Source organism: Urocitellus parryii, chromosome 4 (genome assembly GCF_045843805.1).
Source record: "Urocitellus parryii isolate mUroPar1 chromosome 4, mUroPar1.hap1, whole genome shotgun sequence".
NCBI lineage: Eukaryota > Metazoa > Chordata > Mammalia > Rodentia > Sciuridae > Urocitellus > Urocitellus parryii.
In genome coordinates, this window is record NC_135534.1 from 22,246,179 (window position 1) to 22,484,912 (window position 238,734).

The 238,734-nt window shown below is 59.2% G+C and overlaps 2 protein-coding genes across 3 annotated transcripts; one reads left to right on the top strand and one right to left on the bottom strand.

Annotated features, from left to right (window-relative positions):
* Window positions 1-24,162: 24,162 nt before the first annotated feature.
* On the top strand, window positions 24,163-38,078 carry Tp53i11 (tumor protein p53 inducible protein 11). The gene is made up of 8 exons (XM_026399170.2): window positions 24,163-24,307; window positions 32,543-32,604; window positions 33,169-33,328; window positions 34,010-34,068; window positions 34,295-34,343; window positions 34,761-34,857; window positions 35,759-35,860; window positions 36,072-38,078. The coding sequence occupies exons 3-8, from the start codon at window positions 33,200-33,202 to the stop codon at window positions 36,203-36,205; spliced, it is 570 nt and encodes a 189-aa protein (XP_026254955.1). The 5' UTR covers window positions 24,163-24,307; window positions 32,543-32,604; window positions 33,169-33,199; the 3' UTR covers window positions 36,206-38,078.
* A 64-nt stretch (window positions 38,079-38,142) lies between these two features.
* Tspan18 (tetraspanin 18) lies at window positions 38,143-184,988 on the bottom strand. Of its 2 annotated transcripts, XM_026399169.2 has the most exons (10): window positions 184,900-184,988; window positions 155,437-155,524; window positions 87,559-87,674; window positions 53,825-53,898; window positions 52,849-53,043; window positions 46,722-46,796; window positions 46,151-46,249; window positions 45,525-45,707; window positions 41,972-42,055; window positions 38,145-40,373 (listed from the first exon to the last, which is right to left on the bottom strand). In XM_026399169.2, the coding sequence occupies exons 4-10, from the start codon at window positions 53,885-53,887 to the stop codon at window positions 40,326-40,328; spliced, it is 747 nt and encodes a 248-aa protein (XP_026254954.2). In that variant the 5' UTR covers window positions 53,888-53,898; window positions 87,559-87,674; window positions 155,437-155,524; window positions 184,900-184,988; the 3' UTR covers window positions 38,145-40,325. The 2 variants fall into 2 exon arrangements, with proteins under 2 accessions (XP_077654255.1, XP_026254954.2); XM_077798129.1 differs by lacking the exons at window positions 87,559-87,674; window positions 155,437-155,524; window positions 184,900-184,988 and adding an exon at window positions 76,965-77,031 and having other exon boundaries at window positions 38,143-40,373.
* Between the last annotated feature and the right edge of the window lie 53,746 nt (window positions 184,989-238,734).

A 238,734-nucleotide genomic window follows, 5' to 3' on the forward strand; every position in this document is an offset into this window, starting at 1 on the left:
CCCTGCTGGGCACTTGGGGCCTGGGGTTGGGGGGCAGGGCCTGCGTGGAGAGGACACCAGGAGCTGAGGGAGACCCAAGGCTGACCGGCGAGGACAGGTCGCCACTCCAGCCGCCCTGTTAAATGAAACCAGCCCAGAAACCAACAGCCCAGGCCCCGCGGGGGCCGCCCAGCCCGGGGGCCGGGGCCCAGGAAGCCATGTCCACCAGCCCTGGCCCTGGGTGTGGCCTGGGCTCGGCAGAGCAGCCACTGCCCCCCACCTCTGCGCCCGGGGCCCAGGCTCCCCAAGCCCAGGCGGCTCCTCTCTGAAGCTCTGAGGCCCGCGGTAAAGCAGCCGCCAGGAGCCGGCCGCCGCCCTCCCCGGGCAATTTTGTCTCTGCTGGCCCCTCCGGTGACGGACAGGGTCCCTTCTTCTCCTCTCTTCTTCCTGGGAGCATCTCCCAGCCTCACGTGCTTCAGTCCTCTCTCTCCTGGACAGACGGACAGACACACGCTCCACATCCCCCTGTGTGGGGAGGGCCATTTAGCTTCTCCTTTTGTCACCTGCATCCTCACGCTCACTGTCACTGTCACCGCCATCACCCCCTCCCCCATCCAAGACACCCAGCTAGGCGGGTGCGCAGGAAGGGGATTTCCGCCATCGCCATAGTGTCCCCAGGCTCCTGCTAGATTAGAAGCCGCCTGGCTTCCCCGGGCCTCCAAACGTCCCCTGCTAAGGGAGCCCCTCGAGAGGCATCTGTGTCCCCAGGTCGCTCTGGTGGCTGCCCAGCACCCTCAGCTCGCCCAGGGAGGTCCGCCGTCCTCAGGTCACTTGGGCACCTGGTGGCAGTGGCTGTGTTGGGGGGTGTTTGCAGAGCCCCCCAGCAGGCCCGATGCTGGCGGCGAGGGAGGGTCCACGGGGCGGGGTCCTGGGGACCTGGCTAGGTGTGAAGGGGACACGTGTGTAGGACAGGCGCTTGGTGGGAAAACAGGGGACCCCAGTCAGGCCCTGCTGCCCCACCCCTGCCCGGGTCCCTGCTCCCTCTGGCTGCCACCACCTGCTGGCCTCAGGAGGTCAGGGCCCCCAGACGTGGACTGACCCCTTTCCCTTGGCGCCCACTGAGCCGAGCCTGGCCGCAATTCCCAAAGTGGTTCCAAGGAACCCTGCCGGCCCCTGCCCTCCGTCATAGCTTCAGGCCGCCCGGTCCCAGGAGGCCTGCAGGCAGCGGACACCCACCCGGGCCTCTGGACTCCACGCCAGGCCACACCCCGCGCCCACAGGCACCTCTCCCTGGGAGACAGGGCTCAGCTGCGGTCCCTGGGCAGGGGTCGTCCACATCCTGAATCCCGACAGTGCTGGGAGCCGGCCTCCACTCCCCCCCCCCACAGCTTCCTCGCCAAACAGGTCCAGTGAGGTCAAGTGGCTTGACCGGGGCCCAGAGTTGGAGCCGAGAGCTCCATTTATGGAGCACACTGGGTCGGGGTAGGGGGAGTAATCCATGCCACACAAGTGACCTCACCCCACAGAAATGGCAGCAAAAGGTGGGAGCCATGATTCTCCTGTTTACAGAGGAAGCTCAGAGAGGGCAAGTGATTTGTCTGGCATCACCCAGCGGGTGGAGTGAGTGAAAAGAGCCTCCTCCTCCTGTGTCCCTGGGCGGTGTTGAGGAGCAGGTGGGCACACACAGCAACGCCCAGGGCTCTGAGGGCTTCACCAGCCCCCAAGGAACTCGGGCTTTCCAGGGCTGGGGTCCTGAGGCGGGAAGCGTGGGGTGTTGGTGTCAGGCAGTTGAGCCACGGCTCCTGAGAGTCGCAGAAGCAGGGATTTGGGGTGCTGGGTCCTGGAGATGCTCAGCCAGGCGCCCCTTCCCCTCCCTCCTCCACCAGCCACCTGCCCTGCCCAGGCCTCAGTCGAGCCTGGCTTCTGAGATGGGCAGTGCTCCTTCCTGCTTCCTGATTGCTATGGACAACACCCTTCCCAGCCTCTGTCAGGATGGACAGGCAGGAAGGTCCCCCAGGCTTACATCCCAGCCCTGCCAGGCATAAGCTGTGTGACCTCAGAGATGTTAACCCACCTCTCTGAGCCTGTTTACTTCATAAGATGTGACCAATAGTCGTTCTCTACCCACGGGGTTGCTGTGAGGCTCTCTTTACTGCTCTTTCCTGACATTTGTTCCCATTGGTATTGAAATGAAATCACGCAGCATCTGTATTATCTTCACGATGAAGATGACCAGGTGAAGGAAGCATGGCTACTATCTTATTTTACAAACTAGACTCTGAGGCACAGAGAGAGTAAGTAACTTGCCCAAGGTCACACAGCTAGTAAGAGGCCGAGGCAGGGCTCAAACCCAGGCAGCTTGGCTCCTGAGTCCATGCTCTGAACTTGCCCTCTACAGAGGGGAGCTGTGTGTGGAGCGCGTCAGCAGGAAGCTCAGAAAAGGGAAAATGCTTTGCGAATGCTGCCAGTGGTCACCATGTCGTCACCATGTGACCTCAGGCAGGTCGTCTTACTTCTCAGGCAATGGAATAATGGGAGCGGAGTGTCCATCTCAGGTCCTGACCCACAGTGGGCAGGGGCTCCTGCTGGTCCTCCCAGGAGGGACAGGTGGGGGGGGTGGGGGGTGTTAGTCAGCCTCAGTCACCCACCCAGGCTGCAGGAGCTCCGACCCTGGGGTCCTGAGGGAGCCAGCAGGGGAGAAAAGAGCCGGTGTGCAGACCCCAGCCTGTGGGGCAGGAGGTGGCGCCTGGGAGTGTGATGGGGGACGGGGAAGAGGGATGCCAGCACCTGCGGCCGTCCAGTGCTCCCACGGACCCTAGGAAGGCAAGTCTCAGGCAGGGAGGCCGCCTGCTGTCTGCAGAGGCAGGAGGTCACTTCTGGGCCCGTGGGGAGCGCCAGGCTGGGGAGAGCAGGGAAGGGCAGGGGAGGCCGCCAGGGCCAGGGTCCTACGAGGCCCCTCAGGGCTCTCCACTCCCCTGGTGAGCCACAGCCGTGACAGGTGGGCAGCTCACTCCTGGCCCAGCCAGAGCTGGGGCCCAGAGAGGGTCACAGGGTGAGGCCTGACCTCTGCGTCGTCCTGGGGATGGCCAGGGTGTCCCCACCACCCAGGAAGTGGCACCTTCCCCCAGGGGGAGTAGCAGGGGACAGTGGCTGCTGCTGTTGACCAGGACCCTGCCCTGCCCCCACTGCTGGCACTCTGTGTCCCCAGATGAGTGTTGTCAGCTCTCAGCTGAACAAGGCAGCCCGGGTGCTCCTGTGGGGCTCCACGGTGTCTGGGGCGAGGGACGGAGTGTCCCCGTGTGTCTGTGTGCAGGGCGAGGGACGGAGGTGTCCGCAGCCCTCACAGGGGCCCCGTTTCCTGGTCTCGCTGGCTGGGACCTGCTCCTGTGCTCCTGATGGGGCCAGACTGACATTCACAGCAACCTGGTCCCCATGGCAACCAGCTGTGATGTCACAAGGAACCCAGGGACACTGGAGCCGAGGAAGCATGAACGCAGGGCCGGAAGGAAAGAGCCCGCGCCACCCCCCAGGTCCCTGTGCCAGGCAGATGGCCCAGGGAGGCCCAGCAGAGCCTGGGTGCCCTGCGGCCTCTGTGGGGACGGCAGGTCAGGGAGCAGCTGCTGGGCGCAGGGCCTCCTGGTCGGCTCCCTCCCGCTCCCACCCTTTCTCCTTATGTTGCACCTCCACCTCCCCAGGGTAAGCGGGGACCTAGGCAGCGTTTACCAGGGGCCAGCTGCTCCTGAGCACCTGGCCTCGACATCCCCGTTCACTCCAGAGCCACCGCTCGGCTCCTCCTGGCAGCTCCTGGCTCTGCCAGCGGGGAAGGAACTGCGCAGCAGGGCGCACGGCACAGCCTGGCTCCTACCGTCTCCCTGGCTCCCGAGAAGCGCACCAGATCCCTGAGCTGCTGCTTCCCGTGCGGCTGCACCTCTATTTCCAGTCGAGCCGTGGCAAATGGTGCCAGGCGGCTCAGATCGCCCCCACCAGGGCGCCTGCCTCCTGTCAGCAGGAAAGGGTCTCCGTTTGCCCTGGGGACATCCACAGTGCCCCAGCGAGGCTGCTGGCAGGACTGCCCTCTTCCCAAGATCCCTCACTCACCCCAAGTCATGGTTTCCACTGGGCTGACCTCAGCCAGCGTTGCCTGGAAGCCCATGACGAAAGCCCTGCTGGTCCATCAGCGCCACCCTGGCGTGACCCGAAGGCGCACACCCTCTCGGCCTCTTGGGCTCCGTTAACCTGCTCCTGTTGGCCCCTCACTTCTGCTCCCTGGGGTCACGGCGCCTCCTGGCCAGCACCAGAGTGGCCCCGGGAGCAGGGCCACATGGCAGCCTTCAGGATCTGCAGCCTGGTGAGAAGCAGCAAGACCTCACCGTGGTGGGCTGGTGACAGTCCCTAGCATACTGAGCAGCACAGTCATTAAGACTGTCACCCGTGGAGGCCTGAGATGACATGTGGATAGATGGTGGAGTGCTGGCATTCAGACAACGCAGCCCTGGTGATATGAGGTGGGGTGGCCAGCTGCGGTTATTGGCTTTTGAAGCCTAAAAGAGAATAACAGAATCAGAGTCCACGGCTGCCTTGGGTCTGCAGTGAGAGTCCAGATCCTTAAAGACTCCTCCACTGCAGCCCAAGGGCATGTGCAACTGAAAGTCAGACTCAGGGTGGGACTGGAGGAGTGGCAGGGCTGTGGAGGAGACTGAAGACATGGTCTAGACAGATCTGCTAAGCCAAAGTCAGAGCCCTGCTAGGGAGTACCAGACCAGAGACCTGAGAAGGAGACTCTGGGTAGAGTCCGAGAACCTTGGAGGCCCCGACTCCTTGGAGACTTTGAGCTCCAAACCCCAAAACTCAGCAAAACCACCACTGGCCAGCCGGGGCAGGGGACCAAGGTAGGGCTTCTCCAGGGAAGACTCTCAAGTCCCTCCACCCCCACTCTGTCTCTGCTTGGCTCAGGGCCCCACTGAGAAACCCCAGTCACTGACAGGTATTAGCAGCAAAATGTGGTGGGGTCCCACAGTTTGTCCAGTGAGCATAGGGCCTTTGACACAAGTCTTGGGTGGAAGAGCACGTGGGAGAGCGGGGGCATCAGGCCTGGGCTTGAGCTCAGAGGCCAGCTCCTCAGGGGCCCGGACAGAATGGTGCGTAGTCCACCTCCTGGGTGGTCAGGCTGCTGGATCCAAAATGCACGATCAGCGCCTGGACTCAGTCCCCTGGGAGACTCGCGGTTGCAGCCAGGAAATAGTTCTTACCTATTTCCAAAGCTCTCAGCGCAGGAGGGAAAACAGATGCCCATCCACCAACTCTTACCAGCAATAAAGATGCTTTTTGAGATCTTGCTAAGTGCTAGGCTTCGTGCTGAGCGCTCAGACACACAATATCACAGGATCCTTAAAACAATCCTGCAAGAGACAGATTTTCTCCCCCTTTACAAATGGAAACAGGTGGCGGGCTGGGATGTGACCAGGCTTATCACACTCTGCCCTCTTACCGCGCCTGCTTATTTTGAGCGCAAGACGGTCTCAGCAGACTGTCCAGGACACAGAGGAGAGGAAGACTCCATTGGCCTGATGGGAAGGCTAGGAAAGCTCCCCCGAGGCCACAAGGCCATCTGTATATTTTAAAAGCAGAACAATGAGAGCCTTGGTTAGGCTCTCCTCAGCTCTCAACCTGGGATCCGAGCTCCAACCCGAGATCGCGGTTCCAGAGCCCGCTCAAGGCGACCCAGCTCCCAGCACGCACTAACTCTTGCTTGGGCTGGACCTGGCCAGCGCTCCGGGCCGCAGCACCGGCCCTGCCCCGGCCTCCTGCAGGCCAAGCCTCCATCCGGGTGTTTTCTGGCCTGCAGGGGGTAGGGTGGTTCTGGTTGGCACTTGGAGTTTGGAGTCGGAGAAACCCATTCCAACTGGGCCTGGCAAAAACTGGGGACTCGCTTATGAGCCCCCAGTGGGCTGGCAGAAAGGGCCGCGCCTGGGCAGCCACTTCTCCCCCTCACCCCCGTCCCTGCTCCTCTCTGCCAAGGCCACCTTCCACTCTCCAGGGACGTGGCTGTCCACCGGCACCTGCGCCCACTTGTCTGTCTACACTCTGACCTTCCCGCCCCTCCCCTTTCCAAATCCACTAAAGAGGAGAAAACTGATTGGTCCAGACCGGGTCACGTGTCCAACCTGAGTCCAATCGCCCGCGGGTAGGGCGGGGCCTGAGGTATAGCCCCGCCTCTCCCCAGAAGCCCTTGCAGATGACTGGGGTCTTCAGCTCCGGGCCCCCGCTAAATTCCACTGAGGGGCCGGTGACCGAGGCGCATGCGCCTTTCACCTTCGCCCCACTACCGCCAAATTACTGCAAAGAACAGTTTTTAAAAATGTGCTGTCTTCCTCCTGGTGGTACTGTTGGTTGAGTCTTCACAACAGTGAATCTGACACCATTATTACCCTCCCTCCACAGGCCAGGAAACAGCCACAGAAGATGAATCCACCTAAGACGTCGCCCTGGACGGGTAGAGCTGGGGCCGGAGGTCCCCCACCCGTGCTCAGCTCTGCCTTGGAAGCTGCGGGGACACAGAGCTGCGGGCAGTGGGCTCCTTCCCTGGGAGGTTCTGGTCAGTTCTCAGGACTCTCCCAAAGCCAGGAGCTCAGAGAGGGCTTGATCCAGGAGGAGGGTTTCCTGAATTGAGCCTGAGACTGAAAGGATGGGGAGAGGAAGGTGTGTGTGAAGACCCTGGTGGTGCCCAGCCCGCCTGCCCGCAGCCCGAGAGTCCTGGGCAGATGTTTGGGCAGTGGAGCCAGTCAGTCGGAAACCACCAAATCCCAGTGGACCTCATTTCTTCTGCACCCTGAACCAGCACACAGCAGAGCTCACGCAGCCGCTCTCAGCATTCATTCAACTGAATTGACTTAGAATAGCAAGTTGACCCAGAGTGCGAGTGCAGGGGTTTAAGTTGCAACCAAATGAGATCAAGTCCTCCCAAGGCCCGTGTGTGCATCTATAGGTGCAGTTTCCCTTCAGGTGGACCTTCACAAGTCAGTCATGTCCATAAGGGTCACTATTCCTCATTTTCCTGTCCAAGAATCCAAAGCACAGAGAGGTGAGGCAAGTTGCCCATGGTCACACAGCAAGTGGAGACTCATACTATACCCTTTACTGCAAATCCAGGGATTCCAGAAGGAGAGGATTTGGATCACACCTGGGAACAGGTATCCAGTGTCTAAAAGGAAACATTCAATGAGAAAACACTGGTATTTAAAGGCAGCAGGAAGTGTTTTGGAACTACAGGGACCTGGCTTTGAATTCGGGCTTTCCCAGAGGAGCTCAGGCAAGTCATTTATCTTCTCTGTGAGGACAAGAAGGATGGAGGGCATCAATCAGTGCATTTTTTGATTATAGTGAGTAAGTGCTCAATCAACGTTAGTTATTGCTTATTACCATCACTTAGTCTGTGAGTCTTGATTTCCTCAGCTGCGAACTGGGGCTCAGGACCCTTCCTGGAGAGGGATCCTGGGAAGATAAATGAGGCAACACGCGAGTCCCATCCTAGGGTCTGCTCCAACACGTGTTCGTGGCTTGCCGGGACCCTCCCTCTGTCTGCTCCGCTTGCCTCTAGCACAGTTATCTTAGACACGTGCTGCTTTTCTTAGACTCGCCAGTCTAAGAAAGGCTCACTTGTGAACTGGGACGAGCAGGTGTGAGCTGCGGGGCGGAGGCATTTCCCTCCTGCTGGTTTTTGAGTCTCCAAAGGCTTCTGGGTAAATCTGCTGAGTGCGGGTGCTGAGTGCATCTCCTGAACCCCGGGGTCCTGCTGCGTTTGGCAGCCACGGTTGTCCCTGGGGGCTGGTTGACACAGGGACTGGGGCAGAGGTGGCCAGGCCTGGCAATAGAGCTGGGCCGCTGGGCGCGTCCTTGGGGTTGGGTGGACTGGGGGAGGCAGAAGGGCCGGGGTGCAGGGCAGGGAGAGCATTCTTCTCCCAAAGACGGAGCTGTGGACCTGAGCCCTTCGCAGAAAAACAAACCACAAATTAATGAGCACTTATTATATTCCAGGCACTGCGCCAGGCAGTCTGCAAGGATCCCAGCTGCTGCCATCTGCACGGGCTTAAGCAAATTATTTAATGTCTCCAGGCCTCAGCCTCCTCATCTGTGAAAGGGACGATCATGATGTCTACCTGCCAGGGTGGCCACAGGGCGACACGGTCACACAAGGGCAGCCTAGGCGCATGCCAGCTCCATGTTGGGATGATTGGGAGACAGTCACTGGTTCAGTCCTCAGAAGGATTCGGAAGGATGAGACGACCAGCTCCTCCTCACCCCACTTTCTCACATTTGGATGAGAAGATGAACATTTAGAGAGGGGGGTCAGCGAGTCCTTAGTGCCGACTGGGCCCTGCAGATGGACATGGAGGACACGTGAGGAGCCAGGTCCCTGCGGAGGGTGATTCTGTGGGTCTGGGACGGGCCGGTGACAGGGGGTGTGTTCACAGCTTGTGCTGCATCCCGGGGGGTCTGGAGCTGGGGACCCCCCTGGGCTTAGGGGATTTGGTAAAGGCATCACAGCCGGTCAGGGGCAGGGGGACATAGGACCCTAAGCCAGTGTCATATACTTTACAGAGAGCTTCCCTGCTGCCTTCTCTGCCTCGGGACTGGGTCCCTGGCCTGGCCTCTCTCTGCAGAGGAGAGCTGCGTGGGACTCCTCTGAGCAAGGTCATTCCAGTGGCCACTCGCAGGCCCCCCGGGTGCTGTCATGGCCCCTTTCCCAAGGGTCATCTGAGCCCAGACAGAGGGAGACCGTCAGTCCTGTGGATTCTGGAAGGTGTCACCAATGATCAGGAAAATGTCCCCCTGTGGTCCCCGCCACCCCCGGCCTGTCTCCCTGGGCACACGAGGCCCCTGGCAGACCTCGGAGCTGCCAAGGCACTTGGTTGTTTTGCTGACTTTATTAATAAATGTGTCCCAGCGTCAGCCACATGGAGACGGCTGCCTGGGAACGGGAACATGCTCTGGGGAGTTTTCTGGCTGGTTTTGGCCACAGGAGAAACAGGCGGGGATCTGTGGGAGAAGGGAGGCCACACCGGCCGTCCCCACCCAGGGCACCGGGGGTATCCAAGGACCTCGGTAGATGTGGGGACTTTGCGGGGGAGGAACTGGACGGAGGGGGCCTGGTGCCTGGACCCTCAGCCCCAGGGGGCCCAGCACCTGGCCCAGCCCAGGCTGGACGCCTCTCCCTCCCAGGCTCTGGGGCCCGGGGACGTGGCCAGGGGTGAGGCAGAGGGCAGCCGTGTGGGACTTAAAGAGATCCTGACAGCCCCGTCGCCATGGGAAGCCCCCCCCCACCCCGCGCCACGTGTGCAGGTGTGGCCAGGGAGCTGGGACCACGCGGGGGAGGGCAGGGCCTGGGCGTGGGTCTCAGGGCGTCCACCGCACTGTCCAGGACACTGTGAAGGGAGATACTTGGGAACAATGAGGACAGGTGAGACCAGTCTGCCTCTGTGTGGAGGGAGGTGGCCGAGACCTGGCCGGGCGAGCTCCAGGCCCTCAGCCTCCTGTGTGCCCGGCGCCGAGCAGCTCCTGTTGCTGGTCAGTGGATAAAAACCCAGGAGCCCTGCCAGGGCCGTGACCCTGTAAGGAATGAAGTTCTCTTCGTTCGGGAATGAAAAAAAAAGCCACCCAGATGCAAGTCTGGGCTGGGAAGAGGGGCAGCTGGAGGGACGCTGCAGCCCAGGGCCCGCCAGGCAGGGCCCCGCGCCCTGCGCCCTGCGCCCCCGCCCCTGTCCTGGGCCTCTCGCACCCTGACCTGGGCGTCTCCCCCTCGCTGACCCCACCTTTATCAGACGGCAGAGTGCCGGTCACACACACCCACCTATGGATCACTTATACATGATCCTGGTGCATTGCCGCTGCAGCATGTCACAAATGTCACCAAAAAACACAGATTTGAAAGAAAAGATGAACTACGACCTGAAAATGCGTGTGCTACTGTGAATGGTGTCGTCTGTCACCTGTCGTGAGCAGCACCCTCGAAGCAGAGAGACCCCTTTAGGGTTAGGATCACCAGGAAGGATGGAGGGTACGAGCTCTTATCCCCAATGGTTGGCTTCTGCACAGCCTGTCGGGGGCCACTTGCTTGTGAGACACCCAGAGGCCCACGGGAGGCCCCTGCCCACAGCAGGCCGCGTCCTCGGCCTCCTGCTCGCCCAGGCCCACTTTCCCACCCTTCCTGGAGGAGCAAGTCACATCACGACCAAATATGGGCATCGGCCTCCATCTATAAATACCAGGAAAGCAACATTATTTTCTTTTATGGCATGAGATAGAAATAAAAATAAAAATAAAATTTTAATATTCCCTTTCCCTCCAAATCCTAGCCACACACCTCCCCGGGGGGCTGGGGACCCACTTTGGGGACCTCTGTGCTATGCCCTCAGCACCCAGGGAGCCAGTCCACACAACAGACAGTCGACACAGACACAGAGCAGCTCTAAACATGTGCAGCGAGGTGACCGTTCAAGCCTTGTCCCTCACCTGCGTCCCTGGCTTCCCAGGGGTCTGAGGACAAGCAAAGCCCCCCTCCCATTCCCACTGTGCACCCCCCATCTCTGCCACACACTCTCCATAATCCAGAGCCCCCAGGGCTGGCATCTCTCCCCACCCCATGTGACCAGTGGCACTTCCCTCCCTCCCACGGGGATGGCGGAGGTCTCAGCTCTAATGTCCCCTTCAAAGGGGCCACAGGTCAGCCCCTCCTCTAATGAACACCCCCCACACCATCACTCTCTGTCACAGAGCTTCCTTGTGCCTCCAAGGCAGCTGTCACAGTTTGTCACTGTATCAATCTCTGTGGACTGTGAGGATGAGTTTGGGGTCCATTATGGAGGACCTGTGCCTGCTGTTTCCTCTGCTTTATGCCCAGGGTCCCTGGTATACTGTAGGCACTCAATAAGTGAATGCATAATGACAGGAATGAATGGGGTCTGACGATCCACCAATGTCTTCCTGGACGGCTGGTCTCTTGGTCACACAGGAAGCTACTGGATGTGGGGAGAGCGGCCTCCCAGCCGCTGGCCTCAGACCTCCCAGCGGCCTCCCTTCCACCCAGTGGCCGGGGGTGCTCAGGGGAAGCCTGGAGTGGTTTCCAGGGGTGGCAGAGGCCCCGGAGAGTGAGGCGGCCATGCCCCTTCTTAGAGGGCTAAGCCCTAGAGTGTCAGAGAGGGGGAGGGCCACACCCAAAGACACACAGCAGGGCCAGGACAGGGCCCTGCCAGGAAGAGGAGAGAGGGGCCCCTTGGCTGGGGGTGCCCTGGGGCATTGGTTGCTGGGGACAGATCATCTGCCTCTAGGACTGGGCCTCTGAGAGGGGCGTGGGCTGGCTATCAGACCTGTGCTAGCAGATCCCACGGGGACCCTCCAGGAGCCTCCTGCGGCCTGGCCAGGGAGTACAGAAGCAGCGGGACCGCTCACAGGCCCAGGGATAGGAAACCGGGAGGGCGGTCCCACGGGTCTCCCTGCAAAGCCGCCCCGCCCCGCCCGCCCCCTGCAATCTGCAGAGCCCCATCGCCCTGATCACCGGAGGGAGGGGCTGACATGGGCAGGTGCGGCGGCTTCCTGGCTCCAGCAGCCACCAACAGTGTCCTGCTCTGTGCCTTGCCTAAGCGAGGGACAGAAATCCCACCCTCTGGGAAGCCTTGGAGAAAGCACGTCCTTTCCAGAGAGGTGCTGGGTCACTAGGATCCTCGACGCCCCTCCCCCAGCCCACTCTTTCAGATACAGACCCCAACACAGCAGGAGGCCGGCTGGGCGTGGGGGCACCTCTGAACCCCAGAGCCCTCGGGTCCCAGGCGCCTCCTGCCTACAGCCAGCCACGGACCCCGCGGACAGCACCCCGGCGGGCTCCTTGGGGGCGGCCCTGGGAGGAGGTGGGGGCTGGGCTTGGATTCTAGAAGCCTCGGCCGAGGCTGGGAGGTTGGGCGGGAGGAGGAGCAAACCCGGACAGGACCCGGCAGGTCTCAAAGCCGGGCCTGGCTCCGCCCCGACCTGCCGGTGGAGGGTGCGGCTTCAGCCTCTCCCCTGGCAAAACTGCTGGAGCCGGCTGCCTGAGCGTCCCCCAGATGCCCGGATACGGTGGCCCTGAGGCTGTCCCCAGCCCTCCCTGCTCCAGCCGCACCTGGGGCCGGGCCTCGGGTGCTGGGGCTCCTCACACCTCCTCTGCCTGCCTTGGGGACCTGCTAATCCTCCTTAAGCCCCCTCCTGCCTGGCTGCTGTTGCCCGGGAGGCTTGTGGGGGCCTGCTCTCCCAGGAAGAGGACTTGGTGACTTGGCAGCGGGGAGGGGGCAGGCCATCTGTTCTGCAGGCTGGTTCCCAACAGAGAGGCCATTCAGTGCTCGGTGGCCTGTGTCTGCCCCCTTCCCAGGCCCAGGCCCGAGCAGATGGCCCACCCGCCACAGCGCTGGGGGGTCTCAGGCGCCTTGGGGCCCAGTTGGAAGCTGTGGTGGGGTCAGCTTAGCTGGCCACCGGGCCTGGAGCCTTCCCTTCCCTGACTGGCCAGCCCACTCTCCTCCAAAGGCCTCAAGAACACAGGGAGGCCACCTCTCATGAGCCCCCCAGGCCAGTGACCAGAGTTCACACAGTAGCATCTGTCACCTGGCCCAGGGGCCACACACCAGAAGGAGGGGCCAAGCTGAACCCCATTCTCTGGCTCGGAGGCGGGCTCAAGGGCCTGTGAAGCTGTGTTTGGTAAACTGTGCGGGCCTGGCCGTTCTGTTCCTCTACCCGATGGCAGTGGAAGGGCTGCGACTGGGGAGTAATTATCTTCAATTAACAGGAAGAAATGGAGGCCCCCAAAGGCACCCAGTTTTCCAAAGTACATTTCACATGGCACAACGTGGAGAGCCAGGGGCGGTGCCCAGAACTCCGAGTTCCCTAGTTAATGGCTTCTGGACCTCAGCCCCTGCCATGTCCCCAGGGAGACCAGCTCCCCTCCCTGCACAGTCATAGTTAAAGGCCCAGAGTCCTGGAAAGATCATGGTGCCTACCCCCCTCCCCAGTGAATCCTAAACAAACACTGAGCTCAAGATTAACTGTCAGCCATTCCCACGATCACAAAAGCACTTTACTGCATTTTTCAAAAAATATGAAGTCTTTTTGGAGGTACAGGGTCCTGAGTTTGGTCGCCAGGACAGCAAAATATATGATCAAATAAAAATAAAAAATAAAAACAAAAACCCTCCCCTCATTTTATTGGCGGCATTACATCTGGGGGTCACAATTATATCTCGGCTCACGGTCCCCAGGGCCCCATCCAGCGTGAGGTCTGGGTGAGGGGCAGGCGGACACTGAGCGCTGGCCCGCCCTCCGGCCCCATCCCCAGGCCCGCCCCGCCCCTCCCCAGGCCACGCCCACCGGGCCCCATCCCTCCCCCAGGCCCTGGCCACGCCCACCGGGCCAGGCAGGCTGTCGCCTTGACGACCTGGTTTCTTGGAGGAAAAACTGGGTTCCCCTCCCCAGCTCTACTGGAAAGGGCCTCTCCTTCCCTCTTTAGAGAGGACAGAGCCCCGAGGGAAGGGCGGCCCCTCCAGGAACACAGCCCTGGTGCTGGGTTCTCCTCTTAGGACCCTTAGAGTAGGAGATGCTGAAGAAGGAAGGGGTGGGGGGAGGGGTTGCTCCCCCCTAAGACAGCCCAGCTGTGTGTCCTTGGATAAGTCAGTTAACTTCTCTGAACCTTAGGAAAGCAACACAGAGCCTACCTTCCTGTGCTGCCTTACAGGATTACTCCCAAGAAGAAAGGAAGCTCCTCAGCACAGAGCTGCCTCGCAGCCAGCCCTGGACACACTGCGTTCAATTTCCTGTGAGCTGGTCTGACATTCCCAGGATGAGCACTGGAGGGGGAGTCAGCGTTCCGCGTTCTCATTTGGACTTCACCACGGTCCGGCCAGGGGGCCTTCAGAGCTCCTCAGGGCCTTGGTTTCCTCATCTGTAAATGAGTGTGGGAAGGGACCATGTCGCCAGTCTCTTCCAGAGCTGATTTTCCCTCACTCTATCACCCTCCATAGCTCCCACGCCCCCTACCCAGCTCCATTTAATGCCAGGACCCCAAGACTCCTCCCCTGAAGCCCCTAAGCCATCTGGGCATCCATACTCCATGTTCCTCCCATTGGCTCTGACAGGCAAAATGTGTCCCTGGGCGACTGGCACACTGGCTGGGTGCCACTTTAATCTCTGACCTCCAGCCCCACTGAGCGTCATGAGAGGAGAGGCATTTGGTCAGCTCCCCTGGGCCTTGTTCCTCCTGTCGTGGGAGTCCCCAGAGGGGGTCCGAGGAGTTCCCGGAGAGAAGGCGGAACTGACTCAGGACCCGTGGGGCTCCTGGCGTACCCCGTGGAAAAGGCTTCGGCTGGGCTGAGACCTTCAGGGGTTCTTTAGGAACAGTGGACACTTATTCCCAGGAGGATGGGGGCCATCTCAGAGGCTCCTTGGGGATAAAGCCAGGGACATGCCTTAGAGGGAGAAGGAGGGCCCTCTCCAGACCAGGTCCTGAGGTCCCCAATCTTCTTTAAAGGGCACGCGGTGAGGGTGGGTATGGAGGAGTGACCTCAGCCGGGTGGTCTCACACGGTTCCTGCATCTGGCCGACCCCGGGAGCCCTAGGCCATGTCCTCTCCATTGTCCGACGGGTAGGTGGGTGGGAAGTCCCTGAAGAGACTGGATCTCTCTCTGCTTCACCTATTGATCCGGGCGTGGATGCAGGTGCCAAGGCAGATTTCCTCCAGGGCCTGGGCGAGCCCCGCCTGGACAGTGAGCTTCTGAACTCCCATCTGCTGTCCTGCTCCCTCCTGACCCTCCTGTCTGTCTGTCCACCTGAGCGCCGGCTTCCGCTTCACAGACGGAGACACTCAGGTCCTGCCAGCCCCGCCGCTGCGCGGAGCCTGGGCGTCCGGAGCCTCGGCCTGGTTTGCGGCGGTGACTCAGGCCCAGAATCAGGGCGGCCGCGGTGACTCCTCCAACAGGTGGTTCCCTGCAGCCGAGGCTGGGGCTCTCCCCCACCCCCCACCCCCCACCCACCCCGGTCTGCGCTCGCCGCAGGGGAAGGGAGGACCCTACGGCGGGGTGGGGGGGGCGAAGGGAGAGAGGGGGCCTGAGGGCGGACGGAGCTGCAGACTTGCTCGCAGCCATCTGCGAGGTGGCCCTGGGCCTCACCCGAGAAGGGACCAGCGGGAGTGGGGGCGGAGGCGGCAGCAGGTGTGCGTGGGCGGAGTTCAAAGTTGAGCTGCCCCTCCCCCCTCCCAGGGGTCCCTGCCTGGCCAGGCCAGGTGTGTGTGTGTGTGTGTGTGTGTGTATGTGTGTGTGTGTGTGTGGCAGGGAGGGGCAGCTCCACCCTCAGGGCACGCCTGGAGGGGAGGGTCGCGTCTCCCCTCCACCTTCCTGAACTTAGTGAACTGGGCTATGGGCTATCGGAGTCCACTCGGATCCCTGGGCCAGCACTGGGGTCCTGTGGGTGCCTGCAGAGCTGCCTGGGCCCGTCCTCTGGGGGCTGAGTATGGGGCGGAGGGGGTCTGCAGGGTCAGGAAAGGTTTCCAGGGAAAACTATTCCAGCAGGAAAAGGAAAAACGTAAGCAAGAGCCGCAGTGAAGGCCCTATAGGATGGGAAGAGTCCCAGCAGAGGGGACAGTCAGGGCAAGGACAAGGTCCCCCAAACAGGACAGAGCGAGGCCCAAGAAAGTTCCTGAGGGTAGCTTCTCCACAGATTATGAGCAACTCTGATGCAAAACCCAGTTCCACACACCATGGATTTTATGTTTCTATGTGAGTCTGGACACATGCATCCAGGGCTTTATTTGTTTTCGCTGGAACCTTGTAAAGTTAATGACAAATCTTGCAGAATGAATTGACAGATCTCTGTGGCCTGTACCCTGGGGCTGCAGCGTACTGCTGCACAGGCTGCGCACTGCACCATGTCTGCGGTAGGAGTAGTTGCCTGTGGCCCTCTGCACTATTGTTTTTTTTTAGTAGTGATCACTCATTTCTCTCTCTCTCTCTCTGCTTATATAATGTGAATAGTAAAGAATATGGTGCTGGGTGAGAGTCTGCATCCTCAAAAAGGAAGCGTTTTTAGAGGTGGCAAATAAAAGAAATAAGCACATTTAAAAATGTCAAGACAATCTTTGCAGATTTGGTGGCCCGGGCCAGCCTCCCTGGGAGGGGAGATGGCAGCAGCCAAGTTGGAGAGGGACAGAAGGGCAAGACGGAGTTGAGTACTCTCATTGCTCTCAATAATAACGTGAACAATAATAATAATGTCCACGAGGACCGAGCCCTGGCATAGCTGGTGAACAGAAAAGGTCTCCATCAGAGCCCCACAATCAGCTGGGCAAACCGAGGCTCGGAGAGGGGGGCGTCCTGCCCAAGTCCTCACAGCCTCAGTATCTTCCCTGACGCCTTCTGTCCCCACAGTCCTGGCTGGTGGCTCTAGGGCCCTGGGGACAGATGTCCTTTCCCAAGGCAGGATGTGGGCTTCCAGGCCAAGCGGGCCTTCTGCTTACAGACTTGGGCTGCAAATGCATTTCGGGGTTGGCAGAGCCCCCGGGAGACGGCAGCTCAGCGTGCTGGATGGCAGGTGCCTGGCTTGCCCTTCCCTGAACATGTGCCTAGAGCCATGGCTGATTTATCTCCCATGCTTCCTCCCGCCTGGTCTTCCCACTCCCCTTCCTCAGCCCACCCCAGCAGAGGGGTTCCCAGAAGGCCCCGGGGTAGGAGCCGTCCAGAAAAGAGCTGAAGGGCAGGCAGTGACCTGATGGGAAGCCTCACAGTGAAGGGCGCACTCCTGCATGCCGGCCCCGAACTCTTTTAAGGTAATTATCAAGAAACTCCTATGAAAGGCCAGGTGTAGTGGCACACGCCTATAATCCCAGCAGCTTGGGAGGCTGAGGCAGGAGGATCATAAGTTGAAAGCCAGCCTTAACAAACTTTAGTGAGGTCCTAAGCAACTTAGCGAGACCCTGTCTCTAAATAAAATGTTAAAAAGGGCTGGGGATGAGCTCCGTGGTTCAGGGCTCCTGGGTTCAACCGTCAGTGGCCCCACCCCAGAAAATCCTACGGAAGGTGGGCTGGGGTGGAGCTCGGTGGTGCAGCATTGCCGGACATATGTAAGACCCCAGGTTTGATTCCCCAGCACTGCAAAACAATAATGATCCTGTGAAAGGACATGAGAAACCTAAGAGACAGATCAGAGTTTCAATCCAGGTTCTGCCCCTTATCAGCTGGGGACCCGAGAGTTTTTACCTATATATAATGGAGATGTCAATGGCTCCCTCTTCAGGGCTGGGGGCAGGGCCCATGAAGTCACCCAGCACAGAGTAAAGTGCTCAGTCAATACTAACCAACCTCACCAGGCTGCTTGACCAGTGGAAAACAGGGGCCCAGGGGGACAAAAGCCACACAGCTAGGAGTCTGCACAGCCAGAGGCAGGTCTGTGAGATTTCCTCTCCTTCCTTCCTCTTTCCCTTTCTTCCTTTGTGCTGGGGCCAGATGCCAAGGGCTCGGTGCGTGCTAGATGAGGACTTGGCCCTGAGCTGCATCCCTAGCTTAAATCTGGCTTTCTGAGGCCAGAGCGTGAAGACAGTCATCCAGCAGTAAGCCCCTCTGAAGGTAGGTCTCTTCACCTCAAACCCAGCCAGCGCCATGCGTGCGTGTCCTACTGTGCACTAGGCTAAGGGCGTCGCCAGGGCCTGGGGTAAAGATGAGTCTGGGGACAGAGCTGAGTTGGTAGAGTGCTTGCCTCGCCTGCACAAGGCTCTGGGTTCAATTCCCAGCACCATTAAAAAAAAAAAAAAAAAAAAAAAAAAGATGAGTTGGAGGCTGAGCTTCCATCCCGGACGTTGATGGGGCCGACAGACGACAATAGCTTCCATGAACAGTTGGCAGCTGCTGCAGCCAGGTGCTCCTGGGGCGGGCAGGGCACCCTGAGGCTTCCTGGCCGCAAGAGGGTTGGGGGCGGGGAGGTGTGCGCGAGGCCCAGGGCTCGGCTGAGCGAAGGCCAGGAGGCGTGAGGCGCCAGGGGGTTGGGGAAACCGAGGCCCACAGGATCCCCGAGAGGGCCAGCGGTGGCCAGAGCGCGGGCTTTGGAGAGGACAAGGCCGGGGGCTACAGTTTCCGGTGCATGAAGCCAGCCTTGGGCCTCGGTTTCCCGGGTGAAGACGGACCGCCTCCCAGAGGTGGTTGGAGTTGATGCTCAGTCACGGCGCCGGGCTCCGCGGGTCCCGCCAGGCGCTGTCCTCCTCGGGACGCAGGAAGAGGGAGGTCGGGGCAGAGGGTCGCTGGTGAGCCGGGCAGAGGCTGGCTCAGCCCTCGGGTCTCCGGGGCAGGAGATCTGTCCCCCGGGTCGGCTGGTCCTCCCCGGGCCGCGGACGGGGCGCGGGTGGGTGTCCGGGCAGGTGCTCCTCCGCCTCCGGGGCCCCAGCGAGGGAGCGCGCCCGGCGCCCGGCAATTACATAACGAGGCTCGGCGAGGCGAGGCCGCCTTTGTTACTGCGCTCCGCCTCGGCAGCGCCCCGGGAGTATTAATAAACCGATCACTCAAAATGCCGGGCTGGGCTGCTGATGCAGATTCGGGTTGGGGCGCCCGGAGGGAGCGTCGCGCACGGCCCGCCCCTCCCCCAGGAGGAGGGGGTGGCTCTCCCCGCCCCTCGCTCCCCCTCGCCACGCCCCTTCTCTCCGGCCCCTCCCCCACCCACCTGGCTCAGCGGCCGGTGGGAGAAGGGCCAGGACAATATTCCAGAACCCGAAACCGTGGGCTCCCAGCCCATTGCTTCCACTCCCCCGTGGATGTAGCTGACCTTAGCTCTCCCTGTGAAATGGGCCCTGGAGGACCTATGTGTGGGTTTAAATGAGATACTCTAGCAATCCGCCCTGCAGACCAACTTCAGCTGCTACCAAAATCCCTTGGCTGCCCGAGTGGGATCGCTACCCCTGCCACGCCCTCCTCCAGAGTTTCTGATTCTGTTCTCGGATGAGACTGAAAATTTGCTTTTCCAGAATGCACTCCCCCGCCACACACCCCAACTATGCTTTGAGGATCACATGACTCTAAAGCCATTTCCAAACAAGAGTCTGCTGGCAGATGTTCCCCTGGGTCCAGTGAGTGACTGTGCTGGGAAGGGAGGGCCGAAATGGCCCAGTCTTGCAAAAGCATCAGCAACCCCTGGCCTGGTGGGGGTTAGAGCCAGAGCCATGGGGGCTCTGGGCCAGACTACCAGTGAACTTCCCGTGTGACCTAGGGCAAGTTGTGTAACTCAGGGGGCCTCGGCTTTCCCATCTAGAAAATGGTGCCAGTGACGACAGTGACCATGACGACTTGAAGATTAATGGACAGGCTGGGCTCTGGCATGTGGTAATGGCTCAGAATGCTGTCTTGTGAGAGAAGGGTAAAGCCCCAGGCCATGGGACACAGGTGGCCCCGTGTGCTCCTGAGCAGGAAGCAGGTGAGAGGCTAGCCACACCCTGGGAGGGACACTCAGGGTGTATATCCGTGTCCCCACAGCCCAGAGCCGCTGCTGAGGGACTTACTAGGGCAGGATTCCTGGAAGAGGCACCCAAGCTCAGGGCCCAGTCCCTGTTCCCCTCCCTCGCCTTGTCCAGGGCTCAGCTCCGGCAGAGAGGCCCAGCCGAGCTTGAAGCTCTTGCTTGTTTGTGGACTCGGCAGGTGTCCCCACGAGGGGACTCCATACTCGATCCTGGGATCCTGGCTAAGGTTCTGAGCAGCAGGGATCCTGAGACATCTCCTGCTATCCCCGTGGGGGAGGCTGGCTTTCCTACAATCTCACCCACTGCGTGGCCCCCACTCGCTTCCATTGCCCCCGTTCACTCACCACTGAGTCAAGGAACATTTTATTGAGAACTTACCATGAGTCAGGCCCGAGCTCAGGCCTTACACCACATCTCACTTAATCCTTCAGTACCCTCTGTGTCATTGCCCTCTTTCCATGTGACAGATGAACACCTTGGGGCTCAGAGAGGCTGAGTAACTCGCCTACAGTCACAGAGCTGGTTATCAGTGGGGTGGGACCTTGAGCTTCCATTCAGGACAGTCTGACTCCCATGTGCCATCTTACCTGCCTCCTTTGGGCCTTTACCCAGAGGCAGCAGGCGAGGGCTGAAGGAAGTCTGTGGTCCCTGAGCTGTGCCACTCTTCCTTGGGGAGACCTGAGCCTCTTTACTCCCACCCCCTCAGATCAGCTCTCTCCCACAGGTAAGGAGCTGCCTGGCATTTCCGGTCCCAGAGCAGAGATACCACAGCACAGCAGGATGAGTCACAGGAGGGGGGCAGCTGTGAGGGGAGGCCTGGTCAGCCTCCTGGCTGGAGGATGGAGAGGAGCAGGACACGGACATGCCGGGAGGCCTGTCTGAAGCTGTGTGGAGCCCAGGCCACAGGGCTGGAGGGGACAGTACAGAGCTCCTGCCACTGAGGAAGGAAGCCTGGGTCAGCAGGAAGGGGAACAGGAAGGAGCTGAGAAAGCCCAGTCCCTCTGCCCGTCCCTGGGCGTGGGAGGAGGCCCTTCTGCCTGGGCCAAGCGGAAGCTCCTGTGGCACCTTGACCAACTCGGGCGGGCAGTTCACCCAGAGCTGCCCCCTGCAGCCCACGGAGCACAGCCCCAGGCCCTGCTCCCCTCCTGCCAACAGCAGCACGGTAGCTCGGCTTGCTACAGGAGCTCTCCTCTCAAAGCCCCTGCACGGGGCAGGAGTGTTCAGAGGTGACACGGCTGCACCTTGAGAGCTGTGGCCTCATCGGCCCAGCCTAGTTGAAATGGGTGGCAACTGTGGGCAGGTGGGGTGCGGCTGGGGGAGAGGGGCCGGTGGGGCCCGCCTGGGAGATGTTCCCTGAGCCCCTTCCTCTCTCTCGCCCTCTGCTGTCTGACCCCACGGTGAGCTGAGCGCCCTCCCCCGGCCCTCCCCCCTCCCCCAGGATGCTCTGCCTCACCTGTAGCCCAGAGCATGGAGCCAGCCATCTCCAGACTGAGACCTCTGATACCATGAGCCCTAAATAAACTGTCCCTCCTCTGAGTTGTTCTTGTCAGGTATTCTGGTCACAACAGTGCCAAGCTGACCAAAACCCAGGCCTGTCCCTGAAGTTTCCACTAAGCCCTGCCATCCCCGTTCTGCAGATGAGGCTCAGAGATGGTTCCAGAGTCAGGATTTGAATCCAGGTCTGTCGGCCCCCAAATCCCTGGTCTCAACACAACAGGCCCCTAAGAACATGCTCCACCTCTACAGGTCCCCTACCCCCAGGGTGGGGGTGGTCATTGCTGAAACCTCTGTCCCCAGGTCCTGGCCCCAAAGACCAGGCCCAGCCCCCACCCCAGCCTCTCAGCTCATTCTGACCCAGGTCTCACTGCAGGTTTCTCTGAAATCAAATTACATCCTCATTCTTCCTCCAGGACTCACACTCCATAAGTGATTCTGGGCGCAGAAACTGGCGCTCCCAGGCTGCCCCTCCTCAGTCTAGCCCCCACCTGCAGCAGCAGACAGACACAGGGACACAGTCAAAACTCCCTCCCTCCGGAGCACACGGAGACACTCAGGGCCCCTGGAGAGGGACCCTCCCCCCACCCTCCTGGCTCCACCCCACCCCCACTCCCCAGGCTCTCGGAACATTTTAAGAGTCACAATAATCAGGATAATAATAGGAATCAGTGCTTGCAGTTTGCAAACCTTTTAATCGAATCCCTCACTTGGCTCTCCAGTTCCCAGAGGCAGATGGTTCTGTTTCCACTTCTCAGGTGCAGCCCAGGGTCACATAGCTAGGTAGGCACACAGCTGAAGTCCCAACCCCTCTCCCCCTCCTCATTCAGGTCCTTCCTCCTCTGCAAATGACCCTGAGCCTCATGGTTCTCACGCGCCCAGCCAGGTGAGCCTTCCATGCCCAACACCAAGATGCAGTAACTCAGGAAACAAGGGCGCCTGGGAGCCCCAGGGATGTTCCTGGGCTGGTCGCACTGGCCCTCAGAATAGCGCACAGGGAGGAGGAGGAAAGCAGGGAGCCTGAGGGCCAGCGGGGCACAGGGAATGGCCTGCCTCCTCCGGTCTGGGCACTCTTCCTCCAATAGACAAGAGGCTCTCTTGGCAGTACTAAGCACCTCATCACTAGCAGCCTGCAAGCAGAAGCCAGCAAAGAGCTGGCCACGGACACCAGAGAGGTGGTCTCCACCCTCGGAGTGCTGAAGCCTGTACAGTGGGTTTCCAAGGTTATCAGCTGTCACTGTGAGTGTTTCCTCTGCTGACTGTCTCCCGGGAGGCCGGGAGCCCCCCAAAGACAGGGATGGTGCCCTTTCACCCCAGGGCCCCAGCACCCAGCACCTGGCCAGGCCAACAGGCAGGGGGCCGGGTAGACTGCCTCCTTCACAAAGGATGGCGGAGCAGCCTCAGCCCGCCTGTGCTCAGGCATGCCAAGAGCAGAGAGGGAGGGACACTGACTCGCTCACCATCCCAGCTCCCTCTAGCCTCCTTCAGGCCCGAGCTGAGACGCTGAGCTATTGCAATGCCCAAGACAGGGCCCCAAGTCAGGTGGCTCTTTGGATCTGGGCTCAGTCTATGTCCCCTCTGGGGCCACACACCTGTTGGCTGGCTCCCTCATCACTGGCTGGGAGCAGAGTTGGTGGCACTACGATCGGAGTTTAGTTACCTTGGTAATCAGGACAGTGAACAGTCTCTGTGCTAGGAGCCGAGCACTGTTCTGTTTACTTCCTGGCAAGGGGCACAGCCTCTCATGCCCAGTCCAGGGAGGGCAGGGGGAGTCCGCCTGGCACGCCAGCCCCGAGCACCTGGCACTCCGCCAGCGCTCAATCAACCTGAGCTGCCGCTGTGGACTTGAAATCTTCGCAAGAACTGTAGGTGCTTCCACTATGGGTCACCCCCATTTTGCAAATGAGGAGACGAGTCGGGACAAGAGGTGAGGTAACCTACTGGCCCAAGGTCACGTGGTCTCTAAAAGGCAGAGCCAGGATTTGAACCCCAGCCCTCCGGTTCTAGAGTCTGCTTGATTAACCCCGAAGGAACTAGTGCAGAAAGATTCAGACCCAGTCAGGATGCCCACCTTAGCAAGAGGCCCGGGCCTTCCCTCCCGCTGTCCTACTTACCCTGTGAAATGGAGCATGTCATCAGCCCTCCTTTCCTTCTCTCCTCCAGACCCACCGTGGCCACAGTAGGAAGAAAATCTCAGCATTTCTCTAAGCAGGAGGGGCACAGGGTGGGGTTGCGGTGGGCCAGAGAGCACAAACTAGCCCTAAGGGGACAAATCCAGAATAAGTGGGGGTGGGGGAGGTGTTCTTGAGAGTCTGGTTCTTTGAGGCTGGCAGATTCCCAGAGCCTCCAGGACCCCCACACCTCACCCCACCCTGCCCTCACACCCCCAACAGCATGTGCAAAGAGAGAAATCACCAGGCAGCCACGAGTCCCCAAGGCATCCAGACACAGTGCAATTGCCATCCACATACCGAAGTTGGATTTTAGGGTGGGGCAGAAGGTGGTGGTTGAGTGGGGACTTGTTATTTGGCAAAGTCACACCAAGCAGGGGGGGCGAAGGGTGGGCCTGGGTTGGGAGGCTGTTGGCTGAGCCGAAGGCACATGAACGATGACCATCTGTAAAATGGGACTAGGCATCAACTCGATGGGCTCATCACACCGACTCGCTTCAACGGATCATTTCGAGGTGGTTGGGAGACGCAGATGATTTTAAACTTGCAACTCCGCAAGCACACAGCGCTGGCCCAGATGGGAGCTCAGCATTTGGTGCGCGTTGTCACACTTGGATATCTACCAGACAAAGCAGTTCCTTCCATTTTAGACCCCGGCCTGGGCGAGGCCATTCAAGTCAGGATGATTTATCCACCGGGATGTTGACAGCCCAGGAAAGGGGCGCTGTCTTCAGAATCTTCAGAACTTGCCAACAAAGTCCTCCTAGGCGGCGCGGGCCACTCCGGGGTGTGCCCGTCCTGGATTTCCACGGCCAGGCGCCTTCTCCCGGGCGTGGGTGCGCCCCCCGCAGGCGATCTCCAACAAAGCCGTGGCTGGAGAGCTCGGGGCCTGGTCCCCCAACCCCTCTGCTCCCGCCCTGGCGGCCACCTCGGGGGCGAGGCAGCCGGGCGCGTGGGAGGGGACGGCGCGCCATTGGCTTGTGCGCGGAACTAGAGGAGGGACCAGAGCGCACCGCCAGGACTCGGGCAAAGCCTGCGGCGCAGGAGTCCAGCCGGCCCTGCCCTGCCCTGCTGCCCGGAGCGGCGGCGCGATGTGAGGCGTGAGGGCCGAGGTCCCCAGGCACGCCAGCTCCGCGCCGCGCGGGCGACAGCATGCGCTAGCCACGTAAGTCCGCCGCCCGCCGCCGCCGCTGCCTGCGCAGCTCAGCCCGCGGGGCTCCGTGGCCGCAGGGACCGCTGGGGGCAGCGGCACTCCGCGCGCGTCGGCCAGGCGCCCGGACCGCTGGCCACCTGCGGGTTCTGCGAGGACCCATCGGGTCCCCTCCCCGGCTCTGCCAGGCGCCGTCCCGCTGCCCCTTCGCGCTCTCTCGTCCCCTGACTCAGTTTCCCCCTCCCGGCTCTCTGCCGCCGCCGCCGCCTTCCTCTCGGACTGCTTCTGCCTCCTGGGCCTCCGGGGCTTGGGCTCGCGCCCTCTTCTTCGGAGCAAGAAAGAATCGGAGCAGTTTGTCTCTCCCTGGGGTCTCTGTCCCCGGTGCGCGGTGCTCTGTCCCCTCCCCCTCCTTCTCTCTGCCTACCGCACCCCCTCCCGCCTTTGTTTCCCGGCCGGGAGTGCGCGGCACAAACTTGCGGGTTCCCCGGTCTTCGCCCCCGCAGGGCCGCGGACCGAGGTGGTGGCGGAGTTGCCGCTGCCCAAGTCTGGCGCGACCTTTCGGTGTGGGGGTGGGGGCTGGACGGGAGGAGCCGGGACACCCAGCTGACAAGAGCCGGGGTCTCAGAAAGTGGGAGGCGGGGTGTAGAGCCGGGGGGTAAGCGACCGATCGGCGGCGGCAGGGGCCAGGCCGGGCGAGATCCCAGTGGCCGGGCTGGCGAGCAGCGGCCGAAACGCGGGCTGCGCCTAAGCCCCAGCTCGGAGGGGGGTAGAGGAGCGCAGGTGGTCAGCGACGCCCCCGCCCGTCCCCAGGCCGCGCGATCAGCTGGAAGGGGTGGTGTGCGGCCGTGGGCCTAGCGCACGGCGAGCCCCGGTCCCCGCGGTGGGCAAAATACTAGCACCTACCCCGCGGGCTCCGTAGAGGACAGACTAGAACGGCGTCCCCATCCCGGGCGCCCCCAGGGCTCGGCGCTCGCTTTGGGTCCCTTTGCTCTACCTTCCCTCGCCCCCACCCAGGCGCGCGCTCCCGCCTCCTCCTGGCAGCCCCGGGGAAGTGGGTTCTTCCGCGCGCGCTCTGGAGGCGGGGGGCGGGAACCCGGCGGAGGCCGGGAGCCTGGAGGCTTCCCCAGAGGCCGGCGCAGATGGCCGAGGCCGCCTCGCGGCCCCACCACCAGCACTTCCTGTTTGGTTTCTTTTAGACAAACTTTTCTGGACTGGGCCGGACGGTGGGGAGAAGTCCGCGGGCTGCAGGATGCGCGCCCCTCTGTGCAGCCCCTAGGACCTCCACCTCTGGTGGCCTGTGAACAGGGGCCGCGCCCTGCAGCCCGCCGATCCCCGGGACTCGGGGGTCTCTTTGTTGAAGAACCAGGAGGGGGCGCTGTTCGCCCCTTGGCTACAGCCCCAGGCTCAGCCGGGCTGGAGGGGAGAATCCTAGAGTCGGGGTGTCGGGCGGGCGAGTCTTCTCCGGGTCTCTGGGGTTTCGTCTGTAAGATGGAGCGCCGCCCCTGACCTCCCCTCGGCCCCAGCTTCTTAGAAAGCCAGCTGCCCGGCTTCCTTTGTGCCCGCAGCTGTTAGAGGCCTCACGATTTCCAAAGGTGGGGTGGGGCCCACTTGTTCCTGGCAGAGCCCTGCCCAGGACCCCTGCAGCTTCTCCGGCCGCCTCCCCTCCCCTGCCCCGCTCCCAGGGCCTGGAGCTGGGCAGGAGGAGGGGCCGCCTCCCTGGGTGGGGCAGTAGGGGATTCCCAGCACACCCACACAGCCTTCTTGGGGTGCTCTTCACTTTGAACAACACGTTGCAAACACTACGCCCCAAATTATTTATTGAGCAAAGCCCAGCACAGTTCCAGCCACCTGGGGAGACAGCCGGGGACCAAACGAAGATGCCTGGCCTGGAGCTGACCCTTCAGGGTGGGGGAGGCAAATACTAATAAAGAGTTTCTATAGTGCACTGGGAGGTGAGGGGGACCGGGGGCAGGGGCGTGGCGTGGAGGCTGGGGGTGGCATTGCCATCTTTAAGCAGACACAGACCTCCGTGGTCAGATAGGCCTTCCCGGGGGCAGCTCACTGTTGAGCTCCAGCTTTGAGGAAGTGAGCTGGGCAGACAGCTGTGGGGAGGAGAGATCCCACAGGGCAGGCTGGTGCAAGGGGCCTGTGGCAGAAACACAGAAACAGGGGCTGGGGTGGACTGAGGGGCTGGGGAAGAGAGGAGGCGAGCCAGCCAGGAAGGGTGGGAGCACACCCCCCTTTTTTTGCAGATGAGGGAGTGTGGGAGATCAGAGATGATACATGAAAGCCACTTCTGCTTCTTCCCTGTGGCCACCCCCTCTCATGGCATCTCTGAAGCTGGTTTGGTTGAGGGAGAAACAGCAGAGAAGGGGAGCCTCCCCTCTGAACACAAGGGCAACACTGTTACCAAGTGTGGTCTGCCAGGCTGCCCTGTTCCAGATGGCTCTGTGCATCCTACCAGCGGGGAGGTGGGGATCATCCCTGCACCCCTTTAACAGGTGTGGAAACTGATCCTGCAGCCAGTAGGTGGCAGGGCCAGGATGTCGGCACCAGCCTTGGTGTGGTGACTTCTGCCTTTAACTGCTAAGCTCCCGGCCTCGGTGTCGGGGAGACTCCTTCCCGGGCTGTGGTTCTGGGAAAGCCGTGGGGACCCAGAATGCACATCACCTCTGGGAGAGCGGCCTCCAAGCCCCCGCTTTCCTGTCCTCGGCAGCCCCCTCCCTGCCCAGGTCCTGAGCAGCCTCCTGGGGGAGGGAGGCCCCGCCCGGAGGACCCGGGGCCAGCTGTGCCATAACAGCACTGGTGGCCCTCAGGGGCCCTGGCAGGGTCACCAGGCCAAGCGGGAGGCAGGCCCACTCTGGGTCGAAGAGGACAGTGACCGTGGAGACAGGAGAGGCCCTCTTGGTGACTTCCCAGTGGTGACGGTGGCCACACAGCGGCAGCGGCCCTGCTCCCCGTCCCTCGCCCACCCAGTGCGGTGGGGAATGTTTTGATGGTTCTGTCCCCGAAGCTTTGGGCATGTTTGTAAGAAAGCTGCGGTTGGCCTTGGCCTTCCTGACCTGGGCGGCGTGGAACGAGGACATTGGGACATTCGGTGGCCTGAGGTGGGGGGCGTGGGGCCGGGCAGGGCAGCTGGATGTGGTGGCCGGAGAGTGGCCCTCAGGAGGCACAGACCTTGGCAGCGTCTGGAGACCTATGGCCCCTCTTGGAGACCAGGACGCTGGGCCCCAGGACAGGCCCTGGCTTCCCGGGCAGCGGACTCTGGTGGAGCTCGGCACCGTGACAGCGCCCGGGCCAGCTCCTGGTGGCAGGCGAGCCCTGTGCTGTGGCGCCCAGGGCTCATCTCACCTTCCTGGAGGGTCTCAGGGTCCTTTTCTGGTCTTTACGGGGGGGGGGGGGACAAAGTCCTGCCAGAGGTGGCCCCGTCTCCCCGACCCGGAGATGGATGGCAGCCGGCCCTCCGCTGCGGGGACAGGCCCACGGGGACAGGCCGCTCTCCAGGGACCCACAGATTACACAAGCCTCCTGCGGCCTGCCGTGTCCCCTTAGCCCACATCCCGAGGACCCCCCAAGATCTGCACCCCAGAGGCCACTGTGCTGGGGTCAGTAATGCAGGCCCACAGGTGACACTTCTTCTGCCTCCTGTGACCAGCCCCAGGACAGCCTTGCGGTCAGGCGTCCTGTCCTCCAGGACAGCCCTGGAGAGGTGGGTCACTGTTCCCTGGCTGGGCGGGGGGCATCTGGCGGATGAAGCAGGCCGAGGGCGCCCCCAGTCCGCCGCGACCAGCACAGCCCTGCGGCCAGCCCTGCCCAGCGCCCAGGGCTCCACCTCGCGGCTGCCCTGCCCCCCGCGGCTGCCCTGCCCCGGACCCCATTTCCAGCTATTTGTCCCAGTGTGATAGCCCAACAACGGGTTCCAAGTGGCAGCCCTGCCCAGGACCTGCTATGGTCACCCAGGGCCTGAACCCAGAGAGGTGGGACCCAGGAGGAGCTCAGATGCTGGGGACGCTGGTGCTCTCAAGGCCAGGCACCACGGCCAGAGGGCCCCAGCTCCGTTCTGGGGTGGAGCTCCCTGAAGTCCCCCTCCCCATCTCTCTCTCTCTCTCACACACACACACACACGCACACACACACACGCACACGCACACGCACACAGGATGTGGTTCCCTTGGTTTGACTCCAGCTCTGCCACTTACCTCAAGGGACACTTCCGTAAGTCCCTCTGGCCTTAGTTTTCTCATCTGTGAAATGGGGGCGACTTGGGGCGATTCTCGGTTCCTGTCCTGGACTGTGCCCTTCCCCCAGCCTGGCGCAGCTGCGTGCCGCCCGCTCTCCCCACAGATGGGGAGGGACAGTTACGGTTTGGAGAGGAAGTGGCCCCTGGCGGAGGAGCTCAGCCGAGCGACTTCCCCTTGAGTCTCGGGAGCTGCAGCTGGTGGTGTTCCGGGTCCCTGCCCCTCCGCCCCCGCCAGCCAGCCCTCACGGGCTCCGTCTCCAGGTCTCCAAGTCGGGACAGCTCTGCAGTCCATCCGTTTCTATGGAAACCAGGCTTCCTGGGAAGGACAGGGGAAGTTGGGGAAGTCCTCCAGGACCTGTGCAGGGACGATGCCCCATCTGCTCTGCGGCCCAGGGCTGAGCCTGGGCAGGTGCCCGTTGATGATGAATTGCTCTCCTCTGTGGAGCACACACCCGGTGCCAGGCCCTGGGCTGCTTGTTCTCGTTCTCCTGCATCTTGAACCTGTGAGCTGGGTGGACGCAGTCATCAGGTTTCACAGATGAGATCGTGGAGGTTCAGAGAGGTTAAGTAACTTTCCTGAGATCACAGAGCATTTTAGAGAAAGAGTTGGGCTTTGAGCCCTAGTTTGTCTGGTCATTAAGAACATGCTCCCCTCCCCCATTCTGTCATTCTCTGTTGACACTTGTACCCCCAGATGAACCCCTCTCTTCCTGGCCTGCCTCACACTCTGGGGACTTCACCCAATTCTGCTTACCGCCAGTGGGCGCTGTTTGGAGACTCCGGTTTGGGTGCTCAGAGGTCCCAGTGGGTGGGGGGTAGGACGGGACCGTAGGGCCCTGCAGCGTCCCTCCCCCTCTTTTGTTTACTTGTGACCCCGAGTTTAATGCCGGGATTGAACCCAGGGCTTGAAGGGCTGGGGGCCTCTGCTCTGAGCCACACCCAGCCCGGCCCCTCCTGCTCCTGAATCCGAGCCCCAAACTGGCGGGGCCCCTTGCGTGCCAGGCGCTGTCCTGGGCCAGGGAACAGAAGTGACAGACTGGTGCCGAGTCACTCACCTTCCAGCACTGGCCACAGCTTGCTGAGGTGGGGCAGTGTCGGGGCCCGGGGTCCTCAGCCAGCCCTCCCGCCCGCCGTCGCACAGGCGCCCCAGGGCCCTCTGCACGGGACATTTGCTCTGGCGAATGAGTCCCATGTGTCCTGTCCAAGGCCACTTGACCCACAGGGACCAGTCAGCCTGGAACCCAGTTCTGCCTCGTGGCCAAGCCCCCTTCCTGCCCTGGGCCACCAGCCTGCCGTGTCTGGGGTGGCCTCTCACCTGTGGGGCCTCGGGCATGGTTGGCAGAGCCCCTGTCCCTCAGGCCACCCGGATGCGGAGTGTCCTGGCTGCCTACTGTGTCCAGAGCGCCTACTGTGCGCCTCAGCCTAGCCAGAGTCACAGGAACACAAGACCACGGGGCTCCAATGGTTCCCTTTTGGGGAACCACACAGCCTGCCGCTAAGCCCCTGGGGACACAAGCTGCCAGTGGCCAGTGGCCAGGAGGGGAGGACACTGGACCCTAGGGGAGACCCCTAGAGGAGAGCCAGGCAGTGGTGGCCTTCAGGAGCAAGGAGCACGGGGACAAGGGACCCCGGGTGGCAGGCTCAGAGGCTGGCTTGGTGGCCGTGGCTCGGAGGCGTGGTCTGTGGCCCTTCTGCTCAGAGCAGCCGCGCGAGTGGGCAGAGGGCGGCCTGCCCTGCCCAGCCCCAGCCTGCTGCGGGGAAGCCCGGGCTTCAGAGGTGTCCAGAGGGACAGGCGGCCCCGCGGGCCTGGCCCTGGCTTTTTCCACTGCACGGCTGAGTGGAGGAAGGGAGTGGCCGGCGGGCCCAGCCTCCCTCGGCCTGGCCTCCCTCAGCCTCTCCCCATCACGAGGCCCGGGACACCTGCTGCTTCCTCCCTCTGCCCTCGGGCTCTTCTTTTTTTAAAAATCTATGCTTTCACTATTTTTTATTCTACTTTGCTGTGTAGCCTGGTGGCATTCTAAGACCCCACCTCACGGGGAGCCGCTGTCGTGACCTGCCTTATGCCACACAGCTGGTGACAAGACACAGCCGAGATTCACACCCAGGGCTGCCAGCCTCCAAACCGGTGTTTGCCTGGGGTGCCCAGGGTGGAGGGGGGATAGGTGCCCGCACCAATTTAAGGTGCCAGGTGTCTTTTATTCTCAGAACTTCCCTGTGAGGTAGGGCCCCTTCTTTACCCAGGGACGGATAGCTAGACTGAGGTACAGAGAGGTTAAGTGACTTTCCCATAGGCGCACAGCTAAGAGTGTGGATTGGGATTGGAAAACGACTTGAGCAGTTAAGCCCTGAGCCTCGGGCCCCTACTGTGACAGTTTGGGACTTTTTGAGAAGCCTTTCTGCCCCTGCTTTGGCTATTGACAGGAAAAAAGTAGGGGTGATTGTTCCCATTTCACAGAGGAGAGCGCTGCGACTCCCTGGAGCCAGCCGCGGAGGCTCAGCCCCTCCCACGAGGCTGGGCACCCCTCAGGGCAGGGCCTGTCCCACCCCAGGTCTGGCTCCAGGCCGGGCCCCATCCAGTGCTGCTCAGGGATGGGGGAGTCTCTCTGCCCCGAGGTCCTGAGAGGTGGGACTTGGAGCCCCACTTCACAGGTGGGGGACATCTTGCCCAGGGCCACAGGAGGGCACAGCAGGACTGCACCATTGTCATTTGGTGGCCTGTCCTGCCTCCTTGGTGACGGCTGCCATTGGGGGGACGTGGAGGCTCTGGCCAGGGGACACTCGGGACACCCGCTCAGGGAACCAGGTGGCACTTCGTCTTAGAGTTCCACGCAGACCTGCCCTGAGCACGTCCCGCCGGCTCATTCACCTTAGGGACGTGAAAATGTGTGGTCCTGCCCAAACCAGGGCGCCTTCGCGGTGACAAGCAGGGCTGAGGAGCCCAGGGCGTCACCCCCGGGGCCAGAGCTGGCTCCCAAGGTCATGTGCAGTGTTTCTGTCCCCGTGGAGAAAACCAGTCTCAGGGAGAGAGAGAACAGAGCCCAGGTGCTGGGAGGCTGTGGCGGGGGAGGAGTTGGGGTAGTGACCTGGTGGAGGTGGCCGCTCCGTGAGTGACTCAGGGACTAAAACCCACGCACACAGCCAAAAAGTTGCTCTAGTGTCCAGACAGGATGGCCAGGGCCAGGCGACCTCGGAGCATCCTTCCACGAGGGACAGGCAGGGCACCAGGCTCTGCCCCCTGCCTCCTGCTGGCTCCTGTAGGCAGCCAGGCCTGGTGGTGGGAGGGACGCTTGTGACAGTTTCTGTCTGGATTCGTGGAAGGTGGTGGCCAGGGCTGAGCCATGGGGACAGCCAGAGGTTGATGTGGACCCTCTGTGGGGCGCGGGCTCCCTGGAAGTCCCTGAGCTCTTCCCATGTCCCCAGGGCGCATGTGCAAGGGAGAAGAGGAGAGCCACCCCATTCCCTAGGTGGGGGCCTCGGCCAGGGCTCAGGGGGCCTGTGACCCAGCCGTCACACCCACCACAGACCCCTGCTGTGCCGTCCTCCGTCCCTCCTGGACACGGCCCAGGAGACACCCTATGTATCCCGCGCAGAGCCCCCGACTCCTGTGCCCCAGGGACTCTGTCCTGACGGTGCTCTGGGTGTCGGTCCTGCTGAGGGCATTGGCAGGCTCATGAGGGACGCAAGCCCGGGGACATTCCTTAGTCCCTTCCCGCAGCCCTGGGTCACTCAGCCCTGGACAGCCGGTGCTCTGGAGGAGGGATGGTGGCCTCGGAGCTCTCCTGCCGGGCAGGGTGGCCGCGGGTGGAAACGAGGAGCCAGGATACCCAGGGCATGTGGGGGTGCCACTGTCCTTCAGCATGGTCTTGGGGGACACCGTGGTTTCCTCCTCTGCAGAGTGGGTATAAGTAGTGCCCCTCTTGCAGGGTGGCTGTGATTGGAGGAGCCCAGGGCCACCACGGGCCAGCGGGGGGCTTTCCCCTTTCCTGATGACACTCCTGTCTCCTGTGTAGACGGTGCCAGCAGCCGACAGGACCCCAGCAGCCCATCCCTGACCTCCAGTGCCGGGCTCACAGTAGGTGGTCAAGACCAGCGGGAGGTGGCTGGGATTGGAGGGGTGGCAGATTGTGGGAGCTGTGGGGTGACAGAGGGGCGGGGGGTGTTGGGGGGGCAAGGCCTGGGCAGGACACCTGCACGGTGCCCCCTGGACAGACGCCCCTCCCCCCCTCGGGTCCTGGGGTGTCAGGAGGTTGTCTGGAGGCTTGGGACGAGGCTAGCTGTGTGGCAGGATCGCCTGGGCAGTGAGCATGGCCCTGGACCCAGGGACTCAGAAACCCTCCCGGGGTGGGCATGTGTCCCCTCTTTGGAGCCTTGTTTGACCTCCTGGCCCAGGCTCCGAGGGCAGTGGCTCCTCCTGGGCCTGACTGCCTTCCCCTGGCCCAGCCCTCCCCGGTGGGCTGCCGTGGCCACTCAGGTCCGACGAGCGGGGCAGAGGTGGCCCGAGCAGCGCCCCGCACCCATTGGACAGACGGGTCCGCCGAGGCCGCCTGCGGTCAGCTCCCGGGCCCGGGGGCGTGGCCTCCCCTGCCGTGGAAGCTGCGCAGGCGCCCAGGCCTGAGGCCGGTGTCTCCCCCCGCAGCCCCCCTGCAGAAGCCGGGCTCCAGGACACCATGGCGGCCAAGCAGCCCCCACCCCTCATGAAGAAGCACAGCCAGACGGACCTCGTGAGCCGCCTGAAGACCCGCAAGATCCTGGGCGTGGGCGGGGAGGACGACGACGGCGAGGTGCACCGCTCCAAGGTGGCCCTGCGCCCACTCTGCCGCTGAGCGCCCGCTCCGGGAAGGGGAGGCCGGGGAGGGCAGGAGACGGGGCCCGGTCCAGTCAGAGGCATCAGGGAGGTGTCAGGACTAGTGACCACAGGGAGGGCGGTTTGCTGGGATCAGGGTGGCACGGATGGCGCCCCGGGTGGTGGAGTCAGGTAGCCCCCACTTTGTGGGTAAGAGACCCAGGCCCAGAGAGGGTGAGCCGCTTTCTTGAGGCCACCACCATAAGTGGCAGGAGCCTCCTTTTTAAGTTTTTATTTTGTTTTGTTTGTTTGGGTAATGGAGATTGAATCTAGGGGTGCTTTTTACTTTACTTTTTATTTTGAGGGGTCTTACTACACTTTTTGTTTTGAGAGGGTCTTACTAAGTCCACGAGGCTGGCCTTGACCTTGCGATCCTCCTGCCTCAGCCTCCTGGTTCGCCGGGATTCCAGCTGAGCCTCCCTTCTTACCACTTTACTTTCAACTTCTTTTAAACCCAGTGCCAAGGCAGTGTGGGGGGGAGGCAGCCTCAGTGTGACCTGCCCAGCTCTGGGGGAGCCTTTTGCCAAGCAGAGGTACCCAGGTGGCTCCTGAGTGTGCCCGGGGCCCTGGGAGGAAGACCCGTAGCTGCGGTGCTGAGAGCTGTCCCCCCTCTGACCCCTCCCTGTGTCCACAGATCAGCCAGGTCCTGGGCAATGAGATCAAGTTTGCTGTCCGCGAGCCTTTGGGGCTCAGGTGAGCCTCAGCCCTGAGTGTTGTTTGTGGGGACAGAGTCTGTGTGTCGGGGAGACCCCCTTGTGTGGCCTTGGCCCTGCGTCTTCTTGTCCCTGTTCCATCCCATCACGTGGCCTGTCCCCTCACCCAGCCATTACTGGGCATCTAGGCTGGAAAGGGGAGTCCCCTGGGGCCCGCCCGGGCTGACCTTGGGGGTCCGGCTGTGACCTTGCTCTCCTGTCTCCAGGGTTTGGCAGTTTGTCTCTGCTGTGCTCTTCTCTGGCATTGCCATCATGGTGAGCCCCCCCCCCCCGTCCCCCTGCCACCTGGCCTCTGGCAGAGCAGGTCCCCAGCCTCCCTGCTGACTGGACCCAGGACCCAGAACTAGACTCGGCCCTGGGTGTGGCTCCCGGCCTCCTCCTGCCCTCCCGGGGGCTCCTCCTGCCAGCCCCTGGCAGCCTGTCCCCATGCGGCCATCATGCTGGCCCCTGGGAGGGCTTTCTGGTGTCTCCCCAGGCCTGTCCCCACCTGTCCCCACCCCGTTCCATGGGCTGCAGCCCAGCTCCTTGCCCCCGGAGCCCCAGAGCCTCCCCCGTCCTGCGGAGGGTGGGGCAGTCCTGTCCTGACCCTGAACTGCCCGAGGACACTGGCCCCAGTCCAGGGAGCACACCCCAGCCCTGAGCCTGACCTTGGAGCCCCCCCGCTGTCCACAGGCCCTGGCCTTCCCTGACCAGCTCTATGACGCGGTCTTTGATGGAGCCCAGGTCACCAGCAAGACCCCCATCCGCCTCTACGGTGGCGCCCTCCTCAGTGAGTATTCTGGGCACCTTCCCCTGCACTGGGGCCCTTCTTCCCTAGCTGGCTGCAGCAGCTGCCCAACCTGTGGTGCGGCTGCTGGTGTGTGCTGCCATCTTGTGGCCACGGGTGGGATGCGCCAGGATTGGTGTCTGCCCGGCGGCCCCCTGGGTACTGGGATGCGGAGACAAGGAACCCGCTCTGCTTCCTCTGATCTGAGTCGCTCACTGCGGCTGGCTGGCCCTTAGGAAGGTGAATCACAGTTTTCCAAGCTCGGCGTCGGTGGTGTCCCTCCGTTCCCTAAAACATGCTATGGCTCCCTATCGCCTGCAGAATAAAGCCCTGGCGACTCTGCCTGGCATTCAGGGTCCTCGAGGTGGGTCCAGCCGGCCCCTCTATCTGCCTCCCCCCATCCTGCCAGGGGCCCTGGGCTCCAGCCACAGCTGATGGTGCCCACTCCCCAGTTTCAGAAGCCACCGTGTCCTTGCACATGCCCCCCTGAAGGGGGGCTGGGGGGAGTGTGGGGGCGGGGCGGCACCACCTTCGCACAGAGGGGGCTCCGGTGGGAGTTGGGGGTGCAGAGCCTGCGCCGGCCCAGGGCGGCAGGAACGGACTCCGCCAACGTGGGACTGAGGGAGACGCAGGCCCAGGCCTGGAGCTCCTCTCCCGTTCCCCGCAGGGGACAGTGTTGGCTCAGTGTCCCACGGGGCCTTGGAGATGGCATGAGCGGATCTGGACCCAGAGGCCATGGGCTGGGCACAGATGCGTTTCGACCTGCGAGTGAGCAGGGCTGGGGTGGGGACCTCTGGGACTGGCCGTCTGCAGGGGGCCCGGGTGGGAGGAGCAGGCCCCTGCTGGGCCCCCGGGGCAGGTGGACCAGGCTGTCCCCACTCCCATGCTCCCTGTCCCCGTCCAGGCATCTCCCTGATCATGTGGAATGCCCTCTACACGGCGGAGAAGGTCATCATTCGGTGGACCCTGCTCACTGAGGCCTGCTACTTCGGGGTGCAGTTCTTGGGTGAGTGTCGAGGTGGACAGTGTGGGAGGCACGGGAGGCGCGGGGGCAGCTCTGGGGCTGGCAGGAAAGCAAGGGCACCTGCCTGGGGGGAGGAAGCAGGGGACGGTGGCGCAGGACCCCGGGCCCAGAGCTGGCTCAGTCTGGAGTCCTGTGTGCAGGGGGACACATCCTCCCCCTGACCTCTGACCCCTCCCTGGCCTTCCTCCCTCAGTGGTCACTGCCACGCTGGCCGAGACGGGCCTCATGTCCCTGGGGATCCTGTTGCTCCTGGCCAGCCGCCTGCTCTTCGTGGTCATCAGCATCTACTACTACTACCAAGTCGGCCGGAAACCCAAGAAAGTCTAGCCGGCCAGGGAGCTGCGGGCCTGGCCAGGGTGGCTGTGGGGCTGCGTTCCCCTTTGGCTCCCGGGAGGCAGGAGGGGCCCCTGCTCCTGCCCAGGCAGCCGGTGGCACCTTCCTTCTCTCCCGGGAAGTCCCCAGATGTGGTGACCTCTGGCCTTTGGGTTTGACATGCCAGCTTGGGGGAGATGGGGCCATGTACCCCAGTCCTCACCGCACACAGTGGCACCTCCTTCCCTGGGCACTCTTGGCCCCCGGGGTCCCCTCGCCAGGCACCGGCTGAGGGTCGTGGTCCCAGCAGCAAGGGCTGAGTGGGCTCCTCCCCGGGGAAGCCCCCTCTCGTGGGAGAGGCTGTGGGCTGCCACCCCCTGACCCCACCCACCCAGGGCCCCAGCAGCTGAACCCGACTTCTCTCTCTGCCTGGAGAACCTGAGAACTTGACCCTGGCCAGTGTCCCTCAGTCTGGGCCCTCCGCACACGGGGCCCCGCACCTGAGCACGCAGCCCCGCCGAGGGCCAGAGGGCTGTCTCTGAGCTGAGCTTTCTGCGAGGATGGGCCACCTGCCGCTGGACGCTCTGGCCCCTCCCCAGGCCTGTCCACCTGGGTCTCGGGGGCCTTGCTCTGGGCACTCTGCCCATGTCCTCCTCACACTGATGGACACACGGACTTGTAAGCTGTGGGCTTAGAAACGAGGAAGAAAACACTTGGTATCTCCTTGTCCTTTGGCATGTCCTCCAGGCCTGGTGTTCCCCTGTCCCAGCCCCTTGTCCCCCACTCCTTCCCCAGGTGCTGCTGCCTGGCCCCTGGCCACCCCTAGCGTGGCTGGGTGGGGCTCGGTGCCCTCAGGCTCTGCAGGGGCAGTAGGTAGCAGCTTTCCAGCCTCTGTCACCTCCCCCTCCTCCCGAATCGCCCTGGAGACGGCTGTCAGTGGCCCCTGGCGCTGTGGGGCCTGGTCTGGTTCCTCCGTCCTCGCCCCCCAGCGCTGCCTCCCTGCAGCACCCAGGCTGCCCGAGGAGTGGGACAGTGTCCCAGGGACAGGTGTGCAGAGCCCCCGCCCCGGGCTGGCCTGCCTCCCTTCTGGGGACAGCGGGGTTGGCAGTAGGTGAGGTGGCCTGCAGGTGCGGTCAGCCCAGCTGCTGCCACAGAGATGGTGGCAGGTGCCCCTCTGCCTGGGGACCCTCCCCTGCCCAGTCTGTGCCTAGTGTCCCTGCAGCCACACACCCGGTGGCCTGTGTCCCGCAGAGCGGTGGCTGTACCGGGTTACGTAGCTGGGGAGAGGGCCTGCTGGTGGCCGGGCTGTGCTGCTGGTCGTCATGGCCTGGTGGTGTGGGAGGGCGCTCCGAGTGGGCACCCTCTCCTGGCCCTGGCCCTGGCCCTTGGGTCTCCCACCTCCCACCTCCTGTGCTGAGCCTGGAGCCCGGCCCTGTCTGCGTGGACCTTTGAAGACCCAGCTGGTCCCAGTGGTGACAGCTGGCCTGTCCTCCCCAGAGCTGCTGGACATGTGGGTCCCATCCCTCTGGGGAGACCCAAGCCCTCGCTGTGGTCAGGCCGCAGTGGCATCTGCATGGTGGGGGCCACCGGTCGGAGACACTGGGCTGCGGGGTGCGGAGGGCAGCCGGCCTTGGCCTGGGGGTGACATGGAGGGTCACACGGCCCGAGGCGCACATGGCACTGAGCCTGGGGAGCTGGGCGAGGGCACGGCCCACAGGAGGTCTGTGTGGCTTGGGGGCAGCAGGTGGGGGGACATCAAGACGGGGATGACGTGTGGCTGGGAAGGAGGCCATGACAGGGCAGGGGTGGGCCCGGGTCTCAGGAGGGAAGCCGGGGGCCTCTGCCTTCGAGCTGGGGGTGCCCGGCCGCCCCTGCCCGCAGCCCCCGCCCTCCAGCCCCGCCCGGCCCAGGCCCCCCGAGTCACCCCTGTTCTTCACCGTCACTATTTATTCTTTGTTCCTTTTTCCTTTTGTAAGAAACAGTCACAAAAACCAGTGCAAAACCCTCCGTGGCGTCCTGTTCTCTGTCACAAAATCCTCCTGAGGCGCGGCACAAAGGGGCTCACGGGGGATGGTGACGGCTCTGCAGCTCCAGCAGCGGGGGACGGGGGGACGGATCTCAAAACAGACCTTCAACGTGCGGCCCACAGAGCAAGGGACGGGGGCTGCTGGGCAGAGGGGCGGCCACCACCCCGGCTGGTTGGGGCCGTCGGGTCTGGGCCCCTTGGCCCCCGAAGCAGGCTGGGCACCAACAAGGGTGTAGGGGAGGCCGACCCCTTCTCTGGGAGGCGGTGGCTCAGCACGGGCAGGGGCCACCTTGCTGTCGGCTCAGCCGGGGACAGTCTCAGCTGGGCTGTTCTGGAGGAACCGAGACGGCCTGACCCTGCCGGCAGGTCAGGCTGGGCAGCTGGGCCACACCCACAGGGTCCTTGGTGCCAGAGCTCTTGCCCTGGTGGGGGCTGTGACTTCAGGGGACCTTGCAGATTGCTGCCAGCCTGAGCAGATGCCGCAGGGACAAACCCTGTGTCCCCTTCAGGCTCCGAGGTGCAGAGGGCAGGGAGTCGTGTGGGGGTGGACAGGCTCCTGAGGAGTCTCGGAGCCGCTCTGGGCCCACCTGGGCCACATGCCCCCTGGTCTGCCCTTCACCGACACCCTCACTCTATGGGCCCTGGAGGCTTGGGGTGCCCCTGGACCCGGGCTGCCCAGCCTAGACGTGGGATTTCTGGTCAACCCGGGCCAGCCGTCTGCCTTCCGGGAAGCTGGGCCTGAGGCTGGGCAGGTCCAGAGCAGGCAGGCCCTGGCCCTGTCTCAGGCGAGGCTGGGCTGAGACTGGCCAGGCGTCTTGCTATCTACTTGCCAACACTGATTTGGAGTGTGAGGCCTGTACAGTGGTGGGGTTGTGTGGGTGGGAATCTGTGGGTCTGTGGGGAGATCCGGAGGGGACACAGAAGTATCACGTGGACAATGGAAGGGCTGGACACTGTGTGGCAGCAGAAATGGCTGAGATGCCTGAGGGGCTCTTTAGCTTACAGACAAGAGGGCTTCTGGGAGCCAGTGTGTGACCTTGACCCTCAGGAAGGGCAAGGAGCAAGTGGGACGCACAGACGGAACCAGAGGAAAGCAGAAGCCTGTTCTGTCTGTCGAGCTGACTGGGGTGGGAGCAGTGCAAAGGCTGCCTGGGGAGGTAGTGAGCTCCCTGTCCCTGGAGGTATGCAAGAAGAGGGTGGAGAATTCTTGGCAGGAGTCTTGCAGAACATATCCAAGCCTCCATTCTGGGTGGGAACAGGGAGAACCAGAAGATTTGGGGGGGTTTCTTTCATCCTGGGGCCAGGGAGTTGGGGATGGACAGGGAGGAGGAGCCGGTGGGGAGAGGTGGGCAGTGTGCCCCAGGGGAAGGCTGTGTGTCCATGGCAGGGGGCTGGTGGAGAAGTGGGGAGGTGAGGGAAAGGGGGACAGCGATCGACTTCTTAGCTGCAGAGCCGGGAGGGGACATTTCCTGGGCAGCTGGTCCCATCTTTCCTGGGAAACCAGGATCCTGAGGCCAGAGGGTATGTGAGCCGCGGACCCCACGGTGTCCCGGGTGGAGAGACGCACCCCAGAGAGGAGCCAGGTTCTTGTTCAGCACCACCACACCTGTGCTGTGTGACGCCACAGCCCACAGTCCCTCTCTGGGCCTCACAGGTGATTTGGTCCGACAGATGGGGACAGGAGGGACTGCCAGCGGGGCCACTCCCAGACACAGCTCCGTCCCCTGGCAGTGCAGGGACTGCCCTCCAGGTTCCGAGCCCCCGAGGGTGAGGCCACCGAGTCTCCTGGGGGCTCTGGGGCTTGGTCAGTGTCTTCTTGTGGCCTCGTTTTCTTGGCACCAGGTCGCGAAGCTGTGGGTTGAGAGCGCCCAGGCCCAGGCGCGCCCGAGAGGCCTGGCCTGGCTGCATCCCGGGTCAGGCGCGGGGTCCCAGCCCCGGCGAGGGCGCGTCAGTCCCCATTTCTGTCTTCATCTTGTTAAAAAAATAGCTGTGCGCTCCTGGCCCGTCCGGCCGCCCACGAAGGCCTCGTCTCCGCCCTGGGGCCAGGGGCACCCGGAGGGGCACAGGTGCTGGGCTTGGTGGGCGGGGCCAGTCCTCAGGCCACGCCCCCTACTGGATGCCCCGGAAGAGGCACATGGCGAAGATCATGACGGAAAGCTGCGAGGAAGAAAGCGACCTGACGGGGCGCGGCCCGGGCCCGGGGGCGCCCAGCCCAGCCCTCCCCAGGGGTCGGGCCCGTCTGCCTCGGGGTGCTCTTCTGCAGGGGTTCCCCGGATGTTCTCCTGGGGCAGTCACCTGGGGAGGGCGACTTTGGAAACTAACTCATGGGTTCAGACCCAGGTGCCCACTTCTCAGTGGTGGCTTTGGGTCACTTGCTCTGGGCCTGAATGGAACCACAGCTTAGCACGTGCCAGGCACAGCTCTGAGTGCTTCCCAGAAAGCACAGAGAGGTCACATAATCTGCCTAAGGTCTCACAGCTACAACGGGGAGCCAGGGTTGGCATCCAGGCATCCTGGCCCTAGGGGCTGTGCTCAGGATCCCTGCACTCTCTGCCTGCGGCTCAGAGGGCAGTGAGAGAGGGGTGGAAGGCAATTAGCTGACCACGTCCTGAAGCCTGTCCTCTAGTAGATGCTCAGTAAAAGCTCCTCGTCTGTTATTAAGGGGCAAGGCAAGCTGGGTGCGGTGTGCACACCTGTCATCCCAGCAGCTGGGGAGGATCGCGAGTTCAAAGCCAGCCTCCGCAACAGCAAGGCGCTAAGCAACCCAGGGAGACCCTGTCTCTTCATAGAACACAAAATAGGGTGGGGGGTAGGGCTCAGTGGTCGAGTGTCCCCAACTTCAATCCCTGGTAGAACCCGCCCCCCCCCCCCCCGAAAAAAAAGAGGCCAGGGAGCTCTGGCCCTCCCCAGGGTTAGGAGCACAGCGCTGAACACCTCAGGGCCTGGGCTGGTGGGAGAGGCAGAGGCCTGACACAGGGACTCTGCGTGATCAGAGCTGCTGCGGTCCCCGCGCCCAGAGCTCTTCCTTCCAGGGGCACAGGGAACAAGCCCTCGACCACAGATCATGGCCACGTGGCCAGGAGGCTCCGGTGAGAGGCACTGCCAGCCAGAGTCATGGTCCTGGGGGCCCGTGGGCTGGACAGGGAGTGGGGTGCCGATCATGTGTGATCCCACCCAGAGTCCCTGCACCACCCCAGTGCTGTCCCTGTCACCTGAGACCCTCACACTGTGGGAGAGGCAGGTGAGGAAACTGGCCCAGAGGACCTGGTCTGAGGACAAGCAGAGCCAGGAGCTGGACTCTGGCCCGGCGCCACCTAGTGGTGGCTCAAGGCCTGCAGCGCTCCCGTCTGGGGCTTGGGGGTAACCGGGCTAAGACCAGCAGGCTCTGGACACCCCGCCCCGCCCACGGAAGGGCCTGGTCCCCAACCACAGGCTGCAGCTGGTCCCCGGAAGCAGCGACACTGTCGCCTTCCACAGTGTGCCCTGGGGACCTTGGCTCAATCCCCACTCCTGGAAGACAGCACCCAAAACACACACCCTGCCCCCTGGAGTGGGTGACAGTGCTACCCAGTCCCACTGCCCAGAGACTGGCTCAGAAGTGTCACCTCCATAGCCCAAGGCTGACTCTCAACCTGGGTGGGTGGCCGGGCTCACCGCCCCTGGGGCGCACTCGGGAATCCCCCAGGCAAGGATCCGAGGGAGGCGGAGGGTGCGCCCCGGCTCTGCCTGGCCCCTGGGGAGGGGCCTTCACTTACCTCGATGGCCAGGACCCCGATGGCCAGCGCCCCCGCCAGGTAGACGTAGGTCTCGAAGGTGTTGAGGATCACCGCGTAGCAGCCCTGGGGGGAAGGGTCAGCGGTGAAGCCACCGCCGGAGGGACAGTCTGGGCCCCGGCCAGCGTCAGCACTGGGTCATGGCGCGTGGCCCCAGGGCTCAGCGGCTGCTGGGCTAGACTCGGGTGGAGGAGGTGGGACGTGGGAGACCTGGCAGCACCCGAGGCCCCCCAGCCACCGGCCCCCAGGGCGGGGCTGAAAACCAGCAGCCTAGGCCTCTGGAAGGCTGGGCGCTGGCCTTGGTGTCCACGCTCCTGCGGCTCTTGAGAAATCAGAAGGCCCAGCATGGCGAGCCGTTCTCGTGTGGCCCTACCAGCGGCTGCTCCATCAATGGGACCGGTGCTCCCTGGAGGCCGCGGTCCCCCTGGGTCCCTATTGTCCCACACCCATCCTCATTACCTGCCTGGCTGGCTGCAGGAGGACTCTTGGATTTTAGATTTTACCCTAAGGAAACGCAGCCCAGCCTTCAAAACTGCGCTCCTTCCTCACCTGGGGACACCCGCCCAGATGGACGTGGAGCCAACAGCGGGGCCTGAGGTGGGAGGAGTGGCAGAGGCTGACCAGGAGCTGGGCAGTGGAGGCCCCTGCCCCCCCTGGACCCCAGGTATGAACAGGCCCCACCAGCACAGTGGCCTGGTCCTCGGTGCTGGTGGGTCCCCGGGCCTCGGAACCACGCCTGGAGGCACTCAGCTACGCAGATGCCCTGGGGAGATGGCAGTGCGGGGACACAGCCAGGCTCTGAGGCAGAAGCCTCCAGAGACGGGAGCCAGGAGAGGGCGTCTCCCCACCTGGACCTGTCTCGGCAATGCCACCCGGGGCCTAGCCACAGGCTGTGTGACCGGGACAGAGCCCAGAGGAGCCCAGGGCCCTACCCCGGGCCAGCTGGTCAGGAACAGTGTGGCTGCAGGAGCCCCACTCCCCGGCCAGGCCCGGGGCTGCCCTGGTCTCCCGCTGTCCCCTGCAGGGTTCCACCTGAAATCTCTGTCTGCCCTTTGGAAAGCCCCAGAGGCCACGGTGTTGACCCAGCCCTGCTCCGGGGAGGGGACGGGGAGAGGGTTGTCTTGGGATCAGTCCTGGGAGGGCCTGCTGCTGGCCACCTGCCCACCAGGGACAGCCAGGGCGACTCCGCCCCAGCACACTCGGGGTCTGTGAGGTGCCTCAAGGGGGCTGCGCAGACAGGAGGCAGCCGTGGCCAGGGGAGCGGTGGCAGGTGACAGTTCCACACATGGCCGGGGACCCGCCTGCCTGGGTCACAGCCCAGCCCGCCACTGGCTGGCTGGGCAGGTCTGGCTGCCCACTCAGCCCCTCTGGGCCTCAGGTGTGTAAAACGGGCCATTGGGATGCGCTTCCTCCCAGGGCGAGGGGCCACGCAGTGAGGCTCTGCCTGGAACAGGTGGCAGGTGGCAGGTGCTTTCGGTCCCTGCTGCGAGTGGCCTCCCTCTCAGCGTGCCCCGAGTTGGGAAAGTGAGCAAAGCCGGTGTGGGTGTCCCCGTGTGCCTGGGACGGCTGGGGGACCATCCGTCACACACCACGCACGCGCACACCCAGCACCAGGGGACGGAGACACAGCAACTCCCTTCTCCAGCTTGGAACCGGCTTTCGCAGGCTTCCCCAGGCAGGCGGCTGGCAGGGGGCGGGGGACCCAGGCCCTGCCCCTCAGGATTATCCCCAAAGGCCCCTGGGCCCTGCAGTGAGCCCAGCAGGTGGGTTGGCCTTTGAGACCCTTGGGACCATGTCACCCAGGCTGCACCCTGCCAGGAGGTGACTGCCCTCCTGGTGGGTGGTGGGTCTTAACAGGATGAGTCCAGAAGCGGGTCGGTGACGCCCTGAAGGAACGGCCGTGGGCAGCCTCCTGAGAAGGAGTTCGCAGCCCTGGAAGGAGGTCAGTCTGGCCACGAGCCCCCACAGCCCAGGCTCCTTCAGAGCCCAGAGAACCGGTCACCCCAGACCCTGAACTAGGGAGACCGCTCTGCTCTGCGGCCGTCAGTGGCCCGGGCTCTTCCCCTCTGGATGCTCTGCCGTCCCGGGGGCAGATGCGGTGCTTTCTCTCGAGGATGAGACTCAGACTGCCGCACCACCTCTGCTCACCTCCTGTTGGCTAGAACTCTGTGGCCTGGCTGCAGGGGAGGCTGGGAGGCTGGGCCTCGACCTGGAGGCCTGAGGTGGAAATGGGACCCCACCTCCTGTGGTTGACCCACGCAGGTCTCTGGGGACCCAAATCCCAGGGCGGCCCCAGCTGCCCCAGACTCCTGGTGGCCTGATCCCAGGGTCCTCATTCTTTCTTTGTCCCTTTTCCCCAGCGTAGGAAGGCAGGGCTGTGTGGGGAGGCTCCCGGGTCCTGCACCCGGGGGGCCGCGCAGGGGAGAGGTGCTGGGCCCCTGCTGAGGCTGTCGAGGCTCCTCGGCCTCGGGGCTCTGGCTCCTGCTCCACAGTCTCCTCCTCTGGGACCCCACTCCAGCCCCTCACCTGGCTTTCCCTGTGTCACGGCCATCGTCACCTGCCACACTGTTCCTTTGTGCTGTTTGAACCTTGTCCGACCTGGGCTTCCTCTAACCAGACCAGGAGCCCCCGGGGACCAGGGCCTGGCTTCCTGGCCCTGCTGGGTCTGGGGCCTCCAGAGCTCTCCCAGGAGAGCCTCAGTCCACGAGGGACAGGCGTGGCCCAGCTCCCCTCTGCCCCTCCTGTCCCCCTGCCCAGCCTGACCTCGTGCATGTACGAGGCCGGGGCAGAGGTGTTAGGGTTTGGAAGCTCATGTGTGGAGGACTCCCACGCAGCCATGTTCAGAGGTGGGGTTGGGGAAGGGACCAAATCATGAGGGCTCTGATCTGATCGGTGGATTAATCCATTTATGGGTTCACAGTGGACTGGGCTTGGGGGAGGGGCTTTGTTATAACAGCCGCTCTCTGTTTGCTCCCGGGCTGCCATGAGGGGGGCAGCTCTGCTCCCCACACACTCCTGCCACCACGGGCTGCTTCACCACAGCAATGGAGCCAGCCAACCGCAAATGGAAACCTTTCCTCTTTAACCTGATGGTTCTCAGTCATTTTGTTATAGCAACGGAAAGCTGACTCACATGGACGGGCAAGGGCATTTTGTGTCTCATGGAAGGGGCAAACCTGGAGCCCTGTTTCTGCAGCACAACACATAGGGAAAGGGAAAGGGCTTCAGGTTGCAAGAGAAGTCTAGAAGCTTTCCTGACCTTGGACAGTCAGGTTGCTCCCTGGGAACCATGGGGTGCTCCCACGTGACAAACGTGAGCTTTCTGTGGAATAGAGTGCATGGCTAAGAAGATTCCCACTGGGAAGTTGTGATCTTCCCCCCTTCCCCTGACCTGAACTTTCAAAACCAAGCTCAAGAAACACGGGAAGACTCCTGCGCACCCCTGAACCCCAACCCCAATGCCCACGCCAGCCTCGGCCACGCTCCTCTCCCTCTTGTCTCTCCCCTCAGCCAGCGCCGTGGCCCAGGGCCGTACCTGCGTGTTGATGAACAGGCTCCTCCCCGAGACGCACTCCTCCCTGTTCAGCAGGACCCCTTTCCGCCCCTGGGGCTCCCGCCGGCAGCAGGCCTCGGGCACCTCCTCGCGGTCTCGGGCCAGCATTTGGTAAATTGATGCGAATTTGAAGTCTTCAGGCCCGTTGACTCCACAGCAGCCGAACTGGGGGGACAGCGAGCAGGTGGATCAGACAGGAGCCAGAGCCGGGGACAGAGGACTGGCAGTCTCCCAGACGAGGGGCCAGAAGGACTGGGGGTGGCCTGGCTCTCTGTCCTGTGTGACTGTGGGAAGGTCACTCGGTCTTCCTGAGCCTCCCGTGTCCTGTCTGTCCAGTGGGTGGCGTGACCATTCAGCCTCCCAGCACCTAGTAAGTGCTCAATGCACAGTGGCTGTGGTCATGCTGTGTCCACGCCCACAGGGGCAAACAGGCCTCCCTCCGAGTCTGGGCTGTGCTCAGTGCTGAGCTGGGCTCGGTGGGAGAGTGCTGTCACCCATGGGTGATGTCCAGCCAGGCACGTGGACAGAAGGACTCTGACCACCCCCGACCAAACGCCCGCAGCCCCCCGCGCCCCCCCCCCCCCCCCCCCCCCGGCAGGGGCACTCACGGTGACCATGACCGAGTTCCAGGTGGCGGAGAAGACGTCCGTGTCGTTGTCGCCCTGGTAGTGCTTGGTGAGCTCCTTGGTGAAGAACTCCCGCGTGAGCTGGGGGAGGAGAGGGCCTGAGCCGCGCTGGGGACCCCGCCGCCCCCTCTGCTGCTGGGTGGGCTGAGAGCGGGGCAGGCCCCACCACGTCCCCGGGCTGTGGCCCCCCTCGTGGTCACCCGCTCACTGCTGTGACAAGCGTCCCGGGACCCCCGGAGCTGGGCACCCTGCCAGCCTCGCTCAGCCACGAAGTCGCCCCAGCAGAGGGCTTATGGCCCCCAGGCTCTGGGCTGCACCCCCACCTCCCACCCCCAGCTGCTCCTTGGAAGTGTCTCTTGTTCCCAAAACATTCTCCTGAGGTCGCTGACCACCCCCTGCTGCCTCAGGCTGCTGCAGGGGGTCCAGGTCATGGTGGGGCTGGAGCCCTGGATGAGAGGCCGCGGCTCTGTGAGGCCCTCTGAGGAGGACGGGCTGGCCCTGAGTGGCCGCCAGCCTTTGGTGGGTGGCAGGTGGCGGGAGGCCCGGTACCTACGTTTTCCCTGAAGATGAAGGCGAGGACCGCCGCCGAGAGCTCCGCCAGGAAGATGATCAGGATGAACAGGAAGAACTGCAGGGACAGGGGGCGGGCTCTGAGACCTCAGCACGGGCCGGAGGGGACAGAGTGGCCGCTCCGTGAGGCCCTGCCGGTCGGCTGCGTAACTGACCTGGTACGCTAAACATGTAAGACTCAGCAACGGCACCGCCATAAGTTGACAGTTTTCTTAAAGATACCAATGGCCCATCTTTGGAGTCAACAAAGTTGTAATAAAAATGTGAAAAATAAATAACGCAAATGGTGCCCCTTAGGAAGGTCCCTTTGTGCAGTGCACGAGCTGAACAACCCTACCCCGGGAGGAGGCTGCTGCTGAGCCCTATTCGGGCTCCCTCCAGGCAGAGTGTCCAAGCGTGGGAACACGGACACTGGGGCATCCCAGGTTGGTTTTCCCCAGTGTCACCCCAGGCACCTTTCCTGCCCTCCACCTCTGGTTCCCGTGGGCGGTAAGCAGGTCTCCTGGATCTTCAGCGGAAGTAACAAGCAAGATCCGAGGCCAGGTGTTGTGAATATCAGAATCTGAACCCCAGGGCAGGGAGCTGGATATTTAACTGCTCTGCTCCCCGAATTTCCGGCTGTTTCCCAGGTTAGCCTGGGTGCCTCTGGTTTTAAGGCCTGGAGGAGGGGCCGCCTCAGCCAGGAAAGCCCCGCCCTCCTTGCCTGCCACTCCAGGGCAAGCCCCGCCCCCTTTCTCCATCAGGTCAGCAGGGGGCGCCCTTCCTGCCCTGGGCTGCCCCGCGCCGCAGTGCCCAGGGAAGGTGCCCCACCGGCCGCGGCTGTCAGGTGGATGAGTGAGTCCAGGAGTGAACGGCCCTTGCCTCCTGCTGCCTCTCGATCCTGGTCCTCCTGGGCACTGTTGTGGGCTGAGGGCTGCTGGCAGAAGAAAGGAAGGGCCTGCCTTCGGTCCTCGGCAGGACTGGAGCCTTGGTGCTTTCAAGGGCCATTGTCACCCCATCAGGAAGCCCCCAGGCAGGACTTAACCCCTGATGCGCCCAAGACTGGCTCTTGCACACTGTCACGGACACCTCGGTGGCACCCCAAGCCCTCAGCATTGCATGCGCTGGACATCCTGGATGGACAGAGGCCAGGGGTCCTGGGCTCAGGTCAGGACATCACAGGTGTCTGTCCCAGTCTGTGCGACTGGGGACAGTCATTCAAACCTCTTTGAGTCTCAGTCTTCTCATCCATAAGGTGGGGCTGGGGCCGGGTAAAGACCTAGGGACAGTACAGGTGTTGCGTGTCATGAAAGCCGGGTGACCGCGGCAGGGCGGGACGGCTGCCCCAGCGCTGGAGGGGAACGGCTGGTCCAGTGGGTGAGCTCGGGACATCTGAGCAGCTTTCCTCGTCCACTGGCTCTCTGCAGTGTGCGTCCCGCTCCTCTGCTCTGTTGAGGCGGCAGCTCAGGGATGGCCCCACAGGTCGAAGGGTGACCTGGCTCCATCAGCCATGTGGCCTGCCTGGCACCTCAGGTGACCCCACAGGGCTCCTGCACTCCCTGAAAGTTGGGGCCAGGGAGGGCTAACTTCAAGAAGCGGAGCTCCCTAACCAGAGGGCCTCCTGGGCTGGGGCAGGTGCCCTGCCATTCTGTGGCCACCAACTCCTCTGAGTGTGGACAGCTCTTGGGTCGGGTGGCCACCGAGTGTGGGTCCCCTGCCTCTGCAGCCCTCCTCCCGGTGACAGTGATGGAGGCGCCTGGCCAGGGTCCTGGCACGGGCCTTAGGCTGGTGAGGGATGGTCACCCGGCTCTGAATCAAGCCGCCTCTGCATGGCCCCTCCGCACTCTGTCCGCTTCTGGCTGTTGGCAGGTCCTGGGGCCGGCAAAGGGCTGGCAAAGGTGTCCGTGCTCTGTGACGCTCCCAGCGGTGGCCGACGGAGCTCTAAGTCACTGAGGAGGCGGGTCGCACGCCCTGTGCTCCTCCCTCGGCCCCCTGCGCGCGATGCCTTCGCTGAGCTTGGACCAGATGATCCCGGCGAAGCGCTCGGCGCCCACACCCGCAGGACTGAGCTGGCGCTGGGACGCTTGCTGGGAAGGGCAGGGAGCTCCGCGCTCTGGCGGGCGCCCCCGGAAAACAGCAGTCGCGGCCTCCGACGGAGCATGCGCTACCCAGGCACCGGCCCCCGCGTGGAGCCTCGCCTCGTCCCGGGAGGCCGGGCTCTTAGCAGCAGCACCCCCATTTTACTGATGGCGGTGTGGCTCTGAGAGAAGCAGTCCTTTGCCCAGGCTGGTACAGCTGGTAAGTGGTACAACGGGGACTTCAACTGCCTCTTCTCGACCTGTCATCTTGGAAGCCATATGAACATCCAGGTCTTAAAACTTGCAAATAGTCTGCAGGGCCTCTTCCAGGCAGACAGCGGCTCTTCATTTCCTACTTACCGAGTGCCTACTCACACAAGGAGCAGAGCTGAGGCACACATCTTCTCAGGCGATCACAAACTAAAGATGGGAAGAAGGTGTGCTTATCCCCATGTTGCAGATGAGGAATCTGAGAGAGGTTAAGTAATCAGCCCCAGGACACACAGCCAAGCTCAGGTTCTTTCTCACACCTAGGACGGGGTCTCCTCTCCGTACTTTCTTCCCAGGGCTATTATTGGGCACCTCCGGGGTCAGGCACTGAGCTGGGTATTGGCAACCAAAATTTTCAAGGCAGACACATTGCCCAGCCTTGTGGGATCTGCAGCCTCAGGAGAGGAAATGATCTGGCCACTGAGGACCAGGGGAGCAGCTCCCAGGAAAGGGGAGCAGACCTCCCTCCCACTGCTCCCGCGGTGGGGCAGGGTTGGCCCAGGCAGAGGGTGGAGGGTGACATGAGTGTGGGCATGGGTCACCCGGGGGGATGGGCAGGGCTCCTCTGATCACATCAGTGACAACGTCACTTCCGCCGGCTCCTGTCCAGCATGGAAGGACTTCCTCCACTTCCCACGGCCCGGCCACCGGGAATCTGGGGAGCCCTGACCTGCTCCCCTGAGCTCATCTGCCTGGAGCTCCTCTGACCTCTCCCATTGGCCTGAGCACCCAGGTGCCCCGGTCCCTGAACACCCGGCTCACAACACTTTGCTCAGGATGGGGAGGGGCAGCAACGATTTTGCCCACAGAAAGGGCCATTTTCCCTACTCGCAAGCATCTCTGAGCTTCTCACCCTCTGCCTACGACGGGCGGCGTCTGCTGTAGTCCTCATTTCTAATAAATATTTACCAGACTTACTGCTTCACGTACAGTCCAGCTCGTTTATCTTTTAAAGATGCTCATCTCTTCTTTCCACTGTTCTCTTTTCCGATTTAGCAGGCTTTTATTAAAATATATTGTTTGCCATAGGATCTTTAAACAAATGGGCTGAAAAGAATCTTCGAGCTCGTCCAAGGTAGGCAACTTGGAGAAAGGGAGAGCACACGGCTTCCGTGACAGGGCCACGGTCCTGTGGCACGCAGCTGTGCGGCCTGGCCACCAGCGTTCTGTTCTGCACACAGAAGCCGGCTGCACGAGGTCTGCTCATTAGGCTGAGTGCTCCCAGGCCCTGTGGGGGCTCAGCTGGGCGCACAGGCTGCTCAGCTGCCTGCTGCAGACCTTGGAGCCAGGGTCCTGAAGTGACAGCCCCTTCCAGGCCAGCCGGGCCCCCCTGGCAGGTTCAGGAGGAAATCAGAGGCTTCTAGAAGACCCCAGAAGCTTCCAGGGGCGAAGACTTGTGCCCCTCTTCAGGTTCTTATTTTTTAGGTCATGAACCTTCTTGAAAACCTTCCAGAAGCTGCAGAGCCTCCCCCAGGAGCGTGCACACCACAGGCCTGCGCAGGTACACGCAGCACACGCGCGCACACGTGCACACACGCGCGCACACACGCGCACACACACGTGTGAACACAACAGAGAAGCATACACGCACATGTGAACACACACAGCACTATGCACACACACACACACACACACACACACACACAACACTGTGCACACGCACACAGGCCCTGGCCACACTGCCTGGTCTCAGGGGAACTTTGCACCACCCAGGTCGGGGACAGAGGCCTGGTCCTGGTGTCCCCCCTCTGACCCACACTGGCCAGCTGATGTGCCTTGGGCCTGGTGGGGGCGGAGGAGAGGGAGGGAAGCAGGGGGCGGGAGGCCAGGGAGTTCCAGAGAGGGACAGGAGAGGCTGAGGAGCTGGAGGACAGGGGAGGCAGGGCTGGACAGCAGTGGGTGGCAAAGACCTGCCCTCTTGGAGCGTGACAGTGGCAGGTCCGGTCCCGCCCCCGGGTCTCAGTCTCTCCCTGGGCACCCGCAGAGCAGACACGGTGCAGCCGGAAGGTTTGCAGGGAGCATTTGGCTTAATGGTGGCAGTGGCAGGGCCGGCTGGCACGGAGAGCCCGCTGGCTTCGTGTCCCGACCCGTGAACAGCGGGCAGCCTGGGGGGCCGAGGTGCGGGGAGGGAAGTGCCCACGAGACCAGGATCTTTCTGCAGCCCCCGGGACCCCGCTGCCGGCTTCTCAGTCTCCTGCTGACACAGCCGAGAAGTTCCTGCAGGGGGCGCTCGCGGACCTTCTGTCTTTTTAAAATGAACAGTTTGTCTGTTTACAGGGTTGATGACCAACGGACCCCAAAGCTCCTGTCACCCAGGTCACAGATGAACCGCAGCGCCAGTTCTGACCTGGGAGGAGCCACTAGCCCCTGCCTGTCTCCGGCACCACCTGGTGCTGGCTCACCCAGGACCTGGCAGGCTCCCGCTGCCCACAAGAGCAGCCACAGTGGCCACACGCCTACCCCAAGCAGGGACCTGCAGCAGGGTGGGGCTCAGCCTGAGGCTCTCCTAGCCCCCGGGACAGTGGAATTTCTTAGTGGAGGGACGACATGACCCAAAGGCCAGAAAAGTGAGCAGGGGCCCAAAGTGCCAAGTGTCAGGAGGTCAGGAGGACCAGAGGAACCACGTCCACGCCTGTCCCCTGTGGCCCCAGCCCCAGCTGGGCAAGACACTAAGGCTCAGAGAGGGTAAGGAGGCAGACTGGAGTCACACAGCTCGGGAGCAGGCAGGGTACGTTCTCAAACCCAGGCTTGCCGACTGCCTGGCACATCCTCATGGGCTGCCTTCCATCCTGGCCAGGAAGGAGGGGAGGCCGCCCCCCGCCCCCACGCATCCTCAGCCCCAAGTGGGCTGCACAACCATCACAGGAGGATGGGACTGTTTAACAAATCAGAACCCTCCAGAAACCCCGCCATCTCTTCTCAGCTTGGGTTATCTGAAAGGTGAAGGAGTCCTCCATAGCTAGACTCCTAAGGAGCAATGTATTAGAATCTTTGAAAGAAAATAAAGAGAAACATCATGAGCCGGGCGCAGGGGCACGTGCCTGTCATCCCAGCTGCTGGGAGGCTGAGGCAGGAGGATCGCAAGTTGAAAGCCAGCCTCAGCAACTTAGTGAGGTGCTGAGCAACTTAGCAAGACCCCTTCTCAAAATAAGACACATATATATATATTTTTAAAAAGGGCAGGGCCTAGTACCCAAAAAAGAAAAGAGGGAGAGAGAGAGAGAGAGAGAGAGAGAGAGAGAGAGAGAGAGAGAGAGAGAGACATCCTGGACGACGTGGACGTTCTCCTGGTCCCAAGGGCCAAGGCCACTCTCCAGCTGGGGCAGCGTGCCCAGACTGCAGGCAGGGGCCTGGCACAAACAGCAGGCTCCGGGGGCCAGGACCGCAACAGTGAGGGGCACAGGTGAGGACCACCCTGCTCCTGGACAGTGCCCCGGGCGCCTGGAGCATGGACACGGTGGTGTGCGCTGGTCAGGGGCCCTGGCTTGGCTCCTTGGGAGAAGCCCCCAGTGGCACGGGGGGAGGCACCTGGCCAGCACAGGACCCCGGGCCTGAGGTCTCACTCCTGAACCCTCAGCCACCAACTCCCTGGGGGACTCTGAACCCTCTGCCACCAACTCCCTGGGGGACTCTGGGCCAGTCATGGGACGTCGGATACACAGTGAGAGGGGCTGGAGGTGCCATCGCCCTGGTCCCTGGAGTGAGAAGGACTTGGTCCAGGTGGCCTGGAGCCCACCTCCCGCCCCGGAGCACCCACGGGGACGTGTGACGACGGCTACTCACAAACAGCAGCAGACACTTGTTCTCGCGGACGGCCCCGCAGCAGCCCAGGAAGCCCAGGAGGAAGAGCAGGCCGCCCATGGCCAGCAGGACGTAGGCCCCGGTGAAGAGCAGAGGGTTGGCCGCCACCACCTCCCGGAAGCCGGTGGGGTCCACCATGACCCAGATGCCCACGCCCAGCAGGCAGGTGCCTCCCAGCTGCCCGGGGAGGAAGGAGGGTGGGTCAGGCAGGTGCCCTGGGCCAGGCCCCGGGCAGAGGCGGGGAGTGCTCAGGGAGCTGGCAGGGGACATGGCACTGCCCCGGCAGGGGGCTGGCCACCAGAGCTCAGATGCTGTCCCCTCCCAGGCAGAGCCCCTAGGCTGGCTGCCGAGGACCTAGACTTTGCTTTATTTTCCAAAGTCCCGCTGAAGTGGCCAGCAGGAGGTGAGGAGGGCCCACAGCTGTAAGGGCAGCTGAGAGGAGGCGAGAAAGGAGGGTGTCCAGGCCAGCCTGGGGAACAGGGTCCTCCTGCCTCAGAGGAGAACACAGCGCAGGCCTGGGGTGCGGCCGGGTCGAGCTGGCCGAGCCTGCGTGAGCCCCAGCTTCAATCCCTAACACCTCAAAGACAGAGAGATGAAGATACTGAGGTTCAGAGAGGTGAGGTGTGTTACAAATCATACAGCTCAAGGGCAGCGCTGGAATGGAAGGTGGGCGCTGGTCCCAGAGAGATTTCTAAGCATAGCAGGTGGCTGCGGGGTCCCTCCAGCTCTCCTGGGCGGGGTCTGCTCCAGGGGGGCTCCTGCTCTGGCCCCTGACCAAGCCCCCTCCCCCTTTCCCGCTCCTCACAGGGCCAGGTCCCAAGGCAGTGGCCAGGCCTGAGCTCCCCCACCTCCCGCCCCGTCCAGGGTCCATCCTGCCCCAGGGACTCGCCCGTATGACAGTTCAAAGCAGGAGCCGTTGTGCCACCCCACAGAGGCCCGGGAGACCCGGAGGACTTACGAATATGAAGAAGTTGAAAACAAACATTAAGTACTTCATGCAGCTCAGACAGTCGCCTTCCATGGTGGGTGGACCTGCAAAACAAGGGACCTCAGTCTTGGGTCCCCACCCAGAGGGGCCCGTGGCCAGCCTCACCCTGCAATGTGGAGGAAGGAGATGGTAACCATTCTCTTCCTGGGGATAGCAATTTGCCCTGGGGACCTGGAGTTAGGAGTGAGGATGCAGGGGCCAGCCTGCCTGGGTCTGAGCTCTCTGCTACCATTTGTGTGCTGTGTTACTTTGGGCAAATGACCCCACCTCTCTGAGCCTTGCTCTCTCCAACTTTAAAGTGGTGATTGAGAACAGCACCTTCCTGCTGTCCCTGGTGAAGATGAAGGGCAACTCCTGTGCTCAGTGGGCAGGGCTCCAGAGCTGCTCCCTGTCATTTCCTTAGTGTGGCTGTGCCTGTGCTTGCTAGGTCAGAGCACTCCAGATCAGAGCCCCAGGACCTGCTAGGCCCCAGGCAGGACCAGAGCCCAGGCCTAGCCAGCATCCCCCACGCCATGCGCCCTCCGGCCATGGGCCTGACCCGGCCATTTCTTGGCTTTGCTGCAGGGAAAGGAGGTGCCAGGCTGCGCCTGGGCCACCAGGTCCTCAGTTTCTCCTGACGCATCCTGGGAGGGGACGGGGCTGTGCCCTCCTGGGACACAGTGGGAAGGGTGTGTGGCGCGGCTGCAGCGGCCAGCGCACAGCCAGCAGGGCTCCCTGGGGCCTCCTCTCTGCCACGCCCTCTCCTGAGCCAGGCTGGACCCGTGGTCACTCCGAATGCCCCAGCTGCCCACCCCTCTCCAGACCCTCTGGCAGAGCCCAGAGCCACCCAGGACTGGGGGCTGCAGGAGGACAGCCCCCCGTCTGCTCCAGAGCCTGCCCTCCGGGGGTGGGGTGGGGATGAGCCCACACACCAGGTTCCATCCCGGCTCCTCCCCTGTGAACCTCTGTGTCTCAGCCTCTGGGGCCCTCGGTCTCCTCATCTGTCACCGTGGGCAGTTTTGCTCAACCACACTGGGCGTGTTGTGAGGAATAAGTGAGAAGTCCCCGTCCAGGCCCTCTGCCACAGCTGGCACGGGGTGGACAGCCTCACAGTGACCACACCTGACGCCGCTTTCCTGGGTTCCTGCTTCCCACCAGATGAGGAGACAGGACCATGGCTTGCACCCGAGGCTGGGATGGGCTGGCCCCTCTGTCCTCTTGGCTGGGGGTTGACTTTAACCCACATGTATGCAGAGACCTGTGCTCTTGGAACTGGAGGCCAGCCCCACGGAAGTGACCGTCTTTAATCTTTCAACAACCACAAGAGACAGGAGGCACCTGATCACAGGAGGACCCCGAGGCTCAGGGAGGCCAAGTGAGCTGCCCAGCATCACAGAGATGTCCTGTGGCCACCTCCAGATCCTGTGCCCCACCTGGACGGGGAGCAGACACTTAGGCAGGGAGCAGGGCATAAGGAGCACTGGACTGGGAGTCTGGAGCCCAGGCTCATGCTCCACAAGTCTCTGCTGTGTGACTTTGGGCAAAGCACTTTCTCTCTCTGGTCTCAGAGTAGTCTATTTAAAATGGCAGACCAGGAATTTGATAAGGAGTCTGTCTCTTGTAACACTCTCTGATTTGGACAAAGCAGGCTTAGGAGGCCAGAAGGCTCTTCGGAAGGGCGAGGCTGAGACGCATGGTGGAGGTCGGCTCTGGGGTCCTTCCTCTCTGCCCGCTGAGGGACCCCCTGCGGGGGCTCTGACTGCTTAGCAATTAGGGCCAAAATAAACACAGTGCCTCCTGAACAGCCCCCTGTGTTCCTGACAACCAGGTCCTCTGCGGGTTCCAGCCAGTGCGCCAGGTTTGCAGAGGACGGGCCCCAGAGGAACCTGTCTGCTGGGCAGAGCCTCCGACCACCCCGAGGTGACCAGGTGGGAAACACAGGACAGGAGGGAGAGGGCGGGGACAGGAGGTGGAGCCCTGTGCCCACCTCGGGCAGGCCGGGCGCTGGGAAGGAGGGCGCGGATACCCAGCCTGAATCCCAGCTCTGCCAGGGTGCGCCCCGGGCAAGCTCCTAACTGCAAGCAACCGAGTTCCCTTCTCTGTGAAAGTAGGATCAAAATCGAACCTTCCTCCTGATTCATGGGAAACGCTGACCCAGGGAGCAGCACATGGCAGCTAATAAGGTGGACAGCCACCAGCAGCGGGCGCTCGGCGGGCGGGCGGGCTCTTACTGTGCGCCCAGGACGGGCACAACCTCCTGAACCCTCCAAGGAAATAGTCAACCCCCGTCCATTCGTCAGCTGAGGGAATCAGGGCTCAGGGAGGTGGTTCCCTTGTCTCAGGTCACACAGCACAGTGCCACTGCCAGAATTCAAATCCGGGTCTGTCTTAATCTGAAGCTGGGACTCTCCGTCGCCCTTTGCAGGGGAAGCCAATTCCTTGCCCCTTTCAGCCATCGTTTTGCAAAGCTCAGACCTCCCTACACCTCCTGTGCCACGTTACGTCCCACCGTCCAGAGGGAACCCTCTGCTGGGCCACCGTCTGTGGTCGGGCCAGCTGCACCTCTCTAAGGGGCTTCGGCTGTTGGGGACACACTCACAGCCCATTGGCCAGACTGGCATGACAGACACGTGCGCGCTCCAATCCCTGTCGGGACCTGGCTGCTGGCCCCACCCACTCACCTCCAGCTGTGGCCAGCGCCCCCTCGGCCACCTCTAAGGAGCGGGAGGGAACTGGAGGTGGGACAGGAAGTCTGGGGACTTTGTTGATCCTCAAAAAAGATGTTCGAAAGGCACTTGGGAGGGAGCCGGGGCCATCTGCGGAGGGAAGGCCACGGGGCCCACGGAGGGCATCAGGGTGGCGGGGACTGCGGGGGTCGCTGGACCCCGTCACCTCCCCCCTCGTGGCTGGACCAATCACAGAGGCGCTGGGCCCGGCCTTCAGGTGGCCGGGCCTCCAGGCCCCTCCTCCAAGGCCGCAGAGGGGCCGTTTTGAGGAGGGAGAAGGATGGCCTTCAGTGGTTCTCAGACTGGGTTCCCCGGGGTACCAATGTGCCCGAGTTATTTCAACACTCCCCTCGCAGCTCAGAGGTCGGGCCTCCCCTCAGGTCGGCACGCCGGCCAGGGTCCTGGTGTTGGCGCAATGACGCCCTCCCCAGGTGGGGACCCTCTGTCTCAGGTTGCTCACAAGATCTGCCCCATGCCGTCTGTGTGACTTCCAAGTACAAACATTGACCTCAGACTTGACAGATGACTCCCAAATGACACTCGTCCACCCCGTCAGGTAACCTGCCCTGCTCCCACCTGCTGCTCAGGCCACCCCTCCAGGGATCACCCCTCCACACCGGGAGCCAGAAGGTTGTCAATTGATGTGTCCTGGGCTCCACCTGCCCTCCTCCCCCTTCAGGCCACCTGTGTCCCACCTGACATTCCTGGGCCCAGTCACCTGCCGGAAGGAGAAGGTAGAGGCAGGGAACAAAGGAAGCCCAGGACATGTCAAAAGGCAGGACACCTCGCTTCTAGGGATCCCAGGATACAGCTGTGGCCCCTTCCTCCTCGTGGGAGAAGTCTGTGTCCCCCTTTGTGAATAAACCCTGCTTCATCTGCCTGCCGAGGCCTGGGGAGCTTCTCTAATGTTCAGACCTCAACAGGTGAGGGAGCGGGACTTGTCACTGGTGACCGGCTGTCAAACTCACCTCCCTGCAGGCACCTGGAGAGCTTGGGAGGTGGTCCAGGTGTCCCCAGCTCACCTGGCCTGCCCAGGTGGGACCTACCGTGTCAAGCACCCCACGCCTATCCCAGCAGCCCTTCACCCGGCCACAGAGTGCCCCAGGCTGACAGCGTGACCCCAGTTGCACTCGGCTGGTGGCTGGTGTCGTGCACAACAAACCAGGTGCTCCAGACTTAGGGCACCTCACGCCTCACTAAGGGTCAGTGCCAGCCGAGAATTCCACCCCAGACAACTTATGTCACCAAGCACATCAAGGAAAGACGCTCTCGGTCATGAAAAGATTGGGAAGTACCCGCCCAGCCCAACAGCCTCCTTCCGGAAACGCAAACCAGGCTGAGAGGGGAAGGGGGCTTGACCAAGGCAGGGAACCAGGTGGCCAGGGAGCTGAGCCTGGGGCACAGCCACCTCCTCTATGTGCTGTTTCCTTGAGTGACATGCCTCCACCTCCTGTGCTCTCTAAACACAGGTTTGACCCCTGCCTTACTCCCAGTGCCTACAGCTGCTCCAGGCACATAGTAGACCCCCAGTTAATCCAGCTGATCCACTGAGTGAGAGAGTGAGAGTATAGTGGAGAAGGAAGAGAAAGCAGAGAAGGAAAACAGTGGGACCAGCAACTAGAGAAATGATGGAAAAGAGCAAGAGGGAGAAGAGGCAGAGGAGACAGGCGAAAGGGGGCAGGCAGAGGGGCGGGGCAGGCGACAGGGCACAGGTGCACAGAGAAAGGAGAGGCGGCTGCTGACTTGACCCCTGGGCAGTGCTTCGGGGGTCAGCAGGACGGAGGCTCCTGGTCAGAGGGGCCGCTGTGCGTTTCTTTGATCCACCAACTTGTCCTGGAAGAGAATCGCTCACTTACTGCAGAAGTCTGCAGGGAGCAGCGGGGGAAGGAGCGTCCGTGAGCCTCTCTGCTCCGCGGGCTCCTCTGCAGGTGAGCCTCTAATGAGCCGCGCTGGTTGGCACTAATGAGAAGCGGTGGGCACCCGGGGGACCTCCAGGGACAGCTCTGTACCCGATGCCCAGGACACAGCTCAGTGTCCTGGGGAGCCGCGTGGAGACCCACGCCTTCCTTCCTGCGGATCTGGCCCGGGACTCCTGGATGCTGACCTGGCGGCACCCGTGAACTGGGAGGAGGTGACAGGGTTGGGTGGCTCCACACCTGGGTGCCACCTGGGCACCCTCAGTGTCCTCTCCGCAGGGAGAAGGCCACAGCCCCTCCCCAGAAACCCAGACTCCCAGGAGGGAGAACCTGGTGCTGGACAGTGTCCTTAGCTTTGCACAAGGTTTGCCAGGAGGTTCCTCTAGGGGGCCGCCCCCCAGCAGTGGGAAGGGGGAGGGTCCCAGAGAAAGTCTGGGGCTGGGAGAACTGGGTTGTGGTTCCTTCCCATGAGGAGGAAAGGGAAGGTGTCTAAGTCTCAACATGCCAGCTCCGACTCTCCCTAGTGAAAGCCCACCTGGGGTCAGGGAGCAGTGAAGGGGGAAAGATTCCTCTCCCGCCCTCCCTAAGTCCACCTCTTCATCCACCAACCCACACAACCATCCACCCATCTATCCATCCACCCACCCATCCACCGATACATCTGTCAACCCATCCACCTATCCATCCACCCATCCATCCACCCATCCATCCATCCACCCACCCACCCATCCACCCAACCATCCACCGATACATCTATCAACCCATCCACCCATCCACTCATCCACCCATCCATCCACCTGCTCATCCATCCACCCATCCATCCTCGCATCCACCCATCCATCCATCTACCCATCCATCCACCTATCCACACATCCATCCACCAATCCAACTAATCATCCACACTTCCATCCACCCACCCATCCACCCATCCTTCCATCCATCCACCCATCCATCCATCCAACCACCCATCGATCCACCCTTCCATACACTCAATAACCCATTCATACATCCACCCTTCCATCCATCCACCCAACCATCCACCCACTCACCCATCCATCCATCCACTCATCCACCCACCCTTCTACCCATCCATCCACCCATCCACCCATCCATCCACCCAACCATCCACCCATCCATACACCATCCATCCACCCATCCATCCACCCTTCCATCCATCCACCCAACCATCCACCCATCCATACACCATCCATCCACCCATCCATCCACCCAACCACCCATCCATCCACCCAACCATCCACCCATCCATCCACCCATCCATCCACTCATCCACCCATCCATCCACCCATCCATCCATCCACCCATCCACCCATCCATCCACCCATCCATCCACCCTTCTACCCATCCATCCACCCATCCATCCATCCACCCATCCACCCATCCATCCACCCATCCATCCACCCTTCTACCCATCCATCCACCCATCCATCCATCCACCCATCCATCCATCCACCCATCCACCCATCCATCCACCCAACCATCCACCCATCCATCCACCCATCCATCCATCCACCCATCCACCCATCCATCCACCCATCCATCCACCCTTCTACCCATCCATCCACCCATCCATCCATCCACCCATCCACCCATCCATCCATCCACCCTTCTACCCATCCATCCACCCATCCATCCATCCACCCATCCACCCATCCACCCATCCATCCACCCAACCATCCACCCATCCATCCACCCATCCACCCATCCATCCATCCATCCACCCATCCACCCATCCATCCACCCATCCATCCACCCTTCTACCCATCCATCCACCCATCCATCCATCCACCCATCCACCCATCCATCCATCCACCCTTCTACCCATCCATCCACCCATCCATCCATCCACCCATCCACCCATCCACCCATCCATCCACCCATCCACCCATCCACCCATCCACCCATCCATCCACCCAACCATCCACCCATCCATCCACCCATCCATCCACCCATCCATCCACCCTTCTACCCATCCATCCACCCATCCATCCATCCACCCATCCACCCATCCATCCACCCATCCATCCATCCACCCATCCACCCATCCATCCACCCAACCATCCACCCATCCATCCACCCATCCATCCATCCACCCAACCACTCATCCATCTACCCATCCTCCACACAACCACTCATCCATCCATCTACCCACCCTTTTATCCACCCACTCACCCGTCCATCCACCCACCCATCTGTCATACACCCATTTATCCACCCACCTCTCTCCCCACCATCCCCTCAGTAGACATATGCTTCTCCCTAGGTTGCCGGGGCTGTGCAGGGAGCGAGCGCATGCTCACGGTTGGAGTGAGGTTGGAGGAGAAGGAAGGGATAGCAGTGGGGCTGGGAAGGCCACAGGGGAGTGCTGACTTCACCAGTGACTGCACTGAGAGCAGTGGAGGGTGAAGGTCCATCCCACTCCCACACTTTTGGAACTGGGGATGGAAACTGGGGGCGCTTTAACACATGCCTAGGACCTTTATTATGATTACTTTCTGACAGGGCCTCACTAAATTGTTGAGGGTCTCCCTAAGTTGCTGAGGCTAGCCTCCCATTCACTGGGATACGGGTGAGCAGCACCGTACCTGGCCAGGTGGAGCCTGAAGGAGGTGGGCAGGCAGGAGGAGCGCCTCCCTCCTGAGAGCTCGCGGGAGCTGGTGGCCCCACTTGGTCTAATCTACACATGTGGGGACTGCATGCCCCATCTCTGTACATCAGGTTTAGGAAACGTGACAATTCTACAGTGGGAAACTCTGTCCTAGAGAGAGGTGACTTGTCTGACCTCACACAGCTAAGCTGGACGTCCCCTGGAGAGCCGGGACTTCCTCTGCGGCTCCAGGCAGGGGGTTGGAAGAAGAGGCTGGGGAAGAGCCAGGGGTGGGGGGTCCTGGGTGCTCCCAGCAGGGCGGGCGCCAGGAGGAGGTGGAGAAGAGGCCACGGGTCCAGGCAGGACAGGCGTCTGAGTGCACTGGGAAACATGAAGCCACCTGGGCTCCTTCGGAGCTTGGGTTTCCGTGTGCTCAGGAACGGGAGCCTGGGGGTCCCGTCCAGGGCTGACCATGCCTGGCCCCAGGGCCCTCGGCGGGGAGAGGGCTCAGGGTTTTCTCCCCCATCTCTTCTTCCCTGTCCCATCTCAGCCCTGGTCCCCAAGATCGCCATGCCCTGCCAGCACCTCAAGCTGCCGTTCTGAGTGTGAAGTGGCTCACATCCTCTGACGCTGTGGCATGGGTGACACAGAAGGCCAACTCGGTGACAAGCAAGAGGTGCTGGACCCTGTGTGAATGGAGTCTTGCCAGCCTTCTCTTCACTGGGCAGCTCCTGCCTCCTCTGTGAAAGAGCCTTGCCCCTCTTTGTAGTTCCAAGTCCCCTGGATGACCCTTGGTTCCTGGCTCCTATTTGTCCTGGAAGAGGACAGCACAGGGGACATCAGCTACACTCAACCTGTACCTTCTGCAGAACCCAGGTCAGCCTGCCTGGCCAGCTCCCTTGGGATCTGGGGAAGTCACTCCTCTCCCAGAGATGTTAGAATCTCCTCTGAAAACCCACGATCAATTTCAAAGCCAAAGGCAGTTGGAAGAATTTGTGGCATCGTGGATCTGGGGACACTTGGCAGATTGCCAAGCACTGTTCTCACGGGGGCCTCACCACTGGCACCGCTGTGAATGGGGAATAAGTGTACCCCAACCACATGAGTGGTGGGTGCCATAGAGAGCCGCGGACCCCAGGCTTGGTTAGGGTGGGTACAAACATCTTCTCCCTAATCTCAGGTTTTTCTAGTTTTGTGATAATTGAGTTATTAATAATAACTGCTGGGCGAGGTGGCACACACCTGTCATCCCAGCGGCTCGGGAGGCTGAGACGGGGGATCATGAGTTCAAAGCCAGCCTCAGCAAAAGCGAGGTGCTAGGCAACTCAGAGAGATCCTGTCTCTAAATAAAATACAAAATAGGGCTGGGGATGGGGCTCAGTGGTCAAGTGCCCCTGAGTTCAATCCCCAGTACCCCCCTTCAAAAAAAAAAAAAAAAGAATTGAGTGTCCACCAGGTCCCAGACCCTGTTGTGCATTTCTCCTGCGTCTTATTTAATCCTTCTCCAGGAGGGGATGGGAACCATCACTCTCCCATTTTGCAGATGAGGAAATTGAGGCCCAGAGGAGGCGACCACTGGCCTGGTTGATTCTCCTGCTTAGTAAGACCTGGCTCTGGTTCAGTTGTAGGTCAGCTAAGCCCCACACCAGAGCAGCTGACAAGATGGAGTCTGGTGGGGCACAGCAGCCGAAGGGACACCAGAAAGAGACAGCGCCAGACCCCAGCCCCCAGCCCTGCGTGGTTCTGCCCTGAACCAGGCAGCAGCCGTGCACAGAGCTCAGGGAGCTGCCAGCATCCTCTCCCGGGCCAGCTGGAGGGCCCTGGGGGGTGACCCAGTCCTGCCATCCCTTGACAGATGGGAGCCCCAAGGCCCAGAGAGGGGCCGAGATGGGGCCGAGGTCACACAGAGCCTCAGGGTTCTCAGCAGGCTCCCGCCTGGGACAGACAGCTTTATTAATCTCGCCCCTCCGGGGGCCCCAGATGGCCGCCCAGCCCATCTGCACCGAGCCGGGGGGAGGGGCTCTCTGATTAAGAAGAACAGCTCCGTTCATAAATCACTCCTCTTGTTCTCCCTGCCCCCAGCCCCTGGGCACACTTTCTGGAGAGAAAGAGAAATGGCAGGTGGGCGAGGATGACCGAGCGCCCGGGACTGCGCACGCACGAACCTGGAGAGCCAGAACCGGCCGGTGTGAGCCTGGCCAGCAGAGGGCGCTGCGGCCCAGGCAGGGCTGCGCGGGGTCTCCTGTGGCCGACCCCGTGGCTCTGCTCCCACCAGCCGGACCCACGCCACCCACGCGGTGGTGCCAGGCACGTCCACGGTGTTTACCTACCTGATCTCACTCGATCCTCCAGAAAGCTCTGCAAAGTTCACATTGTCACTCCCCTTCACAGACGGGAATCCAAGGCTCCAGGGGGCTAGGAAGGTCCCAGAGCTGAGATCCCCCCAGCTCAGCTGGACCCTGAGACCCAGGCGGGCTCCTCCATCGGCACCATGCCCGAGGCTTATAAGAGGGACACTGACCCTGAACGTCGGGTGTCTAGAATGGGGGACTTAATTGCCCACTGGTTGTGCCTGCTGGGTCTCATTCATCCCAAGACAGATGGTCTCCTAAATAAGCAATTGGTCCCAAATCCTGGCAATGGCAGGACAGAGACTTGGACCCAGACAAATGGGACTAAAATCTAATTAGGCTCCTGAGGGGCGGGTGCCCTGAGGGTTGGATACCAGGAGCAAAGCCAGCTGTGGATGCAATCGGATCCTAAGTGACAGTCTCCCTGGTCCCCCGCTCTCACTGAACTGTGAATGTCAAGGGGCACAGGGCAACCTCCGCGTCTGGGAGGCCCCGTCTCTGGTCTGTGGGTTGAGTCAGGCTGGGCGCTCAGAGATTCCCATCAGAGAATCTTCAAAAAGGAAATGCCTTCTCTGAGTGCTACCTGCAACTCCTCATTTCCCATGTGGAGTGCTGAGACCCAGAGAGGGATGGGGTCTCGTCCAAAGCCACACAGCATGGCTAGAACCACGATTTCCTGATCCAAGCCTGCTGCTTTCCCCACCAATCCAGGAGCTCCCTACGAATAACACCTTGATTCATGATGACTTCTGAAAGCTCTCGACACACATTACCTCACTGAATCGGCCCAGCCTGTGACATGGACACTCCTGTTTTACAGATGAGGAAATTGTCCTCCGCCCTGCTGCCCTGCAGAGGCATGGCTCCACGGGCTTCCAGCCGGCTGGCCCCGAGGGTGACCTCACAGTCTGTGCCTCCGGTCACCCATGAACTGGGTCTGGACTTCATCTGCAGAAGCTGCTGTCCCACCCTCAGGTCGGTCGGAGCCCATACCCCATCTTGGACGCCTGACCTGCCCTGGTCTCTGGGCACCAAGGCTCTGGACCTGCTTGCAGAGACTCTGAGCTGGTCCTGGGGAGGTAGAATGAGGAGAGTGAATAGGAAAATGGCCGTGGTCACCAGCCCAGGTGTGAAAGTCACGCTTACATCTCTTGGTCACAAACGGCGCTGTTCAATCAGTGGTTAGACCTCGGCCACAGGCAGCGTGGAGTCCTGTGCCCACACGACGCAACGCGTCAGAAACAAACGGGAAAGTGACCCCCACCCTGATCATGGTCAGTAAATGACCCCTCCCCCACCCTGGTGGTGGTCAGCTGCCCGGTCACCACACACCAGACTGAAGGCCCCTCTCAGCTCCGGTCCCTGTGCTGTGGTTCTGAGTGCTGAGGGTCTGCTGCAGCCCTGTCCGGGGCCGCCCTCGCCTGCCTCCCCCAGCCCAGCTTCCCTCTCAGTAAATTCAGTCTGTGCCTCACTCCAATATGAGATGACGCCCAGGACCCTCCCGGCTGAGCACGGTGGCAGATGCTCATCATCCCAGCTGAGGGAGGCCGAGGGAGGAGGATCGCAAGTCCACAGCCAGCCTCAGCAATTCAGTGAGGCGCTAAGCACCCCAGCCGACCCGGTCTCTAAATGAAATATGAAAAGGGCTGGGTGTGGCTCAGGGGTCAGGCGCCCCGGGGTCAATCCCCAGCACCACGGAAAAAAATCTGTCCTGAGTCCAGTGGCCACGATGCTCTTTATCAACCCATGGACTCCGGCTCCCGGGGGCTCCCGTCACTGTCATCCTGTCAATCTGCAGCGGTTTGGGGTGCACTAAAGCATCGGCTTAGATCAGCCCCTGGGACAGGACCGTGGTTTGTCACTTGTGCTGACTTTCAGGTCAATGTCAGGGAAAGGGACGGTGCAATTTTGTCCCCAAGTTCACGGGTCCCTTCAGTTGTGCGTGAGCTGAGCCTGACCCCGCCCTGAGGTGATGTCCCACGTTGCCTGTGACTCACAGCCCAGTCCGCCACCCCTTTCCAACCCTCCCCAGACAGCCCCACCGTCCCACCTGGTCCTCCGTCCCGGCAGGGGGACAGAGAATCTGCAGCAGGATTGGCCAATGAGACATAGGAGAGGGAGGGGACCAGGACCCCAGACTAAAGAACCAGTGGTCAGAGGGACCCCTGTGGCCGGCTCCCTGGTCAGGCAGCCCTGCCAGGTGGGGTGGAGGGGCCAGAGCCAGGCGGGGGGTGGACAATCCCCTGGGGGCTTGTGAACCCTCAGACCCGTAGGCTGCAGCTCTGGGGTGTGGATTCTGGGGTTCAGGGCGGGGCCCACCAGGGCGTCCGTTCTGCACATCCCTGGGGCCACACTGCCAGGCCTGGGGACCCCGAGGGGAGAAGCCCCAAGGTTCACCTGGAAGGGGGGCCCTCAGCAGCCCTTGGCACCTGCTCTGCCATCACACCCAGGGCCCAGCTCCTCCCGCATCACCCCGGCTTGGCGTTTTGGTCACAGCGCCCCTTCCCCATGCTAACCGTCCCCTCCCCTGCAAGGCAGCCCAACTGCGTGATGATGGCCTGCCACTGGCCTCAGGGACACTGGCCTCAGGGACAGCGAGGACCAGCCGCCCAGGCTGAGCCTCCTCTGCTCCCAGGTGCGCGTGGGCCTGTGCAGGGGAAGAGACCTGCGGGGGTCCCTGGCCCGTGCTGGGGGCTCTGGGCCTGTCACAGCTGCCAGCCCCAGCCTTGAGCCACCTTGAAGGAGCAGGGTCCCCTCGGTGACCAGAGGCAGCCTCATCCCCTGGAAGCACCTAGGACCAGGTGTGGGAGAAGCAGGCCACCCCCAGGGCATCGTCCCCACGGGCTGCGGGCTGCCGTGGGACTTAGCCACAGTGGCCCAGAGGCCACTATGACCTGTGGCCAGGGGCTGGTATCCAGAGGGAAGGGGCTGGTATCCAGAGGGAAGGGCCTTGCCTGAAGGCTCGGGGCAGTCAGGACGGGATGACGTGGCCCAGGCCTGCCCTGCCATACCTGGTGGCTCCAACTGAGCCCCACCTGAGTCCCCTCCAGGCCTGAAGGGCAAGTGTCATCACCAAGGTGGTCACTGCGCCTGCCCCGTGTCGCCAGGGACTGTGCCAAGCCCCTGCCCACAGGAACATGGGGGTCCCCCCGAGTCACCCAGTGGTGAACTGAGGCTGGGAGGAGGGAGGAGGCGGCCGCGCTGCCCAGGTGGTGAGGGAGGCCAGGGTTCTGCCCGGGGCACCCCGAGGGGTCCAGCAGCTCCGCCGGGCCCAGGGCTGGGCAGGTGGGGAGAGGCAGGACGGGGTTCGAGTCCTGCTCTGTCGCTGACCCTCCAGCCCTGGCCCCCGCCCGCCTTCCCACAGTTTACCCCCCAGAGCCTGGCGCTCTAAAGAGACCCCTGAAAGGCTTCCTAATCCGTCCCCAAAACCACAGGGCCGTTGCCGGGCAACCTGGCCCCCCACAGCCCGATTTGAATATCTAACGGACCCCGGGGGTTAAGGGGCCTGGGAACGGCGGGGAGGGGTCTGGCCGGGCGGTGGCTGGGAGCCGGGGGCCCTGCCAGAGCAGCCCCTGCAGCGGGGGGTGGCCCGGCTTCCTGGATCGGTGGTGTCCCCCGGGGCCAGGCGGGTGGGGTGCTGGGCCGTGGTGGGGGCTGCAGGCCCCGGGGGATTTTACTGTCCCAGGTGGACAGAGGTGACCCGCTTGGTTTTTTGCCTAAAAGCCCACCCTGGACACCGCTGGGTTCTCACTTGATCTCCTTCGAGCCCCACGCCACGGCCACAGCCACGGCCAGGCGGGTTGTTGAGGACACTGGGATCAGAGCGCTCAGGGGACAGACGGGGACCCAAAGCCAGGTGATGGACGGCCGGCTCACAGCCAGTACTGCCCGCAGGCCAGGCGCTGCCCGGGACTTTACAGTGACTGGCGGTATCACGGGGCATCGGCACCTCCTGTTTACAGATGTGGAAACTGAGGCTGGGGGGTCAAAGCCAAGGTCAAAGCCAAGCGGCAGGGGTGGGGGGCTGGCTGGCTTCAGTCTCTGGGGACAGACACTCATGTAAATACACAGGCACGGCGCAGGCTCAGACGCGGCACACAGACAAGACACAGGCACGTGCACATATGGCCGCTGGCCACCTTCCCGCCCCAGTGACCTAAGCCTAATGAGAAGGGTCCAAGGTCCTGTGGTCAGCGCCTCCACCAACATCAAGACTTCCTGATGGCCAAACGAGTTCTTTGTTTTCTTTGCGGTTTGGGTTTTGAGCCCAGGGCTGCTCCGCCACTGAGCCTCGTCCCAGCTCTGCCTTGACGACCTTTTTTGACTTTGAGACAGGGTCTTGCTGAGTGGCTGGGGCTGTCCTAGCAGTTGTGATCCTCCCGTCTCCGCCTCCCTCGTCGCTGGGATTCCAGGAGTGCACCCCTGTGCCCGGTGCCTGATGGTAGTCTTAAAAGTCTCAGGGAGAGAAACCCCACAGCCCTACTCCCATGTCTCCTCCTGAAGAGGGGAAGTTCTTCCTGGCATCTAGCCAGCTTCTTTCCTGCTCTACTTGCATCACACCACGGCTCTTGGCTTCTCGCTCGGCTTCATAGCCCCCAAGCCCTTCATCTTCATGCTCTTGCTTGGTCCTCACAGCCGCCAGCAAAGCAGAGACGATGGCATTTGATGGGAGTCAGGGCCCAGAGATGTTGAGCAGCTGGCCTGAGCCGGCACAGCGGCGGTAGGGCTGGCGTCGCCCTGGCACTGGGCCTTCAGTCTTACTGCTGCCTTCACGGAGCCTTCAGCTCTCTAGGCTGCTGTCAGGGTCCCATCAGTGTTACTTCGAGTGCCGTCCTCTGCCAGGGGCTCTCCGCCTGCCTGTGCTCGCTGGGGGACTTGATGGGGACTTGGGGGGCCTGGCTCTGTGTGGCCTGGGAGAGGTGCTGGGTTGTCCCTGTCCCTCCTGCCGAGGCCCCCTTCCTTCCCCTCCTGCTCCAGCTCCATGGCTGGTGCCCCCGCCCCAGGGCCCGGGAGCTGTCACCAGAGCAGACACCAGCCCAGGCCTGGCCCATGGGGCACGTGGTGAGTGTCCATGTACGTGGCCATAAACACTGCGGACACAGGGTCCCCTCAGGACAACCGCAGCTGACCCTAGTCCCCCGGCCTGAATGAGGGGCGGCCTGTCCTGTGAGTGGATGGCCACGGGCTCTTGGCGCTCAGGTTATGGAGGCCAAGGGACAGGGGCGCCCAGGCCAGGGGGGGGCCCCGCTTTCTTCCCCCCCATGGAGGACACCGCAGCTGCTCCTCCGCGTGCTGAAGAGGTGCGTCAGGAGCAGGCCGAGGACAGGGACAGGGACAGGCAGCAGCCCCAAGGGGAGCGCCACCACCTTCACTCCCGGGAGCCGTGGCCACACAGCTCCCACGGGGACATCAGCTTCCTTTCGGCAAAATACCACCGCAGGCTGCTCGACTCCGGCTGAGGTGCTGGCACTGCGAGCACGTCCCCGGGACTTTGGGACGTCTGCCCAGACTTTGTGGAGCACCTTAACGCAAAATGTCAGCTTCTGAGGCTTCGCCTGGCTCCTGGGCTCAGCTGTTCTGATGAGCAATGCTGAGCCGGGACAATAGCCATCGCCACCTAGTCCCCGATAGGGATGGGGACGGAAATCCCCACTTGCTCATCTCACCTCTGGGGCTGGGCAGGGAGGAAGGACCCAAGAGAAGGGACGTGGCCCCGAAGAGGACGAAGATGTGCCGAACCCTCACCTAGAACGGCGCTGACCATTGACGACTTTCCCCGTAAAGGGACAGAAGGTGAACGTTCCAGGCTTCGTGGCCACGCTGCAGCTGGGGCTGGGGCTCAGAGAGCATCCCCGGGTGCCAGGAAGCAGCGTGTGGCTCTGGGACAGGACAGCCTTGTCCCCAAACCACAGGATGTGCCTGCAGGCTGCAGCCTGTGGCCCCTGGTTGTAGGACCCTGAATTCAGCCGCCCCTCTTGGTGTGGACGGGAAGGGACAGAGCTGAGATCCAGGGGATCTTGTCTCCCCCTTGCTGGACGTGTGGCCTCGGCCTCAGCGAAGAGTCTCACGGGTCACTGTGAGTGTGACCAGGCCAGGAGGTCGCAGGCCAGAACGGGACGCGCCCTGGAGAAGCGGAGCTGTGGTCCTCATCCATCAGGAAGCACTGGGGCTGCGGCCAGGTTCTCCCTCCCCCCTGGACCCTTAGTTCCCCCCCCCCCCCCCCGCCCTCCAACACACACAGACTCTGGCCATTTCCTGGCCGGGGGAGGTCGCCTGCCGGCTCAGCTGGGCACGGAGGCCTGTACCTATAAACCCCTCAGTCCTGCCCCGGGACTGTGACCCCCAGAGGGAGGTGACCACCTTTAATTTAGAGGCCCTGCATGTGGGCGCCACTGGGTACAGCCACCGGCTCGGGTGGCCTCAGGACTGCGGGAGCCTCTTGCCGGGAGGAGGAGGAAGGGAGGTGTTTCATTTCCCCTGCTCGTTAGTTAATTAAGGAAGAGGAAGACCCCGGGTTCCAGGGACAGGCGGGGCTTTCCAGGGACCACATGGACGTGGGTTCCTGTGGGGGCGGGGGAGGCCTGAGCACAGGCTGCCCTGGCCTGGCCGGGCCCCACCCCTGGGCCCTGGGTATGTGACCCTGGGCTACTTGAGACTGAGCCCCCACAAGGTGACTTGGGCCAACGGCAGCTGTGACTACTGATGCAGAGCTGGGTCGTGTCCACCCAAGGCCGGGGTCCGTTGTGGCTAGTGTGACAGTTTGGAAGGTGAGCCCGAGTCTTGCTGAGGTCCTTTCCCCTCCTCTGGGCGCATCATTCCGAAAAGCGGACGTTACCGGAGAAGAGAGTCTCAGGAACAGGCCTCCTCCTGGCCTCCTAGGGTCAACATGCCAAAGAGGTGAACTTGAACTTGAACCTGAAGTTGAGGCCTGTGGGAATCCTCTGGCCCCTCCCTCCTGGGAGCCCTGGCGGGTGGTCCCAGGGGGTGAAGCCTGACCAGGGTGGAGACTTGGGGGGCAGTGGAGCCTCCCTCACCCCGTCAGGGTCCCAACCTCTAAATGTGGGTGCATTTCCTGACGTCGTCACCCAAGCTCCCTCCTCCCTGAAGAGCTCCGTCCCCACATGAGGCCACCCCTGTCCTCTGCTTCTGCAGGGGACTGTCCTCAGGAGCAGCTTGGAGAGTCAGAGGGTGGCTGGGTCTGAGCAGCCGGGCCTCGGGACCAGCTCACCAGGACAGGCCCTGGCTGGGAACCCACCAATGACAGGATGACAGACATGGCTCTCCTCAGCCCCCCGGCAGCACGGGCGCTGCCGTCAGCACCCCCATCTTCAGCCTTGAAAACCGAGGCTCAGGCTGCCCTGGCTGGGGTGCGGTTTGTCCCCCAAGGTTTCCCAAGGACACTTGTCCCCCTGGAAGGCTTGGTCCTTGGCAAGGAGGAGGGAGGTGCTGGGCCCTTTAAGAGGGGGGGCCTGTGCCAGCCTTGGGTCCAAAAGTGGTCCCTGGAGAGCTAGTCGTGATGACATCCGGGTCGGGCCTGTGAGTCCTCTCAGGCTTCCTGTTTGAGCTGTGACTCTTTGCTCCTGCCATCGCCCTCTGCCATGGTGTGACACAGCCAAGTGGGCCCTCACCAGGACTGAGCCCACGCAGGTGCCCGCAGGAACCCCCAGAACTGTGAGCCGAATGGGCTCTTTTCTTTAGAGCAGCCCGCCTCAGGCGTTTCGCTACAGTCACGCACAGCTGACTCACACCCGCAAGGTGGCAGGGCCAGGCAGGAGCAGAGCTGAGATTTGAACCCCGGCAGAGTCCAGGCCTGGAACTAGGGTCTGACGACGCCCCTGCCTCTGGGCCAGCAGGGCGGGAGGGCCTGCTGCAGAAAGACCCTCAGCCAGTGTCCCCGCCTGCTGGACGGGCCTTTCCATGAAGCCCTCTGGTCCCCAGATGACGGTGGGGGCTGCTGTCCACACCCCACCCAGAGGGGAGTGGCGTCGCCTGGTGGCTGGGATCCCATGGAACCAGTCACTTCCCCATCTAGAGAATGTCTGAGCTCAAGGGGACACAGGGGTCCCTGAGTCCAGCAGACTGCAGCTCGAGGACCTGGCCCTGGCCCACAGCCTGCTCTGAAGATTCTGGTGTTTGACGTGTGGCCCAGAGGTGACCCCCAGGCCAGGCGGCCAAGTGATTGCCACAGCAGGGGACCTTCTTGTGACAGTCTCCTGCCACCTTCCCAGCATTGCAGATAGGGGACTGGGGTCCCTGGGAGCGACACCCCATACCCGGGGTGGCAGCTTGGGACCAGGTCATGGGGACGGCTCACAGGAAGGAGTGGCTTACCCAGAGCCTGTGCGCGGGCCTCAAGGGACCTGCCCGTGGCCAGCACCTTGGGGTTGACCCGGAGGAAGGCCTGCAGGGCTGTGGGGGGCCCCCGGGAGGCACTGTCCGGGGCCCGTGGGTGGCAGTTCTGGTTGGAGAGCGTCACGGAGGCTCATCCCCAGGTGGGGGCTGTCGGGGGGTGGCTGAAAGGCTGCTTGGTTTTTGACATGTGGTTTGCGAAGGGGCGTCTTCATCCAGGATGGACGGACTTGAAGTCTGTCGTGCTGCGGTGCGTGTGTGAGTACGCAGGGGACGTGGGACGTGTGCGACATGGTCAACCTGCATGTCCCACCACAGGGTGCAGGACAGGGGAGCAGGAAGATGAGCAGAGAGGACCGAGCTGCGTGACACCCAAAGGTGGGGAGCAGGCTCTTCTGGCCTTTTCTGTTTGCAGCATTGGGGACAGAGCCGGGGGCTGGCCTAGGCCACCAGAGCGAGCACTCTTCCACTGAGCCAAGTGTCTGATCCTGAAGAGCAAACAAAGCCGCCATTCTCCCGCTGCGCGCCCTATTAGCACTAATTAGGCGGCCTGGGAATTCCCGAACCTCATAATTGCGGTGAGCAGACTCCTTCCTCGGGGCGCAGGGAAGGGGAGCACCCCCTCCCGTCTCTGTGCCAAGTGAGGGTGTCGCTGAGACCCGTGCTCTCTCCCCACCCACGGCCCCAGACCCTGGGGTTCCCCAGAGCCCCCTGATGCCCAGGAAGACCAGGAAGACAGTCTGAGGGTGCAGCGTGAGGCTTCTGGGGGATTGGGGGCGTGAGGCCGGGAGACTGGGGTCAGGAGCCGAGGAATGACGGAGATCTGGAGCCCAGGACCTGGGCCTCTTCCCCCGAATGACTGGGGACAGTCCCCTCCATGGCAACATGGCTCAGGCGACCTTCCTGGGCCACGGGGTCCCGCTCCTGGTCAATGGCATTAACTGAGCCACAGGACTGGCACCAGCACAGCGGTGACTTCAGTGTCACCAGGCCCCTCCCAGATGCCACCCTGGCAGCCAGACAGCTTAGGGAAGCACCATCAAGCCACCACGAGGCCCCGAGCAGCTTGGTGGCGGGATGGCCCCTTCTGCCAGCTCACAGGCCCAGGGTGTCTGGGGGGTGGCCGGCCAGGGTCCTTCCCAAAGGTCTCAGTCGCGCTCATGAAGACCCTCCCCCGGGGCCTCCCGCTGCAGGGCCTGAGCAGCCCCTCTACAGGCCCCCTGTGCCTGCCCAGTGGCCCTGCCCCTGCCCTGTGACCTTGCCAGCCCCTCCCCAGGATGCCTGCCATCTGTCCAGGGCCCGGCCCAGCCCTGCAGCCAGAGACAGGCCTGTGTTCCTCCCTGTCGGCCTGGAGTGGGGGCTGCGCGTCAGTGGTCCCGAGACCCATCTTCTTGCTCTTATTAAAGGGGGCTAAAGCCAGCCGCGGCGGCACACACCTGTGATCCCAGCGACTCGGAGGCTGGGGCAGGGGGATCACAAGTTTGAAGGCAGCCTCAGCAGCTTAGCGAGGCCCTGGGCAACTTAGTGAGACCCTGGATCAAAAATGCCAATAAAAAAGGCTGGGGTGTGGCTCGGCGGTCAAGTGTCCCCGGGGCCAATCCCTGGCACCAAAAAAAACAAAAACAAAAACAAAAAACCCACAAAAGCATCACCAACCAAAAGCGCTGAAGCCGTACCCCAGGTTAGCTCACGGGGGGTAGGGGTGACTCGTATTCCTTGGGTGACTTCTATCCTTTTAAACAAGGGATGTGTATTATTATGTCATTATAACAAGGGTCACCTAAGCCCCCGCTCTTAGGCTGCGTGTTTCGGGTACCACAACTGACCCACAGGCCCTGACCCTCACCCTGGGCTGGAATGCCTGTCCCCTCTGCCCCCATGGAGGACTTCTGCACCGCAAGGCCCAGCTTGATGTCTCCGCCTGTGGTGGCTGCAGGCAGGGGTCCCTTTTGTCCAGTTCCCATGCATCATCTCAGAGACAAGAAGACCAGGTCCAGAGAGGGGCCGCCATCCCCCAGGCCACACAGCCAGGCCATGACTGGCAAAGCCACACTGGAACCCAGTGCCTCCTGGGACAGTGACGAGGCCAGAGGTCGGTGCTTCATCGTGGATGCTCCGACCCTGTTCCCTGGAGCCAGCGCCTGCCTCTTTATGGTCCCAGGAATGACCCAGGGGCTGAGTGCAGAGAGTGGGCTGGTTGCTGTCCCCCGGGGCGGGGGCAGGCAGCAGGGGGTCCTTCCTCCCTCTGGGGCGCAGGCCTGGGCCTTGTCATCTTGGAGAGTGGCCCGGAGCTTGGGAGGTTCCCAGAACCACAGCTCGGAGGTGACCAGGCTCAGTCCCACATCAGCTCAAGAGCTGGAGGTCCTGGGGGGCTCAGGCCCAGGCCCTCGTGGGGTAGCGAGCCCCCTCCCGGCAGCTCTCTGGGTTGTGAGATGACGGTGCCGCCCGGCGCTGTGGACGAGGGTACCCGGGTCCCTGCAGCCCCAGCCCACGGTGAGAGCCGGGCTCTGTGGCCTGGGTGGCCGTGCAGCCATCTGGGTGGGGGCAGGTGGGAGTTGAGGTTCCTGGCCACCTGGAGGGAGGTGGCAGGTCCCTTTCCCCTTCCTGGCCAGAGGGCGCCCTCAGGGCTGACTGAGTGGGCAGAACCGAGTCTTGTTCTGACCGGAGGCCCTGACCCTCCCCCTGAGCAGCTCTGGAAACAAGGCCTCGAAGGGAGGCCCAGCTGCAGGGGGTCCCCGGCTCCCCGCTCAAATGCATCCAGGAGCAGCCAGCCCAGCTCCTGTCCTCCTCACATCTGCCCCCGGTAGCTGCTAAGAAGGCCGGTCCCACCAGACAGAGGCCCAAGGACAGCGATGTCCCCACCCCAGCCCACCAGGGCTTATGGCCTCGTTCCTCAGTGTCCTCTTTCTGCCGTGGGGGCTTCTAGAAGGAGACCTGGGGACCAGGTGGCCAGGTGATCAGTGCCCCGGGGTCGCGGGCTGTGAGCACGGAGCACCCCACTCAGGGGTGGCCCAGGTGGCACTCATTCTGCCTGCCCAGGCGGAGGGGAGGCGTCTCTTAGGGGCAAACGTGCGGAGGGGCTTCCTCTTGGGATCCGCCCTCCCCCCAGCCGGGACCCGAGCCCCCAGCCCGAGTGGAGGGCAACCAGTGGACCTCCCTGTGCCCTGTTTACAGACGGGGAAACCGAGGCTCGGTGCTGCGGCTTCCCTCAGGCGTGCGGCTGGGGGTGGGCACAGGTGCTCCGCTTGGTCCAGGGCTCCCCACCTCCCTGGCCCACCCTGGGCACCGAACTGCAGGGGGCAGTGTCACCTCCAGGCTGGGACGGGAGAAGTCACCCAGCTGGCCCGGCACAGTGGCCGGGTGGATCCGGCTGGGCCAGCCCGGGAAGGCCCAGCCCAGAGGAGCCCCAGGGCCCTGGGCAGGTGTGCAGCTGGGCTCGGCCCCGTGCTCCGCTCAGGGGCTGCCAGGAGGCGGGTGTGTCGTATCCAGGCAACAGGCACAGCTGTCTCCTCAGGACAGCGGTCCCCGCGGACGTCCCCGAGGCGGCTAATTTTCAGCTTTCCAGAAAAGAAATGAAGCGCGGAGTCCACCCTCCCGGCTCCCCAGGCCTGCGGGGCCCTGCCGCCCTCCAGCCCTCCTCCTGCTGCAGCCTGAGGTCCCAGGCACAGTCTCCTCCAGTGGCTCTCCTCCCCCAGACAAGGGGTCCTGTCTCTGAGAGTCTGAACGCTCCTCCTTTGGCCACCATAAAATAAGGAGGCCCCTGAGGCCACCACAGAGCCAGGGTCCCTAGGCCAGCCTCCAAGACCACTCAGGGCCTGGGGGTGCCACAGGAAATTCGGGGCCACTATAAACCCCCTGAGCCAATAGTGAAAGCCCAGGTGGCCACGGGCACTGGGCCGCGTGGAGTCCTGTCCTGTCCTCCGTGACATGCCAGCCACCCAGGCTGCGCGCCCTCTTCCCCAGCCCCTCCTTCAAGCTGTTCTCCTGTCCTCTTCCGACCCCAGCTGAAAAGTCTGTTTCCAGGGACCCCTCCCTGGTGGCACCTCGCGGGTGCCACAGCCACAGGCATCATGAATTCCACGACAGCCCCGTGAGCACACTCGGCCATAAATGCTCCCACTGCCTGGTCATGGGTTTGTCCCCAAGACAAACTTCTGGAGGAGTGCGCCCGGCCCGGCAGGTGGCACTTGGTCAATAAATAACTACATGCTATTAACTCCCTAGGAACCCGATGGCTGTGTGCCCTTAGGCAAGTTACTGCACCTCTCCGGGTCTCAGTTTCCTCGTCTTGGGATGCTAAGGGCAGCTACCTCTTAAGGCTGGTATAAGTTATAGAAAGCATTAAGACAGCCTTGGCATCTGGAGGGCACAATATAAATATCTGCTATTATTAAATAATGTATGTATTTATGAGGCTTTCATAGAGTCTAGACTCGCAGCAAAGATGGAAAAGGGTCCTCCGACGTGTTGCATTCAGTACTAAGCCTCCTATAATAATGGACATTAATATAGCACTGACCTCGTGCCAGCATCTTGTACGCATTGATTCTAGCCTTGTGGCGACCCTGTGAGGTGGTTCATGTTGCAGACTGAATGGACTCACTTCCCAAATTCGTGTGTTGAAGCCCTAACCCTCAATGTGACTGCCTGGGCCTTTCAGGAGGTCATGGTCATGGGGAGGAGCCTTCACCTGACAGAGTCAGAGTCATGATAAGAATTCTCTCTCTCTCTCTCTCTCTCTCTCTCTCTCTCTCTCTCTCTGTACGCAGCACAGAGAAAAGCTTGTGTGAGGAGCGGTGAGTGGCTCTTACCACACCCCTGATCCTGCCTCCAAGGCCAAGGTCCTGGGGTGGGCATCCGAGGCAGGTGTCCCCCTCCCCTGGGGTAGGCACCCTGTACAGTCCGTCCCCACCAGGAGGAATGGCGGAGGGAACCCGGATGGTCTGGCCCAGACATCCAGGCTCCTCCAGGGCCGGCCTCCGAGCTCAGCATCTTGAAGGTGGAGGTGGGCAGAGGGGCTGGCTGCACCCTGTGGGTCCCCAGCGTCCCAGAGGAAGGGGTTCCCGGGCCAGGTGCTGGCCTCCCTGCCCTGGAGGCAGCCTGGCACTGCTGGGCTCCTCGCACGCACGAGGGTCAGGGCTGGACCGAATGCTTCTCCCCGAGTCCACGTGTCCAGACACTGACCTCCAACGTGGCGGTATCCGGAGGTGGGAGGTGATGTGGCCGGGAGGGTGGGGCCCTCAGGACAGGATTAGCGCCCTCCTGAGAAGAGGCCCAGGGCCTGCTTCCTCTCCTGCACCACAGAGGATACAACAGAAGACCTCGCGTGAGCCAGGCCAGGCTGGCAGCCTGATCTTACTGTCCGCCTCCATGTTCATTGTCCACGGCCCCAGCCCCAGCTGATGGAGGGTTAGGGTTAGGGGGGCAGATACCCCAGCATCTGCTCCAGCCTCGAGGAGCCATGAAGCACTTAAGAGAGGGCAGCCCACGGAAGCCCGGGAACCCTCCCCATTGTCCTTCTCATCTCTAAGTCCAGCTCAGACGGGCCTCCTCCAGGACGTCTCCCTGCTCTCCCTCCAGGTGGGTGGTGTGAAAATGGGTGGGACTTACAGGAAGAATTCACCCCAATACAAAGACGAGCGGTTCCCCAGCACAGGGGAAATGTAGTGCAGGTGTTAAAGGGTGGATTTGAAATCCCGAGACCCAGGCTGTAAATTCTCGCTCCTTCTGTGTGGCTCAGGGTGAGTGTCTCAACCTCTCTGAGATTCCATGTCAGAAGATGGAACCAAAGATCACCGACACCCATAGGCTGGGCCCTCGGCATGCGACGACCAGAGCTCCTTTGGTCTGTGATAGACAGGGAGCCGCCTGGCCAGGACGATTCGGGCAGGCATGGGAGGATCCAGGCGTGGGAGGGGGACAGAGGATTCCTTCCTGCACCTACAGCACACGCTTCAGACTGGGCCTGGGCAGGCTGTGGGAGATGGGCAGCCATGCAGGGGACAGTCTCCGCCCCTCCAGCAGCCCGCCACCAACAGGAGCCCACACACGGTGCACACTTCTGTGCGTATAGTGTCCCCAAAGGCAGCTCTACAGAGACAGAGAGCATGCTGGGTAATGGGAATATTCTAGAAGCAGACTGTAGAGATGGTTGTGCAACTTTGTAAACTGACTACAAACTACGGGATCCGGAACAATCCTTCCTCTCCAAAACTGTTTCTAAAAACCTCAGAAACGGTAGCAACAGAACTGGAACTCTGGAAGGGTCAATGCAAGGTGGGGGTGGTGTCCACGCCCCATGGGAAGTCACGAAGATCAAGGTCACCAGGCCTGGGGCCACGAGGTCAAAGGTCACTGCTGGTGGTTTTGTTTTTTTTTAAATACTGGGGGTTGAGCACAGAGGCCTCTACCACTGGGTGACATCCCCAGCCCTTTTAATGTTTTCTTTTGTGACAGAGTCTTGCTCAGTTGCTGAGGCTGGCCTTGAACTTGTGATCCTCCTGGATGACAGGTGTGAGCCAAAGCTCTGGAAAGAAAGTCACTGGCCTCAGGACGCACAGCTAGCAGGAGGGGAGGGTTTGAACCCAGGGCCTGTGACGACAAGGGAGTAGCCAAGCACTGCTCTTCCCATCACTAAAGCTCCGCATCAGAGGCTAATGACCCCCTCCCGGGAGTCAAGGCAGATGACCTGGAAACCCTCCCTGTCCAGGTCGTCTGTGATCATCTCCTGTCTTCAGTCAAGTGGGAGACCAAGGCCTGAGCCATCTGAGGGAGGGGACCTGGTGGCCGGGCCTGGCTGGCACCTCCCCAGCTGGAACCACAGCTCCTCCGAGTGCTGGCCACATCTCAGCCCTGATTTCTGGTTGGGGACCCCGTGACATCTGAATACACACAGGCCGGGGCAGCTCCAAGAGAGGGCACCTCAGCCACACCGGAGCTGCAGTGGGGCCCAGGAGGCAGGCGTGCCGTCCCCAGGTGCTGCCCTCCAGGCCCACGGGTCCTGTCTGGCCCTAGCCAGGGCCGCTCATCTCTGCCCCTCCCTCCTGGGCAGGGCAGGGTCCCCTGGGGTCCAGTTCTGAGGCAGTTTCCTAGGCCCTGCTGGCGGCAGGACTCAGCAGGCTGGGCTCTTTGGAGGCCCCTGCAAAACAGCAGCCCCAGTTCTGGAAGAGCCCTCCCCTCCCCCCTCCCCGATGTGCCTGCGTGGCCCCAGGAGCCGGGGCGGAAGGCTGGGGTCCCCCAGGAAGGGGCCGGGCTGGGCTGGGCTGGGCTGGGGCTTCCTTTGCTGCCGCCTCCTCTCCATGGGACCCCCCAGCCAGGCCCAGGTGGGCAGGCCGGGCCTCTGGACCACACCCGCACCTACACCCCAACTTCACCTGCGGCCTCTGCGACCTCGACCTGGTCTCTGGAGTGGGGTGCACTTCTGGGGGCCTCCATGCCAGGCCCAGTTCTCTAAACGCAGCTGGTACCTTAGTCTCCTACACCCCAAAGAAAGGAAGGGGACCCTGGGGGCGGAAGTCATGTGCTGGGGGCCACTGAAGGCTTCCCACAGAGGGACAGCAGAGGACCCCAGGGGCCACCCTTCATCAGCTCACTTGAGGGGGCATCTGGCAACAGGGCGGGGCTCCTGGTGACCCAGGGTGTCCGCGGGCAGCCTGTCTTCTGCCCGCCCCCACTGGCAGCTCAGCCTGCTCCCAGAAGACGCCGTCTCCTGCGGGGCCTTACAGTGACTGCAACTGGTTCTGTCCCTCAATGAGCCCTCTGTGGTTCACCTGCAGCCCCCGGCCCGTCCCTGCCCCACCATCGTCCCCGGGCAGGGCCAGGCGAGGGCTGCCCCTCCTCTGCAGACACCCTTTCATGGGGAACTCGCAGCACAAAGGCCTATTTATACCCCTCCTCCCCCTGGCCCACTCCTCAGTCCACCCGGGCAGCACTCGGGGCTCCTGGAATTCCTCTGCTCTATCATGCCCCCGGGACTTTGCACGACTGGTCCCCCTGCCAGGAATCCCCCCTCCCCGGCGCACACACAGCCGCCTTTGTCCACCTCTAAGTCACTCAGGAGCACAGCCCCCCCTGCACCTCCCCCTTCCCAGCGTGGGCTCCCTCCCCCGCCCCATGGGGCTGCACAGTGTGTGAGACACTGTGTCGCCTGCCTTTGTCCTCGGTGGTTCTCAGATTCGGGCGTCATCAGCATCTCCTGGGGGGCTTGTCACAACCCACCCTCAAGTTCCTGCCCAGCAGGTCAGGGGTGGGGGGGCTCCTGGGAATCAGCATTTCAACCCGTTCCCAGGAGCCTCCGCCGCTGCTCTGAGAACCATGTTTGGTGGTCTGTGTCCCCTTTCCTGAGATGGTGGCGAGGCTTGGTCCCATCCCTTGGGGGTTGCTGGTTCCGTGGCCAGAGAGAGGAGCTGGGCCTAGGACGATGGCCCGTCCACCCTCAGGCTCTGGAAACTTCTCCAGGGTCCTGAGGCTGGCACCCTGCCAGGGGCCAGGGCAGAGAGTGTCTCTGGAGATTAGCAAGAGAACGGGATTTAGGGGGACCCTCGTCAGGAGCTCAGGCACCCTGTTCCCAGAACAGCCCTCCCAAGGTCATGGGGAGACCTGGAGATACAGGAGGAGAGTAGCTGGGGGTCCGGGGCCCCAACTCATGGCCTGTGTGACCAGAGGCCAGGCTGTGCCTGGTTGGCACAGAAACAGCGGCTGACCCTCTGCCCTGCCCTGACCCCGGGTGGCAGAGGGGCCTGTCTGGGCCCCTGTGGGCTCTGAAGTCCAGGAGCCCTTCCCAAAGGTTTGGAGCACGCAAGGCCACGGAGGCTCCCGTGAGATCTGCGGGGACAGCAAGCCCCCTCTCCAATGTCACCTACCAGGATCCAGGAGGCTGGGGCTGCACGGAACGCTGGGACACTGTGACAGAGAGGGGCTGGCATGTGGCCAGTGTCTGGCGAGCTTGGCACTCCCGCCTGGCCTGAGTACAGTTCAGCTCGGGCCACCCCCCCCCCCCCACGGTCCTATGGTATCCCAGAGAGCACTGGAGACCCTCAGGACTCAGAGCTAGAGTTGCCAGAAGCCAGGCTGTCCCTGGTCCCATGGGACCACTTGGGTACCAGCCCTGAGACTTCTGGTCTGGTCAGCAATAGGCCGCCACAGCCACCAGGCTCCTGTCTCTTCTTGACTGAGCACCTGTCCCCTACCCCTTAAGGAGGAAGAAAAATAAATTTAGAAAGTCTCCCAGTTGGAGTTTGTCTTGGGGCGCTCCATATTCAAAGACCTCTGGGGCGGGGGAGGGGGGGCGAGGGAGAGATGGAGTTGGCAGGTGGGGGGAGGGGCATTTGCTTTGTAATCTAAATCCTTCCAGATCATTTGAATTTTTAAAGAACATGTATCAGTCTGGTAATAACTTTCCAAAATAATTTTTTGTCTTAAAATGGCAAAGCCATCATCCAAACTCCATTTGCAAGAGAGAAGTTTTTGCAACAGATAGCTTACGGGGGGTCATTAAATAGACCATCTCCATTCTTTCCTGAGCGGCAGCCTGGGCCCGGAGCGCTGCGACGTGGCTTAGCACCCATTATTTAATTTCAAGCTCATCAAGTTCCATGAGCCGGATGCTATTCGTGCCACCATCTCCTAGATGAAAGAATAAACTGCAGGAGACTAAATAACACGCCCAAGGTCAGCCTGCCTTGAGCGGGGGCTTGAACTCCCGCCTGCCTGACAGCCGGCCTGTCCATCAGCACACACCAGGCTGCCTCCCGCCATGACACAGAAATCGACAAGCTCCAAAGCTGCTGTCGCGAGTCCATTCTGCTACCTGAAAACTACTGATACCCCCCGAAGCCTAAATCAAATTGTCACAGGAACACAAACCAAGAGATTGGTGTCTGCAGCCAAATTGGCTGAGGGTTGGAAAGTGTGGAGTAGCAGAGCCTGTTCATCTGTCCGTCCATTGGCCAACCCCTGATTGGCAGCCCCAGCCGCGGTGCCCCGCTCCATGCTGAGGATCGGAAAAGGTGAGATGCCCACAGCCCCCCGGAAAGGCAAGGCCAATACAGGCTGGACGGGAGGGACCCTGGCACCTGCCAATTTGCTGACTTCATTGTAACTCAGGATGGAAGCGTGCATTGCGAGGAGTGCACGTGAAACACCACGGTGTCACCGGTGCCTGCAGCAGGGCCCCCTCCTCTCCAGAGCACTCAGCGTCCAGAATGCCTGAGGGAACCGCTGGCCATGCACCCCTGGGTCCCCACAACCGACGTGGGTTCTCCAGCATTTTATCAAGGCTGTTGGCCCCAGATGGCAAGAAGGGGCTAAGGAAAGCTCTAGAAGCTGCTGGGCCCAGGGTCCAACCTGCAGACCTGATAGCAGGGCACATGGTGTCCTACTCAATAGGACCCTGTTTGGGCGGTTCCATGTCCATTTGGAGACGAAGGGGCTAGGGAGTGTGGCTCCATGATCACCAAGTGTTTTGGGACATGGACCAACAGGCCCTACACACCAGTGACCATCTGGGATGCCTCCTACAGAGTCACAAACGAATTCAACAGCACCAGCAGCATTTGCTACCCCTGAGTGCTGGCGCTCTGACAGGCGTCTGTTAATCACTTTTCTTATTTAATTCTCCCATTTAATCTTTACCTCAATTCTGTGAGATGTTGACTATTGCTATCCCCAATTTACAGATGAGAAAACTGAGGCTCAGGGCTAGGACTGAACCAGGTCTGACTGGGAGTAGGATGGTTAAAGCTGGCAGGGACCTCGCCCTTCATGTGACAAGTGACAAACTATAATATGCCGAAGTCACTCTAGCATGGCTGGGACAAGGAACCCCGTGCCCAGGGGTCTGCTGCGACGCCTGCTGCTCACCATGCTATAAGTAAAATGGAAAAGCTGAAAAGCCGGAGGATTCTGTAAGTCCCTCTGGCACCTCCCATCTCTTCTAAAGGGCTCACCTTTAGAAGAAGAGGAAGAGGAAGAGGAGGCGCTGCTCAGCTCCAAGCTCTAGTCTAAGGCTGCCTTGAAGACAGCCCTGTGGTCAACCAGAGGCTGCAGGAAGGACAGTGGCTGCCAGGGTCCACTCCCACCTGGTCCAGTCTTTGCCACCTGGGACTCCGCACAACATCCTCGCCCATACTGTCCCCCCACCAGTGTCCAAAGCCCAGTCCCCACGTGCTATGTCCCCTGATTTATCACTACCCCCCCACCCATCCCCTGGAGTTCCCAAGCCTCTTTCACATCTGTGTCCCCAGCCCCTGGATCCTCATTTGGGTGGCGGTGCCCCTTGGCAACAAGCTGGGGGCTCTCAACCCTGGTGCCCAAGTTGCTTCTGGAGGGCAACAGAAAGGATGAGAAAGGACAGTGGCACCTGCCACTTCTCTGTGTGTGTTGCACACCCAGACCAGATACCCAGGGCCACTGCCACCAGTATCTTAGGACTCTAAGTCCCAGACTAGACAAGTCATTCTATTACTTCTGCAGCATCAGAGGCAGCTGGGGCCTTTGAAATTGTGGAAAATAGTTGACTTATAAACCTTGCCCATGGGGGGCCGGGTGCTGATGGACCCCTGGGCGGGGAAGGAGATGGAGACACTCAAAGGCAGGTCCTGCTCTCCGGGGATCTCCTGGAGGCAGGAACCTTTGCAATTTGCTCATTGTCAATTTCCAGCATTTGAACGGGGCCAGGCATGCAGTGGGCGTCCCTGGGCGGTGGACTACAGGAACCATCCCTCCGGGACCGGAGGCTGAGCGCACCATATAAGGCAGGGCGGCGCTGACCGCAGAGCGGTCTGTGTGGTGACTCAGAGTCCACAGTGGAGACAGAGCGCAGGAGCCCTGGGGCAGGGCCAAGAGGGTTGTGGTCAACCCAAACCAAGCAAGGGGAAGATTTTTAAAAGCACGTGGCCACATTGCCTGGGAGCAGCGTTCTAAGCTGTGTTTTGTTTTTATTTTTTTTTCATCGTTTTCTGCTAAGCAATCATTTTTTTTTTCCCTAATGAAATAAGCCGCACCCTAAATGCATAACAGACCTGCGGCAGCCGGCACCAGCCAGGCCAGCTCCAGTGGGGACGGCGCCCTCCTCCCCTGGACTGCTGGGCTGGTCGCCTGGGAAAGGCCCCTATCTGAGAGGCCATTTAAGCCAAGTAAACCCTAAAGAGTCTGCAGAAATCTCCCCCCCACACACACACCCCGCAGTGAAGGGGCGGCCGGGAGAGAAGGAGGGAAAGGTGCTATGGCGCTCGGAAGCGCAGGATCCTCGGGGAGAAGGGCTTTCTGGGGTAAGCCTTTGGGAAGTGAGGCACAACCTGGGGACAGGCGATGCCTGGTGTGTTCTTAAGCCAGGCTTCTTCCCTCCCCCCTTTGTTCTGCAGCGCCGGGGATCAGGAGCGCAGGCCAGGCCAGCGCTCTGCCCAGCTCCGCCCCAGCCAGGTCAGGCTTTAGATGCCAGATTCACCCCAAATCAGGAAGGCCAACCCGGGTCGCATGAAACACATGAAGAGGGACTAGTCGGAGCCCCCGTTGCTTCCCGCGCGCTCAGCGTCTGCCCCGCACTGCACTCCTTTGTCCTGGTGAGAACAGCGCCTGGACTTCGCTCCGAGAAACCTCCCGCTCTGCATTCCAGAGATTCCCCACGACACGCCCCATCGGCACCAGCCACGCCCCACTAACCTCGTCCGCCAATCAGCACATTCGCCTCCAGGTTTCAATGATTGGTCAGAGATGGTCATGTGACCACGCCAGCCAATGAGCTTCGAGTCTGGGACTGTGGTTGAACTCCCGGGAAAGGCTGCTCGCGTACTGCCTGGGGTTAGACTTGGGAGCTGCCGGCCTCGGGGTGCCCGCCTGGGGACTGAAGCCCACGCGGGGGTCCCCGCCTGGAGACTGAGGCCCACGGGAGAGAAGCAGGGGCATAGATGTGGTGTGACACATCCAATGGGAAATGGCCCTGAATTCAGCACTGATTCGACACACAGTAAACAGACCCTAAATTGCCAATTTATTATACACCAAGAAAAGACCAACCTGTCACCTGTCTTACTGACTCTGATGGGCATTGCTTTCTAGTGACACAGCACCTGCCGTCTTGCACAGCCTGTGCCTCCCCTCCCCATCTTAGGACCCATCTTTGGCTCTTTGTTTTTTGAAATATGTTATTTATTCCTAGATGATATAATAGTTGTACATATCCACAGGGGACAGTGTGGGATTCCAAGTCAGGTGTACAACCCGTAACGATCAGATCTGGCAGTTGGCTTCTTCATCAGTTCATCACCCCAGACGTTATCATTTCTTTATGTCAGAAACACTCAAAATTATGTCAACCAGCCATTTTGAAATATGCAGAATTTTTGTCACCCATAGTTACAAATTTTTGACAAAAGGACTCGCGCAATAATTCACCTATGCTGTACAAAGTACTTTGACCTTTTGCAGGCAAATTTTGATGTTGTGAAATTCTTTTTCATTAGGTATATATTTTTTTCCATTAAAAAAAAAGTTTTATTTATTTTGAGACACAGTCTCCCTAAGTTGCCCAGGATTTTCGGTCCTCCTGCCTCAGTCTCCTGAGATGTCCCTGGTCCTTGCTTACCTGAACCTGGGGGACTCTTGGACCCTGGGACAGTGCCTGGGCCAGCTGAGCTGCACTTGCCTCCATCCATCCTCCCAGCTGCTGGGCCCCTCTTGGGAGGCTGTTTGGGTGACTAGTGAGATCCCTGCGCCCTGACTGAGAGCCACTCATTCTGTCCCTCTCCTTATTGTCCCAAACATGGACCTTCGGAGGAGACAGACTCGACACCATGAATGTTCATTGGGTCCTGGAATCCAGCCACTCCTGAACTTGGGGCAGGAGGGGCCACCCCAGGGCTCTGGTTCAGTCTCAGAAGAACCAGCCATGGGGAGAGGCTGCAGGGGTGGTGGGACAGCAACGGGCTCTGACGTCAAGCAGGCCATGAGAAGTGGACCTCAGACCTTCTGCATCAACTTTAAAACAGGGAGCCCTCCACTGTCCACCCAGGAGGAGGCTGAAAGCCACAAACTGACCGCAGCGATGGCTGGTGAGGGTGTGCAGCCACAGGAAGCCTCATCCATGGCTGGTAGGAATGCAAAATGGGACAGCCACTCTGAAGACAGCGCCGCAGGCTCTTATGAAGGTAAGAGTCGTCCTGCGGTGCCGTCCAGCAGCAGTGGCTCAAATAAGCTGAAAACTTAAGTGCACACACACGAAAAGCTACAAACAAATGTTTACAGCAGCTCTGGTCAGAACTGCCAACACTGGAAGCGGCTAATGAGTCCTTCAATAAGCAAGCCCGTGAACAACTGTGGCACATGCGTTGGAATGCTGTCCACAATAAAAAGAAACAAGTTATTGGAGGGCACAGAGGTGTCTGTCTGTAATCCCAGTGACTCAGGAGGCTGAGGCAGGAGGGTTGCAAGTTTGAGGCCAGCCTCAGTTATTTAGTGAGGCCCTAAACAACTTGGCAAGACCTTGTCTGAAAATAAAAATAAAAAGGGCTGAGGATGAGACTCAGGGGTGAGAGCCCCTGGGTTCAAACGCTTGTTTCAAATTAAAAAAAAATATATTAAAACAAACTGCCCTACACAGAAAGACACAGAGGAACCTTAAATACATATTTCTAGGTGAAAGAAGCCTGTCTCAAGGCTGTGCACTGTGACTCCAGCCATCTAGACAAGGCAAAATGACAGTGACGGACAAACTGGGTGCCGGGAAGGAACATGGAAGATTGGAAAAAAAAACAGGGAACATCCCACCTGCTGGACAGAGGAGCCCGGGTTCATCCCCCTTCTCCACGGACTGTGTGTGGCCAGAAGGTCACCAGCACAAAGACTCTCATTCCCAGCTTCCCATGCAGCAGGGGCACCAAGTGACCACATTCTGGCCACTGGATGTGACAAATGCATCAGCTTACAAGAAGGCAGCACCCCCCCCTCTGCTGACATCCTCTCTCTGATGACCGGGTTGGGGACACCACGGCGGGTCACGTGGACAATAATGGTGGAGCTGCAGACGGAAGGAACCTGGGCCCCTGTGGCTTCCGTGAAAGAATCGCTTTACTTGGGATTTTACTTAGAGAATTCCCCTCTCTGTGGCTTAAGAAACTGATATTTGGGTTTTTGTTACGGATGAGCAATCTCTGATGGCCAGGGACCTCCAGGATGCTCCCAGGGCTCTGCACGGCACAGTTAAACATCTCAGTCAGTCCGTCAAGCCTTAGCGGGCCGGCTTCCTGTGCTGGGGTTCAACCAGGAACAAGGCAGAGGCGGAGTCCACATCCCAGCTGGGGGCAGGCCATCCACGGGACCATGATTCTTCACCTGCTGAGCCCTTTTTATCAATTATCTTTTTTAAATATTTATTTTCTAGTTGTACTTGAACACAATCTCTTTTATTTATTTATGTTTGGTAGTGCTGAGGTCCGGACCCAGGGCCTCCTGCTTGGGAGGCGAGCTCTGTATGGCAGAGCCCCAACCCCAGCCCTTTACCCATTATCCTAAACACAAACCCAGGAGGTGAGGCGGTTCCTTCCTAATTTGACTAATGGGTTAGAAGAGACACAGAGAGGTTGAGGCACAGGTCCCGGGCCACATTGGTGCTTCCCAAATTTGAGCCTAGGTCTATTAGAGCTCAGAGCCTTAACACTGGGGCCTCCTGCCAACAGGGACTGAAATGGGGCTGTGTCGGAGAATGGAGGTGTCCGCTGGTGGTCACACTTAGCGGCAATAAAAGTAGCATAAAACCCCTCGCTGACAAGCCCGAGTCCCTTACCTGGTAGATGGCACTGGGAAGTCTTCTAAGGGTCGTGCCCGTGTTTCTAGAATCTTCTTCAAGAGCGGCTCTGCTGGTGGGCTCAGAGCGTGGGTACCAGCAGGCTCGAGGTGCGCCTGTGGGGAGAAGAGGAGCAGCCATGACTGCCTGGTGGGGTGCTTCACGGGGTTTGGCTCTGCCCAGGGCCCTTCTTCCTGTTTGGAGGCTCCCAGGCCCTGGAGGAGGCTGAGGGAGGAGGCGGAGACCGCAGCAGCCTGGGGTCTGCAGTGGGACAGGGGTCCCACCGCGTGGGTCCCGGCTGAAGAAACAACCCTAAGACACAGAGACAGACATGAGCCCGTGTGTGCAGGTCCCAGGTGAAAACACAAGTGTCCCGGTCACTGCATGGAGCAGAGTGCCCCGCAGAGGTGGAGGCTCAGCAAATGCTTCATGATTTGCTTCCATGTAAGACAGCACTCACCATGTCTGCGCAAGTGGAAGGAAATGGGCAGACCCTGAGCCCAGGGGAGAGAAGTTCCTTCCTCTTGTCAACCTGCATTCTTGGAATGCTCCGGCCAGCCCAACCTGTGCCTCTTTGTACCAATGAGACCGATGCCCAGAGAGGGGCAGTGACTAGCCCAAAGTCACACAGCAAATTGATTGCCTAGCAAGGCCTGAAGCCTGTTCTCTCTTCATGCGTGGCAGGTGCTCTCTCCAGGGCAGTGCCCTCCTTCACCATTTCAAGACTCGTAACCCCTAGAGCAGTCCCAGGCTCAGCAGGAGCCTGCTGCGTGCCAACAGGTGGCTCTCTACCGTGTAGGGCCACAGCAGGGAACGGCTTCCCGGCTGAGTTCAAGTGCAGACCAGGTGCTGGAGGCAGTGTGCACAGTGGTCAGCAGCGTGGGCTGCAGAGGCAGGTGGCCCTTGGTCACATGCTGGGGCCACCCCTTTCCAGAAGTGGGGTCTTGGGCGCCTGGGGTCTCAGGGCTCTGCTGTCTTCATTTTAAGCAGCTAATAATAGCCGCTGTCCCCAGAGACTGCGGGCGTTAAAATGACCTCAGTAAGTCTGGGAAACCCACAGGTGAGCACTTGGCATACAGAGGTCGCTCAATAAATGTCAGGGAGGTGCCGAGATGAGGGCGGTGTGCGCAGGAGGCGAGGAGGGGCTGGCGGGAGGGGCAGTGTGTCCCTGGCACAGTGGGTCTCAGACACAGGGCACCTAGGAGACCTCCCAGCAGGGTGCTACCCTCCTTTGACCAGCCAGCCAAACGCAGGGCCATCAGCCTCTGCAAGCTGGTGAGCTAGGGTCACGGCGGGCGGCAGCGGGTGCCTGAGGACTGGGGCGGGGCCCACTCCCCAGGGGGGGTGTTCTGGCATTTTCCAAAGAAAGGAAGGGACAGACGCAGGAAAGAGGCGGCTATGAGATGGCTTCAGCAGCAGGAAGGGCCATTCTGGCCAGGTCACCCTGTCAGCTGTCCCTGCCACAGCGCCTGGCCCCATCCTGTGTCTCTGAGTCTCTCTGGGCTTCCCCAGCATCTCCCCTTCTCAGACCTGAGGAATGAGGCTCTCCCGGGGACCCCCAGCCCAGGCCCCTAAGAGGCTGAGAAGCAGGTGGTCCCCAGATGAACAGAATGGGGGTCTTTGCCTCGGGGGGCTGCACCTGTGGGCCCCACCCCTGCAGACAGGAGTCCTACAGTCCCGATCCAGCCCACCTGCCACCGCCCTCGGGCGCCCTGGCCTGCCCTGGGCCCCAGAGTCGTTGTCTGTCAACTTGGTGTTGGGAGCCCACCGCGACCCCCTGAAGCCTCGGGGTCGTCGGAGGCTCCACAGGGCACAGGGAAGGGCTCTCCTGCCAGACCCCCATGACACCACAGAGCCCAGGAGGTGCTGTGTCACATGCTGGCTTCCTGGGGGAGGTGGCGTGAGCATGGAGGGCGCGGGGTGCTGTGGCAGAGACCAGGAGGGAGGACAGAGAGGGTGTTCAGGACCCTGCGGGGTGCCTGGGAGGAGGCTGGGGACACGTTTTTTATCCCGACAGCGCTGCATTCTTGCTGACGGAGGGGAAAGTGGGGCTCAGCGAGATCAGCTCTGTGGACGCACAGCTGTGAGAGAGACGGGTTTGAGCCCACGTGGGATTTCAGAACAGAAGCTCTTTTTGGTCACTGTGGAATGTGACCATGGAGATTGTTTAAAATGGAATGTGAATCCGGGCGCCGTGGCCCACGCCTGTGGTCCCAGCAGCTCAGGAGGCTGAGGCAGGAGGATCTCGAGTTCAAAGCCAGCCTCAGCTAAAAAGCAAGGCGCTGAGCCACTCAGTGGGACCCTGTCTCCAAATAAAAAATGAAAAGGCTGGGAGGTGGCTCAGGGGTCAGCTCTCCTGGTGACACCCTCCCCCAATGTGAATCAGAGGAACTGAGGTCTGTGTCACAAATGTAGCCCTCAAGGGCAGGTGCCACCGTCTGTGCTGGGGGCTCTCGGGGTGTGAACACGCGCAGTCGTGAACCTAGATGTGTGTCGTCATCAAATGAAGCACCTTTCCCCAACCTGGGCCCCAAATGCCAAAGCCCTGGCCACCCTGCGGCCCAGGACGTTCAGTGCTGAGGCTGTGGGCTGGGTTGTCCTGCCACACATCGCCTGTCCCTGGGCCCCACCGCTGACAGGAGAGTGACTCAGCCTGCATGTCCCCCCCCATGCTCTCCGCCGTCCCTCGGCTGCCTGTCCACCTGGGGACAGATCCTGAGGATAACACTGGCCAGCCTGCATCCCCACCCTGGGATGGCCTTCCACCTCTCCATGCCTCGGGAAGCCTCCGAGCTGCTGGGAAACCCCAGGGGGAGTGCCGGGGTGCGCCAGCCCACCCAGCGGTTGTTCCCGGGGCCCAGGGTGATCCCAGGGAGCCGTGAGGGAGCCTCGGTCCCTCCTGCCCCTCCCCAGCCTCAGTGTCCCCACCGATGAACTGACAACCTCCTGGCTCCCAGACGGAGCAGTGCTCCGCCCTGGGGTGTCTGGCTTTCCAGGTCACTGTCTGCGATTCCGTCAGAGCTGCATCTAATTTGCCGGGAGCCAGAAGGCCATCAAGCAGCGGAGAGCTGAGGAGGCCCAGGGCTGTTGAATCTCCACAGGAGTGGGCAGGACACAGGGGTTTGACATTGGAGTCACCCACCAGCAAGGGATGGGAACCCCTAGGAAGAGAGAGGGAGGGGTGCCCAGAGGGAGGGACAGAGCTGCCCAATGAGAACGTGGGCACAGTCCCCAAGCTCACATTGGGCTCATCCAAAAGTCACGGAGTCCGTGAATATTCCTCCTTAGGAAGCATTAATGGAACACCTGAGGGAAGGGGTGGGCAGGGCCTGGAGGGGGCACGAAGACGGGGGTGTGCCTCCCAGATCTGCCATGGCCACCGACTGAGAGGCCTTGGCCAGGCCTCCCATTTCCCTGAGCCTCAGTTTCCTCCCCGATAAAGTGAAAAAAACACAGCCGTCTCCCAGGGCTGGGGTCCGACCCCATCAGACACGGGAAGCACTTGAACTCAATGAGCTTGTTTTTTTTTTTTTTTTTTTTTTTGGTAATTGGCTGTGGCTTCTATTAACTAAGATGCCCTTTCCCTCTTGCAAAAGAGGACAGTGACGCTCAAGGTCAGATCCCTGGCGAGGATGGGCCAGGCCGGGCCTCAAATCACAGGAGGAGCAGTTATGAGCACATAAACCCGGGATGACTCAGAGAAGAGCCTTGATTTTAAAATATTGTTAAAGGAAAAGGCTGTTTTATGATTTTTGCACGGCACGCTTATTAAACCCCAGCTATAAATGTGAACTAATAAGTAAAATGAGTTAAGTTAATGAAAAAAAAAAAAAACCCAACCTTGAGGATGGATCCATGGTCCCTAATAGCAGCCCATAAACATAAACATAAAATTTAAAATAAAGAATGAATCGTCGTCGTGCCCAGCAGCTCGGGAACCCTCCATTTCTCTGCCTGGAAAATAAAATCTATTGATTTTACAGGCTTCTCATGGCTCACGAGTGGGTCTTGGGGAAGTCGTAAAGGAAGGAATTATTTCCGATTGTTTACTCACAGAGGATCCTATGTGTTGAATTTAAACCGTCTCCTGTTCCTAATTAGCACCAACCAAATTAGAATCCGAGCGCCGCAGAGCCGCGGAGGCCCGAGGAGGCTCAAGCAGAGTGACTTGCCTAAGACCACACAGCCCGGGAGGAGCCAGGCTAAGACCAGGACTCTGCATCAAGGACAGGGTCCTGCTCTGGTCACCGAGACCCCAGGGCCGGGTCGTTGAATCCAGTGGATGTGCTGGGGGGCACCCAGGTGGCTTCTGCTCCCAGCTGCTGGGGAAGAGTAACCTCCCCAGGAAGGGAGCTTCCGAGCCAGACACAGCCGAGGGTGTAGCGGGGAGACTGCAGGCTTCGGGTTGCAGGAAGCAGAGGGCGACTGGGCCAGCAGACAGGGGACACCCTGGGGCCCAGGTCTCCTCTGATAGGGGTGCACACCTGCCCAGGTCTGGGTCAGGTGAGGCTGTACTGTCGGGGTGGGGGTGACGTGAACTCAGCCAGCCCCCCACCCCCACAGGCCCAGGGACCTTCACGTGGGGTGTGTGCACACGTGTGTGTTGATGTTAAGCTTCAGGCTGCACGTGATCATGAAGCAGATGTTTAATTACCATCCGAGTGACATTAATCAACGCGGTTAATACACAGCCCGCACCCCATCATTACTTTGCAATTACACCGAAGCGCAATCCTGGATCGCCAAGGACGTGCCATCCCCCAGCCCGCCAGAGGGCAGGTAGAGCGCCAGGCTGCCTCCCTCTCCTCCCACAGGGTCTGGGCTCCCAGGGACCCAGGCAGGACCAAGGCGCATCCTGCGGACGGGGGAGCCCAGGCTCAGTCCTGGGTGGGCAGCAGAAGCAGGGCTCCAGGTGGGCTCTGAAGAGCGGCCACCACCACTAGGACTCGGCTTCCCCTCAGGGCTGGCCAGTGCCCGGCCGCTCCTGCTGGCCTGCGATCACCCCGGCCTCTGTGAAGAGGCCACTGAGGAGAGAAGCGTCCTTCCTCCCCTCATGTCCCCACACACAGGCCTGCACGCGCACACACACACACACACACACACTCAGGCACACGCACAGCCCAGCTGGGGTCGGATTGAAGCCTAAAGGTTGAAGGTTAAGCAGCAGGAAGACTTTGCTCAGGGGAAGCTTGGCTGTGTGTCCTGGGGAAGGCTAAGTGCCCTCTCTGGGCTTCCAGTTTTTCCTCTTTAAAACGGAAAGAGGTATTCAATGAACTTCCCTATGGATGGGTAAAGGTGAGTTGAGGAGGAATCTGGAGCCTGAGCCCTGGGACTGAAATGACATGTCCCCAGGACAAAGCCACCTGGTTCCCACTAGGACAAGGATCAGGGTCTCCTGCATGGTGCCTCATTGGTGAGAAGCTGAATTTGAACCCTGGCCCCAGCATTCACTATGTGGCCTTGATCACTTTTTGTGAATCTGAGCCTTGGTTTTCTCATCTGTGAAATGGGGACAGTGTTGTTCCTCTTTTGCAGAGTTAAATGACAAGACGGGGAGATGCTGAGCACCGGGTGTGGGGCAGAAGGAGCTTCAGGGGGTGGGTTCAAGGGCTGCGCTGCATCCACGGCTCCGTCCATGTTGAAGGGGGCTTTCTTGGGGAAACCACAGCCATCTTCAGGCCACCAGAGACCTGGGAAGTGGCTTGTCCTCACCCTGGTCCTCCCAGCCCCCTGGCAGGCCCAGCCCTGAGGGGACAGTCCTGACCACAGCCCAGCCACACCAGATGGAGTGCCATCACTCCTCTGGGTGAACGGTGGCCACGCTGGGGACCTGGGGCAAGAGGGGCGCATCTCCCCGGAGTGTGTCATCTTCAAGAGGTGAATGTGTCCACATCACTAAATAACAATGGGGACGCTTCAGCTGTCGGGGACAAACACCTGTGGGGAGACCCGGCCTTGGCTGGCCCGGGACAGCGTCGGCTCCGGCTGTTTCTTGGATTTGGAGGAAGGAACCGAGAACAATGGCCTTCTCCTCTGTTGGCCCTGGGGACGGGGTTATTAGGGGTCACACAGTCCGTCTCCTGCATTTGGGAGGGACAGAGCTCACAGGGCCAGGCCAGGCAGGGGACCCAAACTGGGGTGGCCTCCATCCTGGGTGGCAGCAACCAGTGTGATGCCGTCCATCCAGCAGTCGCCAGTGAGCCTCTGCACGTGGCCCCAGGAACCACTGTCCACGGGTCATCTGAGGGTCCCCCTGAGGAATCTGTGCCCTTAGAGGGGGGCCACTAAACAGCCCGGAGGTCAGGGAGCCCCATGGGGCAGAAGGGGCCGCCCCGAGGTCCGTCAGAACCGCAGCCGGTCCTTCTCCAGAATTCCCAGTTAGGGCTCCCAGGCGCCTGGTGCTGCACCCTGAGCCCTTCCTGAGCGGGACATGCAGGCAGTGTCCACTGCGGAGCCACCTGGCCGGGGGTGCGTGGGACACGACGCCCCAGCCCCACTGGGCACGGCCCAGGAGCCTGCCTGCCTGACGGTGCGGCTGTGGCGGCCCAGCACCTGGGCCTCTGTGGGGACCGGGTGCTCTGGGCCACCCAGGACCTCACCCCTGCCGTGCCACGTGCTCAGAGTCCTCAGAGTCCTCCCGCAACCCAGCCCTCTCCAGGGTCCCCTAGGCAACAGGCGCGGCAGCTCGGGAGGCAGATGCGGTGCTGTGGTCACAGGGCGCGACCTCCCGCTGTCCCTACCACCTCTCACCCAAGAGCTGCCCCGTGCAGGTGCCCTGCAGGACGCTCCTCCTGACCCCCACGAGGCCAGCGTCCAGCCGAGGGGCAGAGAGCAGACAGATCACTGGCCCAGGGCCACTCCCCACTCCTAAGTGGCCGCACTTGAACTTGAACTCCATTCTCCCCGACTGCGGGGCCCCAGCACCTCCTCCTACCAACACAGGGGACTGGACTGCTTCCCTGGGCTTGGCTGCCCTGACCCCGGCAAGTCTGGGGCCCAGTGATCTCACTGTGGCTGCTCCTGCCGTCCCCTCCCGATTCCTGGTGTGTCGCAGACTGTGGCCCAACCAGGCGGCTACAGGCCGAGAACGGAAGGTTTCTCAGCCTCGGCTGCTTGCCAGGCCTGGACGGCTCCCACCGCAGGAGGCCACCAGAGGTGTGGGGCCAGGGCTTGGTGGCCCTCGCTGGGAGCTCCCTGATGGAGGATGCCCCTGAGGAGCCAGCCTCCCTGGCCTCCCTGGCCTCCCTGGTCTGCTCCATGTGCCCGTCCTTGGCAGGGTGAGGGCAGAAGTCCTGTGAGAGCCTCCGCCCAGGGGCAGAGAGGAGCCGGGCAGGCACAGGACACCCTCCTTCTGGCCCTGCCCTCCCAAACCCGTTGGCCTCCCCCAAGACGCCTGCAGCCTCGAAGCCCGCGTCTCTCCGCCCCCCCTCACTGCCGTTGTTATCATCACCCCCTTTTGGCACTGCGGGTTGAACCCAGGGCTGCTTAGCCTCTGAGCCACACCCGAGTCCTTCTCATTTTATTTAGAGACAGGGTCGCACCAAATTGCTCAGGGCCTCGCTAAGTTGCCGAGGCTGGCTTTGAACTCGATCCTCCTGCCTCAGCCTCCGGAGCCACTGGGATGACAGGCATGAGCCTGCATTACCCCCATTTTACAGAGAAAAGCTGAGGCTCAACAAGGCAGAAATGTAACACACGGCCACCACACGCCCAGGCTCCGCGCACGTCTGAGCTACCAGGAGCGGAAGACGGGGGCGAAGAAACGGCTGAGAAACGCGTTTGTCCCCTCGGCATGACCACGGCGTCTAAGAGGGGAACAGCCAAAGACTCACCAACATCTGAGGGGAGAAACGGGAGTGTGGCCACTGACCGGGGGAATGTCACCAGCCATGAGAAGCCACCCACAGAGGACCACGCCCAGAGGGGACAAGAGGCGAATCGGTGGGGGGTGGGGGACGTGGGACCTCGGTGCCTGGGGCAGCTGTCTTGGAACCAGGCAGAGGTGGGGTTGCATGACGTGGGCACGTCCTAGGTGCCACCGCACTGCCCACTTGAAAACAGCCGATTTTACGTTCTGTGAATTTTACTTCAATCCAGAAGGAAAGGCGCTGAACCTCACGGACGGCCAGGAGCTGGGAGGAGGGGAGTGGGCTTCATGCTGGGGTCTCTCCTGCTGCCTGTCCCTGCGGCCACCGTCCTCGGTGGCCTGCTCTGTGCTTGTCCACCGCTGGGCCTCTGTCAGGAGAGCCCTCTCTCCCCATGTCTGCTGTCAGGGTCCTTCCAGGGCCTGGGTGAAGCCACCTCCCTCTCCCATGGCTTCCTGGGTCTCCGGGGAATGTCCTGGTCCTGGAGCCCCTAGTCCTAAGTTCTGTCCCCCACGGCAATGCCCATGGGCTCCTACTGGGGTCAGCCCCGCATGGAGCGGCCCCCGAGCCTGAGAGTTAACATCAATGCCGTGGAGTCCTCGGCTCTGTGCTTGGCACACAGTAGGTGCTCAATAAGCACTGGGTGTCGAGGGCTGGTTCACTCCTAAAGGGCAGGGGCTGCTGACTCGTCCCCTCTTCTCTGGCAGGCCCCCCAGCAGAGCTCCTCAGATGAGTGGGACAGGGCAGGGGTGTCGGCCTCCCCTGACAGCCCCCTCGTGCCCCCGGGCAGGAAGCCGTCTCCGTTCAGGGGTAATAACTGCGACTCCGTTTCCCTGTGGGCTGGCCTCCGGAGAGGCCCTTACGGAGCCGGCGACCGTGAGGTGTCCAGGGCTCCGGGGACAAGCCGAGCCCTGACCAGTCCTGGTGCTCTCCTCCTGGGGGCCCGGCCACCGCCAGGTTGCACAGGGGACGGGGGTCAGAAACTGGCCCCTGCTCTGTGCCGTCCAGTCCTAGGCCGACCCCACGCCTCCTGGACAGGACAGTCACTAAACAGATGGCCGCTGAACACCTGAGGGGTGGCCAAGGGGCGAGGACATTGGTGTGACCAGGAGGACCCAGCTGGAATGCTGGATCCGCAGACAGGCCACCCCCTGGCCTCAGTGTCCCCATCTGTGAGGACAAGAGCAGCACCCAGTGTCGGGCCTGCGCAACGTCAAGGCCCCACCCACGGGGCAATTACGGTCATCACTGTTCTCTCCACTTGACAGATGTGACAACTGAGGCCCAGGGAGGCACGCAGCCATCCACGGAGTCACGGGGTCCCCACACTGACACCGACTCCCACCCGCGGAGGCCCCCTGCCTCCTGGCACAGCACTGCTGTCCTGGGACGTGGGCCCTGGCTCTGGCGCTGGTGACAGCTTGGCGGGCCGGGTGGCAACGGCTCAGGCTGTGCCCACCCACTCCCCTCTCTCTCAGCAGCTCCATGGTGACGTCAAGCCAGATGGCACAGAGGCACAAGGAACAGAGGTCTGGGGACAAGGCCTGGGGTGAGGAAGGAGCCCCTCGTTTCCCGGGGAGCCCCGGCTCCAGGGCTTTGTCCGCAGCTCCCTGGGCTGTGACACCCGGCCCCGCCCGCCTGGCCAACCCCTGCTCATCCTCCAAGTCCCCAGTCCCGCGTTACCTCCCGGGGACTCTCTCCCGAGCTGGGTGGCCACTGTTGTGCTACGTGTTCTTCATCTCTGCAGGCTCAGCGAGGGCAGGGGCCCTCTGCAGTGGCCTTCACAGTGACCCCAGCGTCATGCACATGCCAGGCAGTCAAAACTAGTGAATCAAGAATGAGTCTCTATGACATCCCAGATGTGGGCCATACGCACCACTCCCCTGACTCAGTGCCCAAACAGGACTCATCAACTGTGTCCCCTGTCCTGGGCCGGTCTTCAGTAAAGTCTACGGGTCACAATCTCTGTAATAATTGTGGCCATGCGTGTTTCCCCGACTGTGATTAATATGCAGTCAAGTGACCGCGTTCCATCCTGGAAGCACCTTCTAAGGGAATCCTATACATTTAGAGTATTTGTGTTAAGAATAACCGCACACACTGCAGGAGGTCAGCCCTGTCCGTACGTCTGGAAGCTTTGGAGTCTGCTGTGAAACACGAATTATGTGACAGTGACAAGAACTTCCCTTCCCTCCGGGAACATGGAGAAACACCGGCCTCCCTGGTCTCTCCCCGGCTTGACTGTTGGTGATGGAACACACCAAGGGCAGGGAGCCTGTCCTCTCTAAGTGACACTGAAGCAGAGAGAGGAGGCTTGGGGACCAGGAAAGTTCAGCCCGGCCCCTTGACCTTGGGCCGAGACCTTGGGCTGGCCCCGGAATCATTAATATCAGAGAAACTCAGATTAGAAAGCACAACGAGACACCACCACAGACCCAACAGAGGTAAATCCAGATGGCTGTGAAGCAGCTGGCCCTCCCACAGGCTGCTGGCAAGACTGTCAAATGACAGGCTCGTTCTATTTGACAGTGCCTATCAAAGCTCAACCCGTTTCTAACTCCAGTTACATACCCAAAAGAAATCCAAATGTACCCACAAAAAGATGTGGACCAGAATGTCCCCTGCAGATGTAATCATCAGCACCCAAAAAGTTCACCCATGGAGAATGGAAATCAATCATCATAGATTGATACGATGGACTATTACACAGCGATGAAAAGGATAAGCCACATATATAAGAATGGATCACAAAATCTTAGGTTGAGCTAACAAAAAAAGTGTCAGAGGAGGGCCAACCATCTGATTCCACGTACAAGAAATTCAAGACCCGGCACAACTGCTTGGTGGTGGTAGGAGGCAGAACAGTAGTCTCCTGGGGGGAAGGGGAGGAGGGTCCAGCTCGTCTCCCCTCCTCCCCCACCTTCAGACCACTAATTGCACTGAGACAGGCCCAGCAGAGTGTTCTGGGCTGGTGGGGTGGCGGTGTTTTATATTTGATTGGAGTGGGGATCACCAGCGTACAAAAATGGTTGAGCTGCGACTGGTGATCCACGCCCTGGACTGTGCAGACGCTAGCCCTACACCAGAGCTTTTAACCACCAGTCGGGAGGGTAGGTTGGGCTGCACCATCCCTCAGCCCCCCCCCACACACTCTGTGACTTTAGGACCGCGGCTCAGGGCCGCGGCTCCCGCTGGGACTCAGGGAGTTGGTGCGGTTCTCCTCCTTCCTGCCTGCAGCTGGCTCGTGGGGAGACGCCCCCCTCTTGCTTGACACCTTCCCTGACTTTGTGCAACTCAAGCAGCGGCTGTGGGGTCCCCGTCCCACCTAGGAGGAGGTCAGGCTCCCGGGCCGCTCCAGGGGACAGACACGGCCGACACGGCCATCGTGGGAACTGCCCTGCCAGGCTGCGCCCAAGGGAGAGGCCTCCTGAGCCGCAGCAGGTGCCTCTTTGCAGGGGACGGCCAGGCTCAGGCAGGGGCAGGGGTCATTTTGAAAAGCTGGCCCGTGTGTGTTTATGTCACGTGAAGGGACCTCAGGAAGTGACCACAGAGCCAAAGCCATCGTGGGGAAAGGGCAGCCACGGAATTGGCCTGGGAGGGCCTAGGAATCGCTGGCCCCATCCCTCCTCCTTGAAGGACACTGGGCAGTGTCCACCTGGGCAGCCTCTCAAGGAAGGAGCACTGGCTCTGGAGTCTAAGGGTCTCTGTTCAAGGCCTCTTCTGCCCCCGTGGGCTGCACGCACACACAGCCGGCCTCCCACCCGTGCCTCAGTTTCCCCCGGGGTCTCACTAAGTTGCCCAGACCAGCCTTCAACTTGGGAGTACAAGGGTCCAGCTCGTCTCCCCTCCTCCCCCACCTTCAGACCACTGATTGCAAATGCCTTCATTTTACGAACCCACAGGGACTCTGTGTTCTGTCTCCATTGGACTATAAGCTCCATGCTGGCAGCCACTGTTCCGGTCACATTCAACCCTCCGAGACACAAACTGTAGACTCTTGGTGAATAGTTGTGCGTTTTCCAATCTACCAGGCACAGCTCCAGACCCTGTTGCCTGGGAGGCTCCAAGGGTCCCAAAGGGGTCGAGCTCGATGGCGCAGTGACCTGGGAGGCTGAGGCAGGGGGATGGCAAGTTCAAGGCCAGCCTTGTCAACTTTGCAAGACCCACCCTCTCTCAAAGTGAAAAAGGGCTGGGGAGGTGGCTTAGTGGTAGAGCCCCCTGGGTTCAATCCCCATTATCAAAAAAAAAAAAATTTTTTTTCCCCAAAGCAAAGAAAATGCTCCGAGGCTTGATGGTCCCAGCAGGTGTGAGAGGTGAGGTGCCAGTTCCGCATCACTCACCAGGACCCTTGGAGACAAGTTCATCGGGGAAACCCAGGTTCAGAGTAAGGAGAGATGTGCGCAAGATCCATCACCCGCGGTGACCTGGAGCCTGGGCGGGAGGCGGCTGGCTGGGTGCCACCTGCTGGCTGAGGATCACAGGTGTGATCCCGTCTCTGGGGCTGTGCTTTCCTGCCCGCCAGGTGGGACGAGGGTCTCCCGGCTGAACTGCGGGAGGATGAACGGGTGGCCGCAGCGGGCAGCTGGGCTGAGGCGGAAACAGTCTGCGGCCACCCCTCCTGGGGACAGCCAGGAGAGGAGGAAGGAGCCTTCCGCAGCCAGGCCCGTGTGGGACGCCCTGGGGACACAGGGACTCCCCTCCTTTGAACTTCAGTTTTCTAATTTGCAAAATGAGAAAAATAATTCCTCAGCCCAGGGCTGTTAGGTGTGTTAAGGGGGATCTGCTACAAAAAGGACTTGATTCTTTCCAAAGTCCTATGCAAATGTCGTCTTTGATGTCTTAGGAAATCTAGGTCTAATTAGGCCAGCTCCCTGGGAGGAGGGGGCGCCCGGGGAGGAGAGCTCGGGCTGCCTGCCCCGCCCCTGCGAGCTGCCCCGCCCCTGCGAGCTGCCCCGCCCCTGCGAGCTGCCCCGCCCCTGCAAGATGCCCCGCCCACCTGCCCCGCCCCTGTGGGATGCCCCGCCCACCTGCCCCGCCCTGCGAGATGCCCCTGGGGCCTTCCCGCGCCTCCCTGTGCCGCCCATGAGGCCTCCAGGTGTCTGGCAGAGCCGAGCCCTGGGCCCAGGTGGCGCTGGGATAGGGAGTGCTCCTGATAGGGCTGTGCTCCTGCTCGGGGAGGTCCTTGGCCAGTGGCTCCAGTCACAGCTCTGCCCCGGGCCAGGGCAGCCACCTAGTGTGGCTTCCAGGACCCTGTAGAATGCAGAGCGCTTGGGAGGTCGGGACCCACCCACTGGACCGCAGCCTGGCAGTGCCAGTCCTGGCTCTGGGAAGTAATTAGGCAAGAGTCTAATTACGTCTCTGGGATAAAAAGGTGGATGTGTAGGCGTCCGGTGGCCGCTGGAGAGGGACCCTGTGGCAGAGAGGCTTTGGGGGTGGAGGAGAGAGAACGTGTGGAAGGAGACGCACCCAGGGGTCCCTGGGAGCTGGACGCAGAGACCCAGAGAGGAAGAACGGGCCGAGGCAGGGCGTCACGGGGGGAGCAGGTGGACAGGCTCATTCCCTTGGCCTGGTCCCCGAGAGTGTCCGAGAAACGGGTTCTCCTTTTGCAGGGGGCGAGGGAGGCGGCCTTAGCAGAGAGAGGACAGGCCCTGCTGGCAGAGGGGCGTCCAAGCCACTAATCCTTCAGCACAGCCATGTTGTCAGTAAACCGAGAGCAGAACTAGAACCTTCCATCGGATCACCCACAGCTGGGCTGTGTAGATCCTGCCCGGTGGCCACCTGGCTGGAGCAGGAGCCCCAGGCCTCAGCAGGGACCCCTCCCTTCAGGAAAACCCGTCCTTGCCACCAAGGCCTTTCAAGTGGGCCGCGAGGCCCCCTGCACACCTAAGGCCACCGACTGCAGATGCCCTTTCCAGCAGCTCCTAGTCAGCATTTGATTAAAGAGCTGGTCCCCGGCCTCACCATGGTGACTAGAATGAAACTGTCACACCACCTTGTACAGTTCCTGAGGCTGCTGTGGTGGAGCCCCCCCCCCCAGCTAGCCTCCAAACACCCCCAATTGATTGTCACCCAGTTGTGGAGGTCAGGTGTCTTTTGAAAGGGGTCTCCCTGGGCTAGACCCCGGGGTCTGGAGGGTATCTGCTGCTGCCTCTGCTTGATTCTAGAGGATGGCCACGTCCTGGGCATGGCCCTGTCCTGCTCAAGGCCAGCAAGGGCCAGTCCCGGCTTCCTCCCACAGATCCCTAAAGCTCCTGTAGTCCAGCTTCTCTGGGCCTCTCCGAGGGACCAGGTGATGAAGATGCACCTACATATTCTGGGATAATCCCCTGCCTCCAATCCTTAACTGACTCATTAACCGTCCCGTTAGCCAGCTAAGAAAATTAGCCGCTAATTGACTTACAGCGGGTTCCAGCCCTATATGCCCATCATATGCCGCCACACACTGAAAGTTGAAAATACATTGACTCCCACCCTCCCAGCCACCAATTCAGCAGCACAGTCCCCGGCAGAGCACGGTGCAGACCGGGCTGCCGGGACCCAGGCTCCTGGCTCTGCCCACATCCAGAGTACAGGAGTGCACGCCGTGAGCCCAGGGAAAGATCAAGATCCAAAGTACGGTTTATGCTGAGTGTTCAGACTTTGCCACCACCATAAAGTCAAAAAACTCAGTTACGTTGTCGTCACAGATCAGGGACCAGCTGTACACTCAGGTTCCCGGGATGAGCACACGGGCATCTTTGGGGGCCATTACTCTGCCCGCCCACCAACCAGGTGTTCATGGATAGTAGTAGAGTGGACACATTCTGGCACCACCACCCATCGGGGAAAGGCAAAGCGGCCTTGGGAAGGGACGAGCTGGGGAGGGGCTTGCAGAACGGGGCCAGTCCCGCCTCCCCCACGCTTCCCCTTCCCCGGGATCAGCCAGTCCCCCAGGGAAGGAGTGAGGAAGTCGCTTGGGAAATAAGGAGAGTCCAGCTTGGTTCCAAAGGACTGTGACGTCAGGAGACTTAGCCTGAGAAAGGCTCACGGCAGCCCCAACCCGGTGTGCTGTGCACCTACAGGCCAACGTCCTAACCTCTCTGCCACCCTTCTGACGGGTGCCAAGTGACCCTAGCCTCAGGGCCACGCCCATGCACTCTCTTGCAACAGGCTGGGAGCTTTGCCCACCGCTGTTCGGGAGCCAGCAGCGCCTGGAAGCTTCCATCCCTCCCCTGCCTCGGGGTGGCCCTTAGCCAGCGTCTGGGGTGTGGGAGGATAAAAGCTCAGTCCTCTTATCTCAGGTTGAGGCCAACTCTGAGATGCCACAAAAACCCCCAAGCGGCCGTCTGCAGGACTGTTCTTGGCTTGGCAGCCGGCTGGGCTTCCTGCCCTGCCCTGCTCCCCTCTGAGAGAACATCCTCGATAAGTGCTTTGTCCACAAACGCTTGCCTTGGGTGCCTCTGGATTATTAATGGATACCAAGCCATTGAACCGAAATCCTTTGAAGTGAGAGCTCTGCTCATTCCCATTTCTCAGGCGAGGAAACTGAGGTCAGAGAAGTTCAGCAATGCATCCAAGTTGTAGAGCCAGCAAGCAGTCGGGGCAGGGCAGGGGAGATGGCCAGACAGGAGCTCTGTGCCTCCTCTCCTCCTCCCACCTCCACCAGCTGCAGACAGGAGACAGGAGGAGGGCGCTGGGAGACGCAGCAGAGAAGGCGATGAACGCCTTGTGGGGCCTCGGTTTCATCAAAGTCCAACAACAGAAACAGGAAAAGCTTCATGGCTTGCCAACCCAGGCCCGGGAGCAGGCAGGGCGACCTGGAACCCTGGCCACCCGCCACCCCACCCTCCCCAATGCAGCTTCTCCCTAAAAGAACCCACCAGGCTCCACCCCAAACCAGCGCAGAGGCCCCCCAGAGCCCCGCCCAGGCAGAGCTGAGAATGGAGACTGGGGCTGGAGGGAGGCAGGTCCCTCATCTGGAGATGCAGGACACAGAAGCTGAAGGCTCCCACACGGTTCTGCACCCCAGCCCCAGCCCCCAGGGGCCATTTGAAAGGAGAGAGAATCATAAGAAGCACCTCCTGTGCTCCTGGCCCCAGCCACCTGGCCTGGCCGCCCTTCTGGTTCGCAGTGACCCCCAGGGAGCTCCTGGAGGTGGGACGGGCTCCTCTTCCACCCTCCCCCAGCAAGGAAGATACTCCACCCAACAGCCATGCTATGGGGCAAGGACTGACAAGGGCTACGGGGAGGGCCCCAGTGGGAGGTCGGGTGGCTTCCTGGAGGAGGTGGGAGGGAAAGCCCTTGGCCCTGCCCAAGGCAGCCAGAGCCCAAGGAGAGATAATGACCTGAGAGCCACCGCTTGCTACATGCCTGCTCCAGGCCTGGGGCTTGGTTTCTGACCATCAAACCAACCCAAGAAGGTGGCCTATCATTGCGCTTTACAGAGGAAGGTTCGCCCCTCTGAAGGCCCAGAGAGGTTAAGTCACTTATCCCAGGTCACTAAGCCGACAGCCAGGAAAGCTAGCATGTTTGAAGCCCGGTCCATGAGTCCTCCCAGGTCCTGCTCCATTCCCTGAGACCAGGACAGCGGGCCCCAAGGTGGACACAAGGGGTAGGCTTGGGCTTTGGGTCTCCAAAGCAGGAATGCAGGCACCCTGGAGGAGGTGCCTTCCAAACGTGGAAGCTTCCGGCAGGCAGAAGAGGGAGGAGGGACATTTTTGGTATGCCGCAGTCTGGCTGGGCACAAATCACGAGCCACTCAAGCAGGAACAAACTTTATTTCCAAACCCCACCAGCACACTCCACACACGCTCCCCGGGAACTCTCCCAAACGCCACCCACGCGGCTCCTCCAGGACACACCACACACCAACCGGAACTCCCACCACCCGATCTTCACCGACCAACACACACTCTTCAGGAATCCCCGCGAGAGCTCAACCAGAACTCAACGGGAACTCCGCGAGAACTTCCAAGTCATCATCTTAATGGCTCGATCGCATCACCTCTCAACCACTACTTCTGGCAAAAATGCCAGGCGTCATCCCGACTCGGCTGTGGCCCTCCACATTGGTAGAGGGCAGCAGGCCTGCAAGGGCTCAGAGAGGGAGTGCAGGGTGGCATCGGTGAACAGCCTCATCTGATAGATGTCCAAGGGGCATTGGTGGGGAACACAGCGGCCAGGATCTGGAGGACACTCAGACCCATCCCCCTGGGACCGCAGTGAAGTCTGGCAGTGACAGCCACCAAGTGAGCATCACTGAGAGAGGGAAGGAGCCAGAGGAACGGTACCTCCAGGGACAGGTGGCTGGGGGGAAGGGACCGGCTTGTTCCCAGCTGGTCAATGCGGGGAGAAGCAGCTCCGGGTTGGGAAGACCCCTTAGGGGACGGGAGGGTGGGCTTTGGGGGTCTTGGGTGAAGCTGGGCTGGGGAGGGACAAAGACGAGCTGCCTCCATTGGGAGCATCATGCGGGACGCTGCATCTGTAGACATGGGTGAGATGAGCAGGGTGTAGGGCGGAAAGGAGGGGGGCAGAGACACTGCCCACCAGGACTGGACGCCAGCCTGGGCAGGGTCCTCAGCCTCTCTATCCTCTGCCCTTATCTGATGAAGGAGGTATAAGGGTGCCTGTCACCAGGTGAGGGTTGGAGATGGCAGGGACGCAGTAGGAGAGCTTGGCCAGGGCTGGCATCTACCAAACACTCCCCTCCCCCACCCTCTTGAAAGCTGAGCTGTTCCAGGTCAAGTTCAAGGTAACTGGCTCTCCCTCGGCTTAGATGCTCTGAAGCTGGTCGATTGCTCCATTCCCTCCTGTCCTCTGCTCAAACGTCCCCTCCACCGAGAGGCCTTCCTGGACCAGCCCCCTTGGACAGCCCAACCCGCCAGCCATTCCCCCGCGCTGCAGAACCTGGAGCCACAGTCTGCTGGCCTGCTACTCCCCATTAGAGGGCCATCCAGGAGGGCAGCTGTCCTGTCCCCCATTTCCCCAGCACACGGAGTACTGCCCAGTGCACAGTGGACACGAGAATTTGGGAACAGATGTAGGAGTGAATGAGTGGACAGTTCCCCGGGCTCTCTGCCTGCCCAGGCTTCCCCAGCAGGACCAGGGACCCTGGCCGGTGACAAGCACTGCGATGTGTGGGCTGGCTCTTTGGATGAGCTTATTCAAAGTCAAGGGCTGGGTTCCACTGCAGCTTGGCCAGGGGGGTGACGGGCGTGAAAGCACTAGACAAAGAACTGTAGTGACTGACCCTGGTCAGCTCCAGCCCGCCATGAGCCTCGGACATCTTTGGGGGGTCACATCTTTCGTCTGAGTCCAGAGCTCTGAGCACGTTATGTTTTTGCTGGTTCCTGAGGCAGGAGACTGCCTTCCAACAAGTCTGCGGGGGCAGGACAGGTGGATTCCCAGGGCACCCCTCCTGCTTTCCTGCTCCCCGTGCCCTAAGCCAGGGCCAGAGGCCAGCGCTGAGCCTGAAGCGCTCCATTCCCCTAACGTGGCAATGCGGGTGGAACTCTTAAAACTAGGAAACAACTCCTTAAACGTTTCAGTTTCTAACTTTTGTTCTTGCATCTCAGAAGACGTGGAAATACTGAGGCTGAAAAGTAACTCCTCCCTGGGGGTGGTGCCCACCACTCCCTGGTGTCTCCCAGACAATGAAGCCATGGTTTAGATGTCTACGAGCACAGACCCTGGGATACTGGGGGTTTTGTCTGTCTCTCTGTCCGAGTGGCCCCTGTCTGAGTCCCCTTTGCCTCAGCTTCCCTGTGTGTAAAATACAGACACATGATCTAAGAAATTAATGTGGCCAGAATATGGCTGGAGCCCAACTGATGCTCAGTCAACATTTCCCTAGTCCCTCTCCTGTCCAGCCAAGTGGCCCAGCCATTCACTCCCTAATCAGCAAATGAACACGGAGCCACACCTTTACGCCAGCTACCATGTGAGACGCTGGGATGTGACAGTGTGTCAACTGGCACGGTCCCTGCTTCTGCAGCCCTTGCAAACTAGTAATATATAAATGATCCAGTGAAGAAATCTGCAGTTTCAATTTGAAATTCATGCCAGGAAGGCAGGAGAGTAGTGAGAAGGAAGAGAAGGTCTCTCCACGGAGGAATGAGAGGTGGAGACGGCAGGACAAGTCCTCCAGACAGAGGGACGGAAGGAAGGCTGAGGACAGGGCTTTTTTTTTTTTTAAATTTATTTTTTAGTTCTCAGTGGACACAACATCTTTGTATATGGTGCTAAGGATCGAACCCTAGCTGCACACATGCCAGGCGAGCGCGCTACCACTTGAGCCACATCCCCAGCCCCAGGACGGGGCTTTTACTCCCAGTGAAGTGGGAGCCACATGCTGAGAGAGATCTGCACGTTGCAAATTGTCTGGGCTATAAAACATCAATAAGACACTACTACACACTTATTAAAATGGCTAAAATCCCCAAACTGATAATGCCAACTGCTGACAAGGATGTGAAACACCAGGACTCTCATTGCTGGTGGGAATGCAGAATGGCACGGCCATGTTGGAGGAGTCTGGCCGCTTCTTCCAAAACTAAACATGCCTTCCCATACGTGCAAAGATACCAACACGCCTTTCCATCCCACAGTTGTGCGCCTCGATAGCTGCTCCAGAGAGCCAAAACTTGTATCTCCACCAAAACCTACACGCTAGTGTTTACAGCAATTGTACACGACTGCCCCCAAACTCAAAGCAACCAAGATGCCTTTCAATGCACTGATGGATGTTCAGACATTTATACAATGAAATATTATTCAGTGATGAAAAGAAAGGAGCCGGCCTCAGGAAAGACACAGAGGAAGCGGAAATGCGTATCACATCACGAAAGAAGCCTCTGGAAAAGGTGCGCACTGTACAATGACATTACAGGACACTTGGAAAAGCAGAATATGGGAGAGGGTAACAAGCCCAGGGTGGGGGAGAGGGGGAGAAGCCAGAATGCGTCGTGGAGGATTTTCAGAACAGTGGAAGTGTTCTGCACCCAAGTAACAGGGACGCACATCACACATTTGGAAGGAACAAGGCAAAGAATCTTATTTGCCTGTAGGTTTCAGTTATATAATGTACCAAGCGTAGTTCAAGACCCGTGCTTAAACACGCAAATGCCTGCGATCCCAGCTACTCAGGGGGCTGAGGCAGGAGAATCGCAAGCCCGAGGCCAGCCTGAGCGCCTCAGCAAGACCCTGTCTCAAAATAAAAAAATAAAAAGGGCTGGGCCTGCAGCTGGGTAGCAGAGTCCCTGGCTTCCATCCCCAGAGAAGGAAAAAAAAGAGTTCAATTGTGGCGAATGTATCACAAGGGTATAAGAAGCTAACACAATGTGTGGGTCTTGGTTCCGCTGCAACAAATGTGTCACAATAACAGGGAAGTAAAGAGAAGGAGACACGGGTGGCCATGATGGCTTGTGTTAGAGAACACTGTCAGTCTGAGTTTTCTTTTTAAACATAAAACTGCTCTAAAAATGAAAGTCACTAGACTTTCAAAACAAACATTGTAATTTTTAAAAGTGGTTCACAGTGGAGAGGCTGAATGGGGAGGGGCCAGGGGAGGTGTGGGAGGGGCCAAGTTGGAGGTGTGGGAGGGGCCTGGGTAAGGTGTGGGAGGGGCCATAGGAGGTGTGGGAGGGGTCTGGGTAGGGTATGGGAGGGGCCATAGGAGGTGTGGGAGGGGCCTGGGTGAGATGTGGGAGGGGCCAGGGGAGGTGTGGGAGGGGCCTGGGTGAGATGTGGGAGGGGCCATAGGAGGTGTGGGAGGGGCCAGGGGAGGTAGAGGAGAGACCTGGGTGAGGTTGAGGACCATTATCAGCTGTCCAGGCAGCAGAGTGGTATTCCCCCTCCCGCCATATCTCTGGTGGTATACACAGTATATTCACACCGATTCATGTCTTCATACAGGTACTTTGGATAGTAATGACCATCACATTCCACCATTGTTAATTACCCCCTGCCCCCTCCCTTCCCCTCCCACCCCTCTGCCCTATCTAGAGTTGGTCTATTCCTCCCATGCTCCCTCTCCCTACCCCACCATGAATCAGCCTCCTTATATCAAAGATAACATTCAGCCTTTGGTGTTTTGGGATCGGCTAACTTCACTTAGCATTGTTTTCTCCAACTCCATCCATTTACCTGCAAATGCCATGATTTTATTCTCTTTTATTGCTGAGTAATATTCCATTGTGTAGATATGCCACACTTTTTTGATCCATTCATCTATTGAAAGTTATCTAGGTTGGCTCCACAGTTTAGCCATTGTGAATTGTGCTGCTATGAACATTCATGTGGCTGTGTCCCTGTAGTGTGCTGTTTTTACGTCCTTTGGGTATAGACGGAGGAGAGGGACAGTTTTGATGAGTCTGGGGCTGGGGAGGAGGAGGGGGTTCCGTCCCTCCTCTATAGGACACATGGACAGGCCCTGGGATGGGCTGGCTGTCCTGGGCGAGCACAGGGAGGAGAGGGTCACGGATTCCCTGGCCGTGGCCTTGGGCAGTGGGTAAACTGAGGGTCTCCATGCGCTGTAGTCGGGCTAGAGAGGGGAACAGGACACGGTGCAGGAAGCCGTGGGGTCCCTCAGTGCCATAGGACACCCAGACACTAGGGCTGCGGGTCTGGAGCGTAGGCAAGAGATCTGGCTAGAGATTCAGGAACCTCGTCATCTCCTAGGGGTGGAAGCCGGGGGTGGGCTGGTGTCCCCAGGGTGATCCAGCCGGCCGGCCGGCGCTGACCATACTGTAGATCTGAGTCAAACCTGAGTCCAACCTCAGTGGTGACACCAGCTGCAAAGGCCCCCGCAGCTGAAGACACGGAGTCTCAGAGCAGTCAGGAGCCCTGCCAAGGCCCTGGGCCATGGAGGGCAGGGTGAGGTGGAGGCTCCTGTCCCTTGGTCTCCTTGGTGGTCTCCACTCCATGCTGCCCTTCCCCTGCCCATCCGGCCCCGCGCCCAGCCGCTCCTCCCCAGCACGGGTGCATCTCCTAGACCGAAGGACGGCCACTGTGCACTGTGAGCCCGGGGCCTCTCGGGGGAGACAGCCTGAGTGGCTGGCTCGCCAGGTCTACAAGGTGGCCTTGTAGCTCAGGTGGAGGTGACCCAAGCCCCCTCCTTTTCCAGGCAGAGGTCCAGGTACACCCCGCTCAGCATGGGGAAAGCCGCCACGGCCCGCCACCCCGGCTGTGCCCGCCCTGGGTGCCCCCCCTTTCCGAGTCTCCTTGCAGAATCGGCTCCTGTCTCCCAGGGCTGGTCCTGGCTGGGCCCCGAGGCCTGTACTCAGGGGCCAGGACTCAGGAGGAGCCGAGGGAGACGCTGAGGCCGAGCGTGAGGTCCACGCGCTCTGCTGGCCTCTCTGCCTTCCCGGGTCACTCCTCCCCCAGGAGCCCCAGGCCTGCCGACCAGGATCCGAAGCAGGAGCACTCAAGGCCCGGGAGACGCTGTCATCTAATGCTGTGTCTCACTCCATCAGCCCGTTTCACAGATGAGGAGACTGAGGCGCAGGGGTGGAAGTGGCCCCAGAGGTGCGTCTCAGTCACCCACGCCCCTCTCCCGTCCCAGCAGCTTCCTCCCCAGCGCGGGCTCAGCGGGAGCACTCAGGAGCCAGCCAGGGCCTCCCGCAAGCTTGCTGGTGTGTCTGCCTGCTGTGGGGGACCTGGCAGAGCTGGCTGTGCCACCCACCGCCCCAGCCTCGCCCAGAGCCATGGCCACCCAGGCAGCGCCCTCCTGAACCGCCAGGCTCCTGGGTTGGCCAAGAGCCCGCAGGCCCTGACTTGTGAAGGAGCTGAGCCCCAGCCAGAGGAGGCGCTGGCAAGCTGGGCACAGGAGCCCGCGGGACAGGGAGAGGAGACAAACAGAAATGGCGTCACCCAGAGAGGGGGCCAAACCACGCCCTCCCCTAGGGGCCCCAGTGAACAGCCTCCACACCGCAGCTGACTCACTGTGCTCCGAATTCAAGCACCTGCGTGTGTCTGTCCACAGATATTAAGGGACCAGACCCAAGAAGAGCTCTGGCTTTAGTGTCTGGTGTTTCTGGTTCCAAATCCTCTCTATCACCTATTTGCTGTGTGATTTTAGGCCAGTGACTAAACCACTCTGTGTCCAGTTTCTCACCCCTAAACCAGGCCCGAGGAGAGCAGGTGTGTCAATCCCTGAGCACAGCCAGGGGCACAAAGCAAGCTTCGATGCTACTATTGGTGACACAGGGGACAGACACACAGATGCTCCCAGACCACCCAGTTCATGTATATGGATGCACACCTTTCCTCTGTTCCAGGAAAGCCCCTGGTGCCAGGCGTCCCCAACTTTGGGGTGTGGTAGTCCCCATCTCCCAGCGTATCTCCTCCAGCCTCACAAGGTAGAGGGACAGTGCCTCTGACCGAGCCATCCTAAGTTGAAGTTGAAGACGGGAAATACGATGCATGCACCTACCCTCCCGCACAGGGAGCTCCGCAGCGCACCCCACCATCTGCTCCATTGTCTCCCCCCAACTGCGGCTGACTGGGGGCTGGCTTCCTGCCAGGAGAGGGTATTGTGCCTGTGTCCCTTCCCCGGGCACAATTCCCACCCGCTTCTGTGTCACCCTCAGGATGTAAAGTCTCAGGTGGAGCCGTGCAGGCTGGGGACCCTCCGTGCTGTCCTCCTTCTGTCCTAACGATGGCAAGTGCAGGCGGTGAGAGGCTGCAGAGGAGCAGGCCGGACGCACATCCTGCCTCGCGTGGGTCGCCTGAGCACCGGCCCGAAACACGCCGCCCAGGCGCACAGGAGCCTCGTGTAAGGACACAGGCCCCGGGTGGGGGAGCTCTTCTGTGAGGCCAAGGTTCAAGCTCAGGTGGGGCCAGGCCAGGTGCGCAGGAGGGGCCCAGCCTCTGCTGGTACCTCGGGACCCAGAGCACAAGGTGGCGAGGGCCAGGCAGAAGCCTGAGGGTACGGGTCCCACAGACCTGGCCCCTGGGTGTCTGTCCAGCACCCACTGTGTGAGCAGGGCCTCAGTCTCCTCATCTGTGAAGTGGGGACACGAGTCGGCCCTGGGAGGTGCTGGGGAGGTGCCCAGGACTGCTGGCTCGGAGTCACAGTGGACACCAGCTGAACTCCCCACCTCAGAGGTCAGCAAGGGCACCAGGTCAGAGCCTCCTTCCCAGAGCAGGGCACCAGCCAATGTCCCTGCCCAGGAAGGCCGTCAGTGTCCATCCTCGGCACACCCTCCACAGCCTGGGACGGCCTCTCCTCTGTCCAACACGCTGAACTGCAGGGGTCTCCCTGGGGTCAGCTCTGGGACCAGAGAAGGGCGTACGGACCACAGGGCAGCCTGACATTGACCTCCATATGCCCAGCACCGAGTGGAGCCTGGGCACCCGGCTGATGCCAAGAAACGTCCCGGGACAGAAAGGAGAGCAGGGATCGAGAGGCGGGAAGGTGGCACACGCAGGCCGGGAGCGCTGCCCTGGCTCGGGCCCTTCCTGAAGCCGGTCACTATCTGGACCGCGGCAGCCAGTCGACACTGTGGGCAGGAAGCCCAGCCCTGCGGTCAGCAGGCGTCCCCTGGCCGGGTGTGAGGAGCGAGCAGACACCGGCCCTGGCTTTATCTCCCTCTCTCCTTCCTCCCATTGTCCCTCAGCTTCCCACAGCCCCAGCTGGGGAGGTCACAGAGCAGCCCCCGCCGCCCAGAGGCAGAAGGTGGGCAGAGAGCAGCCCCCTCCCAGGGACACATTCCTTTCTGATCAGTCACCGGAGACCCTCCCCCCACAGTGGAGTCTCCCTGGAGACCCTGAGGCCCCCACATGCTCTGCCCCTGCCCTGTCCACCCCCAGGGTCCGGGGTCAGAGGCCCCCACAGAGTCCAACTGATTAGCTAAGGTAGGGGGTGGGCAACCAATCACCATGCCAAATAAATCCCCAGGACCATGAATCAGGAGGACAGCGAGGAGGGGCTGGGGTGAGGGGCTCAGGCCACGTCCCCTGGCGTGGGGGGACCAGAGAGGCACACAGAGCAGTACACACCGGGACTCTTCTGAGGTCCCAACTAAACTGACCACTCAGAGGCTGACAGCAAGCTGGGGGCAGGGTTACAGGGAGGGGCCAGGAAAGCAAGAGGGGGGCCCAGCAGCAGGACCAAGCCTGTGCCGCAGCAGCTGCCCGCAGAGCGGGGTCCAGGGCAGGAGACAAGCCCAGGCGCCACGGACTGGAGTGGAGTGGGGCTCCGCGGGGAGGAGCGACCCCTCTCCCCTCCTCCAGGGACTTCTCTCCAGGGAGCTGCTCAGCCTGTCTAGGAGGCACACAAAAAGCTGAAGACAAAACTTCTCAGGCCAATGTCCATTCTGTCCATTTGGGCCTTAAGCCAAGACCATAGACTTGTGACGTGGTGAGGGGGACGGAGGCCACATGGGTACCAGCAGCAGCTGCGGGCATTTGCTAGGGCTGACGGGCCCCCAGAGTGTCTTGCTAATCTTCCCAGCAACCTCAGGGGATTTTATAAAGGCTCAGGAGGTTTAAGACACCTGCCCAGTGTCACACAGCCAGCAGGTGAAAGCACAGGTTCTCCAACTGAGCGCCACCTGTGTGTGACACCCCGGTAGCTTTAATCCCCCCGAATTGGTCCAGCAGAATTTAAGATTGGTTGACCATAGGTTAGTCTCTTTTGGGGTCTGCCATCTGCCCAGAGCTAGACGGGCCCTCAGACTGCTGGGAGGTGCAGTGGAAAGGGGTGTGATCCTGGAGGCTGGCTTTTCCCCAAGCACCAGAGCGCTCAAGGGGAGAGCTGTGGCTGGGAAGGGCCCATCCAGCAGGGAACTACATTTCCCAGCCTCCTTTGCGCCATGTGGCCATGTGACTCATCCTCACCAATGGGAGTGGAACGTGTGTTGGTCCAGGTCAAAGCATATCAGCTGAGTCTTCCCTTTCTTCTTCCTTCCATGGTGACCTTGGAAGCCACATGAAGACAGAGGAACTTGGAGCCCTAAATACCACGGGGAAAGCCACCTACCGTTCACAGAACTAAGACTCAGGGCGTACCTCTTCCAGGGTCACTAGTGTTGGGTTCTCAATGATCACCCATCTAGAGAAGGCTGGGAAAGCCCAGGATCCCTGAGAGCGCAGGTGGCGTCTGCTTGAGTCAGAAAGTGTTTCCTAAGCACCTCCCGGCTCCACCCGACCCATGCACACACGTTTCCTGACACCTCCGCCACCCCCCAGCCAGTCTCCGCCCTCTCTCCTCCCTTCCATAGCCAGATTTCTCAAAGGAGTCAAAGTCTCACCACTTCTACTTCTTCTGCTCACTCCTCCACCTCTGCCAGTGTCCACCCCCATTTATGCTCAGAAACAGGCCCCGCAGAGGCCAGAGGCTACACTTCCTCCATTATGGCCATGGCTTGGAGTACCTGGATGTCCCAGACCCTCAGTTCCCAAATGGCTGGCTCCCCTTATGAATAGGGGACGTGTCCCGAGACCCCCACTGGAGGCCTAAACCTACAGACAGTACTGAACTATGTTTTTTCCTATGTGCATGATACTTATGGTGAAGTAAAGCCCAGCTTTTAAATTTGGCACAGTAAGAGATCAACAACAATAACTAATAATAAAAAACAGAGCAATTATTATAACATATGATAGTAGAAGTTATGTAAATGTGGCCTTTCTCAAAATATCTTATTTTACTGTGTTTGCTCTTATGGTGATATGAGAGGATATTTAAAGGAAGCTTTATGGCTTGTCTTTGACATACACAAATTGCCAGCATCACTACTTTTGAGCTTTTCCGCTATTACCAAATAAATTAAGGATTACTTGAATATCAGCACCGTGATACTCTAATGTTGACCTGATAACCAAAATGGCTACTAAGGAATTGATGGGTGGGTAGCATATACGTCATGGATATGCAGGGCAAAGGGATGATTTATGTCCCAGACAGGACAAAGCAGGATGAGCCTAGATTTCATCACACTACCCAGAATGCTGTACAATCAAAAACTTATGAATTAGTCCTTTCTAGAATTTTCCATTAAATATTTTTGGAACTTGGTTGACCATAGGTAACTGAGATCCCAGATAACTGAAAACACAGAGGGTGAAATTGTGGTTCAGGGTGACTGCTACATTGTCTTCATCTATTTTCTGCTGCTGTGATAGAATATTGCAGACTGCGTATTTTATAAAGAAAAGAAATTTATTTTTCACAGTTTTAGAAACTGAGAAGTCTAATACCAAGGTGCTAGCATCTGGTGAGGGCTTCATCATCCCATGGTAGAAGACAGATAGGTAAAAAGAGCTCAGGAGACTGAGAATGAGGTCTCAAATGACCCTCTTTCAGTGGGACCCTACTCCCTCCATAACCCATTCATGAGGACCGAGCCCTCATGACCTAATTGCCTTTTAAATCTCTCACCTCTTAATAATATCACAATGCAATTAATGTCAACATGGTTGTGGAGGGGATGTCAAATCATAGCACATATCAAGTGGCCTCAATTTCAGAAGCACAACTGCCCATACACCAGTGTCCTATGACTGTCAGGACTGATCCCCTGAGGGATCATTCAGCATCTTTCCAGAAATTTTCTGCAGGAACCTACTCTGTGCTTAGACGATGGTCTAACTAAGGATGAGGAAGAGAAGTTCTGCCCTCAAGAGATTTTTTTGTTCAAGCAGATAGATTATATCTCCATTTTGCAGATGAGGAAACCGAGGCTCAGAAAAGCTACAAGTCTAATATGACATGGCCAATTAGTGTCATCTAAAAATGATGATCTATAAAACATGATGCACTTTTGAGAGAGAGGAACACTTTGACATGCACCTAGCTCAACTCCCAGACAGGGAAAGAGAAGAGAAAGAGAGAAATCCCAGGATCGGCTTCTCTTCCACCCAATTTTATTATCTACAATGTTCTAATTAAAAGTCAAGCACTCTCCATAATCCCCGATGAGATCCAAGAAAATGTCTTGGTCCTAATTTTAGCTCCATGCAAAAGAGTCCAATGTCATATCAGACAAAATTATTTGACCTTCACAAAAGGTGATGTGCTATCTTTGTTCTTCCTTTCCCCAGCGTGCAGTGAGAGGGCTGAGCCACATGATCCCTGGGGCTCACGGCAGACATCCCTGTCTGTGATTCTAGAATATTCTCTCTTGCTTTACCAGACGCCAGAGGCCGACTCCTGTACCCTAAAAAGGCATTTTGTTGTTGTAGTTTAGTGCTTAACTGCTGCATTCAAGCTTGAACGTCTGTCTTTTATAACAAAGGAGTCCCTGAGGACGCCAAGGTCAGAAAGCTTCAGTAAGTTGCCCAAGGATGACCAGCGAGTCGGTAGTCAAACAGGGTCCAGGCTCCGGCCACCCAGCTCCTGTGCCAGCCCAGCTCCTCCCACAGTCCCGCTGTTTGTAAAGGGGCCTGTCCATAGCTTCTGAGTGGCCAGTGGCCCACTGACTCCACCTCCATGTGGAGGCTGATGGACCCAGGAGGCCTTCCGCTGAGTCGGGCAGCATCAGCCTCGCTCCCGAGGCAACCAGGCTTGCCCGAGGAGGCTCAGGGGCATGTGCCAGTCGGCCCTGAGAAGCTGAAACCGTGGGGACTCAGGGTCAGCCACCAGGTGGGTCAAGAGCAAGACGAGCCAAAGCAGAGAGGGCAGCGAGCCCCCCTCAGGAGCCTGGGCAGAGGCGGAGATGTTCCTGGCACCACGAGGCGGTCGGGCACTGATCCACTCGCACCCCGGGACTGCCCGAGCCACTGGGCTGTGACAGCCAGCTCCCTTGAGCGATTACCAAAACCCGTGAGCAGACCGACCCCCGTCCTTGCCTGACGCCGGGGCTGGACCCGACGGGACCTTTATCCAGCCATGGTCACCAGCAGACGCCGGCCCAGGCGCTGGACTTCCCTGTCACATGGGGATTTTCTCTGTGACAGTATTTACTGGAGTAAGATTTGAGCACTAGAGAGAGAGACGTCTGCACAAAAGAAAAAGGAGAAAGAGGATTAAAAAAGAAGGGAAAAAAGAGAGAGACCCTCCTCGGCTCCAGAAAACGGGGAAAGCGGAGCGCAGGGCGGAGGGGAGAGAGTCAATTAAGTCAGGATAATTGCTTCCGCTGCGGCCGGGAGCGCCACGTCTATTAATTAGGAGCTCCGTGTTGACTGTGGCCGCTTGACTCCGCCAGGCTGCCAGCGTGCGCCGCGATGACATTCTCCCTGGGAGCCAACGGGCAAAATATTTTCACCCTGGCAATTAGCGGTTTCAAAGAACCCAACACACACGCGCACTCACACACACACGCACACGCACTCACGCATGCACACTCACACTCACACATGCGTACCCACACACGCACCACACGCGCACACACATGCACACACGCACACACACGCACACACACATGCACACGCACACTCACACACGCACACACATGCACGCACACACACGCGCACACATGCACACGCACACACGTGCACGCATGCACATGCACACATGCACACCCACACACGCACCACACGCGCACACACGTGCACACTCACACACACACTCAGGGCCAGGTTCCCCAGGCCCCTGTAATTAGCATGAAATGCAGCCATTTCTGCTGTCCCCACACCCCATTCCCAAGAAATCCGTGTGCCCCAAACCCGGTTCCCATGTGGCCAGTTCTCCTAGCTCTCGACTCAGCACCACGGGAAGCTTCTCTGGGTGCAGATGACTGCACAGAAGCACAGACGGGTGCCTGAAGGGACCCACAAAGGGTCATCTTGTCCAACCCTCTGCCTCCGGCAAGATCTGCCCAAGCCACTCAAGAGCAGAGCCTGTCGGAGGGCGGCGGAGAAGAAAGGCCCTGAACTCGCTTCAGGACAGGAGAGCTCCGTCCTCAGGGCCAGACCCACACCTGGGCGCCACATGCCCCCAGCCTCAGAGCCCAGTGAGCCAGCCACACCGTCCCTAAGCGGGCTCTGAGAGGAGGACAGGGAGGTCCACGGTGCTTGCTCAGAGGGGCTGTTAGCCATCCCCCGAGGACCACCGAGGCCACCGGCCACTGGGGAAACCAGGTCAGGGGAGTCAGGCCGTGGCTTTTATTGATTTATTCATTTATTTGGTACCAGGGGTGCTCGGTCACGGAGCCACCTCCCCAGTCCTCTGGAGTTTTTATTCACAGACAGGCTCTTCCTGAGTTGCTTAGGGCCTCGCTGAGTGGCTGAGGCTGGCTTTGAACTCGAGATCCTCCTGCCTCAGCCTCCCGAGCCGCTGGGATTATAGGCATGTGCCACCATGTCCAGCTCAGACCAGGCAGGACTAGGGCCAAGGACTTTCCTAAATATATTGTGTGGGGCTGGAGCCGTGGCTCAGAGGTAGAGTCCTTGCTTAGCACACGTGAGGCCCTGGGTTGCATCCCCTGTACTGAAAAACGACATTAGAGGCTAATCTAGGGTAGATCATATCATCTATTACTGTTTCAGTGTGATCGCTGTTGCTAGGCAGTGTGCGGCACACAAAAGAAGGTCAGTAAATAACAGTCCACTCCGTCAGCCAGTCAGGGCAGAGAGGGCCTTCGGGGGCTCTCAGTGGCTTCTCCAACACCCCAAACTGGTGACATTTGATGCTCAGGCTACACTCCCACCCCTTCAGTCCACACTGCCCCAGCCAAGGCGGACTCCACTGGAGTCAGGGAGGCCAGGGAGAGCGGGGGGGGGGGGGAGCATCTGGGCCCCTGTGGCTTTCACTGACCCACCCCCAGGATGCTCAGGCGCAGTCCTCCTGCCCTCTGGGCTTGAACGCCCACCAATCAGCACCATCTTGAGGATGAGTCAGGTGGCCATGGTCCCCGGCCCTGCGCGCCTGGCAGGGGATGTGGGGGAATGTGGGGGCTCCCGTGTCCTCCAGGGTGAAGCACAGCTGGCCCCACCTCTTGCTCCTCCGAGGAGATAAGCAGAGAGCCAGGTCTCAGATAAATATGGGACACCAGGCCACTGGCCCTGCCTGTCCTGCTCAGAGCACAGGCACCAGGGGTGGGGCCCTGTGGACGCTCTCTGGCCCACCGTGGGGCCGAGCCAGGAAATCCTCCGGCGCGGGGGCCCAGGCTCTCCTGCTTCAGTGCTGGGGACAGAGGAAGGTGAGGGTCAGAGCCGGGGAGGGCCGCGTCCTGGAGGATGTATAGAAATAGCGTCCCCTGCCCAGGGAGGGCTGCCGGAGGGAAGTGGGGCTTCCTGCCATTCACGGCCCGCTCCGCCCAGCCAAGTTCAACAGCCTGGCCTCCAGAGGGTGCGGATCCGGACCCGAAGGCCAGTGCACCTGCCCTCCAACCCCGGACGCCCAAGACTACGGGGACAGGGACAGGCCTGCTCCCTGGAGAGCACCAGAGCCCGCACAGGGCCCTCTCCCTGGAGTGGCTCTCAGCTCCGGGCCTCCCCTCTCCGGTCTCGGCTTCCCAGGTGCCAGCAGGCATCACTGCGGTGACCGCTGCAGACCACGGTCCAGCAGAGCCAGGCGGCCTGGGTGAGGCTTCAGCTCCAGGGACCTTGGTCCCAGCTGTGCGGACACTGGAGGGGACACTCTGCGTGGCGTGTGGCCCAGTCACACAGACCCCTGCTGTGGCTGCCCACCCCGCCCTGACCACCCCACGGGACCTCAGAGCCGAGGCAGGGAGGGCCCTCGTGCCCTCTGGTCAGGTGCTGTGTGAAGGGGTCTTGGCGGCCGTGGTCCCCTCAGCCTGAGCCCCAGAGTGAACATTAAAACAGACCAGGCCCAGGCAGCTGCTGGTGCAGGGGAGGACAGACCCAGGATCAGACTCAAACCCCAGCTGCCCCAGAGCCTGGACCCGAGGCCAGGGGTCCAGCCAGCCCAGCCACGCTGCAGCCGACCCAGGGCCCTCGAATGTCAGTGGAAACATTGTTACGTGGTGTGATCTTGTCCATGACTAATACAAACTTCACTTTGTGAAAGAGAGAAGTGACCTGCTCAGGGTCACGGTGCTGGTGGACAGCCAGTCAGGGCAGAGAGGGCCTTCGGGGGGCTCCGAGTGGCCTCTTCAACACCCCAGTCTGGTGACATTTGATGCTCAGGCTACACTCCCAGCAAGTCTGCACTCACTTTGATGTGGAGGCGGACTCCACTGGAGTCAGGGAGGCCGGGGAGAGCAGGAGGGGGGAGGAGAAGCATCCGGGCCCCTGTGGCTGCTCACTGACTCATCCCCCTGAAGCTCAGGCGCAGTCCTCCTGCCCTCTGAGCTTGAACCCCCACGGGTCAGCACTCGCAGGGCCGTTTCCAGCTGGCAGATCTGCTATGGCGGCTCCATAAGGGATGGGAGTGGACGGAGGGAGGAATGAGCGAATGAGGGAGGGGTTCTGTGGCCATTTGCTGTGGGATCCAGGCGTCCTGGGCAGCCAGGGCTGACCCAGGCACAGGTCCTGAGGGAACGAGCAGCCAAGTGTTCAGAGCCTCAGTTTCCAGGTCTGGAAGGTGGGTCACCGGGACCAGCCCTGCTCCGTCACAGCGTGGGGCTGGAACACCCCTGGCAGGGTCCCCACCTGTGCCCCGCGACTGCAGCTTTCAAATAAGCAAAGGAGCAAACTCCAGACGGGAGCAAGTTTGCATGGAGACGGGTGTCCCCGCTGGAGAGCCCTGTCCCTCTACTCAGAAGGTGGGAGGGGACGGATCATGGGACGGGACTTGATGGTTGTCTTTAAACAACAACCTTCTTCTGCCACAGGAAGGAGTTGGTAAGGGAAGCGCCGTCTGGGAACCTCTGCCCCCACCCCCTGAGAACCGCCCCACGATGCCGTATTTTCCACTGAACAATGGAGCAGCAAACCGCCGGGGACGCCTGGTTGGCGTTTGTCATTGTTCTGTTTCTTCCTATTTTGGATTTCCTTTGAAAACTCGGTTTTGCTGCTCGGGACAGTTTGATGGTCTCCGAAGGCACCGTCCCAGCCGCCCGTTCCCAGGGTCTCCCGCTGATCCACTCCCCCCCTCCCCCGCCCTGGGGATGGCTGGGTCCCAGGCCTGCAGAGGACCCAGGAGGACTCTGCCCAGCTCGGCTCAGCCCTCCGTGCTGGTGTGACAGTGGCCATGGGTCCATGCACTCCTTCCTGGGTTTGGTGCATCTTGCGAGAAACAGACCCTGAGGAGTGTCCCCTGCATCCCCCAATGTGCTGGTCACTGGCAGAGCCTGTCTGCTGTGCCTGTAGCTGGGAACCATTTTCAGCCTCAATCCACAAGGAGAGGCACAAAGCCAGCTCTTAGAGGTCTTCCCTAAGCAGCGCCTGCGGAGCGGAAATTTCAAAAGCCCTTTGGCAGCTGTGCCTGAACTTGAGAAGAACGTTAAGTCCAGTTTCCTCGGCCTGTGCTCAGAACGACTGTGTGGTGACCAGGTGCCCTGGCACAAGCTCCTGATACGTTTTGTCTCCACCTTACAAATGCAAATATGTATTACAATCCCCATTCCCCCCCCCAAGGTTCAGAGAGGTTCTGTGACTTACCCGAGACCACACAGCAAGCAATAAGCCTAGACGGGGAACCAGATCCAAACCTGCGGGTCCCTGTCCACAGGGTGTTCAGCTGGCCTTTCTCTGCTCTGGGTCCGCTTGGCTGGGCCCTTGCTTGTGGGAGAAGGAAGTGGCAGGCTCCGGAGACCAGACGTGAATGATCAGGGCTGCAGAAAGTCATGGTCACCTGTTGGGGGACATCCTGCGGGGTGCTGTGAGGTGAGGGGTGTGGAGCCCCAGGGAGCAGCCAGTGTGAGGGGCAGCACAGGGAAAGGGCGGGGCTCCACAGAAGCACGTGGACCACACTGGGGGTCCGTCTCTGCCCAGAGGACGGTTAGGAATGCGGGATGTGTGTGTGTGTGTGTGTGTGTGTGTGTGTGTGTGAGCACTGCACGCACACACCTGAGCATTCCCAGGGATGCTAAGAGCCCACTCGTGGGCAGCAGCAGTGGCACAGGCTGGGGGCTGCCCATGGCACCCCCCAACCAGGCCCAGATACCCGAGGCCAGAGCCCAGGAGCCCGGTGCAGGGAAGCTGTTCCGAGCACCTGGTGGCGTGAGGTGAAGATGTCCCGTGGGAGTGGGGCGGGGCAGCCCCTTGTCCCCTGCTGAGCCCCCATGGCCCCTGCAGCCCCTGCCCACCTCTTTGACATGGGAGTGGCTGGTTCTGCAGGATGCCAGCCACAGTAACTCGCCTCCTCCTCCCAGGACAGATCCCAACCTCCAGCCTGGGCTTGCTTCTCGCCTTGGGCCTGGGTCACGAAAGCACCATTAGATTTCACCTTGAGCACATGTGTGCACACGCGAATGCAAACACACACACACACTCACACACTCACACTCACACACACTCACACTCACACACTCGCTCACACTCACACACACACAGTCACACACACACTCACACACACGCCAGCACGCGCCCTGCCTTCAGGACACCTGGGGACGGAGCTGCCTAACCCCAGGCCCTGCCTCCCTGCCTCTGCCCACACTGGCCCTGGGAACACGTGCCCGGGCTTCTCTACCAGCTGAGCTCTGTCCCCAGCCCAACCAGGCCAACTTTTATTCATCCTCCAAGAACCTATTATGGGGTGGCGCTCTGTGAAAACAGGTCCACACCCCACATGGGGCATTACCGCTCCCTCCCCTGCTGCTCCCGGAACCCCAGTGTGACTGTGCTCACCTCTCATCCTCACACAGAGCAGAGGAGCCCTTTAGTTTGATCAAAGCACTGAACATAGAGGATGTCTATGGCACACAGGAGGGAAGGATAGGGCACAAGGACAATGACCACAGAATGGAGCCAAGTACCTCACTGAGCACATTCAAGTTCATGTCATCATTACTGTGACTGCTACAGAAAACCCAAGGCCCAGAGAAGTTAAGGCATTTGTCCAAGGTCACACAGCCAAGAAGTGGCCAGGGTGGTATAGTACCCTGGCCTGCAGATCTGCAAAGTGCTTGTTCTTTGCCATGGCTGGGCAGCTGGCCATGGAGGACAGCAGACGCCACCCAGCGAGGCGCTCACTTGGGGGAGAGCTGGGAGGCTTGTTTTGCCGAATCACTGAGAGCAGGGTACAGAGGGAAGCCTGAGCCCGTCTCCACCAGGCACAGCATGAGGAAGTGGCCGATGGCAGCACATGGCATTGCTGGCCCGGCCTGCTTGGAGGGTCCACTGGGACGTCTGTGTCCTGGGAACGAGCTCCTCACTAGAAGACTAATCGTGTGAGTGTTTCAGCTTCTATTCCCAAGAGCGTCAACAGCACTCGTGGAACAGAAAAACTCTTCTTATTTGGGATGAGACGGATTCAACCAACTCTTTAATTATAACAACCTGCGGGGGGATTGTCAGGAGCCACAGCACCGCGCGCGTCTGTCTGTTCTTTCAAAAGGAAGCGGTCCACGGCGGCAGTCCACCCCAGGAGGATTGGAAACAGGCAGGGAAGCCAGCGGCATCTCACGGCCAACAGGCACAGCGTGTCCTCACGATTCCAAGATGGTCCCGCCATGAAAGGGCATGGCGTTCGGCACCTGCCACCGTGTGGACCGTCCCTGAAAACACGTTGGGCGAGAGGCCAGACGTGAGAGGCCTGGTGCTGGGTGAGATGTCCAGGACAGGACTCCTGGTGGGGAAGAAGGCAGATTGGCAGTCTCCAGGGGCTGGGGGGAGGGGGGGAAGAGAGCCAGGGGAGACGGCGCAGAGGGTGTGGGCACACTCAGGAGCGATGGAGATGATTCAGAACTAGAGGTGGCGGGTGCGCGGCCTGGTGACGAACTAAATGCAGCTCAGTCACTTAAAAGTGCTTGATTGTATGTGGCATGAACTTACTAGTTCACCTCATGAGTTATTGTTATTATTATTATTATTATTATTATTTAGTACTGGGGATTGAACCCAGGGGTGCCTGACCACTGCACCCCATCCCCACCCCTTTTATATTTCATTTTGAGACTCGGCCTTTCTAGGTTGCAGAGGGCCTCGCTAAGCTGCTGAGGCTGGCCTCGAACTTGTGATCCTCCTGCCTCAGCCTCCGAGTCACTGGAACTCCAGGTGTGTATCCTTGCCCAGGGCTCAATGAATTATTTTTGAAAACAGAAAACTTGAAGAAAGCCTGTATTTTTACAATGACGTGCAGGCAGCAGCCGATGCGGGTACAGGAGCTGGTGTGAGAGGGATCCCAGCTCCACAGTCAGGCTGGTGGCCTTGGGAGGTCCCCTAACCTCTGGGTGCCTCAATTAGAATCTGAGGCAAGTGGCCTCTGTCTCAAAGGGGGGTGCCCAGGATTACAGAGTCCAGGGCATGAGAAGGCCTCAGGGTAGACCTGACCCGAGGCCAGCACGGTCAGCGTGGCTCTGACCTGGTCTCTGAGGAAGTGCAGACGGGAAGGAGTTAAGACGTGAGGCTCAAGGGCTCCTGGGGGCTGGGGTGGAGCTCGGGGGTGGAGCCAAGGCCCTGGGTTCCATCCTCAGCAGCCCCAAAACTGGGAGGCTTGGTACACCCAAGTGCCAAATCGTCACAAGCCTGTTTCTAAAAGTCTGTGGCCACAAGTCAGGGCTGTCAGCAGTTGTCACCAACCCTGGCGAGGGAGAGGGAACCCGGAGACCGTTCCATCAGATCCGCTGGGAAGTGCGAACATCAATTTCCAGGAAATGGCAAACTCTGTCCTCGGCGCCTGCTGCTGCCAGGCCCCGGGGAGGGATTTCGTGTTCAATTGCTTTTTAATCCCCGGAGACGGCATCTCCCTCCCCGTCCCCCTCCCCGCGCCCCCCACCCCCAGCCTCTGGAGGACGCCCTGTGAAGCCACCATCCAGGGACGGCCCCCAGCATCCCCTCGCTGGATGGGAAGTCAGAGCAGCCAGGGAGCGGGGTGCCCTGGCCGGGGGCCCTGATCTGCAGCAGGCTGCTCTTGACGGGGGCTAGGGTTTTCGGGTTGACTTCCTGCCTCCTGTGCTCAGTGTCACCACAGCTTCCCGTGAGCCCCCAGGGCAGGGCGGGAGGAAGATGAGGGAGGAGGCCAGCCCTCTCTGGGCCTCCGCCACTGTGCCACCTGAGTAAGTCACTTCCCCCTCTGAGCCTCGCGCCCTCCCCGTAGGATGACGACACTGTCACTTCCCTCAGGTGACCCTGCAGGGACAACAGACGTTACTAGGAAGCACCCAGCCCATAGTAGGAGCTTTACACAGCAAAAAGCAAAGCTCAGCTCCACAATGACGTCAACGGTGCCCCTCCCCCACCTAGTCTTGAACCTGCAGGACGCTGCCCCCAGGACCAGGCCTGCGGCCCAACATCCCAGGGGATCCCCCAGCTCAGAGCCCCGGAACCAGCCCCACAGGCCCCGTCCCTCCAGCAGGCGATTCTGATCCAAGAGCCACATCTGGCCACATCACCTTCCCCTCTGCTGACACGCCACAGGGAAGAGCCCTCTGGGTTCCCAGGCTCCGCTGACCCCCTCTTACCCAGGGGGACTGGTGTTTGAAGCCACCAAGAGACTAGTCTGGGGTCACCAGGCCAGAGAGCGCTGAGCAGAGACGGAACCAGCCTCCACTCCTAACAGACCCAGCCTCCACTTATACAGACCCAGCCTCCACTCCTAACACACCCAGCCTCCCCTCCTATAGACCGAGCCCTCGGGCAGCAGAGGGCAGGTTGTAGGGAAGAGGCCAGGCCCCTCAGAACAGGGCGGGCTCATCCCAGCAGGCCCCGCCCCAGCCCTCTGCCCAACAGGCACTTAATAATTGTGGATAAATTGTCTATGTTCAACTTCCTAAAATCTAACAAGACTCGACAAGAGGAAGGTGTGGCCGCCTGGATGCCCCCCGCCCCCCGCAGCCATGCCAAACCTCTGGCTCTGCCCTTATTGGAAAGAGCCTTTGCAGATGTGGGTGAGGGTGAGGTCATACTGGGTGAGGACAGGCCGTAAATCCAACCACGGTGTCCTTACGGAGAGGAGGACACAGGAGGACGCACAGCGGAAGATGGCCACGCGGTCGCAGGGAGGTGACTCCTTGTCGAGGACCACCAGGAGGACAGGCCCCCGTCCAAAGTGGACAGAGGAAGGAAGGAGGCCTCTGCCCTGGCCAAGGGCCTCAGAAGGACCTGGCCCTGCTGATTTGGACTTCAGACCCGTTTCCCAGGACGGGGAGGGGTCGCCCTCATGTCGCTTCAGACGCCTGGCTGGCCGTCACCTGTGACAGCAGCCCGGGACCTAACACAGAAGGCGGGGGCGGAGGCCCAGAGGGACCCTGCAGCTGAGCTGGAGCCGTCACCAGCTCACGTCCGAACCGGGACTGGAACTCGGCTCCCAGGCCCGGGGCACGTCCTGAAAGGACCAGGAGCTCCCTGGAGTCCCGCAGCCAAAGCTCCCGCTCTGGTGACACTGGGAAGGTCCCTGAGATGAGACCTGCCTCAGCAAGAGCAGTCGTGTTTTTTGTTTTTATGTTTTTTTGTTTTTTTTTTTTTTAATCTCCATCACAGGGAGCCGTGACGTGGCCGCCCCTATCTGTCCTCAATGGCTTTCTGGACACATGTCCCCCCCAGGTCCCTCCTTGAGTTGCTTTTCATTCCCCCACCTCCACCTGGGCAGCCCTGACCGGCTGTGTCCTCCCAGCCGTGTCCAGAGCTGGCTGCTCCAGGCCCCAGGAGGACCCACTCCCACCCCCAGGTAGCACGGGGCCAAGTGCCACGCTGTCCCTCCCTGCCCCTTCCCCAGGGTGGCTGTGGTCTCCCTACCAAATGCCGCCAACTGAGAAGCGCTGTTAGGTCTCCATGAACTCATTCTTCCCCGGGTCCCAGGCCGTCGGGGGCCAGGCTCTCGGCTCCCCCCACTTCCACCCCCGTCTGTTAATGCGGCTCTCCCTGTCTCCCAGATCACGGCAGCTGGAGGCGCGGAGAGCGCTCCCGATTTCTCCCTTCTCCTGGGAAAGGCTGTGATGTTTTCCTAGGAGAGGTCCTAGAGGAACAATCTGGTCTTCTGACCTGCGCAAACTTTTAACACCTAGAGAACATCAGGGGCTTAATGAATGGGGAGCTTCCGAACACAGCAGATGCTCAATTACTGCACGACAGGACAGGAAACTTCCCGGGTGCACCCTACCGCCTCGCCATTCCTCTCAGCATACCCTGGCCCCACCACTGTCTCTGTCGCCGAGGGGCTGGTGTCCCCAGGGCCCAGTGTTGAAATCTTTCTCTTTTCTTTTCTTGGGTGGGTGCTGGGACTGAACCTGGCCTTGCCCTTGCCAGGCAAGTGTCCCTCCTCAGGGTGAAGATCTCAGCAGAAACCAGCAGAGCCACACTCATGACGTTGGCAGGTTGCTCACGGCTGCCTCCCCCCATAAAGCCTTGGACCATTTTCTCTTCCCTCCCAGCAGATGGGGAGCCCCTCTGGACAAACGGAGGCTCCCTGCCTCCTGAGTAGGAGGGTCCCCACCCATAGTTCTGTGACCTGCAGGCAGCGCCAGCCACCTCGGCCCCAGGTCTTGGAGCCCACCTGGCTGAAGCAGCACCCGCCCGCTCCCAGCAGGTCCACCCTGGGCAGCCTGGACTTCTGCCCCCACCCCTCTGGTCTGGCCCCCACTCTGCTCCCATAATTCCTCTCCACGCAGCAGCAGCTGAGGGATTGTTTTAAAATGCAAATGAGACCCTGGAGCTCCTCTGCTGAAAGCCCAGCGACACCCCAGCTCCCCACAGCTCCCCATCCGTCCAGCCACAGGAAGCTACTGTCTGCTGTGGCCTCTCCTGCAGGTTCTGCTCATTGAGGACTCCGGGGGGGCCCAGCTCCAGTGTATGCTCCCCAAGTCCCTGCGTGGCCGCTTCTACCCTGGGAGGGACTGTCCCCAGTTCCCAGTGGGGCAGGTCCAAGGCCAGGGGAAGGGCATGGGTGCCATCCTCTACCCTGCCGGCGGGAGCCATGAGCATGCCATTCCACAGGTCAGTGACCGCCCCAGGGTGGCCAGGAGGCCAGGGGATCCCACCCCTTGTCGTCCCTGGCGCTCTCCACCCTGCCAGGAGGCCCTGACCCCAGGAGGCGCTTTTTCACTTTTACCCACGGCCACGCAGCCCAGCTCCTGGGCGGTCTCTCCAGGTGCTGGATGTTTCTATTTCATTCCACAAATATTTATGGGTCCCTCTGTGTGGCCAGCTCTGCGCCCACAGACGTGGTGCCCATCTGCGTGGCAAACCCGGGAAGCACCTGATGCACAGAGTCAGCCACCCATCCCCACAGAACCCGAGGGATGGCTGTTCTGGGGGAGATCTGGGAGATCTGGGGGGATCTGGGGAGATCCGGGGGGATCCGGGGGTATCTGGGGAGATCTGGGGAGATCTAGGGGATCTGGGGAGATCTAGGGGATCTGGGAAGATCCGGGGGGATCTGGGGAGATCTAGGGGATCCGGGGAGATCTAGGGGATCCGGGGAGATCTGGGGGATCTGGGGAGATCTGGGGGATCTGGGGAGATCTGGGGAGATCTAGGGGATCTGGGGAGATCCGGGGGATCTGGGGAGGCGACAGAAGCTGCAGGGGAGGGCAGTGCAGTACCTCTGTTCCCTGCAGCCTCTCCAGGGAGGCAACGTGTAGCTGGTCATTTTAGTTGATAATTTGGCAGATTCCAAGTGTGCGTGCAGGGGACATCACACACCTACACACAGGAAGCCCCACAAGCCCCACGCCCCAGCACTCGGCTTCAATTATCCTTATTGTGAAGCTATTTACGTATCTGAGATAAAAATGAACTTTTCTTGGTCCTGGGGATGGAACCAGGACCTTGATGGTGTTAGGAAAATGCTCAACACTAAGCACCCCCCCCCCCCCGCAGCCCCCGTGAAGCCATTTAAAAATAAATAAGGACATGAGCAGACCCGGCACCAGACTGGACGTCGGCAGGCGGAGGTGCAGCCCTGCTGTCTCTGTCAGGGGCACGGCCTTGGGCGGTAGGTCTGGCCACCGAGGCCCACAGGGTCCCTGTGTGGGAACGTCGCTGTGTCCTCCTCTCCTTTCCCAGGAGACTGACTCTGGGTGGATGGGAGCAAACTTGAACACCCGGGAAGTCCCTGCCTGCCTGCCCCAGTCCTGGGAATCTGTTCTGGAACGTTCTGCGGACGGTGTCATCCAGAACCCTGTGGGACAACCCAGGAAGCCACCGTGAGATGCACTGTGAGAGAAGCTCCCTGTCACCGCGCGAGTGCGAGACCGTGGGAAGGGGACCTGGACAGCCCTGGAGGGCCCTGCACGGGCACCTCTCACCCCCCTGAGGGCTCTCCCAGAGCTGGCCGGGCCCTTGAGGTCCACGGGCGGCCACTCCCCGCCCGTACTGAGCGTGGGATCTGAGCTGAGGGTTGGGTTGGAATTCAAGGAAATCAAGAGTCTCCCTTCGCAGAGCTGCCAGAGCCACGGGCTCCGGGGCCTCTGGAAAGACCTTTGGCTTCTTTGACCCTCACTTTCCCCGTCATCAAAACGGCTCTGGTGACTGGGTCAGGGTCTGAGCCCTGATGCCCCCCCTGTTCTGTGGAGCAGAGAAGGCCTGGCTCCGAGAAGACCCAATCCACATTCCAGCAACTGCCTGGGGGCTTCCGGGCAGCTTGGGGGGCCACTGGGTTCCGACCCTGGCCCTGCCTCCTACTGTGAGCCGACAGGGCGCCCTGCACCTAGACTGCAGCTGGCACATAATAAACACTCAATAAACACCACCCCACACAGCGTCCTGCAGCGGCCACCCTCTGGTCCTCCCACCCGGTCTCTTCCCCACCAGGACCCCGGCTCCACTGCGCCTCCCTGCCCCGAGCTGTCTGGGGGCTGGAAGGAGGGATGGGCTGGGGGAGGGCCAAGGCAGGGAGGAGCAGCTAAGGCAGAAAGCCCCTCCATCTGAGCTCCCTTGTTCCACAGTTGTGATGTGGGAGGGGTGGGGAGGAAGTCACCGTCCCCATCATGCCAGGGCTCTGAGACCCTCCGAGGATGGGGGATGGGCAGGGAAGTCACCGTCCCCTTCATACCGGTTTAATCTGGTTTTGGAGGGGACAGGGTTCCAGAAGGTCCTGGGCAAGGCTGGGGAATGTTGGAGGGGCTCCTGGGGAGGGGCGGGAGGGGCTGCAGCTTCATAAGTGGCCCATTGTGTCCTGTGGGCACCCACAGCCCCCCCAGGGCCACGCTCTGGGGAGCCACAGAACCCGGAGAGGGCAAGGGTGAGGGAGGGGGGCCGCGGGGACAGAGTCTGCCAGGGGGAGAGGGCAGGGGCGCCCAGTGACAAAGGCGGGCGGGAGGGGCGCAGTAAGTCCCACAGACAGAGCTTGGCTGCGGGTCCCCGGGAGGCCCCGTCCCACTCAATTCAGTAAAAGAAAAAAAAAAAAAGAAAAGCGAGAGGCGGCCGCTTGGCCGCGAATAGACCTCTTTTTATTTGTCTTAATGTCCCTGAAATGCACAAACTGGAAACCCGACACCCTCTATTTCTCTTGGAGGGCTCCGCCAAGCACCTCCCCACCTTTCCCAAGCTCCCGACCAAAATTGCACCCGTTTCCTGCTACAACCTCTCCAGTTCCAGGGCTGCGGGGTGGGGGCAGGGAGAGACCAGGCTCAAGTTTGCAGGGGACACCAAGGGCAGGCCCCTGTGGCTTGGGCGGAGTGGGGACCTGCCTCTGTCAGGACAGGGCGTGGCTAGTGGGGACGCTCAGGGGTCATCCTGCCTGCATCCTGGCTTGGCCACTCGCAGCCCTGTGACCTGGGCCCTGGTCCTTCCAAGCCTCGCTTTCCTCGCGGCGATGACAAGACCTCTTCACAGCTGCCACAGCTTTAAAGCCAGGCTCCGGGAAGCGCTGACAAGCTTGTCCTGCCCCAGGTGGAGACTGAGTGAGTGAGTGGCAGCCACCATGGTGACGCCCAGGTGGCACATCCCAAGTCGGCCTCCACCGCAGAGCCTGACTTCCCAGGAGCCAGCAGGGCAGGGCACTGGACTCTCCCGTCCTCCCCAGGGACAGCCAGCCACCGAGCAGACCTGAGGTGGCCGCTCAAGGGTCTCTGGGGACACGTGCTGGTGCTGATAAGTGCACCGTGACACAGCCCTGCGGTCCCCGAAGTCTGCGAATGTCCGGCTCCCCCAGTGTGAGCAGGCTCCTGTGTGCAGGGCCACCAGAGCCTCGACTCCACCGGCACACGGCCTGAGCCTCCCAAAGGGAGACAGAATATGCGTTGATTCCTCAACTCTGCGGCACGGCCAGCCGGGGTTCTGTGTCCCCCACGATGGGCAAGGTCACGTGTTGCTTTGGCCCAGGTGTGGGAGTGCTGTTAATGGCTTCTCTCACTTATTCACCCCCCCCCATGCCTCATGCACTTGAGATCCCTGAGAACCTGATTCCGTCAGGCCCTGTACTAGGCACACGGGTACTCCCAGGATGAATCTGGCGCAGAATGAGTTCTTCAGAATCTTTCAGTCTTGCTGGGTGCAACGGTGTTCGCCTGCAATCCCAGCAGCTCAGGAGGCTGAGGCAGGAGGATCCAGGTTTGAGGCCAGCCTTAGCAACTTAGCAAGACTGTCTCAAAATAAAAACAAAAGCCTGGGCGTGTGGCTCAGTGGTTACGAACCCCTGGGTTCGGTTTCCAGTACCACCCGTCCAAAACAACTCTGCTTTGCTGGGCACAGTGGCACATTTCTGTAACCCTAGCCACTTGGGAAGACCACCTGGGCCACTTAGCAAGACTGTGTCCAAAAAAAAAAAAAAAAAGAATCTCAGTCTCACCAGGCAACATTCCTTCTTCCTTCTAGGTGTGTCCACCGTCCCCCACACCCATCAGCAGGTGACCCCAGACCTCCCTTCCACGCTGGCACAGTAGGGAGGGAAACAGTGGAGCCCACCGTGGCCCGGCCCCAGCCTGGGCCCCCTGAGCCTGGCGGGTGGCCTCCCTGGAGCCTCTGGGTTCTCCTCTGCAAAGTGGGCGCAGCGCAGCTCGCCTGCCCGCCTCTCTGGGTCGGCGTGGGAAATCAGATGTCAGTGCGCCCTCTTCCGCCAACACTGAGGGGCTGTTCTAGGAGCTTCTGGTGGCCTTAGAGTGTCACTCCTGCTCCACGACAGGACAGGCAAAGCTGACCCCAAAGAAGGAATCTCCAGATCAGAATTTCGGGTCCTGCGAGCCCCAGAATGAGGGAGGATGCTAGCCGGCAGCAGGGCCTGCTCTTGGCCCCCTCAAAGCCGATGGCATTGAAAGGCCACCAGCCAAAGCCTTGGGAAGGTCAGAGTCCTGACAGCAGCCTCTAAGCCGGGGTCCTAAAGCAAGTGACCATTTGCTTGAGAAGGCACCCGAGGACCAGGCCTGGGCTGGAGTGTGTACCTAGCCAACTCCTCGGGGTGCTTCCCTCTGCCAGCCGGGGACAGAGCAGGTGTCGGTGGGCTCCGGAGGCCCTCGGCTGGCAGGGCTGGAGTTGGCTCGTTGCTGTGTGGTGACAGATATCCCTGTCCGTCTCTGGTCATCATTTTCTTTGGTGCATAATAGAAAAGAGCCACCTTTTTGCCACTTTTGATGTTTGGGGACAGTCTGGGCAGGCCACACCCCTCAGTGGACTCACAAGAGAATCCAAAGGGGACCAACCCAGACGGAAACAGGGATGCCCACTCAGGCAGCAGCAGCCCCCAGGTGATGCCAGACACTTCCTCCCTGGACCCTGCTGGTGGGGGAAGGTGGCCCTGGAGGACAGGAAGTGGCTGAGCTTGTTGAAGGAGCCCAGGGCTGTCAGTGCCCTCGGGGAGTGAACGGGGGCAGGAGGTGAGGGTGGAGTTGGAGCTGGCTCCAGGGGAAGGGGGGACCTGGGGCTTCTGGGGCGGAAATGGCACCCTCTCAGGGGTGGGCCTGCCCAGTGTCCCTTTCCACCAAGGCCAATTAGGACCTCAACTGGTTTCCACCATGAAATCAGTTGATAATAATGAATGCTAATAATTAGCATTTATTAAGCCCCAACTGTGTGCCATGCCCGGGCCCGGGCCCTGTTCCATACATTCTCATCTGATCCCCACGCCCACCTCCAGAGACGGCCACTGGGTTATTGTCCCCATTTTACAGATGAAGAAACACAAGATTCAATAGGTCAACTGCTTGTCCTGCACCCCAGCCACTGAGAGCCAGGATTAGGACCTGTTTGTCTGAATACTGAGCCCAAGTCCCTCCTGCCAAGTCCCACCTAAAGTACACACACACACACACACACACACGCACGTGCACACGCACACACACACACACGCACACGCACATGCACACACACACAAATGCACACGCACATGCACACACAGGCACACACACATGCACATGCACACACGCACATGCACACACACGCACATGCCTAGCCTCTCTTGGCCACATCAGGTGCCCTGGGCCCAGGAAACCTTGGTGAGGTGGAGCTGGGAAGTGCAGGGACTGCCGCCCGTGCCTCTCGCCTCGCTGCAGCCTGCAGACGAGCTCAGGGACAGGCCCTCCCCCCTCCCCTAATGGCTGGCTCGAGATCGTCCTGGTCCCAGATGAAGCCATCAGAGCTCAGGATTCATGGACGGGGCTCTGGCTTTCAAGTCCCACCTGCTGACAGACCACCATGTCCCCGCACCCCGCTGTCCCTCCACCTTTCAGAAAGAAGTGCGGTGGCTTGCTTATCTCCGTGTGGCGTTGCCGTGGAAACGCATCCCCTGTGAGAGGCGCTGTCATAACATTTCAGCGCTGTTCGCCACACTTAAAGACACAGCCTCCTCCTGCCCGCTCAGCCCGGGGCCAGCGTCCACCCTGGGGAAGGGTGAGGGAGGCGGGAGGGGAAGAACCGGGGACCTGCTTTGGACCAGTCGGCTAGTGTCTCCAGGTGCCCGGCCAGCATGGGAGGGTTTCCAGGGTGAAGGTCGCTCCAGGGGCCCCGGCCCTGGCCACGTGCCCTGCTTTGGTGGCTCTCACCAGCGTCCCCGAGAAGGTGGCCTGATTAGGATGCCTGTTTTTCAGAGAAGGAAACTGAGGCTCGGGGACGTCGAGTCACGGCAGCAGATACGGCTCAGTGCTCCTGGCAACCGCGCATCCTGACCTAGCTCTCCAAGTCCCGCATCCCGGGACCCTCCCATGCACCTGTATCTGTCACTCTGTCACTCTGTCACTCCTCTTCAGCACCGCGGTGGTCTTCGGGGCCTGGCGTTGCCCACTTGCAAGCAAGAAGCAGGAAGGGCCCCGAGCCAGCCACCTCACTGCCGCTCAGTGACCCTCCGCTGAGGACAGCAGGTGTGTGGTAGGAAAGGGGCCTCACTTGCGCCCAGCGCTCCCGGTGGAATTTCACCCTGATTCACCCTCGAGAGGCTTCTTCCCCCGCTGTCCCCGGGCCTTCAGCCACACTGAGACATGGCCCTGTCCCCACAGGCCACCTTCCCTCTGGCCTCTGGGCCTGGGCCTGGGCTGCCCGGCCCCTCTCCTGGGGCATTTCCCCAGGCTTCTCCCCGCTGAGGCCCGCTGGCCCTGAAGGCGAGTGGAGGCAGCTCCCTCCCTGGGAGGCCTTCTCCCACCCTCGCTGAACGGCTGAACGGGCTCAGCAGCACCTCCCCCGCCCAGAGCCCCATGAAGGGGCGGACAGCCAGGTCTCTACAGGCCTCCAGAGCCACCAGTGTCCCCTGGGGACAGGCTCCTGTCTTCCTCTCTCAATTCCCACTGTCCTGACCAGGCTCTGCCACTGAGAAGCTGCTCATGAAACAGAAAGAGTAAATAAACATGCACTTATGTAGCACCTACTGTGTGCCAACCAGACAGACACTGCAGTCTGCAAGCACCTGCAGGGCCTCCTGAGGCCACCCTGGCCACCTCCCCTTCACCTGCTTCTCTTCCACCCCGACTCACTCCATTGCTGGCTCCTCACTGCCCCGGCCCTGCTGTCCCAGCCCCTGTGCCTGCAGTCCCCTCTGCCCAAAGCCACCTTTGCACAGATGCAGCTCTTGTGGGGACAGGCCGTGTCTCAGCATGGCTGGAGGCCACACTTCCTCAGGTCTCTGCCCCAACGTTCCCCTCCCCCTCTGTGGAAAACACCTTGCTCAGCCGCTGCTCACGGACTTTGTCATGGACAGACAGGGAGACGGTGGGACAGATATTTATCTAGAACTGACCCACGAGCCAATGAGCACTCGATCCCCCACCTAACGAGAGAAACGTGTGTGTGAGCAAAGCTTCACTGCGTGTCGGTCAGTTCACGGTGACTGTACGTAGAACTGTCTGTCCATCTCACAAGGTGGGAGTGCCCCGGGGAGGGCGTGTGGCCCCCTGGGTAACCCCGGCCCCCGGCCCCCTTCACAGCACAAGGTAGGTGCTCAGTGAAGACGGAGGAGTGAATGAATCGGATGCTAGCCCCCATTTACTGCTGCAGAACAGCCCTGGGCTGCAGGCGCTGTTATAAACCAAACCCAGGAGCTCAACTCTCACCCCAAGTAGACAAGGATGCAGTGCCCTGAGCCCTCGCTGCTGGCCCTGCTGCTGGCCTTGACCATGGACCTTCCCTGGCTGGGCCCTGTAGACGGCAGGTGGCTCTAGGGGCCCCGAATCCTCTTTCCAGAGTGGGTGCCCAGGCCTGGGTGACAGGCTCTCCAGGGGCTGGGGATGCAGGAGGAGAGGAGAGTCCACAGAGGAGGCGCCCAGAGGAGGCAGGGGGTCAGGGGCAGCATGGAGTGACCATGGGGCAGATTCCCCTTCCGGCTCTGAAATTCTGCCAAGGTCTTCGGCCCCTGCACACTGGGGGTCCAGGTGGGCACGCTCCGGCCTCTTCAGAGGACTCAACCCGCCTGCTGCCAATGAAATGTTCCAGCCAATGAGTTCCAACGTCCTCATGGAAATTGTGGATGCGCTCCTGGGCCACCACGCTGGGGGCTCTTGGGCTCCACCCCGTGACCCAGGCCCAGCTGAAGCCCACCAACAGCAGCCCCATGCTCAGGCCTCTTCCCCGGCCCTGGCCTGGACTCCAAGCGGATCAGTTCAGTGGTGTGGGGCGGAGGGGAGCTGGGACCCCAGGCCAGTGCCCAGAAGCCCAGGAGGCTGCCACTCAAGCCAGGCTTTGGGCAGCAGAGGGTAGGACCCCTCCTGGGGACCCTGGGGACCTGGACAGCCTTCATTTTCCACAGGCCTGAAGAGGGGTCTTGGGGGAGAGCCTCACCGGATGCTCCCGGGGATGGGGGAAGGGGAAACGCAGACCTCAAACCCCAAAATGCCATTTCCTAAAAGATCCACAGGAGGAACTTGACCTGGGACAACAACGTCACCTTGTCATCCTGTCCCCATGACCATTTTTGGTGCTCCCAGCCACGCACTGACCTGCGGACCCTCTGACTGGGCCAAGGCCATCCTGCTTCACAGACGGGGAGGAGGCCGAGGCCAGACGGGACGCGGGATCCTGACCCTCACGGGGTGCCCTACCAGGGTCCAGACTCAGCCGACAGGTCGAGCCACCTCCTGTTCTGACCTGTGCAGCGCAGAGCAAGTCCTGAGCTCGGGGCACACGCGTGTGCACACAGGGGACTACACACACTCCTCTCGGTCCCTTTAGAGCCAGCCATGAAGCCACAGCCCCCGGGTCCAGGAGGTCTGAGGTGTCAGACCCGGGAACAGGACCCCTTCGTGACGGGTGTCCACCCGACAACCCAGAGAATCCAGAGAGCTGACCCCCCTGTCCTGTCATTCCTAGGATCCCCAAGACACCCCCAAGGGGCACTGGCACAAGAGGAGGACCCCAAAGAGGACTTCCGGCTCCTCTGCTCCCTGCACATTTCCACTCGGGGAAGAAGAGGAGGCGTGCGGCTCCCCGGAGCCCGGAGGTGTGTTCTGTGCCTGGTCATCAGCGCTTTTCCTGTGACCGGCGACAAGAATACAGACTCATCTCCTGCTGATCTGGTGCTTTTTAACTCTCATTCCCCAAATACTACGATTCTGGGTGTCTGGGGTGCAGTCGCCCTGGCTTGCTCCCCATCGGCACCCTCATCCCCACACCTCTCAAGAGCCAGGGTGGGCCTCCTCCACACAGCCTCACAGCCAAGCTCAGGGCAGACACAGCCCGCTGCCTGCCACACCAGCCCTGCTTTTTGTCCTCATGGAATTCCTGCAAGGTCTCCGTGAGGTCCCCCGTACTGTCTTTGTCAGGTGAGGCTGCCGGGGCTCAGAGAGGTGAAGGAATCTGTCCTAAGGCACAGAGCAAGTCCTCAAAGAAACAGACACCATTGTCCTCAGCAGACACAAAAGCCAAGGGAGCGATTTCTCCCCGGGAAACTCCAGATTGAACAATTTCATCTTGGTGACGGCTGAAGATGAGAAGGGACTTCAGGAGTTGACGCTCGGTGGCTGGTTTATTCTCCCTGCTGGGGTTTATTTCCCTAAGGAAGTGAGAACCTCAGCTCCCCTTTTCCCCCGGGCTCCGCCTCGTGTCAACTCTGAGCCGGGAGGAGAGTTCACCGTCAAGTCCACGCAAGTGGAACCAGGCAGTGGACACGGGGTGCGAGGGCCAGGAGCCTGCAGGTCCTTCCCCTTTGCTGTCCTCAGAAGAAGACCCTCCACAAAGTGCGATCCCGCTGCTTCCTGTGGTTCTCTCTGCGAGCAGCGCCCGGTGCCCGCACAGAGCGGCCTGCTGAAGGCCATGCCCGCCCATGGTGGTTCCTCCCTCTGCAGGAAGCCCCCCGACACACGGTCCACTCTGGTGGCCCTGCCCTCACGGGGCTCCTGCAGGTTAACCTGGTGAGGACGCCACGGATCGGAGCTGTCCGGAGGTCACCCAGACAGGCTGCTGACACACAGGGGAGCGCCCGTCCCGCACCAGGGCTGCTCCCTGGGTCCCTGGTCCTCTTCAACTTCAACTTGCCCACTGTCCACAGTCGGTCTCGGGCCCCTGTGACCACGGAAGGAGGTTTACCCAGGCGGCTCCCGTCTGCAGGCTCTGAACCTCAACCTCTTATCCGCCCTGCAGAGGCGGGCCAGGAAGGTGCCGGGCCACCAGCCTCCTGTGGGGTCCTGGGGAAGGAGAGCCAGTGTGCCGTGCGCTGAGCTCCACCCAGGGCTCTAAGACAGGCGCCCAGCCTGAGGCCAGCCATGAGCAGTGACCGGGGACTTCCGAGGGCTGCAGAGAGCACCCCGTGAAGACCTGGTCATTCCCATCCGCTCAAAGTGTCCCACGCACCTGGAGGTCAGGGCCACGCGACCCCTGGCTTTGACCTGTGCAGAGATGGGCCACCCGTGGACACCTGGGCAGTGCCTGCTTTGGGCCTGGCCACTTCTAACGTGGGACGCACAGCAGCCCTCCACCCTCTCCGCGGGACCAGCTCACTGCCCCTCGTATTTACAGACGAAGGTTCTCACTTCCTCAGGGAGATCAACCCCAGCAGGGACAACAGACCAGGCAAGGGACACTGTCCCCGCCACTGTCCCCAGGGTCCCAGGCTCTGAGAGGGCGGGGTCCAGCCCTCAGAGCAGCCTGCCCCGTGGAACCTGCCAACTCTGCCCCCGTCACGGGTGGGAGGTCCCAGCTGCAGGTGGCAATGGGATGTGCGTCTGGCCTCTGGAGTCCCCGAGCCGGTCCTGGTCCCCAGTGTTCCAGTCAGGGGGCAAGAGCCCCTTCTCCTCCCGGAGCCTCGGTGTCCTAAAAACACACAACCGTAGGGCCGGTGGGGACTGAGTGACTAATTTGGGTGACATTAGCACATAAGGGGGGGGGACCCCAAAATGGTAGCCCGTATCGTTATTTTTTCGAGAGTTGAAACTTTTGTCCAGTGTGTTCCCATCTAGAACCTTCTGTCTCTCCACCTCTCTCCTCACAGGCAGCACTTTGCCTGCTCTGACTGGTGGTGACCACGGTTGGCCTCCCCAAGGTCACCCTGACCAGCGACAAGGGGATGCTGGAGGCTCCAGCTGTGCTCTGTCACCTAGCAGCAGTGGTCACAGGCCAAGCCCCGGCCCCCCTGAGCCTCAGCTGCCCTGGGGGGTGGCGACGGTGCCAGCCTACGTCACCAGGTGCCAGGAGCCCAGACGGTCCTGGGGGGCGAGCGAAGTTCTCCAAACCCCAACCTCCGAGCCCCATGGGGGGGGCCTGCGGCGTCCTGGGCACCTCCTGTCCCCTGACCGGAAAGACTCCGTTCCCGGTGTCCAGGTGGCTCAGCCCAGCACCAGCTCCAGGCCACCTTGTGAGCAGGGAGGGGACTTGCCCAGGGTCACGGGGACACTAAGTTGCAAGTGCCCACAGCCCTCTGCCAGCAAGTCCTCGGCTGCCAGGGGAAACTGTCCCCCCTGCTCCTCTGGCCACAGCTCGCTGTCACTCAGCGAGCAGGAGGACCCAGTGAGCGCCCTCGGGGACAGAGGCCCCTGAGTCCAGGAGGGCAGTTCTGGCCCGGGGCCCCAGCGGGCAGAGGCAAGGGGAGGAAGACGCAGATGGAGGGACTCGTGAGCGGCATGAAGCCACCTCGAGAAGCCGCAGACACTTGTGGCCATCACTGCCAGGGCCACAGTGTGGTCCAGACACGAACCAGGCCCGAGGGAAAGCCAGCAGCAGGGCACGAGCCACCCGAGAACGCTCTGCCCGAGGGACAAAGTCACCTGCCCCTCCTCCCTTCACCACCCACAGGCTGGGGCTGGACCCTGTACCCTGCAGGTGACCGTGGCAGGAAGGCCGCATGAGCCAAGCCCTTCACAGCACCCAGGCCAGGATGGCAAAGGCAGCTGGGGACAGGCCGGTGGCTGGTCAGCGCTCCTGATGCGGGCAGGGTTCTCGTGTGTCCCAGGTGACCCTATCATGTCCCCCGACACTGACTGTAGGAGCGACCTTTTGCGTTTCATCCCCAGTGCAAAATGGAGCCAGTCCCTGCCACACGAGTCCCTGCCACATGAGTCCCTGCCACACGAGTCCCTGCCATGTAAGTCCCTGTCATATGATCCCTGCCACACAAGTCCCTGTCATACGAGTCCCTGCCACGCAAGTCCCCGCCATGTGAGTCCCCGCCACGTGAGTCCTGCCACACAAGTCCCTGTCACACGAGGATGCTACATCAGCCCCTCCTGGATTTGGAACTGCACCTTCTCATTACCGTGGCTGGGACGATGACCGTCACCTCGGGTGTTCTTCATGCTACATGGTATTCACATGGCGCTCCACACTTGGACGGCACGTGCCCCTGGCGTCACTGGCGAACGACTTATAACTGTCCCAGTGTCACTGAGAACCCAAGACCGAGCCCACTGCTCCCTGGACCCCGTCCCTCACCGGCTGTGAGGGGCCACCCCCCGTCCCCAGAGCCTCCGTTTTCCAGCTGGGGACATGGAGAGAAGGTCCTCGCGTGTCCGGCCTGCCGGATGCTACAGGTGTCCTCGGGACTTTGCTCGCGGTGGCGAAGCCCTGGGAGCTGGGGACACAGGACACGACAAGGCAGAGGTGGTGGCCTCCTCGAGGCTGCTGTCCAGGGTGGGGGACAGAAACTATCACATGGGCTGGCACTGCCCGGACATGACCTGGGGAGGGAGGGCGTCGGTCCCCGGGGGTCCAACCCAGCCTGGGGGCAGAGCGGGGGTGCCAAGGTCTGGCCGCCACCTCCCAGTCTGACCTCTGGAGAGGTCGTGTTGACGCGGCTGCTGCAAAGCGAGAACTGATGGCTTCTAGAGAGAAACGGGAAAGAAGGCGACTCTGGAAGAGAAGGCCTGGGAGCAGGGGAGCCGCTGCCCTGGACACACTGCAGGACACTGGCCCAGGCGGGCACTGGCCGGGAGTTAGCTATGCTCCAGACCCCGAGGGTCACCCGACAGGCCCCTCCCCACAAGCCCTCCCCAGGTAGGAAAAGGAGGGTCATGTCCCTCCAAAGGGCCTCTGAAGACTGAGCACTGTGGCCACTGAGTGTCCACTCAGCTGGTCAGCACCCACCTTCTGGTCACTGAATCACGGCTGTCTCATGAGGGCCACAAGAGAGGCCCCCAAACAGCACCCCATCTCTGCCCTCCCCCACAATGCTGGGCCCTCACTCCGCCCAGGTCAGCTTCTGGGGTCCAAGGAAGTGTCCCTGGTGGACGTGCCCAGCACTGAGTCCCCAAGGCGGGCTGAGGTGGCCGCGTGGACAGCCGGGAACAGCCCGGGTGAGGGCGCTGGCGGATGGCGAGGAGTGAGGCTGCACGAGGCCCTGCGGCCACAGCCAGGGCTCTGGGGTGGATCCCGGGAGTTCTGGGACGATTCGGGGACAGCGCCAAGAGCTCTCTGGCTGTGGGCAAGGAGTGGGCTTCGCAGGACCACAGGGACCCGAGGAAGGGAGTCCTCAGAGACGGCCGCGGTATGTCCTAGACACAGGGGAGCTGAGGGCTCGCCTCAAGACGCAGCTTTTCTGTTGGTTTCTGTAAGCGTCTTTTCTAATTTTTAACTTTGAAATGAGGGATGAATATTGATTTTTTGAGACAGGGTTTGGCTCTGCTGCTCAGGCTGGATTCAAACTCTGTTCTCGTGCGACCCTCCTGCCTCAGCCTCCCCAGCACCTGGGACTAAGGGGCCTGCCCCCTTCTCCGGCTTTAATGCTGCTTTTGATGAGCAGAAGTTTTTAATTTTCATGAAGCCCAGTTTATGGAGTTTTCCTTTCACAGTTCTAACATCCTGACTCCGTGCCGACTGCAAGGTCGGGGAGATAGTCTCCATGTTTACTTCTAGAAATTAAATAATTCCTGTCACTCAATAAGAAAAAGGAAAAGAATCCAATAAAAACTGGGCAAAGGACTTGGACAGATATTTCACCAAAGAAGATATTCAGAGGACTAGAGGCCCATTGAAGGACACTCAGCCTCACAGGATGAAAGGGAGGTGCCGAGTCAAATCACAATGAGCCGGGTGCAGTGGGGCACACCTGTCATCCCAGTAGCTCGGGAGGCTGAGGCAGGAGGATCATGAGTTCAAAGCCAGCCTCAGCAACTCAGCAAGGCCCTAAGCAACTCAGTGAGACCCTATACAAAATAGGGCTAGGGATGTGGCTCAGTGATCAAGTGCCCCTAAGTTCAATCCTTGGTACCCACCCCCAATAATGATGATAAAAAATAAAATAAAATAAAGTAAAATTACAATGGTATGACTCTGCAGCTGGTAGAATATCTAAAATTAAAAGACTGTGTGATTGTTGACGGAGATGTGGAGGGACTGGAGCTCTCATACACAGCTGGGAGGTAAAATGGGACAACATTTGGTATTAATGAGTTACACACATAACTACTCTATGATGCAACTATTACACTCCAGGATATGTACCCAAGAGAAAAGAAAATGAGAATCCACACAAAATCTTTAACATTCCCAGCAGCTTGGTTACAGAGTAGCCTAAACTTTGAAACCCAAAGGCCCTGGAAGGGTAAATGGATAAATTCTCACATAAACACAAGAAGGAATATTACTCAGCAATAAAAAGTAACAAGCAACATGAAACTGAGTGAAGGAAGGAACACTCCACTCATGGAATGTTCTAGAACAGGAGAGCTATTCCAGGGGGGATAGAAAGCACTGCCGCCTCTGGGGAAAGAACAGGAGGTGATTGGGAAGCGGCATGAGAGAACTTTCTGGATTGTCGGAAAGCGTTCATATTCTGATTGGACTGTATGTAGACACGGTTGAGATGGATTGAACGGGGCAGTTTAGATCTTCATAAAAATGCCATCTCCATAAGGTTATTTGGGGAGAAAGAAAAACAGTTGTTGGATGAATGGACGTGGAGCACTTGGACGAGTTCCAAGGGCTCTATGGAAGAGAAGACAGGGGCACACACTGCTAGAAGGTTCCATTTATTCTCCATCCAACAGAGATCTGGTGACCTACTGTGCGCTCTCACAGCCTCTGGAGCAACAAAGACGGATCCGATAGCGTCTCACCGTCCATCAAGACGCTAACAGGCGTCCTGAGTGCCATGTGGGCCCATGTGGGCCTCTCCCTCCCCCGGAAGCGGGCCTCTGGGTTTTCCAGGGGCCAGTTAAAGGGTTCAAACATTAAAAAAAAATTTAAAAAGCGGTTCAGCCACCTCTTGGCCGCCCTCGGCAGCCCCACACCTGGACCTGCTGCACGAACCAGGTGAGGGGACTCGGGAGGTGGCCGGGAGGTTTTCCAAGTGGTTGCCAACAGGCCTCCCTGTCCCTGGCCTACAGGCAGGGTGGGCCTGGCCAGGGGCCCTCCAGCAAGGCCCCGGCCACAGGACGACGAAGCACCGTCACTGGCCGCTCCTGCCCTGGCGCAGACCTCCACTGCCCCTGTGCTGAGCCAGTCTTTCCCAAGTGCTTTCTCTTAAAGGAACAGAAAAGAATAAGTGGTCGACCACGCCGCACAGTGGGGACTCTCCACAGAGCTCTTCACGGGGCCCAGGAGGCTGCCGCCTCCGTGTTTTAAGGAGGCTGAAGATGAGATGGGCCCCGAGATCCCATCCGCACCTGAGAGCCCTGGGCGCGCAGAGTCTCTGAGCAGTGTGGAAGTTTCTGGTCTTTCCCGGCCCCAGGATCCCAGGGTCAAGGCTGCTCCCATGTCAAGTGACGGGGTGAACTGAGAACGCAGTCAAGAGGGGACTGCCTGGGACATTCACGGCTATGGCTCAGCGCCCATGTGCTGGGGAGGGAGGGGGAGGAGGCCTTGGGAACCCGGGGGAGGCCCTGAGGTCAGTCCTAGGGCGGCTCCCAGAAGGCTTGGCCAGAGGCCCTCTCAGGGACCACAGGGGTCACCTCAACTCCTCTCTGGCTCTGCAGGACCTGCAACGTGGGCTGTGGGGTCAGTGACACATAGGCACATGGGCTGGGAGACCAAGACCAGTGTCCCTAGGGAGCCCTGTGTGATCCACACTGCACCAAGGACAGGTGGCTGTCTGCTCACTGTCTGTCTGAAGGAGACGAGGTGGCCCTGCTCTTGAGTTCTGCTCCCAGAGGCCAGATCTCAGCTTCCTGGACCGCCAGGGTCTCCCCAGGACCCCTCTGAGCACCAGGTGTAGCACGTGCTCACTCCAACTTTGTAGAAAGAATAGATAAATAAACACGTGCATTAACCCACGCTGGCTAGCACTGGAATGGTCCCTGCAAATCAAGCAAGCCGTCCCTCTGCGCAGTGTACAGGTGAGGAAATGGAACACGGAGTAAAGAGGCGATTTCCTCCTCATGCATCACGGTCAAGGCCACCCTAAGATCCAGCCGTCCAACGTGAGGCCCTGAGCCCATGAGAGCTCCCGGTATTGATTGGCAATGCCTGCCGGCTCCTGGCCTGGGGACCACTAGAGCTAACGATGGTGCTGCAACTGATTAGTGATGTCTGCTGGGGAAAAGGGAGGGCCGGTGACAACTGGGTTTTCTCCTATTTGCTCCTCCTGGCCTTTAGGACAGGAGTGATGCCAACGAAGCCTTCCCCCTGGAAAGGGGCAGATTTGCCCACACAGCACCTCACGCAGGAAGAACCCCCATTTCCAGCTCTAGCTCCTCCCACTTCTGCTCACACCAGAAGGTTCACTGGCCCCCCAAAACTCCCATCTTTTCATAGCTGTGACGGGTCACTTCTGCTGTCCCCCAGCCTGGCTTGCCCTTTCCGCTGGGAAAAAAAATCCTTTGAGGCCATTGCCTAGTACCCTCTTCTGCTGACTACGCCTTCCCCAGAGTCCTGCGGAGAAAACCCACCCAGGACCGAGGTGCTCACCTTGGAAGCCCCCACCCCAGTCAGGGCTCTGCATACTGTAGGTGCTCCATAAATGCATGGTGCATTAAGTTGGCATGCCTACCAGCCGCCTCTCCTGGAGCTGGCAGAGAGACCACAAGTAGCTGCAAAAAGAAAAGGGAAGGAGGTGGGAGAGGCGACAGGGACCGCGGCGTGATCTATTGACGGTGGGAGAGGAGAGAGAACGAATTCATTTCCTCTCTGTAGTAATTTGCCTGTAAATATTCACAAACCATGCAATTGCTCTCAGCCTCCCCATTAAAGATAAATGCATAAATAAAGCTGCCGACCCAGGGGCTTTGCACACGGCTGCTGCTCCTCTCTGACAATGCCAGAGTGACTATTGAGTTGGCTGCAAAGTCCTTGCCCCGAAGCATCTCAGGGGTATCCCAGGGGTGCGTTCAGAAGTGGGTGACCCGCAGGGGAGGCAGAGGCCAGGCAGGAGGAGGTGCTGGTCACTGGTGAAATGAAGCAGATCTGCTCAGAAGACCCAGGGTGTGACCAACCCAGTGCCCCGAGGGACCACACAAGGTGGCCTCATTTGGCAGGGTTTGGCTTGGCAAGGTGTCCTCCCCACCCCCATACTACCCCCCCAGGAGGGTTCAAGGGTCATACACAGACAGTGCCGGTTGCATCTCTGGATCAGAACAAAAGCAGCTGCCTCTGGAAATGCTGGAGGTCCCTGACCATGGGGAGAGGACGGAGGGTCCCAAACAGAGGCCTTGGCAGAGCCAGCATCCCTGGCCGGGCTGGGAGGGAGGCCTCCGTGAGGCTCGGGCCTCTCCTAAGTCACCTGCAGCTCCCTCTCAGCGCCTTTCCTTGGGACCAGGACAAGAGGAGCTTGGGGAGGGGCGAACACCCACCCGCCAGTCAACGGACCCTCCTCCCAGCATGCCCTGCAAACTCCCAGGAACTGGACCCAGAGCCCGTCCCGTCCAGAGGCCCAGAGCAGCATGGCTGAGCTGCACCTCCTCACCAAGGCCCGGAGCGACAGTGCCCAGCCCCACCAGGCTGTGCCTTGGGACAGGCTCCCTGCCTTGGAGTCCTCACAGGGACCCTCAGGGACTGGTCACTCTGAATGAGAAACTGAGGTCCAGAACCACCCAGGAAGCCGGGGACACAGTGGAGATTCAAACCCAGGCTTTGGGGCCACAGGATCTGAGCACAAAATCCCCAGGGCACGGAGGAGGAGGGATGGGAGGAGGCTGGAGGCAGCCCCAGGGCGGGGTGTGTATGGATTGAGGGGTGCTGTCTCTGCTGGCCTGGGGACCCACTTCTCACCTGCCAGAGGTGACTTGGGCAGGCCCTTTCCCAACTGGACCTCAGTGTCCCCACCCACGTGATGGTCTCCTACTGTCCCTGCTGAGCCCTGGCTCGAGCCACTGGGGAGACAGTGAGGTGGCGGGGACACACAGGGCAGTGTCCCTCAGGCCCCAGAGCCCAGGCACCAGCCGGGTGAAGCCTGCCGTCCCAGCAGCGCTCGCTGCCCCCTGCAGCAGCCTTGGCAGCAGAGAGTCAGTCATGGCCATTATGCACTTAGGAGACCAGGAGCAGGCCGAGGCATCTTAGAAAGCCTGGCACAAGAGGAGCTGAATGGGAAGGCGTCCTGCGTCACCTCGGTTAAACAAAAACCCCGTTTAACCACAGGCAACAGCCTGTCTCCCCGACTCCGTCACTCGGGGCTTTTTTTCTGACGTCTGCCACTTAGCTTTATATTTTTATCACCCTAGCGCTGCCTCGGAATCAAAAATAAACTCATTGATGAGGAGAAGGGCGTGGCTGACCTCTGTGGTTCGCAGCCCTGGGCCAACATCCTCAAGCCTGGCTCCTTCCCACACAGCAAGCAGAGCGCGATGCCGCTCTTGCTCTCAGCTATGCCAAGGTGCAGGCGGGTGCCAGAGGAGGCAGCTCCGTGTCCCCGGGAGGGAGCGCTGAGTCACAGTCCCCCTGGGCCAGCAAACCAGCGTGCGCAGTCATTGGAGGCTCCCAGAAGGAGGCTGGGGGTGGAATGGGCCTCCAAGTGTGCCAAGCTGCAGAGCTCAGATGGCAGGTGCCAGGGGAGGTAGGACTGAGAGATGGAGAGGTTCAAGTTAGGGAAATGAGAAAGAAGATCCATTAGCAGAGAATTTTCTCCACCGTTAAAGGAGGAGCACTGACTACACACATTCTGGAATATTCCCAAAGGGTTCCATATTTAAGATTGGTCCCCGGCTCCGTGCTGTTGGAAGGTGGTGGAACCTAGAAGGGGTGGGGCCTGGTGCAAGGTCTTCAGGTCCTTGGGGACATGCCTTCCACCCCCTCCTCTCCTGCTCCTTTGCTCCCTGACCATGAGGCGAGCAGTTTTTCTTTGCACATGTTCCCTCCAGGATGTGCCATCAAAGGCCCCAATAACAGGGCCAACTGGTCATGGACTGAAATTCCGAAAACCATGAACCAAAATAAACCTTTGTTCTTTATAAGTTGATTGTCTCGGGCATTTGTTATAGTCACAGAAAGCTGCTTCGAACACACGTACTTAAAAGCTATGGCAAGCCCCGGGCCGTCTTCCGGGTGAAACACAGTTTCCATTTCAGGTCAACAACCACCTTCCATGTATGTGCCAAATAGTACATGGACACATATCATGTGGGACGGACTGGCACTAAAAATTTATTCATTGCTTAAATCGAGTTCCCATTCCACCGAGCGACCTGGATGTTATTGGTAGATCTGGAAACTACCCCCAGGAGGTTCCAGCTGCGTGTTGGCCAGCAGGGTTCCCGTGACCCTGGGATGGCCAGGAAGGAACCACACACACTGTCCTGCACTGAGGGATGGTGCAAAGAAAAGCAGGAAGCGAACAGAGCGGACGTTCCGATGGCCCCTCCGCGGGCACACGTGCCCGGCCAGAACAAAGGCAGGAAGCCGGGGCCTCTCGGCCGGAGAGAACAGCCTCGCCTCCGTCTCCCGAGCTCTGAGTTGTTGTTTTATTGCCTTAACAATAACAGCCGCCCATGCAAGCTCTGCTCCTGAGAGGGACCTTGCTGATCTGTCACACCGTGAGCTCTGAGATGGCGGCTGGGAGTGTTCATCTCCACATGCCAAAGAGGGTCCAGGGAACGGCGGAGGCTGGGGGGTGCAGCCAGCCCCGCTGCCCAGGTCCCTTGCTCTCTCCTGGCCTGGACACTTACTGCCCAGCTGTGGACACTGCAGGGCCCAGGCACGCACCTGGGGAGCTTCTCCCAGGCACAGAAGCAAACTCTGGCCTCGCCCTCACTCCTCCTCCTCCTCCTCCTCCTCCTCCTCCTCCTCCTCCTCCTGGGGACAGGCCTGGCCCCGAGTTCAAGTTCAGATTAAACAGCTGCCGGGCTCCTACAAAGACTGGTCTTTGAAGTCTGGGAGGAAAATCTCAGCTCCGATGGGACCTTTCCTACCAAAAAACCTCTCTGGGGAGTCCAGCAGGAAATAAAAACAAACCCCTGGATCCTTCTTGCCGGCATTTATGAGATTTTTAATTAGAACAGCTGCTTCACAGACTGTGCTGCTGGGGAGGGAGCGGGGGCAGAGACCCAGGCAGGGATGGCGCCGAGGGGGGGACCAACGGGAGGGCGCGCACAGCCACCAGGCAAGCTGTCACCCCGAGGACCAAGTGACAGTGCCCGCCCAGGGACACGTGGTGCTGGAACCCTGAGAGCTCCGAGGAGCTGCAGCCACGCAGGTACCAAGTCAGGGGACCCTGGCTCTGTTTTGCCTCCGTCCACTGCACCTAGAGGCCACCTGGTCACAGGCGGGACTTTGTCCCTGGGCCTGCTCCCCCTCCCGCTCCCCGCCTCCAGCAGCCCCTCCCTTGGGAACATCTGCCCACCGGCCGGCCAGGGCCAGTGGCTAAGGCTGTCCACCCAGGGAGCTGCAGGAAGGGGTCAGTGGCCCCTGGGAGTGTAAAGGCAGACCTCACACCAGCTACGAGCTGGCCTTTCTGAGCAAGGGCAGGGGTGGACCTCTGGGCTTTGGGAAAGGTCTTTGGCCATCTGAGTTCTGGGCCACCGCCACGTCGCTGGCAAGTTTTGATGGAGGACCTGCTGACCTCAGATGGGCACGTTCGTATCCCTTAGCCTCTAAAATGCTCTGCACAAACGTTCACTCAGAGAAGGACCTGGCCCCCGGCCCTGGGGACACACGTTCATTTCAAGAGCGTCCAGAACCCCTGGAGGGCCCTTCGCGCAGTTCAGACCCCCAGCCCCACGGCGCAGCCATCCCTGAGCGTGAATGATGAACTGAAAACGATGAATTTGAAATAAATGATGGCACAGTGAGGTAGGGACAAGGACATGGAAACGGGGTTGCTGCCAACGCGCCACCCTCTGTGCCAAACATCCTCCGAACATCACGGTGTCACTTTCAGAAGTGACTCTATGAGCAAAAATATTCAAAAACGTTTATGTTTTCTCTTTCCCCAAAATCGTCCATGGACGTGACTAGAAGGTGTCCCCCTCTTGTTGGCTTTCCCTCCTTGATGACGTGATGCTTGTTGACCGGCGAGGTCACGCAGACCAGGTTCGCCGCAGGCTCCACGAGGCTCCTTCCCGACCAGGGTCAGAGCCGATCTGACTCCACCATCACCATTAAAATAGACTTCCTCTTGTCCACCCAGGGCCAGGGACACACGCCTGTGACCTCAGCCCCTCAGGAGGCTGAGGCAAGAAGGTCCCAAGTTCAAGGCCAACCTGGGCCATGAACCCAGAACCTGTTTCAAAACAAAAAGGCTGGGGATGTGGCTCAGCGGCAGAGCATCCTGGGTTGATGCCCAGCGTGCAGGGTGATAAGAATAATGATGAGGAGGATAATGATAATGATGTTTTAGTTCAGAAACGCAAGTACTAAAAGGTCACCCCCCGGGTGTGAAGCTCCCTAGAGAGAGTTCCAGGGTCACGGGGCCCAGCGTCTGGACAGACATTGTCCAGGGTGGTCTGTGAGTGTGGCTCCGGCTGAGGTTACATCTGCATGTGTGAGCTGAGTGTCCCCAGTGTGGGTGGCTTCGTCCAATCAAAGACCCGAAGAGAACAAGGAACCTCAGGGCTGTGGCTTGAATGTGTCCCTCTGAGACCTAGTGGCCAGTGTGGCGGTGTGAAGGGCGGGGCCTTGGGAGGGGATGGGACAAGGGCACTGTTCTCCCACCCACAGGACGGAGGTCGCCCTCAAAGAGGCTTCGGCCTCACCCCGCCCTGGCCCTTCTGCCTTCCACCATGTGAGGAGCTGGCATGTCCCCCCTGGGAGCCACAGCCCTCACCAGACGACCGAACCCGAATCCCGCGTCCACATCCTGCACCTCCCGGACTCCAGAGGGAGGGACAGTAAACGTGTTCTTTTCCCATCGTCCAGCCGCGGGGGGTTTGTTGTGGCAACACAAAATGGACAGCTCGGGCTGCCCCAGAGGGAGAGGGAAGCCGGCCTCTCGGACTTCCTGAGCTGGACACTGGTCATCCCCTGCCCTTGGGCTGGAACCGACACCACCAGCTCCCCTGGGTCTCTGCCTGCCTCCACAGTCCTGTGGGCCGCGGTTCCATCACACACACACACACACACATCACTCACACCCACACACCACACACACCACACACACACACCACACACATCACTCACACCCACACACCACACACACACACCACTCACATACCACACACCACACACACACCACACACCACACACCACACACACACCACACACCACACAACACACACACACCACACCACACACACCACACCACACAACACACCACACACACCACACACACACCACACACCACACACCACACACACACCACACACCACACACACACCACACCACACACACACACCACACCACACAACACACACACACACCACACCACACAACATACCACACACACACCACACACACACCACACACACACACACCACACCACACAACATACCACACACACACCACACACACACCACACACACATCACTCACACCACACACACATCACTCACACCCACACACCACACACACACCACACACACACCACACACATATCACTCACACCCACACACCACACACACCACACACACACACCACACACATATCACTCACACCCACACACCACACACACCACACACACACACCACACACATATCACTCACACCCACACACCACACACACCACACACACACACCACACACACACACCACACACATATCACTCACACCCACACACCACACACACCACACACACACACCACACACACACACCACACACATATCACTCACACCACACACACACACCACACACACACACACACCACACACACACCACACACACACACCACACACACACACCACACACACACACAAACACCACACATACACACAAACACCACACATACACACAAACACCACACATACACACCCACACATCACTCACACCACACACACACACACAGCACACACACACACACCACACACACACCACACACACACCACACACACACACACACCCCAACACCATTGGTTCTCGGTTCTGTTTTTCTAGAAATCTCTAATATCCACCAGGTGTGGCCCTGCCCGGCCATCGCTCTGTCCCCAGCGCTGACGAGCAGGTTGGGATGGGAAGGGACCCAGCTCTGCCCACACAGGAGCAGGGACGCCCAGGCCTGGCCCTCACAGCACACAGGGGCCTGTGGGGAAAACCAGAAACCGTGATGGAAGAAACCGGAGGAAGGAGCGGAGTCGGTGCGCGTCTGAGGCAGAAGGTTCCGGGCTGTCAGCGTCAGAGCTCCCCGCTCTGTCCAACCACTGACCCAGAGTTCCCCAAGTCGTCGCGGCTCTCGACAGACGGAATCCGAGGTTCACACCATGAGGGACCCGAAGGGCCAGCTTAACACTGAGGGACAGCAGAGACGGGCATTTGACCTGGAGACGCACACACAGCCACCGCGTAGGAACTCTGCCATCGGCACAAGAAAGGACAGTGCCACACAGACCCTCCACATGCAGTCACCTGGCGCTTGACAAAGAGCAGAGTCAACAGAGCAGGGACGAGAGAGTCCCCAACAAGTCACGACAGAACAATTGGAAATCCACACGCAGGGCCATCGCTGCCGTCACCTAGACGCAGACCTTGCACCTGCCCAGAAATGAACTCCAATGACCCAGACCTGCAGGTCACATGGAGACCTGCAGAATTCCTAGAAGCCGACCCAGGAGAAATCCAGATGACTCCAGGTGGGGACGGGTCCGGAAAGACGTCAAAAGTCATTGGTCAGCCGGGAAAGTCACTGTCCAGGGCACCTAAGACAAGCCCCAGGTGGCTGGGAAAGGACACTCGTCGGAAAGCACAAAGCACTTGTAAAACCCAACAAGAGGGCAACAGGTCCCCCATCAAGAAGCAGCAAAAGTCCCAGACACACATGGGACCAGAGACGTCCAGGGGGCAACGAGAGGCTCCCAGGAAACCAGGTCACCGCACATTTATTAGAGAGGCCAAAATGCACACCCCGGAGACACCAAATGGTGCTGAGGACGGAGCGCCGGGCGCTGTCCAGCAGGGCACAGGGACTTCAAGACAGTGTGGCCGTTTCTTATAATCCCAGAGCTGCTCTGACCCTGTGATTCAGCAACTGCGAGTCGAACACTTAGAGCCACAAAAAACCTGAGCACAGGGGCTGACAGCAGCTCGTCCCAAGTCCTGAAATCGGGAAGCAAAAAGTCGTCGTTCTGTCGGGGACGGGGAAAGCAATCGTCGCACATTCAGGAAACGGAGCGCGGCTCAGTGCAAAGAAGGAACAGGCTCAGAGGCACGGTCCTGACAGCTGAAATACAGAAGCCACCCGGCGTCCATCGCTGGTGGATGGACAAGAGGAATGCGGTGTGCACACAACATGGAGTATTAGTCAATCCTAAAAAGGAGGGGATTCCAGAACACGCTATAACATGGGGACCTTGAGGGCGTTAGGCTAAGTGAATATGCCCGGGTGAAGGAAAAAGAAAAGATAAAGAACAGAGGGTTCTCTTATCCGAGGTAGTCAAGGGGCAGGGGGCGGACAAGGGGAAGCGCAGAGCATGTCTGACAGCGGAACTGTCCCGCGTGGCACCGTGATGGTGCACACACGTCACGTCACTGTACGTTTGCCAAAACCCACAGAACCACAACCCCAAGGGAGCCTCGGTCAGCGACGCTCCTGTGACAGCGATGTGTCAGGTCATTAGTTACGGTACGTGACCCACTGTGGCGCAGGTGTTGACCTGGAGGACACGGGGAGCCTAAAGAAGGTAAGGTGACTTATGAGGGGGTACCAGGGACTGAACTCAGGGGCCCACGACCACTGAGCCCATCCCAGCCCTGTTTTGTATTTTATTTAGAGACAGGGGCTCACTGAGTTGCTTAGGGCCTCGCTTTTTCTGAGGCTGGCTTTGAACTTGCCATCCTCCTGCCTCAGCCTCCCCGGCAGCTGGGAAGACAGGTGTGCACCACCGTGCTCCGCTAAGTAACCTGGTTTGTAAAAAACCAAAAGCAGCAGAGTCCAGAGCCTAATCTCCCTCCTGGACCCCACAAGTCCCTTCTTCCCTAACGGGGGAGTTACCATTGCCCACCCCCGAGCTCAGGGACAGGTGGTTCTGTCCCCTCCCTCCAGCAGCACGGGGAGCGCGGTCAGTGTCAGCAGCCGACCCAGCAGAGCCCGGGCCACGGAGGCTTCTCACTTGATTTGTAAGGGTCCATTCAAAGATTCCATTTTCTATTTGCCAACTAACAAAGGCGCAGCCAACCAGGGCTCAAGAGCGGCAGCCGAGGCTGCTCCCGGGTGTTCACAGCCCAGTGGCCTTGGGCCGGTCACTTTCCACCCTCTGACGCGGACATGGCATCTGGAGATGGCATCCCTCGTCCTCCCGTCCTCGCCACAGTTGCTCTGTGTGACTCTTCTCCAGCCGAGAGTCTCGCTCTGGATTTACATCGTTATTAAAAACGGTCACGAAGCCCGCTGGGGGCAGTTCCCGCGGCTCACACGGAAGAGCAGCCGCGTGGCCCGCATGCACAAGGCCTGGGTTTGGTCCCGAGCTCTGCAAACAAGGATGGGGATGGTGCACAACTCACCAGGAACCAACGGCCTCAACAGAAGAGTTAAATCTATAAAACTCCCAGAAGAAAACACAGGGGTAAAAATTCACGGCCTTGGATGCGGCGGTGGATCCTGGGTGGGACCAAGAGCATGAACAACAGGGAGGACTCGGAAACTGGAGCCTGGACTGGCTGCGCCTCACGGGCCCCTCCGGCCACCTGCTTCCTGTCCTCAGATCTCAGGATGCTCCAGCGGCTGCCTGCGGGGAGATAAGACCCCGGGCACTTCCCTTCTGCCTGAGCTCTGGACTTGGGACATGCTTGGTGCAGAACTTGGGAAGAGTGCCACCACGGGTAGGGGACTACGCACTCAAGAGGCACCACTGTGGGTGCAGACGGTGCCTTTTTAGGTGTCCGGGCTACCGGAGGAGCTGCGGTCACACACTGTCACTGGTACAGGGGTTGCCCGCAGTCACTGACAACTTCTGGGAAGCCCAGGTGGCCCCACTTGGGAGGAGCACGTTGTTGCTCCCCGGGGGGTGGGGAGACCATGGGAGTCAAGTGTCAGCTGCGGGGTAGAGGCCAGGCCTGAAGAGTCTTCTTCAGGCCCAAGATGGCCCTGAGCCCCAGGATGTCAGAACAGAGATGACATAAGCCAGGCTCCTCTTGCAGCCTTTTTTAGACCCTGAACAGAGAGAGGTATGCATCCCCATGGCAACCTCCCTGTTGGTGACAAAGACCCACTCTTACCATCCCCAGAGCCCGGGCCTCTTCAGGGAGGTCACCCTGAGAAGCGGCACACTGCTCCCACACGTTAAAGCAAACTGGGGGGCTTCCCACCGCGGTGACCTGGCCCTCCCGATTGCCTGGTGAGACACGTGCCAGGCGCCCATTTCACAGACGAGAAGACCGAGGCCAGAGAAGACCACTGGCCCTGAGTCAAACAGCTACTGGAGGGCAGAGCTGGGACCTGCCTGCAGCCCCCGGCTCCAGAGCCCCAGCAAGCTGCTTTACGGCTACCTTTATGTTTTCCCTGCCACGAACATCTTCCTGTTTCCAGGTTAACCAGAGAGGTGGGCTAAGGCACGAGGCCCCTCCTCAAGGTAAACTGAGAGCAACACCCCCGCCCCCCCCTGCCCCCTGCTGCTTTCTCTGTGTTTAAAGAGATCCTTTCCCCATGGAGAAGCCACCCAGGGGAACGGCCAGCAGGCACCTTCTGATGGACAGAGCAGGCAGGACTCGGCCCGGGATAAGGCCTCTGCCTCCCGCGGCCTCTGCCAGGAGGCCTGCAGTTAAGGTTCCGGCTCCTCGGGGCCGCAGGACCAGAGGCCGTGGGGCACGGACAGCCACACAGGCCGCCGTCCGCTGGACCTCAGCCTGGCCCTGCTTTGCCGGCCACCTGCCTGGACTGCGGCCAAAAACGATGCCCGGTCCCGACGGCGGCCGCTCCCAAGGGAAAGAAGGGGGAACAGCCCGGGCGCCGCAGGTTCTCTCTCCTGGAGCTGCCAACGGCCTCCCCTGTCTGCAGCCTCCCTCCGCGTCCTCCTCTCTCCCACACCCCTGCCACCTCCTCCTGGTCAGCTCTGGTCCGGAACCTCAGAAATGAAGGACATGAGGGGGAAACAGTCACATCCCGGCCACCGCATTTCACAGGGAGAAGACAGATGGCTCCTAGGACACACTGTGGCCGAGGCCGGCCAGAGGCTGGACACCTGGTCAGAGGCTGGACACTCAGGACCCTCCCGGGAGGCCACGCAGCTCATCGCCAGTCCTGGGGCCGTGGGCAGCCGGAGCCTCGGGAGAGAGCAGGGCTTTCCTGTTCCCAGCCGCGTCCCAGAATGTGGTGGCCATCCTGGTCCTTGTGCGTTTAAACCCGATCAGGGGACCCTGGGCGGGGCAGTAGGCACCGCACTAAGGAGGTTTCCTTCTCTGACCCAGGACTGGGTGGGCGTGGGAGGGGGAGGGGAGGAAAGGGAGCTGCCCTGGACACGGGGCCAGGCCCTCCGAAGCTCCTGGATCCACATCCTGGATCAGCTCTTGGCCCTTTGTCCCTTCCCTAAATTGACATCTAGGGATGGGTCAAGGAGTGAGGCAGCCCAGGCTCAGAAACGATGGGTTTGCCGAGCAGGAAGAGGACAGAGGATTAGACCCGTTATTTATTTATTTATTTGGTCCCTGGGGATTGAACCCACTGAGCTACATCGTCAACCCTTTTATTTTATTTTATTTTTTTATTTTGAGACAGGGCCTCTATAAGTTGCCCAGGCAGGCCTCCAACTTGCAGTCCTCCTGCCTCAGCCTCCCGAGCAGCTGGGATTACAGGCGCGCACCACTCTGAGATGAGATGGTTTCGTTTGTATAATCAAGATGCCGCCCGCGGTGTTTTTGGATCCTACCTCTTCCAATTGGCCTCTTTCCCTTTCGGTCCACAGGTGACAAGATCCCCTCGAGGTGTCCTTCTGCTGGTGGCTTCAGGATAAAGTCCTGAGGGAGAAGAGAGAGAGAGGCAGGCTCTGTGAGACTTGTGGCTTTGGCACCACTTCTGCCCAGCTGTGGCTCCCACTCCCCAGGCCCCTGCTCCCATTCTCTGAGGTGCAGAAAGCAGACGGGGATGGGAAGCCAGACCTCAGCACCCAGCCTCCCCAGGGCTCCCAGGGATGTCCCCAGGGCCCATGGATTGGGGTGCATTTCCAGTCCTCCCAGGGGAGCCCCCGGCATCCAGGATGACAGTGGACATCACACGTCCCCGGGGTCCCTTTGCCTCTAGCTAGAACACCCACATCCTAGTGTGGGAACTCTGGTTCCTCAGGCTGAAACAGGGCTCTCTGAGTCGTGAAAACCACAGAGCACCCGTCGGCGCCTAATGAATGCCGCTCTCCGTGTGGGAGGGAGAAGCCCTGGGAGCAAAGGGCTGGTAAAGAAGAACTCAGCCCCAGACGGAGTCCTCTGTCTCTTTGAGGGGAAGTTCCCAGGTCGCAGGGGAAAGATCCAGTTCACGGTGTCAGGGACGCACAGCTGCCCGCTGAGGCTCAGGCCAGCAGCCGGGACCAGCACCATCTCAGACAGCCAAGAAAGCAACAGGCAGCCCACAGCCAGGCCCTCCCGGCCCAGGTCCTTCGGCAGCGAGGATGACTGCGCAAGGCCAAAGGAGGAGTCCCGGGTCAAGTTCACGTCGCTTTGATGATAAGGTGGAGAACCCCGAGAAAGACCCTCCGCCTTAGGGAAGAGGACGGGAGCTCGGAGGAGGTGGTAACGGGGCCCGGGCACCAGCCACCAGCCACCAGCCAACCTGCCGCAGGGCCACCCCTGCAGCGGGGTCCCCGACATCCATGCGCCCCCACAGGAAGGTCCTCAGAACGGTCAACAGAGGGGAAGCAGGGCTGGGCCAGAGGGCAGGACACCGTTTCATTTGTGCCTCAGTGGCCCAGCCAGGCTGCGTCAGCCACCCCCTCACACACACATCATTCTCATATCACACACCCGCCCTATTTAGCAGAATGTCCTTTGGAATGGGATTTTGCAGACTTTCCCACCCGATCATATCCATGTGTGCATGAGCCTACGTGGGCCTGGCCCGCAGAGGCGTGGTTTCCACCTCCGGATCTGAGCCCGCTCCTTCTACGTGCCACGCGTCAGTGGTGATGAGCCTTGGGCACCCAGGAGTGGAAACCTTCCCATGTCCCTGAGTCTTTTCCACAGGGGCAACGATCCCACAGCGCGTGTGGACCAAATCTACTGACCGTTCATTGGTCACAGTGCTACGTGGGGTGTGTCCATTCCGGGCCACTGGGACCTGGCTGCCACAATCGGGTGCCCACGTCTGCACACCTCGTTTGGAGAGGTGCCACACGTGGCTTCCTCAAATGCTGGATGGGTTCACAGCAAATCACAGGGCAAAAGGGCCTCTGGGCTGGGTGGTAAATTTGGACCCAGGGCTCTGCCTACAGAAGGGCTTTCCTGGTCACTTCCCTGCTGCGTGGCGGTGGCTGGCAAAGGGAGGCGTTTGTCACTTGGCTTGTGCAGATGTCCACTGCTCTGCTGCCCGGGGCATCTCAGAGGCACTCAGGCCCACCTGAGCTGGGAACTGCATTTACTGGCTCAGAACTGATAATCAGCTTTTATGAGCTCCGGGGACCGCGCGGGACGCGTATTAATGTCAAGCATGCCCGTCAGCCCCGCAGCCTGGGTGAATGTCACACATTAACGAAATTAAAGGCCACAGCCACGCTGGGAAGGAGCTGGGGGCTGCAGATCAGGAGGTGTGGGCAAGACCCGTCGCTAACAAAATTACTTTTCAGGTCTGGCGCTCCCCAGCCTCCTGCTCTCTCTGGGTTCGGGTGGAATCCTGCCTCCCTGCAGTGGAGAGGGGATTAGGTGATTACCAGGCTGCCAGGAGGCGACCCAGCGCTAATCCTGGTTCCCATTTAAGCACATCTGCATTGTGTGAGGGAAGCCAGGGCTTGGGCATTTCTTCCCCTTTCCTGAGATCTCCTTCCAGCCCCTCCACCCCGGGTGCTGGCGGCTCCAGCCCAGGTCCCTGGGGGGGGGGGGGGCGGATTAGGACCCAGAGGGGGGATGGGTGCTGGGTGACCAGAGGCCCTGTGGAAAGACCGAGGGCCAGGGGAAGTTTTCCCACCTGGGAAATTGGGTCCCAGCCCCGATAACTCACTGATCAGAGGGTCAAGTAGGGATAGTGGCAGAGCAGGGCAGTGTCCTGTCTCCTGGATGTCAGCCTGGTGGACTGCAGTCACACCAGCATGTTAAGCAGCCTAATACTGCCAATTAATCTAATTATATACCATATCAGTTTTGGTCTGATGCAGCACGGTTTCAGAGATATTAAAATGTAAAAACTAACAAACAAACAAACAAAAAAAGCCTGAAAATCCACAAAATCAGCTTCATCCACAGGAGGCATAGATCTGTAGGTTTGCTGTGAAGCCGAGTCTCCAGCTGGACCAAGCTCAGAGGACAGCGCAGAGGCCCTGGCTCGATCCCAGGTTAGAGGGTCTCCCTCCTCTTTTTTCTTTTAAACTAAGAACTAAGGGCTGAGCTCTCAGTTTATAAGAAAAGCTCTGAGAGCCACTCAGTGTCCTGGGTGAGGCCCAGATGAGAATCTGCAATGTCAGATCTGCTGTTTGCAGCCCTCACGAACACACACACACACACACACACACACACACACACACACACGCGTGCACGCGCGTCTGCAACCTGCTGAGTTTTCACAACAGAGCACCCCTGGGAAACAGACACCCCACCAGTAACTTATCTCTGTTTTCCCAGCTATTATTTCTCTCCCATCACATTCTCCCAGGTCACCTGTGCATCTCGGTGGCCAGAGCTCCTGCCCGTTCCTTCCTGGCTCAGCCTCGTCGTTGGCTACAGACAGGCTCCTGGCTGCTCTGCCAGCCTGCAGCCTCTGTGCCCTCCCACCTGCCCTTTCCACCATTGAAGTCTGCCCATAAAAGTGGGGCAGTGTGTGTCTTCTGCTCCAGTGCGTTCCCTGGTCTCCCTTGGTCAATACACAGGACCTTTCATTATCTGATCGTCAGCTGCCTTCCAGGCCCATCTTCAGATCCTCAGTGCACACAGGCCGTCCAAACCTAACCCACTGGACCCTCGTATACTCTACCATCACGCTCCGCCCAACCTCACTGATTTTCACTGGGTCTGGAATTCTCTTCCCTTTCCTAACTCTGAACTTCACCCCTCCCCACACTTAACAAACTCTACACATCCTTCAAAACTTTTTCATGATTTCTTCTGAGAAACTGTCCCAGTCCCCCGACAGTCATAATGTAATTATTTTCTGGGTTCCCCTAACAATTTGTGTGTAAAGGTAATAGTATATTTTGGTCCGTGTGATTTTTGCCTGCCACTGGGCTCTAAATGCCCCCATAGAGATGGTGTCATCCTCTGTCTGTGGGCCTCACACCCTGACTCTGTGAATAAGAGCTGGATGGCCAGGGGCTAGGACAGACAGATGGGTAGGTAGAGGAGAGGGTTATACAGGAACTAGAGTAGGGAAAGGAGGAACTGGGTTATCACTGGTTGCTGGGATAGAAGGATGCGTGGATGGACAAATGGATGGATGGACCAGTGGAAGGATGGATAGGTAGATGGATGGATGGGTGGATGGATGGGTGGGTGGATAGATGGATGAGTGGATGGGTGGATGGATGGGTGGGTGGATAGATGGATGAGTGGATGGGTGGATGGATGGGTGGGTGGATAGATGGATGAGTGGATGGGTGGATGGGTGGATGGACGGGTGGATGGATAGATGGATGGGTGAGTGGATGGGTGGATGGATGGATAGATAGATGGATGGATGGATGAGTAGGTGGATGGATGGGTGGGTGGGTGGATAGGTGGAAGCAAATGAGGAAAGAGGAGGGACAAATGGACCCTTCATAGGAGTCATTTCACTGAATAGGAGAAGCAGGGCTAAGTTGATGGAGATGAGGGAGGATTGGGTGGCTCTCAAAGCCTCGTATAATTTTCACTAGACCCTGAGAGAAGGTGATGCTTACAGTGACAGAGGTTCTTGCTTTAGTCCTCCAGAGTATGTGGATCTGAGCAGATCACAGAGCCCAAACAGGCCCCAGATCACCCCACTACCCCACCTGCTCCTCCTGCTCCACCTGTAGACCCACAAGATGACCCCTCAAAAAGGAGTGGTCAGAGCTATCCTGCGCCTTGGCCCTGGCTGATCCAGGTGGACCAGATATCAGCAGTGTGATACGGAGACCGAAGTCGTCTTGTGTCTGAGTCAAGTCCTGGTCTCCAGGGCATCTGGTGCAATAGGCCAACTGTGTGCAATAGGTGGACAGGCCTGGGACAGGTCAGCTGCCTTGTTTAGGGCAGCAGAGAGACAGCTGCCAGTGGAAGCCCTGTGCCACTCTGCAGAGATGCCATCCGGGGCAAAACTCAAACATGGGTAACAGATCAGGATCTCTGGAGAAGAGATCAGGATCTCCTAACCCCCATTTTGATGGTTATGTGAGGATGGGCTTACAAGGAGTCTCATCCCCAAACGTGACCTGCTACCTGCACATAACTTGGGAGTCAGGTCAGGAGATGGGAGCCCCACACATTGAATGATTGTCAAACCCCATGGCTAAGACACCAGGCTTTTGTTTCCCACAGGCCTGTGCTGAAACCTCAGTTATGCCCCTTGCTGCCCATGTGCTACTGGGAAAGAAAATTCCTTATCCCACTAAATCTTAGGGTATTCACCTGCAAAGTGTGGACCATCATAGTCCTGGCTCACAGGCTCAAGGGAAGGATTGGATGAGTTAATAGATTGCAAGTAATTCCCATAGCACCCAGAACATAAAAAGAAGTTAATAAGTAAGGCAAGTATTTTATAAAATACAATCTGCTACTACTTTTGTGGGAAAAGGGGTAGTGGCCAAGTATTATGCTGATATCAAAGCCAGACAGAGACACTGAAAGAAAACTACAGACCAGTAACCCTGATGAACCCTGATACAAAAGTCTCAACAAAGTGCTGGAAAACCTAACTCAGCAGCACAATAAACGGATTCCATACCATGACCAAATGGGACTTGTTCCCGGAATGCAAGGATGGTTTGATGCATGAACTAACAAGAGGAAGGGGAAAGCACAGGATCATCTCAACAGATACAGAGAAAAAACATCTCACAAACTTGAGTAGCCTTTCATGAGGAAAACATTCAACAGACTAGGAATACCAAGGCACTACCTCCACATAATAAAAGTCATTTATGAAGAACTCATAGCGAACGTCATGCTGAACAGTGAAAGACTGAAAGGCTTTCCCAGAAGATCAGGAACAAGATAAAGTTGCCACTTTGCCACTTCCAACCAACACAGTGCTGGAGAGTCCAGCCACAGCAATTTGACCTGTGACTTAGCAACAATTTCTTAGATATGACACCAAGGTCAGAGGCAAGAAAAGAAAAAAAAATAGAGAAATTTTTATGGACTTTATAAAAATTTTAAACATTTGTGCACAAAAGACAATGCAAACAGAGTAAAAAAGAGACCCGTGAAACTGGAGGAAATTCTTGCAAAACTCATGTCTGACCAGGAATTCACATTTGGAACTCCTGAAACTCAACCCCGGCAAAATGAGCAGCAAAGCTAAATTACGGGTAAAAGACATTGATTGACAGTTCTCCACAAATGTCCTACAAATGGCTAAGAAGTACGTGTAAAGATGTTCGATGTCCCTGATACTAGGAAATGCACATCAAACCACAGCAACATATACCTCACTCCTATTAGGGTGACTTCCATGAGCGAGAGAACGAGAGAGAGAGAGAGAGAGAGAGAGAGAGAGAGAGAGAGAGAGAGAGAGAGAGAAAGAAAAACAGAAAATGCCAAGTGTTGGCAAGGATGTGGAACTCTTGCACACCGATGGTGGGGATGTAAAATGAAATAGAAACCAGTGTGGAAGAGCCTCACAAACTTAGGCATAGAATTGCTATGGGGTCAGCCACTGCGTTCATGGGTAGAGACCCCAAATAATTGGAAGCAGGGCCTCAAAGCAATGTTTGTTCGCCCATGTTCATGGTACCCTCATCTGCACCATAGAAGAAACCCAAATGTCCACCAACAGGTGAGTGGATAAAAGTGTGGTGTGTGTATAGACGGAAAGCGGAGCCGGTGCACCGGGCGGGGCAGAGGGAGGAGAGGTGTCCTTGAGTGGACTCAGGCCCCATTTTACAAGACCAGAGAGTTATTATGGAGGCTGGTGGGGATGGTTGGATGACATTATGAATGTATTTAATGCCACTAAACTGTGCTCCTGAACATGGTCAAGATGGTAAATTTTATGTTGTTGTTTTTTTTTAACCACAATTAAAAAAAAAAAAAAAAAAAAAAAAAAAAAACCTCCAGGGAAAAAGCACAGTGGCCCTGATGGGTGGTTCCCAGCTCTCCTCCTTGGAGCCCTTTCCCCCTCCATGAGAGTCCTACACAGGGAACATGGGTCCACGCCCCATCCACATACCGATATTTAATTGGCAACAGCTGGACTTTGGAATATTTCATGCATTAAGTTTTCAGATAATGTTGAAGACTGGGTTAGTGTCTCTGCACCCTGGAGTCCCCAAAGAGTAGGATTTCAGAGCCCGAAGCAAGCTGGGAAGGCTGCCTGGAGGAAGCTGCATGGAGGTGGGAGGGAGAGGGCTGGGGCGGTGCAGCCTCCTCCTGGCTAGCTGGGCTCTGCTGATTTCCACCCATAGTCCTCCCTCCCGTTCCCCCCTTGTCTCTCTCAGCCCACTTGTCTCCCTCCTCACACTCCCCCTTTCTCCCTCCTCCCTGTCCCTCTTTCCACCTGGGCTCCCCCTTTCGCTCCAGCCGCAACCCCACATCTCTTCCGGCCTCCTGGGTGCAAGGCCCACATTTCCAAGTCCTGAGACCACGAGAACTCTTGCTCTTAGGCCCCACGAAGGGGCAGTGTCCCCAGCAAGACCACGAAGGTTTGGAGGTGGCCCTGCCTGGAGCCACCTCCCCACGCGCAGTTCCAGGCCACAGAATCCAGATGGGGCCCCTGCCAGCCGGATGCATTGTTTGTTGACAGATAAAAGCTCCAGCAGTTTAGGGCTCCAAAGCTGAGCCAGGGCTTTGTTTTGCTTTGTATTAAATTAGCCAGTGGGGGGCTGGGCGGGGGCTTGGGATGGTTCCTGCTGCGCCCTGCAGCGCACAACCCCCCGGGCAGCCCTTAATGAAGCTGCGGAGGCTGAGCGCATCCAAGTCTCCCTGGCACAGCCTCTCCACCTGCGTTGGTCTCGCTGAGGGAGGGGGAGGGGGGAGGGGAGGGGGAGGGGGGAGGGGAGGGGGAGGGGGAGGGGGAGGGGAGGGGGAGGAGGGAGGGGAGGGGGAGGGGAGGGGGAGGGCAGAGGGCGGGGCTTCCCACCCAGCCGCCCTGCCGCTCCGCGCACCAGCCTCTGTTCTGGCTTGAGACTCCCAATCAGCCTCCTAATTGTGCCCCTGGGTCTCAGTGGGGAAGAGGTGGGGCGGGTCTTTCCAGTTTTGTGGGGGAGCCCGGGGTTTCTCCTCACGTGTAACTGAGCTCAGCCGTGGGCTCTGGATGCTGCCAGCAAGACCCCTGAGGGTCTGCCCAGAGCAACTGAGCCATTAGCTCTCGGTGACTTGGGCAGGGAAGGCAGGGACTGTCCCAACCCCATAAATTGGCTCTGGGGCTGTTCACTCTCAAGGGCTGACAGCAATTACCTCCCTCCGGCTGGGGGGGTTTTCTGTGCATCAGGGCACATGCCAGCCTGGATCTCGGTGCCCGCTGACCAGTACCTGCCTGAGACAGATGCGGCCAGACCTCCCGCTGAGCAGGAAGGAGACCGTGGAGCCCTGAAGCCCTCCGTCCTGCTGTCCTTGGGCAGCACTCTACACCTGCTCCCCTTGGTCCCCCCTGAGAGCACCTGCCATTGTCTGGGGGAGAGGGGGACGAGGATGGTCCCCAGACCTCCCGTGCTCAGGTCGTGGTGCTTCCTTCCACCCTGCAGGGCCGTCTTAGCCACGTGCCCATCTCACAGGTGGGCAAGGCGAGTCCCAGCGGTTTGTGGAACTGCCGGCTGGTGAGCCGCTGCTGGAGGGACACACTTTCTAACACAGCCCAGGTGCCCTGGCACAGATAAGGGCAGGAACCCAGGCTCAGAGGCCACAGGCCCCGTGTGCAGTCCCAGAGCCACACGGGGCAGAGGCAGGGCCAGAGCCCGGGATCTAGTTTGCATGCAAAGCTGCCCAGGGCAGCAGCCTGCCGTCCAGCTGGCTTGGGGGATGCAGCCAGCACGCAGTGTCCTGCTGTGGTGGTGGTGGGGGGGACACCTGGGGCCTCAAGGGCCTCAGGAACAGCCTGGCACTTGGTTAAAGAACAGAGACTGGCTGGGGCTGGAGTTGGCCTTGGCGCTGGACTGTCTCTCCAGGGTCCAGACCTTGAACTCCGCAGGGGCGCCTTGTGCGGTCTCCAGCATCCCGGAACACGTGTCCAAGGACGCGCGGCCTCCGAGGGAAGCTGTGTTAAAAAGCCACACGACGGTAATAGAGATGTTTCCACACGGCCACCCCGCCGCTCCCAGGCAGTGAAAGCCAAGAACTTCACCGGAGTTGAGGGAAGGGCAGCCCCCCCCCCCCCCCCCCCCCCCCCGCCCACCGCAGCTGCCGCCTCTACTGGGCTGTTAACTTGGGCAAACCGCACTGCAACTCTCCCTAACCCTTCCCTGCTTGAGTCCCTGTAAATATATTCTAATGCTGGGGAGGCGGCCTGCGGGGACATTAGCATTTTGATAGGCTTCCCTTCAGCAGGAGCAGAGGGCTTTAAAATTCCTAATGTGCAGATCAATCCTTCAAGTCCCTCTCGCCCTCCCCAGCGGAGTGCCAAGAACTTTTTACCCCTTTAAGGACCTTGATTAAGAAAGAAAGTTAGGAACCCAGAGAGCTGAGCCCGGTCAAGAGAGACCCCCGAGGGAAGAGACCAAGTGTGTCCCAACAGGATGAAATGGCAGAATCGGGGTGGGGTTGGTACAAAGGCCAAAGGCTGCTGTGCTTGGTGGGGATTGGAGCTTCTTTGACTCAGAGAACAAGAAGTTCTGGAGAGAGGAGCCCCTGCCTGTCCCTAGCAGCATGGCTCATCTGATTGCAAGTGACAAAGGCCAGGCCCCTTCACGTCCTGGCTCTCTGGCTCCGCGGCTTCTGGGAAGAGAATCACGTGCCTGCGGATTTCATGCTGGGACTCAGGCTCAGGAGGCCCTGACTTCCAAACCCTCGGTCCAGCCAGAAATTGATGATGACAGTAAAGCAAGATGAGTGACCAGGGCGAGTCCTAGGGACTGCCTAGGGATCCTGGCAGGAGGTGGGGACAGGCAGAGAGGACACCTCAGCTCTGGAGGAGGCTCCCGGTTCTTCCTTGAGCCTTGATTTTGAAAATGTAGTGAGCCGTGAGGTGTGCACCATCTTTTAGACACCATCAGAGAGAATATCACAGATTCTGTTAAGAGAAAGGATCCTGGGGCTGGGGTTGTGGCTCAGCGGTACAGCGCTCGCCTAGCACGTGTGAGGCCCTCGGTTCAATCCTCAGCACCACATAAAAATAAAATAAAGACATTGTGTCCATCTACAACTAAAACAATGAAATATTCTTTATTTATTTATTTATTTATTTATTTATTTATTTATTTTTAAAGAGAGAGGAGAGAGGAGGAGAGAGAGAGAGAATTTTTAATATTTATTTTTTAGTTCTCGGCGGACACAACATCTTTGTTGGTATGTGGTGCTGAGGATCGAACCCGGGCCGCACGCATGCCAGGCGAGCGCGCTACCGCTTGAGCCACATCCCCAGCCCCACAATGAAATATTTTTAAAAAAGAAAGAAAGAAAGAAAGAAAGAAAGAAAGAAAGAAAGAAAGAAAGAAAGAAAGAGAGAGAATCCGGAGTTGGGCTTAGTGGCACACGCCTGTCATCCCAGCGAATGGGGAGGCTGAGGCAGGAGGATTGCGAGTTCAAAGCCAGCCTCAGCAATAGTGAAGTGCTAAGCAACTCAGTGAGACCCTGTCCCTAGATAAAATACAAAATAGGGCTGGGGCTGGGGCTCAGTGGTGGACTGCCCCTGAGTTCAATCCCCGATACCTAAAGAATAGAAAAGAAAAAAGAAAGAAACATGACATGGAAATCAGGCGAGGAGGGAGGTGAGACTTCTCACCATCTTCCTGGAGCCCGCTGAGCACCACTGAGCACCACTGAGCACCGGGGATTCTAGAGGAACGCAATTCAGTGTGAAATGGCATGTGTACTTGTTCACGGGTTTTGGCTGGTTAACAAAGAAAAAAAAAGACAACTCCAAGGTTAGGGTTCTTCTGCCAGATACAGGGCACAGACCAGAATCCGCTCGGGGCCATTCCAGAACACCTCTCCCAGCTCCCTCCTCCTCCAAGGCCCTGATCCTCTGATCCTTCTCAGGACACGCGACTGACTCCGTCATAACTGACGTCAGTCTGTGACCTACATTCTAGATTTACAAGCGAGTCCTGGTTTTCATTTTTTTCTCCATTTTACTGACAATTCACGTCTCTCAATACATCTCTCTTCATGCAGATGCGCACACACACGCACACATGCACACATACGCACGCATGCGCACACACACACACACACACACCACTGTCAAAGAACACAGTTTCACAGAGTGGATCTTAAATCTGGTTGGCTTCATCAGCGATTCATGAACCGGGCGGTCCCCCGTCTACAAAATGGGAGGCTCTCACTGGGCAGAGGTGGGGAGGGGGCTCTGACGGTGGGAAAGGTGCAGGACACAGAGGCAGGGACCACAGCAGATGAGCTATTTCCAGTGACTCTCCTTACCCTGCGGCCTAATGGTAGCCCGTCTGGGGATTTTGCTGTCATCCTGCACCTGATATCTTTCAAGGCCAGATCTCGCAGATAAGCAGCCCGGTTTGGGGTGGGTGTGGAACCTTAGCAAGAGGGACCCCATTCTGATGGGCCTGGTGGGCCTGAGGCAGAGCTCAGTCCCAACAATCACCTCCTACATTTTACTTAACCTGTGTCTACACACACACAGCACAGGGCCGGGAGATTGGAAGGGAATAGGCAAACGTTATCTTGAGGTTGTTGGCACGTGTAGGTGTGACTTTCACAATCAGAAAAGGAAAAGGGACAAAGGTGCAGACACACTGCTTCCCAGGATTCCCCAAATGAATCACCCATGCAAACTGCTTGCTTCGCCATCCATCAGGCACTTTTTAAAGCTCTTGCCCATGGATTACAGCCTCAGGGCCCCACCAGGCCCCCTCAGTCACTCTCCACTCTGCAGGTAAGGAGGAGGAAGCCGTGGCCCAGACCACAGGTTCAAGGGTTAAGAACCTGCATCGGAACTCCGGCAGCCGCACCAACCCCAGAGCCTGTGCGCTCTCCTGCCCTGCCAGACGCCCGCTGCCTCCCAAGTGGAAAAGGAAGAAATAAACACTTCTGCCGGCTGCCAGGGTCGGGCTTGGCCAAGACGGCGTCCCCACCCACTCCCAGAACGCCCTGTGCTGACAGCAACCAAGGCCCCGCCAGCCTGGAATCGGACTCATGCGTCCCTCCCCACGGCCAGCCCGCAGGGCGCCTTGGCTCTCCAGCCTCCCCTCACCACACGGAGACAGCGGGCACAGCTGGGCATCGGCCAGTAACGGGCAAGTGTCCTGGGCACTTCTCCACCTACTCTGATGACGTCCCAGGCTGTCACTCACAGCCCTGACCCCTCTCTGCCTGCACTGCGATCCAGTTTAGGAACCACCCTTTGCTCTATTATGATTTTATTTTCATCATTTCTTTGCCTTCAGTGTGTTGGGAAGGGCCCCAGCCTGGGAACCCCAGGGGACACAGGCTCTGCCTCTAACTCACTGTGTGGCCTTGGTGAGGTCACCAAGCTTTCTCTGGGCCACGTCACCTTGTCTGTAAAATGAAGGGACTTTGACACCCAGATGCCTTGGAGACCCATCTTTTGCTGCTTGCAGTCTTTGCTGGGGTGTTTTATATGCAGCCGACGTGGACACCACCCCACCCCCGGGACCCTTGCCTATTGATTCTCAGGAAGTCTCTTCACGTGGCAGGTCACTGCTGGCTAAATCCATGTGGAAACCAGGAAGAATGTCATGTGGTCTGCAAAGCCAAATCAGGGCGGGGGCTGCACAGAGAAGAGGCCTTCCTTCAAACAGAGCCCCCGGGGCCCCCCCACCACCACCACCTTGTATGGGTTGACCCGATATTTATTTCTTTACCTTAATCTCTCCTCCTGGTGTCTAAACACCTGCAAACCCAGCGGGATTCTCTGGGTAAGTACTGTGTTTCCCAAGCTTCCAAAGGAAAAGCCCCATTTCTCTTGCTTTACCCATAAACATCCATCCACCCTTTACCTATGACTCCCGGGAAGACAGGAAAGAGAGTGTCTCAGAAACCTCAGCCACTAAGGAAGCGCCCTTACCAAAGACACGTCTCGAGGAGATTAATTGAGATCAATGGCCAGAGGAAACCCAGAGAGTCCCCTAATAAAAAGGAAATGTTACTGCGAATGGGAAGATTCTAGCCCATGTGCCTGCTTCAGATCCCTGGGTCAGCTGCCACCCCTTCTGGGTCTCGGCTTCATTACATGTCACCTAATGGCCTGTGATTGTCAAAGGGGGTTCCCCGGGGTTCCTCTGGGTACCAAAGCAGAGGAGGAGTTGCGGAGAGGGACCAGCCCCTCCCCCCATGTTGGCTGTGACAGCTGGGATCCATCTCGGGCAATTTCATATTGGGAATCCCATTTGGAACTTTCTGGGAATTCTGTAGCCGCAGGTCAGAGTGAACGTCACCAGATAAAACCCTCCCAGGTCCTCTGCACGGTGGAGTTTGGACCCCAAGGCGCTCTGGTGACCAAATGGCTCCTATGAGAAGGCATCCCAGCTGCCCGTGGACCGAGTCCCTTAGGAATGGAACTCTAACTCTGGGCTGGTGCCCTCTGTGCCAGGGAGGGAGCCCACAGCCCAGCAAAGGGTCTGCGGAGACCAGTGGAGAAAGCTCGGTGCGGGCTCAGGGACGGGTGCAGAAGTGGCCACGGCGCCCGCCCCCAGCCCTGGGGCCGACTGTGCGGCTCGGTCCTCTCCCAGGGCGCAAACGGGGGACCTGGGCATCAGAGGACTTGGGAGCCCGCCCGGGGCGCCCAGCAGACTCGAGCCCCACCCCGCCTGCAGCGCACAGCCAGAGACGTGGCCAGGGAGCGGGCAGAGGTCCCCAGGGCCAGCGGCCTCCTCCTATCAACAACTGTGGGCAACGATGACGGCCCGAGGAAGAGGGGACGCTGGGTCTGGAGCAGCGCTGGCTGCAGCCGGACTCCTGCTTTAGACCTGGACTTTCCACTTGCTGGGTCCCTTCGGGCCCCTCAGGACTGCACGGCCCCCCAGTGCAGAGCCAGCCCGGCTCTAATCCACCGTGGGCCGAGGCTCCAGAGTGCCGTCCTACACAGATGGCCTGGATGTCATCTGCCGGGCCGTGACAAGGAGTCCACAGGGCGCCATGCGGTCAGTTCTCAGGAAGGTCCAGCCCTTGTCCCTGGAACGTGCCGGGAAGAGGACACACCCAAATGAGCCAGCTCCTGCTGGGCTTGGACAGGACACCGGGACCCCTGCGTTTCCAGCCCTGCCCACCCGCGCCACCAGTACGGGGGGTGGGGGGCATGTGACGCTGTGTCTGTTTCCCCTGACGCTTCGGCCGGCCTCGGTTTACCCCCGAGAAGCCAGACAGCCCACGGCGAGGAAGGAAGAGGGGGCATGGAGAGGAAGGAGGGACAGACCCCAGGGGGCGCCACGTCACCTCGGGGGTCCATATGAATCACCACCTGACCTTCCAATTTCATCCCGACCTTGTGTTAAGTTCTATCTTGAAATGAGATGACGTCTTCAGACCCAGGAGAGGCTAGGAGGTAATCCAGTTGGCACACAGTCTGCCTAATGAGATCAAGTCCACCCATTGGCAGAGCCTGGGAATGTCAGATGCAGAAGGAACCTTGCCTCAGAGCATCTGCGACATCCTGCCGGAAAGCGATGACCCCTCTAAATGTACAGAGAGCAAGGAAACCAAGGCCCAGAGAGGTTGAGTGACTTGGTCCATGTCACGCAGCCATAGAGCCTGTTGGTAAAAGAGGCAGAGTGAGATCAGTTCTCCTGTCCTACCAGCTCTGCCGGGGATAAGGGAGGGAAGTCCGGGTGTGAGAATGAGTGTGCAAACAGGTCTATGAGTGTGCACCCTTGAGACCTCTGAGGCAGAAGGGGAGATTTGGGGGCCACCTGAGGTTCCGCCTGCATCTCAGTTGGGTGTGAGAAGATGACTGTGAATAGCTGGCAGAGCAAATGAGTGAGGATGAGTGTGCAAGAGTGGTGTGAGTGAGGAGAAACCCATGTGCTAGGAGAAGAGGGGGAGAGAGGGAGGGGGACAGAGGAACAGGGTCTGGGCCATTTTCAGTTCCCACAGTGGAGTAAGTCAAAACAGATTGTCCGAGACCCAGAGGCTGATTCAAACCACATCCTTCCCACCGAGTCCAGCCCGGGGGCCGGCTCACAGCCAATCGCTCGGCAGCGGCAGTGTCACGGCCACTGTCAGGACTCTGAGCACAGGTGGAGAGCCAGGCCAGCACAGTCCCCTCCCGTTTTCCAGATAAGACCACTGAGGCTTAGAGAGAGACGTCACCTTCCCCGCTCTCTCCCCGCTCCCTGGTTCCTGGGAGGGACAGCAGAGAAGTGGACGGCTAGCTTCTCGCTGGGAGCCATCCGCCCGGGGCAGGGCTGCTCCTGGCAGCTGTGGGTGAGGGGGAGGCAGGCGCCAGGGAGTGGCGTGTTCCCGGGAGCCAGCTGTCGCACGAGGTCAGGCAGACGCTGGCCACAGAGCAGGCCTGGCATCCCCACCAGACCCGCAGGATCGGCTGCAGGAGCTGGGTCCCCTCGTCCCCTGGCCTGGGCGCCTGACAGGAAGGTGCGGCCCTGGGATGCAGACCAGCTCTGGGTGCACAGGGCGGGGCCAGGGAGGGGCGCGACGCCAGGGCCACAGAGACCAAGTGTCCACGTCCCACCCCAATACAGCACAGAGAGGGCGTGCCGGGGTGGCCGCTCCTGGGCACGGGAGGGAGCCCCCCCAGCCGGCCTGAGGGGGCTGTGCACTTCCCAGCCACCATCTCCCCCACCCTCAGACGCTCTTTGAAGTAGGGGCTGCTCTTCTGGCTTTCCAGGGGGTAAACTGAGGCCCAGAGACTAACTCACCAAAGTCACCAAACAGCGCCTTCAGGTGCAGCGAGCCTTGAGCCCAGCACGTCCAGGAGTCCTTGTGTCTGTCTGTCCAGCTCACCCGACACTCACTGCAAGCCCTTCTCTCTGACAAGGCTGGAAGTCCCGGACGGGAGCACTGTGTCACGTGTCCCCATTTCAAGTCCAAACAAGGACCCAGAAGCAAAACGGGGGAGTGGCAACAGGCTTCACCCCCAAAGGGAACCGTGCTGCTCCCCCCAACCCACTGTGCCACACGGGGTTCCAGGCTTCCAGAACGTTCCTCTGTGGAGAAAAGCAGAAATCCCGCGTGTGGGTCTCATCGGTGAGAAAGAGCTTTCAGGTTTTCTACTTTGTGATTAGAGTTTCTAAAACTGGGATGTCACAGACAGGACCTGGACCTGAAGGTGTTCGTCTCAATGACTGTCCACAAAAGGAGCACACAGGTGCCACCTGGAATGACCAGCAGCATCCAGGAGGCCCACGTGGCTCCTTCCGGGCACCCCCAACTCCTGCCCAGAGGTAGTTTCCACTGTGGCTTCTGCCACCATAAATTTGACTTTGAACTTCACATGAAGAGAATCTTGCTGTGTGTGCTCCTTCCTGTCTGGGGTCTTCTGCTCAGCCTTGGGGTGCTGAGATTCCCCCAAGCCACTGCCAGCAGCTGGGGTTCATCCATTTTCTTTGCTGTATACTATTCTGCAGTGGGGGGCTCTATGGCTCCCTAACCCACTCTACTATGTGTTCACATCTGGATTGTTCCATTTATTACCTGTGGGGAGCAATGAAGCCGTGAACGTCCTTACACATGCTTTCTGAAGAGCATTTATGGGTTTTTCTGTTGGGCAGATTCCTGAGAGTAGAGTTGCCGGTCGCGGGCTCCATGTATGGGCTCAGGTGGAGCTGCGTTTCCTGCCGGGTCCACGTTGGGTCAAGTTCAGGCTTTAACATCACGCACATTGAACAAAACAGTCCTGCAGCTCCGATCTGGCCCACTCATTGCTGTTTGGCCTCCTGGGCCTGAGTGTGGGTCTTAGCGGCTTCACGTCGCCATGACCAAAAGGCCTGACGTGGACAACTCAGAGGAGGAGACTCTCATTTTGGCTGTGGTTTCAGAGGTTCAGTCCGTGGTTGGCCGACTCCATGGCTCTGGGCCCAGGGTGAGGATCATGATGGTGGCGGAGGTCGGAGGAATGCAGCTGAGGAGGTGGCACCAGGGAGCAGCGAGCCCAGAGAAAGGACTCCACTGACCAGGGACCAACATGAACTCCAGGGACACGCGCCAGTGGCCCACTCTGTCCAGCCGTACCTACCCCACTCAGGTCGTAGCTCTCCTGACCCAGTCGTTCCCCTCTGAGCGTCGAGCCCTGTCCCACACAGGGGTTCGGGGACGCCTCCTACCTAAACCAGGTCAGGGGTCATTCACTTTGCCACTGGCCAGATCCTGTCCCTAGGAGCTGACTGGACTCCCCAGGTTCACACAGCGCCTTGAGGCAGGTTCCAACGCCCTGCAGCGTAGGGATGAGCCAGCCGAGCCGTTCATCATGGAGAGCAGCCCCACTGAGGGCCATCACCGAGGTCCTCCATCCCCAGATCAGAGACCGAGCATCCAGGTCCCAGCACCTCCATCTCTGCGGCTCTCGGCGCTCCCCGCCTCTGACCGCAGCAGACATCAATAATGGATGTTGGCACGCCTCCCCACGGTGCTGGGAGAAAGCAGCCTTCCCATCACTGGTAGAGACAGACCCTACCAATCAATCAACTGTGGATCGGAGGTGAAAAGCCCGAGGCGGCCAGGTCCTCAGGCTGCTCCCAAGGGTTAGCATTGGCCCAGGAACCCGTTTCCTCCCAGCGGCTCGGCCTCCTCACACCCAGGATAGTTTTACGAGAAACAGGGAAAAGAAGCCAACCCCCGCTGGCCCCTCCCTGGAGTTGGCTCCTCTGTCTGTCTCTGCCCTGGGGCGTTTCTGTTTGTGTGCTTTTTGTTTTGTTTTGCCCTGGGTTTTGCAGAGGGCAAAGGAACAGGCCCAGAGAGGACTAGTGCCTTGCCCAGGGTCATCCAGCTCAAGCGGGCAAGGCTGAGACTTGCACAGACACCCCCATTTCTAATCCAGGACTCTTTCCCCACGCTATGGAGTTTCTCAAGACCAATTAGGAACCCCCAGAAAAGTCAGAGACATGTCAGGGGCCTCGCTGTCTCAAGCCGGTCCCATCTGTTTAGCTTCTCCTGGGCGAAGCAGTCAGCAGTGGAGCTGGCCGGGCGGCTGCCCCTGGGCCTCGCAGAGAGCAGCAACTGGCTCCTGAGCTGATCTGGGCTGTGGGAGGGCTCGCCCCGGTGCCGCTGGGGTGGGTGATGGGACATTTCTCAAAATCGCCCTTTTCCCAAGTGATAATGCACTGAAGCCAGGGAGGGCCCCGTGGGGTGTCCCCGAGACCCCTGTTGTCTCCCCACTTCCTGTCTTTATTAACATCGCAAACCCTCACAGCGCTTTCTGCTGCAAATGGAACCCAAGCAGCCTCCCCCCCTCCACCAGGCCAGATGGCTCCCTCTCGCTCTCTTCCCCTCACTTGGTGCTAGAAACTACTTTATTTTTTAATTTGTAAGAACTGAACGTTCCCCAACATCTGCAACTCTGCCTTTCCAAAGCCACGATCAGCAGAATGTGCCCCAAACTGGGTCCTCCCTCGGGAGTGGCTGGATCTTCCATCCAGAGTCCTCGCGGGTGCCGAGTTGTGAGGCAGAGGAAGGTGTGGGTGCCCGCCCACCCCCTGGGGTGGGACTCTCCACATGGCTGCAGGGTTGGGGTGTCCTTGGCTGCCACAGGAAATGGCAGAACAGGTGTGTCGGGAAAATGTTCCACTCAAAGTGTGGGGAATTCCCAGCTCTGACTTAGAGGGTCCCATGGGGCCTCCAACGCCTGAGGACGCGGCAGTTCACAGGGAGGCCCTGTTGGCCCCGCAGAACATTCTAGATGTTTGGATATCCCTGCCCCTGGCCACTGCACACTAGGCTTCACAGGGATGAGGGATTTAGTAGGCCATGCTCCCACCAACCATGGCGGGGCTGGATTCCACTCACCATGGCCTGGCCCTAGCGCCCAGCACTAACCACTGCACCACAGTGCCCAGCGCTAACCACCGCACCACAGGGCTCGTTCTTGTGCTTACCAAACCCATGGTGAGGGCTTGGTCTCATCTTGCCACTCCTCACCCCAAAGACATGGTCATCCTCCCTTCAAGGTCCCCCTTACATCCCACAGGACTCTTGGTGACTCCCTAAGGCCAAGGCAGGGCCCAGCAGCATCCAACCAGCGGCCTGTGTGTCCAGAGGTCAGCAGCAGCTGCCCCTGCTCACAACAGAGAGGCCGGTGCAGCTGAACAGGAGCAGGGCCCTGCCAGTGCCCAGGATCTGGCTGTTTTCCGAGTCCCTCGGGGTCCCGTGGGGCGATTCAGCAGGTGGCCCCAGGAGAGCGAGGGCAGGGAGCATGTCCCTCTGCAGGGAAAAGACAGCAGCTGCCCCGGGGAGGTGGGGCCTGCTAGGCCCCGCGTGCTCCAGCAGGACCCCTGCCACCAGGGCTGGCAGGGTGGGAAGGATGGGCCCCGATGCTGGAGGGACCGCATGTCTCGGTGGCACCAAGCCCCAGTCACCCACATGAGGCACTGGGACCCGCCAAGTGATATCTAGAGCACAAAAGCACTCAGTTCTGAGGTGGCCCTGAGGGAGGGACACAGGGGCCTGGGACCAGAGAGACGCGAGCGAGACCTGAGTGGGTGGGAGCCCGGCCCTGAGCGGATCCTGTGGTGGGCACGACCAGGGGTGGGGTCAGGGCCAGAAGTCAGTGGTGCCCCTGGCGGATGGACAGGGCGCAGCCTCCAGTCAGGTCTGCAGTGAACCGAGGGCAGGGAATAAAGAAAGGCCGAGAGCCCGCGGCGTCGACAGCCGCTTCTCCACCACAGACCTCAGAAAAAGTCCCTTCCAAGAGAGGGCCTGGCCTGTGCTGGCTCAGAGGCACCTGTCCAGTGTCCCAGGTCCCCTCCGCCTGCTGGGCGAGCCCCCGGCTCCGTAACCTCAAGGCCTCAGGCTCCCGTTCTGTAAAGTGGGGTGACAGTCCACTCCCTGTGAACCACTGGGCAAGGGTGACACAGAGTGCGTGTGGGTCTGGTGTCCTCATGGGCCACCCCGAGTTTCTGAGGGAGCCTGGGCGGGGGCTCCCTGGCCCCATCGGGTGAAGTGCTTGACCCTCTCTCTGCGGACCTTTGTTTTCAGGTGGGGGGCGGAGGCTGAGATGGGTAAATCACTTGCTCAGTAGCACGGATGCAGCGGTTGAGGGGCTGAGCAGGACTGGAACCCAGGTCCAGGGGACTTCGAAGCTAAAATTTGCTTCTCGGCTTACAGCCCCCGTTAACATGGACTTTGCAGGACTTTACAACCACCAGGACTTTGCAGCGCTGGGCTCAAACCCAGGCAGGGCCTTGCACATGCCCGAGAAGTGCCCTGGCATCGAGATGCCCGCCCAGCCCTACAGCTACCCCTGGATGACTTTCTTCTAGCAGGTATTGAATGGTAGTCCCAGAAATGTGCCCGAACTCCCGCACGCGATTTTATTTAACCATATCATTATCATTATTATTATTTTCCCCCAAAGACTATTAGTGAGGCCCTTTCTCTTTATACACAAACACACACGTGTGCACACACACGCACACACACGCGCGCGCTCTTCTCAAACAGGTTTGAATAGACCTTGGTGAGTGGCCGGGCTACCTAGAAACAAAAATTGCCTGTTATTTAAATTCAATTACATAGCAACCACATTTTTAAAAGAATATTTTTATTTGAGCTCATTGTGCAACAAATCATCAGACACTTTTCTTTCTTCAAATTACTTTGAGAAGGAAAAATTATCAAATGAAAGGGAGGAAATGTCGCGCATATCATCCCCTCTATTGAAGCTCCTGGGGATGGAGGGCCCCTGTCTACTCTTAATCTACTTCAGCAACCCCCTCTCCCATCAGCGGCCACACCTGGCCTTTCTGAGCACTTTTCTCCAGGGATGTGAGCCTTGGGGGTCATGTTCTCCATTGTAGACTCCGAGGGGAGACCCAGGGGATCTGGAGCAGGAAGGAGACCCCAAGAACCATCAGCCCCCCACTACCCCAACAGGGAACGGCATCAGAAGCTCAAAGGGCTCTGAGAATTTGTCAGAGCCTAATAGGATCACGTCCAAGGCTGGAAGTCTCAGGACTCCCAGTCCAGTGCCCCCTACTCCAGCATTTGAAGAATACTGGGGACTGGGACTTGCAGGTGAAGTCTGGGCTGCAGCCCAGCACCCCCCTCCATTCTGATTCTGTGCTTATCCCACAGTCCCGGGCCTCCTGGGAGCAACACCCCCACCCGGTCTCCAGACACAGACAGGGAAGGCCCCCGGGGAAAGCGCCACCCCTGGCCCAGCTCTGCCCCCTAACAGCACCAAGGGACCCCCAGCGGGGCCCTGCAGGACACGCAGGCCAAGCCTCAGGCGCCTGAGAGGCCATAGTGGACCTTGGCTCTGCAGCCCGCTTTCCCAGCAAGAACCCTCTGGAAAGCAGAAAAGAGCCACAGCAACCCCTGGTCTCAACATCAGGATGAAGGCGCCCTCCACCTGGCCCGCTGCCCTCCCTCCCCAGGGCCAGGACCCAGGCTCCTCCAGACTGCACACGCCCCGGCCCACGACCTGGAGACGAAGAGGCCAAGACCTCGTCTGTGAGGACCAACCGGGGAAGGGCAGGGGCCAGGAAAAGGCCGGGGAGCATCAATCAATGGCCTGAGCTTGACACCACTCAGGGGACTGACCCCTCGAGGCCCGGGAGCCTGCCCAGCGGCCCACAGCAGGCTCTTCTTTCTCAACCATGAACTACTGGCCCTCAGATCCTTGCTGGGGGCTGCCGCTGGAGACACGGGACACCTGAAGCTAGGCAGGTATGTCCCTGTTGATACAGAAGGAACGTGTCACGCGTCACCACCAAGTACACAGGACCCTTTGAGCTGAGACGGAGGCCCCAAAAAGTAATTTGTCAAAACAGTGGCCACGGTCCCAGCTGAACTGGGATTTGAACCCCGGCGGTAGCTCTCTGAAGCTGCAGGCCTGACCCTGGATGGTGGGGGGCTCCCCGGCCTCCGCTCCACATGGGGCTGCCGCCTGTCCACCAGCCTCTGCTGCTGGACGCCCAAGCCCTCCTGGGCCCCTGAAGGTGGGCTCTGGGGCTGAGAGTCATCATTAAGCCCTCTCAGGGCTGCAGAGGTGCCCAGGCAGCTGCCCCTGGGAAAAACAGCTCAGTCTTTGCAAGTTGCAGTGATTTCTGAGGCTCACGGTAAACCCGCGATAAATACCAAGGAAGACAAGTGGGAGGATGGGAATGGGAACTTTCAGTCAGTCCTTTCAAATATTTTTTTTTTTCTAGAAAACATATATTTCCAATGGGTTTTTAGTTCCTATACATTGATGTTTCTCTGGGACCATGGAGATGGAGCAAAGATGGTTAATAACGGCAACCAGCCAGGGCCTCGCTGTTGGCAAAATGTGCTTGACACAGACATGAATCTCCTTTGATGCTAAAAACCAGGCCATGGGAGGTATAGACCTTCCCCGCTTGACTGAGAAGAAAACTGGAATGTAGCTGGATGGGGTGGTGCGCGCCTGTGATCTCAGCAACTCAGGAGACTGAGGCAGGAGGATTGCAAGTCTGAGGCCAGCCTCAGCCACTTAGTGAGGCCCTAAGCAACTTAGCAAGACGCTGTCTCAAAAATAAAAAGGGCTGGGGATGTGTCTCAGTGGCAAGCGCCCCTGGTACCATTAAAAACAAAACAAAACAAAACAAAAAAATTGAAATGTGGAGATGGTGACTTATCAATCACTCACTAGTGGTGTAGGCGTAAGAACTTAGGCAAACGGCACCACATGTTTACTTCTCTTGGTGATAAACAGGGCAGTAGCACTGTCACTCTGTTACGGCTTGAAGTGCGGACCCTAAAAAGATATGCTGAAGCCCAACCCCCGGTACCTGTGAATGTGACTTCATCTGGAAACAGGGTCTTTGCAGATGTCATCAAGTTAGGATGAGGGTGTCCCATTATGAGAGACAGACACACAGAGGAAGAGGGGATCAGAGGCTGGAGGCACACTTCAGAGGCCAAGGAAGGCAGAGCCACCTGAAGCCAGGAAGAGGGGGGCAGGGAGCCGCCCTAGAGCTGCCAGAGAGACCCTGTCTGCCCCCTGACGGCAGGGTCCTGGCCTCCGGGTCTCTAGGATGACATTCCCGTTGTTTTCACCCAATCTGTGGCACCATGTCACAGCAGCCTGGGAATGTCCCATGCCCGGCCTCAGAGCGCTGCCCAACTGCTCCGAGGCCCCAGCTGGGCGGGGGCTGCAGAAGCCGAGATGGTGCAGGTTTGACTGCGGTGTATTTGAGGGACCCACGGTGCCCGAGTCCCAGTCATCACTGGTCTCAGTGCTTCCCGGGAATCAGGAGTCAGGCTGTCTCCTCAGCACCTTGCCCGCAGCTCGGTGGGGGGCTTCACTGTCCCTGGGGACCAGTGTCCACCATGGCCAGACGGAGGAAGGCAGCCCGGGAGCGCCCGCCCGCCCGGGGCCCATGGGAGGCATTCCTGTTTGGCTGGAAAAGCACCCCACTCCCCCCACCGCCACCCCAGGCTGAAAAACCCCAAAGAGCCCAGGAGCCCTGACAGCACGGGGCCCGCCCTGCTGGAAGGAACCCTAAATGTCAGGCAGCAGGTGGCCGTGGGGCTGCTCCCCAGGAGCTCTGCACACTTGGCCAGCCAGAGCACACTGCAATCTGTCCCAGCAGGAGAGGAGCCACACGGGGGGGGGGGGGGGGGGGGCGGGTGGCAGGGAGCCTGGCTCACAGCATCCATGGGCCTGGAGGAACCCTGGTGGTGAGCTCAGAATCCCTCTGCCACTTCTCACGGAGGCCGTGTCCTTCCACAGGACAATCAGCCTGGGCCGCGGGAGGGGAGCGGTACCTCTCTGGGCCTGAGTCCCCTGCTGGGCCCCTCTGGCCTCTGCCCAGGGGATGCCTTTGCCTGGGGCAGCTGTTCCTTATGACCCAGGTGGAGAGGAGGGTCATGCCAAGTGGACACCCAACACCGCCCCAGGGGCTGGAGTCGCCGCCCACCTTCCCCACTGCGCCCTTCTGCAGAGAGACGGAGGCCGGCTCAGAGAGAGCTGGACGCCAGGGTCCCCGCCTGCACCTGGCCATGCTTCAGCCACCAGGAAGGAAGGGCTGAAAGTCTCTTCAGGCTCCCGCCACTCCCTGCCCAATCCCACAGGGCAAAGAACCCTCCAGGCTGCAGGTGCCCACCCACAGCTGCAGAACCCCACCTGTGCTTTGGTGGCCATCCAAACTCGCGTTCCCAAGGCAGTGGGGGGGGGATGGGGGCGAATTCCTGTGGCTGCCACTAAGAATATCTGAGAGGATGGCTTCTCTCACCTCAGGCCCCTATCCCTCCATCTCGCTTCCAGAAAGTTCCTGCACCTTCCCTGCCTCCTCCAGCCCACACCACTGGAGCCTGGGAGGCAGAAACAGGAGCAGGAGCACATCCTGGAAGAAGTTCTGGAAAAAGTTCTCAGACGAGTCGATTTTCAATAAGCCAAAGGAGGCCGCAGAGCGCTGGGTGGAAGGTCAAGAGCCTGGCGATGCCCTTGACCTTGACGCCCTCAGGGCCCGCCCACTCCAGGGTATGACAGGCACAATAATAACTCCCATATCCACAGTCTGGCTGGAGAGCAGCCCACCTCAGGAATCATCTGGAAAGGAAGCCCCGTGTTTTGAGGGCTGAGGACAGGCCGCTCTGCGCTACAAGTCTAGAAGGCATCATCCAAGTCCTCGCCCGGCCCATGGAAATGGGTGGCCACGGTGTCCACCAAACGTCCACACACTTCCTAACGTTCCCAGCCTCAGGGGACAGTGCTGATCACAGTCCTCCAGCTGAAGGACGGACGGAGTGTCGGTGTGGCTTTCCCACCTCCCTCCTCCCCTCCTGCACTCACTCTGATGCCACAGGTGCAGCCACAAAGATGGCAGAGTCGCCCTCAGCCCGGCTCCGGGAGCAACTGCGGGGAGCAAAACAGTCCCACGCTGGCCCAGTGACACCATCAATAAGGTGTCGGGCCCCTGAGACCTGGGGCCTGTGCTCCGGCAGCTGGAGTTACTTAGCTTCCCATGTTGCTGTTACTCGGATTCCAGGGATGAGGAGCCCAAGGCCGCACGGCACCGCACAGGCAGAAGCCAGACGGAACGCCCCGCGCCCCCACGCACCCCTCCAGCCAGTGCAACTCTGGTTGCTTCTTGGGATCACTCCGCGCCTGTGAACAGCCAGGACCCCCAAACTCTTAGCCCTCCCTGACCCCAAGATGGCAAAGGACCGTAGGCAGGGAAAAAAGACGGACTCCCAGAAGGTGCCTGGACGGTAATGAGAGGCAGGGCGGGGGGGCCACCTAAGACCTCAGCGCTCCCTCCCCGGGCCTGGGCTCTCAGGACCTTGGGCGCAAGACGAGATAGGTCCGAGAAAGAGATCGGCCAGGGACACGGCGGGGGCTGTGTCTGCCCATCCTACCATGCAGGGTCCAGCTCCTGTCCCATAGTGGACTGGTTCAGAGCGGCCATCTGCCCGGAGGGAGGCGGGGAGGGGCAGCCTGGGCGCTCCTGACCCCGAAGCCTTAAATCACAGACGGGGCCCAGCCCAGGTCACCCAGCCAACCAGGGGCAGAGGCAGACAGGCGGGCCAGCCAGACACGAAGCAATGGACAGAGCGCGGATTATTCATTTGAAAGTGCAAAGTGGCCTCTAGGAAGGTGGCCTTTGGTTGGAAGGATCTGGGCGCAGTTTATCAGCTTAGACTTATGATCTGCACATGTGGTCTTCGCTCGGCAGTTAGGGACGGGAAAGAGGGTGGAGGGAGGGACCGCAATGTGGCCGAGCAGAGAGCTTCCCTCAAGCGCCAGAAATCCGGACATTTCAGTGACGTCAAGTTGGGCTTGCTGCCATAGGGATGGGGCCACCAGAAGGACAATTATAAGACTCATAAGAGTCCCTCTACGAGGCAGGGAAAAAAGAACTATTCGCCCTTGTCTTCTACCTCATGAGCAAATGTTTTGCACACCCACAAATCCGTGGCCAGGATGATTGCGAAGGATCCAAGTTGATTCTTCCAATATTACTGTGTCATTTAAAAATAACAGTAATGAAGGCAGCGATGATGGTGAGCATTATTGAGCATTTACTATGTTCTGGGCATCTGACACGTTCTATCTCACTGACAGGTCACAACAGTCTGATGTGGTATACTGGCTCCATATTTACTAGGTCAGGAAACTGAGGCACCAGAGGTGGAAGGGCCTAAGGTCACAGTCGGATATGAAGACTCACCATCATTTGAGCCCAGGCTGTCTAACCACCTTGCCATGATTCTTCTAAAGAAAAAGGAGAAACAGGCTCAGAGAGGGCTGGAGACTTTGTGGAGTTCACACAGCTCTATCTGGGAGAGATTGAAGGCTGGGACACGCCTCTCCTAACTCCTGCTTAGCGACCTCTCCACTCCATTCTGTTGCGTGGATGGAAACACTCACCCACCAGCGGTGAGCTTGTCTGTGCTCATTTTCCAGCTGTTGAATTCACTCAGGGACCCAGCCTCAGTGTGTGAACAGGAGCGAGGGCTGGATCACAAGATAATAAGACCCGGATGAAAGCCCTGCTCTGCCTGGTGCAAACCGGGGGTCTCATCCCGTAAGCCTGGTTTTCTTCTTAAAAAGTGGCTCGCTCTCAGCCCCCACTCATCAGATGGAGCGCTGATGCGGGTCCAGGGTGGCAGCCCGGGCAGCAGGAGGAGCCCAGCCTGGCATCTTAGCTCAGCGGCATCAGTTGCAGAAACGCCTGATCCACAAGCAGCCTGTGCTCCGTGGGACCAAGTGCTGGCTCCAAGCCCCCCTCCCGAGGCTGCGTCCCAGCAGAGCGTGAACAAATGTTCCTGATTTTCCTTCTCAATGGCTAATGAAATAGGCCAGAAGAGCAGCCCTGTGGAAAGGGAGGGGTCCCTAAAATATGCCACCCAGCCACCGACGCTGACTCCTGCCAGGGAAGAGCGAGGCTGGACAGGCATGCAGAGGAGGGAGGTGGCAGAGCAGCTGACGGATGGCATGGGGCTCCTGGCAGGAAGGGGTCCCCGCATTACCCTTACTCCCCCACTGCTGAGCAGTTTATCCGCAGGCCAAAAAACCACAGGAGCCGGGTTTTGACTCTCCTGGATTCACAGATTTTGCTGTGTCCGGGGCTGTGCCCAGCAGAGCCAGCCAGCCTGCCAGCAGTGGCCCCCTCTGCTGGACTGAAGACAGGGCCCAGCAGGCCTGCCAGGCGCCACAAAAGGTGAGACTTTCAAAGGCCACCATCTCCTCAGCCACCACGCTCAGGTACAGGCTGGGGAAACAGAGGCAGGAGGGCAAATGGCCCCCACCCCCTACCCAACGCCACCCTGGCGATCAGAAGACTTGGACTTCAAACCTGTGGTCTCTCCCTGCCTCGGTCCCTCCCCTAGGTCTTCATCATCCCTTGCCTCATGTCACCTCCACACCTTCCCCTGCCCAGCACCCTGTCCTTCAGCCGGCGGTGACCACTGGCACTGCCTTCACCAACCCAGGCAGCTCCTCCTGGTGGGGAGCCTTTGAAGGCAGGGAGTCCCTCCTGAAGTCGGCCCAAGACGTCCGACACCAGGTCCAGATTAACTTCCAGAAAGGGGCCTGGAGCCTTCATTGATCTCCTGCCCGTTCAGATTTGGGCGCAGGGGGGACATGGACAGCGGGCAGCCACCACTGAACACTCTGCAGAATCAGAGCCCCTGGCTCTTGTCTGAGAGTCTGAGCAAGACACGGACAGGACGGGAGGCTAGCGTCCCTCAGGGTCTGGGACAGGTGTGGGGGTGGGGAGAGGAGAGGATAGGCGGACACGGAAGCTGCCAGACTTCAGGGGGCTGTGCTCACACACAGGCCCCAAGGGCAGGGCTGTTCCCAGGCTGGCTTCCCTGGCAGAAAAACAAGAGTCACTACAAGTAAAACAGAAGAAGCAAACCAAACAAAACAGAAAACTCCTTTTGTTTTTCGGACCCCCGAAAGTCTTAAAGAGGCAGCCTGAGAGGCAGGACCGCCCCACCCTTTCCCCTCTCTCTCTCTCCCTCCTCCTCCTCCTCCTCCTCCTCCTCCTCCTCCCCCTCCTCCATTCAAAATAGAAGTCGCACTGGTCTTGAGGCAACTTTGTCCTGGAACATTTTGGTTGCATCCAACAAAAAACTGACAGTCCAGTCTACAACGGACTCCACGTCCATCACCTTCCAGAGGGGTGGGGGGGACTCTCAGGACACCGAGTGGGACAGGTGTACCCAAAGAGTGCATGTTGGGGGAAGGATCCCACGAAAACTTCCCCTGCTACGAGGAGGCCTGGGCTAGGTGTGGGAGTTGCTCCAGGGTATGCTCGTGGGGTGCAGGGAGGAGGGTGGGAACTTGAGAGAGAGATGAGGCAACAGTCAGTGTCCCTTCAGTGTCCAACAGCCCCACATGGACAAAGATGACACTTTTCACAGATGCCGGCAGCTGGCTCACTTCCCAAGGCACAGCCACAGGGACTCAACACACAGAAGTCCTGAGGGAGGTAAGAGGGACAACGGGCAGGGTTTCACCAGTACTTGTGAAATGACCAGATGAACGCGCCCTGGAGACCCCAGACCTGAGGGGTGAGAAATTGACCCCTGAGAAATCCCACACCTCGGCCTGGGCTGCGGCTCTCCTCTCGGGGCCCCTCCCCCGCCCTGCTCCTCCCCGTTGACTGCGCCCAGGGAGGGAATGGATCAGAGTGGCGCCACCCCAAGACCCCACCCAGCCCACACCTAGAGACCGGGCCAGATCCGAGGAACAAAAGGTGCCACTTCTACAGAAAGACGCATTGCACAGTTTGGGTTTTGGAAACTTCAAGAAACCTCAAAGAGTGAACGTTCCAAGCCACGCTCTCCACGCTAGCTCCTGTTCTCGGAAAGTTTCTTTCGTTTTTGTTTTTCTGGGGGTGAATGTTTCACTCACCCTTTGCAGACCCCCAGGAAAAATCACCTGATGTCAGCCGATCTGTCCAGTGATAACCGCGGCAGGCGAGTCTCAGGCTCGGGGCCCCTCCCCGGGTCCGCTGGGGCGGGTGCCGGTGCGCCCTGGAGCCCAGCCTGCGGGCAGTGGGGCTGGGGTTCCGCGTGTCCCGATTTCAGCCCGGGTAGCGCCGGCGCTCGCCTTCCGAGGGAGAGTGGCCTGGCAGGGCGCCCCCTGGCGGGGACACTCACCTCGCTCCAGCCCGGAGCCAGCGCGGGCGCGAACCGCCGTGGCCCGCGGCGCTCCGAGCCATTCCCTCCACGCTAACCCCGGGAAGCCCGAGCTTCCGACCCACGCAGCACCCACCGATCCTCCGCTGACCCCCGCCGCACACCCCTCGTAGGAAAGAACGCGGGCGCGGGAAGACAGCGAGGCGCCCCCGCCCTGCCTGGTCGCCTGGGACCCCAAAGGCGGCGCGCACTCAGTGCCCCGGCCGGGTCCAGTCATCTTCCCCGCCGGATCCCCCTCCGGGTCTCTGTCCCTACCTGTCCTCCTCCAGGCTGGCTCGGGGCGCATCCCTTTCCTTAGGGCACGGCCCTGGCCGAAGCCCTGAACCTTGAAACCACACCTGCCACCACCACCCCTCGCCACTCTCGGGAGCTCCCACTCAGCCCCCGGGAGCGCTTGTCCCCGCAGGTACTGCACCTGTCCTGGGCGAAGCTCGCGATCCTGGGCGGTCTCCGGACAGGGACCGGGGCCAGTGCGTCTCCCGTGCCCCCTCCAAGGCTAGCTGGAGTAGAACTTGGCTCCTGGGCTTCCCCGGGACGATCGTGGGACTCGCATCCCGTCCCCAAACCCCACGGGACGGAACGCTCTCCCAGGGGTCGCGCTCGGGTGTTCGGGCCCCGGGGAGGCAGCGACGGAGCGCCCCGCGGGCCGCGCCTACCTTGCAGCGGCGGCGGGACCCCGCGCCAACTCGCCGGCGGCCGCGGGGGAAAGTTTCCCGGGCGGAGAGGCGCGCTCCCAACTTGCAGGGCGCCCGCTGCCTGCCTGGCGGTGGCGGCGCGGCCGGGGACCCGCGGCGCGAGGCGGCGGCGACGCTCGCTCCGGGCCGCGGCCGGGGCTCGGGCAGGGGCGGCCTCGCGCGGCTTCGCGGTGGATCGCTCGGTGCTGCGTCCGCCCGCAGCCTGGAGCCCCCGAGACGCCGGCGGCAGCTGCAGCCGCCCGCCCGCCGCCGCCGCCGGCCCCACCTCCAGCCCCGCTCCGTCCCGCCCCCTCGCGCTCCCGCCCCTCCCGCCGCCTCCCTCCCGCCGCCGCCGCCGCCGCCGCTCAGGCACGTCTCCCCGGCCGCAGCCTCGGCCTCCGCCTCCCGCCGGCATCCAGACCTCGCTCCGGGTCCGGGGGTCCCTCTGCCCACCTCCCCCGCCTCCGCCCCGACCCCGTCCCTGGCCCCGCCGCGCTCTCCGCCCTCGCTTGGGGAGGTCACCGGGGGAGTGGGACAGTGGCACGCCAGACCCGAAGGATTCATTCCGGGGGGAACTTTGACGCGGCGCCCTGGGCCCTCCTGCAGGATGGGCGGGGGACTCCTCCACAGCGACCTCGGTGGAGCCTGGGGAGTGGGTCCTCCTGGGCTTGCCGAGAACGCGGGGCCACTGGGCTCCGGCGGGAGGAGGCAGAAGGACCAGATGCAAATGACTGGGCTGGGGGTTCGCCGGGAGCTGATGGTCTCTCCTGTGTACTACTGCCCCAGCAACACCCCTCCCCTGACACATGACTTCACAGGGACATTTAACCTCTGAGCCTTCTCTGTTAAAAGGCTGCGGTGGGGCCCTGCCCAAGCCAGAGGATCAAAGCAGGCAGCACCAGAGAGAGGGCTTGTAATTGCCCAGAAGAGAGGCTCCGGGTGCCTGGTCTTCTTCCCTTGGTGACACAGTTCTGAAGCTCTGAAGGTTCCCTGTGGGTGGACCCTGGAGAGACAGACACACACACACACAGACACACACACTGCAGGAGGGCCTTGGCTAACTGATTCTCACTAAGCAGTGAGTGACTGATAGGAATCGAAGCCACTCCTGTCTTGGCTGTGAAGGTTTGGGGGTGTCAGGTGTGGGACGGCGGTTTTGAGGAGCAGGAAGTTGCTGCCTCTCCTTGTCCACACTCCAGGAAAGAGGTATGCTCCTCCAAGGAGTTAAGGGACAGCTGGTCCTGGTGACCACTACACACTGGATCACAGAGAAAGTTGAATGGGGGCGGAGTGTCTAGAGTGGACAGTGGAGACGGAGCAAAAACCCCCATTCCCAGTTCTTCAAGGGACCAGTGTGAGCACGGCGTCACTCACCTAGAGGAGAAAACCTCACAGTGGGATTTCTGCAGGAGCAAGGATGAGACAAGAGGTCTCCGTTCATTCCTCCAGCTGCCCAAACAGGGTAAGGGGAGAGGCTGGCCTTCCGGCTAAGAAACCCCCCAGACTGCTGCTGCAGGAGGCTCTGGGAGGCCCCGTGGACACTTCAGGAGGACAAAAGTCGACCTGAGCAAGGGAGCCGGTACTTGGGAGGTAGAGGCCAGAAACATCAGAGGGAGCCCCGAAGGAGCCCCGAGGGCCTGGGCTTGAAGACCAGGCTGGGAGAGCGAGGAAGGAGGGTGGAGCAGCCCACCTGCCCAGCTGGAGGTGAGTCCAGGTCAGTATTCCCAGGCCTCTGGCCTCTCCTGCCTCCACAGAGAACTGGGCCCTCACTGTGCACCCCTGAGGCCTCTGCTTAATAGTGGTCTTTAAATCAACTCTGATTTTATTTTTTGTTTTACTTAAAGGAGCTGGTTTTAAAAAAGATATCTTATATCATTACCATAAATGGGAAACCAGCATCCCATGACTATAAATAGAAGGAAATGTAAAAATAAATACAATGAAAGTAAGACATATCATTAAATTCCAACAGTGTATCCTTAACCACCTTAAAAAGAATTCCACCTGGGAGGGCAGCAGGCTTGGGCCCCACTCTCTGTTGAAATGGACGGCTAGCAAGGACCCCAAGGCGAGGAAGCCTGGCCGCCGTAGCCTTGTGAGGTCCCTCAACTGGGAAACACGTAGATGAAGCCAAAAAAAAAAAAAAAAAAAAGGTATTTTTTTTCAGAAGTGAGGAACCCGGAGAGTTTGGTCCTGTAGGAGATGAAGCCACTCTTGCAGAGCACAGCACTCAAAATATTCTTGCAATCATGGGCAGGGAGAGGAGGAAGGAGAAGGCCACCTCCAAGGAAGTGATCTGTCCAGGAGCCTCTACGCCCCATTTTCCTGCTGCAGGAGGGACCTGCGGAGAATTCATTGTTCCCGCGGGGAAGCTGGGGAAGAATCGCTCCTGGAAGCCCGTGGCTGGAGAGCTGGGGGCTGAGGCCAGGCCTTCCCGTGGCCTTGAAGTGTGGGTTCTTTTGAAAATAGTCTCCTTCAGGAAGCTCTTAGACTCTATTTTTCTCCAGAACCTGGGGAGAGAGACAGGCGCACAAACCAACCGCTCAGTTGGCCTGGAGGTCCTCCCTTGGCCCAGCTGGCCATGCCGAGCGGGCGGCGCTGTGGCCCAGCTCCTGGGCACAGCACACCTGGTGTGCGGGTTTGGGCACCCATCTCCTGGGATGCGGAGAACAGAACAGAGCCCCGGGTCAGAAGACCACGGCCCGGGTTCCGGTCCTGCTCATCCTGGCGGTTCCCTTACCTGCTGGGCCTCAGCCCTCCACGGCATTTGGACAAGAAGGGTGGTCGTGGACGGGCTCGCGGGCCCTAAGGACCGAGGGAGGGGAAGGACACCTCCCCAGCTCCAGCAGGAGCAGGTGGCCTTGGCCATGGGTCTGTACCATGGTGTCGCACTTAGGACCTCAAGGAGAACATGTCTTCCATTTAAAAAGTGTCCGAAACCACTAGAAAGGAGGATATTTATGACTGGGGGGATTGAGCTGGGGGCTTCCCAGGGCCCGGCTCCCCTTATTGGCTGCTGGGAGGGGCATTCCCTACCGCTGGAGCCTCTCATTTCAAGGCTCTGGGGCTGTCTAAAATGGGCATCTGTTTTGTTTTGGGGACAGGTGGTAGGAATTGAACGCAGGGTGCTCACCCACTGAGCCACCTCCCCAGCCCTATTTTGTGTTTTATTTAGAGACAGGGCCTCACTGAGTTGTTAAGTTGCTGAGGCTGGCTTTGAACTCACGATCCTCCTGCCTCAGCCTCCTGAGTTGCGGGATGACAGGCTGTACCAGGGTGCCTGGCTAAAACGAGCATCTTAGTGGTACCTCAGGCGCTGAGTGACTTGAACCTGCGGAAAGCTCTGGAACGTGGAGAATGCTTGGTCAGCGTGACGTGTGGCCAGCTTGCCAGATGACGCTAGACACCGTAGAAGCTCCCCACCCCAGCCCGGGTGTCCTTGCAGCCCAGCTCTTCCGAGGAGGCTGCATTTCCAATGTTTAATCATGGCCTCCTGGTGTTCCCCTCTGTTTTCGTTTTTTTCTGAATTGTCTCCTTTTCTGGGTAATTTGCAATCATTTCCAAAAAAAAAAAAAAAAAAGACAGTTCACTAAGTGTACAACTGAGAGTGATTAAAATTGTTTATCTTTGCGATGACTTTCACAGAAATAAATTGACAGATCCCGGGATCACCCTCTCCACGTTGAAAGGATGTGCTCCTGACCTTCAGGGCCTGGCTGCAGGAGCCTGCCCCTCCTCCGCCGCCCCCAGGAACGCTGCCGGCTCAGAGCTGGAGGGAGGCCGAGTGTTCACACACACACACACACACACACACACACACACACTCTCTGCTGGGAGGGGCCCAGGGTCCAGCTTCCCCCTTGCCCAGGCTGGCCTTGAACTTGCCATCTTCCTGGCCTCCCGAGCAGCTAGGAGGACAGGCGTGCAGCAAGAGACGTGTTTTAGGGAGACGAAGTCAGAGAGGCCACCCAAGGCCACGCAGCCGATGAAGACTTGGGAGTCAGACCTTTCTTCTTGCCCAAATCAGGACCTCTGCTCGAGACGGGGAGGGCAGCGGCCACACCCAGAGAGAGCCCTGGACGTCCCGACTGCTGTGGCCATGGCTTGTGAGAGAGGGCAGGTGACTGCTAACCTTCTGGTCCCCTTGATACAACCAGGGCTGCCTGCTCCAGGCTAAGTGGCCCTGGAACGCTCACCCGAGGTGCTCAGGCCCCAGGGTGCTGGGGAGATTAGAAGACGGGTCCCCTCCTGGTCTCTGAGGTCCACGTCTCCTGTGCTGGCCGCCAGTCAGTAGCAGACAGCAGAGCCAGGACCCTGGATCCCTGCCGGGCCATCTCAAGGGCAGTCCCACAGTCCTGCTGTCACCAGGTAGGGCAGGCTGGCTCCCACCCCTCGCTCTCTCCAGCCCCCCCTGTGGCTGTGGATGGAGGGGGTCCCCTAAGGTCATGGTGGCCCTAAGTCCTGGCATCTGTGAACGGACCTTATTTGGAAGAGGATCCGTGCGGAAGGCCCAGCTAAGGCGAGGTCCTAACCCGGGACTGGCGTGTCCTTATCGAGAGAGGACATTCGGACCCAGAGGCAGACACTCGGGGAGACACAGAGGGAGAAAGCCCTTGGGGGGGGCTGGAGGCAGGGGCAGGCCAGGGCCCCCCAGGTGGCGGTCCCCACCAGAGCCAGCCGAGGAAGGACTCCGCCCAGGTCTGCAGCAGCAGGTCCCCCAGGGCCCCGGCCAGGCGTCCTGCTCCCAAACCTGCGAGGCCACCAGCGCCTGCCCTTCTCTCGCTGGTGGTGGCTCTCCCTGAGGACCCCGGCCACCAGCTCCCCTCACCCCACTTCGCCTCCGTGTTCTAGACACACCCTGAGGTGGCAGCTCGGAGAAGGAGGCCACCTCAGGTCCTCACCATGGCAGGCGTGACCTGTGCTCCCGTCCCAGAGCAGAGGCACAGAGGGTTGGTGGCACTCAGTCCCCACCAGCCCCCGAAGTGGCTGACGTGGCCGCACCTGGCACTGCCGGGAGCTGGGTGCTCCTGGAGACCACCCTCAGCCCCCTGTTGCAGATGGGGAAATCGAGGCACGGAATAGCAGGGTCGTTAGATCAAGGTCACCAGCTAGTGGCAGAGCGGCAATTCAGACTTGGGCCATCTGCCTCCAGGACGCAGGACACTTCCCCACTTGGTCTGGCTGCCTGGTCCCTTAAGACCAAGAACAGCCCACACCTGAGGAAGCCCAGACCCTCTCCACGCCCCAGGCCCCACGTGGAGGGAGCCGTGGTGACCGGCTAGCCCTGTGTGTGTGTGTGTGTGTGTGCATGGGTCTGGGCACGTGTGTCTGTGTGATGGCACGTGTCCCTGCGTGCCCCTGCGTGTGTTGGGACCCGTCCATTTGGCTTAATAGCATCTTTTTTTTCCCCCAGAGCGAGGCTGACTCACTCACTCAAATTAATGTCCACGTCTCGCCTGACTCACTTAATGGGAACAGCTCGTTCGTGTGCCGGTGTGTCCACTGACCCCCGAGACCTGTCACCAACACCATCCAGAGACGTCTTGCTCTCGCACTAACGAGCGCTGCGGGCCCCTGTCCTGACTTCTGCGGGTCCCCACGGGGCTGCTCCTCCCCACCCGGGTGTCTCCCTGGAGCCGGAGAGGAGGGCGGAGAGCTAGTGGGGGAAGGAGAGGGGCAGGAGAGTCCCCTCAACCATCAAGAGCCATCTCATCCAGAGCAGGAGCCTCCAGGACCAGAGAGGGTCGGTGTCTCAGCCAAGTTCACCAGCTGTTCACGGTGACCAGGGCCAGGGAGCCCCCAGCCCACCTCGCCCCAGCTCCTCTCCCCTAGGTTTCCTGTGGTCTGCTGCTGCCCGCCGGCTCCTGGGTTTTTGTTCCAAATACGTAAAGCTCCAATAAACCAGGGGCAGCTCCGCCTGATTCATCCCAGTTACAGAGGAGCGGGAGCCAACCGTGAGGGCCAACGTCCCCGGAGCAGTTTGCAGAAACGCTTCCCCAGCAGAAACCGAGCTCCCGAGCGCACGAGCACCTTCGCTTAGTCGCTCTCTGGTTTAAGAGGCCGCAGGACCTTGGGTCTGCTCAGATGATCACGTGGGACTCGCCGCTCCCCTCCACGCACACCAGCCACCGTGGAGAGGCCTCGTCTGTGCCACTCAGTGCCTGGTGCCTGGTCGGGGCTCCGTCGGCACCTAAGGAGGGAGAGGAGGGGCCAGACGGTCAGTGGATGTCACTTCAACAAAGCTTCAGTCAGAGGCCCGTCCTCTAAAGGGGAAATCTCCCCAGCGCCTCCTCCCAGCCAAGGAGATGGTGGCCGGCCTGACCACTGTTGTCAGAGACAGGCCACGTTCTGGGAAGGAGCCCTCAGACCCAAGGTCTCCATCATCCGCTCCACAGTTCAGGGTGGGGGTGGGGGACAACTCAGTGTCGTGGACAGCTTGACCGACACCGAAAAGCAGACATACGTGGTTACGTAGGTACACATGCACACGGAAATAGGTACATGTGTGTGTGTGTGTGGCACATCACACACACACACACACACACACACACACACATACACACACACACAGGGTCCTGCCGTGGGCCATCAGCTGCGTGAGGCACGCCCTGGCCGTATAATGGTGGCTCTCACAGGTGGGCCCCTGTATTATGAAGCTCATGGATCGTGGGAAGGAATATCAACTTCAGCGTTTATTAGGTATGAGGCCACCCCATGAAGGGACCCCATATTTTACCACTGGGCTCAGAAATCAAAGGGCAAAGACCGCAGCGCTCCTGGGCCCTGACCCCATCTGTCCCTGCCACGGCCTCATACCACCCCCTCCTTCTCTCCCCTGCTGCAGCCAGGCTGGCTCCTTGGACTTCCCTCCGATGCCTGGCCTCAGGGCCCTTGCACCTGCTGTCTCCTGACCGCGATGCTCTTCCCACAGAGCTACGTGGACCACTGCCCCCTCTCTGGCAAGGCTTCCCATAGAGGTCACCTTTGCACACAGCACAACTCAGGTTGCCCGTCTGGAGTGGCGACCCTCTTGCCACCAGTCCTGCCTGATGCCGCACAGCGACGGGCTCTCCCAGGGGTTGTCCTGCTCACTGCTTCCTCCCTGCACCTGGACCCGAACCTGGCACCCTGTGGACCCCAAATGGAGGATCGATGGACCAGGGAGAGACGCTCTGGGCCGGGCGCCTTTGTGAGCAGAGCTAGCGCCCTGCCGGAGACCCCTGTGTGCCAGGCAGAGTGGTAGGCACCAGGGCCACCACAGATCCACCTGCCTCTGCGGCTGCTGCCGAGGCCCGGCCCTGGGCCAGCACCTGTGACCTCCCGTCACTGTTCTAATCAACTTGTGTGTGACCAGGTGAGTCCCGGTCCCCCCTGAGCTTTCCCCACCTTCAGGTGGGGACACTGAGGCACGAAGCAGTTTGTTCCCGAGGTCTCGGGGTCCGTCAGTGGCAGAGCTGGGGCCGTGAGGGGGGCTCAGGAAGCCCCCAGCTGGCAGAGGAGACAGACATGTAAAAGCCATCCATGCAGGGGACTTGGGGACAGTGAGGGGGACAGCCCAGGCCTGCTGGGGGGGCAGAGGACCGATGAGCGGCCGGTCAGGGGAAGCGAGGGTCCTCCGGAGTTGCCCAGCTGAAGCGGGGGTGGGGTGAAGCCGCTGGGTCTGCTGGGCACTCCCAGGGTCCCAGGGTGACGTCACGCGGGGGAGGGAGGAGGCCAGCCAGCACCAGCCAGGAAGGGCCGGCTGAGGAGCCGAGGTGGCTTCCAGCAGCGTCCTGTGTTCCGGGGCGGGATCTGAAGATCCCCCGCAGACAGGACGCAGACAGACGGAGGTCAAGTCCTGCCCCCAGCAGAGGTCCTGCCGTGGCCTCTGGGTGGAGTGAAGGACCGAACCCAGGGTCCTCCTTCCTTCACCGTCCCCGAGGGAGCACTGGGGGACGCTCTGACCCCAGTCCTCTAGGTCCCGCTCCCCCTACATAGAGGGCCACCCATCAGGCCGCCCGTGAAGCTGGACGCACAGGCAATGCCGTGTGACAGAGCCCCCAAGGCCACGCGCCCCCAGGCTGACAATGACCTGGGCAGGGCGGGGTCAGCTCATGACCTGGGGAGACCCAGGCCCAGTCCCCTGGTTGCCTGGGGCTCTGGCACCCTGGGAAGAGGCCGCCTGGCCCTGGAGGCCCCTCTCCCTGCCTGGGCTTGGGCCCCGCTGCAGAGAAAGGACGGCCACCAGGGCAGGGAGCCAGGGCAGGGAGCCAGGGCCACGGGGGCGGGGGGCAGCAGAGGAGCGTCCGCCTCGGGGGGCTGTTTTCCTGGTCTTTCTCATTTTCCCGCCAGCAGCCTCCTGCTGGATCCCGTCCCCTCAGCCGGCAGGCATCAGACAGCAGCTGTGGACAGTCGGCAGCAGACATTTATGGACCACCTACTGTGTGCAGCATGCCATGCTAGACATCCCCTCCGAGGTCACTGGCACCTCCTGTACCCGGGGTCCTGCCTCCAGCCGGTCCTCACTGCAGCTCTCACGGGGGGCTCCAGCTGGGCCCCCGTGTTGCAGACGAAGCAGCTGGGATCTCAGGGAGAGGGCTGTGGTCTGGGGGACAGCGCTCCCACCATGACCCTGTGGTGGGACCAGGGCCTGGGCCTGTGCCTGGGGAGGGGCACAGGGTGAGGCGGTGTGCAGGCCTCTAATTCAGACCTTCCCTGGGCATGTTGAAGAAGAAGCCCTCACGTTGTCGGACTCTTTTTTTCTTTTTTTGGCACCAGGGATGGAACTCAGGGGCACTCACCCCTGGGCCCCCTCCCCAGCCCTGTTTTATATTTATTTAGAGACAAGGTCTCACTGAGCTGCTTAGCGCCTCACTGTTGTTGAGGCTGGCTTTGAACTCGCGATCCTCCTGCCTCAGCCTCCCCAGCTGCTGGGATGACAGGTGTGTGCCACTGCACCCGGCCGTCGTTTGCCTCTTGCCTTTAGGCAGAGCCGAGCTCCCTTCCCCTCGAGGGCAGGCTGGACTGACGGGTGCCGTTCCAGTGAATGAGTAGCAGTGGCAGCGGTGACAGTGTACAGCTCCTGGGACCAGGACATCAAAGGCCTTTTGGCTTCTCCTCGCTGTCTCCGGTAACACTCTGGGGAGGCCCAATGCCTCACAAGAGGTTGCCCTGGTGAGGAACCCAGGCCCCCAGCCCACAGCCATGGGAGGGCGCCATCTTGGGAACAGCCCTTTGGCCCCAGTTCAGCCTCTGGATGAGGCCACAGCCCAGCCGACTCCCGACTGTCACCCCCGAGAAAACCCAACCCCACCAACCTGGCCAGACGCCAGGAACCCCTGACCCGCAGAGCTGTGGGGGATGCTCTGTGCCATAAATTGGGGTTGATTTGTTTTTCAGCAACAGTCCTCCCATGAAGCGTGGGCCAGGCTGGGTGGGTGGCCCTGGAGGACTTGGGTGGAGAGTGAAGAAGGAGGTTCCGTGCAGGTCAGCTGGAGAACAGGTGGATGCCTCGGGTGCAAAGGTGAACGATGATGACGGTCACCGGAGGTCGCCACGTCAGGCTGAGCTTCATCTTCCCAACGGGGGTGGGCACTGTTATCATCCCCCACTTACAGACGAAGAGACTGAGGTTCAGAGAGGCCCAACGAGCTCCCCAAGGTCACAAAGTCCGTGCCAAGCAGAGTCAGGATCTGGATGGAGACAGACAGAGCCCAGAGCCTGAGGCCTCAGCCATCGCACATCATTCTGTTTGAGACAGACCCAGGGAAGTCACAGACTGGGAAGGGATTCTAGGATGAGGGACATGAGCAAGGACCAAGTGGGCTGGTGGCAGCTTATATTTGGGGAAAGGAAGCCCTGGAAGTCCAGCCTCCCCCTCCACCACCCCTCTGTTTCCCCTTCCCCCTCCCCTCTCCCCCTCCCCTTCCCCCTCCCCTCTCCCCCTCCCCCTCCCCTCCCCTTCCCCCTCTCCCCCTCCCCTTCCCCCTCCCCTCTCCCCCTCCCCTTCCCCCTCCCCTCTCCCCTTCCCCCTCCCCTCTCCCCCTCCCCCTCCCCTCCCCTTCTCCCTCTCCCCCTCCCCCTCCCCTCCCCTTCCCCCTCTCCCCCTCCCCCTCCCCTCCCCTTCCCCCTCTCCCCCTCCCCTCCCCTTCCCCCTCTCCCCCTCCCCTCCCCTTCCCCCTCTCCCCCTCCCTCCCCCAGTGACCCCCAGGCCCCGCCCCCTCTTAGCAGTGTCCAGCTCTGTGTCTCCCCCTCGTCCTTCTCCCTGGATCATCCAGGGGAAGACCAGAGAACTCCGTGCTGCACGACCCAGCAGGCTGCACCAGCTCACCCCGAGTCGGCACCTCACAGACGCCCCTTTCCAACAGCCCGTCCCCACCCTGGCCTCCGGTGCACCATCTCCGCCCCCCACCCCGATGGTGCAGGTGACCCCGGAGCCCAGCCTGGCTGCAGGCCTCCCTCTCCACTCCCAGCTCCCCTGCCGTTGCCATGGTTACCCCAGTTCTCAGAGGCCACCGGGGATGCTGGTGGCTCCGGCTAAGACTAACCGGGGCCAGAAGCACCTCCCCGGTGCCCACTGCCCTCCACAGGCCTCCTGCCCCCTCTCCAGTCTGGAGAACCCACCACAGCTCTCGAGGGGCCATCTGGTTCTCCAGGGGACATTGCTGCAGTCCATCCCAGCTGGATGCTGTGGCCAGGACACCACGAGCCACGGGCGGGTCACCCCCAGATGACAGCTGCCGAGTCCTGCTCACGCTCATTCTTTCAACCAAGCGTTTGGGATGGAGGGTTGAATCAAGACGTATCAATACCTTTGGGAAGCCCCACAGATGATAGGGCAGAAGAAGCTGGACGCTCTCACCTCCTTGTGTCCAGGGCATTGAAATGATCCCCAGAGAAGAGGGCACCAGAGACCTGCAGGTGAGTAGTGCAAGAGAAGAGGTTATTTGCTACAGTCTGGCTGCAGCAAAATAACCGGGGAGTGACGAACAACTTGCGTACATTGATACAGCAGGAGTGGGAGCCGTTTATTGTAGGACAGGAGGGGTATATATACATTCCACACAGCTTATCTTAATTAGCATAAACTAGATACAGCAGTCAACCCATCAGGAATCTCCACACTTAATGGCTCGCTGGCACCACCTCACAGACCACTCCCCCTGGCAAAATGCCAGGTGCCATCCTGACTTGTTTACAGACCTTAACAGTTATTGGTATTTGAGGCAGATGATAGTTTGTGCAAAGGCACTGGGGTGGGGAAGAACGTGATGGGGATAAGGATTGTGGTGCTCCCTCCTGATTCAGGGTCCAGCAGATGAGATCCTAAACCAGCGCTGCAAGAATGAATGACCAAGGGCATGAGCTGCCAGGGGCTCTGTGGAGGGTGGGGGTGCAGAAATAGCTGGAAAGCTGAGTTTGGGCAATACCACAGGCTCTTCTCTGTTTTTCTGTTGCTATCACAGAACACCTGACACTGGGTAGTTTATAGTGAACAGACATGTATTGGGCTGTGGTTCTGGAGGCGGGAAGTTCAAGGTCAAGGGTGCCAGCATCTGAGGAGGGCCTTCCTGCCTCGTCCCTGGGCAGGGCGAGAGAAGGCGGACGTGAGCGAAGGCTAACCCACAGCCTCAACCCCTTTGTCTCATGGGTTCAAATGCTAATTTAGATTCTTAGTTGGCACAACTGTATACACTTACAGTACAATAATGACACGTGTATACCGTAGGTGACTGTTGAGTCGGGAGGATGGAGTTCCGGTGCTGGGTGGCCCTTTTATGAGGGCTGTGAGATCCATTAGGAGGGCGGATCCTCCTGACCCCCCTCCTCAGGCCACACCCCAATGCCGTGGCTCTGGGGTCACACTCAGGATCGGGGACTTTGGGGAGATGCTCAGACCACAGCAGGCCGCCTCCCCGAGACCCTGCGCCCACTGAAGGGACCGGGTGGTCGGCCCCCAGGCCAACCGCAGGCTGAACCTTGGACACCATGAGCCCCACACGGTCTCTCCCCCTCTGGGTGGCTTTCCCCAGGTGTTTGTCACCGCGGCCAGAGCGCACCAACACAGGCCCCAAGTCTGAGGCTAGTCCCCTGTGCCCTCTGCCAGCCCTGTGCCCCTCTGGGAGGAAGTGGCTTTGGGTGGCCCGGGGAGGACCTCCCCAGCCCTCCCCCTCTCTAGACTGTCCTCGCCCCACAGTAGATGCTACAGTGTCCCTGCGTCACCGGGCTCTTAAGAGAAAGCCTGACCCCAGAACCCGGGAGTTGGACTCAGTCACACAGGTGTCCTTGTCTGGGACTTCCCAGAGCCTTCGCTGCACTAAGACGACCCGCAAGTCCCTAGGAGGGTGCTCAACACCCAGTGCCGCGCCCAGCGTCTCACACGCAGAGGACCCACAGCTAACTGCAGTACTTGGCGACCCGCTGGTGACTTGGACCCTCTGCGTGGTTCAGGTTCAGCAGGATCAAGCAGCCGCTATCCAGTGGGCGTGGGGGAGGGGACAGCGCAGGCTCCTCCGGGTGGAGAGAGGTCCGCGGTGCCGCCCGCTGTCCCACGCTGGCTGGGGGAAGTGATCTCACCACTCTGAACCTCAGTTTCCTCTTTGGGGACAGGCCACCCACCAGGCAGGAGGATCGCCCTGGCGAATGAAACCAGGCCCAGGGGCTGGCAACCGGAAGGAGGAGGGCGATGGTCGTCTCCAGCCACAGCTGGCTCCTCGCAGCCGGGCCCCGCGCAGTCCAGCCAGACGGACTGGAGAGAGAGGAGGCTGGTGGTCCTGGCAGGCTGAGCAGAGGACCCCAGGGACCCTTCCCTGAATTCCAGTCGTGCTTGTGGGGCTCTTGGGTTGAGCCGCTCTGCTACCTGGGACAGAGGCCTCATCCAGAGGTGATTACCAACAGCTGCTGCGGCTCCAGGTGGGAGAGCCGGGCGGGAGGACGGGAAGAGGGAGGCTGGGAGCAGGACGTCTCCACCGACCACCTCTGGTGGATCCTCAGGCTGACGGGAAACCGGCCTCCCGAGGCAGCCTCCCCCGAGCCCGCGAGCCCGCGGCAGAGTCCCTCGCTCTCTGACTCGGGATCTGCGCTCTCTGGTCCTCGATGCTCCCCACAGTTGGCCACTACTTGGCTCTGGCTTCATCCCCCAGGTCCTCTTGGCTCTGGTGGCAGTGTGGGGGGCCTTGTCACTCCAGATTACAGGGGTCTTGTCCCATCCAAAAATCTCAGGGCCCAGGCAGCCTGACGTAGCCCAGGGGCTTCAGCTTGAGTCTCGGCACCCCACTCCTCTGTGTCCCCATGTGATCTGTGTGGCTCCGCTCCCCTGAGCCTCCTGGAGTTGTGACTGAGGCCTGCATCCCTCCCTAGGTGAACACCAATGTGGATGCACATCAAAAGCCCCACTCCAAGTGGCCTCAACAGAAAGGAGATTTCCTTTTCTTATGTCAAGGGAAGTCCAGAGCTAGAGTGACTCATTGATGGCTCAGTGATGTCGTCAATGGCCCTTGTTCCCTTGCTCTTTCTGTTAATTCTTGCTTGCCTCATGGTGACAAAATGGCTGCAGCAGCTCTAGGCACATTATGCTTAAAGAACAATACTCACAGGCCTAGAAAAAGCGATGCTCCTTTTGAAGAGAGAGAGAAACCCTGGCACCGCCTGGAGTATTAGTTTGCTAAGGCTGCTGTAACAAAGTAACAGAACCCAGAGAGATTAACTTTCTCACAATTCTGGAGGCCAAAAGTCCGAGATCAAGACCCTGTGGGTGCCACGTCCGGCCTCAGGAACCGAGTCCGGCGAGGGACCTCAAGGTTAAAAAAAAAAAAAATACACAGGACACCAAGGTTCTTCATCCAGGAGGAGGCATGTGTGCCGTTTATTATCCAAGTTTGTTCCCTTATATACTTTCTATAGCTGCAGTGGAAATTTAGCCAAAACAGGGGAGGAATAACACCTGCTACTCTTGGGTTACAGTGACCGTCCCTTATCAGGAAGCTCCGAGAAGGCCAAGATGTTCCCAAAAAGGCACATATGTCTGAGGCAGATAAACATGAAACCGCAAGCCTGCGTCACGACCCTGTGAGCTGGCCACTTTGACATGCAGAACAAGGAATCCTGGGCTGGGCCCCAGGGGCCAGGGAAGGCCTGCTACCAGCATGTGGGGACTGATTTCCTCTGAGGATTGCAGAGGGCACCTTCTCCCGTGTCTTCTCTTGGCCCCCCTCTGCTCATGCCCGTATCCCTGTCCCCTTTGGTGATAAGGACAGATTGGATTAGGAGCCACTTTAATAAAGGTGTCATTTTTACTTAGTGACCTCTTTAAATTCCCCGTCCTCAGGCCTGCCCCATGCTGAGGTGCTGGAGGTCAGGAACCCAGCCTGTGTTCGGGAGGACAGGGTCAGCCCAGGGCACCTGGAGACAGCTCAGTAACAGGAGCCGTCCGCGTCTGCATCCGCGTTCACCTGCGCAGCTGTTGATCTGGCTCCTCCGTCTCCACATAGACCAGCCCGGCCCTGCCCTGCCCTGCCCTGTCCAGCCCTGTCCAGCCCTGTCCAGCCCTGCCCGGCCAGCTGTTCAGACAGAGGACACAGCAGAGACCCTGCCCCTGAAGGACTCTGTGCTCCAGGACTGGGGACAGCCCCGCCCAGGACAGGGCAGCGCTGGCTGACTCCTGGCTGCATCTCGGGGAGGCCGGGGGCTGCTGGTGTGTCCCCTGCTGCCCCTGCCTGGTCTTGCAGGGACATGGGTCCTTTCGGAGCCGAGCCTTCAGAGGACACGGTGGCTCTGGCTCCTTCAGGCCCCAGGGTCCCACTCCTCCCAGGCCCTGGTGTCGGGGGAGCGGCAGGCGCCGGAGCTGGCTGCTGTGCGTCACCCCTGGAGCCGGAGCCAGGGCCGGCCCCTCCGGAAGCAGCGGCCTCGGACTGGGCCAGCTCCACGGAGGCCGTGACCACGACCACTTCCCAGGAGACAGGGAGCCAGCTGCCCACCCTGGTCTGTCCTCCTCAGGGGCAGACCAAGGCCTGGACGTTCGTCCTGTGCCTCCTGCACTCACTGGGCACGTGTGGCCTGGGGCACCTGGGTGGGCTGTCCCGAGGGCTGCCTGTCCCTCACCTCAGGGGGTTTCCGACTCTGCCTCAGTGTCCCCTCCCTGAGTCCTGCTCCCTCGTCACTTCCCGCAGCCCCTGGTCCTGGGGACATTCCTCCACACCTCCCCTCCCTGAGCCACTCTGAGTCCCTGCTTGGGCTCCTGAGCCCTCAGAGCCCCACCTCAGCCACTGCCCAGGGCCACCACCTCCCCGAAGCCCTCGCACCCCCCTCGCCCCAGGCTGACTGCTGCCTGGCCGAGCCTCCCTGCCGAGCCTCCCTGTCGAGCCTCCCGTCCTGTGATCTGAGGGCCAGCCTCCCTCCGGGCCTCCACTCGCTCCGCACTGGGCTCTGCATCCTCCAGGGCAGGGAAGTGCCTGTGACCACGAAAGGGACAGTGTGGCAAGCCACAGAAAGGGGAAGCCAGGGCCGTGGGCGTCCATGGGCCACGTTCCTGGTGCTGGGCTTGAGAAGGCTTCCTGGGGAGAGTTGGGTCCTAGTGGGGACCCGAAGCATCAGTCAGCAAGGTGCAGAGAGGCAGGGGAGAGCAGCGGGCAGAAGGAGCGCCACAGGAGGCCCAGAGGCTGGGTGGAGGCCTGGAGGCTGGGGTGGGGGCCTGGAGGCTGGGTGGAGGCCCGGAGGCTGGGTGGAGGCAGGACGAGTGACCGACGGAGGAGTGGGGTGGTGGAGGAGTGGGGTGGCTAAGGATTAGCTGGAGGGAGGACTGAGGGGGTGTGGGGTGGACAGGCCCAGGATGCAGGGCGGGTGGACAGGGGACTGTGGAACCTGCTCTGTCGACTGCAGGGCCAGGGTGGGAGGGGGAGATGGTGGTGTAGGTGGCCCTGGCTGCTCTGTTACCCTCTGTTGGTCCTTTGATCTGAATCTCAGCAGACACCACCACTGTCCCCCCGTCCAGCCACACAGATCAAACCCCTGGCCGAGCCCCTGCTGGTGGGCAGCTGGAGAGTGCCTTATTACGGCCAGGCCTCCCTGCCCACGGCCACCACCCCAGGCCCTGACTCTGCCCTCTGGCCACAGGCTCCCAGAGGCCCCCCAGGGTCCTCCCAGCGGGGCTCTGAGCCTGCTCAGGGACTGCCTGGCCCCACCGCCTGTCCCTCTCCAGAGATGGGTGTGGACCTGGGCATGCTGCTGCGGGGCTCAGACGTGGACAGTCCAGGCATGGAGCTGGGGAGATGGTGATGCGGAGCCCTTGTGGCGTGGCCGAGGAGCCCTCACGCTGACCGCCCTCGGCCTCACCTGTGGCACCCAGCCTCAGGGACGGCGGCCACGACCCCTCCCAGGGGCAGTGACAGTGCAAGACAGTGGACATCGCAGCATGACGCAGGATGTGGACCTCCTGTATCGGGGCCACACAGTCCCCTGGAGGGCCCTGTGGGGAGGGAAGAGGGTGCTGGCCACCGGCAGGACCTCTGACCTGCTGAGCTCAGGACTGGTGTCCCCGACTGGGATCGCCCGGGAACGCACAGGCCTCTGGGGTTCGGCCTCCGGGGTTCGGCCTCTGGCTCCAGCAGGCCCCTGCCCTCTCCTCCCTCCCAGCTGCACCCCCGGCCCCGGGTGGCGGGGCCTCTCCCTGCTGTCCTCCTGCTACAGTGGGGAGGACACCAGTCTCCACCCCAGGCTTCTAGACCTGGCACCCCCATCCCTCCCTAGCAGGGTGGTTCAGAGGTCGGTGCTGCTGTCCCTGTCTGTGAGTTTAAGGAGGACCAGCGAGTTCCATCAAAGCTGGTGACCCTGGTGGTGACCCCGGTGGTGGCCCAGGTGGTGACCCTGGTGGTGGCCCAGGTGGTGACCCTGGTGGTGGCCCAGGTGGTGGCCGGGCTGTGGGGGTGTTTCTTTCCCGATGGCTGCGCCGCGTCAGGAAGCGTCTTCAGGAACCTTCTCTGTTCCAGGGCAGCAGGAGGCCTGGCCAGGCAGAAGGGACCCAGAGCAGGGAGCACCCGGCTGTCCCCGAGGGACCGGGAGTCAGCAGGACCAGGACGGCAGGAGTCACTAACTGTGGCACGTGCCACCATCAGAGCCGGTGGCCTGCAGGGAAGGGGACACCCGAGGGGAGGGGCGGCCTCCTTAGACAGGGGGAGGTGGGGCAGGAGCCCCGTCTCATGTTTGCTGAAAACTGGAGGCGACTTCCCAGGTGGACAGGGCAGCAGGTGGACATCGCTCAGGAGAGCTCACGCTCGACACACCTCCATCTGGAGAGTGTCCCCCTCCGTCCAGCACCTGCTTCCCGGGTCATTCGAGGCTTCCTGGGCCCAGGGCCCACCTGTCCCAGGCTGCTCAATCTCTGAAGTGTCCCTGCCGACTCTCTCCCACCCCCATCCCGACCTGGACGTTGAGATGCCCCTCGCTGGCCCCACTGCCCTCCCACTTCCTCCCCTTCCTGTTCCCAGAAATTGTTCCCAAACCAACACCCTGGTGCAGCTACCCTGCTCTCAAGCCTGCCATGGCTCCCCATTGCCTGCTGTGACCCTGCACCGCCCCGGCCTCTCAGGAGTCATGCTGTCCCCTCTACACCTTTACTCACGCCTCATCCCGCCTGGAACACGGCCCCCATGGCTTGTCCCTGTCATCCCTGGCCACTTGTTGCTCTGTGGTCATTCCTCAGCCAGGGGACCCCAGCACAGTCCCCTATTCAAGTCCCTCCGTGCTGCCTAGAGAGGGGGTGCTGGGCTTGTGGGACTCGTCCTTGGCCCTTCGTGCCAGCCCCGTCTGACAGACAGGAGGGAGGCAGGCCAGGGGTGGGGGGCAGCCCGGGAGGGTCCTGCCGTCTCAGCCTCTCGTCTGTGCCATGGAACACGTGAGCCCGGCCCGCGGGGCGCGTGGGGAGTGGAGGGTCTGGTTGATGGGCTGCCCGGGGGTCTTCTGAGGATAGATGGGACTCATCAGGGGGCGGGCGGTGAGCTAGGAGGGGACTGTCCACCCTGTGGTGGCCTTCATGCGTCCTGCTGGACATCTGTGTGTCCCATTGAGAGCCCAGACTCCCGACAAGCTTCCCGGGAAACACCAGGGATGGCTGCGCCGTCTGACTCTGCCCGAGTTTTCCAGGGACGAGACTCGGGTCCTATATTTAGTTTGATTCAGAACCTGCCAGGAATCGCTCGCGGGTTTGGAATCGGCAGCCGCAGACGGTGACACGGTGGCAGCAGCCGCATCTCTGCTCAGCGCCCCCCTCTGCTGCCTCTCTGCAGCCATCACCTTCACGGTGGCTCCACCGAGGCCGGGGTCCCCTGGCCGCTCCTGGGGGCCCTCCAGAGCCGCGGGGCCCGAGCACGGCAGGGGCAGGTTCCCGGGACGTTCTTGGTACCTCCCTCCGATGTCACGGAGGAGCGTCACACGTGGAGGTTCAGAACGGCTGTGCAGGAGGGTGCAGAATCGCGGGGTTCACCCCAGAATTCGGAAGGAGACACGGTGCATCTTTACCAGCAGGGGTGGGGGTGCCGTGGGGGTGCCGCGGGGACCCTGGGGACCTGGTAAGAATCCAGACCTCACCGTGGGGACGGCTGAGAGTCGGTCGCCTGGAAGAAGGAGGTTCTCTGATGCCCATGACGGTACCACCTGCGGGGACTCTGGCTTGGGCCCTCTTTCCTGGCCTTCACCCAGTTCCAGAACCTTCCATGGGGTTCTGGAAGGCTCCCTTGGTCCCAGCAGCCCGCTGGCTCTTTGCTGGGCGGAGAAGCTGCTCAGGAAGCTGTGGCCCAGCCTCGGGGCCCTCGGCAGCCACCACCCTGATCTGAAGGCCCGGCCAGGGTCAGGCCGGGGGCAGCTGGTGGCTACAGCGTCCCCCTCTTTCCCCCGGGGAGTTAAAGTCATCGTATTTGCTTCAAATTAATTTCTTTCTTTTAACTCGTCCCGTCCATGGACTTAAAGAGAAGAACCGAGCGATCATCTCAACAGACGCAGGAAAAGCATTCAACAAAACACAGCGCCCTCCCTGTTCAAGACCCTAGAAAACGGGGACACCAGGGACAGATGTCACCATGGCCAAGGCCATCCACGCTGAGCCCCAGGCCAACCTCATCCCAAACGGAGACAAATGGAAGGCCTTCCCTCCAAAAACTGGACCAAGACTCCCTCTGTCACCACTTCTGTTCAACATAGATCTTGAAACACTGGCCAGAGCAATGAGACAAGAGAAATTAAAGGGATGACTATAGGAAAAGAAGATCCCGAATCGGCCTCTTGTGAGGTGTTTCTCTCTATAAGTCCCACGTGCTTGTTGTTGGAAGAGCTGTGAGCAGTCCAGGCCTGGGGAACTCCCCGTCCCGTGGCCTTTCTTTTTGAGGCCAGTGCTTGGCGCGGCTGACCATATAGAACCTGCCCCCCTCGGCATTTTTGCTGAATCCCCAAGTGGCTGGCTTCAAATTATCCCCTCTTTACAAGACGCAGATCATGTGGAGCCTCTACTCTGCCCTCTGCAGCATGCGGAGGGCCCTTCCCTCCCGGGCCCCGGCTGCTTCAACCACTGTTGTCCGTGGACAGCACCCAAGTTTGTTTTCCTTTAAATCGTTTCATTAAGTTTTTGACTTTTTTTTTTTTTTTTTTTTGGTACGGGGGATTGAACCTAGGAGCACTCAACCACTGAACCCCATCCTCAGCCCTTTCTTGTATTTTATTTAGAGACAGGGGCTCACTGAGTTGCTCGGGGCCTTGCTAAGTTGCTGAGGCTGGCTTGGAACTCAGGATCCTCCTGCCTCAGCCTCCTGAGCCTCTGGGATGACAGGCGTGGGCCACCGCACTGGCTCATTAACTTTTTTTTTTTTTTAATCTCAATGAAATGAACACTTGGTTAAAAAAAATAATCAGATGTGAATGTCTCCATTCTCTTAAACACTCCAAGTTTGTTTCCATTTTTTCCAAACGAAATTGTAAAAAGCTCCACTGCTGTTTCCGGTTATCTGCCTTGGGCCATAGGCACCAATGATGCTCTGGGAAAGAGTGAGGGCTGGTGGCTGGTCCCCAGTGAGTGCTGGTTGGGTGATTCTGCTTTATACTGGGGAGGTTAACAGCATTCATGCTCTGTTGTTTTCTTATTAAAACTGATATGGGCTGCCTCAGTCTGGCTGCAGCAAAATAACTGGGGGGTGACGAACAACTTGTGTACGTTGATACAGCAGGAGTGGGAGCCGTTTATTGTAGGACAGGAGGGGTATTTATACATTCCACACAGCTTATCTTAATTAACATAAACTAGATACATCAGTCAACCAATAAGAAATCTCCACACTTAATGGCTCGCTGGCCGTCACTTCACAAACCACTCCCCCTGGCAAAATACCAGGCTCCATGCTGACTTGTTTACAGACTCTAACAATGGGCTGTAAACAGTGGAAGCTAATAACCAGCATTTTGAGTGACACTTGTAAAACTCCTGATCCATACCCACCGTCCCTCAACATAGAAGCTGATGAGTTTAATACACCAAACATGAGGACATAGCAACTGCCCATCCTCCCACTTAATAGATAGGGAAACGGAGGCCCAGAAAAGCGCCAGCCTCTGCTCAAGATGGCTCAGCGCGGAAGTGCCATGTGAGGCTGGTCCTGGCTGGTTCCAGGGCTCTCAGCCTCCCTCCAGGGCTTCCTCTCTGGGATTTCCCATTACATTTCCCAAGGCCTGGACACAGCCCATGAGCCCCTGGCCTTACACTACAGAAGGACACTCACAGGCCAGCTTTACAGCCTTCTTCATTCTAACCACACGGAGGGATGGTGGTGCGCTCACCGGAGTCCCGGCTCCCTCCTTCCGCTGTCCCAGAGGAGGGCACGTGACTTCTTAATGACCGGGCAGTGGTATGAGCTAAGGTAACGTTTGACTGTGATCTTCCACTACCACAGAAGCTGTGAGCACAGGCTCTGTCCCCGGACGCAGAGGCTCTGCATGCAGCTTATACCCACCCAGGTCTTGGGGACAGGGGTGTGGCTCGGGGCTGGAGCACTTGCCAAGCATTCTCCAGGCCCTGGGCAGCCAGCCCTGCCAAACAAAGCCAAGCCTTGCAATTCTTCACGGTGGGGGAGGGGTGGACCAACCATGGGCAGGCCGACAGGGGCTGAGGACACAGGCCCTGTCATTGGCCACCCTAGTTTCTAGGCTCGAGTCTCGTCTCTGCTCCGGGGGCTTGGGCAGGCCCTCTTCCCCTCCTCCCCTGGTTCCTGCCTTTTCATCCCACCTCCTAGGAAGTTTCCAGACGACTGAGTGAGTGTTCTTCCAAAGGGCAACCCACCCTCCTGCTTTAAGACTTCCGTACATTTTTCATTTAATTGAATTAAACAGTGAAATACTGCAGAGAACATAAAATGCGCTATCATATCATATCATATTATATCAAAATACGCTCATATGAGGCCAAGTGGGCAGGGTGGGAGACCTGGGCCTGGAATACAGGCCCTAAATCAGACTAAAACCCTGCAAGCGGGGACAGGGGCCACCACAGAGGAGGTCACTAGGATCCCCAGGGAAGCCCCGCCAGCAGGGGGCGCAGCTCCGATTGGTCTCCAGGGACAGGGCTTATGTGGCACTGATCTGAGAAGGGGACACTGGGAGGGAGCCCATGCCACAACCCTGCACTGCAACGGCTCCTCGTGGGAGCCAGCCCAGGTGGCCCCCCTGTCACAGAGGTGGAATCGGGGTCCCAGTGAGCCATGCCCAGCAGCAGGAGTCCAGCTGAGGCCTGCGGCTTGTGGCCCAGGGACCCAGCACCTCAGGGCGGAGAGGCCAGGATGGGCGCGAGGCTGGAGGGGGCAGGACCTTCCGCTGGCCCCAAACCTGGGGCAGACCCCGAACGAGTGGCCAGCGGGTGGAGCGCCTCCGCCCACTCCCCATGGTCCCCACAGCTGCTCATCGTCTCCAGTGACTGAGCCCCCATCCCCACCCCCGCCCCCGGAGAGGGCAGCAGGAGGGCGTCGGAGGCAGACCGGCTGCCTAACTGCGCTCTGGGGATCCAGGTGTTGACTGGCAGGAGGGGGTGTGGCCGGCAGAGGGGGCGTGGCCAAAGGGCTGATGGCATGAGCAGGCCTCCAAAGGCCTCGTCTAAAAGGCATGACAGGTGGGATCTCCAGCCTCCAGGGGGAGGCTGGTGGGGAGGACAGCAGATGGACACTCCTTGCCTCTCCCTGGCCACAGAGTTTCCCAGCTCATCTTCCTGGGCTTCTGCTTGCCCCCTGCCCTCCCATTCCCGGTGACTCCCCAGTGGCCACAGGCACAGTCCCACCCCTCCCCACAAGGGACAGCAGGTGCTGAATACTGGCACTGTTCATGGCCCATCCACAGTCACAACACTCTGATAGCACGGGGTCCTGGGTAGCCCCTGTCTGACCAGAGAGGAGACTGAGACTGGGGAAGACGGGCAGGCCAGCACTGCCCACAGGCACCCAGCTCAGGGGCCAGCCAGCCTGACCTACTGCCCAGTCCTGACCCGGGTGTGGGGCTCTGCCCCAGGGACAGTGGGGGGAAGCCTGTTTTCCAGTTGGCCAAAGACACCCTGCGGGCAGGTCCAGGCTGCAGGGGAGGCAGAGGCTCACCCAGGCTCCCACAGTTGCCAGGTCCTGCCAGGCCTATGAGCTCCAGGAACTCCCAGTCTAATAAACTAGTGGTGGCACACGCCTGCAATCCCAGCCACTGGGGAGGTAGGAGGGTGGCAAGTTTGAGGTCAGCCTCTGCAAATCAGTGAGGTCCTAAGCAACTTAGTTTGAGATCCTGTCTCAAGAAAAAAAAAAAAAAAAAAGGAAAAGGAAAAGAAAACCAGTGCCCAGAAAATTTCTAAACATGACATTTATCCCTGAGCCAGAAAACACATCAAGACAATGAGCCATATAAGGTTGAATCAGGGACACTTCTTCCTGGGACCAAAGCTACTTTTCGTTACTGGCAACCCCACCCCACCACCCCCACCCACAAGAGCCACCTCACGCCCAGGGATGGAAATGCCCGACATCTGCTTTACCCATCTAGGCTGCACCCTGGCCCTCTTTCCGGGGTCACAGCCCTCTCCCTAATCCATCAGGAGTGGTTGGGAGGGGCTGCCCTGCTCCTTCAAGGCCCCACCCCCTAGGTCACAGCTGATTGGTCGGGGGCGGGAGTTAGGTCCCAGCCGAGCCAATCAGAGTCTCCTACAGGCTTTGCCGGTGGGAAGTGTTTCTGCCTAGTGACGGGGCTGTGTGATGGGCAGGCGGCCGCCTGGGCCGTGTGCCCCTCCTGGAGGACTCGGTCTGCGAGGGCGTTGGGTCTCGGCCTCCGGCTCCTGCGGAGGCTCCGGCTCCTGCGCCGCCCTGTGCCGCGGGCCGCGGGCTCTGGAGTTGGCGCGGCCGGTCTGTCGGGGCCAGGAGGGAAGCGGCTCGAGGAACGAAGCTGCCTTCCCGCTGTCCCCGCGTCATTCGTGCACAGTTTGAGTTGACCAGTCCACGGCTCTTCTCGCCCTTCTTTTCCCTTGACAGAGCCCGAGTCCCCGCCAGCCGGGCTCCCTGGGGTGGCGCGAATGAGCTGTAATGGGGGGGGTCTGAAGCTGGGGGGGAGGAGCTGGGAAGATGCTCCTAGGTACACAAGGGACACGTGAGACAGGACCTGTGGGGAGCTGGCAGGTTGAGTCCAATGGCCCCGTGTCTAGGGCATGTGATACATTTCGTGCACTTTTTTTCTGTTAAAATTGAGGAGAGCTGAGCGGGCATTGTCCCCAGGTACCTGCTTTCCTCTCTTGCAGGTAGGGGAGGACGCCTCACCCGGGGTGTGCAGCGGAGGAGCGTGACTTGGGGTCACGGAACAGAAGTGAGCACGGGTCTCTCCTGGTCCCTGGCAGCCTTCGCCTGGAAGATTCTACTTCTGCCCTGATTGCATTTCATGAGGCCAGGAGTCTTGGAAGGAAGCAGAAGTCCTATCAGCCAGGTTCTGCAGCAGGATTTAATGAAGGGACTTTGCAGAGGCTTGGGCGGGGCTAAGGGAACTAAGGACGGACGCTAGGTGCCTCCCGGTCTGCAGGCTCCAGAGGAGGGGCAGCATCGTCAGAACCTGGCAGGCCACCCGACAGGAGTTACCCTGTAGAGGGCTGCAGCCCCAGCCTGGGTGAAAATACCCCAGCCCTGTCCCCTCCCACTCTGTGGTGTCCTGCCTCCCACTCACTTAACCAACCACAATCAAGACAGTAAGGGGAGCCTGGCGTCCAATCCTTAGAGGTCAACCTCCTGGGCCAGGGAGGGCAGGGGTGCCCATAGGTGCATGGAACAGGACACGAAGGCAGGAGTCTTGGGTTTGCAATCAGATGCATTTTCTCTAGAATGTCTGCTGCCCCCTCCTTGGGGAGATGTGGGTGGGGGGAAGGGAGGGGCCAGGGCAGCTCAGTAGTGGATCCCATCCTTCCTGGAGGCCACTGAGCTTGCAGCTGGCCCTGGGCTGCCTTACAGGAAAGGGGAGACACCCTAGGGAGGAGGGAGACGAGAGCCAGCTCCCCTGCCAGGCGGGCACCAGAGGGGCTCTCAGAGGGAGCCGGTGCAAATCAATGACAAATGATGAAAAGAAAGCAGACAGATAAATAACTTAAAAGACACGGGCTTGCTGGAAACGGTCTCTGATCTCAGCTCAGCGGCTGGGCAGCCTGGCTCACGGGCTCTGAATCTAATCAGGAGCAGTTGGGTGAAGACAACTGGGTCCTCTGGGTGGCTTTGAAAGGAGCCTCTGCTGCTGGTTCCTGCTGGCTGTGTTGGCTGGTCCCCAGGAGCGTTTCCTCTCAGCCCCAGCAGGGAAAGGTCAGTGGGAGCCCCTCCTGGGGCACGGAAAGGCGGAGAGCCTGGGTTCGGGTCTCAGGAAGAGGGGCTCAAGTCCTCGCTCTGCACACAACTATGTGTATGGAGAGCTGTCAGTTAATCTCTGCGAACCTCAACAGCTTCATCTGTGAGATGGGGTGACAATAGCACTTGTCCCCTGGGTACTATTTTTTGAACCCGGGGTGCTTTTCCACTGATCTACATTCTCAGCTTTATTGATTCATTTATTTTGAGACAGGGTCTTGCCCTGAGGATCTCACTAAGTTGCCCAGGCTGGCCTCGAACTTGCCATCCTCCAGCATCAGCCTCTTAACCGGCTGGGACTACAGCCGTTTAAGAGGCTGAAACAGTATGCACCATCAGGGGACTGTTGGTGTGCAGTACTTAGCACATGCAGTCTCTGCAGAGAGGGAGTGCTTGATGAACCTCAAGGAAACAGAGTTGAAATTCTGAGGGTTGTCTCTCTAGGTTCAAATCCTGTCTGTTTTTTTTTTTTTTCTTCAGTTTCCTCATCTGCAAAATCTGTGTATTGGCCATGTCCACCTCCTAGGGTGAACATTAGATCCAGAGAGGTCGCCTCCCTGGTGGCAGCTCCGTGGTAAGCTCTAGACAGATGCAGCTGTTGCGGTTATGATTATTGTTATTATTTCATGACAAGATTGATAGGAAAGAACAAGTAACGAAAAGTCACTGCTACAGCATGGGGTCTGAGCTGGACCCCTACCCATCCCCATCCTTCATCTCTCATCCTGGGATAATAAACGACATAGGAAGACATCCCTCGTGGTCACAAAACACACCCCTGGGCTGGAATGGGGCACTGGTTGGTGGGTATCATGCAGAGGAGCTCAGCACCCCCATCTCAGCTCTGGAACATGGGCCCAGTCATTTGACCACTCTGAGCCTCAGTATCTTCCTCTGGATGATCTCTCCCCCAACAGCAGTGATGGTTGAATGTACTGCAGTCAGCACCCTGATTGAAATAAAGGGTGATGGCTTTTTGAAAAGCCATCTTTGGGCAGGATCAGGATTTCCAATACCCTGGAGGAGACAACTGAACTTCCCATTTGGATGAGGGACAAGACATAGGACAAGACATAGGGTGTCCACACCCTGAGAACAGAAGCGCCACGCAGCAGGGCAGGCGGAGCCGGAGAGCCAGTGCCTCAGCCTCTCTGCTCTCCAGGACTGCGGTCCTGGTGGACACCATGCAGATGGGGCTCTCTGGTTGCCAGTGCCTCCCCCGGCCCTGGATGCTCCTGGAGGGCAGGGACCGCATCTCCCCTCCACGCCATCTGGGTGGTGGCCTGCCAGGCCAGAGCTCTGGAGGGGAACTGCACAGGAGCATGTTGTGCGGGTGCTCAGGCACACGCCACCTCTGTCCAACTCTCTGGTCTTTGGGCTGCTCTTCCCTCCCCTGCTTCCTGGCTCACGTGGCCAGGAGGCTGCCTGAGGTCACACAGCTGGTGGCCATCTGAAGGCGTCCATCACACCCGGGATGGATCACACTCTAAAATGACAGGGGAGGTGGACGTGGTTTGGTTTTCCGTGGGTGGTTTCGGATGTTGTTCGTTTGGGTTCTGAAATCCTCACCATGCCCCAGACCACCTGCTGAGGGCTGGACTCCCATGGCCCCGTCCAGTCCTCATGACGGCTTTTGAAGGTGAGTGCTGTTCTTGTCCCCATCTGACTGTGACGTGGAGAGCCTCAGTGTACATCACTTGTTCCTGGCCAACCACCACTGGAACAGAGCTGTGGTTCGGGGCCTGGTCCCTCCTGCCCTCGGCCCTCGGCCCTCAGCCCTCATCCTCCACTGCCTAATGCTTCCTTTCCTGACTCCAAATCCGTATTTGGTGGCCACAAATGCCTCTCCTATAAGAGGTCAAGATCACTTTACCCAGTGGCCTCCTCCATCCATCCCCGGCCTCAGGACAAGCTAAGGCAGGAGAAATGGGCAGAGGCTGACCCAGGGAGGTGACATTCCCATCAGGGACAACCTAACTGTTGAACAACAAATCCAAGACTAGTCTGTAGGATCCAGAGTCGTCGCTCCTGACCTGCGTCCCCAAGGGCCACCGTCATGTTTAACTAAACCAGCCCTTAGCCACACAGAGCAGTATTTTGTGATCGATGCCGCCAGGTCATGGCTTCCTCTCTCCATGGCTCCTACGCATTGCTTGATGATGAAAGAAAGTCTCTTTTTATAGCTAAGGACCCCGGGTGACCCCGTAGGGCCATTGCTGGTGCGGTCCCTGCAGAGAGAGGGACCTGGAACCTCTTGAGCAGGGTTGAGCCGGGTCCCCTCCCCAGGGGTGGCACCCGGCGGCACAACCCTGGGACTGTGGCGGCAACCTGCAGCTCTGTCCTCTCCATCCCAACCTCAGAGAGCCCAAGTGGCCAGCACCCTGAGGGGACACGGTGTGAGCTACCAGGGGTGGACAGCGTCCAGAGACTTCGCGGAGCCTGTGGCTCTAGACCAGCCTGAGCTCAGATTCTGACTCCGCCACCGAGAGGGGGAGGGACTCCGGCCAGGGACTCGGCCTCTGCCCTCAGCACGAGGGGGCGCCACGGTCAAGGCGGGGATAGGAGGCGCCTCACCTGGGCGGGGGCTCCTCCATCTCAGGCTCCACGGAGGGCGAGGGGTCGGCGATGGCAGGTGGGATCTTAATGCCTGTCCCCCCTCGGCCTCCCTCGCGGCCAGCCTGTGCCTCTGCCTGGCCAAGCGCATAAAGCCTTGTTAATAATGAATAGGCGCCGGCTGCCGCTTAACACCGGGCTGCGCGCAGATGCACGGGCCTGGATCCACCATCAGGCCAGCTGACGAGGCCCCCGGGGGCGTCCTGCAGCCAGCCTCTTGTTCCCGTAATGGAATCACGATGTTAATGTGATCTCAATTAGGGCTGCGTTACAGAACACAGGTGGTGCCGGAGCCCGCGGGCGGGGGCCTCCTCGGGGACTCGTTTTCCTGGGAAAGGTACGCGTGTTTCCAAAGCCCCCTCCAACCTCAGGACACAGCGCGCCACCGCGGAGGGGGGCTGCGGAAGGACAATCTCCGCCCACACCCCCGCTCCTTGGGCGCAGGCCTGTGCTGCTGCTCCAAACCCCAGGAGAAAGCCCCTTTCCAGAGAGAATACGTCTTGGCCACCCCTGATGTCCACGGGCCCCAGTCTGGGAAATGCTGACCCAAGAACTCTAGGCACAAGTCTTCCCATTGTGAATTGTCACTGCAAAAGAGACACCGTCCTGATGAATGGCAGCAGCGTGTCTCTGTTCTGAAAAGAGTTCACACATATTTATGGAGAGTTGATCTTGTGCCAGACACAATTCTTAGTCTTTTGTGTGTAATGAACTAATTTCTTAGATTTTATCATCAAAAGGAAAGCATGAAAATATTTCTTGGACAATTTTTGTAGAACGTAAGGACCCCCAGGGACACATTCCAGACCCCCTCTGAGAAACTTCAGCCAGGAGCAGCTGGGCAGAGGGGACCTTGGGAAAACCCAGCGGATTCCTGTTCTGCGGATGAGGAAGCCGGGAGAGGGGAGGGACTTGGCCCAGGTCTTCTGACAGGTGGTGGACCTAAAGGAAATTAGAAGCCAGGTTCCTGCCTCCCCACCCTGCTTCCTTCCACCATGATCTCCGTTGACCAAGTATGAAGACAAAAGATAAGTCACCCCAGACCCCATGACCCAGAAATCTTCATGGCTGACATTCTAGAATCTTCTTCCAAACTTTATATACATATATAATAGGGACCAGCTTATTTAGTGATCTGGTTTTTTCCCCCGCACCTAAGTACAGCAGGTAAGCTGGGCAGCCCCGGGCATTTATTCCTGAGACCCACAGCATTCTAAGACCCCGAGGGCCCAAGGTGGTCTTGCTTGAAAGAAAGTCTTCTCTTCCACAGGTTCTCCTAGATGCCTCTGCTCTGAAAACTGAAAAGCACTTGCATTTCTCAGACCAGATCTTCTCTGGTCACGTCTCCATGTTCTTGTACTCGTGACTTCTACTAGTGAAGCCCTTTTCTGTCTCGCAATTTAATACCCAGCTCAGATATCACCTCTGCCGGGAAGCCTTCCCGGCAACTCCCATCTCAGGCCCTTCTCCTCGGGCAGTGTCTCTGCAACGCTTTTTATACAGTCTTGTTGGACCATGTGTCACTTTGTATTTCTACTGTAAAGAGTTTCTGTCAAGCCTAGAAACTCAGGTCAGTGTAGTTAATGTTGTCAAGGTTGTCCTCAGTGTGTAATATGTATTTATTGTTATTATATTTTGTATGCTTCTAGACATTATGGATACTCTGTATTTTCATGGATCAGCCTCCCGGTGAAGGCAGGAAGTCAAGAGAAATGATGTCTGCTCCATTTTTGTATCCTGGGGAAACATTTGGTGGTTATTTATCTCAGTTTCCTCATCTGTGACACGAGGCTCTTTGGATAGAGGTACATTTATAAATGAGATAATGCAAGCAAAGCAACTAGCAGAGTACTTTCAATAAACATTAGCTACTGTTGTTTGTGTTGGTGCCATCATTATCTTCAGCCTGTGGCTTCTGAACGAGGGATGTACAGAGACAGATGGATGACTGGATGAATAGATGGTGGATGGATAGATGGTTGGATGAGTGGAAAATAAATGAAAGGGTGAAAATATGGAAGGATAATAAATAGAGGATGGTGGATAATGAGCAGCGATGGTTCAACAGCCTTAAATGGATGGATGGGTGGTGATGGGTGGACCAACAGTGGAGTGAATAGGTGGCTGGGTGGGTGGGTGCTGGGTTCATGGGTGGATGTGTGGACACATGGACAGATGGATGACGGATGGACGTGTGACAGGATGGATGGGTTGAGGAATATAGGGTCCCGTCCTCTCCTTTTATAAATAAGGATAGAAGAAGGAAGGCAAGATGGCGGCAGGAAGACCAATGGTCTTGGAGATAGCAACAGCTGCTTGTCACAGACTGACTACAGCCCAAGCCTCAACCAGGTCCCACAACTTAGCCTCCCTGTGACTGTCCCCAGAGTCCCTGGGGGTTCTGTCCTTGGAGTAAGCAGAGACTTCCTGTGGTGCATCGTAGGACCAGAGGGGCCAGGAAACTTGACCAGAGACGCTCCACAGAACGCGACTTCACCCAGAAGGAGAAGCGCCCCCTCCTGTCCAGGAAGAGTGACCGTCATAGTGACCTCTCAGAAGAAGCACCCAGTGCTGCCCAGCTGGCCTCGCCTCCACAGCACCAGCCTTGGAGACCGGCGAGGCTGCCAGGCCACCCGCCCACGGTCAGAGGGAGGTGAGAGAGGACAGCAGCTTCTTCAGGGTCCCACGGGGAACGCAGTGGCAGAGTGGGGACCTGGACGTGGTCCTGCTCTGGGTCCCCCTGCCCTCCCTGCCCAGGCCCTGCTCTCTGCTCCCAGCTGCTGGGGGACCACACAGGACTCCCAGAGCCAGAGGCCTCTCCATGGACCAGGACTGGGCGGTGTCCTGGGGCTGGTTTATATTCAGAACTAAGTCACCCTCCAGGGTCCCAGGATGCTGACCCTTCCCCCACAGGCCTGCAGCTGATGGAAGGGGCTGGCCAGGTCCCTCTAACATCCCCAGGGACTGTGGGAGCCCTTTGGGATGCTTCCTGGGTTCGTACCTGAGCAAGGCAGCCAGGACGGGGTGGGGGTCCTGCAGGGGTGCAGGCGAGACGCACCCTGGGAAACGCAGAAGCCCAGAAGCCTGTTCCTTCGCCTGGAGCCTGAGCCAGGGTGGGATCCGCGCCTCCTCTACCAGCTGAGTGGCCCTCAGCCAGCCGCCTCCTTTCTCCTACATGTTGTGGCGAGAGAGAGGAGGAGGGGGACGAGCCATGCCAAGAAAAGGTGTGTGAGAGACAGGGCAGTCAGAGAGGCTGTCCCAGGCGCCAAGAGAAGACTGTTCTCAACAAGGTGGGATTCCAGGATTCCAGCCTGAGGCCCGCCTCCTCTGCCCGGGCCCCCAAACCACTGAAAGCAACAAGGAGTCTGGAAGGAAGGAGGAAGGGAGCAAGCTCTCGATGTTCCCTTAAACCAGAGAGCAGACTTGTTCCATGTCATAAAACAGGGCCTCAAAAAGGTGGGCACAGAGCCCAGGGAGGAGGCCGGTCCCCTACAGAGGGCTGCCCTGGGCCACCCCTGTGGGTGACAGAGTCTGGGGTGATCCGGGCCACCCCAGCTCCATACCCCAGGGCAGCTCAGGGGGAGGAGGGGACCGCAGACTGAGCGTCTCTCCCTCCTGCCACCTCCAGGGCGGGGGAGACCACGGGGAGAGGGAGGTGAAGGAGGGGACCAGGGCTCAGGGCCTGACGCACGCCACCCCCCAGTCGGAGGCGCAAGGGAAAATGCAGGGTTTAGAGTGTTTGAGAACTCCAGCCCCAACTACTCCCTCATTACCCTTCTTGCTCCTTTCAACACTGTCCTTCACCAAGTGACAGCCCTGTTCCAAGATGAGAGAGAGGGGGAGGGAGAGAGGGAGGGAGGGAGGGAGGGAGGAGGAGGTGATGAAGGTGAGAGCTCTCTGGGGAGCAGTATGGAGATTCCTCAGAAAACATGGAATGGAACCACCATTGGACTCAGTCATTCTCCTCCTCAGCATATACCCAAAGGACTTAAAATCAGCACACGACAGGGACACAGCCACATCAATGTTTATAGCAGCTCAATTCACAATAGCTAGACTATGGAACCAGCCCAGATGCCCTTCAACAGAGGAATGGATAAAGAAACTGTGGTCCATATACACAATGGAATATTACTCAGCCTTAAAGAAGAATGAAATTGAAATCATGACATTTGCAGGTAAATGGATGGAGCTGGAGACCACCATGCTAAGTGAAATAAGCTAATCCCCAAAAAACAAAGGTTGAATGTCCTTTCTGATATGCAGATGGTGATATACAATCGGGGGGGCGGGAGACAGAAGTATTTTGGATTAGACAAAGGGCAATAAGGGAAGGGAGGGGGAATGAGGATGGGAAGACAGTAGAATGAATGGGACATAACTTTCCTCTGCTCATATAGGAATACATGAACAGTGTAACTCCACCTCGTGTCCAACTGCAAGAATGGGAAATTACACTCCATGTATGTATAAAATGTCAAAACACATTCTGTGTCATGTATAACTAAAAAGAACAAATAAGATTTTTTTTTTTAATTTAAAGGTGGAAGCAAGGAGCATAGAGCCCCACGGATAGGACACAAAGAGGTTGCAGCTGCTCCGACCTCCTCATGAGCTGAATAAATCAACTAGCAGACAGAAAGCAAGCTGCTTAGCAATACTCTGGGAAGAAATGGAAGCAGCAAAGACATTTAAAGTCAAAGAGACATTAAAAATCAGAAGAACCCCTCACAGGACACACAGAGAGTGGGGGAGACACATCGTGAGCACCTGGAGGAAAAAAAAAACATAAATGGGAAGGAACGTGTCACACATGAAGTTAGCATATTAGCTCCTGGGGCTTCCATGACCCACAGTGCGGGCGAGATGGCTTAAAATGAGAGAAATCTGTCCTTTCACGTTCTGGAGTCCCACATTCTGACATCCACTGGTCAGCAGTGCTGGCTGCTCCGAGGGCCCTGGGGGAGAATCGGGCCAGGGCTCCTGCACCTGGGGATGCTGCGCTGCTCCGTGTTCTGGGCTCCTCGCTGGGGCCCCATCTCTGCCTCCGTGGGCCACATCTCCCCATCTGTGTGTCTGGTCTCTTCTCTTCATGAGGACAATGGTCACAATCAGTTAAGGGCCATTCCAACCCAGAATGGCCTCCTCCCAGTCAATACAATGCAGTGACCATTTCCCAGTAAGGTCACGTTCTGAGGGGACTGCGGATTGATCTTTTTTTTTCCGCAGCGGTGGGGATTGAACCCAGGGCCTCGCACATGCCCACGCACCCTAATAAGACTGGGGTCCAGGTGGCAGGGTCCCGTGGGGTCCAGGCTGAGCTCCCAAGTCACACACAGAGCACAGCTGGCTGCAGGTTTCTTTCTAGAAACCAACCAAGCTGGGGAGAGCAGGGAGATGGACGCCGACAAGTCCCCCAAGACAGAAAGGATGACCAGAGGGGTTTCCTTCAGGTCAGAAAGACCCCAGAGGGGCCCAGGCACGGGGACTGGAGGGTGGAGAAACACATTCTGGGCAGTGAAATCTCGTCCACAAAGGGTTGAGCCAAATGAATAGCTGAGAGTGGAGAGGCCCAGGTGACTGTAAGGGACCAGCGAACGACGGAGGAAGAGACCACCAAGAGACCGACTCATGCAACAGCAAAAGGGGGTTTATTGCAGATCCCGTGCGCTGGGGCTCCGAGCTCACTCAAGAAGGGAGAGCGGCCCAGAGCCCCGAGCAGGGGTTGAGCAGTGCTTAAGTACACTTTTTGGGGAGGGCGGGGGCTGTGCAGACATCAGAGCAAATCATCATGAGGTGCGGGAAAATCAAACAACAACTCTCAAACATGATTAATACATTCATTGGCGGGAACAGGTCGGGCGGGGGTGATAGGTCAGTCCTAAAGCAGGGTAGACATTCAAACTGATTGGTTTAGGCCCTGAGGTGCCTACGTGCTGAGCTGCACTGGGTCCAAGTTATTCAGCAACTAAGTGGTCAGGGGGATTATCTAATGGGCAGTCCCGGGAATTGTCCTAACAGCTACAGGAATTTCAGGCTTTGAGTGTAGCTTAGAAACTTAACAATACCTGGTCCTTGACATTTTAACTCTGGCTTTGCAGCTTAGAAACTCTACAATACCTGGTCCTTTACCTTTTAACTTCAGTTTCTTTTATCCTTTCATGATGAGTTGGCGACAAGTTCTGAGTCCACCGAAACACAGAAATAAAGATCTGCAGGAGCAGGGGGTGTGGAGCAGGAGGACCCTCACCAACTTCCACAACAAAAGCAAGATCACTTTGCCTCCCGGGGACTGGGAGCCGCAGCAAGGGCAGGAGGTGGGGCGACCGCGTTAATTTGCCCATTTTTCACAGCCAGAGTCAACCAGAACTGCGTGGAGGCGGAACAAGGGCATTTTGCATTTAAAAATAACATAATTATTATAATCTCATAATTGGAATTTAAATATCCCTGGTGGTTTAAAAAGGGAAACATATAGAAGTTTGCAATTTCTTCAGTTTTAATTACTAGTTTGCTTCTCGAGCTTTTTCTTTTGAAAGCACCATGGATTCATAGAAATTTTGCCAAGGGCTCCCCAGGTCCCTTTGCCCAGCTACCTGGACACCGACATAACCGTGGGCCACACTAAGACGTCACCGTGGGACTGATGCGTCCACCGTCCACCGCTGCCGTGTTCCTGGGCAGTGGGCTCCGACCGGCAGGCAGGCATCCCGTCCCAATCTGTGATCCCTAAGGACACAAGGGGGCCTCCTGAGGTCCTCTCCCCTGCCTCCTGCTTTCTGGCTCGGTGAGCGCCTTCTGACCCTCCGGCGCTTGGCCCCTCCCGTAGCTCATCCATTCCATCTGAGCTGGGCTCCTACTCCAGGCAGCCCGGGCACCTTCATTGCAGAGTGTGTTTTGAAATCAGAATCTGGATGCTACCCGTGATTGAGCTGGGACTCTATGCAGAGACACAGAACCAACTTACTTCTTTACCTGAGTATACAGTAGGCCCGTGATCTGTGGGCTCCACACCCATCGGTTCAACCAACTTTGGATCCAAAATATTCCAAAGACATAATCTGTCTGTGTTGAACACGTGCAGACTATTTTGCTTTGTTGTTATTATCCCCTAAACAAATAAACGGCAGCTGTAAGGAACATGCTCACCTACCCACAGAACGGGCTCAGAGACACCAGGAACGGCAGAACTCCAACCAGCCAAACAGACAAACAACCAAAACAGGGGGAATTTAATGATGGTCTTGCAAGGTGGGGTGCCCCGTGGTCAGGGACCCCCAGAATGGTCACAATCACGATTTTCTCCCATGGCATGCGAGGTCCACCGCGGCTCCTCATTGGCTGAGTGCTATGGGGTGCACAGCCTTCCTGAAGGCACCCAGATCACTGTCTCCCATTGGGTTAGAGATAGGAATCACCTTTAGTGGTCTCCACACTTGGTTCCCTGGTGGTGGGAAGGTCCTCTTGGGGTGGGTGCGTTCTGTCACCCCACGGCTCTTGCTCCCTCACTTGAGTTACTGTTCTTCTTTTCTTGGTACCGGGAATGGAACCCAGGGGCACTCGACCACTGAGCCGCATCCCCAGCCCTGTTTATATTTTATTTAGAGACAGGGCCTCACTGAGTGGCTTAGGGCCTCACTAAGTTGCTGAGGCTGGCTTTGAACCCGTGGTCCTCCTGCCTCAGCCTCCCCAGCACTGGGATTACAGGTGTGGGCCACCGCCTCTGGCCTGAGTTACGATTTCTTACCAGAGATTTCCATCTCTGTTGGTCAGGCCGACCCCTGTCCCACCTCCTGTTTGTCAGGGGCTGTTCAGGTGCAGGACTTTGAAGCGGCCACATCCACAGCCTGTGACCCTGATGTGAGTTAGCTGCTTGGAACTTTGCACTCTGCTCGATCCCCTCCGGCTGCCTTCCTTACCACCCAATGTCACATTTAAAGCTCAATATCGTATTCTGAAAACGGACCACTGGACTTTCCACTTCTCACACCCTTTGCATAACATTTGCATTGAATTGGGCATTCTGCGTAACCTAGAGATGATTTTCTAAATATTGGAAGGATGTGCGTTGCGTATCTGCACACACTAACGCCATTTTGATGTCGGAAACTTGAGCATCTGTGGATGTGGGTATGGGAGGATTTTGGTATCCATGAGGGGGGTGGTCTGTGAACCACCGTCTCAAGGGACAACCGTGCGTTAAAATCAGCATGACTTCATCCCGAGGACGCTGACTCGAATCCAGCGTTCTTTCTAGCTCCCCCCTTACTTCCTGCAAGTTTTTTTTTCTCTGATAGTGAAAAACCTGGTTCTAGTTATGGACAAGATGTGGGCCTATTTGCTCAACTTAGCAAACAAGTGAAGTCATCTTAGGATCGCTAACCTGGGTCCTGGGAGAAACAAATTAGCAAGACTAGTGTTTGCACATGGCTGTTTCCTCCGTCACCTCCCTGGATTCAGTCAGCTCTGCCAATTGCTTTTTTTTGGGGGGGAGGGACTAACCAGGGATTGAACTCAGGGGCACTCGACCACTGGCCCCACCCCCAGCCCTGTTTTCTATTTAGAGACAGAGTCTCACTGAGTTGCTTAGCACCTCGCCTTTGTTGAAGCTGGCTTTGAACTCTTGATTCTCCTCTCTCTGCCTCCTGAGCTGCTGTCATTTGTTTTGCAGAGTTATTTTGTTCAACAGTTTTTTTCCCCATGGAACTGGTTTTCCAAGCTGTTAAAAAGTCAATAAAATTAAATGTAATAGTTTTAACTTCAAGGCAAGATGTTCATGGTTCCACATTATTATAGTACGACTTTAGTTGTCCCGTTGCCTATCTATCTGCCCTTCTATCTGTAGAGATGCATAAAGAAGTATCTGGAATTCTATTGATCAAATATTAGTAGTAGATACTTTGGGGGTGATGACTTTGGGGTGACTTCTTTGGTATTACTCAAGTTCATATTCTATTATTAAGTTTTACAATACCCATATATTATTTTGACAAAAAAAAAAAACATTGAAAGAATTGTTCTTTACCAAAAAGGGGGAAGCCAGATACAGTGGAGCACGCCTGTCATCTCCGCTGCTCAGGAGGCCGAGGCAGGAGGATTGCAAGTTCAAAGCCAGCCTCAGCACCTTAGTGGGACCTATCTCAAAATATTTTAAAAAATGGCTAGGACTGTGGCTCAGTGATTAAATGTCCCTGGGCTCAAGCCCTGCTACCCCTTCCCCCAAAATGGAGGAAATGGTTGACAGGTGGAATACTGGGGGGGGGGGGTCAGGAATTCCCATTGGATCTCCGGGCTTGGAGGTCATTGTTTAGCGTCATGAGAGCCAGTGCCTCAGGCAGAGTGATGGACAGAAGCCAGACTGGACAGACAGGAGAAGGCAAAGGCTAGGACATTCTTATCTTATCTCTGGTTTCTCGTCTCTTCCCTGAGAATCGCCCAAGAGCCCAGTAGGAGGCACCCACAGGCCCCACCCCCAGGGCTCCTCCAGTTGCTGGGTGAATCCAGAACTTGCTCTGGATTCTGCTGGTGCTGCTGGTCCTGAGACCACAGGGAAGAGCGGAGAGGAACAGAGAGGCAGCAACGCAGGGCCCGGGGGTGGAGGGAAGGAGGGGGGGGGGAGAGGGAGAGGGAGAGAGGGAGGGGGAGGGAATACTACAAAATGAAATAAACAAACCAATAGCCCGATTTTAAAATCAACAGGTTTTAGCACTCCCCTCTGGATGATTTATGGAGCAAGCACAACATGGTGATGCTAATAAAGATGTAACTACAAAATTTTGAAAGGATCAGAATTTTTGTAATACCTTCCAGTTGCTTAACTTTGTATTTGGAAATAACTTCAAACTGACCCAAGAAAAGTTGCAAAAATAACCATAGCTTAGAGCCCTCCTGTCCCCATGGCCCAGATCCGCTTACTTCCTCCTCCCCTCCGACACACACACACACGCACACACACAGCGGCCAGCAGCCTGAGAACCAGACCCTGGTGGGTCCTGCCCAGCCGCAGTCACAGGCTGGGCCCTTCTGGGAACCAAGGCAGTGGAGGGCCACCCCCTTCCAGCCCCGACTCTCAGATGAAGTCCAAGGGATCCCAGCCTTGTCACTCGGCCACTCGTTTATTAGAAGGGACAGGAACGGGGAAAAGGGGACGCTCTGAGAGAGAGGCTGGGTGCTCTGAGAGGAGGCCCCAGAGAGTCCACCTAGGCCTGTCTCTGGACTTGACTGACGGCAGGGTGACATCAGACTTCCAGGTCCCCGCTGTCATGGCGACACCAGGTCACTCGGGCTCAGGCTCACTGTGGGGAGTGTGGGGAGGGAACCGCCCTCATCCCCCTGAGCGCCGGCATCTGGCCTGGGCGCGGGTCACAGCGTCACCCACTTCAGGGTGACTCATCTTAGGGGCCTTCTGGGACCTGCATTTTCCTGCAGGTATCAGGCACTTGTCCTGGTGACCTGAGCCACGCGCGGCTGCAGGCCAGTTGCTTTCTAAAAACAGAAGCAGGTGGGGGTGGGCTCGGTGGGCCCAGTGCATAGAATCCCCCTTAACCTGGTGTCCCCAGCACGCACCCGTGTGTCCCCCTGGGCCTCACCTGCACCGCAGACCGGAGAGCCCGTAGTACTGTCCGACACCACTGAGTGGGGGTCGGCTTCGGGAATGCGTGGTGCTGGGAGCCAGGGAGCCCGAGATGTGCTAGGCGTCACCTGGTGTCACCTGGGTGGCCTTTGGGTCCTCTGGCTGCCCTACCCGGAGGTGTTCTCCTAAAGAGGTGGTGTTGGCCTTCTGGAGCAGGAAGGAGGAAGCAGGAATTCAGGAATCAGGGCTGCACTTCCCAGGTGGGTGCGAAGGACAGAGGAAACAGGGGGCTGGGGGCCGGGCCTGCTCCTGGAGCGGGAGCCGTGGAGGACTCCAACTTGGACCTGGAAAAAAGGGAAGGTAGAAGACAGCTGCCAAACAGGAAGCAGGGGCCTGGGAACTCCAGTGAGGCTGGAGGACTCGGTGGAGGGAGAGGCCCAGGGGCAAGATGGAGGCCAGGAAGCAGGAAGCAGGCGCCACTGAGAAGCAGTACAGGTTCCCAGCCCCAGGCGGGGCAGTTTGGGGTCCCTATGGGTTACCACTGGTTGCCTGTGAATTTCAGCCTTCCCTGACTTTCCAGCACTCCCTGCCCAGGGGCTCAGTTTCACTGAATTCTCATTGATGTCTTCCCGATCTGCCTCCTTGGTCACAGGGCTGGTCCTCAACACCTGGTGTGGCACATCCTGAGGCTAAATAAACCAATGTGTGGCTCTGGGAGGGATGTCTGCATCTCAGAGTCCCAAACCCTCATTATCTCTGTCCCATCTTTCAAAAGGTAAATGGGAGATCAGAGAGGTTAGAAGATGGATCCTGGGTCACACAGCAGACCAGCCCTGGGGGCTGAAGCAGCAGCTGGAGGAAGCCCTAGAGTCCCTGCTGCAGGATGTGTCAGCATCGCAGCTGGCGTGCGGGCCTCCCCTCTACCCCCCGCCCACTGCCTTCCCCCTCCGCCTGCTGCAGGAGCAAGCCCAGGGGGGGCCGGGGGTGGCTGCCCTGGCTGGGGGAGCCACCATCACCTCGTTTCCGTCTGCAAAGCAGCTCCAGGCTTCTGGGGAAACAGCCGGGGGGAGGCCCAGCTGTATTCCTCCCCCTCTCTGCCCACCCCGTCCAGCAAAGCTGAGGAAGAGGGTAATTAGGGGGAAGCCGGAGTGAGGGCAGGGTCACCGGCCAGGGCTGGGGCTGCCCTGGGGGGGGGGCAGGAAACAGGTGGATGCTGACTTAATGGGAGGTGGGGGGCCGGCCGACACCAAACCTGGGGGCAGGGAGGAGGAGGGGGCAGACAAGTGAGGAATGTCTCTGTGACCCCCGAGGCTGCCCGCTGGGCCAGGGAACAGCCAGGCACCAGAGGCAGCAGGCAGCGGAGCCTGGGTCCCGAGGCCAACTGAGGTGGTCCGCCCTCCTCCCTCCAACTCAGCAGCCACCTCTCCACCTGGGCAGTGGCTCCTCCACTGGTGCCTGCCTTCACCGTCCCCTCTTGTATCCCCCCCCCCCCGTGCCCTGTGTCCCTCGGTCTCCACCCTGAACTCACTTAATCCTTTGCTACTTCAACACCCACGACTTCCCCCTGGGTTCCTGTGATACCCCCTCCTAGGACAGGGCAAATGAAGACCGAGCAGCCCTGGTCCCCACCAGGGAAAGCAATGGGGAGACCCATAGCTAAGCGGGTCCATGGCCTTGGGGAGAAGGGAAAATGCTGCAATGGCTGGAGCACAGAGGCTATGGGAGCACCAGGAGGCAGGAGTCATCTGTGGCCCAGGCTGAGGAAGTACAGGGCAGAGAGCCTCTGACCATGATGACAGGCATGTGCACAGTGCCCAGCTCCGGTCTGGTCCTGGATATTTGTAATGAACCAAAGCAATTAAAACTCCCCGCCTCGTGGAGCATGCCTAGTGCTGGGAGAGATGAAAGAAATGAGTAACGTCCGCAGGTCAGATGGAGACAGGGGCTATGGAGAGTGGCCGGGTGAGAATCACAACAGTCGTGCTATTTACCTTCATTCTAATAGTACTTCCTCCTGACGGGGCCCTGCAAGTGGGTCCTGGGATCGCCCTGGCTGTGTGAATGACAGGCAGAGGAAGGCCACCCAGAGGCACCACACTTGCCAGCAAGGACTGGTCACTAGAAGAGGGGCCAGGCTCAGCCTCCACCCTCCCTGGTCAGGGGAGGAGACAGAAGTGAAAGGAACAGACCTCCCCCAGCCCTGGGACTGCCCCGGGGCTCCTGCCTGGGTTCAGTCCCTGGGAGGCTGGAAGCAGCGGAGGAGCCGGGTAGGGGGACCACTTTACCCCTGTCAGAGCCGAGGCTGCGCGTGCTTCCGAGAAGAGCCCGCCTGGACGGTGGTCAGGAGTCTGGGCTGTAGCCCCAAGTGCAGGGGCCGGGTCCACTGTCGCTGGTGTCCACTCTCCTGACCTGTGAGGAGGCGGGGCTCAGCCCAGATGATCCCAAGGCCCTGCGGGGTCTAACTGCAGTTTCCCTGGTGGCTGGGTAAGGGACATCTTTAGACAAAATAGGCCGCCTCTTTCCTGAAGGCAGGACTGGGGGGGACACCACAGCAGGTGGGGGTCGGGAGCCGGCTTCACGGAGACCCTTTCTCGGCTTTTGAAACTGTGTCTCAGCGATCTAAACACCCATGTGAAAAAGTTTTCCACGCAAGTCCTTCCCGTCTCCTGCCCTCCGAGGAGCTGCCAGGGTCCGCTTAGGACCTGGAGCCTGTCCTGCGGGCGAGGAGGACAGGAGCCTCCACACGTCTGCCTCGGTTCACTCCTGCAACCTGCCTCCCCCACGCACGCACCCCCTGCAGGCCCAGCGCAGCACCCAGACCCCTGGGCCCGGCTCAGGAACCCGGTCCCCATCCACATGCGCATGCGCGCACGCACAAGCACAGACGCGTGCACACACCTCATCCGCTAGGGCACGTTACACATCCCTTAGCCACTGATTAGGACATCTTTGCTAAATAATAAATGAATGCCAACTCTCGGATCCAGGAAACCAGAGAGCCAGGCAGGGCCTGCTGTCTGCAGTGGCCCCCGCCCCCGGGATGCCTGGGGCTTGGAGATGGGAAGACTGCGCACAGCAGAGCCCGGGGAGCGGGGCAGCAGGAAGGGCTGAGCTGGCCGATGTCCCTGGGGCTGGCGGGGACAGTTCTTTGCCAGTCACTAAGACTGAGATAGGAGGAGAAGGCCCAGGGAGAGTTGGGGAGCAGCCTCCAGTCCAGCCTGGGAATATCCCGAGCTCCACCCTCCCACCACCCCTAGCACCCCTCACTAGGGGTGTCTGCCGGGCCTGGAGGACTTGGCCCAGGTCAGCCTGACCACATTTGCTGAGCTGGCAAGACTTTTAACCATGTCTTTGTGGCCTGACCCACCCAGCCCAGCTGGGCTGAACTTGAACTTGACTCTTTCCAGCTGCAGAGCAGTTCACAGGGCATGATCGTCAGCCTGGAGGAGTCACAGGATCACTGGGGGAGTGGACGGTTCCGGTTGACCTGGACAGAGCGTCAGACCACAGGGCTCAGAGGACCCTTTGAGGGTCAAGGCTCTGTTCTGGCCCCAGAGGGAACGCCCTCCGCACCTGAACCTGCACAGAGCCCTGCTGCCCTCGGGCCCAGGAAGGTTCCAGAAGGAACTCGTGGATATCAACTTCCAATCAGAGCCCTGGCGGGGCAGAGGGACCCATCTTAGAGGAACAGAGAAGGCTACCGAGCTCCGGAAGGCCCTGAGGAACGGTCTCATCCAGTGGTGAACCACTTTAGGTTTCGTGCACCAGTCAAAAATTATAAAAATAGGGGCTGAGGGCGTAGCTCATGCGCTTGCCTAGCACAGGAGAGGCCCTGGGTGCCATCCTCAGTCCTGGAAAAAAAAAAATTACAAAAATAAATGGAGGAGGAGGTGTCTGACTAGAAGCTGTCTCCTAGCCTTTACTGAGTGCCAACGCTGGAAGAGGGAGGTGGGCGTGGCTTCCACTTGACTGACAGGCTTCACTGGGAAACCGCCCGGGTCCTGGGAAGCCCAACCTACCTCGCATGGGTTTTCTGACTTGGTGATGGAAACCCCCTGACTGACGAGCCCCAGTGGGCAGCAGGGCATCTGGAACACGAGGAAGCGGAGGGGGACCCCAGGGGAAAGGAGGTGTGCAGGCTGCGTGAGGAGTGAGTGGCAGGGGTCAGATCTGTGGAGCCACATCCAGAGCTCAGTCCCCGATGCCAGATGGAGGAGCAGGGGCCCTGTGAGCAGTGGAGGCCTGGTCCCTGCTGGTGGCTCCAGGATGCAGATTCTGGAGAAGTAGCTATGCCTAAAAGCTCCCTGTTGGTGGCCCACCAAACCGGGGGCCCTGGGGACAGGGGAAGGCCCTGGGGACCAGAGCCTACCTCTCCACAACTTCCCCAGGCTCCAGGCCGTCTCCTCCCACACTGCCTCTGCCTGACTGCCAGTTCCCTCTGGGATCGCTCCATGCCCTCAGCTGCCAGCATCCTGGCATGACGGTTCCCTGGTGCCAGGAGGGAGGGGGCCACATGTTCCCCATATGCCACCGGGGTGGGACGTTTACCCTGAACAGCTGAGCCAGCCTCTCCTCCCCCCCAGCAGAGGCTGCCCTGCGGCCTCTTGTCCTCCTCAGGGGTCTCCCACGACAAGCAAGGAAGAGGCAGAGTGGGAGTCCCCGATTCCAGGGCCCCAGAGGCGCTGCCTCCAATCCAACTAAACATGTACCCTGCAACCACCAGACCAAGCAGGGGCCCACCCTCTGCCAGGACCTGCAGGTAGGAATGAGCTCCATCTCTCCACCCACCCCCCATCTCTCCAGCCCACCACCCACCCCCCATCTCTCCAGCCCACCACCCACCCACCATCTCTCCAGCCCACCACCCACCCACCATCTCCCCAGCCCACCACCCACCCACCATCTCTCCAGCCCACCACCCACCCACCATCTCCCCAGCCCACCACCACCCTCCCATCTCTCCAGCCCACCACCCACCCTCCCATCTCTCCAGCCCACCACCCACCCACCATCTCCCCAGCCCACCACCCACCCACCATCTCCCCAGCCCACCACCCACCCTCCATCTCCCCAGCCCACCACCCACCCTCCCATCTCCCCAGCCCACCACCACCCTCCCATCTCTCCAGCCCACCACCACCCTCCCATCTCTCCAGCCCACCACCCACAGGACAGTCCTCCCTGACGCCGTCTGCTGATCCATGGCAGAGAGGCAGCAGGGGCGGGGGCAGCCATGGGGGGAGCCCTGGAGAGCCTCTTCCTGGGCCCAGGAGTCCGGCAATTTTCTGCCCCTGGGATCTCCTTGCAAGTGAGGAAGAGGAGGGAGAGAGGCCGGCAGGAGTGAGGGGCGCCACCTCCCTTCCCCAGAGCTGCCCCCAGATCCAGGAAGGAGCAGGAGAGCGGAGTCAGCGGAATCCTCCTCGCAGACACCTGCTCCCCAGCCCCTCCCGCCCTCGGAGCCGGAAAGTCTTGGACAAACAGTGCCCGGGACTTCCAGGGCTGCTGCCACCTGCCCCGAGCCCCCAGGTGGGAGGGGAGGACAGAAGAGCACTTGCTGGAGCACCTCTGAAATTCCCCGGGGGGTCCTCATCTCCTACCACCTGAGTGTTGTCACCGACAGTGACTCTGGTCACTGCGGGGTTCTCTGGTTGTGGTTTTGGTGGACAGCATTCGGGCCCAGAGAGAGAGGCAGGAGCCCGTCCTCCACAGCCCTGGCCATGGGGGCAGAACCCAGGAGGCTGTGGGGACGCTGGGTCCCTCTTACAGCCCCTGGGGCCGAGGAGCAGGAAGACCCCGGTTCTGGAGGGTGAAGGGACCCAATGTGAGATTCGGGGGAGCTGGCTTGTGCAAGGCAGCTCTCGCAGCCAGGAAAGGCAATGAGGCTGGGGATCTCACGCAGGCGCCCGCCGTCTCCATGCCCTCCCCATCCTCCAGGCCTGTCTCCACGAGGACAGGAGGCTCTGCTCTAGAACCCCCCAGCCAATAGCTGCTGTCCCCTGCGCTGAGGAGGCACCTTTGGCACCTTCCACTTTCCTCCCACTCCCCCACCACTGGGAATTGCACCCAGAGGTGCTTCACCACTGCTCCACATCCCCAGCCCTACTTACTTATGTATTTATATATTCATCTACTTATTTATTTATTTTGTGGTAATGGGGATTGACCCAGGGGCACTCCACCACTGAGCCACATCCCCAGCCCTATTTTGTGTCTTATTTTTGAGCTTTCGATCCTCCTGCCTCAGCCTCCCGAGTGGCTGGGAGTTTTTGAGATAGAGTCTCACTAAGCTGTCCAGGATGGCCTTGAACTTGCAGTTCTCCAGCCCTGACTTCCCAGGTGGCTGGGATCACAGGCGCGCACCTCCCTGCTGCTAGCCGTGACTCCTGGCAGATCCCTGCTCTCTGGAACTCCACCCACCCGTGGCCTGGCACCTAGCTGCAGACCCCCAGGAGGAAGCACAGACGCTGTCCTCCCCCATCTTCCTGCAAATGTCGAGCTCCACCGTCAAACCTTTCCACAGCCAGGGCCCCAGGTAGGACGGGCACCGGAGCCGGGAAGCAGGGGAGGGGAGCAGGGAATGGGGGTGGCTGCCCCTGATCCGCGCCAGCTGTTCAAACATCCAGGCGCCCTTCCCGCTTCCTTCCCAGGTCCCTAGTCAGCAGCAGGCCTGGCTGGCGGCCACCCCACTCCCTGGGTCCCTGCAGTCAACGCCTTGCAGAGATTTCCTTCTGTGCCCAGGAGGCTTCTCTCCAGAGCTCCCAGACCAGGCCACCAGCCTGGGGAGCCCCAGGGCCAGAGGGGGCAGGCGGGCACGGCCCCTGCTGAGCTCCAAGGGAGGCACAGGAAGGAACGCGGGAACAGGACGGGGCACAGAGGCCTGTGTCCCTTCGCCCGTCTGGCACACACGGGGGAGGCTCCATGGCTCTCCCCCTCAGCGCACACGACTCCTCTCTGTCCATGCCTAGCCGTGGCCATTGCCCGTCCCTCCCTGCCGTGAATGCTCCCCCACACTCTCCCCACAGTCTCCTCACTGTCCTCTGCATCAACAGTGCCCTTCCATCCCCTCTGGGAGTGTCACCCCCACTAAAGGGCTCCAGGAGGAAAGCGTCTCACCGCCCTCCGGCTTCCCACTATGGTGGATGGTTGGGGAGGGTCATGCCTGCCCTCCTGGAGCGCCCGAGGCTGAGGTGGGCTGAGTCCAGCCAGGTGGTCTCCAGGCTTGCCTAACCCCGTGGTGGTGCTCAGAGGACCTAAGGTTACGTAGTAGCTCTGCACTCGCTGGTTACTTCTACTTAATGCTCCAGTGATCACGGACTCAGTCATCCCCCTGTCACAGGCAGGCAACTGTTGCAAACATTGCCATTTTTATGATTTACATTTTCTAATTGTACTGGGACATAGAAATATGGATTTTTCTATGTTGATTTTACACCCAGCAATCCTGCTAAATTCTCTTCTTAATCCTATGAATTCTTCTGGGTCTCTGTGTAAGCAGTTGTACCATTTGCAAGTAGGTTTCCTGTCCCCTTTCTTTCCAATTTTTGTATTCTTTAATTTAAATATATATATATATATTACTTTATTTTATTCTTTCTTATGGTGCTGGCTGGGACCTGCGGTCTCCACTGGAGTTCGTATTGGCAGGCATCTTTGCCTTCCACCTGATTTCAAGAGGAATGTCCTCAGTACTTCCTGCTTTACGACACTTGTGCTGGGGTTTCTGTACATACCACTTACTAGATCAAAGAAAGAAATTTCTCTTCTCAGTTTCTAGAGGTTCTTGTTTTGTTTTATGTCACCAATGAATGCTGAGACTTGTTGACTCTTTCTGTGCGTCTGGTGAGATTGTTACACAGCACCTGTCCTTTGACTTTTCTAACATGAATTACATTAGACTATTTCCCAACGTCAAACCAACCTTGCATTCCTGGGATAAGTTGATTGTGGCCAATGAGGTGTGACAGTTTTCATTCATTACAAGGTTCACTTTGCTAACACCTTGGTCTATTGTTTCGGGGTTCCTTTCAAGAGTGAGGAGTTTTCTTTCCCCTTGTGTGGCATTTTGCTTGGGAGTCAAATCATACTAACCCTGCAATGTGCTACAGGGGTAGCCTCTTTTGTTCTGACCTCTGGAATATGTTGGCTAAGACTGCAGCAATCTGAAACTTGAATGTTTGATAGAACTTGCCTGTAAAGTTATCTTCACTGTGGAATATTTGAAACTTCCAGTTCAGTTCTGGGATTATTCAGATCAGGAGTCCCAGTTTGCCCATTGTAGTTTCTTTGTTTGTTTGTTTTTGCAATTTTATTCTATTTTTAAAAGTTTTTTTATTTGTTCCTTTCACTTGTACATGACAGTATATACATATATGTAGTATAACTTCCCATTCTTGTGGTTGTACATGATGTGGAATTACACTGGTGGTGTATTCATAGATGAACACAGGAAAATTACATTTACTAGATCACAGGCATGCTCAGAAGTATGTTTTACCAATTTTCTAGGTATCTAGTCAAACTGACAACCAAAATGACCCATGGCAGTAAGATTGAGTTCACATGGAGTATCTTGCTGTTTATTTTCTATGTGTATCATATGTTCTCTGTTTATCTTTTTATTTCAAGTTTTTGGTTGTTGTTTTTTGGGGGTTTTTTTTGTTTATTTGTTTTTTGCATTGAGTATTTTATCTCATTTGTGGACTTATTAGCTGTAAACCTTTGTTGTATCATTTTCCTTAGGGTTTGTAGTTATGCATCTTTAACTTCATGGATCTGCCTGCAAGTGACGTGACGCTACCTCATGGGCATAAAGTGCGTCCAACAGTTTACTTCCTTGTCTCCACTTCCTGTCTTTGTGCCATTTCATCATCCATTTTACATTTATGTGTATTCTAAATACCATAATATGTTGCTTTTATTTTTTCCTCAAGCAGTGTATTACATTTTAAAGATACTTACATAATAATTAAGTGACATTTTATATACTCCTATAAATAATGTGTCTACTTCTTTTATTCCTTTGTGTAGTTCGAGAGTTTCCCCTGGTATTATTTTTCTTCTTTCAATGGACGTCATTTAACATGTCCCGTAGTGCAGGCTTGCTAGTCATGACATGGGTCAGGGTTTGTGTGTCTGAAGAGACTTTATTTCATCTCCGTTTTTAATGATGTTCTTGCTGGTTACAGGCTCCCAGGTTGACAGACTTCAAAACTGAGGCTCCTCCACCTTCTGGCTTGTATCATTTCCAGTGTGAAGTCTGCTGTCATCCTTATCTTGGTTCTTCTGTGTATAACCTTCTTTTCTGTCTGATGCTTTTAAGGTTTCATCTTTTTTTTTTTTAAAGAGAGAGTGAGAGAGGAGAGAGAGAGAGAGAGAGAGAGAGAGAGAGAGAGAGAGAGAGAGAGAGAATTTTTAATATTTATTTTTTAGTTCTCGGCGGACACAACATCTTTGTTGGTATGTGGTGCTGAGGATCAAACCCGGGCCACACGCATGCCAGGCGAGCGCGCTACCACTTGAGCCACATCCCCAGCCCCCTTAAGGTTTCATCTTTATCCCGGGTTTTAGGCGACTTGATTATTATTGTGATATGATGTCAGTTTCTTCACGTTTCTCGTGCATACTTGAGTTTTCATCAAATTTGCAGAACCTTTGGCCACTATTTCTTCAACTGTGTTTTCTCTTCCCTTCTCTGTGGCACATCCAGTGGGCTCCTTGAGCTCTCACGGGGCTGACTGATGCTGTGGTCATGGTTTGACTCAGTCTCTTTTCTATTCACATTTCTTTGGGATAATTTCTATCACAACGAGTTCAAGTTCACTCTCTTTTTTCTGCAATGTTTAATCTGCCATTACTCCCAGCCTCTTGTTCATCTCAGATACTCTTCCATCTCCAGATTTCTCTCCAGGATTCTTTTCTGTGAATTCCAGGCTTTTGGGCCTCCCACGTCTCCTACTTCCCTCACCTTAATTCCAGAATCTGTCAGGCTCCACCAGGACCCTCCTTCCCAGGGCCACGGTGGGGAAACCCTCCATAGAGTAAGCGAGTCTCAGGGCCCCCTCCTTTGTTTCCCGGATTTCAGGGTGACGGCCTCCCATCTCCTGATGTCCACTGTTTCATGTGTTTTGTTGGTTGAAGTGAGAAAGTCAAGCCAGTCCCTGTGACCCCACCTTGACCAGGAGGGGACATCTCCGATCAGCTTTCTCACCCCTCTTGTGACGGTGGCTGTTTCCGGATCATTCCTGGTACTGATATCTTATTCCCTATCTTCTGTGGCTTCCTTGGCCACCTTTGCAAGAGTTTGTTGTTTGATTTTTTTCAAAAATCTAGTTGCATCACACCATGGGTTTGGATGCCGTAATAGGCGCTGTCAAAAATAGCAGTCGCTGAAGCCAGATAAAGATCCATTTCTTGTCATGTGTAATCTGAAGTGGGCAGGCCAGGCCTAGAGGCCACTTCACGCTGATTAGGACCTCTGGTTCCCACTTTTACGGATCTGCTGTCATTAATGCACATCTTCCACCTTGTACACTCACGTAGCAGGAAATGGAAAAGAAGAAAGAGAGGGCAGGTCTTTCCTTTTAAGGAAGGACAGGGAAGCTGGGTAGCATATGCACTCTTCTCTTATTGGCTAAAGTTGGTCATATGACCACATGTCCACATCCGGCTTGCAGGGGGAGATGGGAGATGTAGTCTTTAACTGTGAAGCCACAAATGTAGCTACATCCAGAAAGAGAACTGGAGGATTTACTAGCAACATGTGCCACATAGTCTCTTGGTTTTGTTCATTTTCTTTTCTTTCTTTCTTTTTTTTTTTTTTTTTTGTGGTGCTGGGGATTGAACCCAGGGCCTGGTGCATGCGAGGCAGGCACTCTACCAACTGAGCTATTTCCCCAACCCTGTCTCTTGGTTTTTTAATTCCTTGACATGATATTATTTGTTTTCTCTTTCATTCATTTTAGTTCAGCCCTGTTTGGATTTGTCCTGAATGCATGTTTCTAGCTTCTTGCTTAGATATTCAGTTCATTTATTTTTCAGTTTTCTTCCTTTTTTAAAAATAATATTTATGACTACATTTCTTCTAAGCACAACTTCAGGTATAGCCCATACATTTTAATGTGTAGTCTTTTAGTATTTTTTAATACTAAGGATTTTCTAATTTCTTGTGATTTCTATTTTACTTATAAGTTGCTTAAACATGGGTTTTGAATTTCCATATCAGTGTGGTGTTCCAGTTTTCGCCTTTGGTTTTTTGTCTGCTTGTTCTTATTACTGAGTATCAACCCCTGAGGCCCTTTACCCTGAGCTGCATCCTCAGCCCTTATTATTTTTTATTTTGAGTCAGGATCTTACTAAGTTGCTGAGGGCCTCTCTAAGTTGCTGAGGCTGGCTTTGAACTTGTGATCCTCCTGTCTCAGCCTCCTCAGGTGCTTCGATTACAGCTGTGCACCACCATGCCCAGATCTCTTCCCTGTTCTTCCTTAAAAGGAAGGACCTGCCCTGTCTTTCTTCTTCACTCTTTTTTATTGCCAAATATAATATCCATTGTATGAATATACTTCACTTATCAGCTCATCAGCAGAAAGACATGGATCTGTTTCTACTTGGGGCTACCAGGAATAATGCCGCTTGGGATGCTCGTGTAGGAATGATGGTGTGGCTGTGTGCTATGTATAAATGTAAGACTGGGTAATATGGTGACTACATGTTTAATACTTTGAGGAGCTTGATCAATTTTTCCAAAGGAGCCACACCATTGTACATTCCCTTGACAATAATGAGGTTCCAATTACTTCATATGCTACTACTTGTTATTCTACAATTTTTTGGTTAGAACCACCATATTGGGTATGAACTGATAGTTATTTTTGTGGTTTCTATTTGCACTTCTTCATTTCTAATGATGTTGAGCATCTTTTGATGTAGTACTGGTCATTTGTAAATATTTCTTGTGAAAATGCATATTCAGATCTTCTCCCTACTTTTTGATTGAATTCTTTCTCTTTTAAAAAAAATTTAATACCTTTATTTTATTTATTTATGTGGTGCTGAGGATCAAACCCAGTGTCTCATGCATGCAAGGCAAGAGCTCTACCACTGAGCCACAACCCTAGCCCAAATTCTTTGTCTTTTATTATTGAGAAAACTGGATATTTTTCTTTTTTAAGAAACAAAGTCGTGGGGCTGAGGCTGTAGGTCAGTGGTAAAGTGCTTGCCTCCTATGTGTGAGGCACTAGGTTCAATCCTTAGCACCACATAAAAATAAATAAAGATACTGTGTGTTCATCTACAACTAAATAAATACTTTAAAAAAAAGAAACAAAGTCATGAAAATATGGAAAGGTCGAAAACAGAAGAATGGAAAAGATGTACCAGGAAATCTGTTCAAACAAAAGTTTATATTTATAACAGAAAAAAATAGTTTTTATGTCTAAAGCATTACTAGAGGGTCATGAAACTATAATAAGTGATTCAATGAACAAGTAAGATTTAACAGTTCTAAATGTGTATGTACCTAATAACACTAACTAAAAAAACATAAAGCAGAAATTGTAACACTTCAGGGAAAAATGAATAAACTATCATTATTTGAGTATCTTTCTCAGTAATGGGCTAAACAGAAAGGACTGAAACTATAGTAATGGAATTTAATCTAATGGAAAGATAGAGAAACTTGTACCCAAAGAAAAGGAAATAAACCTATTTCTCAAGCACGCATGGAATATTTGTACAAATTTACTTCATGCTTGCTGTAAAACAAACCCCATCAAATTCCAGATACCTGAAATTATATAGAAATGAATGATAGGGAACCTAGAATTGAGGTGCAGCTCAGTGGTAGAGTGCTTGCCTAGTATGCATAAGCCCTTGCATTTGCTCCTCAGCACAAGAAACAGAATAAAAAACCTGGATTTAATCCCTAGTACCCCCTGCCTCCCCACAAAAAAAGAGAAGTGAGCCATGCTGCAATATGGATAAATCTTGGAAAAATTATCGGAAGAGTGACAAGCCAGTTGCCAAGTGATACACTGTATAATTCCATTTGTAGGAACGGTCCTGAGCATCTGTAGAGACAGAAAGAGAGGAGCACTTACCCAGGGCTGGTGGCCCTTGAGGGAAATCAGAAGTGACTGCTAATGGGCATGAGGGACCTTTTTGGAGAGATGAAGTTGTTCTAAAATGGATGGTTGCACCAACCTGAGATCAACCTAGAAACTTCTGAATTGTGAAGTTAAAAATTTAAACATTTAAAATTGGTGAATGGTGTGGCCTGTGAATTTTCCATCAACAAATCTGCTCTTTAAAACAAGAAAGAAATATGCAAGCATCTAAGCTCCAAGATAAAGATAAACAAATAGTCTAGAGCTGCAAGTTAAAATTCAACTCAGCCTGGAATGTTTGTCTGTTAACCAGAATGTTCAATCCACGCCCATCGACCGGGACCACGACAGATTCCAGTCTATTCCCATGGCCTTATTTTGTGCCGTTGGTACAACTTTCTCTGTTTCGAGAATCTTTCTTGCCTCCCTTTTAAGTTGAATGGATCTGCTCCTCGGTGAAAAGCATTTTAAAAGGAGAAAAGAAGCAGCGAGAACAAGAAGTAGTGCTGCCCACGAGGCTCAAGTCCCCAGCCTGGAAGTGCTGGGTGGAGGGTGGTCTTCTCTGTCTGCCCCGAGTACCGCTCCTCCGAGGTCTGCTGAGTGGCCAGGAATAATACTAGGTCCAGTTTGTGTCTGTATGGAATTTCATACAGAAAACTAGTTAAATGGTTTCATTATTTTTTTCCTTTATATCTTTTTAATTGTGATCCTTAATATTTTGACATTCTTCCTTAGTGAAGTGGATACAAGTTCACTCTCCCCCAACATCACCCGAGGACCGTCACACCCTAATTCCATTCCCCCTCCTCCCGGTGTTTTCCATCCTCCTTGTCATATCAGCCCCTTCCACTAGACAGCGTCACCACCGTTTCCACAGTCCCTGGGGCTTTAATCTAACCACACAGGTTGGGTTTCTCTGCCCACCATCCTGTCTGGTATCTGAGGCCTCCTGAGATAGTTTCCTTTCTGCCTAGAGTAAAAAAAAAAAAAAAAAAAAAAATTTACAAAGCCAGCTTTAATGAGACACAATTTGCATACCATATGATTCATTCATGTCACTTGTGGAACTCAGTGGGTTTTAGTGTATGCACAGAGCTCGGCAGCTATTGCCACCGTCAACGTGAGAAGCTCCATGGGCCCAACAAGAGACCGCATCGCTCTTCTCCCTTTGTGTTGCCAAAAGCTGTTCCTCGGATGAACAGACCGCGAGCTGCCTTCCTCCGCAAAGATCATCAAGGTAGTTTTATTGGGGGTTATTATGAATTGCCCGCTATGGGCGTCTGTGTGGAGATGGTGACGTGGATGAGTTTTGTTCCTCGGGGGATTTAGCTAGGAGAGGGATGGCTGAGCCCCGTGGTAACTCCACGTCCACATTTGAGAAACTGCCAAACTGATTTCCAAAGTGGTTGCACCATTTCGTGTTCCAGCAGCAACTAGCCAGGACTTGGTGTTTCTTGCCCCCTCCCTCCCCTCCCCCCTCCCCTTCCCCTCCCTCCCCTCCCTCCCCTCCCCCCCCTCCCTCCCCTCCCCCCCCTCCCTCCCCTCCCCCCTCCCCTTCCCCTCCCTCCCCTCCCCCCTCCCCCTCCCCTCCCTCCCCTCACCCCTCCCCCTCCCCTCCCTCCCCTCCCCCCTCCGTCTTCCCCTCCCTCCCCTCCCCCCTCCGCCTTCCCCTCCCTCCCCCATCCCCCCTCCTCCTTTTAGCAGTCCTCCTCCTGGTAGGTGTGAAGTCGTATCCGCAGTAGTTTTGATTTGCATTCCCCATGCCTATGGATGTTGAGCATTTTTTTTTTTTGGTAAGTCAAAAAGCCTCTTTCAAATCCCTTGCCCATCTTCCGTTGCTGCCTTTTTAATATTGATTTGAGAGCGTCTTTATATATCCTGGGTACGAGTGTTCCCAGACGTATGATTTGCAAATGTAATCTCCCCTTCACACTTGTCTTTTCACTTTTCAGTCTTTCTTTTCGGGCGGGGCCGGCTCACCCAGCCAGCGCTGCGCCCTCGAGCACCCCCACCCTCACTTTCCCCGAGGGTGTCCTTTGAAGCAGGAACAGTGTCACCTGTATTTTCTCTCTGGGTATTTCACTGGGGACATTTTGCCCACCCCAGGTCCCTGAGGTCTAGCTCTGCTCCCGGGTCTTGTGGCCAGGGTGATCTAGCTCTGTCCTCCAGGCCTCCGCTCCTCTGGAGGACAGGGTCAGCCCACAGCCGAGGAAGGAGTCCAGCTCCTTTCTTCTGCGCTGGTGTCACAGCCGTTTGCGGAGGAGAATCTGCGTCTCCCAGGGCGCGGCGCGGTCCTGGCACGTCTCCACAGGGTGCGGGTTTATTTCGGATTCCCAGTTCTGTTCCAGGCTCTGTGTCTCCCGTTCCTGCCAGGATCCCAGGGTCCCAATTACTTGAGCTCTGGAGTAGGCTTGAAATCAGGAAGTGCGACTCCTCCAGCTTTGTCCTTTGTCAAGTTGGTTTCAGCCATTCTTATTGCCGTCAATTTCCATATGAGTTTTAGGATCAGTTGTCAGGATCTGTCCAACAGCCTGTTGGGATTTGGGCAGAAACTGCACTGAATTTGTAAATCACTTTGGAGCATTCTGTCATCTTCGCGATAGGAAATCCTGCTCTCCGAGAACAGGAGAGATTTTTCATTTCTTTTCATCTCCCTGAATTTATTGCAATAATGCTTTATGAGTTTTAG

Bases quoted from the DNA above. Each gene is read 5' to 3' on its own strand.
- Tp53i11 (XM_026399170.2), top strand. From the start codon at position 33,200: ATGGCGGCCAAGCAGCCCCCACCCCTCATGAAGAAGCACAGCCAGACG. The intron at 33,329-34,009 runs GTGGCCCTGCGC...CTGTGTCCACAG, and splicing joins GCGAGGTGCACCGCTCCAAG to ATCAGCCAGGTCCTGGGCAA. The intron at 34,344-34,760 runs GTGAGCCCCCCC...CGCTGTCCACAG, and splicing joins TCTCTGGCATTGCCATCATG to GCCCTGGCCTTCCCTGACCA.
- Tspan18 (XM_077798129.1), bottom strand. From the start codon at position 53,887: ATGGAAGGCGACTGTCTGAGCTGCATGAAGTACTTAATGTTTGTTTTC. The intron at 46,797-52,848 runs GTGAGTAGCCGT...CTGTCCCTGCAG, and splicing joins ACAAGTGTCTGCTGCTGTTT to TTCTTCCTGTTCATCCTGAT. The intron at 42,056-45,524 runs GTACGGCCCTGG...CCTTCCCCCCAG, and splicing joins GCCTGTTCATCAACACGCAG to GGCTGCTACGCGGTGATCCT.